Source organism: Macaca nemestrina, chromosome 6 (genome assembly GCF_043159975.1).
Source record: "Macaca nemestrina isolate mMacNem1 chromosome 6, mMacNem.hap1, whole genome shotgun sequence".
NCBI classification, from domain to species: Eukaryota; Metazoa; Chordata; class Mammalia; order Primates; family Cercopithecidae; genus Macaca; species Macaca nemestrina.
In genome coordinates this window covers 89,475,207-89,763,564 of record NC_092130.1, presented here as the reverse complement: position 1 = coordinate 89,763,564, position 288,358 = coordinate 89,475,207, and the positions used below count along the sequence as shown (strand labels likewise).

Sequence of the window (288,358 nt, the reverse complement as noted above, 5' to 3'; positions counted from 1 at the left end):
CAGTATAAAGAGCTCAGGAACTGCCGAACGTGGGTACAAGCTGTAACACAGGCAAGCTGGGGCACTCAAGTGTGGTGGAGCGAGGCGTGGGTGGGGCATTGCCAGCCAGGGTCCCTGGCTTGCAAAATGACCGAGAAGAAAAATTCTACGTCAGTTGTATTATAAGAAAACAAACTCACCGGTATGAAATTATTGTGAAACAAACAAATCCACCATTGGCTAGCTAAGTTTGTCTGTAAAAACTTTCTATTTAAATTATTTTCCACTTTACTATCCCTTGACACCTTCAGATATCTGTTCTATCATATCATTTCATCATGTCTTTGCAATCATGAACTGTCAGTATGTACTCGAATTAAAATAACTTAAAAATGGGAATGTATTCTGGCAGCCAGCATGTAAAATGGCTTCCAATGATCACCTCTTCCTGGTGTTAGAAACTTCATGTAATCCTCTCCCATATTACACCATAGTTAATCTGTGTGGCCAATACAATATGATAGAAATAATCATCTCTGAGATGAGGTTGTCAAAGACACTGCAACTTCCAACTCCAATGCTATCTCTCTCCTTCAGATCATTTGGCCTGGTTGCCATGTTGTTTATAGCAAACATTCTTTCACATACTGAATTGAGCTCAGTAACTAGAAGGCTTCAGTCTTAAAAAATATGTGAGATAGGAAACAAAGTGTTGGCTTGCATACCTGTACATAAAGCTCACATTCAAAGGTGCTCATGAGAGAAGGGACTCATAACATTTGTTCACCAAATGTGCCCATATCCTGGCTTGGAGTTTAAATCCAAATTAGCCACAGAGTCCTGGAAAATCTAAGGAAAAGGTAAATAAGTAAATAACATCCTAGATAATTGGTTCTGACCAATATCACTTATAAATGTCAATGCATAAATCTTAAGGGTTTTGTTTTGTTTTGTTTTTGAGACAGAGACTTGCTGTGTCACCCAGGCTGGAGTGCAGCGCTGCAATCTTGGCTCACTGCATCCTCAGCCTCCCAGGTTCAAGCAATTCTCCTGTCTCAGCCTCCCAAGTAGCTAGGACTAGAGGTGCCCGCTACCATGCATAGCTAATTTTTGTATTTTTAGTAGAGACGGGGTTTCACTATGTTGGTTAGGCTGGTCTTGAACTCCTGACCTCGTGATCCACCCACCTTGTCCTCCCAAAGTGCTGGGATTACAGGCATGAGTCACTGTGCCTGGCCAAATCTTAAGGTTTAACAATTACCATCCAAAAACACCGTTAAAAAAACAACTGCACTGAGAAAGAGATTCTAAAAATTCAAAGATGACTGAATATTGGAAAACTGATGAATATAATGAATTATATTAAAAGATTTCAGGAGAAATGTCATATCAGTATCTTCTGATGTCAAAAATTCAACACCAATTCTTATTAAGATCACTCAGCTGAATTTTTGTATTATATATCAATAAAATACATACATATACAAACATCTCAGCATATATATGCACAGATATATATAATATGTATACACATATATCCATATATAAACATATATACATATACATACATATAGGTATTTATATTTATAAACTTGTATGTATATATACATATGTAAACATATGTATGTATATATTTGTATGTGTCCATATATATTACAAAAAATCAGCATCATAGTAAAAGGCAAAACATTGGCATTATTTTCACTTAACTCAGGAAAAAGGTAAGGATGAGTTTTGTCATCACTGCTATTTAATATTATACTTGAAATATTAGCCAATGTGATAAAAATGAAAAAAGAATTACACATAGAAGTATTTTTTATTTTGTTGCTTTCCCAAGCAAAGAAGAGTCTATACGCAGAAATATTTTAATAGAGAAAGTAAAACTATCACTATTTGTAGACGGTATATTGTATAACTGAAAACTCAGAATTTCCCATAAACTAAAAACAATTAGGAAATTCAGTGAAGTAGCAGGGTATCAAATTAATATATATGTATCAATAGTCCATTTTTACAAACAATAACCTGATAGAGGATAAAATAGAAGAAAAGACCTAATGCAAAACAGCAACAAAAAAAGATAAAAACAATTAGGAATAAACAGTTATTCCTAAAATAACTTGAAACATAACTTTTTTAAAATCCATAATTTATATTTACAAAATCATAAGCACTTTTAAAGGACCTAAAAGTAGATTTGAATAAATGAAATGTCATTCCATGTTTTTAGATGGGAAAACACATCATTAAGATCTTAATTCCATCTAACTTAATTCATAAATTCAACAAAATCTCAATAAAATTCCAAAAGAATTTTGTAAAAGACGTAGCCAAACTGATAGCAAGTTCATATAGAAAAGTTATAAATAAGGAGTGGTTAGGAAAACTTTTAAAAAGAAGGGCAATAAGGATCAACTAACCTTATCACATATTAAATTATATTATAAAGATCTGATCATTAAAATAGTGTAGTAATGTTACATAAATAGAAAAATCAATGGAGTAAAATGGAAAGTCCAGAAATAGACTCAAACGCACACAAGAATTCAGTGGCATCTGAAATCAGTGAGACAAAGATGGACTTTTAAATAAATGCTGTTGGAAAAACTGAATAGCCCAGATAAGGGTGGATCACACTAAGATAAATTCTCAAAGGATGTAAGATTTAAATGTAAAAAGTAAGATTACAAAAATACAAGAAGAGGTCAAGTGTGGTGGCGCTAGCCTGTAATCGCAGCACTTTGGGAGGCCAAGGTGGGAGCATCACTTGAACCCAGGAGTTTGAGACTAATCTAAGCAACATAGTGAGACCCCCACCTCTGCCAAAGAAAAAATAATGAGCTGGGCATGATGTCTGCAGTCCTAGTTACCTGGGAGGCTGAGACGAGGATTGCTTGAGCTCAAGAGTTCAAGGCTACAGTGAGCTATGATCACACCACTGCACTCCAGCATGGGCAACAGAGTGAAACCGAGAGACGGAGGGAGAGAGAGAGAGCAGAGAAAGAGAGAGGAAGGAAGAAAGAAAAGAAAGGAAAGGAAGGAAGAAAAGAAAAGAAAAAATAAAAATAGTTAATAGCTCTTACAATTAAAAAAAAAAAAAAGTTGAGGAAGAGACAAAAAGCTCCAATAGAAGAATAGATATCCTTTGCAAATAGGCAAAGGATATCAATAGACAATTCACAGAAAAAGAAATAAAAATTTCCTTTTGATATGGTTTGGCTCTGTGTCCCCACCCAAATCTCATCTTGAATTGTAATCCCTATGTGTTGAGAGAGGGATCTGGTGGTAGGTGATTGGATCATGGGGGCGGTTTCCCCCATGCTGTTCTTATGATAGTGAGTGAGTTCTCAGGAGATCTAGTGGTTTAAAAATGTTTGATACTTACCCCCCGTATTACTTTCTCTCTCTGCTGCTGCCATGTAAGTCATGCCTTGCTTCTCTTTCACCTTCAGCCATGATTGTAAGTTTCCTGAGTCCTGTCTCTAAAATAAATAAATAAAAATAGATAAAAGAAAAACGTTTTCTTTATAAATTACCCAGTCTCCAGTAGTTTCTTTATAGTAGTGTGAAAATGGACTCATAAACCTTTAAACATATGAAAAATTCCTATACATCAAAAGACATGATATATAGAAAAATAAATTCAGGAAGACATCTACAGAGATTATCATCTGCAGTCACCCTAAAATTAATAAGAAAAGGATGAACAACTCACTAGAAGAAAGGGGCAAAACACTTGAACTGGCAATATTAATTGCCAATAAATATATGAAAAGAATTCCATTTCAATACCAATCAGGAAAGTGCCAATTAAAAAACAATAATACACTGTTTTGTACCCATCAACTTGTCAAAAATGTAAAGTCATTACTAAAAGTTAGAGACAACTGGCCAGGCACGGTGGCTCACACCTGTAATCCCAGCACTTTGGGAGGCCGAGGCGGGTGGATCATGAGGTCAGGAGTTCAAGATCAGCCTGGCCAACATGGTGAAATCCCTTCTCTACTAAAAACTATAAAAACTAGCCAGGTATGGTGGCACGCACCTGTGACCCCAGCTACTCGGGAGGCTGAAGCAGAAGAATAGCTTGAACCTGGGAGGTGGAGGTTGCAGTGAGCCATGATTGCGTCACTGCACTCCAACCTGGGCAATAGGGTGAGACTCCGTCTCAAAAAAAAAAGAGACAACCTAAACATCTATAAACACAAGATGGATCAAAAATTTAAAAAGCGATGAAAATAATGTTGACTGAAAATGTAAATTTTCACAACAGTATATAAAATGTCAAAACATGGCAACACTAAATATTGCTTTGAGACACATATATATGTAGTAAACATATAAAAATGTAAATGGGAATGATAAACACAAATTTAGGATTCAGAAGGAAAAGCAAGGAGATGGGATTAGGAGATATAATTAGGGGTCCAATTATGTTTACCACGTTCTGCTTCTTAAGCTAAATGATAAATACATACATTTTCATTTTCTCTGTATAGTTCTTATATATGTGAAATAGTTCAGGAAAAAAAGAGATTAGGAGGAGAAACAAATCTTTTGAAATCAGGACAAAACTTAATTCCAACTTCATCTCTGCAACATAGTTGCTGTGGAAACTTGAACAGGTTACTTAGCTTCCCTGAACTTCAGTTTCCTCATCCGTAAAATAAGTAATTTTTTTTTTTTTTTTTTTTTTTCTGAGATGGAGTCTCACTCTGTCACCCAGGCTGGAGTGCAGTGGCAGGATCTCAACTCACTGCAACCTCCACCTCCCGGGTTCAAGCGATTGTCATGCCTCAGCCTCCCAGGTACTGGGAATTACAGGCGTCCACCACTATGCCCAACTCATTTTGTATTTTTAGTAGAGACGGGGTTTCACCATGTTGGCCAGGCTGGTCTCGAACTCCTGACCTCAGGTGATCCACCCGCCTCGGCCTCCCAAAGTGCTGGGATTACAGGTGTGAACCACAGTGCCCAGCCAAAATAAGGATAATAGTATTATACCAACTTCCTGAAACAGTGCCTCAGCATTCAGCAAAGTAACTAGCATGTGGTATTCACTTAATATACTTGATATTTTTCCTGAATTATTTCAATAAAGTCAATATTAATGTCTGTACATATGCATTTCCAATGTGTGTGTATGTTTGTATGTGTATGTGTGTATGGAGTGTGTGTGTGTGGAATATATATATATATATTCCAGTTTCTTGGAAGCACACAGCTGCACTTGTGTTCTTAGACTCCAGCATCCTTTTTTTACATGTAACCTTTTAATTTTGCACTTCCTGTTATAATTTTAAACATAGAACGAACAATTTCTAGACAATCAATAGAACAGCTGCTAGGGGAAAAAATAGAAATGAAATGGCCAAATGATTGAAGGCTGACACTTAAAAGAATAGTTTTACAGTGAACAGCTGTGTATCCCAGAAATAAAATATGTGATAAATACATGTTAACAAAGAGCAAAAACTGCTGTCTAATATTGAAAATTTATGGCTACAGAGCTGAAAACTATTGGAAAATAATGACAAGATTTCAGTTTTGATAATATTTCAAATGGGTTATAGTTACAAGAAACAGAGAAAATAATAATAAACCCCCTTACAGAGTATAAATTTTGTGGCATAAATGAGCAGTATGAAAATATTTTAGATATTTTAAGCTTTTAAAACATGTTTTGAATATTGAACAATAAATGTAGGTCACTGTAAATGGCAGTGCTCTCCTTTGTCTCTAACAATTTGTCTCTGTTCTTGTGCTCTGCCCTTGGTCTATGAACAGACATCACACTCTGCATCCCTTTTACACACACAGACACACAGACACACACAGACACACACACACCCCCTTTTTGTCTTTTGTCCTTCAAATGACGTAGTCTTTATATCTTCTCTGTGTTATGGGAAAGCTGTGGAATCAGAAAGCCTGAGTACCCTTCTGTGAGGTCACATTTGTTGCAAGGGAGTTTTTGCCTCTCTGAGTTATGGTTTTCTTATTGTAAAATAGAGATTAAAATGAGCTAACATATAACACAGGACTCTGAAAAAACCTTTGAAGCATCACCCAAAACCAAAATCTTATGAATCTAAGAAAACACGGTGAACTTGGTAGTAAAAGGACTCGTTTCTAAGCAGTTTTTCTCCCAGGAAACGTAACAAACCTTTAGTCAATATAGTTTCCTGTATTTGTACCTACTAGCTACAGGAAAAGCAGACATATGTAAAATCTCTCTATTGCATTCCTTAGCTGATGTGTACTTCTCGTACATGTGGATTGCATAAGCCTTCATTTATTCATTTAACAAATGCTAAATGAGTATCCTTTGTACCTTTCACATGTCAGACACTGTACTAGTTATTTTGAGCACATTCATAAGGAAAAAATAAAAATTGTTGCCCTTTTGAAGCTTAGCATTCCATCTGGGAATAGAAGGAGGGTGGGGGAAGGAAGGAGGAGATCATAAATAATAAATAATGAAAATAACTGAAATTTGCCATATATTAGAAGATCATAAGTGCTATGGAAAAAAAGGAATACATCAGAGTAAAGGGGATGAGGAGGGTTTGGGGGAAGGGATCATCAGCTGGGGTGGAAGGAGGAGGGTGGCTGCATCATCTAATGGGAAGGTCTCAATGGGAAAGTGACTTTTGAGCAAAGACTTGAAGGGTGAGGGAACTGATCACAAGAATATCTGGGGAAGAGCAGTCCATGAAAGGAAAAAACCAGGCCCAAAGCCCCAAGGTGAATCTTTCCTGGCATGTTTGAGAATAACAAAATGGTGCTTGTGTTGAGATGAGTAAGTCAGAGATTATCAGGAGAGGAGGTCAGAAAATAATCTCCTACCTAAAATCTATGACTCTTAGCAAAAATTTCAAGGGTAAACCTCTTTGTTCTGTATATTTGAAAAGCAAGAAGCCTTCCGTTTTTGTTCCATTGCCTAGAATTGTTTCAATGAATACTTGGCCATTTCTCAGGTGTCACACCTCATTGGCAGAATAACACACTTGATATCCTGCCCTTTCACTATTCATCTTCATCCCTTTCCCTCTTTTGTCATTATAATCGGCTTTAAAAGGCAGGAGCACCTCTTAGCCACAAACTCGTGTTAAAACTGGGTTTTATCCTCGCTCTTCATCAAAGTCTCTCTAAATTGTTATTCCACAAGAAAATCCTCTCTTTCTCTTTATGCCCTTCATCAAGCTGCCCCAAGGAAAACAACCATTAGCAAGAAAGAAAACCCAATGGGTCCTTGTTCCTATTTCACTACAGGGGAGAACATGATGAACCCAAGTTACAGATCACATAATTTACAAATCGAGCCCATCTCCCCACGTTAAAATTAAAGAAATGGAGACCCAAAGATGTTCACTGCTTTTCTTTCATTACAAGAAATCATGATGTATTTTAACCCCAATTTCCACTCATTCCTACTCCCTTCTCTTATCCCAGCAAGAAAGGAAATCTTACAGCACTACTCTCTAACACAGAAGAAGAACTGTGCTCTCCTACATCAAATTTTCTTCCTCAGTTCAGACTCTGCTTCAGTGGTTTAAATTTACATTTATCAGAAAGTGCTATGTGGTATGTTGCCAGGTATATACTAGAAAGGGTTCAGATCTTTGTGAAGAAATTTAATAAAATATAAACTGTTTGTGTCAAGATTTTAAAAAAGAAAAATTCAGAATACCTGATCTTTAGGACAAGATTTTTGAACAGTTATAATTGTTTTCTAACACCTTCTGGAATACATTATTATACTATTTTGGGCACATTTGAGTAATAACTTTTTCGTTCACTTTATCCAAATCCTAACATCATACAGATCAAGAATTAAATTATCTTGTTCAGGCTTCTACTCATACGTAGCTAAATGTCAAAATAATTTTAAAATGTTTTAAGAAGAATGAACATAGAGAAAACAACATCTGTCCAGTATGGCAGGTTCCTCTGTATGCGATCTTGTATATAATAAAAAAAAACATGTTGCTGTGGAATTTAGCAAAAGGAGGGCATTTGAGAGAGCTTGCATACTTTCCCAACAAATTCTGAAAACGTGTTGTTATCTATTCTTACCTAGCCTTTACCACCAGTTTGCTTCTCTGTGATTTATGCCTCACCTCCACTCTGAACCTAAACACACACACAACCTTCCTTTAGAGCAAATGCTGTATTCTCTGACAACAATGAGCAGAATCATCATCACTTTACAAATCTCTGAGCAGTAGATAGACATTGTTTCTGAGCCCTTCCCTCAGACAAGATGAAGCTGATTTTTTCCACCTTGCTTAGAAAACCCAAGGCTTACACTGGTGTGGGTCATCCCACAGGCTCCCCTGAGAAGAGTGAAATGGATTGAGCAAACACCTCTTACAAAGTTTTCTTGTCCCAGTTTTCAAGATCAATATGACTCTTCTTTGACCAAAATAATTATATCAACCAGTCAACGACAAAGGATAGAGGAAAATCAAAAGTGAACCACAATCATGAGAAATATTAGCAAATTTGACTATGTAATGAGTTTGTCTTTGTAAAACTACAAAATTTTCATACATCAAAAAATATCATAAATACATATAGCATATCTCTGGAAGAGAATACAGGAACTGTATTTCAGCGGTTGTTTCCACTGAAGAGAACTGAGGGATTCATTCTAAAGGGAGCAGCCTACTACTCTGACATAGCATAGCAAAAGGCAGTCTTATCAATTGCTGGTGAAAGTCTAAATTGGACGGCCTGTTAAAAAAAGCAATTTGCAATATCTACCAAGAACCTTATAATTTTCATGACTTTGATCTCAGTAATTCCATTTTTGGAATTTAATCTTAAGAAATAATCTAAAATGTGAAGAATAGTTCTTATGGCAAAATACATTGCTGAAAGTATTTTTATAAAAGTGAAAATATGGGAAAACTTAAAAGCCCCAAATTAAGGGAATGGTCATAATAAAGTATAGTTCAATCACATAATAAAATTGTATCTAGTTGTAGATTTAACAAGGTTATGTACACGAAGTAAAATGACTATTTTTGTTTAATTTACAGAATGATCTTGACTAAAATGCTTTTATAAAAATTTGAAGAAAATATGCTGAAATGTTAACAGTAATTATCTTAAGGTGCTAGAATTTGGGGCAATACTTATTTTCTTTTTTAAACTTTTTATTTTCCTCAATAGAAGACATACAAAAAATAAAGTTCCATTTTAAACAAAAAGGATTGGAGGTGAAGCGGGGAGAGAGAGAGATGAAGAGAGAAACTATTTTTCTTCACCATAGCTCCCAAGCCAAATACCAAAAGAGCCAATATCCGGGAAATACAAAGCAATCACTAAATCCTCGAATGCCTGCCTGCTGCAGTGGACACTGTTGATACCTTTGTATAGGTCATTAAATCCCTCCCCTATCTGCTGCCAGGGCAAGACTAGTGACTGACACCTATGACCTTCTCCAGAGATTTGCCCTTGGCTGACTCAGGAGTACAAAACCAAACACCCTTACCTCAAGCAAGGATAACTTTAAGACGCAATTATTCTCCCTGGCTGCTATGGACCAGGCCAGGACTAAGCAATCCAAGATCACATCCTTCTTCCTCCACTCACTTGCAGGTTTTCTGTGACAAGCACTCCCTCAATGAATCTGTGCACCTGGGTCCCTCTCTCAGGCTCTGCTTCTAGTGCACTGGCCTGAGACATCTACCACAGGCAAGGCATGATAAATACCTTGTCTCTTGTTTGGCTAAACAAAATGGGCATATATAATTACAAAGTTAATTTCTGATTAATGCCACCAGTGATTTGGTCATAATTCTTCATTGTACCTTACAGATACAGTAGCCAGGAGGGCTTCACAGGAGAGTGGTAGTTTATGTAGAGATTAGGGAAGCATTCTAGGAAAAAAAAAAAAAAAAAAGAAGAAGAAATCACAGGGAATGTCTGAGCAATACCTGAAACTTTTCAAAATGTGATATGCTCTTCTCTTCAGGGCAGCTGCAATACAAAGAGGAGTGTCTTGGTTTCAGTGGCACCAGGCTTCCTTGGCCCTCCTCTTAGTTCTCTACTGGACCTCTATTCAATTCTATTTGTAGGATTCTCTAGTGTGCCCTCCATGAATGTTGGTGTACCTCAAGGCTCTATCCTTTGCCTTTTCTTCTTGTCCACACCGCCTAGGCAGTTTCATCTGCAAATATGTAACTACCATCTATAAACTCACCTATAAACACATACCCACATCCCTGCTAAGCTCCAGGGCCCTATGCCCAATAGCACACTCTCCATAGCAGCTGAAAAGTCACTCATGCATCTTGCAGTTATCACTTACCAAAATTGAACTCAACACCCCCACCCCTACTCTACCTTCTAAATTGATTATCTCAGGAAAATATACCATCATCCATGTAGTTGCATAAGACAAATCTCAAAGATATCTTACGTTTCTCTCTTTCCTATCCAGCCCCAACATCCCACATCAAATCAGTTACCAAGATGGTGAATTCTACATTTCAAGACATCTCATAACTCTCCCTTCCATTTCCTTGTGTCTGTTCTGGTTCAGGCATTTATCATTTGTCACTGAGATTACTGCAAAAGCCCCCTTACAGATTTCCCAAGCCTTCGTATTGTCCTCATTCAGTCCATTCTCCATAGTACTGTCAGAATGATATTTTTAATGCAAAAAGATGACTATGACACTCTCAAGTTTAAGACTCTCAAACGTTTTCAGCTACTTTAGGGCATAAAAATCTAATCCCATTTGCATGGCATGAAAAGTTCTTCTCACTCTGATTTTGGCCTATTTATTCAGGGTTATCTCTTGCCACTTCCTTGCTCGGACTTTACTCCCCTGAAATACTGAACCATTTGCAGTATCATGAATGATTCAAGTTCTATATGTTTGCACCTTTATTATACACTACTCCCTCTATGGGAATGTTCTCCTCCGACTCTGTCCCCTTTGTCAAAATACCTCAAACACTTTTCATTGCCATCTCAGTCATTATCTTCTTCGTAAAACCTTTTCTTGGTCTTGCAAGTAGGGTTAGATAATCCTTTTCCTATTTCTCTATTTTTTGTACATACATTTATTATAGCAGCTATAGAGATATCTCTTTCAGATATTATCAAAACTAATTGATTGGAAGTCAATGGTGCTGTTTATAGTAAAAGAGCATCATACTGTATTCTCTCTGTTTGCATGGTTATCTCCTTAAGAAACTCCCTGCTTTGACAATGGGACATAGAATCTTCATCTCAGTAACCCCAGAGCCTAATATAATCACGGGGGCCCACTAGCTCTCAGTTAACATTTATTAAATTAATGAAAACTTATATTATCTGTATCAGCCATGCAATCCATAATGATCAATAATATCATAGTTGTTACTCTCCACTTCCCACATCCAACATATCCAAAAACAAAATGAGAATAATTCAACCTCTTTTGTAGTATAGTTAAATTTTTTAAAATGAACTGGATTTAGGTATGTCTATTTGTACATAAAGATAGAGCTATTGGCACAGTTATGAACCAACTGAATTATATCTTGGTATATCACAACGATTAATACTGATGTAAAGATAGTAAGACAAAAAAACATTTCAGGTCAGATTTAAGATTTTACATCAAATTATCACTGGTGGAAAACCAACAGATTCTATATCAGATGGATCCCAGGAGAAGTGTAGGTCTCACACAATGTGGAATAAAAATTACAGAGTTTACAAAATCATTGTCAGCAATATGCATGTGTGTATGTGTGCGTGCATGCATGCGTGCGTATACACATACACCAAGCTTCAGGCCATTTCTGTATTTTAAAAATAATTTTGACTAAGCTGTTTTAAAAAGACAATCTGTTAAGTTTATGCATCCTAGCTCAGCTGATTTACATCCGAGGGCAATGAGAAAAATTGCTGGCAAGATCACCAGACACTGTTGGAAGACTATTTTAGACTGTTATTTGGAAGCTGTTTGTACACAGGCATATAACAGCTGCACTCCACTTCAATCCAATTCCGGTCTTTGCAATTTACTCTAGGATGTGCCAATCCCCAGTAAATTACATGAGAAGAGAACAATGCAATCATTATTTACCCAAACTGTAATGCATACCTATCTTATTCCAGGAGTGGAATTAAATAAATAACTAAATGGAAGGGTTCATGTGTGAAGGATTGAAGTGCCTGCACATGCAACTTTTATTTAGGGTTTGTGGTAGAATGATGCAGAAAATGATTTCGATATTAAAGAATTTGAATATTAGTGGAGTTTTTTCTTTAAGCATGAAGAATGAAAATCACTTAATTCCTGAGTATTTATTAATGTCATGTAACTCTGGATAACATACCAAAAAACATACAGGAAGGAGAAACAGCTAAATGATAGACAAGACAGAGAAAATGCACCTTAAACAACTCAAGCATTTCCTCTAGGAAAGAAGAAAGACAGAAAGAAGGAAGGAATCCAGAGCTTGTATAATACCCTGTGCAATCCATTTATAGGGTGTTGGCAGCAGACAAGCTCTGGCCAACCCTAAAGGCAGAGGCAGCATGGCTCACCAGGAGGATACACTTGGAAGTCAAAAGTTCTGGAAATTTGAAATTCACATTTATTATTACCAGCTGAGAACATCTGATAAAAATAATCTTTTCAGTCTCCATTTCTATGTATGAAAATTAGCTTTGAAATATGATAATACCTTTCAGGGTAAAGTAATATATTTTCTGTTCAATAAATGTTTTTCTAAGTGCTGCTCAATAAACTACCGCTTTCCTTTTTCTCGGAGCCGCAGAAAAAAATGGTACATATGAAGCAAAAACTACCTCCAGTTGCAAACTTTATTTTCTGAACTCTTCAAAGATTGTTGTCAGTGATTTTTATATGCATCAGATATTTGTAGTTCTAGGAATCCTTCAAGTAAAATTAAGTCTTAATTAAGACCTCTAATGGATGTAAGACTCACTGTAGAAAGAGTGCAGCTAAGTTTTATGCCCTAAGAAGGCTGTTTGGAAATATTTCTTTGTATTCTGGCATTCAGAAAAAGTTTGTTAGGTAGCTGTAGGTTTGAATATTTCAATGCAAGTGAATAATTTAATATGATTTTTTAAAATGATAACACTTATAACCCACATAGCTTAGGCCATATTGGCCTGAGGGACCAATTAAAACAATTTGTCAAGTAACAGTATAGACAACATTCAACAGCAAAAGAGATGAAGCCCCAGCCGACAGGTCATTTCTTTATTAGTTCATTCATTCAACAAATACTGATTACCATGTATGAGCCAAGCACTCTCCCAGGCACTACAGGTATGATGGTGAGCAAGAGTAGACTAAATATTTTATGAAGGAGAGAAATCTGACAAATAACAAAGAAAACCTACCTAGATTTGAGAAAAGGGGAGAATTGCAGGCAAGACAAGTGTCCCCATGAAAGGACACTTGAGCTGACTTATGATGAGTCAACTGTTAACCAAGTAATAGTAGGGAAGGCTCAGGAAGAGCCTTAAGGACTCTTCTCAAGGTGTGGAGAACAAGTGGTGGGGATGGGGGAGGCAAAGCTAGATGAATTAGACTATTGCAGTAAATAGCAAAAACCTAAGTACACTGTAAAGACTTTTAACCCCCCTTCCCTCTCTGGAAGCCAGGAAAAATACTTTCTTTCCCAGAGAAACTTGTCCTCTGTAGTGGAGATGAAGGGATGTGGATTAATTGAATATTTGGAAGATAACATTGATAGGACATGGGAATAGACTGAATATGAATACCAGGCAAAGGGTAGTCAAGAGTTTGTACAGCTGGACAAACGAGAATGCTATTTGTTTAGGAAACACTAAAGATGTTTTCTTATAAATGAAATAGGTAATATATTCTGAAGATTTTCTATGCAATAAGCAGTGTTCTAAAAGCTCCACACATCTTATAAAGTTTGTTCTTTATAGAAACTCTGTGATATAGGTACTATCTTATAGATAAGGAATTGATGCAAAGAAAGATAAAGTAACATGTCTACTTTTATACAGATTATATATAGTGGATGCAGGTATTGAGTCTAGAGTCCCTGCTTTTAGCCACTGTGCTATACTGTCTCCCACTCAGAAATGGCCTCTACTGTCATGCCACCAAATCTGTTTCACTCGAGTTGCTCAAACAAAAGGAACTTTCTCTTTCTGGCTTTCACTCTTGTAATCACCTCTGATGTTCACAACAATAGCTTCCCAGTAGCTAAATTGCTGTCAATGCTCCAGACCAAAAAATATTCCTGTCTCTGTGCTGATTTGCCTTCTCTGGGCCATAAATTATCACTGTAACACAAAGTTAATAAAGTCAGAGATAAGGATTTCAATTTGCATTCCTATTGGTCAAATACAGGTTCATAGACAAAATTAATTGTCTTAGTCTGCTAAGACTGCCATAATAAAATATCATAGACTGAGTGGTTTAAACCACACACATTTATTTTTCTTAACAGCCCCAGAGGCTATGCACCTGGGAGCAGGATGCCACCATGATTGGTCTCTGGAGAGGACTCTCTTCCTAGCTTGCAGAAGGCTGCCTTCTGACTATGTAATCACATGGAGAGAGAAAGAGAGGAAGAAGTAGGGGGAGGGAAAAGAGAGAGGAAAAGCAGGGAAGAAGGACAGGGGGATCTCCTTACTCTTCTTGTAAGATCATCAGTCCTATCAGATTAGGACCTCATCCTATGACCTCACTTAACCTTAATTACAACCTAAAAGCCCTATCTCCAAACACATTAGGGGTTAGAGCTTCAATATATGAATTGGAGGAGGGATGCAATTCAGTCCACAACATGGATCCAGGGGTTTTCTTTAAAAGAAAAGAATACAAGATTAGTTCAAATTCACTCACGGGTTCCTATAACTTCTATTTCTCCATCATTACAGTAATTTTGCCTTTGTTTGGGGGGAGCAGTTCATTAGACTTTTGTTCAGATCTAAATTGGGTCGGGGTAGAGTGAAGGTGTAGGGAACTCATTGAGAAAAAAAAAAAAAAAAAGATTTTGGAAACAAATCTTATTTCAGTGAATTTGACTGAATACAGCAGAATGCATCCCTGCAGGAAGTGGTGCCAATTGACTGCTCTGGTGGCTTTGGAAATCCCAAACCCTCAATCACAGTCACAGTGATAGTCATCAATGTCTATGTCAAACACTAGAAGATAAGAGGACTTGCTCAATATGGCAGGTGCAAGACCTCCCAGGGACTCAAGGAATAAGTAGAACAAGATTTAAAGGAGTTGGAAAGCCCAAGAAAGCAGGTGGTGATATCTTCCAGAGAAATCACCAAGACTATCATTCCCCATACCCCTTTCCCAGGCTGGTGTAGCCTGGGAACACATAAATTACGTCACCTGTAACTTCACCCTGGTTGGCATGACTCTAATTTTAATAGTCAAATATATACTCAAACATTCTTCTTCTACCTATGTTAAATGCTAAGAGCTGGCCCCAAACAGAATATCCACATATTCTCTCTTTTCCTTTCTTTCTTTCTTTTCTTTTTTTTCTTTTTTTAGTAGTATGACTCTTAAGTACATCCCCTCTGCTAGGATCACCAATCATTGCAGTTTTTCCAAGACTGAGGATTTTGCGGGGAGCAGTCCTTTCAGTGCTAAAACCTACATAGCCTGGGAAAATCAAGACACTTAGTCATGCCCAGTCTAGCTCCACTCTAAGAAAGTAGGAGATTCCTACTAGCACAGGACCAGAGAATATACTGCTCCTATACCCCCCAAAACAGAGTGCCTGAATCTAGTAAAAATCATTCTGATTTTACCCAGTGAGATCTTTCTTCTTCCTTAGACCTCTGAGAGATAAAGAAATTCACTATTTGACATGGCTTAGAACTCAGAGCCCTGCTGTTATTTACAAAAACAGGTAATTTGCTGATTTGGATTTTTTTAAAGAAATTGCATTAGAATATTTTTTATTTCAATTACTGAGTTTTGGGTACCCCCTTAAATTTTACACTTGGAGCAAAGGCCTTACTCACTTCACCCTATTCTGACTTTGCCAATAAGTAACTGGCTGCAGGTGATTCCTGGCGGCCAGTCACCAGCCTCTGATGGTTCAGTCCTCATTGCACCCATCAAGTGTATCAAACTCTCAGTCAGACTAAACTGAGGTCCCACCAGCCTGCCACGTGTACCCTGTGATATCCAAATCTGCAGTAGTTTCACAATGATAAGCTTATGTTCTGGGACTTTTGCTTTGCTTATGTTAAAATCAAATGATAGTGATTTGACTCTTGGAAAATAAATGTACAGTACATGCTTTTATTCCTGCAGAGATGCATCATCTGAAGCAGAACACAGCATGGTATTAAACAGCACAGCTCTTGAAAGCAAATGAGGTCTCTGACATTAACAACCACACTATGATGAGCAAGTTAATTAACTTTAATGAACCTCAGTTCTATCCACTGTAAAATAAAGATAACACCTACCTTATAGAGTTGTTTGTGAAGATTATATAAATTAGCATAAAGTTAGTGTATATCAGGCTAGCTGGCGGGAAAGTATGCTGTGAATGCTCATTCTCTTTCTTCACCTTTCCTGTCTGGTCTCCTCACCACTTCTCACCAAAACCATTTTTGTGATTTTAATATTTGTGGATCTAGAATTTTGTCTTAACAAGTGCACTGGACATATTTTCAAATGTTTTGGAAAGAAAATAATTATTTTGTCATTGTACTATTAGGTTCAAAGTATAGTTTGTTTTGCATTCTCTTGAACTGTTTGAGGTCTAAAAAGTAAATAATCAGGCTAGAGAGTTCTCAAGCCCAATATGACTTTTTTTTTTTTTTTTTTTTTTTTGAGACAGAGTTTCGTTCTGTAGCCCAGGCTGGAGTGCAGTGGCATGATCTTGCTCACTGCTACCTCTGTCTCATGGGTCCTGGTTCAAGCAATTATCCTGCCTCAGCCTCCCGAGCAGCTGGGATTCCAGGCACACACCACCATGCCCAGCTAATTTTTGTATTTTTAGTAGAGATGGGGTTTCACCATGTTGCTAGGCTGGTCTTGAACTCCTAACCTCGTGATCCACCTGCCTTGGCCTCCCAAAGTGCTGGGATTACAGGCATGAGCCACCACGACCAGCCCCAATATGACTTTAAAAAAATATACTTATTGAGCACGCCAGTTTTTCTTTTCAGATTCCCTGGATAATACTGGAACATTACTTGAGATTTCTAAATTTTGAAGTTAGTAGAGGACGCTGCTGTGTTCAGCACTGTTGCATGACAGTGACCCTCAGGCAAAAGAACCTCCTCCCAGACTCTCTCACCTGCCCCTGTGCTTGCTGTTTAAACAGGTATTGTTCCCATATTTATTTCTCTGTAAGTTAAGACCTTTCCATCATTACCACGTGGGGAAAAAATCACTGACAGAATAAGCTGGAGTGTTTTCCAATATGAAAAAAAAAAAAAACTCGATTTAGAAGGTGCATGATAAAGCAGAAGTAAATTATGAAGACTGCTTCTCTGGCTACTACTTTATTCAGAGTATAAGGAGACAAGAGTTTTTTTAACCTTGTTTTGTACTACAACAATATCTTAAAGAATGCTAGCCCTAAAAACAGACTGTCATCTATCAATGATGTCTATATTTCAGTGGGAAATACATTCAGAATCTAGATTGTTCATTGTGATTCATTTCTTAATTAAATGCTATCATCTTTCCAACAACTAATGAAATATACCCCAAGGCCTGGTGCCATCAGATACATTTTAAAAAATTACTATTTTATAAGAGCACGATTATGCCTATTTTAATTGATGGAGCTTACATTAAATCATCAGAAAAAATATCTTTTAAAGGAGCTAGTGAAAATGATGTTTGCATTATATTTTTTCGAAAAATGATAATGTCATCAATTTTCAAATAACTTTTTTTTAGTGACATTCATAAGAGACTCAGTTTCCTCCTCTGACCTTTAGTTAATCATGTCAGGACAATCTGAGGCATGTCCTCCATGGTTGCACAAGATTTTGTCAAGTGGACAAGAAGTTGGGGCTAGAAGAAATCTTAGAGATCATCTAGTCCAACACCTCACTGAACAGAGAGTGAAAGTTTTAATGATTCCCCCAAGGCCAAAAAGCCAGGATGAGGAAGATCCAGAGTTAGAGCCCAGGTTTCCTTGTTTCCAGACCAGTGCTTATCCCACCCGTCATACTAGATGATCATTGCATTGGTCTCCCAAATCTTTCTCTTCACAAACTAATTTATATAAGGAGAATGAGCACATCATGGTCCCCTTCAGAAAAAGTGATAGCTTCAAAGCGGAAAGCTTAAAGAAATGAATTCTAATAAATTAGACAATGTAAGATACAAACACTTGTTGAAATCCCAGGCAAGAAGAGAAGCTCTTTTCTCTTTTTCTTGTCCTCTTTAAGAAAGAAAAGAAAATATATCCAAATTCTAAATGCCTTGAGTTTCAGGAAAAATGCTCTATTAGTGAGTCAGACTTTCAAAATAATGTTAGCAAAGGAAGTGACCGTCAATGCGTGGGCGAGGCTTTTTTTTAGAAGTCACACCAAAAAAAATAGCTCTCTATGTGCAGTTCTGAAACATTCTCTCCCCATCTATTCAGCGCTTCCTCGAATGTGCAGGCTGCCATGAACTAACTTAGCTCCTTTTTGCTTTCTGCCCTCTTATTTCATGTACTCTGAGGTTCATTCCAAAAGCACTATTATTTTCTCTCAGTAGTCCATGTACCCTAACACTTCTAAGACTTTGATGTTGCTCTTTCATTTGCCTGGAATGTCACTTTAATCCTTCTTCTCCACTTGACAAAATCTTGTGCATCCTTCAGATGCCTGATTTACTACCACCTCCTCCTTAAAGCCTTTGCTGATCTCCTAATTTATAATTAGTGACTATATGCTATAGCACTTTTGTTGTGTCTCTTATAGAAATTAATCCAGTATACCTCATTCTGTAGAATCCTTGACTGTATTCTCTGCTGTATTCAGATCTAATTGAGGTCTAGGAAAATATCTGATTTTTATATGTGCTGGAGGCATGTTAAGTTCAGGAATTCCAGAGTAAACACGAAAAAGCCTTTGTTTCAAGAAGTTGTCTCACATCTAGCATGCAACCTTAGATTGTATTCCCCTGTCAGAAAGCAGACTGTGACACAGGATTTGGATGTAAGTGTTTTGGAAGTGAGGAGTGAGGAAGTGACACAGTAAAGGAAGGAAAGTTGAAAAGGATACATTAATCAGAAGCAGGCTTCCGCTATGGGCAACTGGGCCCAGTTCTGCTGAGGACCCACTGAGAAACTATGGCGGACATGCCTTAGATTGTCCTTCTGAGATGAGGAAGCTGGGCCATAAATCCCTCAATTCTGCCCTCCTTGTTCAAAGGTTCCTCCTGAGAGGATTAATATAAATCACTTCTGGCCTGTCCTATACTCAGGCCAAGTATTTCTCCAAGTATCCGGAGAAAACCCTGAGGCAAACATGCAGGTGTTTGAGGCAGAAAGCTGTTGGCGGGTACTGCAACGGCCCACCCTAGCCACAGCTGACCTTCAGGGTGGGCCAGGAGGCTATAGGCAGAGCAGTAAGGATGCTGGCTACAAGGCCTTACACACTGACTGATGCTACTCTTAACAAAATGTAAATTCTGAGAAAGTACTGAATTTATGCTTTTCTAAGGAATTTATGAAGTTTTTTTATTATGTTTTCCTTACTAAACTATATATATATACACACACAATATACACATACACACACACATATATAGGATTTTGTTTTCTATGAAATACTGAGTTACAAAAGATTTTGCTTTCTTGAGGAAATTAAATTTTCCTAATATAGACCACTCTTTCAGAGTAGCTTTAGAAAATGCTACTTGCCAGGAGTGTACTCTTTATTTTCCTTGAGGTTTTTTGGGAGTTTTTTTGTTGGTGGTGGTGTCACAACAGAGTCTTACTCTGCAGCCCAGGCTGGAGTGCTGTGGTGCTATCCTGGCTCACTGCAACCTCCCTCTCCTGGGTACAAGTGATTTTCCTGCCTCAGCCTCTCGAGTAGCTGGGATTACAGGTGTGTCCCACCATGCCCAGCTAACTTTTGTATTTTTAGTGGAGACGGAGTTTAACCATGTTGGCCAGGCTCCTGTGATACCCCCCTTGGCCTCCCAAAGTGCCGGGATTATGGACGTGAGCCACCGTGCCCAGCCTTTTCTTGAGATTCTATCTTTTGCACTTAAGAGTAATACCTGCCAATTATAAAAACATTCTAAAATACACAAGAAAAAATGAAAAATCAGCTAATTCATTGGTCCCACCAAATACACAGAAATGTAACATGGAACAATCCTGTTTGTAGTCCTAAGCATTTGTCTTAATAAGATTATCTAGGCTGGGTGAGGTGGCTCACACTTGTAAACCAGCACTTTAGGAGGTCAAGGTGGGAGGATTGCTTGAGCCCAGGAGTTCAAAACCAGACTGGGCAACATGGCAAGACCCTAGTCTCCATAAAAAAATCAAGCAGGCATGGTGGCTCACACTTGTGGTCCCAGTTACTAAATTGGCTAAGGTTGGAGGATCGCCTGAGCCCGGGAGTTCAAGGCTACAATGAGCCATGACTATGCCACTGCACTCCAGCATAGGCGATAGACTGAGACAAAAAAAAAAGACTGCTACCTATTATCTCAACTGTTAGATTATTGATAAACTTGCTGTGTTATTAAAGGACATGCTTATTAAGTATCATTTGGTTTTGGTTTTGGTTTTCATAATATATGCGGTTTCAACCTTTTCTTCTTTTACAGACTTAAATTTCTTAAGCAGAATTTGTAGCCTAGAGACAATATTGCTTATAGTGAAGCTATGTACAGTTTTTTTAAAATATTCATTTGTTATTGGTTTCTAATTACCCTGTATTATGGCAACAGAGCATAGTCTGTCTTATATTAATATTTAGAACATTTGGAGGCTTCGTCCCTGGACTGGTATATGATAATTTTTGTGAATATTACATAGATTCTCAAAAACGGTTTTGTTGTCTCAGCTTTTTGAGGAATATGTGCTACCTTCTTCACACTGAAATCTTGAATTCTAAGTGATATATCACACTATCACCTTGCATATAAATTTATTAATGAAATATTGCAGTGGTGTTTTATAACTTTACTAGTTTGGTCATTTATCATGCCCTGAGAAAAACGATACTTAGAATCTTCTCTTCTACTCATTACAAACTTGAAAGTATAAACTTCCCTAAATGTCATCCAAAGCATGTTGAGACAAAGATTTTGCCAGAAGGACTGAAGAATAAAGGAAATGTACATCCAGAATATATAGATAGATATACATTCCCTACAATTTCAATGCACCATATGGAGAACATGGAGTACATGCTCTGTTGGAAGGATCTCTCTGAGAAAACATACTGCTCAAAATAGAACCACAAATTCACAAAGCATTCCTCAGCATTTCTCATAAGACCAACTGTATTTTTCCTAAAGTCTTCAAGCTCCCTTAAAGTTTATAGTGAACACAGTCTTAATAAATAAAGTTGTGGCCAGGCATGGTGGCTCACGCCTGTAATCCCAGCACTTTGGGGAGGCCGACGTGGGTAGACCACCTGAGGTCGGGAGATTGAGACCAGCCTGGCCAATATGATAAAAACCCATCTCTACTAAAACTATGAAACATTAGCTGGGCATGGTGGTGTGCACCTGTAATCCCAGCTACTTGGGAGACTGAGGCAGGAGAATTGCTTGAACCTGGGAGGTGGAGGATGCAGTGAACTGACATCGTGCCACTGCACTCCAGCCTGGGCACGACAGATCAAGACTTTGTCTCAATAAATAAATAAATAAATAAATAAATAAATAAATAAAGTCATGAATGTAAATGAAGACATTTAGTTCTAGCATCTTCTAGTGATCATCAAAAGGGGATGATACAAAAACTATTTGGAAAATAATCTGGAACCAAAGCATGCAAACTGTTAAAAGGTTGCAATTTTAGTAGTTTTCAATATATTTTCCTCGAACTCCTGGCCTCAAGCCTATCTTCCATCTTGGCCTCCCAAAGTGCTGCGATTACAGGCATAGCCACCACGCCTGACCTTCCAATAGATTTTTCAATACATCCTCTGAGGAACAGAAAGCTTACAAATCCAGAAATATTCCTATTACTATATGAAAAAAAATTAAGGAAGAATAGTTAAAGGAAACAAACTCATATCCTAGTAAAAAACATCTTTTGTGATTCTACTAAAAGTAGAGCTAAATAGTAAGGTGAAATGTAGAGACCATACATGGATTATGAACAAGATTCTTTTTGTTTTTATTATACTTTAGGTTCTGGCATACATGTGCAGAATGTGCAGTTTGTTACATAGGTATACACATGCCATGGTGGTTTGCTGCACCCATCAACCTGTCATCTACATTAGGTATTTCTCCTAATGCTATCCCACCACTAGCCCCCCACCACACGACAGGCCATGGTGTGTGATGGTCCCCTCCTTGTGTCCATGTGTTCTCATTGTTCAACTCGCACTTATGACTGAAAATATTGGTTTTCTGTTCTTGCATTAGTTTTGCTGAGAATGAAGGTTTCCAGCTTCATTCATGTCCCTGCAAAGGACATGAACTCATCCTTTTTTATGGCTGCATAGTATTCCATGGTGTATATGTACCACATTTTCTTTATCCAGTCCATCACTGATGGGCATTTGGGTTCGTTCCAAGTCTTTGCTATTGTGAATAGTGCTGCAATAAACATATGTGCGCATGTGTCTTTATAGGAGATTGATTTATAATCTTTGGGTATATACCTAGTCATGGGATTGCTGGGTCAAATGGTATTTTGGTTCTAGATCCTTGAGGAATTGCCACACTGTCTTCCACAATGGTTGAACTAATTTACACTCCCACCAACAGGGTAAAAACATTACTACTTCTCCACATACTCTCCAGCATCTGTTGTTTCCTGACTTTTAATGATCGTGACTCAAACTGGTGTGAGATGGTATCTCATTGTGGTTTTTGATTTGCATTTCTCTAATGACCAGTGATGATGAGCTTTTTTTCATACGTTTGCTGGCTACATAAATGTCTTCTTTTGAGAAGTGTCTGTTCATATCCTTCGCCCACTTTTTGATGTGTGTGTTTGTTTCTTCTTGTAAATTTGTTTAAGTTCCTTGTAGATTCTACATATTAGCCCTTTGTCAGATGGACAGATTGCAAAAATTTTCTCCCATTCTGTAGGTTACCTGTTCACTTTGATGATAGTTTCTTTTGCTGTGCAGAAGCTTTTTAGTTTAATTAGATCTCATTTGTCAATTTTGGCTTTTGTTGCCATTGCTTCTGGCATTTTAATCATGAAGTCTTTGCCTATGCCTATGTCCTGAATGGCATTGCCTAGGTTTTCTTCTAGGGATTTTATGGTTTTAGGTCTTATGTTTAAGTCTTTAATCCATCTTGAGTTAATTTTTGTGTAAGTTGTAAGGAAGGGGTCCAGTTTCAGTTTTCTGCATATGGCTAGCAAGTTTTCCCAACACCATTTATTAAATAGGGAATCCTTTCCCCGTTGCTTGTTTTTCTCAGGTTTGTTAAAGAGAAAAGGAAAAACCAGCACAGAAAGGCTGAAAATTCCAAAAACCATAATGCCTTTTCTCCTGCAAAGGATCACAACTTCTTGCCAGCAAGGGAACAAAACTGGATGGAGAATGAGTTCGATGAATTGACAGAAGTAGGCTTCAGAAGGTGGGTAATAACAAACTCCTCTGAGCTAAAGGAGCATGTACTAACCCAGTGCAAGGAAGATGAGAACCTTGAAAAAGGGCTGGAGGAATTGCTAACTAGAATAACCACTTTAGAGAAGAACATAAATGATCTGATGGAGCTGAAAAACACAGCACAGAACTTTGTGAAGCATACACAAGTATCAATAGCTAAATCAATCAAGCAGAAGAAAGGATATTAGAGATTGAAGATCAACTTAATGACATAAACTGTGAAGACAAGATTAGAGAAAAAAAGAATGAAAAGGAACAAACAAAGTCTCCAAGAAATATGGGACTATGTGAAAAAAACAAACCTATGTTTAATTGTTATACCTGAAAGTGATGGGGAGAATGGAACCAAGTTGGAAAACACTCTTAGGATATTACCCAGGAGAACTTCCCCAACCTAGCAAGATAGGCCAACATTCAAATTCAGGGAATATAGAAAACACCACAAAGATACTCCTCGAGAAGAACAACCCCAAGACACTTAATCATCAGATTCACCAAGGTTGAAATGAAGAAAAAAATGTTAAGGGCAGCCAGATAGAAACGTCACGTTACTCACAAAGGGAAGCCCATAAGACTAATAGCAGATTTCTCTGCCGAAACCCGACAAGCCAGAAGAGAGTGGGGGCCAATATTCAACATTCTTAAAGAAAAGAATTTTCAGCCCAGAATTTCATATCCAGCCAAACTAATCTTCATAAGCGAAGGAGAAATAAAATCCTTGACAGACAAGCAAATGCTGAGAGATTTTGTCACCATCAGGTCTGCCTTACAAGAGCTCCAGAAGGAAGCACTAAACCAGTACCAGCCACCGCAAAAACATACCAAATTGTAAAGACCATCGACATTATGAAGAAACTACATCAACTAACGGGCAAAATTACCAGTTAACCTCATAATGACAGGATCAAATTCACACATAACAATATTAACCTTAAATGTAAACGGGCTAAATGCCACAATTAAAAGACACAGACTGGCAAATTGGATAAAGAGTCAAAACCTATCATTGTGCTGTACTCAGGAGACCCATCTCATGTGCAAAGACACATAATAAAAGGCTCAAAATAAAGGGATGGAGGAATATTTACCAAGCAAATGGAAAGGGGGAAAAAAAAAAAAAAAGCAGGAGTTGTAATCTGAGTCTCTTATAAAACAGACTTTAAACCAACAAAGATTAAAAAAAAGACAAAGAAGGGCATTACATAATGGTAAAGGGGATCAATGCAACAAGAAGAACTAACTATTCTACATATATATGCACCCAATACAGGAGCACCCAGATTCATAAAGCAAGTTCTTAGAGACCTACAAAGAGACTTAGACTCCCACACAATAATAATGGGAGACTTTGACACCCCATTGTCAATATTAGACAGAACAATGAGACAGAAAATTAACAAGGATATTCAGGACTTAAACTCAGCTCTGGACCAAGCAGACCTACAGAACTCAAAACTTGAACTCAGCTCTGGAAGAAGCAGACATCTACAGAACTCTCCACCTCAAATTAACAGAATATACATTCTTAGCAGTACCACATCACACTTATTCTAAAATTGACCACATAATTGGAAGTAAAACACTCCTTACCAAATGAAAAAGAGTGGAAATCACAACAGTCCCTCAGACCACAGTGCAATCAAATTAGAACTCAGGATTAAGAAACTTACTCAAAACTGCACAACTACATGGAAACTGAACAACCTGCTCCTGAATGACTACTAGGTAAATAACGAAATTAAGGCAGAAAAAAATAAGTTATTTGAAACCAATGAGAACAAAGACACTATGTACTAGAATCTCTGGGACACAGCTAAAGCAATGTTTAGAGAGAAATTTATAGCACTAAATGCCCACAGGAGAAAGTGGGAAAGATCTAAAGCCAACACCCTAACATCACAATTAAAAGAATTAGAGAAGGAAGAGAAAACAAATTCAAAAGCTAACAGAAGACAAGAAATAACTAAGATCAGAGCAGAACTGAAGGAGATAGAGACACGAAAAACCCTTCAAAAAATCAATGAATCCAGGACCTGGTTTTTTGAAGAGATTAACAAAATAGATAGATCACTAGCCAGAATAATAAAAAAAGAGAGAAGAAGCAAATAGACACAATAAAAAATGATAATGAGGATATCACCACTGATCCCACAGAAAAACAAACTACCATCAGAGAATACTATAAACACCTCTACACAAATAAACTAGAAAATCTAGAAGAAATGGATAAATTCCTGGACACATACACCCTTCCAAGGCTAAACCAGGAGGAAGTTGAATCCCTGAATAGACCAATAACAAGTTCTGAAATTGAGGCAATAATTAATAGCCTACCAACCAAAAAAAAAAAACAAAAAAACAAAAAAAACAAAAAAAAACAGGACCAGATGATTCATAGCCGAATTCTACCAGAGGTACAAAGAGGAGCTGGTACCGTTACCATTCTGAAACTCTTGCAAACCATAGAAAAAGAGGGACTCATCCCTAATTCATTTTATGAGACCTGCATTGTCTTGATACCAAAACCTGGCAGAGACACAACAAGAAAATAAAATTTCAGGCCAGTATCCCTGATGAACATCAATGCAAAAATCCTCATTAAAATACTGGCAAACCAAATCCAGCAGCACATCAAAAAGCTTATCCAACATGATCAAGTCGGCTTCATCCCTGGGATGCAAGGCTGGTTCAACTTATGCAAATTAATAAACGTAATCCATCACATAAACAGAACCAATGACAAAAACCACATGATTGATTATCTCAATAGATGCAGAAAAGGCCTTCAATAAATTCAACACCCCTTCATGCTAAAACCTCTCAATAAACTAGGTATTGATGGAATGTATCTGAAAATAGTAAGAGCTATTTATAACAAACCCACAGCCAATATCATACTGAATGGGCAAAAACTGGAAGCATTCCCTGTGGAAACCGGCACAAGACAAGGACGCCCTCTCTCACCACTCCCATTCAACATAGTACTGGACGTTCTGGCCAGGACAATCAAGCAAGAGAAAGAAATAAAGAATATTCAAATAGGAAGAGAAGTCAAATTGTCTCTGTTTGCAGGTGACATGATTGTATATTTAGAAAACCCCATTGTCTCAGCCCCAAATCTCCTTAAGCTGATAAGCAACTTCAGCAAAGTCTCAGGATACAAAATCAGTGCAAAAATCACAAGCATTCCTATACACCACGAATAGACAAACAGAGAGTCAAATCATAAGTGAACTCCCATTCACAATTGCTACAAAGAGAGTAAAATACCTAGGAATACAACTCACAGGGGATGTGAAGGAGAACTACAAACAACTGCTCAAGGAAATAAGAGAGGACACAAACAAATGGAAAAGCATTCCATGCTCATGGATAAGAAAAATCAATATCATGAAAATGGCCATACTGCCCAAAGTTATCTACAGATTCAATGCTATCCCCATCAAAGCACAATTGACTTTCTTCACAGAATTAGAAAAAACTACTTTAAATTTCATATGGAACCAAAAAAGGGTCCACATAGCCAAGACAATCCTATGCAAAAAGAACAAAGCTAGAGGCATCATGGTACCTGACTTCAAACTATATTACTAAGCTATAGCAACCAAAACAGATATATAGACCAATGGAACAGAACAGAGACCTCAGAAATAACACTGCACATCTACAACCATCTGATCTTTGACAAATCTGACAAAAACAAGCAATGGGGAAAGGATTCCCTATTTAATAAATGGTGTTGGGAAAACTTGATAGCCATATGCAGAAAACAGAAACTGGACCCCTTCCTTACAACTTATACAAAAATTAACTCAAGATGGATTAAAGACTTAAGTGTAAGACCTAAAACTATAAAAACCCTAGAAGAAAACCTTGACAATGCCATTCAGGAAATAGGCATGGGCAAAGGCTTCAAGACTAAAACGCCAAAAGCAATGGCAACAAAAGCCAAAATTGACAAATGGGATCTAATTAAACTAAACAGTTTCTGCACAGCAAAAGAAACTATCATCAGAGTGAAGAGGCAACCTACAGAATGGAAGAAAGTTTTATATCCAGGTGACAAAGGGTTAATATCCAGAATCTACAAGGAACTCAAACACATTTACAAGAAAAAAAAAATCAAAACGTGAATGAAGGATACGAACAGACACTTCTCAAAAGAAGACATTTATGTGGGCAAAAAATATATGGAAAAAAACCTCATCATCACTGGTTATTAGAGAAATGCAAATCAAAAACAACAATGAGATACCATCTCACGCCACTTAGAAAGCAATCATTAAAAAGTCAGGAAACAATAGATGCTGGAGAGGATGTGGAGAAATAGAACACTTTTACACTGTTGGTGGGAGTGTAAATTCGTTCAACCATTGTGGAAGACAGTGTGGCGATTCCTCAAGGATCTAGAACCAGAAATACCATTTGACCCAGCAATCCCATTACTGGGTATATACCCAAAGGATTATAAATAATTCTACTATAAAGACACATGCACACGTATGTTTATTGCAGCACTATTTGCAATAGCAAAGACTTGGAACCAATCCAAGTGCCAATGAATAATAGACTGGATAAAGAAAATGTGACACATATACAGCATGGAATACTATGCAGCCATAAAAAAGGATAAGTTCGGACTCCACCTCTGGGGACAGGACAATAACAAACACAGCCGAAACCTCTGCAGACGCAAACGACTCTGTCTGACAGCTTTGAAGAGAGCAGTGGATCTCCCAACACGGAGGTTGAGATCTGAGAAGGGACAGACTCCCTGCTCAAGTGGGTCCCTGACCCCTGAGTAGCCTAACTGGGAGACATCCCCCACTAGGGGCAGTCTGACACCCCACACCTCACAGGGTGGAGTACACCCCTGAGAGGAAGCTTCCAAAGCAAGAATCAGACAGGTACACTCGCTGTTCAGAAATATTCTATCTTCTGCTGCCTCTGCTGCTGATACCCAGGCAAACAGGGTCTGGAGTGGACCTCAAGCAATCTCCAACAGACCTACAGCTGAGGGTCCTGACTGTTAGAAGGAAAACTATCAAACAGGAAGGACACCTACACCAAAACCCCATCAGTACATCACCATCATCAAAGACCAGAGGCAGATAAAACCACAAAGATGGGGAAAAAGCAGGGCAGAAAACCTGGAAATTCAAAAAATAAGAGCGCATCTCCCCCGGTAAAGGAGCGCAGCTCATCGCCAGCAACGGATCAAAGCTGGACGGAGAATGACTTTGACGAGATGAGAGAAGAAGGCTTCAGTCCATCAAACTTCTCAGAGCTAAAGGAGGAATTACGTACCCAGCACAAAGAAACTAAAAATCTTGAAAAAAAAGTGGAAGAATTGATGGCTAGAGTAATTAATGCAGAGAAGGTCATAAACGAAATGAAAGAGATGAAAACCATGACACGAGAAATACGTGACAAATGCACAAGCTTCAGTAACCGACTCGATCAACTGGAAGAAAGAGTATCTGCGATTGAGGATCAAATGAATGAAATGAAGCGAGAAGAGAAACCAAAAGAACAAAGAAGAAAAAGAAATGAACAAAGCCTGCAAGAAATATGGGATTATGTAAAAAGACCAAATCTACGTCTGATTGGGGTGCCTGAAAGTGAGGGGGAAAATGGAACCAAGTTGGAAAACACTCTTCAGGATATCATCCAGGAGAACTTCCCCAACCTAGTAGGGCAGGCCAACATTCAAATCCAGGAAATACAGAGAACGCCACAAAGATACTCCTCGAGAAGAGCAACTCCAAGACACATAATTGCCAGATTCACCAAAGTTGAAATGAAGGAAAAAATCTTAAGGGCAGCCAGAGAGAAAGGTCGGGTTACCCACAAAGGGAAGCCCATCAGACTAACAGCAGATCTCTCGGCAGAAACTCTCCAAGCCAGAAGAGAGTGGGGGCCAATATTCAACATTCCTAAAGAAAAGAATTTTCAACCCAGAATTTCATATCCAGCCAAACTAAGTTTCATAAGTGAAGGGGAAATAAAATCCTTTACAGATAAGCAAATGCTTAGAGATTTTGTCACCACTAGGCCTGCCTTACAAGAGACCCTGAAGGAAGCACTAAACATGGAAAGGAACAACCGGTACCAGCCATTGCAAAAACATGCCAAAATGTAAAGACCATCGAGGCTAGGAAGAAACTGCATCAACTAACGAGCAAAATAACCAGTTAATATCATAATGGCAGGATCAAGTTCACACATAACAATCTTAACCTTAAATGTAAATGGACTAAATGCTCCAATTAAAAGACACAGACTGGCAAACTGGATAAAGAGTCAAGACCCATCAGTCTGCTGTATTCAGGAGACCCATCTCACACGCAGAGACATACATAGGCTCAAAATAAAGGGATGGAGGAAGATTTACCAAGCAAATGGAGAACAAAAAAAAGCGGGGGTTGCAATACTAGTCTCTGATAAAACAGACTTTAAACCATCAAAGATCAAAAGAGACAAAGAAGGCCATTACATAATGGTAAAGGGATCAATTCAACAGGAAGAGCTAACTATCCTAAATATATATGCACCCAATACAGGAGCACCCAGATTCATAAAGCAAGTCCTTAGAGACTTACAAAGAGACTTAGACTCCCATACAATAATAATGGGAGACTTCAACACTCCACTGTCAACATTAGACAGATCAACGAGACAGAAAGTTAACAAGGATATCCAGGAATTGAACTCATCTCTGCAGCAAGCAGACCTAATAGACATCTATAGAACTCTCCACCCCAAATCAACAGAATATACATTCTTCTCAGCACCACATCGTACTTACTCCAAAATTGACCACGTAATTGGAAGTAAAGCACTCCTCAGCAAATGTACAAGAACAGAAATTATAACAAACTGTCTCTCAGACCACAGTGCAATCAAACTAGAACTCAGGACTAAGAAACTCAATCAAAACCGCTCAACTACATGGAAACTGAACAACCTGCTCCTGAATGACTACTGGGTACATAACGAAATGAAGGCAGAAATAAAGATGTTCTTTGAAACCAATGAGAACAAAGATACAACATACCAGAATCTCTGGGACACATTTAAAGCAGTGTGTAGAGGGAAATTTATAGCACTAAATGCCCACAAGAGAAAGCAGGAAAGATCTAAAATTGACACTCTAACATCACAATTAAAAGAACTAGAGAAGCAAGAGCAAACACATTCGAAAGCTAGCAGAAGGCTAGAAATAACTAAGATCAGAGCAGAACTGAAGGAGATAGAGACACAAAAAACTCTCCAAAAAATCAATGAATCCAGGAGTTGGTTTTTTGAAAAGATCAACAAAATTGACAGACCACTAGCCAGACTAATAAAGAAGAAAAGAGAGAAGAATCAAATCGACGCAATTAAAAATGATAAAGGGGATATCACCACCGACCCCACAGAAATACAAACTACCATCAGAGAATACTATAAACACCTCTACGCAAATAAACTGGAAAATCTAGAAGAAATGGATAATTTCCTGGACACTTACACTCTTCCAAGACTAACCAGGAAGAAGTTGAATCCCTGAATAGACCAATAGCAGGCTCTGAAATTGAGGCAATAATTAATAGCCTACCAACCAAAAAAAGTCCAGGACCAGATGGATTCACAGCTGAATTCTACCAGAGGTACAAGGAGGAGTTGGTACCATTCCTTCTGAAACTATTCCAATCAATAGAAAAAGAGGGAATCCTCCCTAACTCATTTTATGAGGCCAACATCATCCTGATACCAAAGCCTGGCAGAGACACAACAAAAAAAGAGAATTTTAGACCAATATCCCTGATGAACATCGATGCAAAAATCCTCAATAAAATACTGGCAAACCGGATTCAGCAACACATCAAAAAGCTTATCCACCATGATCAAGTGGGCTTCATCCCTGGGATGCAAGGCTGGTTCAACATTCGCAAATCAATAAACATAATCCAGCATATAAACAGAACCAAAGACAAGAACCACATGATTATCTCAATAGATGCAGAAAAGGCTTTTGACAAAATTCAACAGCCCTTCATGCTAAAAACCCTCAATAAATTTGGTATTGATGGAACGTACCTCAAAATAATAAGAGCTATTTATGACAAACCCACAGCCAATATCATACTGAATGGGCAAAAACTGGAAAAATTCCCTTTGAAAACTGGCACAAGACAGGGATGCCCTCTCTCACCACTCCTATTCAACATATTGTTGGAAGTTCTGGCTAGGGCAATTAGGCAAGAGAAAGAAATCAAGGGTATTCAGTTAGGAAAAGAAGAAGTCAAACTGTCCCTGTTTGCAGATGACATGATTGTATATTTAGAAAACCCCATTGTCTCAGCCCAAAATCTCCTTAAGCTGATAAGCAACTTCAGCAAAGTCTCAGGATACAAAATTAATGTGCAAAAATCACAAGCATTCTTATACACCAGTAACAGACAAACAGAGAGCCAAATCAGGAATGAACTTCCATTCACAATTGCTTCAAAGAGAATAAAATACCTAGGAATCCAACTTACAAGGGATGTAAAGGACCTCTTCAAGGAGAACTACAAACCACTGCTCAGTGAAATAAAAGAGGACACAAACAAATGGAAGAACATACCATGCTCATGGATAGGAAGAATCAATATCGTGAAAATGGCCATACTGCCCAAGGTAATTTATAGATTCAATGCCATCCCCATCAAGCTACCAATGAGTTTCTTCACAGAATTGGAAAAAACTGCTTTAAAGTTCATATGGAACCAAAAAAGAGCCCGCATCTCCAAGACAATCCTAAGTCAAAAGAACAAAGCTGGATGCATCACGCTACCTGACTTCAAACTATACTACAAGGCTACAGTAACCAAAACAGCATGGTACTGGTACCAAAACAGAGATATAGACCAATGGAACAGAACAGAGTCCTCAGAAATAATACCACACATCTACAGCCATGTGATCTTTGACAAACCTGAGAGAAACAAGAAATGGGGGAAGGATTCCCTATGTAATAAATGGTGCTGGGAAAATTGGCTAGCCATAAGTAGAAAGCTGAAACTGGATCCTTTCCTTACTCCTTATACGAAAATTAATTCAAGATGGATTAGAGACTTAAATGTTAGACCTAATACCATAAAAATCCTAGAGGAAAACCTAGGTAGTACCATTCAGGACATAGGCATGGGCAAAGACTTCATGTCTAAAACACCAAAAGCAACGGCAGCAAAAGCCAAAATTGACAAATGGGATCTAATTAAACTAAAGAGCTTCTGCACAGCAAAAGAAACTACCATCAGAGTGAACAGGCAACCTACAGAATGGGAGAAAATTTTTGCAATCTACTCATCTGACAAAGGGCTAATATCCAGAACCTACAAAGAACTCAAACAAATTTACAAGAAAAAAACAAACAACCCCATCAAAAAGTGGGCAAAGGATATGAACAGACATTTCTCAAAAGAAGACATGCATACAGCCAACAGACACATGAAAAAATGCTCATCATCACTGGCCATCAGAGAAATGCAAATCAAAACCACAATGAGATACCATCTCACACCAGTTAGAATGGCGATCATTAAAAAGTCAGGAAACAACACATGCTGGAGAGGATGTGGAGAAATAGGAACACTTTTACACTGTTGGTGGGATTGTAAACTAGTTCAACCATTATGGAAAACAGTATGGCGATTCCTCAAGGATCTAGAACTAGATGTACCATATGACCCAGCCATCCCATTACTGGGTATATACCCAAAGGATTATAAATTATGCTGCTATAAAGACACATGCACACGTATGTTTATTGCAGCACTATTCACAATAGCAAAGACTTGGAATCAACCCAAATGTCCATCAGTGACAGACTAGATTAAGAAAATGTGGCACATATACACCATGGAATACTATGCAGCCATCAAAAAGGATGAGTTTGCTTCCTTTGTAGGGACATGGATGCAGCTGGAAACCATCATTCTTAGCAAACTATCACAAGAACAGAAAACCAAACACCGCATGTTCTCACTCATAGGTGGGAACTGAACAATGAGATCACTTGGACTCAGGAAGGGGAACATCACACACAGGGGCCTATCATGGGGAGGGGGGAGGGGGAGGGGGGAGGGATTGCATTGGGAGTTATACCTGATGTAAATGATGAGTTGATGGGTGCAGCACACCAACATGGCACAAGTATACATATGTAACAAACCTGCACGTTATGCACATGTACCCTACAACTTAAAGTACAATAATAATAAATAAATTTAAAAAAAAAAAAAAAAGGATAAGTTCATGTCCTTTGCAGGGACATGGATGAAGCTAGAAACCATCATTCTCAGCAAACTAACACAGGAACAGAAAAGCAAACACTGCATGATCTCAGTCATAAGTGGGAATTGAACAACGAGAACACATGAACACAGGGAGGGGAACATCACACACCAGGCCCTGTTGCTGGGTCGGGGCAAAGGGAGGGATAGCACTCAGAGAAATGTCTAATATAGATGATTGGTTGATGGGTGCAGCAAACCACCATGGCACGTGTATACCTATGTCGCGAACCTGCATGTTCTGCACATATCTCAGAACTTAAAGTATCATAAAAAATTATTTTTCTTTATGTAAATGTATTAAGTAAAAACTGAATCAATTTCAGAAAAAAATGATAGTATTGGTAATACTAAGATGAGGCAAAAAGTGAAGAGGAAACAGAAATGACTAAGGATTGGCAAACATTGACATAGAATAATAAGAAAGTTGACCAAGTTGTCTAAAGGAGATTCTGGCAACTAACATATTAGCTAACCTTGGCCCCATCACTAAATGATTCTGGTTTCAGTTTTCATATGCTCTAATTGAACAGCTTGAGCTAAATAATCTCTAAGATATTTTTTAGGAATAAACTCCAGAATATAATTATAATGTTAGTAAAGATGAAGGTGAGGGTAAGATTAAGATAAATTTTATTGGCTGGAAATATGTCTTCAGGCCAATTAGATTTTGTGCCTTTGATTTTTGGGTGAGTCTCTCCAGAGGCACAGTGATCAAGTCAGCTACATTTATTATTTGTGTATTCCCTCTCTCTTTTTATGACTTTTTCTTCTCCTTGGTCTCTTCTCTTTCAAGTTGCCAATTTCTTCTTGATTCTCCAGTCTACCCAGAGAACCCTGAGTCCCCAGCAGCCAGCCCAATCTGAGGTTTCTAAGGTGGGTCTAACTTCTGTCTTTCTTACTGTTCTTTCTAATCAGAGTATACCCATATTGGTGAACTGGCACTACTGGGCCTATTTCTGCCCCATACCTCCATGTTTTTTAGTTTAGTTTAGTTTAGTTTCTAACGGAATCCTCTATGTTCCAGGGTGAATCCTGATGCAGTTCCATCACAGCCTCCAGGTATTGGATGGCAAAATATTTGCCAGAAATTCCCCCTGATGCTTTTGGCATTCAGTCAGGCTGTACCTCTGAAAGACTCACTGTACAATGTAAAGTAAGCCCATTTTCCATTCACATATTTAACTGTACTTTTCTCTTCCACATTTTTAGTCAAAGATTGATTTTTGGTACTGGGTATTCATACAAATTCACTCCACTTTCGACTGAGATCAATGTGGGTTTCCACAACTACATTGTTTTTCATCTAGCTATGCTATATGTGATTTTGTTTCTACCACATTAGAGAGTTGTTATTTCTTCTTGGTTGGCTGGCTTCCCAGTAGATCCAGATATTGAAAAACAGGTTAGATTACCGTAGTCCACATCTGTCAAGCTCAAGTTCTTTAGGTGGAGGAAATGATTTAAACAAATCTCACTCATTTTCAAACAGCTCAGTTAAAGGCTGCTTACAGAATAAGGCCTGTCAATTTTAAAATTACTATCATAAATGCATACCATGGAAGTCTGCTGCCAAATTTTAAAATTTACTTTGTGTCTGTTTGCCAAATCTAAATGCCAGCCTTTTCATCACCATTTAATAAAAAAAACTAGAATATGAAAATTCAGTGAGAACTATTTGTGCTTACTTTATTTGTCTATACATGTGATTTTATTTATATTTAAGAAAAATATTGCAAGTATCAATCACCCAAAATACATAATTTGTATGAGGATCACCTCCAAAAGACACTGGCTGTGGAAAAAGTAGTCTCTTTCCCTTTTATATATTACGTGATGCTAACGTTAATTGTTCTTCAATTATAGCTGGACTGGCAGAGAAAGTGTACTAAGGTAGGTGTTAGGAAAAGTGGAATTTGGGAGACTGTTGTTATACTCAGTTACAATGGGTTTAAGATACTACAAATCTGGTTTAGTTGTTATTATAATTCTTTTCTTTTTTTTAAATTTTAGCCCATTGGTCATAGAAAAGGATTATCTGGGACTGTTTGGTGAACTCAGAGAATTCAAGAGAAGATTAGGAAGGTTATTTTTCTCCAAGTAAATTAATAATAAAATAACAATGACTAACGGCTTAGTTAATGATTATCTGTGCTTTCAGTCTCATTCCTTTTTTGGATGAATGTGAAGCAAAGTTAAAGTAGAAAGCCAAGAAAAGAGTCATTTATTTGCTGCAGTTAGGTGAATTATATACTGTGCTACAGACCTTATACTCTGACTTCTAGGCTTGATTCTGTGGGCCTAGAAGGCTGATAGAGATTAGTAAGTTTGGCATTTTTGGGGACAAATGATACAGTGATTCAAAATGCACATCCTAAATATTGTCTTGGTCAGGTCACTTCACCTCCTTTAGTCTCAGTTTTCTCATTAGTAAAATAGGAAAATAATACTCCCGTGTAGGGGGTGCTTAGCATAAAGATTAAAGTTAATGTATACGAAATGCATGACACTTGGCAAAGTCAATGTTTAAAAAATGTTCATTGTAATAATTCATATTAAGAGTAAGCTATAAGTTTAGCCTGTATTATTTGTAGATGTTAGCTGTAATAATGATCATTGTTCAAATCAAAGCCAATTCCTAGTTCTTAGCCTTATGGTAGGACATTTTTCTCTGCTACTGTAACAGTGTTGGAACCATAAACCTTCCTTTTAATTATATATTATGCAAGTGGAACAATTAGTAATAGCTTTATAAAGATTACAAATCTACTTATAAAACAAATCAACCACATAGGAATACCTTCATTATCCATTCTCTTACACTGGGACCTAATTATTTTTAAGGCTCCTAATATAATTTCAGTTCTATGAAAAACAACTAACAACTTCCAATAATGCATTTGATTCACAGTTGTTTATTTGCATTACCATGGATAGTTAATAAATAGAACAGAAAGCTTTCTCTTCCTAGGACTTATTAGTCTCCTTGATTCATAATTATTAACAGTCCATAAAGTACAATATATAGTTTAATTGCAGGATGTCATAATCACAGTCCTAAGATCTTATGATAAAGATAATAAAGGAAACTGCAAGACTGATTCCACCCTATTGCATAAAGGTACCATGAAAGCTCCACAAAGGTACGGATCTCTATTTTGTTAACTTCTGTACTCCCAGGGCTTAAAACAATTACTGTCATGGAATAAGCATTAAATAAATATTTGTTGAATAACTGAGCTAGACTTATTATGATATCAAGAAGCAGGGTTTTTTAAATAAATGTTTTATGTTTAAGTTTTGTGTCTGAAAGCCATACCAGATAATACATAAATTTGATATTATCACTTAAAGAATCATTGAATAAAAATGTACCTTTGTGACTAATTCAAAAAACTCCTAGATCTGATGAATGAATTCGGTAAAGTCTCAGGATAGAAAATTAATGTGCACAAATCAGTAGCACTGCCTTACACCAACAATGACCAAACTGAGATTCAAATCAAAAACTCAGCCCTTTTTACAACAGCTGCAAAAACATAAAATGAAATACCTAGGAATGAATATACTTACCTAAGGAGGTGAAAGATCTCTCTACAAGGAAAACTGCAAAACACTGCTGAAAGAAATCACAGATGACCGAAACAAATGGAAACACATCTCATGCTCATGATCGGGAAGAATCAATACTGTGAAAATGACCATGTTGCCCCAAAGCAATCTATACATTCAGTGTAATTCCCATCAAAATACCATCATCATTTTTCACAGAACTAGAAAAACAATTCTAAAATTTATATGGAACCCAAAAACAACCCGCATAACCAAAGCAACACTAAGCAAAAAGAACAAATCTGGAGGCATCACATTACCCAACTTCAAATTATGCTACAAGTTACCAAAACAGCCTGGTACTGGCATGCAAATAGGCATGTAGACCAATGGAACAGAATAGCAAACCCAGAAATAAAGCCATATATGTACAGCCAACCAATTTTCAACAAAGCATAAAAAACATAAATTGGGGCAAGGACATCCTATTCAATAAATGGTGCTGGAAAAACTGGCAAGCCACATGTAGAAGAATGAAACTGGATCCCTATCTCTCACCTTATACAAATATCAACTCAAGATGGATCAAAGACTAAAATCTAAGTCCTGAAACCATAAAAATTCTAGAGGATAACATCGAAAAAAATCTTCTGGACATTGGCTTAGGAAAAGAATTCATGACTAAGACCCCAAAAGCAAATGCAACAAAAACAAAAATAAATAAATGGAACCTAATTAAACTAAAAAGCTTCTGCACAGCAAAAAAATAATAATAATAATCAGCAGAGTAAAAAGACAACCCACAAAGTGGGAGAATATATTCACAAACTATGCAACTGACAAAGGACTAATATCCACAATCTACAAGGAACTCAAACAAATCAACAAGAAATAAATAAATAAATAATCCCACCAAAAAGTGGGCAAAGTACATGAATAGATAATTCTCAAAAGAAGATATACAAACGGCCAACAAACATATGGAAAAATGCTCAACACCAGGGAAATGCAACTTAAAACCACAATGGGATACCACCTTACTCCTGCAAGAATAGTCATAATTTAAAAATCAAAAGACATTAGATGTTGGCATGGATGTGGTGAAAAGGGAACAGTTTTACATTGCTGGTGGGAATGTAAATTAGTACAACTACTATGGAAAATAATATGAAGATTCCTTAAAGAATTAAATGTAGAACTACCATTGGATCCAGCAATCCCATTACTGGGTATCTACCTAAGGAAAATAAGTCATTATATGCAAAAGACAGATGCACACACATATTTTTGGCAGCACAATTGGCAGTTGCAAAGATGTGAAACCAACATAAGTGTCCATCAACCAATAAGTGGGTAAAGAAAATGTGGTATCTATACACCATGGAATACTGCTCAGCCATATAAAAGAATAAAATAATGTCTTTTGCAGCAAAGCTGGATGCCATTATTCTAAGTGAAGTAATTCAGGAATGGAAACCCAAATATTGTAATGTTCTCACTTATAAGTGGGAGCTAGGCAATGAGGATGCAAAGGCATAGGAATGATACAATAGGCTTTAGGGATTTGGAGGGGGTGGATCTTGGGAGGCAGGTGAGGGATAAAAGACTACCTATTGGGTACAGTATATACTGCTCAGGTGACAGGTGCCCTAAAATCTCAGAAATCACTACTAAAGAGCTTATCTATCCATCACTTCACAGCCTTTTAGCTGAGATCAAGTGTAGAATTTATCCATCTAACTAAAAACCACCTGTACCCCAAAAAACTGTTGAAATGAAAATGAAAAGTAAAAAAATGCACCTTTGTGATATAAAAGCATTTTTTTAAAGCATGACTTTATCTACCTAAATAAATTATAGCAGCACAGACTTTCTCCAGAGAAATAATAAAATATAAGTAATTTTAAAGTATTCAATTTAAATTTATTTTGGCATATGCTGTCTCTCTCTCTCTATATATATAACATACATGTATATTTAGTATGTATTTGTGTAATGTGTGTATGGAGAATATACAATATATGATATGTATCTACATATAGATATGTATATGTATGTATGTCTGTTGTTATATACACATACATATGAAATACCTATGCATATTAGCCAGCTACTTGATGGTGTGAAGATATTCTCTAAATATGCATTTATTTGAAGCAATTTATCATTGTGCCTGGTATGTGGTAGGTGCTCAATGAATATTTATTGACTAAATGTATCTGACTTAATAAAATGTTCTCCTATATGTGTGTATGCATTCTGTTCTTAATACATCTATTTATAATACATATAAATTTTCTAGTGTATTTGGAATACAGAGTAAATCAAATAATTTTACAAGTAAAACTGAATACTCTGAAACACAGGACACATTATATTAACCAAATTATTTAAATCTCTAGATTTTTTAGCCTCTAGGACCTAGAGTATGAATTCCTAAGTTTATTTTTAAGGATAAAATGTATAAATAATAAAATTAACATCTTTACTGTGTTAATTTTTAAAAGCCGGCAAGAATCTCTTCATTCTAAACCACTGAATATAACTTAAGAGAAAAATTTAATTGCTCATACATTTTATTTTTAGTTTTATTAATTTTATTGTTTTATTATTTATTATTTATTTTTATTTTCACTCCCTTATGAGTGAAAATATTCCAATTATTTTATTCCAACATTAGGGAACAAATTTAGATTCTTTTTATCTGAATATTTTGTTATAGCAATAGCATTCTAGAGTCCTTGAAAGCTTAGGTAGAGCAAGTAAAGACATTCAAGCTGTTTTTAGTGCGTCTAGTTGGATTAAAGCAAATGACAGAATTAATTATTATCTTTCCTTTTTGGGGGTGGGGCTCTGCAACTCTAAATGTTATACATTTTAGGTCTAAATAAAACTATGCTTTTGATGTTCTTGGTAACTCTAGGTTAAGGAAATTGTTCTCTAAATGTAGCATTGCTCGGATTGTCAGCTGCTGAAGCGAGAGAATTGCATAGTTTTCTTAAACCTACAGTAAGAGTAAAAAATTATGGAAAACAGAGGAAGATTATATTATAATCAGTTCTCTTTACCTTGCTCCCTCTCCCTTTCATAGTATTTAAAAAAAAAAAAAAAAAAGCCGGGTGTGTGGCTCACACCTGTAACCCCACGACTTTGGGAGGCCGAGGCGGGGGGCTCACCTGAGGTCAGGGGTTCGAAACCAGCCTGACCAACATGACGAAAACCTATCTCTACTAAAATACAAAAATTAGCCAGGAGTGATAGCGGCACCTGTAATCCCAGCTACTTGGGAGGCTGACGGAGGAGAATCACCTGAACCCAGGAGGTGGAGTTTGCAGTGAGCCAAGATTGCACCATTGCACTCCTGTCTGGGCAACAGAGTGAGACTCCATCTAAAAAAAACAAATTAGCCACTACTCTGGAGGAAAAAAAAAAAATCTATTTTTTTCAAATTTGGCCAGGGTGTGTGTGTGCATGTGTGTGTGTGTCTTCTGTGTATCATGTATGCACACATATAAGAAGTTGGGGGTTATGTTTCTCCACACCACCCAAACCCCATGGGCACTGACAATATATCTCAGCGTTTACATTAGAAAATGGTGGTACTATTCTAATCTACACAGCATGGTCTTGGAATCTGGATTTCTTGGTAGTCTATAGTAGTCAACTGCTTCAGGATAGGAAGTCAGTTTTTTAAACTGATGTCACCTAATAGTCTATCGTTACCCTGAGTGAAAAAAATCTGTTTGGCAGAAATTAATATGATCCGTTCACAATTTAACCACAAGTTACAGTTCAAAAGTGTATGTGTGAGTTTGCTATCTGAACACAGAACAAACATTTTTCTCAGAGAGACAAGTTTTCTAATATGAAGACTGATAATAGAAGTGGTATGAAAGTGGAGATCTTAGGGACAGATAGCTTAAGCACTTAAGATAACAGCATTAGGCCAGGCGTGGTGGCTTATGCCTGTAATCCCAGCACTTAGGGAGGCTGAGGTGGGCAGATCACAAGGTCAAGAGGTCAAGACCATCCTGGCCAACATGGTGAAACCCTGTCTCTACTAAAAATACAAAATTTAGCTGGGCATGGTGGCGCACGCCTGTAGTCCCAGCTACTCGGGAGGCTGAGGCAGAAAAATCACTTGAACCCAGGAGGCAGAGGTTGCAGTGAACTGAGATCGTGCCACTGCACTCCAGCCTACTGACAGAGTGAGACTCAGTCTCAACAACAACAACAAAAAGATAACAGCATTAAATATTTGGCTGTCTTATAGATGATTGTGTGATCATAAAACCTGAGCAAAGATTGCAGTGTTGAATTTTTCCTCATCTACCTTTGGTGTTTGATGCTAGTGACCTTTGGATGGGGTTTTTGTGTGGATGTCCTTTTTGTTGATGTTTATGCTATTCCTTTCTGTTTGTTAGTTTTCCTTCTAACAATCAGGCCCCTCTGCTGCAGGTCTGCTGGAGTTTGCTGGAGATACACTCCAGATGCTGTTTGCCTGGGTATCACCAGCACAGGCTGCAGAACAGCAAAGATTGCTGCCTGTTCCTTCCTTTGGAAGCTTTGTCTCAGAGGGGCACCCACCAGATGCCAACCAGAGCTCTCATGTATGAGGTGTCTGTCGACCCTGCTGGGAGGTGTCTCCCACTCCGGAGGCACAGAGGTCAGGGACCCACTTGAGGAGGCAGTCTGTCCCTTAGCAGAGCTCAGGCACTGTGCTGGAAGATCTGCTGCTCTCTTCAGAGCCAGCAGGCAGGAACGTTTAAGTGTCCTGAAGCTGTGCCCACAGCTGCCCGTTCCCCCAGGTGCTCTGTCCCAGAGAGATGGGAGTTTTATCTATAAGCCCCTGTCTGGGGCTGCTGCCTTTCTTTCAGAGATGTCCTGCCTGGAGAGGAGGAATCTAGAGAGACACTCTGGCTACAGCGGCTTTGCCCAGCTGCAGTGAGCTCCACCCGGTTCAAATTTCCCAGAAGCTTTGTATACACGGTGAGGGGTAAATCATCTATTCAAGCCTCAGTAATGGCGGACGCCCCTCCCTGCACCAAGCTCAAGCATCCCAGATGGACTTCAGACTGTTGTGCTGGCAGCGAGAATTTCAAGCCAGTGGATCTTAGCTTGCTGGGCTCCGTGGGGGTGGGATCTCCTGAGCTAGACCACTTGGCTCCCTGGCTTCACTGCCCCTTTCCACGGGGGAGTAAACAGTTCTGTCTTGCTGGCATTCCAGGGGCTATTAGGGTATGAAAAAAACTCCTGCAGCTAGCTCAGTGTCTGCCCAAATGGCTGCCCAGTTTTGTGCTTGAAACCCAGGACCCTGGTGGTGTAGGCACCCAAGGGAATCTCCTGGTCTATGGGTTGAAAAGACCATGGGAAAAGCGTATTATCTGTGCTGGAATGCCCTGTTCCTCATAGGACAGTCCCTCACAGCTTCTCTTGGCTAGAGGAGGGAGTTCCCTGACCCCTTGCACTTCCTGGGTGAGGCAACGCCCTGCCCTTCTTCTGCTTGCCCTCCATGGGCTGCACCCACTGTCTACCCAGTCCCAATGAAATGAGCTGGGTACCTCAGTTGGAAATGCAGAAATCACCTGCCTTCTGTGTTGATCTCACTGGCAGCTGCAGAGCAGAGCTATTCCTACTCAGCCATCTTTCCAGACACCTCAAGAAAAATTTTATATCACTACCACAAATAGAAAACCCAAATTATTTGGCATGAATAGAAAGTAACAGTAAATATAAACATGACAGAGTAAAAATAATAAAACATGGTAGTATATTCTAGCTAGTATATTACCTAATGAAAACTTTTTACAGGGGTCTGCTCTACCTTGGCAAAATGAAAAATTAGAGAAATTTAGAGACAACACCAAACTGAGACATCCTCCTTGAGATAATCACAAAGATTAAATGTTGCTTAGGAGGAAATAACTTTGTCATTATGTGATTTAATGCTGATTAATGCCATATCCATGGACATGAAATAATGTCTCATGCTTCCTAATGTTATCTCAGGTATTACCAGTGGTGATACATTTCTGGAAACACTGCTCAGTGGTATAACATGTGGTAGTAAACTGAGTCATACAACATTTTACTGTTAGTTATATTTAAATTTCTATTTAAAAATGTTTTTAATTTTAAATTTCATAGGAAACACTGATTGAATTTCAAGTCTAAAAAAATTAATTACTTGATTTGAATGATTTAGTGCTAATTTAAAAGTCTTTTAATTACAACCCGAGAAGAATTTAGGAATCAAAGCCATCTGACTTGTGATTATCTCTATCTCCTGTTAGGAGTTTGATCTTACATTAATTGATTTTTGTCTTTCAAAGCATCTAGCATTAGTGGCCCTTGTCCAGGGGTCTCACTGTGGTGGGGTGATGATTACTGACCAGGCTATGATCTGGTATAGACAAATATTCACACTCTATGCTCTTAGGGTCTGGCCTCTGCTTGGCTCCATGTTGTACAGCTGAGAGTAGTGCAAGCTGTCCAATGATGAGATAGAATAAAAATATATTTCAACAACTGAAATATCTGATTACCCAAAATTATTTCATATGGAAAAATAATTACTACATATAGAGGACATTTTATTCCAGTGACTTGAAGGATACTGAATTATTTGAAATTATGGACTAGACACCTTGCTATGGTCTGAATATGTTCCCCTAAATTCATGTTGGAAACTTAATCCCCAATCTAGCAGTATTAGGAGGTGGGGCTTTAGGGGAAGTATTTATGTCATAAGGGCTTCACCATTATGAATGGATGAATGCCATTAGAAAGGGGTTTGATGGAGGAAATTCATCCTTCTTACGCCCTTAAGCCTTCTACCATGTTAAGATACAGAAAGATACCAGTGCCTTAATCATGAACTTCCTAGCCTCCAGAGCAGCGAGAAATAAATCTCTATTCTTTGTAAATTATCATTTCCAGTATTATGTTATAGTAACACAAAACAAAGACACACTCTAATAGTAACTCTTGACTGATTACTAAATTCCAGAAATCAGCTCTTTGGTTCAACATGTAATCAAGCCAACCCCAGAAGACATGGCCTTCTACCTCCAGGGCCAACACTGGCCAAACTTTCCCCACCTCATGCCTGCCTTCTACCCTTGTGGGTTAGTGAGTGTCTCCCTACCAAAAATAATAATAGTAATAATAATAATAATAATAATAATAATAAGCCTAGTGAGTTAAGCATATGGAAGCCTTATTATACTATGAAGAGCATTTACTTTGGAGTCAGAGACTCAAGTTTGAATAGTTACTTAACTTCACTGCTTAACAGCTATGAAGGCTGGGTGAAATCACTCAACATAGCATGTTTCCTCTCTAAGAAACAAGGGATAATTATACTTTACTCATAAATTGTTATGAGAGTTCAACTGAGTTAACATTTCAGGTTAGTTGGATTTGACTAAATATTGGTTTAATTCATGTATTCATTCATTAAAATTTTAATCATTCTCTAAAGTTCTTTCTTCTCTATTCTCACACAATAATATTGTAAATAGATCTGCTAAACTTGAGCTCTAAAAAGTACTTTAAAAAAATAAAGCATATAATTAGGTTTAAATATTTTATGATTTAAAGAACAGGGGGAACTAAACTGATGAAACCTATTTTTTAATTTTTTTTTTTTTGAGACGGAGTCTTGCCCTGTCACCCAGGTTGGAGTGCAGTGGCACAATCTCGGCTCACTGCAACCTCCACCTCCCGGGTTCAAGCGATTCTCCTGCCTCAGCCTCCCGAATACCTGGGATTACAGGTGCCCACGACAATGCCCAGCTAATTTATGTTTTTTGTTTTTGTTTTTCTGAGACACAGTCTTGCTCTATTGCCCAGGCTAGAGTGCAGTGGTGTAATCTCTGCACTCACTGAAACCTCTACCTCCTGGGTTCAAGCGATTCTCCTGCCTCAGTCTCCCTGTAGCTGGGATTACAGGTGTCCGCCATCACGCCCAACTAGTTTTTGTATTTTTAGTAGAGATGGGGTTTCACCATGTTGGCCAGGCTGGTCTCAAACTCCTTACCTCCTCCCGCCTCGGCCTCCCAAAAGTGCTGGTATTACAGGTGTGAACCACAGTGCCCAGCATCCAGATTTTTTAAAGTAATTTTTCTTGAGTTTTGAGAAAATATTATTTATGAGCAATAAACCAAGAAAAAGACTATGCAAAAGTAGATGATGTTTCAAAATACTATTAAGCTAGACTAAAGCACTTAATAAAATAGCTGAATTTACTCATATATAATATAAATCTCAGCAAACTGAATCTTTTCAATAAGATATAAAGGGACTATAGACTATTCCTAGCATAGTTCAGCTTAGTTGCTGGTTTGGAGAGATAGAAAAGAGTGCTTTAGGCCAGGCAGGGTGGCTCAAGCCTGTAATCCCAGAACTTTGGGAGGCTGAGGCGGGTGGATCACGAGGTCAAGAGTTTGAGACCAGCCTGGCCAACATGGTGAAACCCCGTCTCTACTAAAAATACAAAAATTAGCCAGGTGTATTAGCAGGCACCTGTAATCCCAGCCACTCAGGAGGCTGAGGCAGGAGAATAGCTTGAACCCGGGGGGCAGAGGTTGCGGTGAACCAAGATCACGCCACTGTACTACAGCCTAGGACAGGGCGCGACGCCTTTAAAAAAAAAAAAAAAAAAAAGAAAAGAGTGTTTTAGGATGAGGATGTCGTTTGAATATTATATACACACACATATATACACACACATATATACACTATATGTATATACACTATATATATAGTATGTGTGTGTGTAAAATGGATCAAGCAATAAAGAACCTTCAGCCAAGTATACTCTTAAAACCAAGTAAAATTTCATTTCATAACTTCAGTTACAGTTGTCTTTCCTAATATTTGATATTCAGGCTGTAAAATGTTTCTTTACATTGTAAAACTATGTTACCTCTCTGCAACATCTCAGAATAAAACACCAAAAGATCAATCTGCCCATGCCTCTTCTTCCTGTGTAAACAGCTCTTTCTAGATAACCGTGTTTATCAGAGTCTGATTTTACTTTTCTGTTTGTACTAAATCTTCTGTTTAAATCAAATCTTAAACCACCTCTGTGTTAGTTTGAATTCCAAAGTTGAATAAATATAGCTTTTATGCATAAATAACCAAAGGAGTGTTTCTCAAAATGTGTTGTCCTGATTGTTTTCATTAGAATCAGCTGGAATGACTGTTAAAAGGGTAATTTCCTGGGCTCCACCACCCCAGTCCTACTGTAATAGAATAATGGCCCTCAAATATGTCCATATCCTAATCCCCAAAACCACAACCTATGTTGTGTTACCTGGCAAATGAGAATTAAAGTTGCGGATGGGATAAAGGTTGCTAATCAGCTGGTCTTAAAATACGGAGATTAAAGCTGGGCACAGTGGCTCACACCTGTAATCCCAACACTTTGGGAGGCTGAGACGGGAAGATTGCTGGAGCCTAGGAGTTAGAGACCAGCCTGGGTAACATTGTGAGACCCCTCTACAAAAAATAACTAAATAAATTAAGGAGATTCACCTAGGTTATCCAGATGGATCTAATGTAATCAGAAGCGTCCTTAAAGTAGAACAGGAGGCAGAAGACGAGAACCAGTCAGAGAAAAATGCGGCTGCAGAAGAAAGGCACAGAGCTGCCATGTGATGGCTTTCAAGGAGAATGAGACCCATGAGCCGAAGAACGTGGGTGCCCTCTGGAAGCAAGAAAAGTGATTCTCCTCTAGAGCCTCCAGAAAGGAACACAGCCTTCCTGACACCGTGATTTCAACCCAATGAGACCCGTTCAAACTTCTAACTACAGAAATGTGAGGTAATAAATTTGTGTTATTTAAGCCACTAAGTTTGTGGTAATTCATGAAAACAGCAATAAGAAACTAAAAATATGCACCAAATCAAAGTCTCTGAATATAATAAGATCAAGGAATGTGCTTTCTTATCAATTTCCAAGGTGAATCTTTTGTACTCTAACATTGGAAAACAACTGGTCTTGAGGGGTTTAAAAAACAAATTGAAGATATTGTAAAGGAAAGATAAATTTCTTACCTTTATAATGTAGGCAAAAAAAAAAAAAAAAAAAAAAGAGGGACAAGAATAGTTAGGCTTCTGTTTGGAAGACCTACAAAGTTGGGAAAATTAAGAAATAGTTAAATAAGTTAACTTGTTCAATGATATATACTGAACACTGAACACTCCTTACAATGATTATTAAATTTTTAAGTATAAGATATAGATTCTTTATTCTTTATTCGAGTACTATAGTTTCTAAAAGAGAGAAAATGTTGGCTGGAATACATTAATGGTAGTTGGAATAAGTGGATTTTCAATGGTAAGTGGAATTGAACACAAATGAAGCATTAGTGAAGAAAATATTTACAAAAACAAAGATACCATGTAAAACCTAAAATGGTGCATTTTTGAAGGACCATAAAGCTAACTTATTTAACATGAGAAGCCATGAGGAGCTATGAGAAGTCAGTGGCTAGCCTAGGAAATTCTAGGAAGTAAAGGTGGATGCTTAGTGTGGACACTGATTATAGAAAGCTTTATAAGGCAAGATTTTTGCCTAAACTATGGACAAATAGTTATTGAATAGAATACTGTTCAGTGTTTTTAAACATGGTTACCTGATTTTTTTTAAAAAAAGCAGTCTTTAAGAAAAATTGATCTTTCGGTGCCATGTACAACAAATAAAGGAATGAACTAACGTGACTACTTAGGATGCTTTGGGGGTAACTTATGCTCACAGTGCCGAGGGCGGTTTTTTTTTTTTTTTTTTTTTTTTGAGATAGAGTCTCACTTTGTCACCTAGGCTAGAGTGCAGCAGCATGATCTCAGCTTACTGCAACCTCCACCTCACAGGTTCACATGATTCTCCTGCCTCAGTCTCCCAAGTAGCTGGGATTATAGGCGCACACCACCACGCTTGGTTAATTTTTTGTATTTTTAGTAGAGACAGGGTTTCACCATGTTGGCCAGGCTGGTGTCGAACTCCTGAGCTCAGGTGATCTGCCTTCCTCAGGCTCCCAAAGTCCTGGGATTACAGGCATTATCCACTGCACCCAGCCTACATTTTTTTTAAATGACAGACATTATATTAGAGGTGAAGATATCAATATGAACTCATATGTAGCTTAATATAAATACAAATGGATACATGTAGAAATAGGGATTTCTATATGTATCCTTAGTTTAGTATACATACATGTATTTCCTTGCTTTTTCAGTTGAGAGGGCCTAAAAGAAACTATACCCCAACAGCAGTGGGCACACCCAGTGCTCAAATCTTGATTGCTGATAAAATTCTCCAGTAAAAGGAAACAGAAATCCTTGGAGAAATAATTGAGTCAAAACTGTGGCAATATAGTAGAAAAATGTCCTTCCCCATCAAGAGGTCCATATTCTAATTCCCAGAAACTCTGTATATGTCACATTAAATGGTTAAGAGGAATTAAGATAGCAGATGGATTATTACTATTTATTTCTTTAGAGAAAGGGTCTCACCTTGATCCTCAGACTTGTCTCAAATTCCTGGCTTCATGTAATCCTCCTGCCTTGGCCTCCCAAAGTGTTGGGATTACAGGTGTGAGTCAACACACCCAGCTCTAGCAGATGGATTTTAAGTTGATAATTGGCTGACTCTAATATAGGGAAATTATTGTGGATTTTGTTAGGTGGGCCAGTGTAATCACAAGAGTCCTTAAGTATGGAAGAGGGAGGCAGAAGAGTGGAACCAGAGAGATGACAGCATGAGAAGGAATCAACTTGATATTGCTGGCTTTGAAAATGGAAGAATGGAGGCCATGTGAGGTGGCTCACACCTGTAATCCCAGCACTTTGGGAAGCCAAGGTTGGAAGATTGCTTGAGCCCAGGAGTTCAAGATCAATCTGGGCAACATAGTGAGACAAAAAACAAACAAACAAACAAACAAAAAATAGCCAGACATGGTGGCATGTGCCTGTAGTCCCAGCTACTCCGGAGGCTGAGAGGCTGAGGTGGGAGGATAGTCCGAGCCCAGAAGTCAAGGCTGCAGTGAGCCAAGGTTGCACCACTGCACTCTGGCCTGGGTGACAGAGCAAGACTCTGGGAAAAAAAAAAAAAAAAAAAAGGTAAGAGAATGGAGGAATGAGACCATGATCCAAGGATGTTAGAAGGCTCCAGAAGATGGAAAAAGTAAAAAACAAAATTTCCCTTTGAGCCTCCAGAAAGAATGCAGCTCTTCATACACCTCAATTTTAGCCTGATGAGACCCATTTTGGAATTCTTACCATCAGAATTACAAGATAATGAATTTGTGTTGTTTTAAGCTACTAAGTTTATGGTAACTTGTTACAATAACAATGGAAAACCAATACAGGCAGGAAATATACAAGATGACCCTAGAGCATCTTATAGTACCAGAATGTAAGGAAATGTTTAAAAGAAAAAATATATATATATCAATGGGGTATGCCAAAGGGACATAGGAGCTGAGTGAAAGAGCTTCCAATGGCTAAAGCTGGAACAATTTGAGGAATAATGTAAATAACAGCATTGTATTATAACCCAAAGTATAATATAAATATCCCTGAGTTCACACTGATATAAATAAATAATTGAATAAATAGGCAAGAATAGACCAATTTCTATGTAGAAATTCAAGTAATTCCTAAAGAAACTCTATCCTCAGAGGGGAGCATAACTACCCACTTCTTAAGTGTGGGCTGCATATAATAGCTTCCTTCCAAAGAATACAGTACAGAAAAGGAGAAAGAAAATAACTTTACAATGGAAAAGCTAACAAACACCACCTCAGCCAGGTGATCAAGGCTAACATTAGCAACAATAACCATGATGACAGCATGCACTCCTGATATGATATGATGAGAATGGCACTTTACCTCTGTAGTCTTTCTCCCCAAAACTTATAATCCCAATATAGTCATAAGAAAAACTACAAACAAACCCACAGAGAGACATTCTAAAAAATATCTAAATAGTACTCCTTAAAACTCTAAAGGTCATATATAACAAAGAAAATCTGGGAAACTATCACAGCCAAAAGAAGCTTAAGAAGACATTACAATGAAATGCAATGTAATATCCTGGGTAAGATTATGAAATAGAAAAGACTTTAGGTCAAAAACCAAGGAGGAATGAATGAAGGATGAACTTTAGCTGATAATAATGCATCAGTGTTGTTCGATTTGTACTGCCAGATATACCATACTAATGTTAAGATGCTAATAATAGGATAAACTGCATGAAGGATAAAAGAGAATTCTTTATTCTCTTTGCAATTTTCTATAAATGTAAATCTCTTAAATAAAAACATTTATTTTGGAAATGACAGAGAGATTCTAGAGGAAGAAACATTTTAGGCAAGATTTTAAAGGAAATAACAACTGGGTTAGCAATTAATTAGATAAAGTAGATGAAAGCTAACGAATGAGTCATAGATTATGCCAAAGTTTTAGGCCCCTATTGTCAGGAGAATGTAATGCAGTGACAAAGAGAAAGCTTGCTGGTGGTTGAGCAAATAAGTTTAGGACATAACACATTTGAGACAAAAGTGGATAATCCAAGTATAAACATAATCAGCAGTCAGTGATAAAGAATTGGATGTTGGGTGAATGTTTGTAAATGGAAATGTGGATGTAGATTTAGTCAATCAGTAAATATGTATGGAACCACTACTTAAAGAGCTCTGTATGGAGTAGGGAAAGGAAATGTGTACTAAAATGCAAACCAAGGCATATATCTATATAAAAATAACAAAAAAACGTGAATGGGCTTAAATAAGAACTAGCTAAGAGTTCAGTAGACAGAGGCCCCCCGATGCACACTTTCTCAGTGTGAGTGAAATCAGCAATGAAAAGATGATGCATCCCCCAAAAATTCATATGCTGAGGTCTTCATTCCCAGTATGGCTGTATCTGGAGATGGGGCCTCTAAGGAAGTAATTCAAGTTAGATGAGGTCAGGAGTATGGAGTCGCAATCTTCTAAGATTAGTGTCTTCATAAGAAGAGATACCAGAAACCCCCCCTTCCCTCACTGCAAGGTGCACACACCAAGAAAAAAGGTCGTGAGGGTATATGGAGACTGTAGCTAGGAAGGGAGACCTCACCAGACACCAAACTGGCCAGAAACTTGATCTTGGACTTTCCAGCCTCCAGATTGGGAGAAAATTAATTTATGTTGTTTAAGCCACCCAGCCTGCAGTATTTTGTTTTTGCATCCTGACTGCCTAATACAGATGGTTACCAGAGGGTAAACTGAAAAAATGTGAATAGTGAGAGCATAAAGTAAGACAAGGAAAAAGAAGCCTTCTTTTGTTTGTTCATAAATATTATTGAAAATTTATCTTGTGCCAGACATTGTACTAGATCCCAAGGTGAGGTTAATGAACATGATATAATCTCTACCTGCACAGAACTTACATTTTTGGCATGTCACAAACAAGAAATAATAGAAAAGGCAAATATAGATCATGAGAAGTGGTATGAAGGAAGACGAAAGAAGGAAGATGAAATAAAGAATAATTATATTCAGTGCAGGTGTGTCTTTAGCAGTCAATTAAGAACTCTGAGGAGACAGCATTTAGGCTGAGACCTGAAGGATGAAAATGAGCTAGCTATGCAAAAATGCTGAGGTAAGAACTTTGTAGGCAAAAAGAACAGGAAGTGCAAATGCCTTGGCATCAGAAAGCACCTTGGGAATTTGAAAAACAGAAGAGAGGCCAATTGGATTGCCATAAAATCATTAAGGGAGAATATAAAAGGCAGAAGGTAACGTTGTATAGGTATACAGGAGCCACATCATCCAGACAGGCCATTGTAAGAAGAATGGACATATTCTAAGGACAATGAGAAACCACTGAATTAATCTAAGAAAAAAATGATGCCTGATTCGTGTTTCTAAGTGATTACTAATTGCTATGTGAAGACAAATTTTTTTTTTTTTTTTTTTTTTTTTTTTTTTTTTTTTTTTTTTTTTGGAGAAGGGCAAGAGAAGAAGCAAAGAAATCTCTTTCACATAGTAGAGAAAGAGATTGTGGTGACTTAATTTCGAATGGTGGTATGTAGATAGAGGCAAAACCTGAGATATTTTTTGGTAGTAGAAACAAATGAACTAGATGATGGATTGGATGTAGGGAATTGCAGAAAGAGAAAAAATAAAGTTGATACCTGAGTGTTACTTTAGAAAATGGATGAAAAATGGTGCCATATACTGAGATGAGAGAGAGTTGCAAATGACTAGGTTTGTGAAGAAAATCAAAAGCTCAGTTTGGGCCATTGGGCTAGAAATTAATTTTGAAAACCATGAGAATATACAGTACAAGTTACTTAAATCTATGAGACTAAATAAGGCTTAGGGAGAAAGCTCTGATAGAACTGAAAAGAGACTAGCTCTGAGCCTTGGCAAAGAGAGAAGGAGTAACAGTGAGGTAAGAGGAAAACCAGGAGGATGATGTCACAGAACCAAGGAAAGAAAGGCTTTAAGGAAAGTGTTTTGCTGGGTCTAATGCTACCAAGGCATCAAATGAGGTAAGAAGAGAGGAGTTGGGTTTGGCAATGCAGATACTGTGGGAGACCTTGACAAAGGCAGTTTCACTGCAGAGGTGGAAACAGAAGCTAGATTAGAATGGGGTGAATAATTAATTGGAAGAAAGAAAAAGGTGATAATGAGCATTGATAACATGCTTAAGATGTTAAATAGAAGAATTAAAAGTAATAGGGCAGTATCCAGAAAATAAGATGTAATCAGCAGAAGTGTGTTTACTTTTTTTTTTTAACATGGGGCATGTCAGATATGTTAATAGCTATGATCTACCAGAAAGGGTGAGAGTGATGCTGCTAGATAGAGGAGCAGAGGAGCAAATACTCCTAGTCCAAGAGAAAGCAAGAGGGGATTAAATCCAGAGAAGAGTAGGAAGATTTGCATTTGATAATGGCAGGGATATTTCCTTCACTGTAACAAGAGGGCAAAGTTTCTGTTTGGTTAGATTTCATGTGTGAAGGTGAGGAAATTTACCTTCAATGCTTTCTATTTTCTTTTCTTTTCCCTTTTCTTTTCTTTCTTTCTTTTTTTTTTTTTTTGAGACAATGTATCACTTTGTTGCACAGGCTGAAGTGCAGTGGTACAGTCATGGCTCACTGCCTCACTGCAGCCTTCACAAACCTAGTCATTTGAACTCCTGGGTTCAGGGAATCCTCCTGCCTCAGCCTCCAGTGTAGCTGGAACTACAGGCATGCTTCACCATGCCTGGCTAATTTTATTTTTCTAATAGAGACAGGATGATGCTATGTTGACTAGGCAGGTCTGGAATTCCTAGGCTCAAGCGATCTTCCCACCTTAGCCTCCCAAAGTGCTAGGATCACAGGCTTTAGCCACTGTGCCCAGCAGATACTTTCTATTTTCTCAGTTAAGCAGGGAAGGTGTGTGAAGGGTGAAGTGCAGGTTTTCAACCGTCATCTGAGAAAGTCAAAGCAAATTTGCTAGAAAAACATACAAGAATGGTAGGCAGTATTAAATGGCTAGTTGAAGATTTTGTGATGAATTTCAAGTGTTATCAGTCACCCTAGTATTTTCCACCAATGTTCAGCTACTGAAGTTCAAACAAGGAAAACAGTAGTTTGGAGATTACAATAGGGCTAAAGAAATGCAGCAATGGAAGTCACAGGTAAGTGAATTAGAAGAACAGGAGGTGATGGTCATAAAGTAGGATGCTTCAAATAGAGAATTAGGAGGTGGTTTCATTAGTGGTGATAAGTTCCAGTGGTTTTATCATAGGTGGCAAAGGTGGGGTAGAGGAAAACAGTGAAAGAGGAGAGGTCGGCCGGGCGCGGTGGCTGATGCCTGTAATCCCAGCACTTTGGGAGGCCGAGTAGGGTGGATCACGAGGTCAGGAGATTGAGACCATCCTGTCTAACAGGGTGAAACCCTGTCTCTACTAAAAAGACAAACATAAATAAATAAATGCCAGGCGTGGTGGTGGGCGCCTGTAGTCCTAGCTACTCGAGAGATTGAGGCAGGAGAATGGCATGAACCTGGGAGGCAGAGGTTGCAGTGAGCCAAGATCGCGCCACTGCACTCCAGCCTGGGCGACGGAGTGAGACTCCGTCTCAAAAAAAAAAAAAAAAAAAAGGAGAGGTCAAGGAATAGAGAAGCTAAAGCTCAGAGTGTTTCATCTACATGGTTCTTAGAATCACTAAGAACAATGACAGGAATGAAGATATACGGGAAGGCAGTGAGACAGTAGTTGAAGTATTAAGTGAATGAAGAGAAATAATTAGGAAGGTAGATAGGAATTACCGCCAAGGAGAAGTCACGGGTAGTAAAACTGGATAGGAAAACACAGAGTACTTGATCAGCTGAGATTGGAAGGATATTGTCCTAAAAACTATGTAGCATAGTTTATATATATATATATATATATGTAAAATATATATTTATATATTACACATTTATTTATATTACATATATCATATGTATTCATAGTTACATATATATGTAACTGAAAAACTCTACAGTAAGTTTTTCATTTCTTAATCACATGCTCTTATCTATCAAGGATTCTGAACATATAACATTTATAAATCACAAATATGCTACTCTGGAGATACAGTTATTACAAAATGAATTTTATAGGATTAAATATATACTTCAAATAAACTAAGCCTCATATTTCATTTTATTTATTAATAATATAAACATCTTTACTCTCACTAGAAAATTATTAATAATTTTATAATTGAAAATTATTTTTAAAAATATTGATTTAAACTTTGGAATCAAGTGATTTGAAAGTCTGGTACTATGTTTACTTTATATCAGTATACGATTTTAATGATTTTCCTAACTGAAAAAGAAACCTCACAAAAACATTTGTGTCCAACTGAAATATATCACTGGCTGTGTTTACCAAATTCTGATACTCATTTTTCAATCCTATTTACCAACTATACAAAAGTTTTTATAACTTTTATATAATAAATATCAATTTATCCTGATGTCACTAAACTTTTCTATAAACCAATAAAAAGTTATAATATTCTTATGTAATAAATGAATTTAAAACTCACTGAATTCTTTATGTGAAAGATTTAGAATAAATTAGAAAAATTTTTTAGGCATGCAGATAAGGGAATTTTATAAGACCTATAATAATTTTTAGCTGTATCACTTAAAAATTGAAAATGTTTCAGTTTATATTCAAAATGCCCTTTTCATAACACAAATTTCTTTCAAAAACAAGATACTTTTTAATAATTGCTAAAATATTATTTTTTTTCATCTGTAAGAGATTAAATATAAGGAGTGTTTTTGTTGTTTGAGACAGGATCTGGCTCTGTTGCCCAGGCTGGAGTGCAGTGATACAATTTCAGCTCATTGCAACCTCTACCTCTTGGGCTCAGGCAATCCTCCCACCTCAGTTTCCTAAGTAGCTGGGACTACAGGCATGCACTACCACACCCGGTTAGTTTTTATATTTTTGGTAGAGATGGAGTTTTGCCACATTGCCCGGGCTGGTCTCAAACTCCCAAGCTCAAAGGATCCACCTGCCTGAATCTCCCAAAATGCTGGGATTACAATTGTAAGCCACAATGCCTGGCCAAGGTTTTTGTGTTTTGTTGTTGTTGTTGTTGGTTTGTTTGTGTTTCTTTCTATAAAGCTGCTTGGTAAAATACATACTTAGAACAATTGGGTTTTTTGTGTGTGATGGAAAATGACTCACACATCCTGGCCTCACTAGTCTTTGGGAACTCTGTGTACTTATTCCAGCAGCCATTGCAGCAACATACAGGTATGTGTGACCTGTGTGACTTCACAAGGTACAAACTACCAGCACCCGTCCTCCCACCCTGGGATTCTCTTTTGATGCTAAGGCATAAGATGCCACATGATTCTTTGGCAGTCACATATGTACAAGTCCAAAATGTGGGAGAATCAAAGTTGCATGGGGTGAAACTTTGTATTAGTTAGGATTTTCCAGAGAAACAAGACTATTAGGTTGGTGCAAAAGTAATTGCGGGTTTTGCCATTAAAAGTAATTACTTTTGCACCAACCTATAATAGGGGTGTGTGTGTGTGTGTGTGTGTACACATAAAGAGAGATGTATTATTAGTAAGAAATTAGCTCATGAGATTATGCTAAGATGTCTTATGTTCTGTTATTTACCTGGAGGCCCAGGAAAGCCATTGTGGTATTATGAAATATATATCTGGTCTTCTTCCCTGTTTCCTGGCATACAGATACTAAAACCCTTAGAATTTCAGAAATGATGGATTATCTTTTGTGTGTTAATGAGATAACGAGTAGGTGTGGACCCCTAGATATCTTCAGGATGGGAGCTGCTAGGGTTGAGACTTTCAGCCCTAACCTATGGAGAAGGGAGAGGGGCTGAAGATTGAGCCGGCCATCAACAATGGCCAGCGATATAATCAATCATGCCTATGCAATGAAACCACCATAAAAACTCAAAAAAGACAGGGTTTGGAACACCTTCTGGATAGCTGAACATGTGAAAGTTTCTGGAAAGTAACGTGCCAGTGAGAGCACGAAAGCTCCATGTCCCTTCTTCCATACCTTAACCTATGCACTTTTCCATCTGGCTGTTCATCTGTATTTTTTATAATGTCCTTCATAATAAGTGGGTAAATGTAAGCATCTCCCTGAGTTAAGTGAGAACCTCTAGTAAATTAATAGAACTGAGAAGGGGGGTCATGGGAACCCCAATTTATGGCTGGTCTGTCAGAAGCACAGGCCACAACCTGGCCATAACCTACAGTTGGCATCTGAAGTGGAGGATGCTCTTGGCGGACTGAGCACTCAACCTGTGGGATCTGATGTTATCTCCAGGTAGACAGTGTTAGGATTGAATTGAACTACAGGACACTCAGTTTGTGTCTGCTGGAGGAGTGCTTGCTTGGTGTGTGGAGAGATAACCTCACACATCTGGCATATGAAGTGTATTGAGTGTGTGAGTAGAGAGTAGGAAAAACATTTGGGTTTGTTTTTCCCATGTATTACAGCCAGAAATGTAGTTCTAAGGCCTGAGAGCTGGAAAGCTGATTGTGCCAATTTCAGTGTAGGTCTGAAGACCTGAGAACTAGGAGCACCCAGGGAGAAGCTTGATGCCTCAGCTCAAGCAGTCACACAGAGAGCAAATTCAACCTTCCTCTACCTTTTTGTTCTATTCAGGCCCTCAACAGACTGCATGATGCCCATCCACATTGGGGAGAACAATCTACTTTACTTGATCCACTGATTTAAATGCTAATCTCTTCTAGAAATAACTTTACAGACACCTCTAATAATGTTTTACCAGATATCTGGACATCCAGTATCCCCGTTAAGTTGACATAAAATTAATCATCACAAGCTTTGGCCAAGAGAAGAAGGCCAGAATATTATTACTTCCCCATTTCTCCTCCCAAGGAACTCTCCTCGGAAGATGAAGTCATTTATAAAGCCTCTAAGAAGATGGCCCCATGAGACTGAGCCATGGCATTTGACACTAGCAGTGGCATTCTAGTTAATGCAGCTTTGTGTTGGCTCTCTCATTTCTTGCCACATTTTTGTTTTGCTTCATCCTGGGCCTAAGAATTGCATTACTAGATGAGGATGTAACATATAATTCTTCCCCTCAGTCTCTAAACCCAAGATAATAGAAATACTTTTTCCTGAGGTAAAGAATGAACCCTTTATTGTATAAAATATGCTTATGGTAACACCTCCTCAAATTACAAAGTATTTCAGGTAACACAGGAGATACACAGCAGGTCCTCCTGGTATATGATTCAATGTCATTTTGTTACAATGTTGATGAGAAAAAAAAAAATGTATTCTTGGCTGGGGTCACTATCTGTGTAGAGTCTGCCTGCATGTTCTCCTCATGCCTGTGTGGGTTTTCTCTGGGTACTCTGGTTTCTTCCCACATCCCAGTGATGTGCACATTAGGTTAACAGGCACATCTAAATTGTCCCGGTCTGAGTGAGCGTGGATGTGAATGTACTCTGCGATGGGATGGTGTCCTATCCAGGGCTGTTTCCTGCCTTGAGCCCTGAGCTGTCAGGAAAGGCTCCAGCTACCAGGAACCCTGAATTGGAATAAGCAGGTAAATAATTATCTTACTTGTTTTTATTAACCTTCAAATGTATGTGTAGCTCACATTTATTTCAATGTTTATTATTAGAAGTGTTTGGGTCTTTATTTAGAAGTTTGGTGGGTTTTGTGACCAGAAATATGCTGTAGAAACTTAACTTTGGTTTATATTAATTATCCTACAGTAAAATTGGTTTTGTTGTACACTGTTTTGGTTCAAGTCAGTTTCTAAGAACCTACTGACGATGTTAGTGAGGATGTACTGTAATCATCTGATCCATTTAACCAAGCACATTTAATTGCAATATGTGGTAAGATAATTTTACCTAAATGTGCCAGTGTAAAATCTTCCAGTGTAAATCCTGTGTGGGATTCATTTCTTAGTCATACCTTACATATTGTATATAAAATGGCACCATCAGACAAATAAACCTGATTTTGTCAGTATCAAGTAATATATTAAACACAAGTAAAGCTTAATATCTCTATCCCTCTACCTAGCTATATTTAGAATTGACTTGCATGCCTTCTTGGGAGTATACATCCCCATTTTGGAGACAAATGTTCTAGAAGCTTTACACTCAACGCCTATATGGCAACAATTCCCTCCGTGGTAGTGGTGAAGTCATGAGACATCAGTGTTCTACATGAAGGAGATAGTTATAGCCCAATAGATATGGAAAATAATGTTTATAAATTTAGAGAACTAATTTTAATCATCTCTTAGGAAGATATAGTGCAAAGCTTTTTGAAGCAAAGACCCTTCTCTCACAGTATGTGTTAACTTCTTATTCAGCATTTAGGTATAAATTGTTCATTTTGAAATAAATTGTTCTGTCAAATGACCTGGGTATCATCTACCACTAATTTTATCTTTTAAGTATAGCTATTAATCATAAACTTTAATTCAAAATATTTAGCACTATACATGTTTTTATCAGAGATCTATTTAAATTATATTTCCTCTATGCAAAGGCATAAGAATGATACAATGGGACTTGGGGACTCAGGGGAAAGGGTGGGAAGGGAATGAGGAGACTACACATTGGGTACAGTGTACACTGCTCAGGTGATGGGTGCTCCAAAATCTCAGAAATCACCACTACAGAACTCGTTCATGTAACCAAACACCACCTGTTTCCCCAAAACCCATTGAGATAAAATTTAAAAATTATACTTCCTGCAACAGATATGAGTTATCTCCAGCCTAAATCATTTCCATTTTAACATTTAAACTGAAGTTTTCTATTTTACAAAAAGTAGGACCGTTATTGCACAAATTTTAATTTCCTTATGTATAAAATATATTTTTAAAACAGTAGAATTAATATATCTTTAATTCATAATTTCACAGATATTTGGGGAAGTTTATTTGAGGAAACAGCCAAAATTCTAATGGCTACATATTGGCTAATAGTTAAAAATCACAGTTTAAGTAAATACTGTTGTTTGAGGTTATAATTTAAATGCCAGTTATAACCAAGTATATTAAAAACTTCAATGTCTACTTTGAAATAATTGTATATAAAAGGATCACATTTCAACCACAATCTCCAATTAGAAGGTATGGTATGTAGATCTTTTTTTAATTCTACACAAAAATACAACAAAAAAAGAAAACTACAGGCTAATATCCCTGACGAATATAGATGCAAAAAATCTCAACAATATATTAGAAAACTGAATCTACCAACATATCAAAAAGATTATACATGATCGAGTTGGATTTTTATTGTCATTTTTTTTTTGAGATGGGGTCTTACTATGTTCCCCAAGTTGGTCTCTTACTATGTTCCCTAACTTGGTCTCAAACTCCTGGGCTCAAGCAATCCTCCCACCTCAGGATTGGGGGTTTGTTGCAACTACACATACTGCATCTTCAGGCATGTGCCACTGATCCTGGCTTCAAGTTCAGTGAGATTTGTCCCAAGGATGCAAGGATGGTTCAAAACATGAAAGTCAATAATCGAGATACATCACATCAACAGAATGAAGAATAAAAAACCATGATCATTTCAATAGATGCAGAAAAGCAGTTCATAATATTCAGTATCACTTAATGATAAAAACTTCCAACAAATTAGGCATAGAAGGAAAGCACCTCAACACAATAAAAGCCATATATGACAAACCCATAGCTAACATACTGAATGGGAAAAAGTTGGAAGCTTTTCCTCTAAAAACTGGAATAAGACAAGGATGCCCACTTTCACTACTCTTATTCAACATAGTATTGGAAGTCCTATTAGATCAGTCAGGCAAGAGAAAGAAATAAAAGCCATTCAGATTGGAAAGGAAGAAGTCAAACTATCTCTGTTTGCAGATGACATGATCTTATATATAGATAATGCTGAAGATTACCAAAAAACTCTTAGAGCTGATAAACAAATTCAGTAAAGCTTCAAGATACAAAATCAGCATACAAAAATCAATAGCATTTCCATTTATAATAATACCTACCCAAAAAAGTCTAGGAATAAATTTAACAAAGGGAGTGAAATATCTCTAAAATGAAAACTACAAAACACTGATGAAAAAAATTAAGAGGACATTAAAAAATGAAAAGTCATCCTATATTTATGGATTGCAAGAATATTTTTAAAATGACCATGCCATCCAAAGTAATCTACATATTCAATCTAACCCCTATCAAAATACCAATGACATTCTTCACAAAAATAGAAAAAAAACCCTAAAATCCAAACAGCCAAAGCAACCCTAAGCAAAAACAAAAACAAAACAAAAGAAAACAAAAACAACAACAACAACAACAACAAAAAAAAAAACAAAGCTGGCAGGAGCAGACTACCTGACTTCAAAATATACAACAAAGCTATAGTAACTACATGGCATGTTATTGCATAAAAATAGATGCATAGACATAGAGAACCCGGAAATCACATACTTATAAAATTGTGCTTCTGCTCTTTAGGAAGAAAGATGGATAGATATGTTATGGGCAACCAATAGTGACTGCCACAGTGGTTGTATAAATTCCTGCTCCTTTTTTTTTTTTTTTTTTTTGAGACGGAGTCTCGCTTTGTTGCCTGGGCTGGAGTGCAGTGGCCGGATCTCAGCTCACTGCAAGCTCCGCCTCCCGGGTTTACGCCATTCTCCTGGCTCAGCCTCCCCGAGTAGCTGGGATTATAGACGCCCGCCACCTCGCCCGGCTAGTTTTTTGTATTTTTTAGTAGAGACGGGGTTTCACCGTGTTAGTCAGGATGGTCTCGATCTCCTGACCTCGTGATCCGCCCGTCTCGGCCTCCCAAAGTGCTGGGATTACAGGCTTGAGCCACCGCGCCCGGCCTAAATTCCTGCTCCTATAGAAGTGTGTGTGTTTGTGTGTGTGTGTGTGTGTGTGTGTGTGTGTGTGTGTGTGTGTTTTACTTGCTAATACAAGTTTTAGTCATTTTGGAAGTTTGTTGTATGTTATAGGTAAACTCAGTTGTTCACATTCACATTTTCATGATAAATAGTTAAACATTTTTTCCATACATTTATGGCCATCTGAACTATGTTTACGTTTTTGTTCTCTTTTGATATTATCTGTTTGAGGAGCTCTTTATAGTCTACATATGAATTATTTTGTAAGATGTATGCATCATAGATATTTTCTCCCAGTCTGTGTGTTATGGACTGAATATTTGTGTTCCCCAAAAATTCCTATGTTGAAATCCAACCCTCCCACTCCCATCCTGCCTTCCAACGTGATAGTATTTGGATATGAGGTCATTGGAAAGTGATTATATCATGAGGGTGAATCCCTCATAAATAGGATTAGTACTCTTGTAAAAAGTACTCCAGAGAGCCATCTTGTTTTTCTTCCATGTGAGGACACAGTTGAGAAGATGGTGGTCTATAAACAAAAAGTGGGCTCACTTTGACTTGGACTGCTCAGCCTCCAGAAACTATGAGAAATAAATGTTGTTTAAGCCACTCAGTCTATGGTAATTTTTTATACAGCCAGAATGGACTAAGACACTGTAACTTATCTTTTAATTGTATTTTGGTGTCTTTTACGGAACACGTTTAATGTTATAAAAAAAGATCAATGTATTTTATAGTTTATGCTATTGCATCTAGTTTAAGAAAGGTTTCCTTACTAGAAGTCATAAATTCTCCTACCTTTTTCTAAAAGTCTTAACATTTTGCTCTTTATATTTAAGTTTCTTTCATCTGAAGTATATTCCTGTAAACAGAGTGAGGCAGAGATCTTTCCAACTTTTTCCCATGTGACTATTTGTTGAGTTACTTTCTTATTTTACTCCTGAATTTTAATGTCACACTTGTCATACACCAAGTTATCAAATATATGAATCTGTTCTGAGTTTTGTTTTGTTGATCTATTAATTTTATTTCTGACACAATAGTACAGTTGTATAACTATAATTTTAGAATATCAATATCTGATAGAGTAATATCAGTGAAACTGATTTATGAATTGCATGTAAAAATTTTAAGGCCACCATGTCAAGGTAATTAGCACTGGCCTGCAGATAACCTATTGATTTGAGTACTTTCCTCTGGTATGTAGAAACTTTGCTTAACTCTACTATTCTAGTTCTTCAGCTGTACAATTATTGGATTTTCTATAAAAAATAATATTCAAATAATCAATATTTGATCTTTCCTAATCTATATAACTGGTTATTTCTTTCTTATTTCATTGGTTAGGAACTCCAGAGCAATGATGATTATTGGTGGAGATAATAAGTATTAATGCTTGTTCCTAATATTAATGGGAATTTTATAACTCTCATACATTATTTCTAGGATAAATCATATTTGATCATAATGCATTTTTTAAAATGCTTGATTCAATTTGTCAACATCTTATGATACTTGCATGTACTCATAACGAAGATTAAACTACAATTTTTCTTTCTCTTATTTTTCTAGTTCAGGTAACTAGAATATATTAACTTCATGAGAGAAGTTACAGAATTTTCCTCTTTTTCTATATTTTGTAGTATTTTGTGCAAAGGAGACTTTTCTGTGCTTTGAAGCATTTGTTGGTAATGCCTGTGTAAAATTTTCTAGAACTTGCTGTATTTATTTTGGGTAGGTTTTTGCTTACTAATTCAATTTTTCTGAAGGCTTTCTCCTCAGACATAGGTTTACCCTTGAGTCAATTTTGGTAATTTAAATTTTTATTGATGCCCACCTGCAAAGGGCCAGGTCTGGCATACAGTTTGAAATTTGCTGCCAGAGTCCCATTTTGCAATCCCGGACTTCTGGTGGAGACTGGGGTGTCCATGGCCCACTACCCAGTGGCGAGTAGACTCTTTGTGCTCCCAGGCTATTGCAGGAAGCTTAAAGGATGGCCTCCAGATCTGGAACAATTATGCTCTCATGTTAATAAAAAGATTAACAATATTTTTAAAAATCTGTCATTGAGAAACTGTCCAAGAACCTGCCTTGAAGAATATTTTAATAGGAGATGAGATCACTGTAAGAAATGAACTTCTATATAAATTCAAATAGGAAATTCAGTATTAAGAATAAACCAACAATTCACTCAAAGAACTCTGTAAATCTCTTGAAGAATATTATAAAATGTGGAACATCTCAAAGAAAACTTTCCTTCCCATGTGCCTCAAATAACAGTTCTCAAACCCTAGCCTCAATCAATCCTCCCACCTCAGCTTCCCAAAGTGCTGGGATTACAGGTGTGAGCCACTGTCCCCAGCCATGATTTCTTTTTTTTTATTTTTTTTATTTTTTATTTTTTTTTATTTTTATTTTTTTGAGACGGAGTCTCGCTCTGTCGCCCAGCCCAGGCTGGAGTGCAGTGGCGCGATCTCGGCTCACTGCAAGCTCCGCCTCCCGGGTTCACGCCATTCTCCTGCCTCAGCCTCCCGAGTAGCTGGGACTACAGGCGCCCACAACCGCGCCCGGCTAATTTTTTGTATTTTTAGTAGAGACGGGGTTTCACCGTGGTCTCGATCTCCTGACCTTGTGATCCGCCTGCCTCGGCCTCCCAAAGTGCTGGGATTACAGGCGTGAGCCACCGCGCCCGGTCCCATGATTTCTTTATATTTTATTTCTTTAGCTTTTTCATCTTCTATCCTGTTTCATATAAAATTCAAACTTTTTAAGATAAATTTTAAATCAAATGCTTCCATTTGAGTTAGTTTTAGAATTTATTTTTATAAAATTTTAGCATGTAATTTTGAAATAATTTTTTATATTTTAAGATCATACCTGTCCATGTGACTCCAATTCAACTGTAAAAGATCTGAGAAATATTTGATCTGTTGTCCAGGAAGAAAAGGAGGAAGGAACATTCTTTTATCATTTCACTCTTACCTGTATATGAAGAATATACTTATCTTCCTCTCAGAAGGACAATCCGAAGTCCCTTCTAGTTAGTGCATTCAGCTCAAAGCCAAAGACATTCTAGAAATGTGTCATCTTCTCCAATACGTGAATGTTTGAATTCTCCTCAAATGAAATCCCATGAACTGAAGAAACATCCTATCTGTCTTTACCACCTCTCCCGTATACACCTACATGCGTGGGTGCATGCATGCACATGAACACACACACATCTAATATAAAAAATGAATCAAGGACAGAAATAGCTATAATAGGAATCTGATTAGTAAGAGTAGGAATGGAAGGCAAGCAACAGTACCCAGTGCATATAGATCTTAAACAACAGATCGTCAAACACACTGCAGAATGATAAGAGGGTCTGAAATGTAATACATCAAGCATTAATGTGCCAGACCTAGAAGTGGCAAATGTCACTTGAACATATTCCACTGGCTAAAACTCAGTTACATAGGCCCAATAAAATTATAAAAAGGCTATGTCAGTTTTGGTTGTGTGCCAAAAAAGAAGAAGACAAAATGGATATTGATGTGTACTAACAATCTGTGTCATCATGGTGACGTGATCCTTCTATCATGAAGTAATCAACCTCTTTAGAGAAAAATCATTATTAGACTTAAAGTTGTTTTCTAATATCAATATTACTGTCAGATTTATTTTGGTCAGATTCCTGGTGTACATTTTTTCAACCTATGACAGTTCTCAATGTTGCTGATAGGGTCTTGGAAACTTCAACTTCAAGTGAGATGCCATGTAACAAAACCAGTTTTACCATAGGTTAATTAATATAAACAAGAATTAGTTCCTATGGCATGTTTGTATCACAAAAACGTCACCAAATTTCTAAGTGAAGACTTGAACACTTCTAATGTTAAATATTGATATAAATGTAAGCTATACATACATTTAAGAAAAATCAACAAAAATAAGTAAGCTATTTGCCCAATTTTTGGTGAATCAGTGAGTGATAGCAGTCAAACTCGTGGTAGGTTAAATCAAGAAAGAAATGTTTGCAAAGTGAAAATTGTCAGGAGTACTTCCTACCAATACATAGTTAAAAAACAGTAACCAATAAGGCAGGTTCTGTAAGCACTTTCATACAACATTATTGTTTTGCATTTGTATGATCATCAAATACTTTATATTTTATCTTATAATAATTTATATTCATTTAATCATTCATTTTCCAACCCACTTATTCCAGTTCAGGTTACAGGTGGCCAAAGTCCATTCAGCAGCTTAGGATACAAGATGGGAAGCAACTCTGTCCATGACACCATCCCATTACAGTGCACACTCATACATATACCCACACTCACTCTGACTGAGATTGCTGACACATGCCCACTCACCTAAAATACACATCTTCGGGATGTAGCAAGAAACTGGAGTACCTGGAGAAAATCCACACAGACATGGGGAAAAGGTGCAAATTTCACAGAGATATTAGCCTCAGCCATGAATTAATTTTTTTCCCATCAATATTATAACAAAGTAACATTATCTGAGCACCTGATATAATTTCAGTCTTTTGAGATCATTATTGTTATTATTATTATGAGACAGAATCTCACTCTGTAGCCCTGGGTAGAGTGCAGTGGCGCAATCTCGGCTCATGGCAAATTTCACCTCCGGGTTCAAGTGATTCTCATGCCTCAGCCTCCAGACTAGCTGAGATTACAGGTGAGTGCCACCATGACCAACTAATTTTTGTATTTTTAGTAGAGACGAGGTTTCACCATGTTAGCCAGGCTAGGTGAACTGTTGAGCTCAAGCTATTCACCCAGTTCAGCCTCCCAAAGTGCTGGGATTACAGGCAAGAGGCACTGTGCCCAACCTCTTGAGATTATTTTATTTTGGGTGTGATTCTTTAAAAAAGCATATAGCCTAAACTTAGGTTTTTTTAATCCAATCTGAGAATCTCTGTATTTTTCAGGTGAATTTAATCCATTTTCAGTTTTACAAATTTGATACCAGAAAACAGATACTTTCAAAGAGCAAAACTATCATTCAAGATGTATTGTGAAATAAACATTTATCAGAATAAGACAGAATGTACCACTTGCAGACCCTCTTTAAAATAACTGCTGAAGTATGTAGGATGCAAAAATCAATGTCTGTAAAAAATAATACTTGGTGAACATGTTGATAAATCTCATTAAATACTGTAAAACAAAAGATGAATTTTGGGGTTCTTAAAAACGGCAACTTGAAATATGGTAGGATTAAAGATAGGAGTGTGATGTTAAAATATTTCAGAGTACTTGAGTTTGAAAAGAACTGGATAGAAATATTGATGGGAGATGTGTGCTACAGAAACAGAGTTAGAAACTATCAATAAAGAAGAAGAAAAATCACAGAAATGTTTTTGGATGAAGTGCTTTCCCCAGCAGGGAACTGAATCTAATCCTAGGTAATGTAATGAAGTAGGCCCATGACTCTTCTACAGGCTCTTGCCTGTAATCCCAGCACTTTGGGAGGCTGAAGCAGGTGAAAAGAACCAAAATGTACAATGTCTCAAACACAATAAAAGTTTTTCTTACACATAAACAGACCAACACGACTATAAGTTAGTGGGTGGAGCTGGAGATTATTCTACTCCACACAATCATTCAGGGACCCAATCTGAAGGAGGTTTTCTCATCTACCACAAATAACTTACAGGGTCACTCTAAACAAAAACATTCAGCCAGTAAAAAGGAGAAGAGCATGTCTGAACATGTTGTGCCTTTCTCAGTGAATAATATCAAGGGGCATATGATATCAATGTGTCTCAAGGGTAACATAATCAGTGTTGAGATGTATCAGTCATGTGTCTTCTACTATGACACACTGAGAAAGACATAGACTGCTGTCCTAGTCTTGCAACAAATGCCTAACCTAAATGTGATTATGAGAAAACGTCAAACACATATTGAGAAACATTCTTCAAAATACCTGACCATCTGCCGTCAGCGAGTAGAGGGAAAAACAGAACAAACCTGACCATCTTTAAAAGTATCAAAGTTATGAAAGACAGGGAACTGAAAGACAAAGAAAGACTGAGGAACTCTCATAGATTGGAAGAGACCAAGGAGACATGACACCTAAATGCAATGTGTGAATCAGATAAAAACATTAGAGAAATAACTAATGAAATTTGAATAAGATCTATAAATTAGTTAATATTTTCTCAATATTTCCTGCTTGATACTTGCTGTGTGGTAAGATGCTAACACTAGTTTGATGAAGTAAATATAGCAATTCTGTGTCATACTTAGTAACTTTTTTCTAATCTTGAACTTTTTTCAAAATGAAAAGTTTTTTAAAGAAATGAATAAGCAAATAAAGTCCCATCATGTTCCCATGTATATGAAAAGCTGTTACCAGAAATAAAAAATTGTGAAGTCCACTTAATAGGTGCCACTATCCTTCCTGTTCTTTATTCTGTACCTAAAGTATCATATTAGCCACATCTGAATGAATTTATGTATAGCTAGGATGGCCCCTACCCTTTTTGGAGTGTAACTAATACCCTTCAAAGTGTAAATGTTTAACCCACTTTCTGCTATGTCAGGCATCCAGATTACAAATCTAACTTCTTTCATAACAATTCCAGTTATGCTTCTAATATTCCCCTTAGATCCATTAGTGTCAGGAAAGACAGAGAATTTCAGTTCAGCTTTGCTTTGACTAGAGCCGAGTAACATTCACAATGCTGGTGAGTCATAGCAAAGCATGGAAGTTGGATGATACCCTGGCCTCTCTAGTGCCTCAGGTTCAAAGGTGGACCAACCGACTGTGCCACTTAAGAACTATCAAATCTTGACCACTTCTCATCCAGGATTATATTGAGTAAATGGAAGTTTCAACTGAACTGGCTAGGGTACTTCAACTTAACAGACATGAAACAGTTGAGATTAGGGTGCGAATGGATAGCACTTTTGAACACAAAATGATATGGCAACACATTGTTTTCTCCAGAAATGATACAATAAGCTCAGAGGTTAGGCAATAGTGAAGACTCTCAGGCAGAAAGACTAGGCCACAGGGAGGAAGTTGGCAACTGTTCTCAGTCACAAAGAAAGAAGGAAATCACAAGTGTATTCTCTCACGGGGCACTTTGTCTAGGGCACTTAACAAATTAGTTAAGGTAAGCTAACTGCCTAACAGCTATAAGAAGTTGACCCAAAATAATGATTCAAATATAATGAAAATTTATTTCTCTTATACATAAGCAGACCAAGGCAGCTGAAGGTTTTCATGTAGTATTGCTTGTTTGTTTGTTTGTTTGTTGCTCCACCACAGTCATCCAAGGACCAGGACTAAAGGAGACTGCTGACTTGCATACACATCTTCCAAGAACACACTGGGCATCAACATCTGACAAGTGAAAAAAGGAAGGAGCATGTAGGATGCCATGGACCTGGTCTAAAAATGACACACAGTACTTTCTCCAATATTCTACTGGCTGGATTTCATCTTACGGGTATACCTAACTGCAAGGAATTCATACCTAACTGCAAGGTAATATTTAGTGGTTCATCCGAGAATAAAAGGAAAAGGGTCTAGTAAACAGTGGTTAGCCTGTGCCAAAAACTTCATATATACATGCTTGTAAACAATAATATTTTTCGTGTTTCCGCTTATACTCGAGGAAAAATTTAAGAGCGTATATAACAGTCTTTTCTCTCTAGAAGGCTACAGGTTATTGTGGATTATACATGTTGGGAGATGGAAGTAGTCTATTTACTCCTACTCTTCTTAAAATATTATTTTTACTTTGTGATAGATAGGGGAGGAGAGCAGACTCATATGGAACAACTGTGCCTCTTAAGAGAGTGGTTCTCTTCTAAGAGAAGAGCAAAGCACCACGGGGTGTTTGTGCTTTCATCAGATTGCAGGCCCCTAAAAACCTGATTCCTCTTCACTGCCTTTTTTAAATTCACCTTTCCTACCCTACTGCAATGAACTTGGATGTTTGTAGAAAGTATCTTTAGCATCATGAAATCACTGTGAGGGATTCACGCCTGTCCGGCCCATCAGATTTTCCTTTGCGTGTGTTTGTCTGTGTGTCTGTGTGGTTGCTCTTTTTGATTTTTCTTTTTCTGTTTTCTTTTTTTCTTTTTTTTTTTCTTTTTTTTTGTTGTTGTTGTTGAGAAAATCTCATTCTGTCACCCAGGCTGGAGTGCGGTGTTGCAATCTCTGCACTGCAACCTCTGCCTCAAAGGTTTAAGCGATCCTCTCACTTTCGCCTCCCGAGTAGCTGGGATTACAGGCAAATGACACCATACACAGCTAATTTTTTTGTATTTTTAGTAGAGATGGGGTTTCACCACGTTGGCCAGGCTGGTCTCGAAATCCTGACCTCAAGTGATACACTCATCTTGGCCTCCCAAAGTGCTAGGATTACAAGCTTGGGCCACTGCATCCAGCCACTCTTTTTAATTTCTTATAGTTCATATGAAGAGAAAAAAATTTGTGCAATGAAATGTCCATGAAACAATTCAAACCATTCACAAATTTTAGAAAGAAACTATTTTTTAATAATGCTAACCCCAAAGCATTATCTTTATACACTAAATGCAGTATGCTATAGTAAGAATACAGTCAAATACAGGCTATGTATATATTAAGACGCTAAGTGGAAAAAAGTTCATTTCTTCAACTGATAGTCTCTCTGTCTCCTGATCATTCCATTCTTCAGTCCCCAGGTGCACTGAATTCAGAATTAGAAGACTCAGTTTTAGTTCTTGCTCTGCCACTCTGGCAACTATGAATTTTGGCAAACTAATTTTTCTGTATGTATTTCTTCATCTGTAAAATGGGAATAAGAACTGCTTTGCCTCACCAGGGTTTTGTGAAGTAGAAATGAGAAGCAATATTCACCTGACAACTTAATAAGTCACTTTACACATTACATTTTTGCACAATCGCTAATGATCTTAGGATCAGAATGTCAAGGATCCAACCCAGGGTGTTTTCTTATTCCTGATATTACCTCATGCTCTTGGCCATGGTTGCTGACCTTCAGGGCATTGTGCCCGAGATACCTTTTTGTGTTTTTATTCCGTTCCTGGTTTCCTGCTAGGATTTTTTTTACTTCTGTTTTTTTTACAAAAAATTTTATTCTTTGGCAAATGTATTTCAGTTTATTGTGATATTTATATTTTACACAAAATATAAATCTATTTTATTAAATTTAAAAATCAATTTATTTCAAAATGATTAAGAAATTTTAAAAGACCAATACGTTTCAAAAAATCATGCAAGTACTCAGATGGTATAGCAAAAAAAGGAAATCCATTACTGCATCTTAATTATGAAAAAGTTGTTTTTTGACAAAATTTTGCTAATATGAAGAGAACACATTATAATGAAAGAAAAACTAAGTTCATATAATCTGTGGTAATAGGTAAAAATGTGTATGTAAATGTAATGATTTTTATACGGTAATGAAAAAATATGAAAACACATTTTTTTCACGCTCACTAATGTTCCTTTATTTTCAGATCCCTGTTGTAGAGCTATTGGTTTACTCAGACTTTGCCTATGAAATAGTCACCATCTGCCTGATTAGTCTGTTTCCTTGGTATCCTGCCCATTCTTGTTATTTGAGTTTCTGCTCTATTTCAAGAAATGCACTCATTAAGGATGGTCACATCTGTGATCATTTGAAAAGAAGTATACATATTCAAAAAACATCTAATAGCACCTTGGTATTTTATTAAATATAAACAGGAAAAGTCTTTTTTTGATTGCCTTACTCTTAAATGCTAACAAAACATAGCATGATCTTTAAGATCCCTTCCCCCATTTGGAAATTCCACCAGTCTAAAGTAAAAAAAAATAAAAAATAAAAAATAAAAGAAGTCCTCAACACAACTCAGAAATTTTCATTATATACACATTTATAAGCACATAAGGAGAAAAAATGCCATCTGTTAAAAATAGTTAACTGAGGCCGGGCGCGGTGGCTCAAGCCTGTAATCCCAGCACTTTGGGAGGCCGAGACGGGCGGATCACTAGGTCATGAAATCGAGACCATCCTGGCTGACACGGTGAAACCCCGTCTCTACTAAAAAATACAAAAAACTAGCCGGGTGAGGTGGCGGGCGCCTGTAGTCCCAGCTACTCAGGAGGCTGAGACAGGAGAATGGCCCGAACCCGGGAGGCGGAGCTTGCAGTGAGCTGAGATCCGGCCACTGCAACTCCAGCCCGGGAGACAGAGCGAGACTCCGTCTCAAAAAAAAAAAAAAAAAAAAAAAAAAAAAAAAAAAGTTAACTGAATACTAGCTGAGGATAAAAAATGTAAAACAGGTATATTCGCTTATTCTGATGACTGTTTATATCTGGCTGTCTCCTAAAACTCCTGAAGTGATAAGACAATACAAATAAACAGTATAAACACTTTTCCCCTTAAACTCTCTTAGAATGTATGCTCCAGGTGGACTAGAATTTTTATCTGCTTTTTCACTAATAGGTCCTAAGTAACAGGACATATAGTTAAATATCTGGCTGTTTTAGGCAGAATTCTAAGATGGCCCTCCAAGATTCCCAGCCTCTGATGTATTCTCCCACTTATTCAAACACCAATCTAAGAATTGCTGTGAAGAGATTTTACAGATGTAATTAATGTTCCAAATCATTGACCTTAAGATAGGGAGATCATCCTGGCGGGCCTGACCTAATCCCATGAGTCTTTAAAAACTCAGTTTTTCTCTGCTGATTTCAGAAGTCAGAGAGATGCATATGACTCGTTCAGAAGAAAAGAACTGCCATATTGTGGACAAGGTCACATGGCAGGGAAGGGTGGGCAGCCTCTAGAAGTTAACAGCAGCCCCCAGCTGACAGCCAGCAAGACATCAGAGACCTCAGTCCCACTATCTCAGAAACTGAATTCTACCAACAACCTGAACGAGCTTGGACAGAAACCTGAGCCCAGAGTGAGAAGAGCAGCCCCAGCCCACACCTGGATTTCAGCCTGAGGAGAGAATCCAGTCATGTTGTATCTGGAATTCTGACCTAGAGAACTGTGAGTTTGTAAATTTGCGTTGTTTTAAGTTGCTAAGTTTGTGATAATATGTGATGCAGCAATAGAAAACTGATATCCTGGGCTGGGCGCGGTGGGTCATGCCTGTAATCCCAGCCCTTTGTGGGGCTGAGGCAGGCAGATCACAAGGTCAGACGTTCGAGACCAGCCTGGTCAACATGGCGAAATCCCGTCTCTACTAAACATGCAAAAATTAGCCAAGCATGGTGGCACGTACCTGTAATCCCAACTACTCGGGAGGCTGAGGCAGGAGAATCAATTGAACCCAGGAGGCGAAGGTTGTAGTGAGCCGAGATTGCGCCACCATACTCCATCCTGGGCGACAGAGTGAGACTCCATCTCAAAAAAAAAAAAAAGAAAAAAAGAAAAAAGAAAAAAAACCTGATATTCTGTCCTCTAGTAGGCATTTAATAAATATATGTGGAATGAATGAATGAAACTTGGATATGTTACATGGTAAAGGTAAGATAATTATAAGAAAGGCAAAACATGAAAGTATACTTGTGATTTCAGAACTAAGTTCTGGATAGTTTTCATAACCATATAATAATGTATATTATTTATATACATTCATGTGACATTAATATGTCATCTTTAAATAAAAACTAAAATAAAAATATTAATAACAATACATGAAAAAGGCATGCATAATGTATATTATATATATTTGCATTAATATTTTACATTTAAATGAAAGAAACTTACAGTAAATTAGTCTACAAACCTACCTCAAATTTATTTTGAATGTAGGAAGAATATCATTTATACTTACATTTTTAGTTTGTGAAACATAATTTACTTCACTTAGAATAGCTAGACTATTAAATTTATGGTTGGACTTGCAATTAATACTTTAGAACTTTACCCTGTCTTCCTTTTAAATATGGTGTATAAAATTGGAAAAGATTCAAATAAATATACAATCAATGTTCTCAGAAATCAGTACACAAGGTTTCAGAAATCCACCAATTAAAGTTTGACTAAATGGTTAGGAAGAAAACTCAGCGTGGATGTCATGATGTTATACAGAAAGTAAGGTTATAGGATCCAGAAGGAACAGTGAAAAAAAAAAATAATGTGTCATGCTTTTTAAATACTTTGGCTTCTGTAGTGTATAGAAGATGCTTGATGGTCTTAACAGTATTTATTTATACATCATTGCTTTTCAAAAAGGATTTGAAGTGACTTAACATAAATCATTCAGAAAGTTGAATAAATACAAACAAAAAATATAAAATGGTAAAAAGAAGAAGTCAAAATGTTAATTTTAATGTCTAAAATATTTGTTATTTAATTGAGCATTAAATTGGGCTTGGGCTACATATGCTGTCAGTAAGAAGATTACTATTTAAAGAATATTAAACAAAAATTATCAGTGGTCTTACAAAAGTTTCCTTTGATCTGACAACTCTCATGACCTCTTGTATTTTCAAAAAAAAAAAAAAAAAAAAAAAGGATTGCTTGAGCCCAGGAGTTTGAGACCAGCCCTGGGCAACATAGCAAAACTCCAACTCTAAAAAAATTTTTAACAAAATAAATATAAGAGATAATGTCAAGTGCTGGAGAAGATGTGGAGAAAATAGAATTCATGTTTGTTGCTGAGCATGTAAATTGAAACAACATTTTGGAAAACTATTTGGCAATATCTAGTAAAGCTGAATATGTACATCATAAATTCAAGCAATTTCTTAATTAAAAAAAAAATTTTGAGACAGGGTCTCACTCTGTCACCCTGGTTGGAGTGTAGTACACAAACATGGCTCACTGCAGCTTGATCTGCTGGGCTCAAGCAATTCTCCCACCTCAGCCTCCTGAGTAGCTAAGACCACACGTGCATGCCACCACACCTGGCTAAATTTTTTTTTTCTTTTTTTCTTTTTTAGAGATGAGGTATTGCCATGTTGCCCAGGCTGATCTCAAACTCTTGGGCTCAAGCAATCCTCCTGCTTTGGCTTCCCAAAGTGTTCACATTACAAGTGTGAGCCACCACACCCACACCAAGAAATTTTAACCCTAAATAAATACCCAACAAAAATGTATATGTATATGTTCCACAAAGGACATGAGTAAGAATGTTTATAGCAGCAGTATTTGTAATAGCCAGAAACTGGAAACAAGCCAAACATCTATCTATAGCAGAAGAGACTATTGTTTATTTACGCAATAAACTACAATATAGCAATAAAATGAGCTACAACAACAGAAATCAATTTCACAAACATAATACTGAGATAAAGAATACAGACACAAAAGAGAATATTTAGTATGAGTCCATTTATATGAAGTTCAGAAATAAGCAAAGCTAATCTCTGGTGTTGGAAGTAAGGTTAGCGATTACCATTAGGGTAAGCAAGGTAGGAACTGGAAAGAAGTTCTGAAATTCTGTTGGTGTTTTATTTATTGAACTGGTACTGGTTTCTTGGGAGCACTTCTTTTATGAAAATCAGTTGAGCAGTACATTATGATTTGTATACTTCTGTGCATATATCAACAAAATTGTATTCAAAAGCAGAACTAAAGCACCATCTATCCCACCACCAAAAAAAAACTACTTAACTAATTTGTCATTATCTAAAATGTTGATTAACTAAAAAGTAACATTTAAAAGGTTGCTAAACCTATTGCTAAAACTTCAGAAAAAAAGTAAGAGTATTAAATACCCATTTGAAATTAAAAAGCATGCAAATTATAACCTATAGATCTCTCTGTCTCACACATACACACACACATGCCCACACACACCCATGGTTTCATACCTTTATGTGTAGTACCAAAGATGATTAATTCATAATTAATATCTGAACATCAATTTGCATTTTCAACATGTAACCAAAAGCATTCTCAACTGAATTATATGATTAACAAAGATTGAGGAAAAGGTTATGGTCTGTCAGTGATAATTAATCTTCTAAAAAGGTCTTCTAAAAAATTAAAATGATAACCCAAATGCAACTTATCAATGAATCCATACCAGAGGCTATTAAACCTAAGACTTAGATAATTAAGGCCAAAAAATAACAAATTGAGGATAACAGTGTCTAAAAATTCAAAAGTAGGATATGATACAAACATTTAATATATAAGATAAAGATTGCAGATTATAATAAAGTTATAGGTGCTGTGCTAATTTTCTTTTGCTGCATAACAAATTGTCCCAAATTTAACAAATTGGGGGCCTTCCTCAGTTTGCTTTTCCCTCTTATCCACTACTTCTTTTTTAAAATTATCCCCTTTAGTTCAGCTTTTCTTTTATTATTATCGTTAGATTATATTATTTTCTTTTTTTTAATTTAATTTAGTTTTAGGTTCCGGGATATATGTGCAGGACATGCAGGTTTGTTACATAGGTAAATGTGTGCCATGGCGGTTACCTGCACCTATCAACCCATCACCTAGGTACTAAGCCCCATATGCATTAGTTATTTATCCTAATCGTCTCCTGCCCCCCTGTGCCACCCGCCGTCCCCCCACGCAGGCCCCAGTGTGTGTTCTTCCCCTTTTCAATACTTACTTTTACTACTTCTGTTACAGGAGCTTTGCAGTGTCACTTTTCTTGCCAGAGACCTCTGTGGTTGGTGGCACCTTTACCTGAATTCTTTTCCTGCATCCAGGAAGAATGAGGTTTGCAGACAGTGTGGGGTGAACAAGACCAAGAGGAGCTTTACTGAGTGTTAAAACAGCTCAGGGAGGCCCTGGAGAAGGTAGTTCCCCTGCAGCTGGTTGTCTTGTCCTCTTTAACAGCAGAGAGGGTAAGTCCTCTCTCTTTTTTTTTTTTTTTTTTTTTTTTTGTCGGAGACTGAGTCTCGCTCTATCACTCAGGCTGGAGTGCAGTGGCCCAATCTCGGCTCACTGCAACCTCCGCCTCCCAGGTTCAAGCGATTCTCAATTCTAGCGCCTCAGCCTCCCAAGTAGCTGGGATTACAGGCCCCTGCCATCATGCCCAGCTAACTTTTGTATTTTCAGTAGAGGCAGGGTTTCGCCATATTGGCCAGGCTGGTCTCGGACTCCTGACAATAGCAGCCGCTCTCCCTGGCCGGTCATCTAGTCCTCTGCCCTGCCCTGACTGAGCCCAGGGCTTTTATAGGCCTCAGAGGGGGGAAGTACATGCTGATTGGCCCATGGGCGGCCATGGGCGGGCACTGGGAAAACCACCATGACTCCCCCTCCCATCAGCAGGACTGGCTGACCCGCCCCCAGGCTTGAGGCCTGCCCTGGCCTGAAGGTGGGGCTTCACGGGTCACCCACCCACTTCCGCCCAGGAGCATGTCTGCTTCCCCTGGCATCCATGGCACCTGCAGTGCCCAGGTACCCTCAGCTCCCCCTCACCTTCCCCTCCTGCTTCTCCACACCCAAAGTCTGGAGGGGGCTGAGGCAACAGGGAGCTGACGTGTCACCGCTGACCTGTGCACACACCCGGAGGGGCTGTGACAGCACCCTAGCTCAGCCCCAACCCCGGTCACAGATCTGATCGGCGCTGGGAGTGGGGAGAGGTCTGCCAGCTGGAGCAGGTACCTCTGAGCCTGGAAGGGCAAGGGGGGGCCTTCCTAGACCGCCTAAGAATTCAGGGATGCCTTGGTCTGCAACCCCGCCTAAGAGGGCGGGGCTCCCGCCTACTCTTGGCTCCCAACAGCACCCGGGATGCAGCTCGCTTGGGTGGCTGCAGTTGTACCTAGGGAGCTCCCGCCCGACCAACTTGGAAAGAGCAGAGCTCCCAGTTGTTCCCAGCTCCCACTGGCACAGTGGGCACCCAGCCGCACCTCCTGGCAGCCAGGGGCGGGGGCTCCAGGTCATTCCTTGACCTGCACCGGCATGTGGTATAGGGGCGAGGTTGCTGTGACTCCCACTGTGTCCCAGCGCTCAGGGACCGGCCAGAGCGCCGCCCGTGAGAGCTGAGGCTCAGCTCAGCGCAACCAGGCCTGGCCTTATCACGGCGGTCCCCAAGGTGGCGGGCTGCAGGGAGCGGGGAGGGTGGAAGGTGGGCTGTCCACCTCCTCCCCTTGCCGCGCCCGGCGTGATGGCAGCAGCCACATCAGACGGCCAGCGGCTGCCATCACTTCCATGCTGGTGCCTTTTGTTTGTTTGTTTGTTTTGTTTTTGTTTTTTAAGACAGAATCTCACTCTGTTGTCCATGCTGTAGTGAAGTGGCGCGATCTCGGCTCACTGCATCCTCCGCCTCCCAGGTTCAAGCGATTCTCCTGTCTCAGCTTCCCGAGTAGCTGGGACTACAGGCGCGTGCCACCTCAGCTAGCTAATTTTTTCTATTTTTAGTAGAGACGGGGTTTCACCGTGTTAGCCAGGATGGTCTCGATTTCCTGACCTTGCGATCTGCCTGCCTCAGCCTCCCAAAGTGCTGGGATTACAGGTGTGAGCCACGGGCTCGGCCTCTTTTTTTTTTTTTTTTTTTTTTTTTTTTTAGATGGAGTCTTCCGCCCAGGCTAGAGTGCAGTGGCGCAATCTTGGTTCACTGCAACCTCCGCCTCAAGGATTCAAGCAATTCTCCTGCCTCAGCCTCTTCAGTAGCTGGGATCACAGGCACGCAACACCACGCCCGGATAATTTTTTTGTATTTTTAGTAGAGACGGGGTTTCACCATGTTGGCTGTGCTGATCTGGAACTCCTGATCTCATGATCCGCCCGCCTCGGCCTCCCAAAGTGCTGGGATTACAGGCGTGAGCCACCGTGCCCCGCCCCGTGCCTATCTTTTTTACGTCTCTTCTTCTGGCTACTTTTCTCCCCACTACCTAATTACTGCTCAGCTATGGAGGATCAGTATCATCTCACATCGGTTATGAAGTCTTTCCTATTTCAACCCAAGATGCTTTCACACTTCTGACCTTTCACAGTACTTGTTATTTGTAACCTTTATTTTTTTTTAAGCACATATTATCTGATAATATAGGAAGCTGATTTTTGTAAGTATGTGTGTGTCAAATAATATCTTGACCAGATCCCCAGCTCTTTTAGGAGCAAAAACTGTTTTTTTGTGTCTCAGTATCCACAACCCTGACTTTAACATACATGAATGATTTTTCCTTCTTTCACAATCAATTTCCTATCTAATAACTAATCCCTGTAGACAAGTCATTATCATATAGTTAAACCATTTTCTATACAAATTTTATTTTGAAAAGTGAAAAGTAACTCGTAAAAAAATTTACATTTGCTATTACTTAAAACCCAAAATAGCAAGTTCTTAAAAAAAAAAAAAAAGATATCTTGATGAAAGTTCTACAGAAAGTCTACAAAAATAACAAGACCTCCATCCGGTGTATTTTTGTTTTCTCCAAAGTGCATTCTGTCTTGTTTTGTACCTCCAAAGCACTATGCCTTAGACACTGTAGTCACCCCATTGTAACTATCAGTACTGAGCATTAACTTTGGCCCAGGCAGTGTGCTCAGTATTTTGTGAATATTATCTCCAAACCTTACCCTCATGTTACAGTAGCCACTTTAACTACTACTTCACTTAGAGAAACACAGACTTCCATTACCAGCAAAGTGCAATCTATATCTCAAAAACTTCCAATGAAACAACAAAAAATTGCTGGATAAAATATAACAAACCTACTTTTAAATGCATAACTGAGCTTGCAAGAGAGTAAGGAAATCCCCGGAAGTCAAACATGAAGACAAAACTAAAAACTAGATCTCAAAATGTGAATTGGTGCTGGACTTGTCTCAGGGTAGGGCAAAGGAGATGTTTTCATTCACTGTAGACATAGATATACAGGTGAGGCTCGGATGAGGCAAGGTAGAGCCTTAGAACTGAGGCCCTCTACAAAAAGATGGACTTACTGGAATCCAGTGAAAGTGTGAAGTAAGAAAAAAAAAAAAAATGACACCAAGGGACAGGAAAGTTTGTCATCTTACTACATTCTGGGTCCAAAAACAGTCCCCTCTTAGAGTTTACCTCAGAGCAGCATTCAAATTTGAGATTAAAATTTACTCTCTATAGGGCCTGAAGACTTTTAAGCCGAGAAATTCCAGTCTCAGTGCCAAGTCTCTACCTCTTATTCTTACACTTAGTCTCCTCTCTTTGTGTCCGTGAATATGAAAGCTAATAATACTCACAGGGAGCCTTGTAGAAGCAAATACCAAATCATTCTAAGAAGTGACCCTCTTTGGCCCTGGTAATATTTTTGCTTTGAAATTCATTTTTCATCCTTATTTTGATTAGCATTGGCAGGGTATATCTTTTCCTATCCTTTTCTTTTTTAACTATGCCTTATTTAAAGTAGGTTTTTTAGTAGATAGAATATAGTTGCATTTTGCTTTTTTGTCCAATCTGTTCATGTGTGCCTTGTCATTAGGGTGTTGACTTCAGGGGCACCTTCTACAGATCTCTTGAATTCTCTTTTTACATAGCTTTCTCCTTCTTAATACTCCGATCTATAAACTCTGGTCTCTTTGGCCTTTCTGTATTTCCAGTTCCATCTCCTCACCTCAGAAAACCTGGCAGTCTCTTTCTGTGCACACTTTTCTTGGAAATTCTCATTTGTTTCCCATCTCTCCTTGGAGCTCTCTTCATTCTTGTCTCTCAGGAATCATTGTCTTTTTTGCTCAATGTTGGCTGTCTTTAAAAACAGTTGTTTCATATATTCTGTCCAGACTTTTTGTTGTTTCAGGCAGAAGGGTAAATCCAGTCCCTCTTATTTCATCTTGCTTAGATGTGGAAGTATAAACTGTTCTGGAAGGACACACCATGCAGGATTCAAACAGATAACACTGTGGTTAAAATGTATTCACAATCTAAAATTACAAAACATGTGAAATAGTTCGTTGTGAGGTAAAGTCAATAAATACAACAAACAACTTGTTTAGACCCCCCCCCCCCCAAAAAAGCTTTAGGAAATATAATTATTAAATATTAACTACAAAGTGAGTATGTTTCAAATGATTCAAGATATGAAATAAAAAATGGAAAAAACAGCATTATATTTTCAAATGATACCAGGGAATATTGAAAAAATACCAAATAGAATTTCTAGAACTAAAAAAAAAGTCATTAAAATTACATAGGTAGAAATAAAAATTCATTAAGTTTTATTTGCCTAAAATCACCCCACTGTGCATGCTAGATCTGAAACACAAGCTGTTCTAGGTAAAAACAATACCTATGATCTTTTTATTATACTTTGTCTTGAATTTAGTGAAAAAAATAATGAGCAATGAGGGAATTTAATGTATGTCTCCTGCCAATCATTCAATTCAACCTTAATATTTGAGTCATTAATAAAATAACATCTTTAAAATGGTGACCTTAAGGAACAGCATTAATACACATACTTTAGGTAAAGCTTATTTTATAGAACTAAAACTTGAATAAAATCGGGCTTACTTTATTTCAACCTCAGATCACCGTCAATTTAGAAACACATCCCAAATAAATACAAATATGACTATAAAACCTAATCATATATATTCTAATTACCCTTCAGAACTTTGTAAAAATCATCTTTATAATCTTCTTTTTACCAGAGTTTCTTTTCTCTCTCTGCCTACCAAAATAAAACAACAATAAAAAGACACAACCCGGCTCTCCACCTTCAGTCTGTTTTTTCTTCTATTTCTTCCTTCATTGCCCTCTCTTTATCACATAAAGCCAGTCAGTCTTATTCAGTTTCTTTCATTTACATCTTTACAAAGTGCTTGAAAACAATTTTTGATTTTTTTTTTTTTTTTTTTGGTAGAAGAATGGGATAAGAATAAACGTGATTTAACTTTTGGCTTGAATTACCAACAAGAAGGATCTGATTGGGAACAAAGCACATCACATTCTCTGAAACCTTTCCTCTTGTTCATTTAATTATATTTTTGTTGAAGTGAATCCTGATGAAAATAAAGCTATATGATTGGAAAAATTTGAGAATTGAATACAAATGTGACTTTAATGAACATCAGGCTTTTTCAGTCTTAGCTCACTTCAATAAAGAATATTTGAATCTTAGAATTGAAATGGCAGTCAGGTTTGTTTATTTATTTTGGTCCCTACTAATCTAGATGCCATACTGTTTTTAAAATCTAAATTTGCTTTAACAGCTCAAAAGTATAGTGCAGAGAAAGACTCTTTGTTAATAAAAGAAATAATAAATAGCTATCAAACTATGACATAATGTCCCAAAATTTGGGTTGTAATATTGACTCATAACAACTAGTCATCCACACTAATAGAGTGTTGTGATTCGACTTCTAACAGAAAGGCATTGTGTTTTCTGGAATATTTTGTAAATGTCTTCAGATCCATTTTGTACTATCATCCATGCTTTTCCTTCTTTTCGGCTGGACATGAGTTATTTGCAAATACTTGAGAATTGGTAACTTTTTATTACTGGTTGTTGGTTGATTTGAATAAATCTCTCTGAAGTGAGCCCTCCTCACCTCCCGCTGGAAACTTTTCTTCAATTTGTCTAAGGATCTTTACACAAAGTCAGGTATAAATGACCAAGAAAATTTTAAAGCTTTTCTCTTTTTATTATGGGATTTTTTCAAACATACAAAAAAGGTAGAATGAATACCTTGTATACCATCACCCAGCTTTAACAAGCATCAATATTTTGTCAGTTTTATAATAAATTATCTCTTCTCAAATGTATTTGATAAGGATACATATTATTTTAGGCAGATCTTCCTGTAACCCCATGTTCCTAAGTTGGATCATACCTTTAAGTAGTTGTGTTCTATGTCTGCGGATAAAGAGAATCGTCATCTATTCAAAGGAAAAGGAGATACATGAAGTATATCTCCTCCAGAGAAGTGATTCCTTCCTTCTTTAAAAAATATAATGTTTAGGCTGGGCATTGCGGCTCACGCCTGTAACCCCAGCACCTTGGGAGGCCAAGGCAGGTGGTACCTGAGGTCAGGAGTTTGAGACCAGCCTGGCCAATGTGACGAAACTCATCTCTACTAAAAATACAAAAATTAGCCAGGCATGGTGGTGAGCACCTATAATACCAGCTACTCGGGAGGCTAAGTCAGGAGGATCGCTTGAACCCTGGAGATGGAGGTTGCAGTGAGCTGAGATTGCACTACTGCACTCCAGTCTGGGCAACAGAGCAAGACTCCATCTCAAAAAAAAAAAAAATACATATATATACACACACATATATAAAGTTTATATATGAATATATACTTATATATATTTTATATAAAGTTTAACTACAGAAGGCCTGCGTTTAACTTTTCAAAGTTGTGGAGCTAGAAATTTGTTTGATGAGAAAAAAGATTTTAAACAACTTTTGGATAGATAATTATATTTCTCATATATTTGTGGAGTTTTCTCTTTTCCACCTTGGTATTTTCACTCCAAAGTGGATGTTTGTATGGCATGGAGAAAGAGAGAGTAATTTTTAAGCAGGTTGTTCTTGATCTCTCATTCCCCAAACTTTTAAATATAACAAAAGCTTTTCCTGAATGCTAGAGATAATTAAAATATGAAAGTCCTAATGTTATTTCCTCCCTTTAATAATATCTCACTGCTGAGAGTGAAAAAAATTTTTTAAAGTTGAATAACTGGGTAATGGGAGAAAAAGCAAAGACAATAAGTGCACGAAAGGAGAAAGTTATATAAAGGGGGAAAAAGATAGAAAGCTATACACCAAAATAAATTCCAGGTGAATCAAATATTTAAGCAACATAAAAATTGAAACTAAAAAAGCGCCAGAAGATAACTTGAGAGAGTTTCTAATGGAGGTGTTTTTAACTATGATACAAGTCTAGAAGCCATAAAGGAACCTAACCGGATCACATGGCTATGTTTAGTTGCAAGGGTAGCTGGGAAAAGTTCAGTTAGCAAGAAAGGAGATAGGAAGAAGATTCTGGATAAGCAACTAACAGAATCTTCTATAATCACTATGTTCTTTCCCTGCAGAATTCTTTTTTTTTTTTTTTTTTTTTTTTTTTTTTTTTTTGAGGCAAAGTCTCACTCTGTTGCCAGACTGGAGTGCAGTGGCAAGATCTTGGCTCACTGCAACCTCTGCATCCTGGGTTCAAGGGATTCTCCTGCCTCAACCTCCTGAGTAGCTGGGACTACTCTTATATGAGCCTTGCCTGATTTTATCTTTCAATGTTTTAATTACTTCAGTAAAAATGAATGCTAATGTATCAAAACAATCAGAAAATATAAGATACAAAATATTTGCTACTATAGAATATGACATATAAAAATTATATGTACTGTTGTTATGGAACAATGAATTCATATTAAACAGTTATAGAAAACATGTTTGTGTAGTCTACATAAAATGAAAAAAAAATGTTTATTAACTTATTAAGGAAGAAAAATTCCATTTAAAAATAAAAATATTTGCCATAAGGGATAGAAAATTGTTTCAGATGAAAATGAGTCACAGAGTTTTATTCCTTTAATAAAACTTTTACTTATATCTTTATTTATATCAAGTGAATCAATGATATAATATAAAGACTTTGTAGCTGCAAAATATAAAGAAATAGTAAGTATAGGCTGGGCGCGGTGGCTCACGCCTGTAATCCCAGCACTTTGGGAGGGCGAGGCAGGCGGATCACCTGAGGTCGGGAGTTCAAGACCAGCCTGACCAACATGGAGAAACCCTGTCTCTACTAAAAATACAAAATTAGCCGGTCATGGTGGTGCATGCCTGTAATCAATCCCAGCTACTCGGGAGGCTGACTCAGGAGAATCATTTGAACCCAGGAGGCAGACGTTGCGGTGAGCCAAGATTGTGCCATTCTGGGCAACGAGAGTGAAACTCCATCTCAAAAAAAAAAAAAAAATAAGTATAACCACTTAATCTTTCAATAATTATTTAATTAGATGAATTTATTCCTGTGATGCTATGGTGATTGGTTTTGTGGAACAAAAGAGCTAAACCGGCTTACATTATCTAAGAACCAAGATTATATAAGCAGCATATCATACATGACCTCCCTTGGAAGGCTCAGGAAATAAGAGCATCAATACATAATTCATTTAAGAAACTTCAGGCAAAAATCATCTCATGCTTTGATTAATGCCAAGTCTTAAAACACTGATTATTTTACTTGAGGAAAGTACAATTTTAAACCAGTTAGGCTATGTGCATAAGTCATATATTTTTAGGTGACTAGAAAAATAATATGTCACTGCATTTTTTAACCTATTTGTTTTTATTTTCAAACCAAAAATTCTTAACATGTTTTTCTAGTTGATTCAAGCATCTCAAAAAAGCATAGAAACTTAATGGATATCCTTTTTATTAACTAAGATATAGAAATATTTATACCAAATAAAGTACAAATTCAGAAACTCTCATCATCATTGGGGTTTAATCAATAAACAAAGCAAATGGAGAAATGGCAAAAATGAAAATATAAAATCAATTCTAATATCTTGGTCCAAGAGAATAAAGAATCCTCATCCTCAAACAAAAACCTCATTATCTATGCTGTCACTATAGCTCAAAATCTGTAGATAAATCAAAGATTTTTTACTTAACTGTGGCTATGTAAACTGTTACCTAAATAATGCAGATTCTAAAACTGTCTTAGTTCAGGCTGCTGTAACAAATTACCACAGATTGGGTGGCTTACAAGCAACAAAAATGTATTTCTCACTTTTCCGGAGGTTGGATATCCATCAAACTGCCAGCATGGTTAAGTTCTGGTGAGGGCCTTTTTCCAGGTAGCAGGCTACCTTCTTCTTATCATATCCTCACATAGTGGACAGCAAAGAAGGGAAGTAAGCTCTTATAAGGCTACTGAGCACATCCATGAGGCATCCATCTCCTGAGCTCATCTAATCCCAATTACCTCCCAAAGATGCTACCTCCTGGTACCATCACACTGTGGGGGTAATGTTTCAATATAGGAATTTTGGAGGCACACATGACCATAACAAAAGCCTTTTCTTTCTTCAATAATTCTTCATATCTTATGGAAGACATTTTGTTTCTTTCCAAATGGTAGCAAAAGCTTTTTGATAATTCAGATTTTAGCCTTTTTTTTATCCAATCCATTAGCATAATCCTAAATTACCATTATTTTTCAGCATATTTGTTTCTATTTGTTATAGATCCATTGCCTTTATTAGTCAACTCTGCTTCAGTAACAAATGATCCTGGAATTCTGGTACCTAAAATAGCAACAGCTTATTCCTTTCTCATGTTACATGTTGGCTGCCAAGTTTGCCTGTGGCTTGCTCCATGTGTCTTCTAATTATGGGACCCTAACTAAAGGAATAGTCTTTGTTTGAAACATGCTATTATTATGGCAATGGATAAGAGCAAGATTGTTGGCAGAAATATCCACAGGAGCCAGGTGTGGTGGCATGTGCCTGTAATCTCAGCTACTCAGGAGGCTGAGACGGGAGGATTGTTTGAGCCCAGAAGTTTGAGGTTGCAGTGAACTATGATCCTGCCACTGTACTCCAGCATGGGCAAACAGAGAAGGAGAAAAAGAGAGAAGAGAGAGAAGAGAGAGGAGAGAGGGAGAGGAGAGGGAGAGAAAGAGACAGACAGGCAGAGTAGAGAAGAAAAGAAGGAAAAAGAAGGAAAGACAGAAAGAAAGAAACGTGTGGTTTGTTTCTCTAAGTTGATTTCTAATCTGAAATTACTGGAAAACTCCTATTCCCATTTTTGCCAAACTCAATTTCTCGTTTTTGGTACATATACATTCTAGCTTAATGCCTCTAATTTTAATGCCAACAAAATTCACTGTAATCAAATTTTAAAATAATAATAATTCACCTCCCCTTTAAAAAAAGAAAGATGTGATGACATGTTACTTTCTGTATACATATCATTGAACAATGTGGTAGAAAAGCATACTCCACTGATGGGGTGGTACTGCAAGTTACATGGCAGTGGGTGGGGATATATAATATTCTTACAAATCAACATGGAACAAGCTGATTGTGAATACAGGACCTGTTGGTTGTATTCTCATAGGCTTAGTATATTGGAGTCGTTTAAAAAAAGAAAAAACGTGGGCGGATCACAAGGTCACGAGTTCGAGACCAACCTGACTAACATGGTGAAACCCTGTCTCTACTAAAAAAGAAATACAAAAATTAGCCAGGCATGGTGACGGGTGCCTATAATCTCCAGCTACTCAGGAGGCTGAGGCAGGAGAATCACTTAAACTGGGGAGGCAGAGGTTGCAGTGAGCTGAGATTGCACCATTGCATTCCAGCCTGGGTGACAGAGCGAGACTCCATCTCAAACAAACAAACAAAAAACAACTTTCTTTGCTTCTTACATCTAGTCAGTCACAATTTCCTTCAATTTTTCTTCTAATCTACTCTGAGTATTGCTTGGTTGGAGATCAACCTAAAAAAGATCTGTGACCCAATCTGTGCCATGGAGAAATGGCAAAAATGAAAATATAAAATCAATTCTAATATCTTGGTCCAAGAGAATAAAGAATCCTCATCCTCAAACAAAAACCTCATTATCTATGCTATCACTATAGCTCAAAATCTGTAGATAAATCAAAGATTTTTTACTTAACTGTGGCTATGTAAACTGTTACCTAAATAATGCAGATTCTAAAACTGTCTTAGTTTTAGAAGACAGTTCTCTTTGAGAAGAGATCTTCTCTCTTAGGTAAGAGAATCCTAAGAGAGAAGATGGCTGTGTTGAGTGGGCTACAAAAACTAGATTCATAAAAATTATATCTTAGGTTTAGTTGAAACTGAAAGATTTATAGATGTGACAATGGATTTGCTGGGTAAATTTTATGAGTGGTAATGATCACATGAGAAATCAAAAGACAGATATTGGACACATGTTCTGACTAGAAGAATACTGTGGTATAACATGATGGTATTCAGCAAATATGTAGTTTAAACTGGGAGCATGTTTTCCCATTTACTGAATGAGAACATCATTATCTATTCCTTAAGGTCATTGATGGGATTAAATGAGATGAGATGACATATGACAACAGTAGAATTTTAAAATATTATTTCTTTCCTCTGTCAAAAATATTTCCCAAAATGCGTAACATATGCCAATGTCTAACAAAACTTTAGAAAAGATTATTAGCCAATTTATTTTGAGGGTAGAATAGAAAAAAATGATTAGTTAGAAATTGATACAAGACATACCAAGCACTGCTTAATTTTGTTTTGTTTTTGACAAGGATAATAAATTGATAAAAATGCTATAAATATTACTTTTGGAATTAGCAAGGTGCTTTTCAAAATCTCTTATAATGTACATGGGAATAAAATAAAGGTAGGTTAAGAGAATTATTGCTTATTGATCAAATATACCTAAGTAATATTGGATAATGGATAATGGATATACATCCACATGGATAGGCTGCTAACTTTGTATTTTTTCTGTTTACTCCTAAAGACTAGGATTTTTTTTTTTTTTAAAGACAGAGTTTCACTCTGTCGCCCAGACTGAAGTACAGTGGCACAATCACGGCTCCCTGCAGGCTTGACCTCTTGAGCTCAAGTGAGCCTCCCACCTCAACCTCCTGAGTAGCTGGGATTACAGTCATGTGCCACCACTCCTAGCTAACTTTTTAATTTTTTTGTAGAGACAGGGGTCTCCTTATGTTACCCAGGTTGGTCTCCAACTCTTGGGCTCAAGCGATCCTCCTGCCTTGCCTCACAAAGTGCTTGGATTATAGGAGTGAGTCACTGTGCTCAGCCTGAAGTCTTGGATTTAAGTGATAATATTGATGATTTGCTTTTCACATAATTGAACACCGTATTAGTCAGAAATCTCCAGAGAAAACAGAACCAACAGGAGACTACATACACACACACACACACACACACACACACACGTATATATATATATATGTATCTCAAGTAAGATGTGTAGTATAAACTCCAATAATCTGATTCATAAAAATGACACCTTAGGCTACTGAAAGAACTTACAGATGTGATGATCACTTTATGATTATATATATACTATATGTTACATATAGTATTTAAATTTTACAAACTTGAAATGTTAAATACAAACCAAAAGAATGCACCAAAATAAATATATTTGGATATACATAAGATATATATTTGGATATATAATGTATAAGTAAATATATATACATAAATATATAATATATATCCGTATATAATATATAATATATATCATATATCCATATATAAGTATATATCCAAATATATTTGAATATATAAGTAAATATAAATATATATAAATAGTATATATATACTTATATATTTATATTATAAGTGTATAGAAATATATTTAAGTAAATATATTTTTATATATATATATTATAAGAGTTTTTTGTTTTTAGGAAATCACTTACACAATTGCGTGGCTGGCAAATTCAAAACATGCAAGGCAGAATGGCAGGCTTAAACAGGCAGGAGTTGACACTGCTGTCATGAGGCACAATTTCTTTCTCCAGGGATCCTCAGCTTTTGCTCTTAAGGCAAACCGATTGGATGAGGCCCACCCACTTTATCAAGGGTAATCCTTACTTAAAGTTGACTGATTATAGATATTAACTGTATCGTCAAAATATATTCACAGAAACACCTAGACAGTATTTAAATCTCAGAAGCTTGAAATGTTAAATACAAACGAAAAGAAAGCACCAAATTAAATATTACACATTACACAAATACAGCACTGGAAAAATGTGACTTGATGCACATTCACAGGAAAAATGTTTCAATAATAATTGCTGTAAACTCAATGTTTTTCAACAGTGGGATATGAATTGCCAAGAATTTCAATTCCTTCCTTTCTTCCTTCTTTTCCTCCTTTCCTCTTCCATCTTCCTTCCTTCCATAGAGATTTATAGGGCACTTACTCTGTGGTGGGCATTGCCCTAGGCAAGAGGAATATAGTAATTAATAACAAAGGTATAAATCCCTGCACTCATGAATCTTTCACACTATTTGTCAAGGTAGATGACTGCTGTAGACTGAAAGTGTATGTTCCCCCCAAATTTATATATTGAAACCTAATCCCCAATGTGATGATATTTGGAAGTAAGGCCTTTGGGAGGTGATTAGGTCATAAGGATGGAGCCCTCATGAATGGGATTAGTGCCTTCACCCCTTCCACCATGTGAGGATACAGAAGACAATCATCTATAAACCAGAATCGAGTTTCACCAGACACCAAATCTGCCAGTGTCTTGATCTTATTCTTTGCAGCCTCCCTAACTGTGAGAAATAAATGTTTGTTGTTAGAAGCCACCCTGTCTATTATATTTTTGTTATAGCACTCTAACCAAATTAAGACAGAAATAAATATGTAAACAAATACATGGCATAACTTCAGGCACTGAAAAGCACTAAGAAGAAAAACCAAACACTGTAGATGGAGGTCTTTTCATCGTTTGAGTGGTCAGTGAAGAACTTAATGAGAATATAATATTGAATATAACATTTGAGAAGAAGTTAGCCAGGCAAAGCTCTGTTGAAGATTATGTTGCTTAGAGGGTATAGCAAGTCTAAAGGCTATGAGGTAGTAGTATTCTTGGAACATTCAATAAGTAGATATTCAGTGTCACAGGAGGTGTCACACTCAGGAGGTATCAAAGGCAACTGAAAAGTGGAGATGTGTGGTAGAAGCTGAGGTTTAAGAGAAAGACAGTAGCCATGTCATGGAGGGCCTTCTAGACCATAGGAAGAAGTTTGCATTTTATTATGTGTCATGAGAGAATTCTTAAAAGGGATGGGAGGTGATTTGATTTACATTTTTAAAAGATCACTCTTGCTAATGTGTGTGGAATAGACAGTGGGAGTAAAAGTGGGAGCAGGAAGACTGTTAGAAGATTTTACTGTAGAAGTTCAGGTAAGAGAGGATGGTGTCTTAGACGGAAGTGGTAGCAATCAAGATTGAAATGTGATCAAATACAGTGCTATGGTTTGAATGTTTGTCCTCAAATTCCCAGATTCATACGTTGAAATTCTAACCCCCAAAGTGATGGTATTAGGAGGTGGGGCCATTGAGAGTTGATTAGATCATGAGAGTGAAGACCTAATGGGATTAGAGTCCTTAAAAAAGAGGGCCCAGAGAGAGAGCTCATCCCTTAACACAATGTGAAGACTTAGGAGGCTTAGGTGGAAAGATCACTTGAGCCCAAGAGTTCAAATCCAGCCTAGGTAACATAGTAAGACCCTGGGGGGAGAGAGAGAGGAGAGAGAGAGAGAGAGAGAGAGAGAGAGAGAGAGAGAGAGAGAGAGAGATGACAGAACATGCTGATAAATTAACTGGGAGAGAGAGAGTGTGTGTGAGTTGACAGAACATGCTGATAGAGAGAGAGTTGACAGAATATGCTGATAAATTGACTGTGGGATGTGCAAGAGAGAATCAAACGATGTCACCTAGATTTTTGGCTACTAAGTGAGTGGTGCCATCATTTACTAAATGGGTAATACTGGGGATTCAGGTTTTATGTGTGGTAAATTCAAGTGTTATTTTGGACATGAAATATTCGAGTGGAGGTTACAAGGAACCGTTTGAGCTAAGAGAAATGATTGGGGTTGGAGATATTAGTTTGTGAGTCATCTGCATATATGATACTTAAATTCATGGACCTAAGTTAAATCATTTAGGAAGAACAGTTAATAGCAAAGAAAGTCTAGGATACTCTCAACATTAGAATTTTCAACATTTAGAAGAGGGAAAGCATCTGGCACAGGAATCTGAGGCCAGCGACTTAAGAGAATGTGATAATTTTGGAAGCCAAGTTAAAAAAGTTTCTATTTAGAAAGGAGAAAGGACCAAATTTTAGATGCTGCTAAAGGGTATGATGAGGATATATGCAATCTTAGGCTTTATTAGTGAAAGTTTATGATGAGGGACATAATTTATATTCCATACTAGGTTGGTCAAAATATATCTTTACTGTTGTGTAGGGTATCATGACCAAATGACAGTGACAATAGGAGCATGTCAAGAGAATCAGGAGCAAGATGGTGAGGGGTCTATAGCCGGTCACTTGAAATATGAGAAAAGGAACCAGAATTTTTCGGGTGAAGAATTTTTTGGATGACTTACTAGTTAGCTTCGAGTATTTTAGGGACTCTATATTTACTATAGATTTAGAAATATGCACTGGGAGCAATGTGAGGAAGTCACCAAAACCACACTTCTAATCAATAAAGGAAACTGCTTTCTAACATTCTGACATTTCTTATGAACACTGAATCACTGAAAATGTTCAAATTGTCACCAAGTTACAGACTTTCTAAAAGACTGTTTTATATGGGTAGGACTTATTCTAGCTGTCCTTTTCAAGATCTAAGACTTGATGCTGATCTTTAGATTTTCATTTTCATGACAGTCTTCCTTATTCAACAATCTTCAGCTGCTGCATATTTGCCTCAAGGTAAAATCCTAATGCCTCTGACTAGCTTTAATAAACTTCCATAACCTTGTCCTAACTTACACTTCTGTATTTTTTTTCTGATTAAAGTTCTCTGTTCTAGTAAGGCTGGCTTCTTCACTCTCTACCACAAAAGAATGTTTGTCTTGTCTCCTCACCTTTCTTTACATCTTTGCCTGGGAGATCAGTCCTTCTTTCACTATTGAAGGAGTTAATAGTGAAAGTTAATAGAAGCCAGAGGAAAATGTTTGCCCTTTTACTCCAGGACACAAATTATCTGACTTTCCAAACTGCCACTTGCAGTAATCTATACTGCTCATGTTAACAATTATATATTGAAGTTTACATTATAGTATATGATGTTACTATTTCATGAGTGCATAGTTCATTTCAATAAAACTTATCAATGGTAATATTGATTATATATATATAGATAGATATAATAATAGATACAATTCATTTAGCTCTTACTTTGTTTCACTATTTCCTAATTTCAAATCCTCATAAAAATCTCCTAAAGGTAGGTATGATAGTTAATACTGAGTGTCAACTTCATTGGATTGAAGGATTCAAAGTATTGATCCTGTGTATGTATGTGAAGGTGTTGCCAAAAGGGATTAACATTTGAATCACTGGGCTGGGGAAAGCAGGTCCACCCTTAATCTGGTGGCCACAATCTAATCAGCTGCCAGCGAATATAAAGCAGGCAGAAAAACGTGAAAAGGCAAGACAGGTCTAGCCTCCCAGACTACATCTTTGTTTTGTGCTGGATGCTTCCTGCCCTCAAACATCAGACTCCACGTTCTTCAGTTTTGGGACTCAGACTGGCTCTCCTTGCTCCTCAACTTGCAGACAACCAACCTATTGTGGGACCTTGTGATCATGTAAGTTAATACTTAATAAACTGCCCTTCATGTATACCTGTGTGTGTGTATGTGTATATATATATGTTCTGTCCCTCTAAGAGAACCCTAATACAGTAGTTGTAGCAACTGTCAGTGCCCCACTCATATTCCCTTGTCACTCACCATTCTAGTGCATGGCTACAGAATCTGTCTATCTAGTGACTATCCACCTTTCTCTTCATTGTGAGCATGAGACATCTTGGGAGTACAGGGAGTTAATGAATCACAAAGCGGCCTTCACCAAAGATGGAAGGGTGTTGGAGGTTAAATACCTCCAGCTACCTCACTCCTCACTCTGAGACATGTATTCATGGTCTGCCATAATTCCCCCATGAGACTGACCCCATGCTCCCCTAACTTATTGCCCCAAGTGATTGTTTGATGACACACCCTTTATTGGCTTCCTTCACTTTCCTATCTCACTTTCCCTCTCTGCAATGGAGTTCTTGGAATCACCTCTCAAATAAATAATTTACAGCCCAATTCTAGTCTCAAGTTCCTTCTGGGGGAACTCAACCTAAGCCAATAGGTGTTGCTTTCCATGCATATAACAAATGTGAAAACTGAGACTCAGAGAGGTTAATTAACTTGGCTAAGTTATGGAGCTAGTAGTGGCAGAGGTGCGAATCAAACATAGTCTATGTGTGGCAGGATTCTAGGGTTGGGGCTAACTTACCATGTCTATATTATTACACTGTAACACTCTGTGAACACCCAACAAAGCCTGTCAAGTGACTACAAAATCCATAAAGATTTCAAGTTAGTTTAGTTTTTCTTTCCCTAACATAATCTATCTTAGTGTTGAATGCTGCATTTATTTATGTGGTTACTTGATTAAATGTCTGCCTCTCTTCTCTCTAAACTGTATGCACCATGAGAGCAAAGACCGTACCTATTTTGACATACTATTGTTTCCCTGGCACTTCAAAAATATTTGTAAGTGGAAGCAGAGAAGTAGTGGGAGCCACGAGTGAGCAAAAATCATGAGCTAGAGAGGAGTGGAGAGAGGGATGGCTGGTATTGGGGACAGACTCAGAATCAGTAGAAGCAGTGACTGTGTTGGGGGAGCAGTGAGTGAGGCAGTGTCAGAGCACCTGAGTCATGGGAATGGTGCAGCACCCGAAGGAGATAATAACATGGTCCTTATTTTTCAGACATGACACAGGTATGCCTGTTCATTCTCTGCAGCAGCTTCTGAATCCTGAACAATAAATACTATTATTGTTCCCTATGACACTAGACATTTTGTTGTGGAACAGTTTTCTTGTCCTGCCTTACTCCCCCAGGAATCCTTATAATAAACCTTCGTCACTTAAGGTGAATTGAACACACCTTTGGAACTTAAAAGCCTTTCAGATCTGTCAGTTGAAGATAATAATACTGTCACACTTTCTGGAGTTGTGAAAGAGACAGTGTACAAAGAAGCACTTTAAAAAGTTTAAAATTTTCTACTAAGTCATGACCTTTGGACCATGCTTCTATTTTCTAGCTCAAAAAAAACATGTCAGATAAAAAGAAGAGACATGGAATATGTTTAGAAGCAAGCAATAATTAAATAGTCTTAGAAAACCACTTCTGGCAGGCCCTGATCTAGAGATAAAATGCATCACTGAGAAATTAGGAGCTCCTGCCTCAGTCACACCATTAACACTGAATTTTTTTTTTTTTTTTTTTTTTTTTTTAAGATATGGTCTTGCTCTGTCATCTAGACTAAATTTCCATGGCTCACTGCAACCTTGACCTTCCTGGCCTCAAGCTATTCTCTCACCTCAGTCTCTTGAGTAGCTGGGACTACAGGCAGAAGTCACTGTAACCTGGCTAATTTAAAAATATATTTGTAGGTTGAGTGTGGTGGCTCACACCTATAATCCCAGCACTTTGGGAGGCTGAGGCAGGTGGATCACCTGAGGTCAGGAGTTCAAGACCAGCCTGGCCAACATGGTGAAACCCCATCTCTAAAAAAATACAAAAATTAGCCGGACATGATGGATGGTGCCTGTAATCCCAGCTACTTGGGAGGCTGAGGTAGGAGAATTGCTTGAACCCAGGAGGCAAAGGCTGCAATCAGCTGCAATCGTGCCACTACACTCCAGCCTGGGCAACAGAGCGCTACTCTGTCTCAAAAAAAATAATAATATTTGTAGAGACGGGGTCTCCCTATGTTGCCTAGGTTTGTCTCAAACTCCTGGGCTCGAGGGATTCTCCTGCCTCAGCCTCCCAAAGTGCTGAGATTATAGGCATGAGCCACCACACCCAAGCTGAATAAGCTTCTTAACCATGTGTGCTAAATAGCCTTAGCACACTAAGGCTTTACAGAGTAAGATAAATATAAAACGGCTGAAATACAATGACATTCCAAAGTATCTAGACAGTTTCCAACTTACAATGGTTCCACTTAATGATTTTTGTAAGTTATGATGGTATGAAAGTGATGGGCATTCAGTATGCTCCTTGATTTACAATGGGGTTTTGTCAGGATGTAACTCCATCTAAGTCAAGGAGCATCTGTACTTAACAGAAATAAGTTATTCAATCCAGGGGTTCTGAAATCCTGGTACAGTAGCTACTGTCAGTGTCAAGTCCACATCCCCTTGGAGTCACCTGTGCTGTGCATGCCAATGGTCTCTTACTGCATGCACTAGTGGCTCTCTACCTGAGGGCTTTCTCTAGTCATGAAGATGTTCCAATTGCACACAAGGCAGTCTGGAGGCATTGCAGAGGAGATGCTTCCAGGAGCAGCCCTCAACCAATGCCAAGTGAGAACCGATGGATAAAACACAGTTTCTTTGTCCCTTAGGTGTAACAGCTCTCAGGTGGATTCTGTGCTGTGTCCCAGAGTTTCACATCAATGGAGTGCGCTACTTATCCATAGCAGCAATCTGTTCATTTCAGCATTCCCTGTATTGGCCCCTCCCCTTTCTTGCTCTTGAACTTAAGTATTCTGGAATCAATTCCTAAATAAAAAATTTAACACTCAAGTACTAGTCTCAAAGTCTGCTTCTGGGGAAATACAAACTAACATACTTTGTCAAACTAAAGCTATATATATATATATATATATATATATTTTTTTTTTTTTTTTTGAGACAGGGTCTTGCTGTCACCCAGGCTGGTGTGCAGTGGCACAATCACAGCTCGCTGCAGCCTCAACCTCTGGAACTCAAGTTATCTGCCCACCTAAGCCTCCCAATTAGCTGGGACTACAGGCATGTACCACCACGCCTGGCTAATTTTTTCTATTTCTCATAGACACAGGATCTCACTATGTTGCCCAGGCTGGTCTGGAACTCCTGGGCTCAAGTGATCCTCCTGCTTTGGCCTCCCAAAGTACTGGGATTATAGTCTTGAGCCACTATGCCTGGCCTTCAATGCCAATTTTTAATGCATCCATGGAAAAAGATAAAATAAGAACATAATATATGATGAATATTTCATGAAGCTAAATTTATGTAATTCTAAGGAATTTTCCTTTTTTTCCTAAAATTATTTCCATCTTTTCTCTTTTCTCTTTCTCCCTACCTTGAAATATCCTTTCCTTTTATGAAATAAAGCAGCAGGAAATGGCAGTTTTGTTGTAACAACAAAATACTTCTGTCTTCACAAAATTGGTAAACTCATAATTGGCAATTCGGTAGTCTCTCAATTTTTGTGGAACCTTTAGTAGTCCACAAAACTCAGATGTCTGAAAATCACTGATACATACCGTTGTATTTATATGTCATATTTCATTGCTTTTTAAAAACAATTAGATAATGAATAGGGAGTTGAAAAATAAGAGTTCTATTAAGATAACAAGTGAAGTTGAAAAGTCTTCAAAAGAGCACGTGGATTCAGAAATAATTATAGTTAGAAATAGAAAGCTGTTTTTAGTTAAGTTACACTACTTACAATGCGTTTGCAGTAGTTAAAGCTCTCACCTTATTTATGATAATTATCTGACTTAAGGCTCCACTTAGCCCTTTCATTGTATAGTTACTTTAAAGAGCAGTGTGTATTGTCATACTAACTGAATTTGGAAGTGAAAGGGTTCCTGAAGACTCTCAGGTAGACCAAAGAATGTAATGTGAATTAGAGACTTTGCAGGATTCTTGAGGTGAAAAGAGCAAAGCTTAGTTGGATTTCATGACTGTGCTTCAGGTGGTATTTAAATTGTTGCTGGCATTATTAAAAAAAAAATTATCTGTGAAAAATGGGAGTGTAATAATGAAGGAAATATGGCAGAGTCCTACCCACCTGACTCTCCCACATTCTTTGCCTTGAAACCTTTCCATTTCCTTTTCTCCTTTACTTCTACCATGGGATACTATCATGTATAGGAGCCAGGCAAAGAAAGGAAAACACATAAATGTACCTAGTCAGAGTAAAATAATAGGTAAAGAAAAAGAGACTAGAAATAATGAAGGAGGAAAGATTCTGGCAAAAAAATAATGAAGGATCTGCAAAATAAAGACAAAATAGGAATAAAGTAAATAACAAAAAATAAATATATTTCTCTATTATTTTATATTTCAAGAGAAGAGAGATTTAGATCTAACTGTTCTAATCTTCTTTACCCATATATTGGTTTGAATGTTTTGAGAAAGCTGTGGATAATTTACCTTGGAATTTATTTTACAGCCTCAGAGATCATCACACAGTTCTTCAATTTCTCTATGGTGTTTATAATTTTCATAAATATTATTTAGTTATTATACCACATACTGTAATCTCTGCAGAGTTATTTACCTTTTCATCAAAGTATTTCCTTTAACCTGTATCTCCTCAATGTTATTTCCTCAAAAGATCTTTCTAATAAAAAAATTTATGCTATGGAGAATTTTAAGATAAAGTCAGTAAATGCAGTGGGGACATTAGGGTTAGAAGTAAAGGCTTTCTTTCAAAATTGTTGGGTCAATGAAATATTTCGATACTATTTAGGTAAATTTGGAAGGCTATTCGTGTAGTTGAATATGTACTAGGGCATGGAACACAATTTGGCGTTCTTCAAACACAGCAGTAAGCTCTTTGTTACTTCTTGGTTAGTCCTCCCATCAGAAACTTTCATACATAGGCTCTGTAATTCTAAAATTACAGTTATGTTACTGAGTTAGAATTACCTTTCCATGTACTCAAGATATCAAAACTATAAAATATTTTGGAATGTACTACATTCATATTTCAGTTGCCAATGAAACCAGAATGAGCCAACTTCATTTCTTAAATTTTCAGTTTTTTTCATACACAAGTTTTTGTCCAACACTTTTTATTTAGTCTTCATTAAATACTATGTTTCAAAATCTAGAGTAACTTTTCTAAAATCACAGTTAAAATAGTTTATTTTACTAAAAGTAAAATGTATTTTGAATTTTCTTTCTTTTGTGTACTATTCTATTTTTCAATACCTCCTGCCTGTTTAATATTATCTGTGAATTTAATTAAGATTGTTTACTTCCCTTTGTTAACTGGGCAGAAAGTTAAGGTGGGTGGAAAAGAAAGGCAACAGACAAAAATAAAGGCAGTAGAAACATCAAATTCTTTTGGAAAAAATGAAAAGAAATTAAAGATAGGCAACTTATTTGAGATTCAGAAAGTATACAAGCAATAGTAAAGATTAGAGCCTAGATCTATTCAATAGTAGGAATATATTAAATATTTGAAAATACCTCATAAAATATGTGGCAATTTCTTTGGATGAAAAGAACAGGGCTAACTCTAAGGCTAAACATAAACTAGGTAAGATGTTGATATAAGGCTGATTTACAAATAGACATAGTACGTATTTCCTACTGGTTAAGAAATTGATTTCCAAAGATGGGAGCTGATCAAATTTGGTGTTTGTTAAAAGGATGAAGATCTGTTCAAAGTAGCATACTGAGGTTGCCTAGGACTGGGCTAGGCAGTAGAATAGACCACAGGTTGTATTTGCAGTCCAGTTTTGTAGGTACATACACCTAAAAGTCTAGAAAACATTTAATTGAGCATTTGATAGGTGTTACACTGCATTAAATTTTGACCTTTAAAAGTGCTAAAGAATTGTCAAAAAAGGAGGAGGTAATTCTGCAGTAAGAGTAGTGAGCCTCATCTGGACTCCCAGGCAACATACAGAGGGTGTGTGAACGTTTAGAGATCAGTGAAAACCAAGAGCTGGTGATAACCTGCCCGTCCAATGTCCTGCATTCAAGGGCTGACAGTGGTGATTGGGACAGGTATGTTGGAGGATTGGGATGCTAACACACTGGAGGTTTTCAAGCACCAGCTATATTAAGATTTGTTGGGAATGTTGCACTTGGTGTTCATATAGCAGACAGTAGGTAGAGAAGGTATTTTGATAGTCTTGTCTAACTGAGGGTCTAAGTTTAAAAGAAAACTGTTCTCAGGGAGGCCACTATTAGTAGTACTTCGTTATTAAGTATTATGGAACTACTTCATTCTCATTTCTAGAACAGCACAGAGCTTAGCAACTCAAAACTCACCTATTTTACCTCCCACCTAATGAATGACATCTATTGTATCTTTCAGAACCTTTTTTAGGTATTGCATACCTCCTTCTTGATTAGTATACTATACATTAATATAGTGGTTCTCAAACTTAAGTGGGCAAACAATCACTTGGATGGCTTGTTAAAATGGATTGCTGCACAGTTTCTGATTCAGAAGGTCTGAGGTGGCATTACTGAATTCCTAGGATGTTGCTGGCCTTAATTCACTCGAGAACTCTAGCTCCTGTGACTGGTTCATCTTCCTTCTCCCAAGTAGCACATTGCCTAAGACATAAGCATAATGGAGGCCCCAGGACTACTCCTAATCAAGTTGGATCGTTGTCATCGACTAAGTAAATAGGCCTACGCAAATTTACAAAGAAAATGCATTAATGCATTGCCTGTATCTTGCCACCTCTTTTTTTTTTTTTTTTTTTTTTTTTTTTTTGAGACGGAGTCTCGCTCTGTAGCCCAGGCTGGAGTGCAGTGACCGGATCTCAGCTCACTGCAAGCTCCGCCTCCCGGGTTTACGCCATTCTCCGGCCTCAGCCTCCCGAGTAGCTGGGACTACAGGCGCCCGCCACCTCGCCCGGCTAGTTTTTTGTATTTCTTAATAGAGACGGGGTTTCACCGTGTTAGCCAGGATGGTCTCGATCTCCTGACCTCGTGATCCGCCCGTCTCGGCCTCCCAAAGTGCTGGGATTACAGGCTTGAGCCACCGCGCCCGGCCACCTCTTTTAGTGGTCTTTTCTCTTGTTCCTTGGTTTCTATCACAACCACTTGCCATCCGGAGTGTTGGCTTGATCATCCTTAGCAGAGAAAATACTGATCTCAAAGATCAATATCCAATGGTATTCAACGTGGGATTACTACTGGGAGAATTTAAAATAACAATACCGTTAATTTCAAACCATGGGAAGCTCCCTGTACATGAATGCATGTAATAGTTTGTATACATTTTAGTGTAGAAGACAAAATAACACTCTTCTCCTTAATTGTATTAAAAATGAGTTTTCAGTTTATTGCTACTTTAGAAACGATATATAATTGTAACTGGCATTCTGGGACATTCTTGACATTTGACTTGTTGAAGGTGCTTACATTGCGGATCACACCCTGCAGTCTTTTGCACACAGAGGACAAAAGTGCATTGATTAGTGTTTTCTGTGGCACCCCCTCCTCTTCATCAGTATCCAACAGACTTATAATAGCATAGGTAAGTATATGAGACAGTTGATAAAGAAAAACCTATGCAAATACTAGTAGAAATCTTACTTCATAACCACTATTTCTACCAAAATTCCCCACCCTTCTCATATGGTGCCCTTTATTTCGTTTCGGAGTTTCAGAATCTATTTTATCTGCGTGTGTGTGAGATAGTCATGGTGATTTATAGCATGCAACGAAAAAGACAACATTTAGTACTGCCCCGATCTTCAAAGCTACCTGACTCCTGCATGGTCTCTGCGCTGCTGGCTAAGGCTGTTTCTTCCACCGGTCAGGAAGTACGGAACTAGTTTCTAGGCATTTTCCTTTCCCTTTCCCCCTTCTTCCTCTCCGCCGCCTCCCGGTCCCCCTCTCGTCTCTCCGGCTTTCACAGCGCCGAGCACCCGCGTGCTCAGGTACCCTTCCCTCTTCTCCCGCCCATCAAACAAAGCCCCGGGAGACAGGCGCGCGCCGCCGGCCACGCCAACAGGAGATGCGGCCGCGCCGCCGCACGCTAGGAACCGGAGTAGGACAGCAAGCGCGACCACGCACCGCGCGTCCCCGCCGCTTCCTTCCCTCTGGACTCTTCCTTTTCCTCCAGGCCCGGCCCCCCGCCCCCCGCTCTCCGCTCCGGGAACGCGCCTGCGCACAAGCTGCCCTCTCCCTCCTCCGCCCTTCCTTCCCTCCGTCCCTCCTCCCTTGCCCCGCCTTCCTTTCTCTCTCTACGGTTTCAGTCACTGAGAGCTCCAGGTAGTGAGCAGTTCAGTCGATTTCCTTGTTACCCCGCCCCCCCTTTCTCTTGTCCCCACCCCTCTCATCTGCCTGGTGGAGGATGAAGCGGCTGCAGTGGCCCCAGCCTCAGCAGCGGCACCGGCGGTGGCTGCGGTGTGGGTGGCCGGAACTGGGGTGGTGAAGAAGCGGTGGTGGCTGCTGAAGGAGCGATAGCCACCTAAGCCTCTTTCCCTGTGCTTCCTTTCCTCTTTAGTGCAGCCAGGAAGTTTTCGCTTCTGTACATGTGTTTGTGTGCGTGAGTGTGGGTGTGTGCCGTGAGGTTTGGGTGGCGTTTGTGCAGGCGTTGGGTTTTTTGCCCACTTCGCTTCCCGTAACCCAAGCAGCTCCGGAGCCTGGGCTGTGGCCCTAGGAGGGGGCGCGGCGGCGGGCTCTCTCCTTTTGTTGTTGTTTCCTCCGCCTGGGGAGCTGAAGGGGAGACGCGTCTGGGTGGGGCGGCTCGGAGCCCGGGCCTGGTGGCCCCCGGGGCTCCCGGGCGGGCAGGGTAGGGCAGAGTAGAGCGGGCTTCAACATGATGGCGGCCGAGGCCGGCAGTGAGGAGGGCGGCCCGGTAACAGCCGGAGCTGGAGGAGGCGGCGCGGCTGCGGGCTCCAGTGCCTATCCCGCAGTGTGTCGGGTGAAGATACCCGCGGCCCTGCCTGTGGCAGCCGCCCCGTATCCTGGGCTGGTGGAGACTGGAGTGGCTGGAACTCTGGGTGGCGGAGCCGCTTTGGGGTCAGGGTTCCTAGGAGCCGGGTCTATGACAGGGGCATTGGGGGGAGCCGGACTGACAGGGGGAGGTACTGCTGCTGGCGTGGCCGGTGCTGCTGTCGCTGGACCTAGTGGAGACATGGCTCTCACCAAGCTGCCCACTTCGTTGCCTGCTGAGACTCTCGGGCCAGGCGGCGGTTTTCCCCCTCTGCCCCCTCCCCCTTACCTGCCCCCTTTGGGGGCGGGCCTGGGGACAGTGGACGAAGGTGACTCTCTGGATGGACCAGAATACGAGGAGGAAGAGGTGGCCATACCATTGACCGCTCCTCCAACTAACCAGTAAGTTAAGACTGCTGTTCAGGAATTTGGGCAGCTGGCTCCAGAAAAGAAGTGGAAATGGGGTAAACCATACTTTGTCTTTTTCATCTGTGATTTGTTTAGGAAAAGTTTTTGAAGTTTCAGGTTTCTTGCGTAGGAATTTAATTTGATCACTTATCTTCCTTACAGGCATACTACCTGGCGTCTTCCTACATTTATTGCTCTTCTGGGAAGGTGTAAAGTTTTTAAGATGGAAAGTATGAGAAAATGTGTATCTGATGAGAACCGGATATGGTTCTGTCCCTTCCAAGTTGAGGTGGTGTCCCAGGATTTAGTCAAACTGCGGCTACCAAGGCAGTCATAGTGTATATTAACCTGTGTGTGTTACTTGATAAAGCTAGATGATTAGTGAGAAATTTTGAATACAAATATTTAAACGAGTATTGTATTAATAATTTGAAAAATGTATTGGTTAGAATGTATTTATTTCAGTGCACATCCCAGCTTCTGATTAGAGAAAGCATAGTGATGTTTAGAAGAGTCTGTGGGTCACTTAATGAGAACTTGGGTCAGAGAGAAAGGAAAGGAATACTGTGAATTATAGGTGTGATTAAGAGCCTTTATTTCAACAATGTATCTTCTTCCCTAGGCTTCCCACTTAGCTTTTATAGTCGAGACATTGGAAGTACAACAGTGAGACAAAACAAAATTAACAGAGCTTCCCTTAAACATTTTTTGTTGGTGGCCAGTATAGTATTCTATTTGAAAATTAAGTAGAATATACAGGACAATGACTTTTTTTTTAATGTAAGTTAATACCTCCTCACTTGTCTTAATTGAACTTAGGTGTTTATTCATAAAGGTGGACCTTGATGAAAATGTTGCGATGGGAAGTGGTATTAGGCAAAACTTGTAGGTTTCTCGTATAACTCTTAATTGACCCTTAGAATTTTAACATCCTTGGTGAATATCAGGAAAGAAAGATTTGGTTCGTATGTTGACAGTCATTCTGGACAATTCAGAGGTTTTTTTTTTTCCTCTCTCCATTGCCCCCAAGAGATGGAGTCTAGCTCTGTTGCCCAGGCTGCAGTGTAGTGGCATGGTCTTGGCTCACTGCAACCTCTGCCTCCCGGGTTCAAGAGATTCTCCTGCCTCAGCCTCCCTAGTAGCTGGGATTACAGGTGCATGCCACCATGCCTGGCTAATTTTTGTATTTTTCATAGAGACGAAGTTTCGCCATATGGCCAAACTGGTATCTAACTCCTGACCTCAGGTGGTCGGCTGGCCTCAGCCTCCCGAACTGCCGGGATTACAGGTGTGAGCCACTGTGCCCGGCCTTTTTTTTTTTGGATAAGCTTCTTTGGAGCATTTAGAAAGGACTGAAACTAGGAAAAGATTCTGTTACCCTCATCTATTTTTGACTTAAGGCTACATCTTTTGATACTTAAAGTGGAAAAGTAAAGTTAGTCATATTTATGCCAGCCATGTTATAGGGATGTAGTGTTCCACCTTTTATATTCCTCAATAAAGGGTTCAAGTCTTGTGTCAGAGTTTTGTTCAAATTTTACACGACAATTTATTTCATGTCATTGTAATGCAGAGTCCCTGGGAGTGTTCAGGGAGTGTTAAAAATTCCAATTTTGCCGGTCGCGGTGGCTCACGCCTGTAATCCCAGCACTTCGGGAGGCTTAGGCAGGTGGATCACCCGAAGTCGGGAGTTTGAGACCAGCCTGACCAAGATGGAGAAACCTTCTCTCTACTAAAAATACAGAATTAGTCTGGTGTGGTGGCAGGTGCCTGTAATCCCAGCTTCTCAGGAGACTGAGGCAGGAGAATCGCTTGAACCCTGGAGGCGGAGGTTGCAGTGAGCCGAGACCATGCCATTGCACTCCAGCCTGGGCAATAAGAGTGTAACTCCGTCTCAAACAAACAAAACACACACACACACAGTATTACACCACTGCTTTTGAAGAAAAAGTTCAATTTTTATTAAATGCTAACAGCATGCTTGGTACAATGGTTATGAAAAACAGAATGCAACTTTTCTTACTGAAAGAATCTAGTCTTATGCTAGTTTATAACTAAATTAGGTATATTTAGGATATTGTAGTTGAAAACTTTTTTTAATAGACTTCTTTTTTTTTTTTTTTTGAGATGGAGTTTTGCTCTTTCGGCCAGGCTGGAGTGAAGTGGCCTGATCTCGACTCACTGCAGCCTCTGCCCCACCCCTCCCCGCCTTCAGGTTCAAGTGATTCTCCAGCCTCTGCCTCCTGAGTACCTAGGATTACAGGTGCCCGCCACCAGACCTGGCTAAGTTTTACATTTTTAGTGGAGACGGGGTTTTGCCATGTTGGCCAGGCTGGTGTCAAACTCTGACCTCAGGTGATCCGCCTGCCTTCCTAAGTGCTGGGATTACAGGTGTGACCCACCACGCCTGGCCCAATAGACTGTTTTTTAGAGTAGTTTTAGGTTCACAGCAAAATTGAGGGGAAAATACAGGGTGTTCCCATTAAATTTTTAATAATAAACACGATTGGGCTGGGTGTGGTGACTCACGCCTGTAATCCCAGCAATTTGGGAGGCCAAGGCGAGTGGATCACCTGAGGTCAGAGTTCAAGACCAGCCTGGCCAACATGGTGAAATCCCGTCTCTGCTAAAAATACAAAAATTAGCCGGGCATGGTGGTGGGCGCCTGTAATCCCAGCTACTCGGGAGACTGAGGCAGAATTGCTTGAACCAGGGAGGTGGCGGTTGCAGTGAGCCGAGATCCACCATTGCATTCTAGCCTGGGCAACAAGAGTGAAACTCTGTCTAAAAAAAAAAAATAAACAAAAAAACACGATGATTGAGTAGTTATGAAAAATTGTGAGAAATTCATTGTGTGAGATTTTCATCATTATTACATGTATTTGGAAATAAAAATTGTATGACCGTGTATGTGAAACTTGTTCATGTTCTAAAAAATACCATTCATTTCTAGTATGTTTTTAAAATTTGCCACTGAGAAGTACAAATTTCCTTCTTATTTCATCTTAGATATCAACCCAGAGTCACTGGAGGCAATACAGTGTAGTGGTTAAGCGTGCAGATTCTGAAGTTAGACAAGATTTGGGTTGGAATCCTGACTCTGCCACTTACTAGTTGGGTATTCTTGGAAAGGTCAGTTTCCCCATCCGTGAAATGGGGATAGGAATGGTACCTTCCTCATAGGATTTTTTTTTTTTTTTTTTAAGATTTAATGAATACCTAGATGTATTCAGCACAGTACTTGGACGTAGGTAACTAAGGTAAATACATAGTCCTCTGTGCCCATAACCGTAAAATTTTACTGTCGCTAAATTGTCTGCTGATTCTTTTGGTTAGAGGGTCTCCCTTATTACATGACTATTTTAGAGAATGTTTTGAACTCCAAATCAAGCCTACCATGATTAATTATGTTAAGAATTTTATTTTAACTTTATAAGGGCTTCTAGTAGTAGGTTAAGCAATTTTAGAGGTGAAATTCAAGTGTTCTCTATAAATTCCTATTCCTGAATGTAGACGTTCATATTTTTAAGTGGAAGGAAAAGCCTTAAAGACATTTTCAAGTAATATTTATCTTTTGTAAAAGTATTGAAGAAATATTGGACTAAATACTGACTGTGAGTAACTGGTCACCTTAGTTATGGATAGCATGATATTAAGGAGGTTTAGGTCACAGGATTGAGTCCACGAGTGGCTTGTTACTCGAGTGTTCCATGGTCAGGGTGTTAGTTCAGCTTTGTTCCCAGGTAGTTTTGTGCTGTTGATCACAAAAGAGTCAAATGACAGTATGTAGATAGAACAGTGCAAATAACACTATTAATTAGTATTTTGTACCTTGTTTGTCTGTGTACGTGACGAATTATTAGTCTCATTTTTATTACTGAGCATTTTCATTAGTTTGGTTGAGGCTGGAAATGTTTATGTAATTTGTACTATTTATTTGAATATTTTGTCTTTTGAAAGTTTTGAGAAATTTTAAAAATAAAAAAATTCTTACTATTTTTCTACTATAAAACTTTCTATATCTAAAACTGTTAATAAATTTCTTTTTCAAGAGAGAGAAAAGGTTTAAATTAAAGCAGTTTGTCACTAGTACTCCATAATTTTTTGGAGTTTCTTTTCATGGTTCTCATTTTTTGCTTCTGTGGGATGAGGGGCGGTGGTGGTAAAGGAATATTGTTTGTGTAGTGCACCATCAATTATATGTAGAGATTTTTAACTGTGAGTCTGCAATAGCAAGTGGCCATTGGTGAGAATTCAACCCACAGATGTATACTGCTTGCTTTTAGGGTATTTGGAATATTTGATAATTGTCACCATTTAAGGATAGAGGTTTTTTTTTTTTTTTTTTTTTTTTTTTTTTTGAGATGGAGTCTTGCTCTGTTGCCCAGGCTGGTGTGCAGTGGCATGATCTTGGCTCACTGCAACCTCTGCCTCCCGGATTCAGGGGATTCTCCTGCCTCAGCCTCCCGAGTAGCTGCGGTTACAGGTACACACCACCATGCCCAGCTAATTTTTGTATTTTTAGTAGAGACGGGGTTTCACTCTTTTGGCCAGGCTGGTCTCGAACTCCTAACCTCAGGTGATCCGCCTGCGTTGGCCTCCCAAAGTCCTGGGATTACAGGCACGAGTCACCTCGTGGCCAGTAGGAAGATTTCATATTTAAGAAGTCTCAACTTCTAGCATCTCTAGAAAACCCACAGGACTTGGCTGTACCTGGTGGCCATCCCTGCTTGAGACTAGATTGCCAGAGCTGAGTAGCAGTTGACCCTTTTAGGTGGGTACTGAGGTCTCCATTTGCAGTCTCCACCAGGTCTGCTTTGCCTTTGCTATTGCAGTATTTGCCTGGCATCTGGCTTGGATCTTACCCTGAACCTAATATTCAAACTTCTCAAGCCTGAAACTTTAAGGAAAAGAAAATAAGGAATGTAAATAGTACCTTTCTTTTTTAAAAAAATCATTTTACTGTCTCTACAAAAATAAAATCATTCTTATTAAGTAATTGGTGAAGGTTAATGTTAGAACATGTAGCATTCGTTAATTTTGTCACTGATTGCATTATACATATGGATGAGTCATTGTTTCTTAATAAAAATGGGGGTGAGACTTGCTAAGATTAGTTATGGACAGTTATTGATGACCAGAACTCATATTTTTTACTGTATTTGTATAAGTAGTAGAGAAATATAGTAGGTGCTTCAAGTGTTACAAGAGTAAAATGCCGCTTTTCTCAATGGGAGAAAAGGTAGTATTAGATCTGGTAGGAAATTAAGTAAACCAATTACTGTGATTCAGGCTAGGTTAAGATAAATATCATGAGTGAAGTATGGGCAAAGGTCACGAGGGTTAAAAGAAAAAGAAATTTATGTTACCAGGATCAGTAAATTCTTTCAGGAAAAATAACAGGTATGTTTTTCCTGCTATTTAATTTATTTTCTGAGCAAGAGGTTATTGGTTCTGAAGCTCTTTGCTTAATGATTCTATCAAAAGACACAATTATGAATTGGATGAGTTTAAACTTTTCACCCCTAAATTAGTGAAGAATCTCGTCAACAGAACTCTTAGTTACCTGTGGTCTGGACGTAAGTTGACAGTGATGTCTGTAGTTACTGAGGTACAGAGCACAGTTGAATGCTAGAATCGGTATGGATCATTGATTAGCCACTGTGGGGAAAACAGGCAAACATTATTGGCAAAGCTGAAAAGGACAACCATAAATTAGGAAGGGAAAAGGAAAAATGAAGAGTAGACTTTCTGGTTACTTTACTTCTCTGTCTTTACTGGCCATTGGTGAAATGAACAGAGTCCCTTTAAGAACACTTAAATACTCAAAAAAGTACCTTTTGTGGGAAGATTTTTTTATAGTGATTATTAACTGTAACAATGGTTACCACTGACATTTTTTGTTGTTATTGCTTACTACCAAACAGGAACAGTTCTAATTGGTTTATTTGTATTGTTTTGGTTATCTGTTGCTGCATAATTAAGCACTCCAAAACATAGTGGCTAAAACAATTGTGTATCTGCTCTTGATTCTAAAATTTGTGTATGGCTTTATGGAGACTTCTCCACATGTGATCTATTGGCTATAATGTCCACGGTGGCTTCTTAACTCATAAATCTAGTGCCTTATCTGGGATGGCTGGAGCAGTTGGTAGATAGCTGGGCATTTCCCTCTTGCTTCCTCCCCGTGTTGCCTCTGCGCTTGAAGAACGTTGGCCTCCTTCTTCTTTTTTTTTTTCCCCCCGAGATGGAGTCTTGCCCTGTCGCCCAGGCTGGAGTGCAGTGGTAGGATCTCGGCTCACTGCAACCTCTGCCTTCCGGGTTCAAGCGTTTCTCCTGTGTCAGCCTCCCAAATAGCTAGCATTACAGGTGTGTGCCACCATGCCCAGCTAATTTTTGTAGTTTTTGTAGAGATGGGGTTTCACCATGTTGGCCAGACTGATCTCGAACTCCTGACCTCGTGATTTGCCATCTCAGCCTCCCAAAGTGCTGTGATTACAGGCATGAGCCACTGCGCCCGGCCAGCTTGGCCTTCTTCATAACATGGCAGCTATGGCAGTTCCAGGAAAGACCTTTCCAAGCTCTAGTGTGCCGGTATTTATCAAGCCTCTGTGCTCCTCATGCTTGCTAATATTCCAATGGCGAGTGCTGGTCACATAACCCAGTATGCATTAAATATGGGAGGGGGACTATAAAAGGGCATGGATACAGCAAGTTGAGCTTTCCTCAGGGTGCCAAAGTAATGGTATACCATGTGTATTACTTATTTACATGTAATACCAGATAATAGAATACTACTGGGGAGGGACAGGGTGGGAGATAGGGCAAATACTTATGAGTTCTTCCTTCAGGCCCGGCAAGCTAAGTTGTCTTTCATTAAATGAGTCAACGTTCTCCACAATAGATGTTGCTTTTTGGCCACCATTATCTTAATTTTAAACCAAAAATACTGAATATAGATGTTGGTTACTATATGAATATGCAGGTATTTGTATGATAACTGTGTTACCTTGAAATCACTGGCAGTAAATTTTGGTGTTGTGCTATGTTAAAAATTGTTATTAGATACAACTTATTGATAACTATATATGTATCTCTACAGGATTTAGGGTATGATGATTTTAGGTGTTTTAGTGGTTATTTGATTTAGTAAGTAAAATAATGAACAGTATGGGGGACAAAAAAATATATAGTTCTACAGTCTAGTTGGAAGATGAGGCATTCCTGATAGGGAAATAAGTAGTCCACAGATATGTTGTACAGGTAAATTTTTCAAATTCAGAGAATAGTTGCCAAGGAGTGAAAGAATCAAAGTAAATGAAAGATTGATACTGAAATTTCATACCATAATTCTCTTGGAGGAAATTTCAGTATCATTCTTTCATTTAGGATTATTACAGAGAGAAAGTGTGATTAACTTTTGTAGTATTTGTGTTTCAAATTGTAGTCAAATTGTTATGTGTAACATAGAGTTTTAGTTATAGAGGGAAGCTTCTCTGCTTAGATACAGAAGTAGCCTTAGGTAGAGTGACTTGCTTCACTCTACCCTACACCCTAGCTAAGTTCATATAACTAGGTAGTAGTAGAACTGGGACAGAATCCAATTCTCATAATTTTTCATATATATTTAGATTAGGGTAATATTTATAATTCATTTTGTTTTTAATTTTAGAGGGGACTAGAAGCAAAGGCTCGGTGTTTACTAATCATTTGCTATATGTCAGGTACTTTATATAGATTATCTTATTTAATTCTTACAATGATATAGTGAGAATGGGCATCATCCTCATTGTTGAGAAAACTGAGTGATAGAGCTGGAATTTTAATGTAAATACTATGCTTTTTCTTTTGTCTTGCCCCCTTCCATTACATAGAATGTACACACATATATGCACCCACATAAAACTTAACGTACTTCAGGGCTGGAGGTAACTGGCGTTTTGGACTTAATAGTTCCCCCTTGTCCCCCGATAGTTCCCCCTTGTCCCCCAGAGTCATAGGTTGAAGCCTTAACCGCCAATGTAACTGTATTTGGAGATACAGCCTTTAAAACAGGTAATTAAGGTTAAATGAGGTCATAAGGGTGGCTGGTGAATCCTATAGGACGGGTACCTTTATAAGAAGAGGTACCAGGAGTATGAGTGCATAGAGAAAAGGTCATGTGAAGACATGGTGAGGAGGCCTTCATTTGTCAGCTAAGGAGAGAGGCCAGACCAGAAACCAAACTTGCCAGCACTTTGATATTCAATTTTCAGCATGCAGTACTGTGAAAGAATAATTTCTGTTGTTTAAGCCACCCAGACTGTGGTATTTCATTATGGCAGCCCAAACTGACTAATGCATGGGTAACTCTACATCTTTAAAAATGGATTTGGATTATTTTGGAGCAGATTAAATACATAAATGCTGCTTGAGAAATAAGGTCCTCATTCTTTTAATTTCTTCCACTGTGGGAGAGAAAATCTTGCCTTACTTTACCTCTTTGTTAGTCAGTGACCTTTATCTTTTTTGGCTGTACCTCTGTTGAAAGATGGAAAGCATATTTAAATGCACGTCTGATTATTATAGTGTGGAAAGATCCTACACATGACCATGATAGCCATGGAATATCCTATGGATAAGCTGTTACTCCAGCAAATTTTCTGTATTCATTGTGTGTTCATTGTTGTAGCATTTTACTTTAAAAATTTCCTTTCTCTCATACATCTGTCTCAAGCTGAAGGAAAGACTTAGAGATCTCACTCACCTCTTTTAAGTGTTTTTTGTAGGGATAACTCACTAAACTGGGTTCATATTAGACACTTGTGTAATGATAGAACCATATCTCACCTGTATTCTTTTCTATCTAAATATTGATTCATTTCTCTAATTTTTAAATCTTTTTATTTTGAGATAATTGTAGATTCATATGCAGTTTTAAGAAATAAGACAGATGGGCCGGGCACCATGGTTCATGCCTGTAATCCCAGCACTTTGGGAGGCCGAGGCAGGTGGATCACAAAGTCAGGAGATCGAGACCATCCTGGCTAACACGGTGAAACCCCGTCTCTACTAAAAATGCAAAAAAAAAAAAAAAAAAAAAATTAGCTGGGCGTGGTGGTGGGCGCCTGTAGTCCCAGCTACTCTGAGACTGAGGAGGCTGAGGCGGGAGAATGATGTGAACCTGGGAGGCAGAGCTTACAGTGAGCCCAGATCGCGCCACTGCATTCCAGCCTGGGTGACAGAGCAGACTCCGTCTCAACAACAACAAAAAAAATAAAAAAGAAATAAGACAGAGATGTACCCCTTCATCCATTTTACCTCAGTGGTAATGTCTTGCATAACTATAGTGCAGTATCACAACCAGGAAATCGACATTGCTGTAATCCAACTATTTTATCCACATTCCGCCAGTTTTACATACACTCATTTGTGTGTGTGCATGCATGGGTGTATGATATATTTAGTATTTAGTTCTGTGCAGTATTATAACATGTAAATTTGTATAATCATTACCATACTAGAGATACAGAACAGTTTCTTCACCACTGGGATCTCTTGTGCTGTGTTTTTATAACCAGAGTCTCCTTCCTCTTTCCTTATCCCCTGGTAACTGCTAATTTTTTCTTTTTCTTTTTTTTTTCCCCCCCCGTCATTTAAAGAAGATTGTGCAGGCTGGGTGCAATGGCTCACTTCTGTAATCTCAACACTTTGTGAGGCTGAGGCGATTGGATCGCTTTGAGCCCAGGTGTTCAAGACCAGCCTGGGCAACATGGCGAAACCTTGTCTCTACAAGAAAACAAAAATTAGCTGTTCATGGTATTGCACACCTGTAGTCCCAGCTACTCAGGAGGCTGAGGTGGGAGGATCACCTGAGACTATGAGATTGAGGCTACAGTGAGTTATGATTGTGCCACTGCACTCCAGCCTGGGTGACAGAATGAGACCCTGCCTCAAAATGGAATCAAATAGTATTTAACCTTTTGTGATTAGCATTTGTCACTCAGCATAATTTGTCAAGTTCATGTAAGTTGAAGTATCAATATTTTGCTTTTTTTTCATTGCTGAGTAGTAGTCCATGGTATAGATGTGCTACAGTTTGTTTAACCATTCAGCCATTTGGGAACATTTGGGTCATTTCCAGTTTTGGGTATTATAAAAAAAAAACTGCTATAAACATTTGTATATATGTTTTTGTGTGAACATAAGTTTTCATTTCTGTCAGGGAAGTTCCCGAGAGTACAGTTACTAGATTGTATGATAGTTGCATGTTCACTTTTATAAGCAATTGCCAGTATTTTCTGTAGTGGCTATACCTTTTTATATTCTCACCAGCAATGTATGAGAGATCCGGTTTCTCTGTGTCTTAACCAGCATTTGATGGTACCACCATTTTTTATTTTAGCCTTTCTGTTTTTACTGATATCTCATTGTGGTTTTGATTAACATTTTTCTAATGTCTAATTATATTAGTCAAGGTTCTCCAGAGAGAATCAATAAGATATATGCATATATAACAGGGAGTTTATTAGGGAGAATTGGCTCATGCCATTACAAAGTCAAAATCCTGCAATTGGCCATCTGCAAGCTAGCGAATGAGAAAAGCTGGTACCATGTCCCAGTTGGAAAGCCTCAAAACCAGGAAAGCTGACAGTCTGAGGCCAAAGGCCTGAGACCCCAGGGAGGCTGCCAGCTTGAGTCCTGGAGTCCAGAGACCAAAGAACCTGGAGTTTGATGCCTAAGGGCAAAAGCAGACTATCCTTCACTAGAAGAGGGTGGGGAACTCAGCAAGCTGGCTCTGTTTCTCTTTCTGCCTATTTTGTTCTGGCAGCTGATTGGATTAGATGGTGCCCACCCAGAGTGGGTCTTACTCTCCTCATTCACTGACTCACATGCCAGTCTCTTCTGTAAACACCCTCACAGACACACACAGGAACAATGCTTCACCAGCCATCAAGGCATCCCTCAGTCCAGTCAAGTTGACACTTATTATTAACCATCACACTAATGATGTTGGAAAATCTCTTCTCCCCTCCCCTCCCCTCCCCCCCCCTCCCCTCCCCTCCCCCCTCCCCTCCCCTCCCCCTCCCCTCCCCCCTCCCCTCCCCTCCCCTCCCCCTCCCCTCCCCTCCCCCTCCCCTCCCTGACACTGTCCTGCTCTGTTTCCCAGGCTGGAATGCAGTGACACGATACTGGCTCATTACAACTTCCACCTTCCAGGTTCAAGCAATTTTCCTGCCACAGCCTCCCGAGTAGCTAGAATTACAGGCACCTGCCACCACGCCTGGCTAATTCTTGTGTTTTTAGTGGAGACAGGGTTTCACCATGTTGGCTTGGCTGCTCCTGAACTCCTGATGTCAAGTGCTCCACCTGCATCAGCCTCCCAAAATGCTGGGATTACAAGTGTGAGCCACCTCACCCAGCTTGAAAAATCTTTTCATGTGCTTTTTTCGTCTGTATACCTTCTTTGGTGAAATGTCTGTGTCTTTGGCCCATTTTCAAATTGGATTTTTTTAAATTGTTGAGTTTCAAGAGGTTCAACGAACCATATTGTAACATGTCAGAATTTTCTTTCTTTTTTTTTTTTTTTTTTTTTGTGAGATGGAGTCTCGCTCTGTTGCCCAGGCTGGAGTGCAGTGGTGTGATCTCGGCTCACTGCAAGCTCCGCCTCCCGGGTTCACGCCATTCTCCTGCCTCAGCCTCCCGAGTAGCTGGGACTACAGGCACCGCCACCACGCCCAGCTAATTTCTTTTTTTTTTTCTTTAAGGCTGAATAATATTCCATTTCATGTATATATCACCTTTTGTTTACCCAGTTATCCATTGAACATTTGGGTTGCTTGCACCTTTTGGCTATGGTTCCCAGTGTGCACATGGTATATAAACATCTGTTCCAGTACCTGCTTTCATTTTGGGATATACTCAGACATGGAATTGCTGAATCATATGGTAATTCTGTTTTTAATTTTTTAAGGAATCATCGTACTGTTTTCCACAGTGACCGCACCATTTTATAGTCCCAGCAGCAATGCATAAGGGTTAGAATTTCTCTGCATCCTTGCCAACACTTTTTTTTTTTTTTTTTTTTGACACGGAGTTTCACTCTTGTTGCCCAGGCTGGCAACTTCCGCCTCCTGAGTTCAAGTGATTCTCCTGCCTCAGCCTACTGAGTGCCAACACTTTTTATTTTCTATTTTCTTAATAATAGCTATCCTACTGCGTGTGAAGTAGTAACTGGTTTTGATTTGCATTTTCCTAAGATTAGTGCTGTTGAGCATCTTTTCTTGTGCTTATTGGCCATTTGTATATACGTATTTTTTTTTTGGAGAAATGTCTATTGCCCATTTTTGTTTTTTTTTTTTTGGAGACGGAGTCTAGCTCCGTTGCCCAGGCTGGAGTGCAGTTCCAGCTCACTGCAACCTCCTACTCCTGGATTTAAGCGATTCTCCTGTTTCAGCCTCCCAACTAGCTGGGATTATGGAAGCATGCTACCCCACCCGGGTAATTTTTGTGTTTTTGGTAGAGATGGGGTGTCACCATGTTGGTCAGGATGGTCTCGAACTCCTGACCTCAAGTGATCCACCAGTTTCAGCCTCCCAAAGTGCTGGGATTACAGGCGTGAGCCACCGCCCCAGCCTATTTCTTATTTTTGAGTTGAGTTTGATTTTTTTGTTTTTGTAGTTCTTTATATGTTCTTGATATTAATCCCCTATCAGCTATATAATTAGCAAATATTTTTGCCCATTCCACAGGCTACTTTTTAATTTTGTTGATAGTGTCCTTTCATGCATTTAATTTTGATGAATTCCAGCTTACATGTTTTTTTCTTTTGTTTTCTATATAATTTTCATTTCAGTCATCAATTACGATTTGAAAACCTCTGGAGTAGAAGTTGTTTTTATCTGCATTTCTGCTTTTCTCATTGTTTTTTCTTCTTTCTTGGTGTTTCGAGATTCCTCCTTTTATTACTTGAAGAATTTCCTTATTCTTTAAAGGTATGTGTGCTGGTAACAGTTTATTCATTTTCCTTTTGCCTGTGAATGTCATTATTTCACCATTATTCCTGAAAGATAATTTCACCACGAATAAAATTTATGGTTGACAGTTCTTTTCTTTCAGAAGTTGAAAAATTTTGTGCCACTTTTCTTCTATCCTTTATAGTTTCAGATGATAAATCTCTTGCCACATGAATTGGTGTTCCCCTATAAGGTAATGTGTCTTTTCTCTGTGATTGCTTTCAAAATCTTTATCTTTGTTTTCAGAAGTCTAGTGATATGTCAGGGTTTCTGTGGGTTTACCTATTTGAGATTTGATCACTTCCTGCATCTGTAGGTTTATATTTTTCTCCAAATATGGATTTTTCCAGCCAGTATTTTTGAATACTCTTTTAATTCCATCCTCTTTTCTTTATGGGACTCCAGTGATACGGAGTTAGATCTTAACGTTACTGTCTTACAGGTCCTCAAGACTTTTAACTTCTTTTTAGTCATTTTTCTTGCTGTTGTTCAGATTGGGTGAATTCTATTGATCTGTTGGTCCTCAAGTTCACAGATTCTGTCATCTGTCATCTGCTATTGAGCCCATTAGGTTGAAAAAAATAATTTTTTTGACAAAAATTGTGTGTATGTATTGTGTACAACATATATTTTGATAGATGTATACGTTGTGGAATGGCTAAACTGAGCTAATTAACCTGCATTACATCATGTACTGAGCATTTTTTTTGTGCTGAAAACACAATCGTAGCAATTTAAAGTATGCAGTAAACTATTATTATGAACTATGGACACCATGTTTGTGCCATACATCTCTTGAACTTATTCCTCTTAATGGAAATTTATCTCCTTTGATCAGCATTTCCTCACCTATCCAATAAGTTTTGTTTTTTGTGATTTTTTTTTTTTTTTGGTTGGTATTGTAGCTTGTTTTATCATCATTTGGTTGGTTTACAACTTTTTTCTTTGCTGAAATATTCTATTTTTAAAATCTGTTTTAAAATTTGTAATTGATTGTTGAAGTGTTTTTAATGATAGCTGATTGAAAATTAAAAAAAAAAAAAAAAACCTTTCCAACATCTAATACACATCAACATTAACATTTTTATTTTCTTTTTCTTATCCAAGTTGTGATTTTCTTGGTTCTTGGTATGATGCATGAGTTTTGATTGTACGTTGGACATTTTGGCTTCTAGATAATTTTTAAATAGTCACTTTTCCGCTAAATGTGATTAATACATGTTTACTATAGAAAATTTGGAGACTATTAGAAAATACGAAGAAAAACCAATCATCCTTACTTTTACTACCAAAGGTCATAACCACTGTTAAGTTTTTGTATATTATATGTATATAAAACACATCTGTATATATCCCTATCCCCCTAAATATAGCTAACATTTTCACATATGAGGGCATTGAGATGTGGAGGGTTTTAAGTAACTTTCCCAAGTCACAGAGCTACCAAGTGAAACAAACCCAAGCTTTTGACCCCTAAGTCTATTTAGCCACTATGCCTCATTCCCGCTTCTGTTTTTCTTCCTTAATGCTTCAAAAAAATTGTTTCAGTGGGAGAATGAAGTTATTTGAGGAGAAATTAGGGTGTTATAGCCATCTTAACGGACTTAATACAGTGTTTATTTTGGGTAGTTCAGTATTTACGGATATTCATGTACTTGCATGCATTCTGGAGGTTATCTCAGGCAATAGAGAAATGAGCTTTGATATTTCTGTATATGCATTTATTTAGGGATACTTGTATCAACAAATACCTCCTTAAGGTTGAAGGCCTTTTTTTTTTGACAGATTTTTAAATCTCCTTTCAAGACAAATGCAGAAATATGAAACAACATACAATGAAACCCAATTTTTTTCTTATCAGTGTTATAATGAAATGATGTTATTTGAGGACCTTATGCATGTTGTTTTCTTAAGGTTGCAGTTTCTAAGAACCTATCAGTGATGAAGTGAGGATGTAACTGTAATATTTTAATTAAACCATTGTTAGCTTTCTTATTTATTGAACAGCCACCGTATAGGAATTGTTTCATACATTATGTCGCTTAAGTGACTGTAGGTTGCTTTCTCTCCATATATAGACAGACAGGTAGGTAGGTAGATGGTAAGCTTAGTTGTTCACTCACATCAGTTGGGTTTTAGGGTGGCTGCCAAAGCATGGATTTAGAGGAAGTTATCAATCACTGCATTCAGTAGTGACCATATGACAGCTTAGGAATATTTTACTGTCTTTTAGTTCCTCCTTGATGAAGAAAGCTAATCCAGGTATCTGGAGTGGAGTTGTTCTCTACTTAGTACTTAGGGGACACTGCAATGCTTTATTGCTGGTGGTAGAAGAAATAAAATTTCAGTTAGATTTTAGTAGTTCTTTGGAATCATGTAGTAATTCTCCACATTTCTCATTTTTGGTAATTAAAAAGAATAACTATTGTTTGTGTTTTGTTAGCACATAAATCTGATTAATTTCTCATTGAATTTGGAAAAAAGAACACAAACCTCAGACTAACAGGAGATCATATTCTCTAGTTAATATTAGGATTCCTGAATATCTTCCTTTTGCCTGATCATTGGGATCAAAATCTTTTTATCATGAAGCTGTTTCTGAAATTATAGCAAGTGAATAGGAAATAACCTGATATTTTTGTTTTGACGTTGTTTTTTAAGAACCTTATCTATGTGATAAAATAACGTTTAACATTAAAGTTAGTGTCAGAAATCATATAACATTTTAAAGTTCTGTGGAAATAATGGTACCGTTCATTCATTCATTCATTCATTCATTTAGTCATTCATTCATTCATTTATTTTGAGATGGAGCCTTGTTCTGTCGCCAGGCTGGAGTGCAGTGGTGTGATCTCGGCTCTCTACAACCTCTGCTTCCTGGGTTCAAGCGATTCTTGTGCCTCAGCTTCCCGAGTAGCTGGGACTACAGGCGAGTGCCACCACGCCCAGCTAATTTTTGTATTTTTTGGGAGAGACAGGGTTTCACCATGTTGGCCAGGATGGTCTTGATTTCTTGACCTTGTGGTCCACCCGCCTTGGCCCCCCAAAGTGCTGAGATTATAGGCGTGAGCCCCCACTCCTGGCAATGGTACCTTTTAATAAATTAGTTTTAATTTTTGTGGAAATGGTATTATCTTCCTAGTGCACAGGGCCCTTGAGAGAGTACAGTGGAATAAAAGTTTAAATATAATAGGAGACAAATTGTGTTATGCTTTGAATGCTATGGTAATGACTTGTGCATAGCATTGTAGTGTAGATATGTGGAATTATAATGCAATTCTCTTCTCAACTTTTAAAAACAATTTTTTTAAGATTTCAGTCAGTCTCTTTTTTTTTTTTTTTTTTTTGAGATAAAGTCTCGCTCTGTTGCCTAGGCTGGCGTGCAGTGGTGCGATCTCAGCTCACTGCAACCTCCGCCTCCCGGGTTCAAGCAATTCTTCTGTCTTAGACTCCTGAGTAGCTGGGATCACAGGCGCACACCGCCATGCCCAGCTAATTTTTGTGTTTTTAGCAGAGATGGGATTTCACCAGGTTGACCAAGCTGGTCTCAAACTCCTGACCCTAGGTAATCCACCTGTCTCAGCCTTCCAGAGTGCTGGGATTACGGGTCTGAGCCACCATGCCTGGCCAGTCGGTCTCTTTTTCTCCTTTTCCACTCTAACTAGTTATGTAGATTGTTCTATTCTACCTCCGAAATAGATCTAACATTTCTTTCTTTTATTATTATTATTATTATTTTTGCAATGGAGTTTCGCTCTGTAGCCCAGGCTGGAATACAGTGGCACGATATTGGCTCACTGAAACCGCCGCCTCCTGATTCAAGCAATTCTCATGCTTCAGCCTCCCGAGTAGCTGGGATTATAGGCACGTGCCACCACCCCTGGCTAATTTTTGTATTTTTTTTAGTAGAGTCAGGGTTTCACCATGTTGGCAAGGCTGGTCTCGGATGCCTGACATCAAGTGATCCACTTGCATGTGGCCTCCCAAAAAGGATCTAACTGTTCTTTTTTATCTCCTTTATGTGATTCACACCCTTATTTTCTCTTTCTTCTCCTATTAGAGTGGTCTGTTGCTTTTTTCCCTTTTACTGACCTCTTCCTCAGCCAATTAATAACTGTTTATTATTGACTTTCAAAATGTTTAACTTCAACCCAAGTAAAAATTAAGAAATTCCTGGTACATTATGACACAGAGTTTATGTGTATATTTAAATTAAAAAAAACCACAAAGGTTTAATGAAAAATACCCTTTTAAATTACTACTTGATACAATTCTGTTTTCATTTTAATTCTGTTATACTCTACTTAAAAATTACTGGTAGAAAGCAACTAAATTGAATTTGAAACTCCCAGCAGTTTGAAAAATTGCTTTACTTTACTTTCAGTGTAATCTTGTAAAGACATATTTTATACTTTTTAAAATCTTTTTGTGAGTTTATTGTTTACAGAGTAGTGGCCTTCAGATATAGTTTTGACTATGACTCACTAGAAGAAATAGATTTTACACCTGTGACCCAGCATACACTTATGCAGAAACGTATACACACACCCCCCCACACACACCCACCCACCCACACTCCAGAAGCAATTTTATGTCTCTCCTTTTTTTATTTCTTCTTCTCCTTTTTTTATTTCTCCTTTCTCCCTACCTTGATTACATGACAAATTTTCATTTATTCTTCTGAATACAGCTGGGACATTCTTGAAGTTGATGTAATATGGCAAAAAACAAAGATTTCTTCTCAGTGACAACAACGATGTCATCAAACCAACTTGGAAAGAATTATTTTCTGAGAGAATTAAACCACACGATCTCAATTAAATCAACGTGCATGAATTACACAAGTTTTTTCTTTAGAAAGACCTGACAGTAACCTGCTTGGTGATACTAGCTTATTTAAGTAATAGGGATTGTAGCAAATGATGTGGTCATAGTGGACTCATGTAAAATGGAGCCTTATTAAGGGTTAGCTTGTCAGGTATCATCTAAGTTCAAGTGAGTGGGCTTTTTTTTTTTAGCCCAAGGATGGAACCTGTTTCTGGTGGAGTTATTCTTGGTAATATGTAAATGTTTTTATTAGATATATCATTTTTTTTGTGTGCAGATTGCATACTCAATAAGCAAACTTTACCCCAAGTATTTATGTTGGAAAATTTTAAATTTGCAGAAAAGTTGGAAGAATACTGAGTAACTTTACATTTTGTCACATTTAGTTTGTCCCTTTCTCTTTATACACACATGTATATATTATTTTCGCTGAACTGTTTAAAAGTTAGTTGCAGAGATCTTGTTCTTTTCCACTGAAATACTTTATCATGTATTTCCCAAGAATAAGGACAATAGCCCACAAAGCCAAATACAATAAATTTAACATTAATATATTATTCATATATCATCAGTTTTTCCTATAGTGTCATTTATATCTGTCTGTTTTAATGAATTGCATTTAATTGTTATGTCTTTTTTGTCTCCTTTAATCTAGAACAGTCCCTTTTGCTTTTCATTTCTTTTGTAACATTAACATTTTTGAAGAGTTTAGGATAGTTCTGCAGAATGTGTCTCAATTTGTATTTGATTGTTTTCTCATAATTAGATTTGGATTAACCATTACTGGCAGAGATATGCCATAGATCATGAGTTCTCAGTACCTAGGGGCACATGATGTCAATTATCCTGTTGATGATGTACCTAAGTTTGAACTTGGTTAAGGTGGGTTCCACCAGATTTTGCTATTATAAAAGATACCTTTCTCTTTATAATTAATAAATAGTAAGTACCCATTAGTTTTAGTATCCATTGATTATTTTTACCTGAATCATTTATTTTCTTGTAATGATATTGTAAAAATGGTGATTTTTTTCCCCCCATTTGTAATTTCTTTGAAATTTATTAGTTGGCAACCTTCATTAGAGAATCTTAGGATTACAGTTTGGCTTCCCACTTAGTAGGCTTGTAGGGTAGATTAGACTGGGCAGAGATACATGCGGCCATGCATGTATTTTTTTTTATTACTACTATTTTTTGAAACAAGGTTTTGCTTTGTTGCTCAGGTTGGAGTGCAGTGGTGTAACTGTTCACTGCAGCCTCAACCTCCCAGGTTCAAGCGGTCTTCCCACCTCAGCCTTCCTGTTAAAGTTACTAGGACCACAGGTGCTTGCCACCATGCCCAGCTAATGCTTTATTTTTTGTATAGACAGGGTCTCACCTATTTCCCAGGCTCATCTTGAACTCTTGGACTTGAGTGATCCTCCCTCCTTGGCCTCCCAAAGTGCTGGGATTACAGGCATGAGCCACTGTGCTTGGCTTAATTTTATTGTTGTTGTTAATAGATACATTGTCCTTGCGGTTTCTATATTAGTCACTTTTGAGCTTTATTAGAATGGATCAGCAACCTTATATCCCATCAACCCCCCCTTTTTTTTTTTTTTTTTTTTTTTTGAGACGGAGTCTCGCTCTGTAGCCCAGGTTGGAGTGCAGTGGCCGGAACTCAGCTCACTGCAAGCTCCGCCTCCCGTGTTTACGCCATTCTCCTGTCTCAGCCTCCCGAGTAGCTGGGACTACAGGCGCCTGCCACCTCGCCCGGCTAGTTTTTTGTATTTTTTTTTAGTAGAGACGGGTTTCACCGTGTTAGCCAGGATGGTCTCGATCTCCTGACCTAGTGATCCGCCCGTCTCGGCCTCCCAAAGTGCTGGGATTACAGGCTTGAGCCACCGCGCCCGGCCCCATCAACTCTTAATACTTGACTCACTTGAGTTTAAGTTGTATATCCTGGAGAAGTCATCTTGACTTTTGGTATTTAATGATGTTTCTTGACAGCAAGTTATATGGCTTGTTCTGGGGGAAACCCTTCTGCCTTGCATCTTACCCATTTGTATTGCATTTTTACAGTGACTTATTTCAAGGCAATGAGGACAAGAAGGATGCAAAATCAAAAAAGGCATTGGATTTAATGGTTAAAGGTGGTGTATAAGGGACAGGAATGCAGTTTGAGTAAAATGGTGAATACTTCTAGATAGGCACAAAAATTTTGTTTCCTCGAGTTCACTTTTTAAAAATTAATAAATTTTATGTTTTAGAATAGTTTTAGCTTTATAGCAAAATCGAGGGGAAAGTAGAGTTCCCATATTCCACCCCGTTTGTTTCCCACTGTTGACATCCAGCACACTGGCACATTTGTTTCCAGTGATGAACTTACATTAGCATATTATTGTCACCCAGTGTTCATAGTTTATGTTAGGGTTTATTCTTGACGTTGTACATTCTGTGGGTTTTGACAAATGTTTAATGACATGTATGCCACATTGTAGTGTCATACAAAATAGTTTCATTGCCTAAAAATCCTGTATATTTTGTCTGTTCATTCTTCCTTTCCCCTTAGCCCCGTCAGTCACTAATCTTTTTACTGTCTCCATAGTTTTACCTTCTCCAGGATGTTGTAGAGATGGAATTGTACAGTATGTAGCCTTTTCAGATTGACTTCTTTCACTTAATAACATGCATTTAGGATTCTTTCTTTCTTTCCATGGTTCAGTAACTAATTTCTTTTTTTATCTGAATGTACCATAATTTATCTGGTCAGCTAGTGGTTGTTTATGAATTTTGGCAATTATGAATAAAGGTGCTTATAAACATTTGCGTGCAGGTTTTTTTGTGGCCATAAGTTTTCAGTTTATTGGGATAAATAACAAGAAGCCTGATTACTGGATAGTAGAGTAAAAGTATGTTTTGGAAGAAACTGCCAAACTGTCTTCCATAGTGGCTGCACCATTTTGCATTCCCACCTGTAGTGAATGACAGTTCCTGTTGCTCTACATTCTTGCCAGCAGTCGATATTGCCAGATTTTTGGATTTGGGCCATTGTAAAAGGTGTATAATGATATCATCTTTGAATATGCCATTTTCTAATCACATATGATATATAATGGTTTGGATATGTCACTCCTCTAGATCTTTTGTTATGGCCAGGGTGGTGACTTATATCTATAATCCCAGCACTTTGGGAGGCTGAGTTGGGAGGATTGCTTGAGGCCAGGAGTTTGCGACCAGCTTGGCCAACATAATGAGACTGAGACTCTGTCTCTACGAAAAAGAAAAAAATCAGCCAGGTGGTGGTCAGCACACCTGTGGTCCCAGCTACTTAGGAGGCTGAGTGGGGAGGATCACTTAAGCCTGAGAGGTCAAGGCTGCAGTGAGCTATGATTGTGCCATGGCACTCCAACCTGGGCAACAGGGTGAGACCCTGTCTCCAAGGTTTGGGTCATGGGGGAGGATCCCTCATGACTTGCTGCCATTCTCCTGATAGTGAGTTTGTTTTCACGAGGTCTGGTTATTGTAAATTGTGGCACCTTGCCCACTACTCTGTTGCTCCTACTTTCATGAAACATCATGTAATATGTTTGCTCCCACTTTGCCTTCCACCGTGAGTAAAAGCTTCCTGAGCCTACCCTGAAGCTGAGCAGATGCTGACACGATGCTTCCTATACAGCCTTCAGAACTATGAGCTAGTTAAACCACTTATAAATTACCCAGGCTCAGGTATTTCTTTATAGCCATGCAAGAATGGTCTAATACATGTGATACTGAACATCTTTTCATGTGTTTATTTGCCATCTTTATGTCTTCTTTGGTGAGGTGTCTGTTTCAGGTCTTTTACCCATTTTAAAACCAGGTTTGTTTTCTTATTGTTGTGAAGAGTTCTTTGTGTATTTTTGGATAACAGTCCTTTACCAGATGTGTCTTTTGAAAATATTTTTCTCCCAGTCTGTGGTTTGTCTTTTGATTTTCTTGACAGTTGCTTTTTGCAGAGCAGAAGTTTTTAATTTTAATGAAATCCAGCTTATTCGTTTTTTCTTTCATGGATTGTGACTTTTGTGTCTGAGAAGTCATCGCCATAGCCAAGGTCATTAGATTTTCTTTATTGTTATTGTCTAGGAGTTTTACACTTTTGCATTTTAATTTAGGTCTGTGATCCATTTTAATTTAAATTTTGTGAAGGGTGTAAGGTGAGTGTTTACATTCTTTTTTTTTTTTGACATGTGGATGTCCAGTTGTGCCAGCACTGTTTGTTAAAAAATCTGTCTTTGCTCCATTATCTTACCTTTGCTCTTTTTTCCAAAGATGATTTGTTGTATTTATTTGGGTCTGTTTCTGGGTTTCCTGTTCTGTTCCATTGATTTATTTGTCCTTTTCCAAAATACAACACTATCTTGGTTACTGAAGCATTATAGTAAGTCTAGTAGTGTCAATCCCTGCGACTTTGTTTTTCTTTCAATGTTATGTTGGTTATTCTAGGTCTTTTACCTCTCTGTAAAAACTTTAGAATCAGTTTGTTGATATCCACAAAATAATTGCTGGGATTTTGATTGGAATTGTGCCAAATCTGTAAATCAAGTTGGGAAGAACAGACATGTTGATATTGAGTCTTATTCATGAACCTGGAGTATCTCTCCATTTATTTAGTTCTTTGTTATGTTCCATCAGTTTTGTAGTTTTTCTCATATAGATCCTGTACATATTTTGTTAGAATTATACCTAAGTATTTCATTTTTTGGTTGCTAATGTAAATGGTAATGTGTTTTAAATTTCTTTTGTACATACAGGAAAGCCATTGGCTTTCCTTGTATTTTGCAACCTTGCTTGTTAGTTCCATGAAGTTTTTTTTGTCAGTTCTTTCTGATTTTCTACCTAGACAAACCTGTCATCTGAGAACAAAGACAGTATTATTTCTTCTTTCCCAATGTACCTTTTTCCCTTTTCTGTTTTACTACATTAGCTAGGACTTTGAGTATGATTTGAAAAGCAGTGGTAAGAGGAGGCATCCTTGAATTTTTCCCTATCTTGGTGGGAAAGCTTTGACATTCTCCATTAAGTATGGTGTTAATTGTCGATTTACTTGGTAGATTTTTGTTTTTTCATCAAGTTGAGAAAGTTCCCTTCTATTCCTCATTTGCTTAGCATTTTCATCATGATTGGGTATTGGATACCGTCAAATGGAATTTTTGCATCTATTAATATGATCATGTGATTTTTCTTCTTCAGTCTGATGTGATTAATTACATTGATTTTTTAAAATGTTGAGCCAGTCTTGATAAATACTGCTTGATCATGATATGTAATTCTTTTTGTACATTGTTGGATTTAATTTGCTAATATTTCATTGAGGATGTTTCCATCTCTGTTCATAAGAGATTGGTCTGTAGTTTTCTTTTCTTGTAATGTCTTTGTCTGGTTTTGATATTAGGTTAGTATTGTCCTCACAGAATGACTTAGGAAGTAACTGCTGTATTTCTGAAAGACATTGTAGAGAATTGGTATTATTTCTTCTTTATATGTTGATTAGAACTCACCAGTGAACCCATCTGGATTTGGTTCCCTCTGTTTTTGAAAGTTAGTTATTGATTCAATTTCTTTAATAGATATAGGTCTATTCAAGATTGTTTTTTTCTTCTTGTGTGAGTTTTGGCAGATTATGTTTTTTAAGGACTTGCTCCATTTCATTTAGCTTTGCAAATTTGTGGACATAGATTTATTTACGATATTAGTTTATTATCTTTTTAATGGCTTTGGGGTAGTAGCAATTAGTAAAGATTTTCTCTTTCATTTATGATATTACTAATTTGTCTTCTGTCTTTTTTTCTGAGTCTGGCTAGAGGCTTATCAGTTTTATTGATCTTTTCAGAAAAGTTACTTTTGGGTTTGTTAATTTACTCTATTGATTTCCTGTTTTCAATTTCATTGATTTTTGCTGTAATATTTATATTTCTCTTTATCTGCTTACTTTGGAGTTAATTTGCTTTTCTTTCTTGCTTTCTATGATGAAGTTTAGAGTATTATTATTATTTACAAATTTTATTTAAGAGACAGGATCTCGCTACATGGCTCAAGCTGGAGTGCAGTGACTGTTTCCAGGTGCAATCCCACTAGTGATCTGTGTTTTGACCTGCTCTGTTTTTAACCTGGGCTGGTTCACCCCTCCTTAGGCAACCTGGTGGTATCCTGCTCCCAGGGGTGTTGATGCCAAACTAATCATGGAGGTTCACTGGGCATAGTGTACTACAGTCCAGAACTTCTGAATTCTGTCCATTTTTCTGTCTTCACCACCCAGGTAACTGGGACTACAAGTGTGTACCAGTGGTCCCAGCTGAAGCTCTGATTACTGATTTTTTATCTTACATGTGCATTCAAACTATAAGTTTTCCTCCAACCACTGCTTCTGTTGCATCCCACAAGTGTTAAATTGTATTTTCATTTTAATTTAAAGTATTTTAAAATTGCTCTTCACATTTCCTCTTTGATTAATGTGTTTATTTAGAAGTACTTGGGAATTTTCCTGCCATTTTTTTTGTTATTTATTTCTAATTTAATTCTGTAGTCTGAGAATAGACATTATATGATTTCTATACTTATAAATTTGTTAAGGCGTGTTATTACTCGGAATGTGGTCTATGTTGGTAAATATTTCATTCGAGCCTGGAAAGAATGTTCAGTCTGCTATTGTTGGATGAAGTGGTCTATAGATGTCAGTTATATCCAGTTGATTGAAAGTGCTGCTGAGTTAAACTATATCTTTACTGATTTGTTGCTGGCTGGATCTGCCCATTCCTGATAGAGGCATGTTGAAATCTCAACTCTAATAGTGCATTTATGTATTTTCTCTTGAAGTTCAGTTTTTTTTTTTGTTTGTTTTCATTTATTTTTACTCTCCATTGTTAGGCACATATATATTAAGGATCATTGGATCTTCTTGAGATACTGATCCCTTTATCATTACTTAATGCCTCTCTTTGTCCCTGGTAACTTTCCGTGCTCTGACGTTGGCTCTGTCTGAAATTAATATAGCTGCTCCCACTTTCTTTTGATTAGTGTTAGCATGGTGTATCTTTCTCCATCCCTTTGCTTTTAATCTGTATGTGTTTTTATATTTAAAATGGGTTTCTTGTTCATATAGTAGGATCTTGTTTTTTGGTCTGCTCTGACAATGTCTTTTAATTGGTATATTAGACTTGATGTTTAAAGTGGTTATTGATATAGTTAAATTAATATTCACCATATTTCTTAACGATTTTCTATTTGTTGCCCTGTTTGTAACTTTTTGTTATGCACTTTTTCTGCCTTTTGTGATTTGAGTATTTTGTATTATTTTATTTTTCTCTCATTTTTGAGCACATCAGTTATATATATATATATGTATTTTATTTTATTTATTTATTTTTGAGACACTGTATCACCCAGACTGGAGTACAGTGGCGTAATGTCGTCTCACTGCTCCACTTCCCTGGCTCAAGTGATACTCCCACCTCAGCCTCTTGAGTAGCTGGGACCACAGATGCACACCACCATGCCTGGCTAGTTACTGTTTGTACTTTTTTTTGTAGAGACAGGGTTTTGCCATGTTGCCCAGGCTGGTCTCAGACTCCTGGGCTAAAGCAATCCTCTCACCTTGGCCTCCCAAAGTGCTGGGATTATGGGCATGAGCCACCACGCCTGTCCTCCACTTTTTTTTTCTCTTTTTTTTTTTTTTTTTTGAGATGGAGTCTTGCTCTGTCATCGAGGCTGGAATGCAGTGTCACCATCTTGGCTCACAGCAACCTCCGCCTTCCATATTCAAGCAATTCTCCTGCCTCAGCCTTCCGGGTAGCTGGGATTACAGGCGTGCGCCACCACGCCTGGCTAATTTTTGTGTTTTTAGTAGAGATGGGATTTTGCCTTGTTGACCAGGCTGGTCTTGAACTCCTGACCTCAAGTGATCTGCCTGCCTTGGCCTCCGAAAGTGTTGGGATTACAGGTGTGAGCCGCTGCGCCTGGCCTTTTTTTTTTTCCTAACTTAAGTGTTTGCCCTGGAGCTTGCAATATATATTTACAGTTTTTCCAAGCACATTGTCAAATAATACTGTGTTGCTTCATGGGTTGTGTAAGTACTTTATAATAACAAAATATTCCTGTTTCCTTGCTTCTGTCCTTTTCTATCTTGTCATTCATTTCACTTATACATAGGCATATGCAAGCAAATACATCATTGCTATTATTTTGAACTGTTACCTTTTAGCTGAATTAAAAATAAGAAAAATAAAAGTTTTTATTTTACCTTCACTTGTTCTCTCATGTTCTTCCTGAGTTTCTGACCTATATCTTTATCCTTCTCTTTCATGAAATTATTTTAATATGTCTTGCAAGGCAGGTCTACTGGCAACACATCTCTTCGATTTTTGTTTGAGAATGTCTTTATGTTTCTTTCACTCTAGAAGGATAGAGTCACATGGTATACATTTTTAGATTCATGTTTTTTTTTTTCTCTCAACACTTTAGTGTTTCATTCTACTCTCCTGTTTGCATTGTTTCTGAGGAGAAGCTGGTCTTCCGTAGGCAAGGTGTTTTTTGCCTCTGGTTTCTTTCAAGATTTTTTTTCTTTGTTTTTGATTTTCTGAAGCTTGAATATGATATGCTTAGATTTTAAAAAAATATTTTTAGGTTTTTAGGGGCCTCAGTCTTAATATTCTGAGTTTTATGGATCTGTGGTTTGGTGTCTGATATGAACTTGGAAATTGAGTCATTTTTGTTTCCTTGTGTTATCAGTGTATGTAAGTTACACCTTTTTTAGTTGTCCTACAGTTCTTAATGTTCCACTCTTTCTTTTTCCTCTCTGTTTTTTCTTTGCTTTTCAGTTTTGGAAGTAGTTTCTGTTGTTAGACCCTTAAGCTCAGAGATGCTTTCCTTAGCTACGTTCAGTGTATTAACGAAGCCATTAAAGGCATTCTTCGTTTCTGTTACATTGCTTTTGATTTCTAACATTTCTCTTTATCCTTTCTTAGAATTTCCATTTCTCTGCTTACGTTGTCTATGTATTTGCATATTGTCTTCCCTTTTCATAAAGCACCTAGCATATTAATCATAGTTTTAAAAAATTCCCAATCTGGTAACTCCAGAATTCCTGTCATGTCTGTTTTTGATGCTTTCTCTGTCTCTTTAAACTGTTTTTTGCCTTTTATTATGTCTTGTAATTTTTTATTGAAAGGTATACATGATGTACTAGGTAAAAGGAACTGCTGCAAATAGGCCTTTAGTGATGTAGTTATAAGGGAGGCATTGTGTAGTCCTAGTATTAGGTCCCAGTTTTTTGGTGAAATTGTGCTCCTGGACTGTGAACGTAACCATTGTTTCTCAGTCCCCCACCCTTATCCCTGTCACCTTTAGGTGGGATAGAATGGCTAGAAGGGGCTGGAATTTGGTATTTCCCTTTCCTCTTGTGAAAGGCTAAAGTGAACTGGAGTTATTCACCGTACTTCTTTATCCACAGGAAGATTAGGCTCTGGTAAATTAGTTTCTGTTCAAGGCAGGCCTTGTTAAAAACTGATTGCTGTGGCATATTTCAAAATTGTTCCTTTTTCCTTTCCCCTGCCAGAAGCACAAAGGGATTTTTCTCTGATATTTACTGTAAGGGCCTAGCAGAGCTCCTGGAGGTAAAATTCACAAGAGTGTCAGGGCCTTACATGACTGGGTCCTCCTGGAGTTTTAAATTGTCATTTGTTTGCACCGAGTCTCCAACAATTTGTCGTTATAGTTGAAATATTCTTACCCTGGCACTGGTTCCCAAGTAAGTTTCTGCTTGTGGGTTTCTGTTCTGATGACTTGGGATTTTTCTCTATCTGCCTGCCTGTCTCTGAATTTTGGGGGACAGTGGTTTGCCCTGTGACCTCACTTCTCTGAAGGATCTCACTAGAGCTATTGATTTTTCAGTTTGTTCAGCTTTTTACTTGTTAGGATGGAGTGGTGACTTTTAATCTTCTTGTATGTAAAGAAAGAACAGGAGGCCAGGCACAGTGACTCACGCCTGTAATCCCAGCACTTTGGGAGACTGAGGCGGGCGGATCATGAGGTGAGGAGATCAAGACCATTCTGGCTAACACAGTGAAACCCCGTCACTACTGAAAATACAAAAAATTAGCTGGGTGTGGTGGCAGGCGCCTGTAGTCCCAGCTACTCGGGAGTCTGAGGCAGGAGAATGGTGTGAGCCCGGGAGGCGGAGCTTGCAGTGAGCGGAGATTGTGCCACTGTACTCCAGCCTGGGCGACACAGCAAGACCCCGTGAAAAAAAAAAAAAAAAGAAGGAGGAGGAACAGGAAACTGACAGTGGCTTAAAGGCCGCTTAAAGGTTACAAGTTTTAAAGGGGTTGAAAAGAGATTGGTTTGTGGGAATTTGGAGGCTACATCCTTTCAGAGAATAAGTAGTTAGAGGGGATAGCAAATTAAGGGGAGTAGATTTTTCAGAATAGCAAAAGATAATACTTGATAATTTTTTTTATTCTTAATAGTAAATAGTTAATTTATAAATTAACTATTTATAACTTAATAAATAGTTATAATAAATAAATAAATAAAATAACTTAATAGTATTTTATAAATCAATCATCGAGGTTGGATTTTTTGTTTTTACCCTGTATTTGAAAGTAAATGATGCTTTATTTTTAATATTTGCCGATGTATTTAATCAAAACCTAGAGAATTGAGGTAGACATTGTATCAGAAGAAAGCAGTTTTGAACAAAGAGAGCGAATTACTAGTCAGTTAACGAGTGTCAGCTGTTTCATAAGCATCACATAACATTTCCTAAATTGTACACTGCATTGTTCAGTTAAAGGAATTGGTGTTCTGTGACTTTTTGACAGTTAAGTAATTTGAGAACTTCTGCATTTTGGGTCTTTGCTCTTGGAAATCCAGAATGTACATTAACCTGTTTATGCCTAGTGTTCCATTAATGGAGCGCTAAGCATCTGGGAGTTCTTTATATCCTACTGCTCAAGGTCATCGCCAAGGTCCGATTTTTCACACTCAAAAAGTTGCAACCTTAGACATAAATACAGGAGCCCTATGAGTCATTAATATACTAAACAAACTTTCTTGTTTAACTCTGCTTCTTCTAAACTTATGTGCTTAATGATCATTCTCCGCAGGGCATGTTTTGAGAAACATAGTAATAGCAAGTCGTTAGGTTTCTCTCTACCTGGTGCTTACAATGGGAGTAGTATAGAGGAAGAACCCAAGTTTAGCCTTTGGAAAAACCTGCGTTTGTGGTTTTTAATGCTTTTAGTGAATCACTATATTGGAAAAGTTAGTTTAAGCTCCTCATGAGTGTTTCCTTTTGTAAAATATAGTAACCTTTCTCCATTTCTAATTCACAGTGATGCTGATGTTTTATAGTTACCAAAAAGGCTATAATAAAGTACTTACATATAAGGTTTGTATATGGTTCTTTTTTCTTTCTTTTTTATTGTCTATATGTAAGGTACACAACATAATGTTTTGATATGCATATATTTAGTGAAGTAATTACTACAGTCAAGTAAGTTAACATATCCCTCATCTCCCACAGGTAACCGTTTCTCTCTCTCTCTCTCTCTCTGTGTGTGTGTGTGGTAAGAGTGCCAAAAAAAATATGGAATGCTTCACAAATTTCCATGTCATTCTTGAGCAGGGGTCATGTTGATCTTTTCTCTATCATCATTCCAATTTTTAGTATATGTGCTGCAGAAGTGAGTACTGTATATGGTTCTTACAAAGAAGGGGAACATTTGACACCTGCTTTCTGGTGGTAGGTGTGATATTGATGTGAATTGTTCCAGGAGTCAGAAACCTATATCGATGTTGAAAGAATAAATCAGTATGCAAGAGAATGGTGTGTAAACATTTTATAGAGGCAAGAGTGCTAAGGAGTTATACTGTTTTCTTACAATTTTTTTCTTTTGGACACTTTAATATGTTGTGAAGAGATGACCAATAAAACAAGAATAATAGATATTTAGTGTTGCTTATTAAGAGTTAAGCTGGGGGTTGGGTGCAGTTGGCTCACGCCTGTAATCCCAGCACTTTGAGGGGCCAAAGGAGAGAGGATTGCATGAGCCCAGACTGAGCAACATAGGGAGACCCTGTCTCTACAAAAAATAAAAATAAGAAGTTTAGCAGGGCATGGTGGTGGCACACCTGTGGTCCCAGCTACTCGGGAGGCTGGGGTAGGAGACTCACTTGAACCCAAGCGGTTGAGGTTGCATTGAGTTCTGATCTTGCCACTGCACTCTCACCTGGGTGACAAAGCAAGATCAGTCTCATAAGCTGGGCAGGGTGGCCTCTGCCGGTAATCCCAGCTACTTGGGAGGCTGAGGTGGGAGGACTCTTGAGGCCAGGAGTTTGAGACCACCCTTAACAACCTAGCAAGATCCTGTCTCAAAAAAAATATTAAAATAAAAAGAATTAGATGGATTACAAGAAAACTTCCTTAGCTGGTAAGTTTATCCTACTTACTAATGACAGAAATATAGTTGAAACATGATAGAATAAGGTTTTGGATGAAATCTTATGCAATTATTTATAAGGTAATATCTACAATTCTAATTATTTTGTTGTAAGGATGTTAAAATGAGTTTTAGAATAATGCATATAATAGTTGGGGATAGAAGAGCTTTTTATATGGAAAGAAAATATTCAGATTTTTTGTGTGTTGAAAAAGTTTAAAAGATGATTATATGATTAAAACTTACATAGATAATGAACAGAGAAAATGAAAAATGGTGTCACAATCCTGAGAGGTATAAAACTGTATATGCCAAAGAGGCAGATGCATGAATTTCTGTCCTGTCTCTGACCTTCGTGGGCATGAGACGTTAGTCACGGAAAGGCAGAAAAGATGAGGCAGGGCTAGGTCTTGGCTCTGAGTCACCCATTAACTCAGCTGTTAGTACCAACCACTTAGTCTTAGGCCGCTGAACAGTACATATGTGAATTTTCAAGTTACCACTGTTGTGGCCTCTGCAAACATTTGGCAGTACTGGGGGTTAAGGGAGATTAAGTCCAAGATAATAAAACAGATGAGGGAGAGGGTAACAGCTGGACAACACATTGTTATGAGGTGTTTAGTGTAGATGTAGTTTTGACTGTCTAATGTTTTATGTATATGCACAATTACATATAATATGTATGCACATACTAATTTTAAAGCATGCTCCCTTTAGTGTTGAAATGAAAGTTTTAGTATAGAGTTTTTCTGTGTTTAGAATTAATTTTTTTTCCTTGGGTATACTTTTTCTTGAAGTATAACACATACAAAGCATAGTATCTTAAGTGTTCAGCACAATGAATTTTAACAAGTGGATGTACCTGTGTAATCCATACTTAAAGAACCCCAGAATATTATCAGCATCTTAGATGTCTTTTTATGCCTGCTTTCTGCCTAATATGCACACCACCTCCTCCTGAAAAACAAAATTCTAACTTCTTGTATCCTAGATTATTTCTGACTTTTTGAGTTTTATATTATAAAATTGAATCATATACAGGTTGAGTTTCCCTTAATGCTTAGGACCAGAACTGTTTCAGATTTCGTATTTTTGGGGGGCTTTATTTGCATTATACCAGTTGAGCATCTCTAATATGAAATCCAAATGCTCCAATGAGCATTTTGTTTTTGTGTCATGGTGGTCCTCAAAGTTTCAGATTTTGGAGCATTTTGGATTTCAGTTTTCAGATTAGGGATACTCAACCTTTAATATCCATTCTTTTGTGTGTTACTTTGTTATGTTGATGAGATTTATTCATGTTGTCTCATGTAGCACTATTTCCCTTATCTCCATTGCTTGTGTTACATTGTGACTATACCAACAGTATATTATCTTTTTCTACTAGTGATGGACATGACCTTTAAGGTGTGTGTAGTTTGACTATTACAGATAGCATTACTATGAATTTTCTGATAATGACTTTTGATGAACATGTATAGACATTTATGTTATACAGCTAGGATTAGAATTGCTGGATCATGGGATGTTCATTTAATAAGCTTGGTAGGAATTGCTGAATAGTTTTGCAAGGTGTTTGTACCCATTTAAATTCTGAGTAGCAACGTGTGAGAATTTCAGTTGCTCTACATTCTTGTGAACACTTAGTATCAAAATAAAATCATTGTAGTGATTTACTTGGGTTGGTGGTGTAATAGCTCTTGTGGTTTTAAATTTTTATTTTCTTGATGTGATGATTAATGGAAGTGTGTATCTTTTCATATGTTTATTGGTCATTTCTGTAACTCTTCCATGAAGAAGTCTTTTGATTTCCAGTTTTCTATTGGTTTGTCTTTTTTTGTATTTATTTCTGGTTATTCTCTGTCTTGGCTATGAGTCTTTTGATGAGTATATGTGCTTTTGAACTGTTGATTTTTTTAACAGAAGTTAATTTTATCAGTTTTTTTTTTTTCTTTGTGGTTGAAGTGTAGCACACATAAAGCATAGTATTCTATAGTATACTATACTGAAGCGTAGTATTCTAAGTGTTTATCACAATGAATTTTAAAAAGTGGATGTACCTATGTAATCCATACTTAAAGAGCCTCAGAATATTGTCAGCATCCTAGATATCTTTTTGGGGCTGCTTTCTGCCTAATACGCACGCTACCTCTTCCCGAATAAACAGAATTCTAACTTCTTCCATCCCAGATTATTTCTGACTTTTTCAGCTTTATATAACAAAATTGAATCATAAACAGGTTGAGGTTTTTTGAGTCATGTTTAAGAAATCTTTGCGTGCTCTAAGGAGATGAACATATTTGCCTGTGTTTTTTCCTAGACACTTTATTATCTTTTTCTTTTAGATATAATGTACATATGGAATTGATTTTTGTGAATGGAGCAAGGAAGAGGTCAAGATTCATTTAAAAACAATGTGGATATCTAGTTGACCCATTTCCATCAAGTAAAAAGCTCATATTTTTCAGACTCATCATTGTCATGAATCAATGGCAATACATGTGTGAGTTTGTTACATCTCACTTCTGTCCCATTAGTCTACTTGTCTATCTTTGCATTAATTCTTAATGTATAATAGCATGACTAATTGTTCTTCAGTAGGACCTGTCTCTTTTTCACTAGTGAAATTGATACTTTGTGACCTTTTTCATTTGTTCAGTCTTCTCTAGTCGACCAATTTTGTTAATCTTTCCAAGAACCAATTTTTCATTTTTTTTCCTGAAGTCTTGTGTTGTACCTTTGCTTTTGATTTTGTTAATTGTGTCCTATTTATTTTCTGTCTTTTCAGGTTTAACTTTTTGTCTTTTCTAACTTATTGAGGTAGATACTTAAATAATTCCTCTCTGTCTTCTTTTTTAATATAATCATTTAAGGTTACAGATTTCCCTCCAAGCATAACTTCAGCTACATGTCACAAATTGTTATCTGACCTATCTGCATTTGGTTTCTTCACTAGCATATTGTGAAGACATATTTCCAAATAGGTGGCAACTTTTTTTTTTTTTTTTTTTTTTGAGACGGAGTCTCGCTCTGTCGCCCAGGCTGGAGTGCAGTGGCACGATCTCGGCTCACTGCAAGCTCCGCCTCCCGGGTTCACGCCATTCTCCTGCCTCAGCCTCCCGAGTAGCTGGGACTACAGGCGCCCACAACCGCGCCCGGCTAATTTTTTGTATTTTTAGTAGAGACGGGGTTTCACCGTGGTCTCGATTTCCTGACCTTGTGATCCGCCCGCCTCGGCCTCCCAAAGTGTTGGGATTACAGGCGTGAGCCACCGCGCCCGGCCAGGTGGCAACTTTTATAGTTTTTTTAGGGGTTAGTAATTTTTCGATTAGTTCCCTTGAGAGAACATACTCTGAATGAATTCAGTCCTTTGAAATGAGGCTTGCTTTTTGATTCAGCATATGGTTTTGGATGAATGTTCTATGTTCACTTGAAAGATGTGTCTCTGTATATATACACACACACACACACACACATATATACACACAAACTTTTATTGGATTCAGCTTTCTTCATGGGTCAATTATATTTATGAATCTTGGTTTTTTATATGTTCACTGATTTTTTTTTTTCTTTCATGTGCTTTTTAAATAAACTCTTGAGAGAAATGTATAGTTTCCCATCCTACTATTGTAGATTTATCTATGTTAGGGGTTTTATCTATATAGAACTACATATAGTTTTATTTTAGCTTTATATTTTGAATAATGAATTCTAAATATGCATATACCAGTTCCTAATGAATTCATTACTGTATTATGAAATGTCTCTTATCTTTGATACTACTTCTGATACTTCTTGTCTTTTTTTTTTTTTTTAAATTATTTATTTATTTATTTATTTTGAGACAGAGTTTTGCTCTTATCGCCCAGGCTGGAGGCGTGATCTTGGCTCACTGCAAACCCCACCTTCTGGGTTCAAGCGATTCTCCTGCCTCAGCCTCCTGAGTAGCTGGGATGACAGGTGCCCACCACCACACCTGGCTAATTTTGGTATTTTTAGTAGAGACAGAGTTTCACCATGTTGACCATAGCTGGTGTTGAACTCCTGACCACAGGTGATCATCTTGCCTCAGCCTCTCAAAGTGTTGGAATTACAGGCGTGAGCCATGGTGCCCAGCTGATACTTCTTGTCTTAAAATCTAGTTTGTCTGACATCAGTTTTCTTTTGATTAGTGCTAGTATGGTAAAGCTTTTTGTGTTCTTTTACTTTCAACATTTCTGTATTCTTATATTTAAGATACATCTCTTATAAGTGGGTTTTATTGTTTTATATAGCCTGACATTTTAGTCTTTTAGTGGTTGTCCTAAAGATTACAACATGTATCATTGACTTATTACAGTCTACTGAAAATATTTACTTTTACCACTTCCCTAACAATGCTAGGAACTTAGAACATCTGAACTTCACTTATCCTTCTGCTTTTTTTTTTTTTTTTTTTTTGAGGCGGAGTCTCGCTCTGTTGCTCCGGCTGGAGTGCAGTGGCTCGATCTCAGCTCACTGCAAGCTCCGCCTCCCGGATTCACGCCATTCTCCTCCCTCAGCTTCCCGAGTAGCTGGGATTACAGGCGCCCGTCACTACACCCGGTTAATCTTTTGTATTTTTAGTAGAGATGGAGTTTCACCGTGTTAGCCAGGATGGTCTCGATCTCCTGACCTCGTGATCCGCCTGCTTCGGGCCTCCCAGAGTGCTGGGATTACAGGCGTGAGCCAACGCATCCGGCCTCCTTCTGCTTTTTACATTATTGCTCTGCATGTTTATTATACCTTTTTTTTTTTTTGACATGGAGTCTCACTCTGTTGCCCAGGCTGGAGTACAGTGCCACAATCTTGGCTCACTGCAACCTCTGACTCCTAGGTTCATGCAATTCTCTTGCCTCAGCCTCCCAAGTGACTGGGATTACAGGTGTGTGCCCCCACACCCAGCTAATTTTTGTGTTTTTAGTAGAGTTGGGGTTTCGCCATGTTGGGGAGGTTGGTCTTGAACTCCTGACCTCAAGTGATCCACCCGCATCTGCCTCCCAAAGTGCTGAAATTACAGGCATGAACTATCGTGCCGGCCTATTATACACGTTTTAATATTCATTAGATATTATTGCTTTGTACACTGTTTGTTTACACATATATTTACTGTTATGATGCTCTTCACTTTATGCTGTATTTCCATTGTTTCCTGTAGGATGGGAACTTTTTAACTTTTGGCCTATGGAACTTCTTTTAATACTTTTTTTTTTTTTTTTTTTTGGTAAACGTCAGTTGTCAAATATACTTTCTATTTATCTGAAAATGTACTTGTTTCTGTGTCTGAAGGATATTGTCTCTGTGCATTAGATTCTAGATTCACAGTTACTTTCTTTCAGAAATTTGAAGATATTCCATTCTCTCTGCTTTCTAGTATTTTTGTTGCAAAGTTAGCAAAATTTTTTTATCTGTTTCTTTGAATATAATGTCTTTCTGTTTTGACTACTTTGAAGATTTAGTCTTGCCAAAGAACGAAACTGGAGGCATCATGCTACCCAACTTCAAGCTATACACAGAACTCCTGTAACCAAAATAACATAGTACTGGTACAAGAACAGAGACATAACACCAATGGAACAGAATAGAGATCCTAGAAATAAGACCTCACACAGCTATCTGATTTTTGACAAACTTGACAAAAACAAGCAATGGGGAAAGGACCATTCAATAAATGGTGCTGGGATAACTGACTAGCCATATGCAGAAGATTGAAACTAGACCCTTTCCTTACACCATATGCAAAAATTAAGATGAAATAAAAACTAAAATGTAATACCCCATACTATAAAAACCCTGGAAGACAACGTAGGCAGTACCATTCAGGACATAGGCCTGGGCAAAGTTTCATGAGGAAGATGCCAAAAGCAATTGCAACAAAAGCAAAAATTGGCAAATGGGATCCAATTAAATGAAAGAGCTTCTGCACAGCAAAAGTAACTATCAACAGAGTAAACAGACAACCCATAGAATGGGAGAAAAATTTTGCAAACTATGTATCTGACAGGTCTAATATTCAGCATCTAGAACTTAAATTTACGAAGAAAAGAATCCATTAAAATCTGGGCAAAAGACATGAAGAGACATGTTTCAAAAGAAGACATACATGCGGGCAAGAATCAGGTGAAATAAAGCTCAACATCACTGATCATTAGAGAAATGTAAATCAAAGCCACCATGACACCAGTCAGCATGGGTGTTATTAAGAAGTCAGAAAATGACACATGCTAGCGAGGTTGTGGAGAAAAAGGAATGCTTATACACTGTTGGTGGGGGTGTAAATTAGTTCAACTGTTGTGGAAGACTGTGTGGCAATTCCTCAAAGACCTAAAGATAGACATACCATTCAACCAATGAATCTCATTACTGAATATATAACCAAAGGAATATAAATCACTCTGTTATAAAGACATTTGCACATGTATGTTCATTGCAGCACTGTTCATAGTAGCAAAGACATGGAATCAGCCTAAATGCCCATCATTAATAGACTGGATTGAGAAAATGTGGTACATATATACCATGGAATACTATGCAGCCATTAAAAAAATAACAAGATTATGTCCTTTACGGGGACATGCATGAAGCTGGAAGCCATTATCCTCAGCAAACTAATGCAGGAACGTAAAAATCAAATACTGCATGCTCTCACTTATAAGTGGGAACTGAATGATGAGAACACATGGATACATAGAGGGGAATAACACACACTGGGGTGTAATTGAGAGTGGAGGGTGGGAGGAGGGAGAGGATCAGGAAAAATAACCAATAGGTACTAGGCTTTATAACCTGGGTGATGAAATGATCTGTACAACAAACTCCCATGACACACATTTACCTGTGTAACAATTCTGCACAGGTACCCCTGAACTTAAAGTTGAAAAAAATTATTTAGTCTTGCCTTTGGTTTTTAGCATCTTTACTGTGATTTGCCTAGATGTGGCCTTTTTTTTTTAAGGAAAAAAAAAAAAAAACTTGCTGGGATATATAGAATGCTTGAATCTTTGCCTTAACATTTTTGATTGAGTTTGGAAAATTCTTGACTGATTTTTCTTCATATTTTGCTTCTGTTCTATTCTCTATTGCCTTCTTTCTGGTACTGTACATGTATGTCTACCCCCCCACCTCCCCTTTTTTTGAGACAGGGTCTCACTCTGTCACCCAGGCTGGAGCGCAATGGTATGATCATAGCGTACTGCATCCTTGAACTCCTGGGCTCAAGCAGCCCTCTTGCCTCAGCCTCCTGAGTAGCTGGGGACTATAGCTGTGCACCACTGTGCGCAGCTTATTTGTTTTAGAAAACCTTTTTTGTAGCGTTGGGGGTCTTGCTTTGTTGCCCAAGCTGGTCTTGAACTCCTGTCTTCAAAGATCCTCCCTCGTCAGCCGCCTGAAGTGTTGGATAACAGGTGTGAGCCACTTTGCCCAGCCTGTTAGCAACTTTTTAAAAAACGATGCCCCATTCGTCTTTTGTATTCTTTTCTGTATTTTCTTTTTTTTCTGCATTACCATTTGACAGGTATAACTTTTCTGTATTTTCTGTCGTTGTTTTCTTTTTATGCTCTAGTCAGTGTATTTTCTATGGAACTTTTCAAATTATTAGCTTCTTGGCTGGGCACAGTGGCTCATGTCTGTAATCCTAGCACTTTGGGACACCGAGGCAGGTGGATCACAAGGTCAGGAGATCGAGACCATCCTGGCTAACACGGTGAAACCCCCCTCTACTAAAAATACCAAAAATTAGCTGGGCGTGTTGGCGGGCAGCTATAGTCCCAGCTACTTGGGAGGCTGAGGCAGGAGAATGGCGTGAACCCGGGAGGCGGACCTGGCAGTGACCTGAGATTGCGCCACTGCACTCCAGCCTGGGTGACAGAGCGAGACTCCATCTCAAAAAAAAAAAAAAAAAACAAAACTGCCTAATCTGTTAACATTATATTTAGCTCTTAATTTTACAAATTTGATTACTTTTTAAATATTCAAATTTTATCCTTAAATTCTATCTTTATTTTGTCTTTTGCTATATTTTCTTGAATAACTATTACAGCCTTCTGTCTGTAGTTTTAAAATTTATTCCTCTTTGAGTCAGAAATTGATAATTTGTGACTTTTTCTTCTTTGATCAGTCTTAACAAAATGTTGACTTTAATAGACTCTCCAAGAACCAACTTTTGTTTTTTTCTGGAAGTTTTATATTGTATCTTTGTTTCATTTATTTACTTGTTTGTCTTCTTGTATACTCTCTTGGCATGTGTTACATTTTAATTAAATGCCAGACATTGTGTTTGACAATTTTATAGGTTATATAAATGATCATTTGCTATAGAGGATGGATGGCTTAGCCTCTCCTCTGTTAGGCCGATAGAATGCAGTTATATCACTTTAATCACAAAACTTTTGAATACTACAGCTTGCTACGCAGTCTTTACTTAACTTTTTGTCTCTGTAGCTTCACAGTTCAGTAGATGTCTCTGGAAGGAAATAGTTAAGCCTGTGGTTCAGTTCTCTGTTTCTTTTTTATTGCCAGAATCCTGGCCCTTCATGTCTCTTAATATTTGTCTCACCAGCTTTGTGAGACTGTTGAAAGTTCTGCTGGATTGTTTTCCTCCTATTAGGACCCAGACCGAAGACTTGGGTCTTTTGCATGAATTCTCAGCCTCTTGCTTTGTGACCACAATATGCAGATAAATAGTTTGAGGGGAAAAGTGGCAGAGTGGCTGCTGAATGGCACCTTCTTTAGGATTCTACTTTTTTTGAAATGTTGGTTCCTTAAGTTCTGATTGCCTCCATATTTAGCTCTTGGATGATTTAAACAGACTGTTCTTCTTTTTATTTTTTTATTTTTTGTATTTTATTTGTCGTTTCTAGCAGTTCTTGATTGGAGATTATTCTGCTGCAAGTAATGTGACAAGTATTATAACTAGCATTAAAAAACAAAATAATGAACAATATAGGAAAAAGTCTTTACTCCCTCATACTTCCCTAATCTCACTGTTCTTGGTAGTAACCATTGCTGTTGTGTATGTATATATATAATGTACATGCATATGTATAACACATAAGTATACATTTACCTATGTGTAACATACAGTTATGTTAGCATAATGATATTTTGGTCAGTCCTATAGGATTATAATGCCATATTTTTATTGTACCTTTTCTATATTTAGATATGTTTAGATACACAAATACCACTGTGTTACAATTGCCTGTAGTATTCAGTATAGCAATATGCTGTGCAGGTTGGTAGCCTAGAAACAATATGCTATGCCATGTGTAGTAGGCCATGGCAGTCAGATTTGTGTATGTATACTTTATGATGTCTGCACAATGACGAAATTGCCTAAAGATAAATTTCTTAGAATGTATCGCTGTCGTTAACGCAATGCATAAGATTGTTAAGTTTTCTAATAGGCAATATATTTTTTCACGGAGGGAAAAAATACAACATATAAAAAAAGGTACTCTAATTAAAAAGATCCCTTTCTGCCACTGACTATCAGTTTCCCAGTTAGACTTTCTAGGGTCAATACCAATTCTGTCTATATTGATTTATTTAAGGGATGAAAATTTCAGAACCTACTCAGGCACTATTTTAGGTGGTTAGGATAAATGAATAAACAGATTAAGATAACCGTTGCTCTGTAAGTTATATTTTGCCGAGAGGAGACATGCAATAAATATGATACATACCTAAATAGTATAGAATTCTAGAAGGTAGTAAGTGCTATGGCAAAAAGGAAAAAGCAGTCAGACTGGATAATAGGGTACTGGCAACCAGAGGAGAAGTTGCCATTTTAAATTGGGTAGTCAAGATAGGACTCATTGAGTGACATTTTTGTGCAAAGACTTGAAGATAAGTATATGGTAATACATACAGTGTGTTTGTGTACTTCTGAATGTTTAAACTGCCTTACTCTTTTAAGTAACCACACAGTTTTCTATTGGATGTACATAATTTATTTACTCTTTATCTCTAGTGATTAAGTTTTATCTAGTCTTATGATACTGTAAACAGCCACAGTGATGATCCTTTCTTGTGTTATGTGAGCACATGCACATCTTGTATTTTTCACATGTTTTGTACTGTCAAATCTCAGTCTTTGTATATTTCTTTGATTTTTGGTTTTTGTTTTGGCTTTTAAGCAAAGAGTATTGTATATCAGTATTTTATATATAAACCTATAGTTTTTATAGTATTTAAAAAAATACTTTAACTTGTTTAACATTTAATTTGGCATGGTTTGGGATTCTCAGTTGATAACTTTCCAAGCATCTAACTGAATGTTGTATCAATATTTTTTGAATATTTTTTGTGATATGCCTTCTATTATACATTAAATTTTTATATGTGATAAGATCCTTTTCTAGAATTTATGTGTATGTGCTAGTTGAAAGCTCTTCTACTTGTTGGGTGACTTGGAGGCAGGGCTTTACCAGGAAAAAGAAGAAAGAGAGGTAATGTAATGTTTGGCTACAGGAAAGACTTCTGTTGTTGGTTGGGGCAAGTAACGTCAAGCAGCTTGTTGCTTTTGAAGATCAATTGACTGCTTTGAAGTTGATTTCTTTGTAAATAACTGTAAGTTATATGTAAGACATTCCTAAATAATTTTTGAAATTGTGTTGACGATGAGGATCATAGCAAACTATCAAGAAGAAAATAAGAAATTTAAAAAATTCTATGAATGGGTGATTCATCTAAAGAAAAATTAATCAAAAGAGACTGGAATGTATCATCAGAATATTTGTAATCAAAGGAAAGATGCAAAGCTAGTAAGTGAAATCTGAAATACATCAACAGAATATGAGAGTTGAATAAATTATTTAGAAATAACTTACTTCCAGAGTATTTTTTATGATACAGTTGATCTTATTTAAAAACAATGGCCACCAAAAATTTACAACTAATGGAGTCTGAGTAGGCTTTGCATAAAGAAGTAGAAAGGAATTAAAATTTTGGTTACAATATTGGTGATAGTCTTGTTTTTCATGTAAGTGCTGACTGACTTAGTTAAGATTGTTGTAGAAAGTGGTTGGAATGGCTTTCCTAGTATTGATAGTCTGTCTGCTTTCCCTAGAGTTCCAAACCATGGGATTCCCTGAGGCCCTTTCAAGAAGTCTGTAAAGTCAAATAATTTTCATAATACTAATGCATTATTTGCCATTTTCAGTTTTTTGACGTTTGCACTCTGGTACAAAATGAAAACTTCTAATGCCTTAGTATAAATTCATGTAGTAATTGCCTTAATGTACCAAATAATTCATTATCAAGTAATTTATGCATCAGACTATACTAATAATTATTGTATTCTTTGCTGCCACATACCTGCAGAAAAAATAAAGCCAGTTCCAGTTAAGAATGTCTTTGATAGAACAGTAAAAATTATTAATTTTATTAAGTTGCAGTCCTTGAGTATGTGTCTTTTTAGTATTTTGTGGGTTGGAATGGAAAGAACACATAGTACTATATCCTGACGTGCAATGTCTTGAGAAAAAATAGTTATGCGATTATTGAGTTAGTACCTGAACTAGCCACTTCTTTTATGACACATTAGTTTTACTTTGAAAAATAACTGACAAACTATGGTTATTTATATTTCAGTACATGGCAGATACTTTCTTGAAAAAGAACTAAGTGAGCCTGTCACTTTGAGGAAAAAAAACTGGCAGTATTTGGTACTTTAAAGCGATATTTAAATTTTCAAGCAAAAATTAGAATTTTGGAGGCCTTGTATCTACAGCTGTGACTTTGAAGGTTTCTCAAATACTTAATGACTTTTCTGATGAGATTGATGGTTGTCAGAAGTCTCTAAGACCACCCTCAGGTTCAGTGATTTGCTAGAAGGACTAACAGAACACGGCAAAACTGTTATATAACAGTAATAATAGTTTATTATAGCAAAAGGTTACAGTTTAAAATCAGCAATTGAAAGAGGTGCATAGGGCGGAGTCCAGCAGAGATTAGATGCAAGCTTCCAGTTACCCTCTCCCAGGGGAGTCACAGGGACAGTGCTTAACTGCTGCTCACAGTAGCAGTATGTGACAACACGTGTCAAGTATTGCCAACCAGGAGAACTCACCTGAGTCTTGGTGTCCAGGGATTTTTTGGGTATCTTTCATGAAGGCCTAAAGTGCCCACGTTGCTGACTTTAGTAACTCCATCTGTTTGACTCCAGAGGTCAGACTCTGATACTGCATGGACCAAGGCCCCTACCATAAATTACATTGTTAGCATAATCTGTTGGTGTGGCTCAAAGATTCAGTAAACAAAGGCCCTCTTATTAAGCAGCATATTTCAAGGGCCTTAGGTGGGCAAGGACCAAACCTTTCTTTGGAATATCCAAGGTGTGGACAACCTAGCCCTACTGAGTTATTAATCCTTTACTGCATACTGGCATACTGGTGATGTATAAGGAATGTAATGTTTTGATAATGTAAATGAAATGTGTTAATATCTGAAAGATCTGCGTAGCTCAGTGAAGCAATATTTTTCAGATGCATGATGCAACTCATGATATGCATCAGTAAATGATAGGCCAGTGGATTTTAATGGAATAGAATGTTTTAGATGTGGTCAGATTCTACATATCATCTAAATTATATGTAACTTTATTAAGTAATAGTCTTCATATACTATGAACCAAAGCAATATAGAGCAACATATTGAATGCAGAAACAGATAAGGAAATCTGTTTTCTATTAAGTTAGTTACTAAACATTTGTACAAAAATGTAAATTGGTGCTACTCATAAAATTTTTTTGGAGAATATATTTTACGTGAAGAATATGTTATCTGTATTAACATTTACTCCATTATGTGTTATTTTTAAATTAATTTTTAAACTTTAAAAATTTTTTCAGTTCTAATTTCTAATACAGGAAATATTGACAGTTATAACCTACAAAAACGGAAGTTCTTTAGGGGCCAGCAATGTTTTAAACATGTGAAGGGGCCTAGGGACCTTTTTGCTGGGTCTCCTCTTTCTGGGCTAGAGGTTATCAAAGGATGAGATGAACAACTAAACTAAGGGAAAGACAGTTTGCAACTGGAATCTCAGGGGTATCTGGAACCAGGGATGTGAATGCTACCATTAATCTTCATTTCCATCTCTTTGTCTCTTTGGCCCTCTCAGCTTCATTCTTTCTTATTATACACAGGCTCTTCAGAATATTGGAAAATGTAGCAAACAAGTAAGCAAGAACTCTTTCTTTGATCTTGCATCCTAAATTTTTTGCTTTCAGAGAAAAAAATAGATTTGCCAGTATGAGTATGGAAAAAATACTTGAATACTTGGTTCAGGTGCTTATCATGGAATGATCAACTATGAGTAGGCCAGATTATTGAAGGAAAATTATACTTTCCCTGTTGGAATTGAGGGAGAAAGAGTTCCCACAGAGAGACTATGAGTGTTTTCCCTGAATGGGATGGGTGCTGAACAGGCATCTTACAAATCATCTTTGAGTGTCAACAAGTTGTATAGACTGCAGATATTATGGGAGTTCAGTGCAAGGGGAGGTTAGGGTGTTCAAGTGAGGGAACTCACATTTCTATCTCAGTTTTTGATGTGATCAAATGGCATTTTATACTAGGTGATTTTAGGTTTAAAATATCACTTTGGGCACAGGTGGTCTTTAGCTAATATCTTTGAGGTGGTTGAATTTTGACTATCCCTGGAGGTATAGGTATTCCTTGAAGGGAAGAGTGATAGATAACTACCACAGAGTGGGAGGACAAGGCAAATAGTTTGGAGTCAGGGCTTTACCAGGAAAAAGAGGAAGGAGAGGTGAGAAATAGCTTGAATGGGAGAGTGAAAGTCATTCTCCACTTTGGCTAGATATGTGGATTTCAGTAAGGGATTATGACTTTTGAATTTCCGCGTAGGTGGAACTTTTTGACAGATTTGTTTTCCTCATCTCCCACCTGCCAGAGCCTACTGTGTTCAAGACACTGTGCCATGTGCTAGACTAGAGAATTGTGAAGATGACTTAAATGTCCCCAGTATCCACAAGTACTTTTTACTGTAATGGAGAAAGCAAATATGAAAATGATGGATTATATTACAGATAAGATAAAATGCCAAAAAAAAAGTGTAAGAAATCAGCTGACATCATGGTAGATTAATTATGACCAAGGGATCAAGGAGATGACACTTAAGCTAGACACTGAAGAATGAGACAGATTTCTATAGACAAGGGGATGGCAATAAGGACATTGCAAATGAAAGGAGTAGTATGATCAAAGGTCTGAAAATGCATGTTTGGGCCAGGCGTGGTGGCTCATGCCTGTAATCCCAGCACTTTGGGAGGCCGAGGTGGGTGGATCACCTGAGGTCAGGAGTCTGAGACTACCCTGACCAACATGGAGAAACCCTGTCTCTACTAAAAATACAAACAATTAGCAAGGCGTGGTGGCACATGCCTGTAATCCCAGCTATTCGGGAGGCTGAGGCAGGCAGGCAGAATCGCTTGAACCCGGGAGGTGAAAGTTGCAGTGAGTCGAGATCATGCTGTTGCACTCCAGCCTGGGCAACAAGAGTGAAACTCTGTCTCAAAAAACAAACAACAAAAACAAAAAACAAAAACAAGAAATAAAGTGCATGTTTGGTTTGTTTAAGAAATGACAGGTAGTCCAGTGGAGACTGGCCAAATCATAAAGATTACTGAATGTTGTACCAGTTGTTTAGATTTAATTCTGTAAGCAATGGGACTTTTTCAGTTTTGATTTGTGTTTTGGGCATAGTTGTTTCTGGCGATAATATTATAGATGTTTAAGGAGATGGGAGACCAGTAAAACTGAAAAATCTGTTGTAAGAATAGAGAACATAATGGGTTGCAAAGGAAATGACAGGATGGAATAAGAGTATAGGAAGGTGGAATTGTTAAGGCTTTTTGACTGATTGGATATGAGGGAAACAGGGTAGAGAGATAGGTCAGAGATACTGATGAGAAGTTTCCATTAGGTTGAATTGTATTTAATTTTTTGGTCTTAAACCAGCAATAGATGGTTCAGCTCATAGCTTGGGTATCTGAATTGATGTTAATGGCAAGTAAAGATGAGAAACAGGAGAGGAGAGGTAAAAAGAAGGGCTGTGGGAAAAATTATGATGGTCATTAAAAAAAAAAAGTGTTGAGTTTTAGTTGTTGAGATACCTAGATTGAAAGATCCAGTCGCTGGTGGAAATGCAGTTCTGTCTTTAAGGTTGATGGGAGAGTTAGGAATTATTTACATTGTTAAATGCTCTTTATTATGATACTGGATGAGTATGACAGATATGTGACCTGGATTATTATACAAGTGACACCCCCATCTTTAAGTTTGTTTCGGAGATCCTAAATAAAAAATTTTTGAATATTACACCTTTTTGAGGGCATTATATTTGGGAGCTAGGCAGAATGTGGTTTCCAAATTATGTAAAGTATAAAGAGTTTTATATTAAAATGGATATATTATTCTGATTGTCATATTCACTGTGTTCATAAAGAAGTACAGAATTACATCACAGCTTCTATTAATGGCTAACAGGCAAAAACTTCAGTCTTAGTCCATTTTCTATTACTGCAGCAGAATACCTGAAACTGGTAATTTATTTTAAAAAAACTATTTGTTACAGTTTTGGATGCTGGGAAGTCCAAGACTGGGGAGGGGGGTTGGCATCCAGCCAGGGCCTTCTAGCTACATAATAACATAGTTCAGGGAGTCATATGGTGAGAGGGCGGGAGGATGCCAGCTTAGGTCTCTCCTTCTCTTATAAAAATCACCAATTCCATCATGGGGGGGGCCTGCCCCACCCTGATGACCTTTTCTAATCCTAATTACTTCACAAAGGCCCTACCACCAAATACCATCAATGTATGAATTTGGGGATTAAGTTTCTAACACAGGAAATTTGGGGGCACATTCAAATCATGGCAGCTTCCTTTTAAAAAATCTTTGTCTTTTTAAAAAAGTGTGCTATCTTTTGGGTTTTTCAGAGAACTTCTCAACCTAGAGTAAATACAGAATACTATTTAATAATCCCATATTAGAACGTTTAATATGGGAGAGGGTTGAACAACTGCTGTCAAGATTATTTTATGTGCTGTTAAATGAGTAGCACCTTGCGAATAATAGTCTGCTTCCATTATTTTTTATATTAGTAATCAAGCAGATTAAATACTTCCTAACAATTATGTTTATTTTACTTCAAAAAAAAATACTGATTTAAAGTACACTGCAGGTTAAAAAAAGTTTAATTTCAAAAAATTGAAATTAAAGGCTGATTTTTTAAATTATTGAAAGTCGTTTGGAATTGCAATAAAAATTTTTCTGTGGTTTCTTCAGTAATTTCATTAAAATTTAAAAAATTATGGACACTAAGTTAAAATCTGTATACCAAGTAATACATTTTAAACTGACATATTTGGATAACTTTCAGAACTATTAATGTTTAACTTTTTTTGTGCTAGAATGCTCTGAGACCAGATCTGTTTATTTGAAAAGACAAATTACGAGTATAAATTTAAAGCATGATGAATGATTAGCTTGTGCCTTGGCTTTTGTTGCCTGTAATAGATGTGCCCTCTAAGATGTTCTGGCTATGGTACCTGGAAGATAATTCCTTCTTTGCCTGGTTACTATAGTTATATTGAGGGCCAGTTGGTTTCAGAATGCATTTTAAGAAATGGGAAAAATAGCTGTGGAAAAAATAATTAGCCCTTCAAAAGACAGTAATGGATAGCCTATTCAGATTCCCAGGTTATCGGTGGATAAACAGTTAAATGGACAATCACAAAAATACTTCAAAACCAAAGGTGGTTCTTCATTTTTCTCATCCTTAAATTTTCTACCTCTTTCCCTCAAATTTCATGGCATTTTATTTCATGTGTCAGGATTGCCACTATCTATCTTTCTTCTCTGAAATTTCTAGACCTGTCCCACAGAGACTTGAGAATTGAGAACATGGAGAGTGGGAGTAAGGAAGTAGCATGGTCCTTCCTGTATCTGTTATTAATACCCTGTGCCTCAGCATTCCTGTTTTGGAGAACTTCCTGCACATAAACTGTCAAAGCCTCTCATAATTATAGATACAAAGCTGTTTTCTGGTAACTTGTGGACTCACTGATTTCTTCTTCCATGTGAGAAACAGTGTTTTGGAAATTAAAACTGCTCTAAAGTGCCAAGAATCTGAGTTTATGGGAAAAGTCACCTGACTGCTACTTGGATACCACTTCTTTTTTTTTTGGAGACAGAGTCTCGCTGTGTGGCCCAGGCCAGAGTGCAGTGGCACAATCTCGGCTTACTGCAACCTCCATCTCCTGGATTCAAGCAGTTCTCATGCCTCAGACTCCCGAGTAGCTGGAATTACAGGCGTGTGCCGCTACACCTGGCTAATTTTTGTATTTTTAGTAGAGTCGGGGTTTCACCTTGTTGGCCAGGCTGTTCTTGAACTCCTGGCCTCATGTGATCTGCTCGCCTTAACCTCCCAAAGTGCTGGGATTACAGGTGTGAGCCACTGCGCCTAGCAGATAGCATGAATTTGTGCTAACTTCATCTGTGCTTTTATTACATGGTGCTCTTATTGCACTCCTTTTGTTTATGCCTTCCAGACTTTTAATATATTTCCCCCTAGCTGCTCTGCTTTGGCATTTTACCACACTGCTTAAGGCCTATCTTCTTCCTCATTAGATGGTCTTGATTACTACTTTATAGAGAGAATCAAAATTACATATTTTCAAGTTCACTTATCACTGCTTATTTGTGACCTTAAGGAATTAGACTAGATATCTGAAAGCTTTTTCCATCCCAGATATTTCATCTTAAAATAATTTTCTCTACTTTTTACTGTGAGGGAGCTGTGTATTTGTTCTTTTGCCATTCCGTGATTGTAGACACTGTGTTTCCACCTATCTTTTGTCTCTTCTGTTTTTAAGGAAAAGATGACCTTCTTCCCTAATAAGACTGTTTTTCTCATGCTCTTTTTTTTTTTTCTTTTTTGTTTTGAGACAGTATCTTGCTCTGTTGCCTAGGCTAGAGTGCAGTGGCACGATCTCATCTCACTGCAACCTCTGCCACCTGGGTTCAAGTAATTCTCATGCCTCAGCCTCCTGAGTAGCTGTGATTACATGCGCATGCCACCACACTCAGCTAATTTTTGTACATTTTGTAGAGACAGGGTTTTGCCATGTTGCCCAGCCTGGTCTTGAACTCCTGAGCTCAAGCAATCCGCCCACCTCAGTCTTCCAAAGTTCTATAATTATAGGCTTGAGCCACCGCGCCCGGCCATTTTTCCTCATAATCTTAAGCTCATTTTTTCCCATCTCTTTTAGAGGTTTGCTTTGTCAAATATCCCCCCTTTATAATAGTTGTAATGAAACAGTTTTCTAGAAGATATTTAGAGTAATAGTACTACCATTAGGTTGAGATTCATTGCTGGGCTGATATGTTCTTGGCATTTTGAAAAGTGCTTTCAAATATCATATCGAAATCCAGAGAACAGTTCTACCTGAGCTTTTATTATAACCCCCACAAACATTTGTGGATTCCCTACTGTATGCAAAGCACTGTACTAAGAATGCTATAGGGGATATAAAAATCAACAAAATTTGGCCTGTTAGAGGAGGAGTTTATGGCCAGTATAGGGGAACATGTAAAAAAGTACAATGAGATAGAGGAAGATTATGTCTAAATGCAGAGGATTTTAAAGGAGTGTGTATTAGTTTGTCTTCACACTGCTATAAATAACTACCTGAGACTGAGTAGTTTATAAAGAAGCAATGTTTAATTGACTCACAAATGGCTGGGGAGGCCTCAGGAATCTTACAGTCATGGTATAAGGCAGAGGGGAAGCAAGCACATCTTCACATGGTGACAGGAGAGACAGCATGTGAAGGGGAATGTGCCACACACTTTTGAACCATCAGATCTTGTGAGAACTCACTATCACGAGAGCAGCAAGTGGAAATTTGTTCCCATGATCCAATCACCTACCACCAGGTCCCCTCCCCAACATTGGGAATTACAATTCAACATGAGATTTAGGTGGGGGACACAGAGCCAAACCATATCATTCTCTCCTGCCTCTCCCAAATCTCATTATTCTCACATATCAAGACACAATCATGCCTTCCCAACAGTCCCCCAAACTCTTAACTTATTCCAGCATTAACTCAAAAGTCCAAAGTCTCATCTGAGACAAAGCAAGTCCCGTCCACCTATGAGCCTGTAAAATAAAAAACAAGTTAGTTTCTTCCAAGGTACAGTGAGAGTACAGGCATTGGGTAAATGCTCTTGTTGCAAATGGGAGAAATAGCCAAAACAAATGGGCTACAGGCCCCGTGCAAGTCTGAAATCCAGCAGGGAAGTCATGAAACCTTAAAGCTCCCAAATCCTTGATTCCACGTCTCACATCCAGGGCACGCTGATGCAAGGGGTGGCCTCCTAAGGCCTTTGGCAGCTCTGCCCCATGGCTCTGCAGGATACAACCCCCACAGCTGCTTTTATGGGCTGGCATTGAGTGCCTGCGACTTTTGCAGACACACAGTGCAAGCTGTCAGTGGATCTACCCTTATGGGGTCTGGAGGATGATGGCCCTTTTCCCACAGCTCCATTAGGCAGTGCTCTAGTGGGGACTCTCTGTGAGGGTTCCAATCCCACATTTCCCCTCTGCACTGCCCTAGTAGAGGTTCTCCATGAGGGCTCTGCCCCTGCAGTGGAGTCCTACCTGGACATCCAGGCATTTGCATCCATCTTCTGAAATCAAGGTGGAGGCTCTGCTCTTGCCTTCTGTGCACCCACAGACCCAACACCATGTGGAATCTACCAAGGCTTGTGGCTTGCACCGTCTGAAGCCATGCCCCAAGTTGTACATTGGCCCCTTTTAGCCACAGCCACAGCTGGAGCTGGAGTGGCTGGGATGCAGGGCACCAAATCCCAAGGATGCACTTAGCAGTGGGTTTCTGGGACTGGCCCATGAAACCATTTTTCCCTCTTAGACCTCCAGGCCTGTACTGGAGGGGCAGCCATGAAGATCTCTGACATGCCCTGGGAGACATTTTCCCCATTGTCTTGGCTACTAGCATTTGGCTCTTTGTTATTTATGTAAATTTCTGCCACTGGCTTGAATATCTCCCCAGAAAATGGGTTTGTCTTTTCTATAGCATGGTGAGGCTGTAAAATTTCCAAACTTTTATGTTCTGCTTCCCTTTTAAACATAAGTTCCAGTTTCATACCATCTCTTTCTTCATACATATGGGCATATACTTTTAGAAAAAAACCAAATCACATCTTGAATGCTTTGCTGCTTAGAAATTTCTTCTGCCAGATACCCTAAATCATCTCTGTCAAGTTCAAAGTTCAACACATCTTTAGGGCAGGGGCACAATGCTGCCAGTCTCTGCTAAATCATAGCAAGAGTGACCGTTACTCTGGTTCTTAGTAACTTCCTTGTCTCCATCTGAGACCACATCAGCCTGGATTTCACTGTCCATATCACTATCAGCATTTTGGTTACAATTATTGAGCAAGTCTCTAGGAAGTTCAAAACTTTCCCACATCTTCCTGTCTTCTTCTGATCCCTCCAAACTGTTCCAGCCTATGCCTATTACCCAGTTCCAAAGTTGCTTCCACATTTTGAGGTATCTTTATAGCGGTGCCACACTTTTCTTGTACCAGTTTTCTGTATGATCCTGTTCTCATACTGCTACAAAGAACTACCTGAGTCTGGGCAATTTGTGAAGAAAAGGTTTAAGTGACTCATAGTTCTGTAGGCTGTACAGGAGTCATGGCTGGAGAGGCCTCAGAAAACTTACAATCATGGCAGAAGGCAAAGGGGAAGCAAGAACGTCTTCACATGGTGACAGGAGAGAGAGAGAGCAAAGGGAGGAAGTGCCACACACTTTTAAAACATCAGATCTTGTGGGAATTTACTATCACGAGAACAGCAAGAAGAAATTTGCCTTCATAATTCAATCACCTACCACGAAGTCCCTCCCCCAACACTGGGAGTAACAGTTCAACATGAGATTTGTGTGGGGATACAGAGCAACCATATCAGGGGGAGGTAATGTATTTGGTTAAAGGGGATTAAAAATGGCTTTATGCAAGTATACTTTTCCCTGGAACTCAACATAGAATAGTGTTTTGACAAGCAAAAATCAAATGATGACTGTATTGTGAAAAGACATGGTGAAACAAGGTAGTATTTGTAGAGTTACACATAGTCTGATTTGGCTAAAAGGGAGGCTGGAGCCTTTCATGGTGGCTTTTGAATGCCATGGTGAATAGTTTGTACTTGTTATTGAATAGCCATTTCTACACTTTGGAGCTATTAGAGTGAAATGATTAAGCCTGTGGTTTAGGAAGAAAGAGCCTATTAGGGAGATTAATCTTTCCCTAGTTGTAGGAAGGGTTGGAGCAGTATGATATGGAGAGGGTGGTAATGAATGAAGGAATGGAAAACTGGAGAATAATTTCAGTGATTCTGGAGGTGCAGTATACAAATTGACAGTAGTTTTATGACTAGGAAGATAAGTGTTTAGGAAAAACTCTTAAATTGTTTTTCCTCTGCCCTTACACCACAACAATCAACACAGAAGACTTCTGTGTCCAAATGCACGCTATTTCTCCCTGCCAAATAAGCAATCAGTTCTTCAGTGAACACCAGCTGATTGGCCTCCAATTCATTTCTGGCACTACCCAGAGATAGTGTCAGATCCCAATGGCTTAGGGCTCAGTCTTGGGGACTGGGCCCTCCTTCCTACTGGTTGTAAGTCTGGATATCTAGAACTTGTACCAGATGGCTTCAAGTTGGGGTTTCCACAACCCTCTCTTTGGGTTTGATTAATTTGCTAGAGCTACTCACAGAACTCAGGGAAACACGTTTACTGGTTTATTATGAAGGATATGTTAAAGGATACAAGTAAACCGCCATATGGCAAGGTCTGGATGCCATAGGGCAAGGTCTGGAAGGGTCCCAAATGTAGGAGCCTCTGTTTTCATGGAGTTAGGGTATGCCACTCTCCCAGCAAATGGATGAGTTCTTGTTCACCTTCTTGCCCATCTTCACATGTTCAGCTGTGAAGCCAGTCCTTTTGGTTTTTTATGGAATTTTCATGACATCAGCACTTTCCCCAATAGGAAGGCCTCCCACAAGACCCTCTCTGAAATGAGGGCATTATGACCCACAGTCAGAAAAGTGGAGGAAAATTACAGTCCTGCCTTGGTGCAGGTGAAAGGAGGGCAGGAGAAGGTCAAGGATATTGTTTTCTGAGGACTAACACACCAAACATTGTAATAAAAGACTATAAGGAGGGTGACACAGTTTGAATGTGTGTCCCCTCCAAATCTCATGTTTAATGAGACCTCCATTGTTGGAAGTGGGGTCTGGTGGGTGTTTGTGTCATAGAGGTGGATCTCCCATGAATGGTTTGCTGCCCTCCCCTGTGGTAATGAGTTCAGGCGAGAGCTGGTTGTTTAAAGCAGGGGTCCTCAACTCCTACTCCGTGGACTGGTACCTGTCTATGACCTGTTAGGAGCTGGGCCACACAGCAGGAGGTATGAGCCAGAGGCAAGTGAGCATTACTGCCTGAGCTCCACCTTCTGATCAGCAGAAGTTAGATCAGCAGTAGCATTAGATTTTCACAGGAGTGCGAACCCGGTTGTGAATTCCTCATGTGAGGGATACAGGTTGTTCCTTAGGAGAATCTGATGGTTGATGATCTGAGCTGAAACAGTTTCATCCTGAAATCATCTCCTCTGAGCTCCCGTCTGTGGAAAAATTGTCTTCCACTAAATCAGTCAGTGCCTGGTGCCAGAGGTTGGGGACTACTGGTTTAAAGGAGCCTGGCTCCTCCCTCCTCCTCTTGCTCTCTCTGGTCATGGGATGCGCTAGCTCTCCCTTTGCCTTCTGCCGTGAGTAAAAGCTACCTGAGGCCTCCCTGAAAGCAGATTCCAGCACTATGCTTCCTCTATGGTCCTGCAGAACCATGAGCCAAAATAAACCACTTTTCTTTATAAATTACCCAGTCTCATGTATTCGATTATAGCAATGCAAAGACAGACTAACACAAAGGGCTATGGGAGTTATAAACCAGGAACTGTGGATGAAAATCTATTTTTTAAAATATAGATATATAAACACAACCACATACATAAGTAAAATAACACCACAAGAATGAATCAAAGTTGCTTTTGAAATTTCCGGTCTGGACACTAGGAAGGATGCTGGTGTCATTAACAATAAAGAGGAAGAGAAGTGTGAGTGGGTGTGTGTGTGTGTGTGTTTCTGTGTGTTTGTAGAGATATTTGCTAATTTTTTAAGATTTTGATATATTCACCTTAAGGTGAAGATTCTTGGGAGGGCTTTGTTAATTTAAGCCTGGCGTTTAAGAAGGAAGTTAGATTTAGAGAGGGAAATTTGGGGATCACTCTCATACAGGTTATAATTTGAGCTGATTGATAACTGATATTTCCATGACTGTGAATAAATACAGAAATGGAAAATTCTGAGGAAAAGGCATGTAGAAAGTGCCTTAGTTTTAGGATGACCTTTGAGTAAATTGTGTTATATTTCACTCTTATTTCTTAAAAGAAGTTACATAGGAGAAATACCTTGAGAAAGCACAGAGGAAGAAAACTAATGCCTTAAAACATTGCCTAACACATAATAGGAGCTTAAAAAAATCTTTGTTGAATGAATAATTGGAACTTGTTTGGGATATAAGCGTATGTATAGGAGAAAAATGGGCATATTGTGGAGAACTTTTGAGGGATAGAGTGGATAATACCCATTCCCCTGCCCTGTGCTCATAGGGTTATTGCGGATACCAGATGAAAGGACAGATCTGAGAATATTTTGAACTTTTAAAATGTTCTTTGAGGCATATTTCAGTTTGAGGAACTGAAAGAAATTCCATAAGTAAGGTAATATGTCTGTATTCAGCAAGTAAGGTAACATGTCTACTTATAAACTTATATTCTTTCCATTTTACTTGGTGGGAATTAGATTTGTAAAGTATATTACGAAGAATGTTTAGGGTATTGTTATGGCTATATATCTTTTGATAAGTCATTTTTTTTTTTTTTTTTGCCTGTGCTTTTTCCCATTGCCTGTTACGTTTTTCTCACTTTCCTTCTCAGTCCCTCCCTTTTTCCAAATCAGTTTAGCCATCAGTTTAGCCATCAGTTCTTTCAGGAAATGTATGCTAAAATTCTAAGACTGAGACAGGTATTTTTTTGTATCCCTGTGTATCCTCTTACTTACTTTACCAGATTACAGTTGCTTAATTTGAATGTCTTCTCCATTGGATCCTAAACTTACACGTCATGGTGTTCTGTGGTATTTACTGTTATCGTCTACCATGTAGCACACTGCTTGGCAAATAGTTTGTTGGAGATGAACTAAATAAGAGACAATGTTAGACTAAAGTTTACTTTTAACTTCCAGATGTAGTGATTTCTTGTCTTCATGTGCTGAATGGTATGATATTGTAATTGTTGAAGTTCTAAGAAAATCCCAACTATAAGAATTTATACCATTTTGAGAATTTAAAGTACACAGATAAAAGAGATTGAAAATATGCTGTATTAACTGATCTTAGCCTCCTGCTAGTAGGTGTTGTGCTAGCCTTCCCTCCCTTTTCCTCCTCCCTCGCAACATTTGATTAGTGCATAACATTTCTTGGAGAGGTGTGTTTTTTTTCTTCCCTTCATTATCTGTTTACTAGGGTGATGGGAGTTAAAGGTAGTAAGAACTTCACAATCATGGTTGAGTGCATTTCAGTGTAAACTTTTGTATTCTCACCTTTTGTATGTTAGTCTTTTAGTTAATTTTGGGTGGACAGAATGTATGATAGTGCTGTTTCTTTAGAAATGCTCTCTCAAAACTAAAACCTCTTGGATTCTCTAAATACATTACCTATTGAAAAAGGAAACAGCATTTCTGCCCTTACTTTGAACTAACTTGATCTGAGATAAATACATACACACATGCATGCATGTGCACACACACACATACATTCACACTAGCTATCTGGATATATACAAATATACCCAAGAATAGCTAAGATAAAAACATGCTCTCTTTTCCCCTTCCCCAAGTTTAAGTGATGCATAGTTGGTCTAAGGGGTACTACACCTGTTTTGCTTAGCCTAGTGGTTGTTCAAGTGAATTTACCAGTGACCCAATTTTAGTCTATCATAGTGATTTGAAAAAATGCCAAGTAAAGTCACTTAGTATGAGATAAATTTTCTTTACTTTCCTCTTCACTTTAAGAAGTCAGTTGCTTGGCCGGGCGCGGTGGCTCACGCCTGTAATCCCAGCACTTTGGGAGGCCGAGACGGGCGGATCACGAGGTCAGGAGATCGAGACCATCCTGGTTAACACGGTGAAACCCCGTCTCTACTAAAAAATACAAAAAACTAGCCGGCCGAGGTGGCGGACGCCTGTAGTCCCAGTTACTTGGGAGGCTGAGGCAGGAGAATGGCGTGAACCCGGGAGGCGGAGCTTGCAGTGAGCTGAGATCCGGCCACTGCACTCCAGCCTGGGTGACAGCGCGAGACTCTGTCTCAAAAAAAAAAAAAAAAACCTTTAGCAGACTGTATTAGTCCATTCTCATGATGCTAACAAAGACAAACCCGAGTTGGGGTCATTTATAAAGGAAAGAGGCTTAATTGACTCATAGTTCCACAGGGCTGGGGAGGCCTCAGGAAACTTAAAATCACGGTAGAAGGGGAAGCAAACATGTCCTTCTTCACATAGTGTCATCAAGGAGAAGTACTGAGCAAAAGGGGGAAAAGCCCCTTATAAAACCATTAGATCTCATTAGGACTCACTCACTATCACAATAACAGCAGCATGGGGGTAACTGCCCCCATAATTCAGTTACTTCCCACCAGGTCCCACCCACAACATGTGAGATGAGATTTAGGCGGAGACACAGCCAAACCATATCACAGACAGTAAGAATGTATTAGTTACACATAAATATGGGAGCTTTAGAAGATTTCTATGTTTTAGCAAATGCATACCAGCTTGAAATCACCAATTTAGTTTTAGAAGACACAAGCATGTGTAAGAAAGTCTGATTAGCATTTTGAGACTTGCAGAATAACTCCAGAAGTTTGTAGTATGATCAGGCACACAGACTCCCAAGTGATTCAGATGCAAAAGATTTCTTGGCAATTGGATTTCTGCATGTATGTTTCTCTGTAACTACTTTGGTGCCTGTCGGTAATATAACCAAAAGGAAAAACAAGTGGACAGTAAAAGCGATCTGCTGGTAACTTCAATTTAGTTTTCCTTTTATAAAAGGAAGTCTACTGATGTTAGCACTGGTTTAATGGTTTTCTGTTGTGTAGTAGACAGTTTTCATTTGGGATTGTCAAGTGAGTTGTAAATAATTGTATAGTTTCAATGAAATGCCTGTCTGCATTCACACTAGGATATTTTCTCATTGCACAAATTTACATATTTTTCTCTGATCAAGTGAGACAGATTATAAAACACAAAGGCCTCACTAGGGCCCCTCAAATGTGTTCCAGCAATATGCAGCAGCCCCCACCCCCATTTTTATTTCCCCCGAGTCAGGGTCTCTCTCTGTCGCCCAGTCTGGAGTGCAGTGGCACGATCTTATCTCACTGCAGCCTTGACTTCTCAGGCTCAAGCTATCCTCTCATCTCAGCCTCTCGAGTAGCTGGGATCATAGGCTTGTGCCACCATGCCTGGCTAATTTTTGTATTTTTTGTAGAGGTGGGGTTTTGCCATATTGCCCAGGTTGGTCATGAACTCCTGGGTTCAAGCAGTCCCCTCCTCAGCCTCCCAAAGTGCTGGTCTATAAAGGCGTGAGCTGCTGTGCCTGGCCACAGCACACATTTATAAAAAATGTTCATGTGATTCCAAATTTAAAATAGAGTGATTTCTGTGCCTTTTTAAAAATTGTTCACTTATTTCACATGCAGTTTTATCTTAGATGTATGATATTGTATATAAATTGATTTGTATTTCTAAAAAAATGAAATTAAGAAACTCCGTATCTACCTGTAAAATTTCTCAACAAAAATTTACAAAGCTAGCTGGGAAGACATGTATGTACTTCTTGAATTTCCTCCTGCTGTTCCTTTTCCCCAGTTTCCTTAGGCAAGGAAGAAGAGAGAGGGAAATTTACTTTTAAAATAGGAGGACATAAATGCTTTATTATTAACATGTTGTTGCATTAAGCAGTTTTAAGTCGTAGTATCTCAAGTACCTACTATCCTTTATACTGCCCCCCAACCCCCAAAATATACACACATTGGGAAAAGAATGGGGGTTCTTTGAGGGTTTCCTTCTAGAGTTGCCAGGTGAAATAGAATTTCTAGTTTATTAATAGTATGGCACCTGCAGCCCCAATTAATTTGAATGCTTTATAATGTTCAAAAAGAGTTTTGAGAAAATTTCTTCCTAAAGTTAATGCCTTAGTAGAAAAAAAAAGATTGATTTCTTCTGTCCTCTTCCCCAAATTACATGGAAAGTAAACGAGACTGGAAAATAGGTAATTGAGACTAAGATGATTCACAGATTGATCACCTATTATGCAACAGTCATAAAATGTGTTAGTTTTTTTGAAGAAGTTTGTTAGTCAGTCCCATAGCCTTTGAGTATCCTCTATTCCCCTGTGATATTGGTTTGATAATAATTAAGCTAATATTTACTAGGTTCTTGGTATCCATTAGGTATTCTTCTAAGCAACTTTATATGTGTTAGCTCATTTAATAATAATAAGCCAATGTTCTGTGAGGTAGACACTATTCCTTTTATAGATGAGGAAACTGAGGCTCGGAGATATCTGCCTACATTTGCGCAGCTCAGTGGCAGAGCTGGGATTCAAAGACAGTGGCTCTAGAGTCTTAACCGTTCTACTATAAAGCCTACGTAGTAGTTTTCATTTTTGTATTTTTTTTAAAGCAATTTAGGACAAGTCATTAATTTTGTTCTGAGGTTGAGATAGAAATTAATTTCCCTAATTTACAAGTCTCTACTAAAAATACAAAAATTAGCCGGATGTGGTGGCACGCATCTGTAATCCCAGCTACTTGGGAGGCAGAGACAGGAGAATCACTTGAACCCAGGAGGCAGAGGTTGCAGTGAGCCATGAGAGCATGGCACTGCGCCCCAACCTGGGTAACAGAGCGAGACTCTGTTTCCAAAATAAAAAAAGAAGAACTTCCTATGTTGACGTTAAAAAAGAGGTTTTTGTTTTGTTTTGTTTTTTACATTGGCAAGGTGGTTCAACTAGATGACTTATAAAGTATTTTTCAACGTTGTTTTATGAGTCAACACTTCTTCCTTCATTGGACAAATACTTTTAAAACTTATTATTGCTATGTGCCAGGTATACTCTGTGCTATAATTGCCACAAATGTGAGCAGATTTATAAACTTTAACTTAGGTGATGAGCTATTATTTGGTAATCTCATGTTAGAGTATTCTCATACCACCAGTATAACTTTTGTGCTTATGTTTCTTTGAGGTATTCTAGATTCCAGTTGAATTATTTTTTTAATTTACTTGAAAACAGTCACCAGCAAATCTGCTCTTAAAGAGATATAATAAGGCTTTGACTGTGAAGACTTAAGAGTAATAGTGGGGTTGATTAAATATGTTTTCTTTTATTTCTTTGTAATTCTATTGCTGTGACTATTTGTAGAGGCAGAAAGTGTAGCATTTTAAAAAATTGAGTATTTTAGACAACCACTCCCAAGTGTTCACTCTTGGGAAAAGTTATATCTTTGTTATTGAGAGTATATTTTGTAAAGGCATATCCCATATATTTTATACCTAGAATAAAAAGAATTAAAGACTTCAGAAAGTTAAGGTAGACAACATTTTCTTGGCTACTGGGGCTAATTAGAATGTATGATTCTCTGTGCAGGGCAGCCACCTTAGGGACTCTGAATCTGTCAGTAGGGTAAAATTTTTATATTTATGAAAAAGATTGTGGGTTAAAAAAAGGTTGAGAAATACTGTTTTTGAGTAAACCCAAGGACTGGTGTTTAAAGGTTATATAGTATTTTACCTAGGTTCTATAAATCTGTAAGGTGTCTGAATCAAATCTTATAACTTTGGATTTATTGTGATTTATTTATAAAACATTTCAGGATCAAATCAACTACATAAATGTTTACAAGCTGATGGCTGGATAATTGCAGTTTATAGTCATAATCAATAATTGACATGTTTTGCTTTACGTGTTTGAAGCTTATGACCTTTTGACATGAAAGGAAATTGCTAACATGTAGGAAATAGTTACTTATTTAGATTAATGTCTTTCTCCTGAACTGACTTATCTACTTGAATGCTCAGATCTTACTGAAAGTACATAGATGTAAAAAATCAGCTCAGTGTGGTGGCTCACACCTGTAATCCCAGACTTTGGAAGGCTGAGGTGAGCAGATTGCTTGAGTCCAGGAATTTGAGACCAACCTGGGTGACAGGCAAAACACTGTCTCTACAAAAAAAAAAAAAAAAAAAAAAAAAAAAAGCTGGGCATGGTAGCGTGTGTCTGCAGTCTCAGCTACTTGGGAGGCTGTGGTGAGAAGATGGGTTGAGCCCGGGAGGTGGGGGTTGCAGTAAGCTGAGATTGTACCAGTGCATTCCAGCCTGGGTGACAAAGTGAGACCCCCATCTGAAACAAAACAAAGCAAAAACAACTAAAAACCACAAATAGACGTATATATCACTTAAAATTGTAAGTCAGATATTTATTGTAAAATAGTAATTGTGTAATGCCTCCTGGATCTCTGTGTATCATTTCATGGTAAGTTCAAAAGATTAAGGAGATTAAATAAAACCTTTTCATCTTGACACTGCGTAAGACATAACAGAAATTTAACAAATAACAAGTACACAAAAATAGAGATTTGCTTAAAATTGTCCGTAGTTTTATCTTTGTTGGGTATATAAATCTGCTCTCTGGGATAGTTCTACTGCTTTAAGTAATGAGGAAAGCACTAGTTTCATATTCTAAGGATAACCTAAGGATATCCCTTATATTTTCACAGCTAAACTTACAGCCTGAAATTTCAAAATTTTATTCTCTTATGTTGTTAAATTATAGTTCCTCAGGGGACCTTTATGATCTCTGGTGTAAACTTTCCATTTTAGAATAAGAAAATCCCTGAGCTCTTGAAAGTTAAAATTACTTGTCATTTGTCTCAAAGATGATGGCTGAACTAAGATTAGGATTTTAGAGGAATGCAGTATTGATTGCTCTTTCCCTTCTTCCTCTAATACTAACAGTTTACAATTATATTTTTTGTTAAGTTGTAATGGAACTCTGTAAATAAGTTCATTATTTTCAGCCTTATGCATAGGGCTCTATTTAAAATAGGTTGATTTTAGAAGAAAACTAAAAGTGATTCTTTCCATAAGTTTTAAGTTTCTGTGTTTTTGTTTTATTTTTAAAAATTAAGGTGTCAAAAATAATGAGCTTTTATTACAACAAGCTTACAAAAATAGTCATAGTAGCATAATGCTTTTATCATTGGCTTATTATATATTATATAAAATACATACTACATTATTACAAATGTAAGATTACAAATAAACTGAGTGGTAAAGCTGAAGTACTATAATATGTTACATAATTTAATATATCAATGTAATATGAATGTTTGTTGTTTTTCTCTGAATGTTTCAAATTAGGCTGTAAGTATCTACGGATGAGTTTGACTAAACTATGAAAAATGTAAAAATATTTTATAACAGTTACTTTGGAGATTTGTTACCATGCCTGTATGATACTTCTAGTACATTTCTAAGCATGTTTCAGTTTATATCAGTCTATGAGGCTTTTATAGGCATACTTGGTATCATGGATGATGCTAGAGTTATAGCCAGTTTCTCAAGTAGATCATTTGATAGTATGTAGGTAGAATACAGTTAAACTGAGAGCAAGAAGGGTGAAGGGACAAAGGTGCTATTTATTCCCCCAAATGTTTGTTAAATAAATTTGGAAAGTTGAGTGCAAATGTAAAATGTATAGTCATGGAGTAGATTATCTTAGAGCCAAAGGGATTAATCAGCTTCATGTTCAAACAGGAAATTAAAATAGCATCCTTTAGACAGTGTAATTCTGTTTTCCTGTCTCAGGGCACAAACACTAAAATGGAATAAAACATTTTATATTCTCATAGGTTCCATGTGCCTTGTGAAGTCATAGTTCCTCAGTGTAAGATCGAGGTAGTAAATTCATCATTTCCATTTGTTTATCTTATTTTTCTAAGTAAGGATTTGGTTGCAGTAGTGTTTATATTTTGAATAGCAGGCAATCCTGGAAGTAGGGAGATGGGTAGAAATGGAAGAGATTTATATATGAGATGACTAGAACTGAGCTTTTAGAACAAATTAAAGACCAAGTAAATGAGTATTTTTTGAGAGACTGAGGTTGAATTGAGTTAAAATTGGAATAACTGGTTCAGAGTAAAATGTAAATGTTTAAGTTACATGTAGGCATTTAAAACCTCTAGTAGTATGCTTTTCAAGTATCACTAGAAATTTTACACTTGCTATTATATTGTAATATCTTCTCTGTTTTTCCCCTAGGTGGTATCACGGAAAACTTGACAGAACGATAGCAGAAGAACGCCTCAGGCAGGCAGGGAAGTCTGGCAGTTACCTTATAAGAGAGAGTGATCGAAGGCCAGGGTCCTTTGTACTTTCATTTCTTAGCCAGATGAATGTTGTCAACCATTTTAGGTAAGTCTTTATTCCTATTGTGAAGCCAAATGGTGTAGCTATTTTGATATAATATTCAAAAATATACCGGTATAATAAAGGTGAATGACTCAGTAACAAATAATAGAGAAGGAAGCTTGTTTTCAGTCAAGTGATTTAATCAGTGATTTAGAGAGATTCTTTTGAATGTTTACATTTTTTGTTTAAAAACAGTATGTTTGGGCATTACTGTGCTGATCCTCAAATATATTTATAGCTTTTAAAGTATAAAGAATTACAAATAAACTTTGAGCGGCAAGTCTAAAATAAAGGAATTGTATACTTTTAGACTGTAGAATAACAAAGAGTATAGGAAACCCTGTTTAAAACTCAAATTTTGTGTCCTCTATTTTAGCTTCACTGTTCTAAAACTCTTTGCAGACATGCACTTCAGTGAAACAGGCATATAAATTTTCAAGTACAAATATTCTGTATAAATAAACATATTTACCCATATTGTATTCTATTTCATTTTTATAGAAGAAATTGAAAAAAATCATCTAATGCATATAGTGTTAAATGATAAAATGTTTTTGTACCCTTGGTTTTTAGATTTTAAAATAAGGTTCAGTAGTACCATGATACCACATGTAGTATGTGAAATTATTCCTGTACTTTGTTGGATATATATATCTCTTGAAATATTTCTTCAAGAGATAATCTTTCAAGATTTCAAAATATCTTTCAAGAGATAAATATATCTCTTGAAATATTTCAAGATATCTGTGAGGTCCTTTAAGCCAGAGAAAACTTAACTAACATTGTGAATTCAGCCTTAAATATGGAAAGTGAGAAGAGGTATCTGAGGGTGAATTTTCAAATATTTGATGGAATTCTGTAATTGAGGTTTATAAGCCTGATACATATTTCACATCAAATGCATGCATATATGTAAGAGAAATAGCCCCAAGTAATTTGCTGTGATGAAGATATTAATAAGTAGTATTTTAGTATAAGGATATAGTTACAAGGAAAAGAGTATGGAAATTATGGATTTATAATTTCTTTATGAAACTCGGTCTTTAAAATTGACTGTAAAGATTTTTTTATACTGTATTTTTTCCTGTTCAAATAGGATTATTGCTATGTGTGGGGATTACTACATTGGTGGAAGACGTTTTTCTTCACTGTCAGACCTAATAGGTTATTACAGTCATGTCTCTTGTTTGCTTAAAGGAGAAAAATTACTTTACCCAGTTGCACCACCAGAGGCAAGTAAAATGAATAAAATATTTTTCAAAACTTTGTTTTTCAGTACAATAGTGGGTTTAGCTATTGCTCAGTTTCTTATGTTTATTATAATTCAAGAAGTATTTGTTGTATTAAATTTTAATTTGGGTTATAATGTCAGAACAAAATGGACAACTTCTTTGAAAAAAAAAGAAAATATTTTTCACTAATTTTGTGTTTAAGTAACCAGATTAAAAAAAAGTACTGTTTGGTGATAGCCTAACAAATATTTCTGAATGTATGAGAAGAAATTACTGATTTCATAGTACTAACCGTGACTTTGCTGCAAGATTCTGAAATGCCTTGTGTATCATCAATGAAAGGTTAACTTATATGTTTCATGTAGTATATTTAAAATGAAATCATTCATATTACCTTATAAAAGCATATTGCTTATACTTAAAATATAATTTTCATAAAAACAAGAACAACAAAAAAGGCTTTCTAGGCACTGCATATTTGTAGTCCAAGTAAAAATGTATTTGAATGATCCCATGGAATTTCTAATGTGAATTTTTATTGGCTTTATGTGGATATACCTCTTTTGCCTTTAAGATAAAAAGACTATCTTTTTAAATCCTTTTTTTTTTTTATGGTTTCTAGCCAGTAGAAGATAGAAGGCGTGTACGAGCTATTCTACCTTACACTAAAGTACCAGACACTGATGAAATAAGGTATTTTATAATCTATTCTCATGTATAGGCATTTGAAAGAGCTAGACTTCGAAGATTTATTACTCTTGGACTAGGAAGCTTTTGAAATTTGAAGAAACGGCATACAGCAAGGTGAAAGAGCTTTTGATATTGGGTCTGTTGGTCCTGTACCTCTGGGTTGACTTATTTGTTCAGACTGTGATTTTGAATCAGGGTGGCCTCAGTGAATATGACAGGAGAAATAATTAGGTTTTATTACATTGTCTCTCACAAAGTAAGGAGAGTTCTGTTTCAATCTATATCCTATTTAAATTTTTGTTACCAAGTGACATTTATGCCACAGCTATAAAGGATAAGCTTCTACTTTATGTAAGGGGTGAATAATTTTAAACCTTAGTAATGTTATAGAACTATGCAACATGTTAGTTTGTAGTTTTATTTCTCTATAATTATATAATTTGATAATCAAATTATGTCTTTCTATAAGGTACTTAAATTTCTAGTGGAAACTTTGTTTCTTACCATTAATTCTCATTTAATTCTTACTGACACATTTTTATTTGTAATCTAAACTGGAAAGGCCTATAAACGACAAAGGAGAAAATGCATATATTAAAGAAGAACAGTGATGAATTACAAATTTATGAATTTAGGTAATTTTTAAATTTTTTGTGGGATTATTTAGGACAGCAGTTCTCAAAGTGTGTTTCATGTAACTATGGGGATCTTTGAGACTCATTTAGAATGACACTGGGTATTAGTCAGTGTTCTCTAGAGGAGATTTTTTATGGAGAATTGGTTTACACAATGGTAGATGGAGACAGTAAAGACCCACAGTTGGCTGTCTGTAATCTGAAAACCCAAGAAAGCCAGTGGTATAATTCAATCTACATCTGAAGACCTGAGAACCAAGGGAACCTATGGTGTAAATCCTAGTCTGAGGGCAGGAAAAGTTGAGATGAGATGTCCCAGCTCAACCAGTGAGGCAGAAAAAAGGGATGAATTTCTTCCTCCTCCAGTTTTTGTTCTGTTCAGACCCTCAGTGAATTGGATGATGCCCACGCACATTGGGGATGGCAGGGTACTGTCCTCTGATTCAAATGCTAATCTCATCCAGAAACACCCTCACAGAGAAACCCAGAAATATAATGTTTAATCTGGGAACCCTACGTTCTAGCCAAGTTGACACATAAAATTAGCCATCACAGTCCATGAGATCAGATTATTTTCATAACCATACTAAGACATAATTTGCCTTTTTCACTGTAAATTTTACAATGATAGTACAAAAGCAATGTATGGTAAAACTGCTGGTGCCTTAGTAGAAATCAAGGCTGTGGCACAAAAGTGTACAGTATTCTTTACTGTTACACACTTGGAGTTAATCAAAGACAGTTTCATTTAAGAGTGTTACTGATGAGGGACTAAAAAATATTTATTAAATTTTGACCTGTGACCACACACTTTAATCTGTATGATGAAATGGGAAGTATGTATAAAACACTTCTGCTGTGTGCCAGAGATCAGTGTCATGAGGAAAAGCAGTGAGTTGAGAGCTGAACTAGTTTGTTCCTTTTTTTTTTCCTTTTAGAGACAGAGTCTTGCTCTGTTGCCCAGGTTGGAGTGCAGTGGCACCATCTTGCCTCACTGCAGTCTCCAACTCCTGGGTTCAAGGGATTCTATGCCTCGGTCTTCCGAGCGGCTGGAATTACAGGCGTGTGTCACCAAGTCCAGCTAATTTTTGTTATTTAGTAGAGATGGGGTTTTGCCATGTTGACCAGGCCAGTCTTGAACTCCTGACCTCAAGTGATCTGCCTGCCCCGGCCTCCCAAAGTGCTGGGATTATAGGCATGAGCCACTGCACATGGCTTAGCTGTTACTTTTGTGCACACTATTTTCACTTAAGAGAATGTTTGACATTTTTTGAAGAAGAACAAAGTAAGACTATTATTTCAAGGAAAAAAACTGTTAGTGTTTGTTGCCAATGACAAAATTTGAGTTTTGAGTAAAACTTTGAATTTTAGACATTCTGTGTTGGCCATCAAAAGTTTGACAGTTTCTGAAATAATGACTTCTCTGATGAGACAGGCAGTGATAATAAAGAATGAGGTTTTTTTGTTTTGTTTTGTTGTTTTGTTTTGTTTTTTGTTTTTGTGACAGTTTCGCTCTTGTCACCCAGGCTGGAGTGCAGTGGTGCCATCTTGGCTCACTGCAACCTCTGCCACCTGGGTTCAAGCGATTCTGCTGCCTCAGCCTCCTGAGTAGCTGGAACTATGGGCGCCTGCCACCACACCTGGCTAATTTTGATATTTTTAGTAGAGATGGGGTTTCACCATGTTGGCCAGGGTGGTCTTGAATTCCTAACCTCGGGTGATCTGCCTGCCTGGGCCTCCCAAAGTGTTGGGATTGCAGGCGTGAGCCATCATGGCTGGCCAAGAATGAGAGGTTTTGATAGTGTATAATGTGTTAACAACTAGAAGATATAGATAGCTTGGTGAACTAATATTTTCTAAAAGGTCGATGCATGTTGTTACAAAATTATGCATGGGTAATTTGAAATGCAAGATAGACCAATAGATGTTACTGGAATGCATACAGAAAGTTCACTGATAAATAGTTTTGGATTCCATATTACAATTAACTTTCAAGAAAGTACCGCTCATTGAATCTTTGGTGTGATTTAATAGAATATCTATAATCATCTGAAAAGGCTATTAAAATACTTAGCCTTTTCACAACTACATTCTTAGGTGAAGCCAGATTTTCTTCATATGCTTTAAGCAAAAAATCAAATAGCAGCAAATTTAATAAAGAAACAGATATGGGACTCCAGCAGTTTTCAGTTAGGCCAGGCATTAAGAGATTTGCAAAATTATAAAACAGTGATATTCTCACTAAATTTGTAAAAGTTATATTTTTCTTATTTTTAATGAGCTATTTTTAAAGGAATTAGTGAATATTTTAAAACATTTGTTTTAAATTTGAATATGGTAAATATCAGTAGATATCCATATAAATAAAAGCCATTTAGGATGTCAGTTTTTAAGAGAGTAAAGAAGTCCTGGGAAACCAAAAAAGAAAAAAAAAAAACAGCTGATCTAGGAAGATGAGAATTTAAACAATACTTTGATGATACACATTTGGATCTATGAGTCTTTTAAAAAATTTATGCATACCTGTGAATTTTAAAATAAAAATACCTAAAAAATTAATGATTTAATAAAGTGCTGTAGCCTGTTTTAGGGGGGAATAATACAAAATAATACAGAATGAGTTATGATTAGGTTTTGTTACTACTAACAAGCTTATTTAAAACATTTTTTTGGTTTTTGCACAATGAAAAGTTGTTGCCGGGCGCGGTGGCTCAAGCCTGTAATCCCAGCACTTTGGGAGGCCGAGGCGGGCGGATCACAAGGTCAGGAGATCGAGACCACAGTGAAACCCCGTCTCTACTAAAAATACAAAAAATTAGCCGGGCGCGGTGGCGGGCGCCTGTGGTCCCAGCTACTCAGGAGGCTGAGGCAGGAGAATGGCGGGAACCCGGGAGGCGGAGCTTGCAGTGAGCCGAGATCGCGCCACTGCACTCCAGCCTGGGCAACAGCGTGAGACTCCGTCTCAAAAAAAAAAAAAAAAAAAAAAAAAAAAAGAAAAGTTGTTATAGTAGCAACAAGTAAACTTGAAATTAGAAATATCTCTTATGACTACTTTTAACTAAGAAATGAAATTTACCATTTCACGTGCACCCTATTTTTACTCATAATGATTTTCTTTAATGTGCTTATTTAGGTGGTTCTAGAAAGGAATAATTTAATTGGTTAAGTGGTAATGTCTGCTGCCATTCAGCTAGTGAAATATTGGCCATCATTAAGAAGGATTGTGGAATCAAGATAGAACACAATATTCTATGATTATTCAAATATTGAGTTAAATGTTATGTATCAGTTCTGTTGTCCGAAACATTATCCAAGAGATAGTGAAGCTGGAGATAGCACAGAGAAAGTAGTTAAAGCTTTCAAGGATAGGAGAAGAGATTTACTTAAATTTAAATTTAGATTACTAAATTTACTTAAATTTAGATTTTGGTTTGTGAAGATTAAAATCAAAAGGAAAATTGCTGGAAAAAAAGACAAATACAGTTATAGATACAGGGTTAATGGTACCATCAACAAATCTGGAAACTTTGTGTTCAGACGCATTCTTTTAAGCCTGAAAGGACAAATTCAAGGATTACTGATGGTTTTATATTGATGAAATACATCTTGTTATATAAATAAACAACTTGTATATAAATAAACAACTTGTTATTTCCATAATTGTGTGGAGGTTGAAAACATGTAGGTTTCAGTAAAAGGAAACTAAGTTGTATCTCTGTACTCTGTACTCTTAAATTGGTAACAGAAAAAAACATACATGCCTTTCTCATAATATATCCCTTGGTACCACTTTCAGAGAAAGAATGCTGTACCCATTGGATGATGGGTATCTGGGTGAATTAAATAAGCCCTAGTTTTTTTACAGGAAAAATGTTAACTGATATAAGCATCTACATCATGCTTATCTAAAATAAACAGTTTCTAAGTAACTCTATATCTTATGTATGTATAATGTGTTAATTATATTTGTTTTGTGTTTTTATTTTATATCTAACCTACATCTGAAAGAGTAATAACATTGAAACATAAGTTTTTCAATTCAGTTTTCTTGTAGTTACACCCCAAAACCTTCAATATATGTATAATCAGTTTCTGTTAACAAGTTGTAATTTGAATCTAACAATAATTCAGTTATATAGATAGTGCAGATACTATTATCAGACACATTGTACTCATGAGGAAATTAAGATTCAGATTATTTATTATCTTCAGGAATTGACATGTAGATAATGCCAGAAATAAGATACAAATTTAGAGTGTTTGACTCTTAATTCCTGGCATTTTTCAATATAATACTATCCTTATCCTATTTTGTGGTATATGACTATTCTAATTTCTGTATTTAAAATTTTTAATTTTAATAACTTTAAAATTGCTCTTTTTAGTTTCTTAAAAGGAGATATGTTCATTGTTCATAATGAATTAGAAGATGGATGGATGTGGGTTACAAATTTAAGAACAGATGAACAAGGCCTTATTGTTGAAGACCTAGTAGAAGAGGTGGTAAGTTTTGTTCTTTTCTTCTCAATTCTAGATTCTAAATATTTTATAAATTTGGATCTTGTCTATAATCAGAGAAAGTAGCTATGAATACATTTCTTTTATAAAAGAACTGAATTGAGAAGTACAGGAATTTTTCATTAAAATCTATTATAGTTAGTGTGGAACATAATCAAGCTAGCATATTATAATACATAACTGCCAATATTCAGAAAGCTTGTGTGAGTTTCTGTGACTTAAAAATATATTAACATTGTGCTTTCTTTTGAGACAGAGTCTTGGTCTGTTGCCCAGGCTAGAGTGCAGTGGCGCGATCTCAGCTCACTGCAACCTCCACCTCCCAGGTTCAAGCATTTCTCGTGCCTCAGCGACCCAGCTAGCTGGGATCACAGACATGTGCCACCATGCCCAGCTAATTTTTTTTTTTTTTTTTTTTTTTTAAATAGAGACAGGGTTTTACCATGTTGGCCAGGCTGATCTCAAATGCCTGACCTCAAGTGTTCCACCCGCCTTAGCCTCTCAAAGTGCTGGGATGACAGGCATGAGCCACCGTGCCCGGCCTATTTATGCTTATTTTTATTCTTTTTTTTTTTTGCCCCCTTTTTCTTCCTCATAAGTGAAGTTACATCAGTCTGATCATGGAATCTCAACTGGTTACACATGTTTGGTTTTAGATTCTTTATCTTTCCAATATATGTGAAATTCCAATATATGTGAAAATGAAATTTTCAAGGAAACTTGGAAGATTTCATTTATATTATACATATATTATCACATGGTTCTACATTTTGAATCTCATCCTTGTTTTTGTTCCATCATATAATACGTTATCATATGGTATTAATTACCAGGTGCATTTTTAATAACAGGTCAGCATTCAAACAGCTTTTATATTTCAGAGATAATACTCAGTATCAAATATACATTATAACTTTGGAATTCTCCTTTTCCTTTCGGATTTTTCTAGTGAGATGGAGTGGCTTTCTGTTGTCTTTTACAGCCCTCAAAGCTACTGTTTTTAAATTATGCCACAGACCTGATAATATGCTGAAGATTGTTGCTCCTGGAAGACTGCAGTGGAGAATATTTTTTTTTCCTATTAATTCTCTTACCTGCCTATTCTGGCAACCATAGAAGTAAAACATACTGAGTAGAGGTGGAAAAAGTTGAGGAAATGGTGTGATACATTCCATACTCATAGTCATATAGTTATTTAGTAAAAGAGCTAGGATTAGGACTCCTAATTCCTAGATTAGTATTCTGTATTCTACAGTAAAAGAGATATTTATTCCATATAGGCAAACAGTATTCATACTGAAGCATCTTATTATCTATGATAGTTTTCCTATAAAATGTGTTTGTTACAACTCTTAGTTTGGGTTTCCCTCTCCCTGCTGTACCACCATCTTCCCAATTCTGATTACTTAAAGGAATTGCACTATAGTTGAACTTTTCTTGAGCTCTTGGAATTCTGGATCAAATTTAACAAGATAAACTTTAATATTAAAGAAAAGTGAAAATTACTCAATGTATACAGAAAAATAATAATAACAATTCAAACCAGAATAAGGAGACATGACCTCACATCAATACATAAGGGATCAAGGAAAAAGTTAGTAACTCAGTATGAGTGAATAATGTGATGTGGTTGCTAAAAATGAATAGAGTAAGTAACATTAAAAATTAATAGTGGAATAATTCCACATCAGTTATAAACAGTTTTCACTCCAATGTGTAGAATAACTTTCATGATGGGCTTTATTAGAGTGTAGTGAATTCCTTATAGATTGAAAAACCATTTGGACATCTAGTTTGTGAAGATGTTTCAGACATTCAGTTAGTAGTTAGATTTAAGGAATTTCTCCTTCTAAAATTCTAATTACTGTTCCCCAAACACATTTATACTTTTATGTATTAACTCTAGAATGTATGCTCTCTGAGGGGAGGGATTTTTTATCTCTGATTCACTGATGTATTACCATTGCCTAGAATAGTGTCTGGCATCAGTAGGCATTCGGTAAATGTTTGTTGAGTAAATGAATGTTTCTGTGCTTATAGTTTCCCCTCTTCCTTGACATTCCTGCCCTGATAGATTGCCTTGTAAAATTTGATTCATCTTTATCAGCTCAGTTCATATGTCACCCGTTGTTTCACAGAGGATTTATGCCTTTCTGGAGTCTCTTAGGCAAAATTGTTTCCTTCTGTATTTCCATAGCACCCTGTTAATTTTGCATTCTATTCCACTGTCTAAAATTAATTTAGTGTAAACCTCTTCTACAAGAGATTAACTCCTTTTGGGCAGTGATACACTGATAATGCTATTCATTTTTATAGGTTTTTTTTTGTTTGTTTGTTTTTTTGTTTTTTTAAAGCCTACTCTCTTGGATATAGTAGCATTCAGTGAGTGAGTGATTTTAGTTTGATTAGGTATTTAATGAGTGAGGACCAAATTGTGAGAAGTAAATCCACATGTATAGTTAGACCATTTTTCTCCATAATAGTGGAATGAGTAACACTATTGTATCTTAAATCAGAGGAATATAGAATAAAATAAAGTTCAAAACATGATAAAAGGGGAATGTCTTTTATATTCAAAGTAAAACTTGATGTCGCTTTTTATGGGCTCAGAATGTTTTACTGAAGAGGTAGCATTTGAGATAGTTCCTTCGTAGATTGGTTAGGTATTTATCTAACAGGTAGAAAGCAAAAAGTGGAAAGTGCATTCTAAGAACAAAAAGAACAAGCTACAGTGGTGGGAGATTGGCAAATAGGAAATTATGTGTGACCATGGTATAGGAACCAAAAATCAATTTGGTAGTATGAGACAGGAAATGTGGACTTGAGTTCTGTGGTAAAGGACTTCAGTTGCAGAATGAGAAATTTGTAGGCAGTAGAGAGGTGTTTGTTTTTGTTTGGTTTTTCTTAATGTAGGGCAAAGCTGCTGTTGAAACTGATGTATCCAGATTAGAGTGTTGTAGTAGGACATAATTATATTAGTTGGGCTGTTGTACTAGTTTAAGAAAAGTGGGTAAGAGGGCCTGAGTTAGGGTAATGGCAACAAGAAAAGATTAAGAGAGGTATGGAAAGATAGTTATTGAACAGAAACATCTTTTTTTGTATACACATAAGTAAGGATAGTGGGGGATATGTTTGAAGATATGATTTCTATGAATTTTAATAAAAGTAGATTAACAGTTAATTACATAAAATACTGTCTTGATGTCTTCCCTTTAGGGCCGGGAAGAAGATCCACATGAAGGAAAAATGTGAGTTGGTGTTAATTATCAAAAATGAAAAAAATATATGTCTATATTGTAAATTTACTAATTGGAAAACTTTGGCCAAAAAAATTTTTTTTTAAAGTTTTTGGACTGACTTAACTTTTTAATTTGGCTCAGGGAACTGATTTCTAAGTATTTTCTTAAGGATCTAATGATAAAGTATTATTTTTAAAATAAAAGGTAGCTGATAACTAAATACAACTCTTTTTATCACCACACTAAAGACTTTCAATAAACATTACATTTATAACATTATGAATGTCACAATTTGGCACATTTTAAAATTATTCATAGTATATATTGGTTATTCATAGTACTTCTTGTTTTATAGCCACATCTTTTATCCCCCCAAAATAATGATTCTTCACAACTTTAATAAGATTCTGCAAGGTCTTTTTTTTTCCATAATCTTCAAACTGATTTTATGTATATGTAAGTTTTCTTTTAAAGATCTGAACCATTAATCCCAGTTCTCTCTTACTCACATTTTAATAGACTATTCATCTTCTAATATCTTTTCAGTACATTTTTTTCTTATCTTTCAGCATTTATGGATGGAACTTGAGGCTTGCCTCAAGTGTTTGCTTTTTTTCTGTTTTCTAACCATTAGAATATTAAAACATTCAACTGATTACTCCATTTGCAGTCACCTTATTTAGTGCTTGACCATTCTGTAAGTGGAATATGTAAGATATATTCTGAGTTTATTTTTATTGTTTCTTGTAGCTACAAAATAGACTCCATTAGTGAGACTATACCCTGCTGTTTGTATTAGTTTGAAGTTTCCTCTACCTATATCAGGAGTTTCAAATTACTTTTTGTTACTTTTTCTTTCTTTCTTTCTTTTTTTTGAGACAGAGTCTTGCTTTGTCGCCCAGGCTGGAGTGCAATGTCACAATCTCTGCTCACTGCAACCCCTACCTCCTGGATTCAAACGATTCTCTGCCTCAGCCTCATGAGTAGCTGGGACCATGGGTGCACACCACCACTCTAGGCTGATTATTGTACCTTTAGTAGAGATGGGGTTTTGCCATGTTGGCCAGGCTTGTCTTGAACTCCTGACCTCAAGTAATCTACCAGCCTCAGCCTTCCAAAGTGCTGGAATTACAGGAATGAGCCACTGTATCCGGCTAGGAGTTGCAAATTCTAATTAATGCTTGGAAGAATCAGACAGACAATGTAAGCAAGTGAAGCGGGTCAAGTATATATATTCCCAGTTTTCTTTAGGCACAATAATCTTTTCTTATTTTCCCTCTTTGCTAGAGATCAAGGTACATGGAACTATGTCTGTACTATCAAAAAAAAACCACTGTAAGCTTGGTAATAAATGGCAACTGATATTTACTCATGGTATTAGGGAAAACTGTGGGAAGTAGAAAACTAGAAAGTGTTTGCCTATTGTAAGGTAATCACTCTGTTTAGTTGTCTAGTTGATATGTGTAGGAATGTGAGCCTAGTGTTGTTAAATCCTTCTGATTTTCAAAAAAGACCATAAATCTAGGTTGTTTTTTTTTTTTTTTGATAATAGCAATGGAATTTTAAATTTAAAAATGTAGGTTAAATGCCAATAAACATGTAAAGCTACATCAGTTTTCTCATAGTATAAAATATAAATCCCACTTTCACTCGGAAGTCTTTTTTTATCTGATAACATTGTCATTCTTCCATTTTTCTTAACTTGTGTAATTTCTTATTTATATTAGCATAACGTAAATTTGCATTGTTGGTTTATTTTATGTGTATGTTCGTTTCCTTTAATTTCCTAATATAGGGACTATGGCTGTGAGGCAGTACTTTAAATTCTTTAAAGTGTCCTCAGTAACATCCACAAGTAACCTTTGAGATTAAATAGATGGTATAACTTTGGTTGAGTTTCTTTCCAGCTCCCTATTCACATGATATAGACACCAAGTCCTGATGATTTTTATCTCCTAAAGTATTTCTTAAATGTTTACCGCCTTCTCAAATCTTAAATAACTACATTCTAGCTCAGGCCTTTTTAAATCTCCTGCCAGGATATGATATAGCAGTAACCTCCAAGTTGATCTCCCTTGACTCTTTAGCCTCATCAGATCCTTTTATCCAATAGCTGGAATAATCTACCTAGATTGTATCACATTTTCACTTAAAATCCTTAATTGCCAGCAGGTATGTGAAAAAATGCTCACCATTCCTTACTAATCATCAGATAAATGCAAATCAAAACTACAATGAGATTTCATTTCACCCCAGTTATAATGGCTTTTATCCAAAAGATAGGCTGTAATGAATGCTGGTGAGGATGTGGAGAAAAGGAAACCCTTGTACCCTGTTGGTGGGAATGTAAATGAGTGCAGTTACTATAGAGCACAGCATAGAAGTTCTTCAAAAAATTAAAAATAAAGCTACCATGTGATCCAGCAGTCCCACTGCTGGGTATATATCCAAAAGAAAGGAAATCAGTATATCAAAGAGACAGCTGCACTCCTGTGTTTCAGCACCATTCACAATAGCCGAGATGTTTAATCAACCTAAGTGTTCAACAGTGGATGAATGGATAAAGAAAATGCAGTACGTGCATACAATGGAATACTATTCAGTCATAAACAAGAACGAAATCCTGTCATTCACAACAACATGAATGGAACTGGAAAATACCATGTTAAGGGAAATAAACCAGGCACAGAAAGACAAATACCATGTGTTCTTACTTATGTGGGAGCAAAATATTAGAAAATTGAACTCAGGGAGATAGATAGTAGAATGATGGTTACCACAGGGTGGGAAGGGTAGCAGGGAAGGGGGATACAATATGGCTGATTAATGAGTACAAAAATACACCTAGATAGAATGAATAAGATTTAGTATTTGGTAGCACAACAGGGTGCTACCAAATAATTTACTGAATATTTTAAAATAGCTAAAAGAGTGGAATTTGAATATGGCTAATACAAAGAAATGATTATATGTACTTGAGGTGATGGACACCCCAGTTATCCTGACTTGATCATTAAACATTATGTGCTTGTATCAAAACATCACTGGTACCCCATAAAAATATACAAAATAGTTGTATACATTACCCATAAAAACAGAAACAATACAAATTAAAAAATTGAATCTTATACTGATTCTCCATCTTTTTACCTTAGCAGAGCCTAAAAAATGATCTGTTCTCTGGTTATTTTGTCCTTTACTACTCCTAGCACTTATCATCTCTAGTTTCCTAGTCTCCAGCATGTAGGTCTTCAAATGCATAATACTTTTTTCTTTATTGTTTTAGAGATAGGTTCTTGCCATTGCCCAAGCCGGAGTGCAGTAGTGCTATCATAGTTCACCTCAAACTCCTGGGCTCAAGTGATCCTTCTGCCTGAGCCTCCTGATTAGCTGAGACTACAGGTGTGTACCACCACACCTGGCAAATGTTGTAATTTTTTGTTTTTTTGTAGAGATCAGGTCTTACTATACTGCCCAGACTGGTCTCAAACTCTTGATCTCAAGTGATCCTCCCACCTTGGCCTTCCAAAGTATTGGGATTACAGGTGTGAGCCATTGCTCCTAGCTATTTTTCTTTATACCTTTGCTCAAGCTGCTTCCTAGGCCAGAATTCTTCCATTCATACTTAGCTCATTTATCACTTCCCTCTAGAAAATCTTCCTTTATTTTCTTCTCTACACACTCAACAGAATTGGTACCCTTCTCTGTTATTCCCAGAATGCCTTCGGCAGTGCCTGTCACTGTGCTTATTATATTTTCTACATAGTTCTTAGTTTCTGTAGTTAGATAGGGTCTATGTTGCCCAGGCTGGTGTTGGACTCTTGGGATCAAGAGATTCTCCTGCCTTGGCCTCTGAAAGTACTGGGATTACAAGATTATGAGCCACTATACCCGCCTAGGAGTGGAAACTTCATAAGAGCAGGGACTCATCTTTTTATCACTGTTGGAAAACATGTGGTTGAAATATATAAATTTTATATGGGAATAAACGTCTGAAGAATGAAACTAAAACTTTAGAAAGTGATATTGCCACTTTGGCTTCAGACTGTGTGCTTATGCTAAATAATCTTGTTCATCTGTAAACCCTGTCATTTTTTTACCCTTTTCTTTTTGAATTTTTTTAAAAACTGCCGAAGTAGAGGATTAGTCTTGGAGGTCAGGTCATCTAGTTGACTCTCCTCCAGAATATAAAAATCTTGCTCTAGCATTTGTAGTAAGTGGTCATTTAGCCTATACTTGAATGCAATATAGAACCTCACTACTTGTAGTCTGAACTGTTTTAGTTGTTGTATTCTTGCTTTATATTATTCAAAATTTACACAGGGAGCACCAGGAGATCTGAATTAGTGAGTTAATGCTTGGAATGGTGTTAAAGAAAAGTTTACCTTTTCATTCATGTGAAAATGTAAAAATTCAGTTATATTTTCATACTTCACCAGTAATAATTGTATGGATCATTTAAAACAATGTGAACAACCTCTAAACCTGTCACACTGGACTTTTGAGCATTTACATATTTTAGTCTTATGTTTAATTTCCAGCTTGCTCTTTATTATTAAAAATACTTGTAGACCCTAAGAAGATCCAACAAAGTAGTAAATAGTTGATTGGGAATTGTCAGCCTGGCATTAAGATGTGTTAATCAGCAAGATAGATTATAGGCCTTTAGTTAAATAAGAGGTGATTTTATGTACTTTGATGACTAGTAATTACTTTTTAATCAGATATATCATTTTATTTGAAGGTAACCTTTAAATACTTAGGTTATTTTGTGCTCTATATCTTGACTGTGATGTCATTTATAATAATTTCTAAAGGCTTAATTTAAGAATACAAAATATAAAATACATAGCAACCTAGTTTGATAGGTTGTTAGCTCAAATAGAGTTGGGAACACTAAGTACTTCTTTCAGTTCTTGATGGTGGTATCCACTCATTCTTATCACCTAATCTTATATTCTGACTTTCAGCAAAGTAAGAGTCAACATCTTGATTTTATTTGAAGAGAGAATTTATCAGATGTTGTAGGAAAATTCAGAAATGAATTCATTAATTTTTTCAGGGAAATTCTGGAATAGGCTTTATCTGAACTACTCCTCCTTCCCCTTACCCCGCAAAAAGAAAAATAAAAAGACCTATAACAGTTTGTTATTATCAGGATTAAAAATTATTGCCATTTTTGTATTGGTAATGAAAATTGTAGTTTATATTTGATAGTTCCTAGTTTTACTACATTTTGTTGAAATTAAATATAATATGTATATAAAATGTATTAAAATGTAATAAGAATGAGATGATTTGATTAATTGCATTTATTTTATTATATCACTTTGAATTAAACTTACTATATTGGTTGTTTAATTTTGATCATATGATGACAGCAAAAAGGACTTTATATTTATATATATCATTTATTCTCTTTTTAAGATGGTTCCATGGGAAGATTTCCAAACAGGAAGCTTATAATTTACTAATGACAGGTACTTACTTATTCACTTGCTTTTCTAATGTCTGTTTAAAGAGAATAAAAAAGTGAACAAACCATTTATCCTGTGTTTTGCCTTTAGCATTCAGTTAGTGTTTATGCATGTTACAATTTCGTGTCCAGTGCTAAGAACCTGGTGTTTTTATTTATATTTTAAACATACATGTATTATAAAATTTAGTAAAGTGTGTTTTTCTTTTACCCCAGGCCCCTGTCCACTTCCTCAGAAGTAACATTAAGTGATAGTTTTTTTTTTTTTTCCATGTTTCTAGAAGTTTTCTGTGTCTCTGTGAATCTCTCTTTCTTACCCCTACACCTACACAGACAGGAACATTCAACACACTTTTTTCATGTTAGATATATATTGGGAGATGATTTTGTATCTGCAGATAAAAATTTTCATTACTCTTTTTATGGATTTAAACTTTTCATTATGTAAATACCATAATTAACTGGTCTTCAGAAGAAGGATATTATATTGTTTTTATTCTTTTGCTGTTCAGCTATAGCAGACATTCTTGTATTTATCTTTGTATACTTGGTGGAATTATATGATTGAGCTTTATTTAATATGTATTAATTTTAACATTTCCCAAAACTCTTGTGCTTATAAATAAAAAGTAAAAATTGACTTTTATTGTGGTTTTAACCATTCTGTCATTGTTTATTCCTACTAAATATCTAAAGCTGAATTAATTTAAATACCAAGCATTTCTTCGGCAAACCACATCTTATAAAGATTTCAGACAAGTTTGAGCTTTAGTATGTAATTTAAAAGTTTTAGTTCTTCAAAAATGTTGACTGTTCAATAGTTTCTGTGAAATATTGAATGAAATAGATTCTTGTGGTGATAACACTAGTTATTAAAGAGGTCATCTGAATTGTTTTAATCCATAAAGCATTGCATTTTAAATTAATAATTTATTATTTTGAAAGATTTGAGATAGTTTTTGAAGTACTCAATTTTATTGTGAAGATGTACGTTAAGTAGGTTCAAAAAATAAAAAAAGATCATGATAATGCTACATGATAGTAATAGAGAAGAAATTTTAAACCAAAATGACATTCTATCAGCTATTTCAGTATGGAACCAAAAATATGTAGTTTAGTGAATTTATTGAATTTTGAATATGTTTCTTTTTTGGAACTTGCACCATCAAGTACTTGAGGTACTTTTGTTTTAAGGCATACAAAGTTGAAAAGGAGCTAAACTTAATTTCCTTACATTAGTTTGCATTTTTTTTGTGTCATGTGCTCTTTTGAGGATCTGGTGGGATTTTCTCTCCTGAGAAGTACAAATAAGGACTTGCATGCATAATTTTGCATGAAATTCCTATCATATTCTAGAAGAAATTTAGAGAGTATCTTGGATTCTTGTCACTTAAGATTTGTTGTATCAACTTAGAAACACTTTCATTTTAGCCCACATTATACAATTCCTGTAATTTTTATGTTTACTTATGTATTAAGCCTTGAAGATTCAGTTTTTTAAGGAGATTTATTTTTTTCTTTTTACTGAACATGAAGTACTTGATAATATGTGCCTTGACTGGATGATTGGAACTATTAGTAATTTGCCCCCAAACTTTATATCTTATAATCTAAGCATTCATTGTGCTTTCCTAAAAACAATCAAGTCCTGATCTTTACTGGATCATTTGGACTTAAATGGAGAAAAGGCAGAGGATCTTAGTAGTATGAATCACTGCCAATCAAAGATATCAGAAATACTTCTCTAAAATTAATATGACATATTTAACATATAATTTGCGTCTATAATTCCTTTCAGTAGCATATCTATTGAATAAAATATAGTGTATGTGTATTGATTTTGATAATGTATACACATGTTTCAGTTGTTTTGAATCTACCTTTGTGAAAAGCTTTTGGTTCTATTTTATTACAGTCTTTACTTTTTAATTTTTTTTTTTTAAGAGGCAGGATCTTGCTGTGTTGTCCAGGCTGGTATTAAACTCCTGGGCTCAAGTGATCCTCCTGAATAGCTGGGATTATATGCATGTATCACTGTGCCTGGCACAGTCATTACTGTTTAATGATTAATTGAAAACACTGATAAAGCACAGAGTATTCTTAAGCAAAACTGGTCTTCACTTTTTAGAATCTTCTTATTACAAGGATTTACAAACAGAATTTAGCATTTTTAGCCAGTATTCCCTAACTGTGCTTAAGTTCCTTCCAAATTATGACAGTTGTAGATATTACTGACCAGAAGTTACGGCTGCAAAATTTCTGCTTTCTATTTTTATGTATTAAAGCTGGTAAGATACAACAGAGAGATAGCAGACAAGCAACATGGATGGTTGTGAATCATAAACCAGAAAATTTGAAAGAAATTGTCCTTAAATAAAACAAGTTCCTGGTGAAAATTTACATATGTTTATGACCTTGAATGCACTTTGTAATAATACTACTTAACATCTTTTCTTTTTTATTTGATAATTAGGGAAAAACTAACAGCTTAATTTTTACAGTTGGTCAGGTCTGCAGTTTTCTTGTGAGACCCTCAGATAATACTCCTGGTGATTATTCACTTTATTTCCGGACCAATGAAAATATTCAGCGATTTAAAATATGTCCAACGCCAAACAATCAGTTTATGATGGGAGGCCGGTATTATAACAGGTAAATCATAATTTTTTAGTTATCTTTTGCTTTTGGTAAAAATAGTTGAAATCTTGATAACACAGTATTCAGATTCAAAATTATATAAAAGTTTCTAACTTCTAAAAATTATAAGACCTTCAATATAATTTCATAGTGGTCATACCCAAGAATTCTTTAGACAGTGTCAAATATGAATACAAATTAGTAACTTATACTTTCCTTCCAAAATAATTTTTGTGATTTTAAAAATTAGACGTAAGCTATTTGCAGCAGATTTACTAAATCCGTGTATTATCTGTAGGAGAAGGAAAATAAAATATATCAACATTGTTTTATCAGTGAGATACTTTAGTAGGGGAAAAAAAAAGTTTCTAAAGGTACCTGAGACTTACTATACAGATGTTATGTAATTGAGTTGTTCTCAAGTTGACATTTCTTATCTGTGATTGCTGGTTTTTACTTCTCACTTTCAAAGTAAACTCATTGTTTGTCCCAAAACTCAGAATGAATTATAGTTACTTGATTAGGAAAATAAGTTAATAGAAGAAACCATATGACAGAATGTCAGCAATTTTTCTGTCAAATAGAAAATAATCATTTGTGAATGTAAAGGTTTTCCTATACCTAATAACTCTAGAGTAGCATTGTTTTCCTATTTCAGGGGCTGGCATAATCTTGTTCTAAAACACTTACATTTGCCTGGTTTAACCCCTCTGCCACAGCAGCGTTCTCTATCCAAATTATAATTTATCAAAGTAGACATTTGAGTGAATAGAGATTCTGTAACTTGTTTATCTGAAAAAAACAAAAACAAGTTCTTCTAGTTGCTTGCTAGAAGCTCAGTTGACTGTTAAAAGACATCAAATGTAAGATGTGAGTGAGTCTAGGCAGCTGTACCCCTTTGCCTACCTCATATACAGATTGCTTGAGTACTTTCTGCATAACAATCTGAGTTCTAGATGTTCTCATTGAAAATACAGCTAGCTGCAATTTGAGCTCTTTAAGAATGTAATTTTTCCCCATTCCAGTTTTCTAGAGATTTAGAACATACAAAATGTATTGCATACATTGAAAACATATCGTCTTCTTAAATAAATGTCCATATTGAGATCCTTTTTAAAGATAAAATAATTTACATGAATTTTTTTTTTTTTTTGAAGTTCGTCTTGTTACTAACTTAAACTTCCTTATGATACATCATACAAAACTGGAAATTCTTCCTACATACCGGAGGCAGTCGGTAAAACATGTAAAGGTGGTCGCTTTTTGTTGCTAAAGACCATGATGGAACGTGAAAAAAGAAGTATTTTAAGTAGATTTCTATCCAAATTATTACAATATTATGTTTTCAAAATAAGGATTTTTAAAAAAAAGTTAAATGTATATTAATTTAGTGGCCTTGACCATTCCCCCAGAACTTTTTTATACTTTTTCTTCCCTGTGAATTTGTTTATACATTCATCTTATTGTTTCTAGATTTAATATTAAACTTTTTTAAAAAGCCCCAAATTATGTGAATCAGATGTGTGAAAATGAAGGATTTTGTAATTGTTTTGGAAATATATACTTCATTTCAGCATTAATGTTAGTAATGTCAGAAATAATTCCTAGGAATATAAATCTTTGTGCTTATTATTTATTGTTAGATATAAACATATAAAGTAAGATTTTTCAATAAATCTAACACAACCATACTCTGCTGTCCCATCTCCCCATTAACTATACACGAGACCTTGATAAAGAGGGATAGTAGTTATGTCTTTCATTTAGAAACTGTTAAGACATAACTTTAATGTTCCTATTTTTTAAAAAAAGTAGAAGACGCATTTAATAGCAAATTTAATTCAGCAGCCATTTATAGACTTAACTACTTTGTGAAATATACTGTACAAATCCTGTGTAAACACATTAAAGAAAAAGATACAGTTTCTTCATTATTAGTGCTCAGGTTTATTAGAAAAGACAGTGTGGTATGCAGACTGTGATAAATTCAGGGGATATATAAACTCTCATCAGTAGATGAGAGTTCAGTGAGGGGTGAGAAGGAAGACAATAGATTTTGGCTAGACCTTGATGAGACAATATTAACATCTATCTAGACTTCAAGAAGAGTGCACATGGTTTTATGTGCTAAGTGCATTGCAAAAATTAAAGTACAGAACATAGTGTCTCTAGAAACTCACATTTATTTCAAAAGTAAGTTACATTGAATATGTTTTAGTTTTCTGAGATGTAAATCTGTCTTATTTCATGGCTGGAACTTATATGAATGTCTAGAAAATTTGTTGTATCTCCCCTGTTTATTTTGGTGTTTCTGGGTAGAATATGAATGGAAGAGTAATTAAAAAAAAAACTCTTTAAGTCTAGCTCATTGGTAAAAACCTATCTGATTGACTGCCACACACTTTTAAATTTGCTCGTGGACAATCTAAACTGTAGTTCCCAATGGTTTCCTCTTCTCTCAGTTTATGGAAAACAATTAATATTGTAACATTGAGGTGCTACAGTGGATTGATTGTATTTTACAGTTACTGAGCCCAAAAACCTTCGATGTTTACTGATTTTCATAGATTTGATGCTTTTTGCTTTAAAACACATAGTCATCTCCTTAGTGGAATCTAGCTATCTTCAAATATATTTCCTGATTTTCATTTTTCTTTTAATAATTTTGGATTTATATGGTATTAGATTTTTTCTTAAAAACATAAAACTTTGCTTGTTGTTTTAATAATGCTTTTATTTATTTCATTTTTTACCACACCCCTCTGTGGCTTATGTTAAATGCTGCTTCTGTTAAGTTCATTCATACTACTAGTTAACTTATCAGGTCTTTTTGTTTTGTTTTTTAACATTACTTATATTTGGTTTAAATTAACTTTGTAGTATAGGGAAGATAACATACTTGAAGATGCGTACACACACATAGATTCTAATTATATATATATATATAGTAGGTTAAACAAAATCTGTCTGGAGAAGTGTTTCCTAAGTGGCTCAAAAGTTCCCATTTGTTCACTATATTAAAGGAAGGTTTAAAATTCCAAGATTTATGTATTCAGGACAATAGAATGATCTGACTGATTATAGAGAAACAACTTTATATTTAAAAAAATATGTGGTTCACTAAAATTTATATTAAAACACAGTACATCATTTTATTTTTTTGTAATATTTTCCCAATATTTCCCAATTTGTAGCACCTTTAATCAAAATAATAAGCTTTTCTCCCTGTAGTGATAATCCTACATGTAACATTAGCTGGGTTTTTTTTCTTCCTTTTGCCTGCTTTTCATGTGTTTTATGACCTGTTTCTAATATAAAACCAGAATGTGTAAATGTGATAATAAAAATTCTTAATTTACCTGTATTCTGCTTCCTAAATAAATGCCATGTTTCTGTGAATTTTTCATTCTTAGTATCTCAGAAGTACTCTTGGGGGTGAAAAAAAAGTTTAGACTTTTAATCATTTCCTTATTTATGGTGACTCTTTGAATATGGTATTGTTGACCTGGCTGCCCACTTGATGGGTATGGAAAATCAGTACCTGGGCCACGTATTCTGGCCTGTAAATCTATATTGAGAACATTCTGGTTTTTCTAAAACAATACGAATGTTATGATCATTTATTCTATTAATGTGTTTGTGTTATGTGCTTTGAAAAAAATTTGCTAATTAAGATAATCCTTGGTAAGAAAGTTTACACATATTTTTAAAGATTTTGCATTTTTATCAGACGGATTAATATTAAAAATTTTTATTTTAACAGCATTGGGGACATCATAGATCACTATCGAAAAGAACAGATTGTTGAAGGATATTATCTTAAGGAACCTGTACCAATGCAGGTCAGTGTTGCGTTTCTTATTGCAATAATTAGCATTTTATTTTAAAATGCATTTTGGTGGTATGTTTTTGCACACATTTGTACAATTAAAATTGGATACAACTTAAAACTACAGATTATTTAGATTTTTTAGAAAGTAAACTGTAAGAGAATCTTTTGGTTTTTATCTATGTTGATTTTAGGTAATCAGGAGCAACCTAGTAGGTTTTTGAGATTAGAAGCAGTTGTGGAGGAAGGTAAGTTGCAATAGGTCCAGGAGTGAGTTTTTTGGAGGCAAAAGTAGAGACAGCAGTGATAAACCACAGCCAGGCTTATTAAAGCCTGGGGAGTAATAAAAGGAAATAAAAAATACTGACAGAGGAGGATTAGGGCAGAAAATGGTTTACACTTTTTCTTTATTTGCCTGTAGTTTTATGGTGAGAGAATTTGAGGATGTCTGTATACTCTGAGTAAAAACTATATAGTAGTAAAGAGAGTGATGTCGTATGGGGAGATGGGTGGTGGCAGTATCTTACGGACAAGGTCCTAGAGAAGACAAAAATGAATAGACTCTAGAACATAAAAGGAAAGATTGGCCTTGAGCAAGAGAGCCTGTTAAATATTAGTTGCTTAATGCTTAGGGTGATTAGCTTCTGTTTCTTCCTCATTGCACTTTCTGAAATGTATGGTAGGGAAATGGTATAACAGGAGTTAGAAAAAGGTGCTTCAAAAGATGGATTAATAATTTTCCTAAGTGGAAAATGGAGGTACTGTTATTCTAGGGACATAAAGGATTATTAAGGGTTTTGGGTACCCAGCTGCAGTTGTACAGTGATTTGTAGTGTGCCTAGTTTCTTGATGTTTCCTCCTAACAAGTTCATTTCATGTGGTTATACCTACTACTTATTGCAGTTAATTGGGGGGGGGGGGAGGCAGGGGGATGAGGAATCATTAATCTGAAGCTAAATATAAATTCAAGAATCATAATCTTGCCACATTTTAACATACAGGCACACCTCATTTTATTGTGCATTGCCTTATTATGCTTCAAAGATAGTTTTTTTTGTTTGTTTTTTGTTTTTTTTTGTTTTTCCTACAAATTGAAGGTTTGTGGCAATGAGGATGTCTATTGCTACTGTTTTTCCAAAGCATGTGCTCATTTGTGTCTTAGTGTCACATTTTGGTAATTCTTATAATGTTTCAAACTTTTCCACTATTATATGTTAGGTTGATCTGTGATCAGTGATCTTTAATGTTACTACTGCAATTGTTTTGGGGTGCCATGAACTGCATCTGAAGAAGACTGCAAGCTTAATCGATAAATGTAGTGTACGTTCTGATTGCTTCATTGACTGGCTGGTTCTGTTTCTCTTCCTCTCCTTGGGCCTTCCTATTTCTCCAGAAACAACACTATTGAAATTGGACCAATTAATAACCCTACAGTGGCCTCTAAATGGTCAAGTGAAAGGAAAAGTCACATGTCTCTCACATTAAGTCAATAGCTAGAAAGGATTAAGCTTAGGGAGGGATGGTGAAAGCCAAAATAGGCTGAAAGCTAGGTCTCTTGCACCAAACAGCCAAGTTGTGAATGCAAAGGAAGAGTTGTTGAAGGAAATTAAAAGTGCTACTGCACTGAACACATGAATGATAATAAAGTGAAACACACTTATTGCTGATACGGAGAAAATATGAGTGGTCTGGAGTGAAGATTAAACCAGGGATAACATTCCCTTAAGCCAAAGCCTATCCAAAGCAAAGTCCTAATTCTTTTCTATTCTGTGAAGACTGACAGAGGTGAGGAAGCTGCACAAGAGTTGAAAGCTAGCAGAGGTTGATTCATAAGATTTAAGGAAAGATGCTATCTCCATAACATAAAAGTGTAAGGTGAAGCAAAGAAACTGTAGCAAGTTACCCAGAACATCTAGCTAGTTTTCCAGAAGATAACTAGCAAGTTATCCAGAAGATAACTGTTGAAGGTGGCTAAACAACAGATTTCCAGTGTAAAGAAAACATCCTTCTATCTGAAAATGTTAGCTAGGTCTTTCATGGCAAGAGTTAATGCTTGGCTTCAAATCTTCAGAGGTCAGGCTGACTCTTTTCAGGGGCTAATGCAGCTGGTGACTTTAGGTTGAAACCAGTTATCATTGACAATTCTGAAAATCCTAGGAGCATCAGAATTATGCCAAATCTACTGTGCCTGTGCTCTGTCAATGGAACTACAAAGTCTGCACGATAGCCCATCTGTTTACAGCATGGTTTACTGAACATTTTAAGGCCACTTTTGAAACCTACTGCTCAGAACAAACGATTCTTTTCAGAATAATACTGATCACTGACAATGCAACTCTACAATCAAGAGCTCAGATACAGATGTACAAGGAGATTGTTGTTTTCATGCCAGCTAACACAGCTTGTATTTGCAGCCCACGGATCAAGGAGTAATTTTGACTTTCAAATCTTTAGTTAAGAAATAATTTCATAATGTTATAGTTGCCAAAAATAGTGACTCTTCTTATGGATCTGGGCAAGGTACATTGAAAACCCTTTGGAAAGGATTCATCATTCTAGATGCCATTAAGAACATTTGTGATTCATGGGCAGAGGCCAAAATAACATTAACAGAAGTTTGGAAGAAGCTGATTCCAACTCTTATGGATAACTTTGAGGGGCTCAAGACTACAAGATGACTTTGAGGAGGAGGTAGCTGCAGATGTGGTAGAAATAGCAAGATAACTAGATTTGGAAGTGGAGCTTGAAGATGTGACTGAACTACTCCACTTTTGTGATGAAACTGGAGCGAAAGAGGAGTTGCTTGTTATGAATAAGAAAAGAAAGTGGTCTCTTGAGATAGAATCTACTCCTGTGAAGATCCTGTGATCACTATTGAAATGAAAACAAAGGATTTAGAATATTCTATAAACTTAACTTGATAAAGCAGCAAGAGGGTTTGAGAGGAATGCCTCCAGTTTTGAAAGAAGTTCAACTGTGGGTAAAATGGTATCAAAGAGCATTTTAGGGAATTTCTTTTGTGAAAGAAGAGTCAATTGATGCAGCAGACTTCATTTTTAAGAAATTGCTACAACCACCCCAACCTTTGGCAACCACTGCCCTAATCACTCAGCAGACATCAGTATCAAGGCAAGACTCTCCACCAGCATAAAGATTATGACTCACTGAAGGCCTAGATGATTGTTAGTTTTTTTTTTCCCCCCCTCTGGAGTCAGGGTCTTGCCCTGTGGCTGAGGCTGGAATACAGTGGTTCAACTGTAGCTCACTGCAACCTTGAACTCCTGGGCTCAAGCAATCCTCCTGCCTCAGGCTCCCCAGTAGCTAGGACTACAGGTGTACACCACCGTGCCTAGCTAATATTTTTTTTGTAGAGATAGAGTGTTGCTATGTTGCCCAGGCTAGTCTTGAATTCCTGGCCTCAAGACCAAGGCTTCTGCCTTGGTCTCCCAAAATGCTGGGATTACAGTTTTGAGCCACCTTGGCTGCTGCAACAGTTTTTAGTAATAAAATATTTTTAAATTAACACGTGTACATTGTTAGACATGATGTTGCACAGTTAACAGACTACAGTATAGTTGTAAACATAACTTCTACATGCACTGCGAAAGCAAAAAATTCATATGGCTGGCTTTATTGTGGTGGTCTGGAGCTAAATCTGAAATACCTCCAAGGTATGCCTATATTTTCCTTCGTTCCTGCATGCTTTCCTAGTAGAATTTAAGGTCTATGAGAACAGAGATTTTTGTTTGCATTGTTTTTTCCCCAGTGCTTAGAACAGTACCTGACATTAGATATTCAATAAATATTGATTGAATGAATGATTCTCTGCTTTTCAGCAAGAAGTACCTACTTTACTCTTGCCTGTATTGTTACTAATATGTCTTACACCTTAATGTGCTCCTTCCTATCGCCATGTCAGTCTTCCTCTCTGCCTGTCTAAATACTGCTATTTTAACATCCATCTTGTTTCACTTTTTGAGTAATTTTTGATTACTGCAGAGTAATTGGAAGAGAAGGTAGCCAGAACATATTACACACAGACACACACACACAAATATGTATGTTTTATATATGTCTATTTTTTAAATAACATGTGGTGAGTGCTTTTTAGACCACGGCTAGGGTCTTTTTTCAGGATTAGAGATGCTTTTGCCTCCAGATGACAGATCCTGCTATATAGTTCCATTGCTGTATCCTCAATTCTAATTCCCCTTGGCTCTTTGAATTAGTGATTTTATTTGACCCCAAATTAAATCATACATTTCCCCATACTGAATTTGTACTTAGAATTTTCTAATTTAAGTTTTGATCAAGACCACCCTGGCTAACACGGTGAAAACTCCGTCTCTACTAAAAATAAAAAAAATTAGCCGGGTATGGTGGCACGCACCTGTAGTCCCAGCTATTCTGGAGGCTGAGGCAGGAGAATCGCTTGAACCCAGGAGGTGGAGGTTGTAGTGAGCCAAGATTGCACCACTGCACTCTAGCCTGGGTGACAGAATGAGACTCTGTCTCAAAAAAAAAAAAAAAAAAAAAAGAGAGAGAGAGAGATAGTACGTGGCATCTAGTAAATTTGCAGTATAAGACTGCTTTAAGAATTACTTCAGATATATAATGTGCCTCACTCTTGTGTTACTGTTTTATAACTGAACAAACCTCCAGTTGGTTTTGCAAAAGTGCCTATAATGCTTTGAATACTTCAGAAATAATTAATATTGATTATAAAGCAATTTGATTGCTACACAGAAACTATTAAGTGCTATTTGTGGTCTATTATTTTGGAGCATGAGGTGAAAAGTAGGTTTTAGTAGAAGTTTGGGGAATAATAAAACTCATTCTTCAAGTAGGATTTTAACTATTAGTACAAAAGCAAGTAAAATGTTTTTACTAATTGCCAAATTGATTAGCTAGCAAATCACCTCATCTTCCAGTGAGGTGACCCTGTGTACCCAGACTCAGGCTAAGATGCTGGCAAAGGCTAAGAAAGAGCAGAGTCCTAGCTAGGTTTGCTTACTTCCTGGAACTATTAACACTTGTCGAGACAAGCATTAGTAGAAAAGGGGCCTTTTGAGACAATACACCCCATAATAAAAATGCCTTACGTTTTTGAGCACTATATTTTAAGCACTGTTTTTTATACATATTCATTCATTTAATTTTCTCAACACCTTTACCAAGGTGACACTATAATGACGACACCTATTTCAAAGATAAGGCAACTGAGAGCTGAGAGGTTAAGTAAGTAACTTAAATCATCCTCAGTTTTTCTCTTTTTTCTTTCTGTACTCTATATCTAACCTGTCAGGAAGATCATACTGACTCTGCCTTCAAAGTATGTCTAGAATATGACCACCACCAGAATCTGCCTCAATCTGCTAGCTTCTAGCTTTGTCCCCTTATGCTGCATGCTACGCAGCTATCACTGGGATCCATTTAAAATGTCAGATCATGTTACTCCTCTGTTTTAATACTTGAAAATGTTCTCTGTTTCTTTCAGAATAAAAGCCAAAGTCCTTAGAATGGCATACAAGACCCAACAGTGGCAGTCCATTAATTTTCTGAACTCGACTCTTTCCTTCCTTAGGATCTTTGCTGTAGCTGTTCACTGTGTCCAAAATTATTTTCCCTTGGATATCCACTAGCCTAACTCTTAAATTTTTCAAGTTTTTGCTCAAAACTTAGCAAATTAGCAAATGACACTTACCTAGACACCTTAATTAACACTGTAACTTGCTCAACCCTGCAGAGCGCTTATCTTCTAACATACAGTACAATTTATTTATTTATGTTTATTTTTAATCTTTCCCTGGTTAGAATATAAGTTCCATGAGGATAGGGGTCTTTGATTTGTTCACTGATGTATTTCAAGAACTACAGCAATGCCTGGGACTCAGCAAACAGTTACTGAATTAATATATTAAATGGTGTTTTCCTACATTAAGAAACAAAGCTAGGATCTGCAAGTTAAGTCTGCCTTCAGGAGCTTACATATGTAACTTCTAGGGAAATGCTTGGTTCAGTGGCTGTTAGACTCTCACCAATCCGATTATTGAACTTCCCTTGGGAGAAATGTAAAAAATCTAAGAACTCTCTCTCGGGCTGAGAAAAGGAACACACAGAGAAGGCTTTCTCCTATCATTTACTAGGACTTGAAAAGTGAAGTTGTGTTCTTGCCTATAGCATCATCTAGTGCATTGGAATCCTTTAGGATTTGTGGACTAGTCCCCACTTTCATATGATTTTTAAAAGACCTATATAGAGCATCTTGGAATCAAGTATTTAAATCCAAATATTAGTGTGGTTACATGTCTTAAATGACAGACTCCAAGAATGTTCCATTCTGCAGCTAATACTAAGTGCCATCACCATTGAACTAAAGATTTGGTAAATACAAATCTGTATTAACAGGAAAGTAAAAAAAAAGTCATCACTATTTGTAACATCATGGTCCAGTGTACCCTTTTAATTTTTTTATATTCCTAAGTCATTTTACAAATAATTCGCATCACCAAGAATCAGGGTATGATCCAAAAACAACTGCATTGGAAAATGTAATAAGAATTTAAATGTAGCGTACCCAAATTTTTGTTCCATGTTTTCATGTCTAGGAAGGCTTATGTACCTGAAATGGACAGTATTTTCAATGCAACTAACAGTTCTTCACCCTTTGTGCACAGACCTGAAACACAGCCATCTTGTAAATTCTGATTCCAGATTTGAAATCAGATACATATCTAATAAGTTCAACTTGTAATTACTTTGGTTCTTCTTGCATTATATCTATCATATCAATTCTAGATTTTAAGTACATCACTATTGCAATCTAGCTTATGATTCTTTCTTGTTTTTGTATTATCAAAATGCAGTAGTTTTTTCTTTTTTTTTTGAGACGGAATTTCGCTCTTTTTTGTTCAGGCTTAGAGTGCAATGGCACGATCTCAGCTCACTGCAACCTCCGCCTCCTGGGTTCAAGCGATTCTCTTGCCTCAGCCTCCCATGTAGCTGATATTACAGGCACGCGCCACCACGCCCAGCTAATTTTGTATTTTTAGTAGAGACAGAGTTTCACCATGTGGGCCAGGCTGGTCCTGAACTCCTGACCTCAGATGATCCTGCCTCAGCCTCCCAAAGTCCTGGGATTAAAGGCGCAAGCAAAATGCAGTACTTTTGAAAACTTTGATGGCTCATAATTTTGTTGGAGAGTACAGTGTCCTTTGCTCCATAATTGTAAAATATTTTTGTTTAGATTTTAAAACAGCAATTAACGTTGTTTATAAGAGTGATCAATCCAGTGAATTTTAAAATATCTGTTTACTTTCAGTAATTTTTTATACAAAGGGCCTTTAATATTTGCCCATTCACAAGTCATATTAAGTAAATTTTGATGTACATACAAAAATTTAAATAGTCTCATTTCTTTTTAGCCGAACAGGATAATCCAGGTTCTTATCACAAAATATTGCATGACGACATTCTTCCTATTTAATAACTAACCAGATGAGAACATCATATTTCCTTTTTTTCCCCTTAGAAGTAATATGGTTCACTCAGTGATTCTTGAGTTTGAGAAAATTCAAGTATATCATCACCTGAAAAACAGTCTGAGATTTATCAAAATCAATTCTGCCATCATGGTAGAGTCTAGAGTGCTATTTCTTTGCATTCATTTTCTGATTTTTCTAATTGCCAGATATCTTCCTGGATCAGTTTTTTTCTCTTTATCATTTATGAGCAGAAAATAAAGAGTTCTGAATATTTTAAGTACGATCAATCAAAGCTAAAAATACAGCAAAGATGGCCTTTTATATTTTTACAAAAGACGCTGCAATACTTTGCAACACAGTTAAAACTCACACACACACACACACACAGACCCGAAAACACCCAGAGTGATGCAATACAGATGATTTATTTCAGTTATATTATCTAGGCCAGGGGTTGGCAAAAATTTTCTGTAAAGGGTTTTGCAGTTCATTTAGTGTGTCCACTAAAGTCTGTCTTTTTATCTGGAAGCAACCACAGACAGCATGTTAGGGAATGAGCATGGCTGTGTTCCAATAAAACTTTATGTATAAAAAACAGGTGGTGGACTGGATTTAGCTTGCATGCCATAGTTTGTCAACCCTGCTGTAGGCAATTCATTCTTCTATTTTCTTATTATTTTAGTAATTTTTTAGCATAAACTTGGGAATAATTCTGAGTAATGATGAAATAGTTCCTAGGATGATGAAACAGCATAATATTTCAAGATACAGGAGAGAGAGGATTGTGAAAATCCCACAGCATAACTTAGATTTATAAGAGGATTGAATGGACCCATGAAGTTTGTAAGATGGACTAAAAGTCATAAAATATTAATCCTTGCAAAATAGTTAAGAGCTACTCAAAAAGGAAACCAGAAAACTAAAACAGTCCAACTGACCTTAATAGTAAAATTGAAGATTCATTCATTCTGGAAAGATCATGATAAAGGCATCCTGATATAATTCTTTTTCTCAGGGGATTTAGCAATTAATGTAAGTTCTGCTAAAATGTAACATATACATTCCTAAAAATCATAGCATTATGCAAAATCAGGCAATCAAAACCACAGGGCTTTTGGGCAAAGTGAGGTTAAGGGTGTAACACTTAGAAATTTCATCAATGATACATCAAGAAAGAACCTAATATAAACATGTTGCTTAATTTTATATATTTTCTTTTTAATAAATATGTACATACTGCAATAAATATGGCATTTTACCTTGAAGAAAGACCTGAAGTTTACATGTGGAAATGGCCATTGGTAGGGTTGAAGCGTGGGAATGTTGCAGATTGGCAGAGGAGGATTATCTGAAATCAGGGTTATAACACCAGCTGCAGATGCATGGGTGTGGCATGTGACACACTTAGTGGATTGAGGGAACTGTTAGGTATTCGAAGTGTGTATGTTTTGTTCATTCTCATGTCTTAGTTCACCTGGGTACTGTTGTCTGTATTTACCTAGCATTTCTCACAGACACAACTGTGCATAAGCAAACATGAATTTATTTTTTTTATTGGGTCCTAATTTACCAGTTATGCTGTGACAAGTTTATGTTTTTAAAACATTATTTGCTGTAAAGTATAACTGACTATATTTGAAAATAGTTTATTAGGTATCCATGGAAACAGACAACTTATTAGTTGTTCTTGGGACTGGCAAGGAAATCTTTCTGTGAACGTTGTCTGTGTTCTTCGAAATTATAAGGAAACATTTCTGAGAATTTCTTTGGAAAGCAAAAAATCATTTATGTGTTATGTATATCTAGATTTTGGTATTTTAAGCACTTTGGCTTTTAATTGGTAATTTTATAGATTTTTTACTTCATTTCCATCAAGAATGTATGAAATAATTTTAATGTTTTTTAAAATTCAGGATCAAGAACAAGTACTCAATGACGCAGTGGATGGCAAGGAAATTTATAATACTATCCGTCGTAAAACAAAGGATGCCTTCTATAAAAATATTGTTAAGAAAGGTTATCTTCTGAAAAAGAGTAAGTTCAGATTTTCATCATTAACCCATTTGATAGAGATGTTGTAAATATGGAGCTCCGAACTTATTGTGATATATATTTAATAAGTTTTGACATGAGTTATTAGTAACTGACACTTGTTTAGAGCCCATATATAAGCATTCTTCAAAATTTAGAGTGTAGGTATATTTAGAAGTCTATATTTTCAACCAGAATGTTTCTTCAGCCCATGGTTTCTTTTTCTTTTTCTCTCTTTTTTTTTTTTTTTGAGGAAATCCTTATGGCACATAGCACATTCATAGTATTGATATTTTACAGATTTACCTCAATTTGAAATAAAGACATGTTGGGGAATTGTGGGTGGGGGTGTGCTTTAGTGGAAGAATTTTTTCCTGAAGACTGTTAAAGAATTACTCCAAAACAAGAATTTTGACGATTTCCTCATGATGAAATCTCTGAAGATATAAAGTATTCTCAACATTTACTCTGTGATTAAAACACGTAATGTAACAAAAGGCATTTTTGTATAGATTTGTTACAGGCATTTTCTCATTATGTAAGAATTGGCATATTACATAAGCTTTGGAATAAAAATTGATTCATATTTTTAGAAATACTAATTTTAATAATATGTAGAATTTCGCAATTATTTGGCTAAGAGAAAATAATAATTATTTTTTTTTTAACAGGCAAAGGAAAACGTTGGAAAAATTTATATTTTATCTTAGAGGGTAGTGATGCCCAGCTTATTTATTTTGAAAGCGAAAAACGAGCTACCAAACCAAAAGGATTAATAGATCTCAGTGTATGTTCTGTCTATGTCGTTCACGATAGTCTCTTTGGCAGGTAAGAGACTGGTTTCCTATTTTTCTTTTGGGATTGCCTTAGTAATAAAATAGTGGGTATAAACAAAGCAAACCAATTTTGAGAGCCCTAAAATTACCTTCTAACAGTAGTAGATGTACTTTCTAGGTAATTTTTGCCTTCCTTGCTTAATTTTAGACTAACATATGCATAAAGTCTATTCCATTGTATTGCATAGAAATCTTTGGCATGACATTTCCTGTAGTATAAGGCATGTTTTCTCCCTGCCCCCACCAGCAATCTTTTGAGTGACTGACTTTGAGTCTTTGTCATCTTTCCTCTGTTTTTTTCACATGCTTTAACTCAGTGTACCCAAGAGTACTAGGTGCACTCAATTCTGCCATTAACTCTGTAAGCAAGTTCTTGAGAAAAGTTAACGTTAAAAAATAATCTTAAAATTGTCTTGATAGGAAAAATGTATTTGAAATTAAAAAAAAAAAATTCTTCTTACATTGATTGCTTGGTTTTAAAAAAATGAATATAAATGTATAAGCTGAATCCTAAACATCAGAGGACAAATCCAGCTCTTGATTACATCTGGATTTTTGCTCAAGAACAACGGCCTTTTACCTTTCACCATTAGTATTATCAGTAATCCATCCCAGTCTTTTTAGATGTACTTACCACTTTTATTACCTATTGTCACAATTAGTTAGAGAAAAGGCAGTTAAAACAAATGTTTCAACAGCTTGTTTTTCTGCTGCAGGATGGCATTTCTGTGAGGCAAATCTACGTTTTATCCTGTTGAAATATTTCTCTTAAGAGAAATACCTGTAAAATATATAGCCTTGTCATTTCTCTTTTCAGAGTGTGTTTAGGAGATCACATTAGTGTTATTTGTGATTTTGACAGTTTTTTAAAATGATCAGATAGGTTTGAGGAATGCTGATTGAACAAATAGTTTTACTTATATATAGCAAGGCTTTTTGTATTCTTAGCTAGTGTTTATATTGTGAATCTCTAAAATAGTATGAATTACTTCATAAATTCATTTTACAAAGATACCCTTTTTTTTTTTCCTTGAATACTCTCTGATACCTCATAAAGAGTTGTTCCAAAAAACACAAAGATTGTGCGAGACAGGATTTCTTGAGATTTTTCTGCCCCTTTTTCACAACCTGAGAATCTTAGCCTTCAAATGTGGTTGATTCAGGTCTCTGGCTTTTCTCTTTAGTTCTACTCTGCACCCTTCTTGTGGGTTGAATCCTTCCTCAAACCAGTTCCCTACATAGTAGCAAGGTGGCAAACAGCACCAGAGAAAGGGCCGTAAGCATTCACTCCCATAATTATTAAAAATCTTGAAAATATTCTGTTGAGCCACCTCTCAACCAATTTTTAGTTCTAGGTTACCTGAGGTAGCAAAAGGAATGGGATTATCCCGATAGAATGAGGAGGCCCTTTTGTGCCCAGATCTGTTGCTAGAAGTGATCTCACCCAAATAGTGAAGCTGCTCTGCTTACCATATGTATGGGTGAAATGGATATTGGAGAGACGACACTATTCACTACTAAATGTAGTTTATTATCGTGAAAACAATTAAAACAGTAAAAGTCGGATGATATTTTGGGAACAACTTCATTGAGATCAGTAATATGAAATAGGTGGTTCTTGATTCTTGGAGGATGGGTATGAATTTATTTGGTTAGGCACAGCTTCCTAACCAGTGTTCCATTAATCAGTGTAGGTGTCCCTTGAGATACTAGTGGTTGTAAAATCCTATTGTAGTACAAGTATTTAACAGATGTTTTACATTTCAAAAATTGTAACACTTGAAATCATATGATCCCTGTATAAACTGTTCCAATTCATCATTTTATTGGGGCAAAAGAATTGGTACATAACACTTGGAGACAGAGAGCTTTTTATAGTGGCTATACTTCAGTACTTCCTACTTTCTTGTTCAATCATCCAGGTACTCTGAATATTACTTTATTCACAGCTTGTTAATCATCATGAAGCTACTTTTTATGTTCAAGCAGAAATGTCTCATTTTGTTTCTTACATTTCTTTCAATTAACAGGGAAGTTAAAATTGTTGTAATTATCATTGTAAAATAGGAGGTTCTTGAAAAGAACATAATAAATTTGATATATTTTTCATTTTTACTACTTTATAATTAGCCTTAATGTACTGATATTAATTTTCCCCCAATAAGGGCAATTTAGTGACTAACATTGGCAAGTCATTAGACTCGTAAGATGAAAAATAATTTTAAAAAAATGTAACTCACTTACTAGGCCCCGAAAAAAATACATTTGTTAAATGTATTTCTTTAATACTTTGAAACAACGAAGGTCCTATGGAAATGCTAGTTAATGACTGATGATGAGCCTTCATGATAGGAACATGTAAAGATTTTATGTCAAGATTATATATATGTTTGTCTGTAGACCTGAATTCCATATTAAATAATAGAATGAAATGGAGGCTGTAATAAAATCTAAGCTGCTTCAGTTGCATGCGTTTTCAGTTTTATGTGAGAAGTGGAATCAAAATACCTACTGTTGGATGCTGAAGTATGTTAGCTGTCCAAAAGAAAAGTTTTGATAAAAGTTTATGATTACAGGAGAAAAACTTTTGGGGAATGATTCTCATTTTGCAGGTTTACTGAAGAATGAGTAAACTTCGTCAAATTATATGTACAATACAAAAAGATACGTGTTTTGACAGTTTATGGATTTAAGGCAGAAATTCAACCTGGGAAAAATGAAGTTAAAAATGATTCACTAGTGATACTTAAAACTGGAATTATATGAATCTTAAGGAAGTATTAAGAGGAATATAGCAATATCTGTAAGACTGAAGAAAAGCTTTAGCATTAGTTTATATGAACAGATGCAGTTAGATTGGAAATCTGTTGGCACAATCAAAAGAAAGGTCCACATTACACTTGACAGTAAAAGAAAAAGAACTTCTAGAGTAAAAAGAAAGATCAGATCCTTGAAGTACAAGTTGAAGATTCTGAATGATTCCTATTCTGGTTAGTAACAAGAAAGGAGTTTGTCTGGTATGGGGAAAAGCAATAAATATACTTTTATCACTTGCTATGAAGTTGTAACTTGTTTCTTGTGCAGTTTCTTGTTGAAGGTGACTTAAAAGAATATGAAGACATTAAAAAAAGTCTTTGTCATGAATTATATTTAATGATACCAAGTCTGAAACCTAGTATGAAAAAGTTATGTTAATGAGAACTAAACTCAAGTCTCTCATTTAGAAAACAGATTTTTCTTTTAAGGTTGGGCACAGCGGCTCACGCCTGTAATCCCAGCAACTTTTAGCCATTTAATCCTGATGCCTGTAGTGTCTACTTACTTTGATTGAATGGTAAACATTGTACATGAAAAACTATGGAAACTATGGATAATAATGTTACTATGTCCAGAAAGAATTGTTCTTACGGATAGTGTAGGGATAGTACATCTTGTAAAGGCTGTTCCATTTCTGATTTGCCCTTATCATGAAGGCATAACCCTTCAGGGGTCTCAGTGGAAAGCCTGAAATTCATTTTTTTCCCCCTCCCAGCACTGTCAAACTACTGGATTTGTAGTTAGTTTTTTAGCCTTTTAGCTACTATTTTCTGCTTAGCGTCTCAGCTACACAGCTTAGGAATTGGCAACTGCCTTGAATGGAAAAGCTGTGGAGAATGTCGGGTTCATTATAGTATGATCTTGGCTCCTCAAATCTTAGCTGCTTTGGTTGTTCTCCACTGCTTTCAAACAGTTGTTTTTTTTGTTTTGTATTAATATTTTAAATTTTATCCAACTAGGATGGTTAGTCTGATACAGGCAATATTTAGAATTGGGAGTTTCCAATTCCTATTTTCCATGATTATTTTTAGGACATTCTCAAAGCATGAAAAGATAGTCTTTATCTTTAACAAGTGTTAAGCCTGTCCTCTGTGTATTTTTGCTATGGCCTCCTAACATTAGCATGATACAAAATCTTTGTTTAAAGCAGGAAACAGAAGTAACATTTATTGAGTTCCAAAAACATGCAGGCCCTTAGTAAAGATTTTATCAATATTTTCAAGTCTAGTTGGAAAGATAGCACATTTTCAAAAGTGGTATCAAATGATTTATAATAATACTAAAGGAAGACAAGAACATTTGTTGTACACAGCTGTTCACTTAAACTCTAGAACAGCATATGTATAAGGAGATGATGTTTCCATTTCAACAGGTGAAGAAAAATGATCAGTTTAGAAAAATTTGAAAATATAGAATCACCTGCAATCTCCTTAGAGATAATTACTTAGAACATTTTTGGTCTAAGAACATTTCTAGTCTTTTTCCAGTGCATATAAAGTTTTTCAGATTAGCTGTGTGTAGTTGTAGCAATTCAGCTTCAATTTGTTTGTAACTTTATTTCTAATGTCTTTTACAATTAATTGAAATTGCTTTAGTTTACACTTTGAAACACTGATAAAATTTTAATAGTGCTGACGTAAAGTTTTCTAAAATATATACAGCTGACTTCTTTTTAATAATCTAGTACAGTGGAGTATTATTTCTCTTAAGAATTATAATTTTATGTTATTTATTGTGTTTTGGAAGCTGGTATAAATATTTTGCTGCTTTTTGTTAAGCTTCCTAATAATTTTTGTTTTTAATTTAAAGGCCAAACTGTTTTCAGATAGTAGTTCAGCACTTTAGCGAAGAACATTACATCTTTTACTTTGCGGGAGAAACTCCAGAACAAGCAGAGGTAAGAGTACTGTTTCTTCAACCACTGTAAACTTTTATGTTAGCCCATGTTTTCTTATTAACTGAAATAGAAAACGATTGCATTCAAGATAAAGTGATAGAAGCCCTGAAATCTAATCATCTCTTATTTTAAGGAAAGAGATTTCATATGTAAAAAGTTTTCTGAAAGAAATGCAGAAACAAACACAGTGAAGGGTTATTAGGAATGAAAACTCCATTTTAAATTGACCTTTAAATACTCTATGATGTTGAGTCCAACTGAGAATGCTTGTTTAAAATCCTCTCTGCATAAAGGCTGTAGATAATCTCAGTACAATCCAAAGGTAAGCCAGTTAGTTTTGCTAACAGGCATTAATTATTCTTCTTCAATGGTTGAACTCCATGTCTGAAAATAAAAGTCAGTCAACACAAGGAAAGAGATTTTAGGAATCTATTCTCCAAGCCAAGTCTACATATAATGTCTACTTTAGATTAGCTATTGATCCACGTGCAGTGTCCTTCTTATAGCTTCTATTAAGTAATTTTGTGAAGAAATAATATTTAAGAAAAAAACTCTTTAAAAAATATTTTGCAGCAAACGGAGACGCCACCTCTATAACAAAAGTAAAAAATTAGCTGGGTGTTCTGGCTTATGCCTGTAGTCCCAGCCACTGGATAGAATGAGGCAGGAAGATTGCATTAGCACAGGAGTTTGAGTTACCGTGAGTAAGATTGAGACACTGTACCCCAGCCTAGGCAACAGACTGAGATACTGTCTCTTAAAATTTTTTTTTGCTTTCTTTGAACCCTAATACTTCTGGGGTATATGGTCGTATTTTACACAAATATGGCTAAATTTCGGCTTATACTCTAATGAAGGAACTTAAATGTGGTTAAGAAGTGAAAGTGGCTTTGTTGGAAATATAATTTGCCAACCCTAGATATGAGGAAGATGCCCTTAAAACTGGATCCTAGCATGAGACTCATAGAATAAACTTGAATGAGCCACTGTGTTTTGTAGCTCGTAACTGAATGTTGTATTTCACATCTTTATAAAATATCTCATTTAAATGCTCATTTCACATGTAATGCACATAAAATTTTATGGCTATGTATTCCTAATTTTTAGACGAGAAAGGTAGGGCTCAAAACATTTTGGTAACTTACATGATTTTTTTAAATGTTAGAAATTGAGTTAGAAATTTAAACTTCAGTATCCTATTTTCTTAATCATTTTACCATCGTCCGTCTTTCTGAATAAAAATGTGTCACATACCATAGTGACATTTCAGCATGTTTTGCAGCCTTAGAATATGTTTTAAATGTATTTATACATAATATTTATATATTTCCATAAATGGTATTTCCAGTTTTTGTCGATTTGTTGGGCTGTGGGGGTCTCTGGTTATTCTCTTCTATTTCAAAAAGCTATGGTAACTGATTTGGTTTTAATTTGCTGTAATATAAAGACTGTCTCTAAATATTGATAAAGTTCAGCTTCACTGAAATAGCCAACAAACTAAAGACATAATTGAATAAAGCAATAGAACACAGCTTTCCAGAAACATGTAAAAACCGAAGTGAATATTTAGATTTATTTTTAATAAACCTTAGTTCTCTTCTTTCCCCCAAAGCACTAAACATTTAAAAAATATGGCTGCAATTTGATTTGAATATTAGGCTAAAATGATTTTTAAAATCTAATGTTATATTTAAAAGCTTAAAAATAACCCAAATCCCCTTATACATTTCTGCCTGTATCATGGCCTAAAGTATAGATTAGCATGCTTGTCATGGGATCAGTCATAACGTTATCAGTTGGTTTTAGAATCAGCCCTCTCCCCTTTTCAAAAAATGTATCAAGTTAAATTCCACCTAAGCTTGCCTCAAGTGTAACAGCTTAATTATACTTGACAGTTAACTTCCCCAAGGTAGTATGTTTGGGAGAAACAGTTTCTTTCATGTAAATTTGATTTTTTGGCTAATTAATGGCCACTCGATGTGTTTAATACATAAATTCAAACAAAGATTTATACAGAATTACAACTGTTTTGGTTGTTTTATTGTTTTTACTTTATTATTTATTATTATTGGTTATTGTTATAAAGTGCAATATAGTCCGAGAAACGAAAGGGCAGTCTAGAGAAGGAAGGAATTGTTGAATTTGGAAAAAAAAAAAAAAACCTAACTGATGATTTGGAAACCAAATAAACTAGTGTATATTTCTTTGAAATGCTTTTTTTCTTTGTAGGATTGGATGAAAGGTCTGCAGGCATTTTGCAATTTACGGAAAAGTAGTCCAGGGACATCCAATAAACGCCTTCGTCAGGTGAAGCTTAATTTTCTTTGATTTTTAATTGTCACATTTTGCTCTAACGCTTCGCTCTTTTTATTTTATTTTTATCCGAACTGTTTTGGACATCATATCTTAGGAGGGGTTAAGCCATGCTGCCACTTGCTTTAGTAGCAGGAAAATGTTACTTCTTTATGAAAGAGAATGTTCTTTCTTAGTCCAAAATGCCAACTGTTAAAAACATAAGAAAGATTATTCTTCCACTTTAAATAACAATACTAAACCAACACAGCAGAAACTGTTCTGTTGGGCACTTAATTTTCCTTTAAAAAATTATTTTGGCCTTTTTCAAAAAAGTAGAACATTGAAAAGATAATCAGATTTATAGCACAAATCTCAATAAACTTTTTTGGGATTTTCATTTTGAAGAACAGCTTTTAAAACCTACTGCTTAACTCTTAGGAAATATTTAATCTTATTTGAAACTGTAACATGCCCTATACTTCGAGTTGTGGAGAGTTAAGCTAGGTTTTCTCTTTTTTGCCTTTACAAGGGTAACTTTATAACCTCCATTTCTTGGCTTTTTTTCTTTATAGTAATCCCTATATAATTGGAAGAAGTTAGGCAAATTTTGACATTCTCGAGGTTTTAAAGAAAGTTGAGTACAATATTTACTGACCAAAGTGTCTCCTGTTCTCTTCATGTGAATATCTGATAAGCTGAGTGATTAACATACTGTTCTACTGGGAGTGGATAATGGTTGACATTTAGGTGACTAAATAGTCCCTGTAACCCAAAGTCTGGCTCTTCGCCAGGGACATTTAAGTAGACACACAATCGCCATGTCTTCATAACATTGTAACATTTTGTAAGCTATCAAAAATCAGATTGCATTTTTGCAAATAAGAGCAAGTTGTATTTTGTATGAAACTTGAGCCATTAAACTGACATTTGCAGGTTTAACATAATCATAGCTAACATCTCAAACACTTTTTATGTATCAGTGGGCAGTGAGATTTAGTGACTTACATATACAGTTGGCCCTTTCTATTCATGGGTCCTGCATCACTGTAATCTACCAACCATGGGTCAAAACTATTCAGAAAAAAATACAATAAAAAGATACAGTATAACAACTATGTACATAGCATTCACATTGTATTAGGTATTACAAGTAATCGAGAGATGATTTACAGCATACAGGAGGGCATGCATAGATTTTATGCAGATACTATGTCATTTTCTATATGGAACTTGAGCATCTTGGGCTTAGTTATCTGCCAGGAGAGAGAGGTGGAGGGTCTTGAAATCAGTCCCCCACAGATAACTGAGGGATAACTAGTTTGTAATCCTTATTACAACCTGTAGTGTAGACTTTATACTTACATATTAGAAAGATGAGGCTTAGAGGGACAGATTTGTCCAAGGCCACACAAGTAGTATATGGCAAGAGAGAAAGAGGACCTGATACTAGAAGGTAGATGATCTAAGTTTTGGCATCCAAACTGACAAATAGCTTAGTTTCTTTAGGTTTGTATCCTTTCCTGTAAAATAAGAAGGTAAGGTCAGTGTTTTAAAAGTGTTTAGCTGTGGAACTCTTCTAGAGAAATAGAATCTTCCAGATAAATATTATATAACATACGGGATTTCGATGAGTAGTGACAGTTGTTTACTTACATTAGTAAAGAATTTTCTTAACTTCATTTTCTCTTTATCATTGTTTTATGGTAGAAAAGATGTATTTCATTATTTCTCCAAGTATATAGTGGGAGAAATAACTTGTAAAATAAAATTGCATTGTTTTATTTTTTTAGGTGGGAAGAATTATTTTAAATGTTTGAATATTTTAAGTATGTCATATATAAAGGAAAAATATAACCAAAGCTCATATTTTCTGAAAAAAGGGGAAAATAAATCATTATTTTTGGCTTTGTATCTTAGAGTAATTGCTTTTGAAATGTGCAATTATAGAAATCTGGGGTAATTTTTTTTTTTTTTTTTTTTTTAGGTCAGCAGCCTTGTTTTACATATTGAAGAAGCCCATAAACTCCCAGTAAAACATTTTACTAATCCATATTGTAACATCTACTTGAATAGTGTCCAAGTAGCAAAAACTCATGCAAGGGAAGGGCAAAACCCAGTGTGGTCAGAAGAGTTTGTCTTTGAGTAAGTCTTATTTTATCATTACATTAATCATTTTCTTTTACCATATTGCATTTCTTTCTATTTTTTTTGGTCTCTAAACCATCAGAACAAGGTACCATATTCAGGTGTCCTAATAGCTATATATATATTTTTTTCTGTTGTATTTGTTTACCTTTATTTGTGAAGTGCTATGCCCTTGGTTTTTCCACTTAGTTATTAACATGAATTATTAGCAAGTCAAAAAACTTTACTAATCCACACATACAAAATGTTTACTAGGGTTTCCAGTACTTATTTGAATGAATTATTAGTTTAGGAGGTTAAAGATGGTAGGAAAAGTGTGTAATTTGCGTGTCTTCTGTATACCAATAAAATACGTTGTCAATCTGGTTTTAGGTCTAGCACACTCTTTTTTTTTTTTGGCAGAAATGGGGGTTTGATACTAGAACTAAAGAAATAAGGTAGTTTGATGCCAAATCATTTTGTTAATTCTTTTTCTCCTTGCTCCTTTAGTGATCTTCCTCCTGACATCAATAGATTTGAAATAACTCTCAGTAATAAAACAAAGAAAAGCAAAGATCCTGATATCTGTAAGTTGATACAGAAACTTTCTAAAATAGAAAAAGCATGTTTTATATACTTTTAAAATTCACAATGAAATAGTCTTGAAAATTTTTAAAAAAATCAGAAATGCACGTAGTATAATTTGAGATAGTTTCTTTCTGCATTATTGTATTGATTATCTTAAAGTATTGATTATCAAGAAAGAGTATACCTAAGAAAGAAAAAGACCAACACGGTTCAACCGTACATACTGTTAGGCAATTAAGATTAAAGTATCTAGCCACCCTCCTTTCTCCAATGAATAGGAAGAATAAGAAAATGATTACAGTGGTCTTTTTGTAGGGCTTGCCCTCATCCCTTCTTTCTACTTTTTAGGTTTTTCCGTTTTTTTCTTTTGAGATGGAGTCTTGCTCTTGTTGCTCAGGCTGGAGTGCAGTGGTGTGATCTTGGCTCACTGCAACCTCCACCTCGCAGGTTCAAGCGATTCTCCTGCCTCAGCCTCCTGAGTATCTGGGACTACAGGCGCCCACCACCATGCCTGGCTAAGTTTTGTACTTTTTTTAAGTAGAGACGGGGGTTTCACCATTTTGGCCAGGCTGGTCTCGAACTCCTGACCTCAGGTGATCTGCCTGCCTCAGCCTCCCAAAGTGCTGGGATTACATTAGCATATTAGTAAAAAAGTATTCTATTTAAAAATTTCCCTTAAACTTGAATATATCATTTATTCACTTCTGGTAGTCAAAGGCTTCCAGTTCCTGTCCTCAGCAGCACAGCTCCTTCCATACTGCTCTAAAGCAGTTGACAGTGGGATTTACCAGTTCACATCAGGGTGAATTAGGTTAATACCTTAACACTCAGGCTTAGGGAAGGAAGTGATATGTATTAACAGACAGATTAAAGCCTGAATATTCCTCTATAAAATGTTTATTCTGTAATTTTTTGTAGTAATTTTAGTTTTCCATTACTTTTACGATAAAATCCAAACCCCACAGTAATGACACAGAAGGAAGGCCATACCTTATATTTTAAGTGCTCTCTTTTCTTTTTTCACTACTTTTCTTCTTAGCTACACTTCCAGATCTTGTCAGCTCAAGGGTTACCTGTTTAAAGTGGAGTTTTCACCTCCACAGACTGAATTAGGTATTATTTATCTGTACTCGAATAGCATTCACCACTGTTAACAGCACTTAATGCTGAAACATAATTGATTTCTTGCCTTACTGACTAAACTGACTTCTATGCAACTCAAAGACCACATCTCAATCATCTCTATACTCCCTACCTATCAGAGTTTAGTGCACAGTAGACATTCAGTAAATGAATGAAGCAATTAAATATTGAATTTGTGATGTTATTGAAAACTCCTTTAATGAAAAGCATTTAACACCATAGAGAAGACTGAACACCAGAAAAATTTACTTGCATGACTATCATGTTATCTTTTTAGACAATAATTGCTTGTTTTTCTTCCCAAGTATTTATGCGCTGCCAGTTGAGCCGATTACAGAAAGGGCATGCCACAGATGAATGGTTTCTGCTCAGCTCCCATATACCATTAAAAGGTATTGAACCAGGGTCCCTGCGTGTTCGAGCACGATACTCTATGGAAAAAATCATGCCAGAAGAAGAGTACAGTGAATTTAAAGAGGTATTAAGTTATTTATCAATCTTGTTTTTGTTGGAATTAACAGAAACATTTAACATTTAATAAAAAATCTATTAAGCTAAACATAGTAATTCATAGCTTAGTAGCACACTGACGCCAGAGAAGATTTAAAACCTTGTTTTATAGTGTGATTTTGGTAGAAATAGGTAGATTACGAATTCATTCTATTTTAAATAAATTTATTCAGTGGGACATCATTTTAAATATAAGAACTTGTGAAAGAACATATTTCTTGTTAGTCTCATGGAGCATGCTTAATGCTATGTACTTTAAACAGTCTTTTAAAATGTCATTTTAGCTTATACTGCAAAAGGAACTTCATGTAGTCTACGCTTTATCACATGTATGTGGACAAGACCGAACACTATTGGCCAGCATCCTACTGAGGATTTTTCTTCACGAAAAGCTTGAATCGTTGTTGTTATGCACACTAAATGACAGAGAAATAAGCATGGAAGGTATAGTATGGCTATACTAGTGTGATACTTTAAGAAACTGGGTTTAGATTTTATATCAAGGATATATGGACTCTATCTCTGAATATACTAAATTGTTAAATTATATTGCAAGGTAAGTTATTCTGTTTTCCCTCATTAAAAATTGCAGTTGGATATCAGTTCTGATTATGTTGGTTACTATGGGGAGCTGATATTTCTAATGCAGAGTTTGGCAGATAAGTACTAGAAGCCACAAGAAAGTGGTATCTGTGTCTACATCAATGGCTCATAGTGCTTGATTGTCTGGCATATTTAATTGTATTCTCTTGTTTATTTATTTATTTTGAGATGGAGTCTCAGTCGCCCAGGCTGTAGTGCAGTGGTGCAATCTCAGCTCACTGTAACCTCCACCTCTCGGGTTCAAGCAATTCTCCTGCCTCAGCCTCCCGAGTAGCTGGGACTACGGGCACATGCCACCATACCCGGCTAATTTTTATTTTATTTTTTAGTAGAGACGGGGTTTCACCATGTTGGCCAGGCTGGTCTTGAAATCCTGACCTCAGGTGATCCGCCTGCCTCGGCCTCCCAAAGTGCCAGGATTACAGGTCTTGTTTATTTATTCATTTCACAGAAGCTGGGTGTCAGTTGCATTTTATTTCTAACTTTTATAGATAGGTAGAGTTCCCAAGCTGCTGGACTCACAGTGCTTTTATGGCTTACAAAATAATCCACCGGCCCCCCAACGCCCCCCCCCCCCAGCACTTTGATTCAGTAATAGTTCTTGCTTCTAGGTTCCCCAAATAAATAGTAAAGTTTAGAACTATTTCCTTGTCATCACAAAATACAGATTTGTCAAGGAATAGATAAAATGGTGGTCCTTATTTTACACTGAGTTTATCTTTTCTGTAGCATTTGTATTTCATTAAAATTTTACTGAAACTCAGTAGACACGTTTTAAGCTAATAAATTAATCTAAACTGGGATTTAGTGTTATATCCTTAATTGTAAATAAACCCCAAAGTTTCAAAGCATGGGGTCAATGGGCAGGAAAGCTGATTTGTGGTCCTAATTTTGTCACTAGCTGTCTAACTGATCTTACATATAACAATTCTGAGACTTCATTTTTCCATATGAACATGGCAGTGTTAATCCCTTCTCCTGTTTATGATCTACTGAGGTAATACATATGAAAGTCTTACAGAGTTAAGTCTGTAGAAGTATAGGATGTCACTGTAATTAGTACTTCAATGCTGCATGCAAAAAGTACGTTTAAGTGGTTATTTCTTTTGAGGTAAAATGAATTCACTTAACTTCCAATTTGGTCACATTAGGTCAGTCCTTTACAAATAATCTTCTAATGTAAATATTTGTGTAGATGAAGCCACTACCCTATTTCGAGCCACAACACTTGCAAGCACCTTGATGGAGCAGTATATGAAAGCCACTGCTACACAGTTTGTTCATCATGCTTTGAAAGACTCTATTTTAAAGATAATGGAAAGCAAGCAGTCTTGTGAGGTAAGAATTTAATGTTTTAGTAGGTAATAATTTGTAGCCAATTACATTTTAAGGAAAATATTAAATTTCTAAAATTATTCCTCATAGCAGTTATACCTGTCTCTAATACATTTATAAAAATGTTCTGCAAAATGGACTTTTTTAAAAAGATGTACTTTATTTTGGGATTAAAAACCATCAAGTTGCACCAGAAATTCATGAAAATACTTTTATCATTTCCTCTACTGCACTAGTAATCTATATACTACTTATAGAAAGCATGCATAACATACATTGAAGGTTTTGTTAGTGACTTATCATATGACCTGTGTAGCACTTCATTACATCTAGGTTTGTCCTTGAAGGTTTTTTTGCAAGAGGAGAATTATGAGATAACCTTGACTAAAACAAAAACATCTTTTTAGGATTATTGAACCTTCAGTATAAATTCATAATAAACTATTAAGACAGTAAGTGGAATCTCACACATATATTCTCTCATTTTAATGGTAAAGCAGCTACAAAGAAATACATATTTTAGATCTGATACAAAAATCAGTTTAAGGAATTGTTTTCGACAGTGGACACTGGGACCTAGCAAATGTTAATCCTGCACGAAGGTGTCAATTCGTACTAATAACCTGAAGGGAAGAAATTAGTGATTTAATTTTGGAAATCTGGAGTAATGCCATAGTTGGCCCAGCGTAAGGATGACACAGAAGTGCAGCAGGTAGGTAGGGAGTCTCTGGACTTTAGATATAGGCTGTGGAATTCGGACTTCCATAGATAAATGTACTCTGCTGACACTAGATCAGAAGGGTTACAGGAGAAGTTCTGAGAAAGGTTTGTGATTCTGCCTAAGACATTTGATATTTTTATTAGCCATTAAATAAGCCTCATTCAGAAAGGGCTTTTAATCAGCTTTTTTTACCCTCAAATAGAATTGACTAACCACTGTTTGCTTTTCAGTTGGGTAATTGGGAATAAATGGTAACAAACCTACCAGGAGTTCCATAGAGCAAACTACTTAAAAACTCCCATTTATACAAAGAAAAAAGATCAGTACACACAGCGATACTGAAAAATAGAGAACCTTGAAAACTACAACTACTTGTTTTCCTCAATTCATTTGCATTTGTCATTGCCAACAATGCATTTCTATTGATTTATTCCTTCTTTTAGTTAAGTCCATCAAAGTTAGAAAAAAATGAAGATGTGAACACTAATTTAGCACACCTATTGAACATACTTTCAGAGCTTGTGGAGAAAATATTCATGGCTTCAGAAATACTTCCACCGTAAGTGGTGAAATTTTCATTTGACAAGAAATTGTGTATCTATGTCTTGAGAAGTTTCTATTTCTAAAACATGTGAAAGCTTTTCTGTTGTCCTAATATTATTATACTCTGAAACAAAGTCATGGTTAATCTTTATAAGATGAATTATATTTAAAGAAAATAACTGTCTTAATAAAACCACCCATTGTTTTTGTACAAGCCAATATGTCTGATTTGTATAGCTTGGGGAGTGAATAGAGGTTTATAGTTTCAGATTTGAGATTGTAAAAGATATCTTGTCTATCCATTTAGTCTATACTTGATAGATTAATCACTCTGTTAATATGCTTTTAGGCCTCCAGTATTAGTGAACTCACTTGTTTAGGTAGAAGTTAACCTAAGTCTAAATCTTTCTCCCCAGAGTTTGCAGCTGGTTAGTTCTCTGTATCTGAAAGTAAATGTCAGGAAGTTGACTGAATAAATTGATGATGATAAACTTAGTCGATAAAATTTTCCTTACCCCTTCTAAATGTCTCATTACCTGTGGCAAAATACTTTTTTTGGGGAAAAGGCCAGTTTTATTAAACTGTGGTATATTTGGGTAAATTAAGCTTTCGGCTGCTAGGAGATCAGTAGTTTCACTTGCTTTCTGTGTTGAGATGATTGTGTTATTTTGGCAGGACACTGAGATATATTTATGGGTGTTTACAGAAATCTGTTCAGCATAAGTGGCCTACAAATACCACCATGAGAACAAGAGTTGTTAGGTAAGGCTCATCAATTCATTTGTTAAATCACAAACTGATAGATGGATAATTGTGAAAAATTGAAGAATAACAATATACAATTCAACGTTTTTCTTTGACTTTTATGTCAAAGCCCTATTGCATATTTTCTAAGTCCAAATGGCTCCTAAACTTAAAGTTACTATGAGATTTAGCTACCGTTTGCATTTTCTAAAAACATGAACATTCATTTATAGTCAAGTATTGGGGATTTTTAAACCCTTACAGGATGAGGTTAAAAGTCATACAAACAAAATCTGTAGCTAACTTCATATAATATTCTTCATACATACACACACACATTGATTGGCACTAAAAGAGAAGAGCAGTAATTGACTGATTTAGATATTAATTGGTTTATTACAATCTGTGACTCTGAGCTAATCTGGAACCAGAACATGTGGTGCTGAAGCTGTGTTTCAGTCTGCTCATTGTACCATAATTAGGAAGAACTGTTTTGGCAAACCATGGAATTTGGGAGCTTATATAAAGGGACTTCATTATCATTATTCTATAGGAAGAACTGCTTTGGCAAATCATGGAATTTGGGAGCTTATATAAGGTTACTTAATTATCATTATTCTAACTTACTTTCCAATGAAGAAGCAGATCTGTCTGGAGAGGTTAAGTTGTTGAACTAAGGTTATATAGAAAGCTGGTGGCTAAGGCACAACTAAAGGTAACTTTCTAAGACCCAATCTGATATCCTTAAGTCTTATTTGTAGGCTTTTGCTTTTGTTAAGCATACTCCAACCAATACCCCAACTAATTCCAGGCAAATGGAAATTTAATGCAAAAGCATCATGGAATACAGCAGTTTTCTAATAATATAATTTGTTATTTAGAATATACATAGTCATGCCATGCTATATTTAAAATAATCAGACAACCATTAACACCATTATTACAGTTTGTTTTGAAAATGTGTGTTAATCCTGCCTCCAACCTAAATTTTGTCAAGGGTCTTCTATTTCTTTTTTTGGGGGGGCAGATAAAATTTCTCTTGGTTATGGTATGACATAATATTTAAGAACTACAGATTCAGTTTTTGTTGGCATTAATGGTGATTGGGAGGAATAGAAAAGAATTATATCCTAGCACAGTTATGTGTGAGATGTAAATTAAAACTGTTCTATAAATTCAAACAAGTATAATTGTTAAGCACACACAGCAGGAAATTGTAAACTGATGCAAGAGGGTGTTTTAGGGCATTTTTGCCAAGGTTATGTTTCAGGCTCATAGACCTACTGTGTATAATTATGACAATATTTTCAAGTAAAGTTTACACAATATTCTTTAAATTTGAGAAGTCCAAAATTAAAGACTTAATTGTTATTTTTTTGAGACAGGGTATCGCTCTGTTGCCCAGGCTGGAGTGCAGTGGTGTGATTTCAGCTTACTGTGACCCCCGCCTCCCAGGTTCAAGTGATTTTCATGCTTCACCCACCCAAGTAGCTAGGATTACAGGCATGCAGCACCACACCTGGCTATTTTTGTATTTGTAGTAGAGATGGGGTCAGACCATGTTGGCCAGGCTGGTCTTGAACTCCTGGCCTCAGGTAATATACTCACCTTGGCCTCCCAAAGTGTTGGATTACAGGCATGAGCCACCATGCCCAGCCAATATATTACAATTCCTATAAATGCTGTTTGAGAAGTAACTACTTTCTAAGAGTCCAAAAATTAGCAAACAGGTACATGTTCAAAGGTAAATGCTGAGAAATTGGGTAACCCACTCTAATAGAGAACAGAGATTGTGCCTATTAATGTCTAGAAGGAATTGCGTAACTCATTATTTTGGGAATAATGCTTGTCTTTACATAGATTATGTCTATCAATCTGTAGAAGGAATTGCATAATTCATTATTTTAGGAATAATGCTTGTCTTTACATGGGACAAGAAAGAGGTTATTAGTGTGGATTCTTCTTAAAAGGAAATTAGAGAGAAATTATCTACATGACAACATATCCTTCCTACCAGTGACTAAAGGGGGCATAATAGGAGTATCTATGCAAGCTTCATTTTCACACTGACATTGTCCCAAAATAAAATTAGCAGATAAAATCATGTATGACAGCTGTTAGTGTAATTTTTGCTTTTGCTATTGTTTTGTAATTTGACAACTTTTTAAAACTTTAGAATTCCTGATGTCTTGCCTTAAAAGTTTTCCAGGCTGGGCATGGTGGCTCAAGCCTGTAATCACAACACGTTTAGACCAAGACAGGAGGATTGCTTGAGACCAGGAATTTGAAATTGTCCTGGGCACCGTGTTGAGACTCTGTTCTCTACAAAAATAATTAAAAAAAAAAAAAAAATTAGCCAGGTATGGTGATGTGCACCTGTAGTCTTAACTACTCTGAGCCTGAGGCAAGAGAATTATTTGATCCCAGCAGTTCAAGGTTGCAGTGAGCTGTGATTGCAGGCCACTGTACTCAAGCCTCGGTGACAGAACAAAACCCTATCTCAAAGAAAAAGAAAGAAAAAAAAAAAAAACCTTTCCAGTGTTCTATTATAGACATTTTCATTTATCAATAAGTCACCTTTTCTCTAGTGCAATGGATTATTATTTTTATATGAATCATCAACAAAATCAATGCAGCCAACTTAAGGCTGTTTTGTTTAAATAAATTAAGAAATGAGGATATGTGAAATTATGAAATTGTACAGAATTATGCTTATATAATATAAAAAGTTTATTTATACTCCTGTGGTATTTCAGAAATTCTTAGGGTTCCTGAGGATACTACTTTAAGTATCACATGACCACTAGGCCTGGAATAATAAATAGTAAGCAAGACAGTAAACACTACAGATGAACAACATTTGCCCAAAGTTAATCCAAATTCTAAATTGGGAAAAGTGAGTAATACATTCAGGAAGCAGATATATATATATATATTCTTAAAATATGATGCTTTGGCTTACTGTTTTCTTAAAGCTTTCTGTGTCTGGGCTTCCTTTTATTGGTTTAGAGTGAAGTTTATGGTTCTATGAGTACTAAAAATTCTGTTTTATATGTATTGTTTTAATGTAACACATTATGTATGTGTTTTCTAAAAAAAAAAAAAAAATTTCCCTCCCATTCAGTGGTTTTGTTTTTCTTCGACTCATCTGTCCTGCCATCCTGAATCCACGGATGTTCAATATCATCTCAGGTAATCAGCTTTTGATAAATTTCAAAATTCAAAAAATTACAATTAACAGTTTCACACAGGTAAGAATACTCTTAAAATAAATTAAATCTAGTTTTTTTTTTTTTTTTGATTATCCAATTCTAGTCTTGGCATATATAAAGTATTCCAAAGCACCCTTCCTTCCTTGTGCTTCTTCGGCTTTTTTCTTTTTGTTTCTTTTCTTCCATCTCATATCTAATCTGAGATGGCATGATTACACACATTGCACCTTTTTTTCTGACCCTATTGTGTCTAAAACCTTTATAATAAATAACTTCTTGGCTTTTTCAAGTTGGGAAGAGCTTTGCTTAGCCCACTGCTAGACTGCTGCCACCTGGATCTTCAAGATCAAATTAAATGGTATCTACAGTTAGAATAGTATTCTGTGCATACGCATGAAGAAAGCAGTCCTGGTTCCTCCCATTAGAGATTTTTAAAGTCACCAGTTATATAGTGTAAACTGGCCATTTTAAACTTCAGTAAACCTGATCCAGTTTTATTACCCATATACCCATTTTGAGATGACTTTCAGGTGTTACACACTTCTTTCAAAGAAAGCATAACAGGGATATTTGTGACTTTGAATGTAATAATGAACCATTATAAACAGTAGGAACCAGAATTTTTACCTTAATAATCTGAAGCTCAAAATTGTATTAAAAATGTTTTGCGTCTCTGTAATTATCTTTTATTGCTACTAAAGTGGTTAAATCTACAAATCCATTAAGATTAAGGGTTTGAAATTCTTTTGGAGAAATTTATCTGAATGTTTGCCTCAGACACCACTATCTAAAACTAGGCAGTCAGGTAGATTATCTATGGGATTTTACTGTTAAATAATTAAGTTCCAGAGCTTATATTTAATAGACACCAATACTTGTCATTTACATCCTACTTATCTGTGTTCTACAGGGAAATGCCTCCTGATTTACCTTTAAAATATTTTAAAAGTTTATTAAATTTCAGGTTTTTCTCCTCAAAATAAAGCAGAGGTCCTAGATTTTACCTTGCTTCTTGCGCTTTAAGTGAATTATTTGGATTGCAGATAATGTTGGGAGCAGGGAATTGCTCAGATTGCTAACCTGAGTAGGCTGAAACTAGCTTTGTGAACTGTCACAAAACATGTAAGAGTGACAGTCTTTTTTTAGTGGTAAAGGTAAAGCTTTGAGGTCCTCTGAAATAGTATCAACCATTGGAAATTGCTGCGTTTTGTAGTACCCTTTTCAGAAGCCTAGAAGCACTGATAAGCATATTCAGTTTTCCTCTTTTAACTCAAGTTCTTTTGAATTATACAGATCACAAATTTTTCAAAAAACATTTTTCAAAAAACAGAAAAATTCTGAGTTCTGAATGGAAGAATGGGTAGTAGTGTAACAGTAAAGAAATGTTAAAGTACTAAATTTATAATGGTTTAGCTGAAAGTGCTGTTGGAGTTGGTGTCATTAGCTGTGCCCAATTCTCTTCCAGATTCCCCATCTCCTATTGCTGCAAGAACACTAATATTAGTGGCTAAATCTGTGCAGAACTTAGCAAATCTTGTGGAATTTGGAGCTAAGGTAAAAACATTTTGATACTTTAAAATGTAATTTATGACTGCAAGTTTGACATGATAAAACGATAAAATTTGGCTTAAGTGAAGTTTTTAGCAATGAAAGATTATTTTTGTTGGTATGTTTGTGTTTAAAGCATCTTGTTTAAATTTTACATTTTAATAGTGGAATTTTAAAAAACACCACTTTAGCCATTATAGAAAACAAATTTTTCAAGGTCCAGTGTACTCAAATTCTCCCACTTTTAACATAAAAATAATGAGTACATTTTAATACAAAAATTCATTAAAAATTTTATTTCACAGTAAACCTTCACTGTAAATACTAACTCGTTTTTTTTTTTTTTTTTTTTTTTTTTGACACCTACATGTAACTGTATTATCTAAGGATAATGACTAATATTAAGTTGGGATCATATCATGCCTCCTGCTTTTGTCACCTAATACGTGACAGACTTCCTGCCATATGTGGAAATAGATAACTCTTTCATTATTCTTAATAATGGATATTTAGATGGCTTCCAATTTGTCCCTGTTATTGTTGTAACATATATCCTTACATACATTTCCTTTCATACTTGTTCAATTATTAGCTGAACTTAGGAGTAAAATTACTAATACATGTTTTAGGCTTTGCTATGTATTACAAGATTTCCTGTTGGCAACTTAAAATTCTTTTGTTGCTCCTCACAGCCTTGCCAAAACTCAGTGGGTACTATACTTTTTTCTTTTCTGCCAATTTGATAGGCAGAATATTTTGTATTTCATTGTTTTATTACTGTTAGAGAGACTTTCATTGTCTCTATCTTTGGAATTGCCTGTTGAGGTCCTTGTCTCATTTCTTATTGATTTTTACGAGTGTGTTAATCTTAACCTTTTCCCTATTTATAGCATAGTTTTAAGTAGTCAGGATTTTAGTATGATGAGCAGTAAACATGTATGGCCTAGGTTTTGAATTCATCTGAATCTTGAAGCAGGTTACAAATAAGATATTTTCCTATTGCAGTCTTCATTATATTGTATTTTAATTCCCTGTAATCTCTGCTGGATTCGAACCTATGATTTGGGGCCATGTTTGAGTGATTTTATATATAAGCAATTTGTGTCTGCCAGTCTGCGTGTTATGATTTGTGCTTGGGTTCAGAATTTTCTTGCATTAAAAATGCCCATACTCCTCAGTATAGCCATTTGCTTATATACTAGAAGGAAAATACTGTCATTATATGATTTAATTAATTCTTGTGAATGTGTTGCTGCTGCTACAACTGATTTATAAGAAGTATTGCTACATGTATGGGTTTTGCTATATTAATTTGGTGCGAAAGTAACTGCAGTTTTTGCTGTTAACTGTAATTACTTTTGCACCAACCTAATAGGTCAAACAGTGGTTTGTTTCCGCTGCATATAATAGAAGCATTCTATTTTTCAGGAGCCCTACATGGAAGGTGTCAATCCATTCATCAAAAGCAACAAACATCGTATGATCATGTTTTTAGATGAACTTGGGGTATGTATATAGTTTTTAGGTACTTTTTAAAGACTTAGAGTTGGCATAGCTGAGTTAACCCATTTAAGCAGCAATCTTTAGAAAGATTTTTCTATCCAAAACTAAAAAGACAAAAAGCCTGCAAATTTTTGTCTGCCTTCCTAAACAAAAAACAGCATTTTTGTTTGTAATTAAAACTATTTATTCTTAAACCAAAGCATACATTATTGTGGCTTTTAGACTACTACTATCATTTTTTAGGGTCCGTCTTGTTTTTCATATCCTTTTAAAGCTATCACATCTGACTGCCATGACATTTTGTTGCCTCCTTAGCTTTTTTACTTTGCTGCTACTATGTGGGGCTTGAAGCAAGACGATGACACAGTTCTGACCAGGTTAAATAAGTAAATAGACTGAAAAGTCTTCTTTTCTAGGAATAAAAGACATGGATTTGGTGTTACACTTCATTCAGTGTGAATATCTATGCCTCATTTGGGCCTTGTTAATAAAATGTGATTACAAAATTATGAATGAGGGTATTTTATAATTTCTAGGACCCTGCCTTTAAGAGTTAAATTTTCATGATTGTACAGATTTTCAGGTACTGAGTCAGTTTTAAACTAAACTTATTAATAATTCAGTTCATATATAGGGAAACTAGCAAGGTACATGTACATGTGAATAGAGCCAGGTATAAGGCATGGCATTAGGGAGTGCTAGGATTGGAGATTGAGGTGTCCATGTTCTGTCTTAATATATTCAGATTCAGTTAAAAAGAACACCACAATTTGTGGCAAACAAATCAGGAATGCCTATGAGTCACTAGTTTAGTGTATGAAAAATTATGGCATAGTTCTACATAGTGAAATTGACAAGCTAAAAGTCCATCATGCTTCTGTATGTGAACTGGGATATAGTTGATCATTGGAAAACATTTTTACTATAATGTTTAAGGAACTGTGTGAGAAATTATGCCACACAATCTAGGATTTCATACTGCTTAGAATCCAAATATAATACTATTATATTTCTTTACCATCTGTATACCATCTGTATAAGCCAAATTTATTTTTGAAGACCCACTTCAATTATTATCTCCTTCAGGAAGCTTTTGCTGAGCCCCAAACGTGAATAAAGTAACTTTTGTTTTACCTCCTAAGCATCCCCTGCATATCTGTGATATATAAACTCTGTGTTGCTATGATTACTTTTTCTAAAGTCCTTTCTACTAGAGTCAGTTCTCTGAAGGCAAATATAGTGTCTTTCATCGCTATAATCCTTTAATCACTGAATGAATATATCCTGTATAACCGTGTTTCTCTATCCCATAGAAAACATTGTTTTGCAGTTTTTAGCAGTGTAAAGCAAATACTGTCACCATTTTACTGGTAATCCAAGCCTTTGTTAACTGTTATTCCAAGGCTTAAAATAACACTGCCATTTAGTGTTGATAATAAAGTACAGGTTGAGTATCCCTAATCTGAAATGCTAAAAAATCCAAAACTTGTTGGGCACCAACAGGAAATGCTATTTGGAAAATTTCCAATTCTGGATTTTTGGATCTGGGATGCTCAACTGGCAAGTATACTGCATATATTCCAAAATCTGAAACACTTCTAGTCCCAGGCATTTTGGGTGATATTCAACCTATACTATAAACTTTAATTATAGTGACTAAGTTACTTTATGAACCTTATCTGAAAGTACCATAATTAACACTGATTATTCCCACACATTAGCACGTATTCTGAACACAGTCCACAGATAATGTCTAACTTGACATGTTCTCACTGCATTTTCATAGTGCAGTTCCTACTTATATGCATATCAACTTAGACAAACTACAGAAGCTTAAAAATGAAATTTCATCTAGGAATTTTAAGTATAGGCTGCATTTAATCCAGATTAGCAGTTAACCTACACTATTTGGCATATGTTCTATATTTCAGATATAAAGCTAATTGTTAGGAAGCCACATCCCCCGACCCTTATTTTTAGAATAGCAATAATATTGTACCACATCTGTCATGCTATGGAAAAAAATAGAATCTGGCTTAAATGTGAATACAAAGGTTACAGAGTCTATATTTTACCATCATTAATGCTGAATTTTATATTTCAATAAGAATCTTCAGAATTTTAAGAAATTTGAGAATTTAAAAAAATTATCTAATATACTCAATTAGAATATTTTCACATGAGACTATAAAGATTTGTATTTCTAACAAAAAATTAGCCGGGCATGGTGGCAGGCACCTGTAATCCTAGCTACTTGGGAGGCTGAGGCAGGAGAATCACTCGAACCCGGGAGGCGGAGGTTGCAGTGAGCCGAGATCATGCCATCACACTCCAGCCTGGGCAACAAGAGCGAAACTCTGTCTCAAAAAATTAAAAAAAAAAAAAAAGATTTGTATTTCTAAATGCAATTTTACAATTCCCTTAAAGAACGTACCTGAACTTCCGGACACTACAGAACATTCTAGAACGGACCTGTCCCGTGATTTGGCAGCACTGCATGAGATTTGTGTGGCTCATTCAGATGAACTTCGAACGCTCAGTAATGAGCGTGGTGCACAGCAGGTAGGCTTTTGCCAGCCTTCATTAACAATGATGTTTCAAGGATAACACTTTGAGAGGTGGTAAATAACTGAATTCTGGTTAACATTTTTTCTTGTTACATTAAATTTTTGAGACTCTGCATCATATTAACAAAAGATCTCAGCAGACAGAAATAACGGGCCCAGACTAAAATGATGTACATTTAATACTGAAAAACATCAGGTTTTGCTCTTGAGTCTGCATCTTAATTCTACTGGAAAGCAGTGTAACTGTTAACATACTTTGGCGACGTATGTGAAAATGGCTAGTAAGTCAGTATTGATTTTTTTTTTCTTTCAGTTTCTGTCTCTTCTCTGTCACATACAGATACAGTGCATGGCCAAAGTGATTCTCAAATTGTGAAACAAATGATTATTATTTGGGATGTTTGTCAAATTCACATCCAGAGATTCTGAAGTGTGGCCTTGAAAGCTGCACATCTAGCAAACTCTTCCAGGAATGTATAGGGATTCTGATGCAAGTGAACCATGGCCTACACTTTTGAGAAACAGTAGACTACATTGATAGACTTCTATCTGCCATCTGCACCAAACAGATACAGATTAGGATGTATTCAAAGAGACTTAACACCAGGTCAATTAAGATACTGGAGATACAGAACAAAACGGGTTACATTTTCAATGTCCTCAGCTGACATAAGGGCCACTGAGAAGAAGTGACCACAGGGACAGTTTTGACTAGTTTCTAATGTAGTTTCAGGAGATAGTGAATGCTGTCACCGCACTGGCTAACCATTTGGCAGGGATTTTGTAGAAGGGATTAAAGCATTGAATTTGGTGACTGAGTTCTCTACAATCTGAGATTCTAGAATCCTCAAGTCCTGTTCTTCCCAGCCCCCCACCCCCCAGCTTTCAAAGCTAATAATATGACTTGCCTTAAATATTAAATTAAAAGACCTTTAAAGAGAGGTAAACTGCTTCTGGCAAAATGTGATAGTGATAGTTCTGGCCTAAAAAACAGGAGCATGCCAAACACAAATTTCTGTTCACTATATATAAAAATTCTCTTAGTTATGACCAGAAATACTCAGCCAATGACTGAATAATAGAAACTTATGTTTTGAGTGGAATTGTGCTAATATTTTATGCATCCCTTTGCTTTGATATGGCTTTTTTCAAATCCAGGTTCCCATCCTGAAATTGCTGACCGAGCTTTCACTTATTTTCATACCATTTTTCCTCTGTCTAGCACGTACTGAAAAAGCTTCTGGCTATAACAGAACTGCTTCAACAAAAACAAAACCAGTATACAAAAACCAATGATGTCAGGTAGCAGCCTTCGCCCCAGTGTTCTGCATGGATTCATCATGCCCAACATGGTAATTCACTTCAGTATAATATCTCCTTTGCTCTTGCCAAAAAATAGCACACTTTTCCACATTCCAATGATGTGTGAGCTATGCAAACAAAATCCAAGATTCTGCTAGTGCATAACTATGCCAGCAACCTTGTAAGCTATCTGTGCAGGATATTTGCACTATTTCCACATGGAATCAATCTTTAACAACCTCTGAGCCTTGGTGTACAGATCACCTTTCACAAAACAAAATGCTATGACTGTATCTTGAACTTTGAAAATATATTTTCAGTACACGCAGTTGCCAAAGTTTTGCTCTCTCTTAGAGAAAGAACTATGAAATCAACTGACACATTCTCTTATTGACAATTGTGTATAACTGGATTGCAGACTGTTCTTACTGTAACTACTTCCTGATTAGGAATATGACCATTTGACTGTTCAATGATTATTTGTATTTACAGTTTCCAGAGTTTGTCATTATAATAGGAACAATCTTTGCTGTATACTTTTAAAAAATACTGTGCTATTTCTCTTGCTGGAACTGTTGAAAGAAAATATATAGAATGATCTATTGCTCATCAGCTTTATTTTTTAAACATACTACTTATTTTGTTGAAATTGTCAAAGACTGTATTTAGATCTCATAATGCTTTGTTAAATGTTTACAACAGTAAATAGTTTGAATTCAGTAAATATTATTGGTTGTTGTATTGATCAATGCATGTTACCCCTTCATTTCATAGACTACCAGTTTCTTTTATGTTAACTAGAATGTTTTTGTTAAAAGTTATTTGTTCATTATTTGTGCTACCCTACCCCTTTGATTATGCAGACAAACCTCATCAGCTGCCTAACTTATCCATCTTTGAACTTCTGACTACTTGTTGTATCTGCTGGACATTTAGTTCAACTGTATAGTTTTATTTACTTCTGTATGTGTATTTTTGTGAAGTATTCACAAAGGTTAAGTTAAAATAAAACCAAGGGATATCTTGCATAATTGATTACTTCTGTCTAAATAGAGCTAAGAATTTAATTTATTTTCTTCCTCCTTCAGGGGCAGTTTAAACCTTAGCACCAGAGCAAGGCCCAGGGAGAAGCTGAAGCTTTAGATCAGTATTTTTGCTGATGGCCTCTTTTGAAAAGGATTCTATATATGCAGCAATTCCTTCCATCTCATAATTGTGCAGGGCAGGTATGACATATGGAACATATGTGGCAGAATGACATTGGTAATAAAAGTGGGTGAGACAGGAACCCAAGGAGGTGTTCTTACAGTAAGGAAAGGCCTAGATTCCAAGAGCAACACTTTATGCTGTTCCTCTAATGTATAAAATACAGGAAAAAAAATGCTAAAGGTTTAAAAGATGTCTGCTTAACAGTTTCAAGCTACAAAAGGCAATTATTTCTATGGGGGCTGCTAACCTCTGTGGCTTCAATCACAGTTTAACATTGATACCAAAAATCTCAACATGTCCCGTGCTCCTTTTCCTTGAAATCAACTCAATTCATTCCATTCTCTCCCTTCCTGGCTTTATCAAATTACTCTCCTTTCCATCCCTTCTGTTTTATAGCTGGACTTGGAACAACCCAGGTGGTCTCCTTCCTTAGTTACATGATAGAAGATAGGGAGGATATGGACTAGTCAAGATATTTTGCTATGCACTTTGGTTCCCACTAATCACGCCTCAATCTTTAGCCATACTAACCTGTCAGTCTGAAATCCTTCTCCCTTTTATTTAAAATCACAAACCTGACTCATCCTGCTTCTTATATTTTAACATCATTTGTCTCTCAAGTTGAAATGGAAACTTGTTACTTACCTTTGTAGGCCCTGTAGTAACTAGCTTGTCAGTGTTGAAATAAAATCTCTCACACTTTAACTTTTTTAATGGGGCTGGGTGGGAAAATTTTCAGTGATAAGTGTGGACCTTGCTCTGATGCCAAAGTTTGGCGATCTGAAAGGGAAAATGAGAAAAACTGTGAATATCTTGTAATTCTGTCTAGAGCCTAGAAGCAATGTACTTAACTAGGACCATGATGGAGGATTTATAACTTTTGGCTTCTTCCACTCAGCTTTTGTAAAATCTCACGTCATGAATTTTATTCCTTTCACTCCAGAATGAGGGAAAAAACAAAACAAAACAAAACAAAAAACCCCACAAAACTCAAGCCTACAGTTTGAAGAATTGTTAGAGAGATGAATATGCACATAGTAAGCATTGCCTTAAAGTAGATGTAATTATAATGGTACTTACCTTTCTGGAAAGTACAGCCTGGGATGTACTGAGACTGAGGAGGTGTGTGTATCTGTGCAATTTAATTAGATTTAGGACACTTGAATTACTCGGAATTCCTTCAAGCCAGTTTTCCTGAAAAGAATTCTGGCTTGATATACAGCCAGCCACAGTTCGGTTCCAATTATAACAGTTAGCAATTACTGAATACTTAAGTGTATGCAGGTACTGTTCTAATTAATCCTATAAAGAGTGGGCATTATTATTTTCCCCATTTTCAGTGTGGGAAACTGGCACTTAGAGATTTAATAACTTACCAAGGTCACACAGTGAAACAGAGGCAGCCATGATTCATATCTAAGTAATTTGTTGTAATAGTCTGTGCTTTTATATTTTTAAATTGACTCATTTCAATTTGAATTACATTTTTCGAACATATTTGGTCTGCACAATTCCTAGTAACTGTTATAATCTACTTACACGGATTCACTTATAGGTGATCTAATAGGTTAATTAAAGGCTGTGGTGACGTATGCCTGTAGTCCCAATTACTCAGGAAACTGAGGCAGAGGATCACTAGCGCCTAGGAGTTTGAGACAGCCTGGGCAACACAGCAAGACCCTACATCGAAACAAAATTAAAAAACCATAACCGAATACACAAGTGGCTTCTGCCTACTTATCTATACTAGCCTAAGAGTTTGATGTAGACAGCTATTCAAAATCATGTATTTGTTTTTTTAAAAAAAACCCATTTGGAAATGTTTTTGGGTAAGTAAAGAAAACAAATAATATTCATTACCCAGACAACTGGCTTTCAGTACCATGTAATAGTTGAAATACCTTCTGCAGTTTAATAGTAATGGACAAATAGCTAAATGTATCAGGATGGCATTCAAAAAGCCATTTATAAAGGTTTCTAGAGGGCAAAACACATTCCTTAACACTTTTAAAGCTAGCTACTAAGTTTTGGTTTTTGTGGTGCCTTTTTCTTAAAAAAGCATAGGTTTGCCTATCATATTTTGCTTAAAAAATTAGGCAAGTAAGTTGCAGCTTTAATTTGATATTAGTCATGATGGAATAAGAATATTCAAAACAAGTGCTATTCTAGCTCTTTTGAAGATGGTTTATTTTACATAAAGTTACTGTGAAAGGGAAAGAAAGTAATAGAAAAGTTTTAATATATTTTGTTTTCACATTACACTTTTTAAATAAAGTTAAACGCTTGATATGCTTCCTACTTCTCTTGATTAGTTAGCATTGAGAAATCAACTTCAAATGGTTAGAGAGATTCTACCAGGTCGTCGTCAGTCCATTCTTCCTAAGAAGGAAAAAAAGTGTGGTAAGGAAAACACTGAAGCATAACCAGTATTGTTTACCTCTTACCTCCCCTTTAGGAAAATGTTCTCCTCCTTTTACCCATGTGGATTACAAAAGATAAACCAGGAAATTTTGTAATAGTTCACTGTTAGTAATGTTGGCATGGTCTCACCAGACTACTCCAATGAGGAATAAAGGTTACAACTGTGACCTTCTGCCTCTGATTATTCACTTACCTGACTTGACAGAAAATTTGTTTTTAAAAGGGGGTAAGGGAAAAATCCTTGGAAAATAAGAAATAAAGCAAAAATGTAGTATGTATGCATATTGCTTCTGCTTTCTATGAACACAAGAAGGATTTTTCATCAAGCAAAGACAGAAGAGAGAAAAATCCCTTTAATAATGGACAACAGTACTGTACGTAAGGAAGTATGCAAAAAATGAAAAAACCCACAACTCTATAATGCTTATACTCTTGGAGAACAAATCTTAATAGTATAATCACACCAGAATGTGTAACAAAAATGACTTAGAGTTCATCTTTGGAGTAAAACATACCTCCTCATGTTTGGACTTCTTTGAGACGTAATCATCATCTTCATAGCCTTTCCTCTTCTTCCTGTAATTATGCAACTATCAATAAGCAATCTAATACCAGCCACAGATACTATAAAATGTAAAATAAACTAGCAAGGCCATATGCAATATCATGTATATACTGAAAAACATAGGCCTGGATAAATGGAAAAAGATGAAGAGTTATGGGTAGGGAAAATGATACTTTTAAAATCAATCTTTAAATTAAATGCAATTCTAATTAAAACCCCAATAAAATTTTTCATGGAATTTGTCAAGTCTAACACTGACCTAGGAAGAAGTGTGAAAAAATAGAGAATATAAAAAAGAACAATGTTGGAAGACCTTGTCCCAGTTATCTTCAAAGCATACTACAAAAGCTATGGTAATTAAAAGTGAGATATTACAAAAGCTATGGTAATTAAAAGTGAGATCATAAATCAATGATCAGACTAGATTAAGCAAAGTAATGACTATGCAGAAGTACAAATTTAATGTGTGATAAAAACTGTTTCAAATAACTAGGAAAAACATGAAATAAAAAATGAGCTGGGACCTGCCGGGCACAGGGGCTCACAATTGTAATCCCAGCACTTTAGGAGGCCGAGGCGGCAGATCGCCTGAGCCCAGGAATTTGAGACCAGCCTGAGCAATGTGGCGAAACCTTGTCTCTACAAAAAAAATTAAAAAATTAACCAACATGGTTGAGCACCTGTAGTCCCAGCTACTCGAGAGGCTGAGGTGGGAAGATCACTTGAGCCCAGACAGCAGAGGGTACAGTGAGCAAAGATCGAGCCACTGCACTCCACCTGGATGACACAGACTTTCTCAAAAAAGTGGGGGTATGGGAGCTGGGGCAAAAATTAGTATTTGGAAAAAAGTTGTGAAAAACAATAGAATATATCATATATAAATAAATACAATCAGCCTTCTGTATCCTGTGGTTTCCACATCTGTGGACTCAACCAATTGCGGATTGAAAATAAGGAAAAAAATTCTATCTGTACTGAACACGTACAGACTTTGTCATTATTCCCTCAAGAATACAGTATGATAACTATTTACATAGTATTCACATTGTATTTAGGTATTATAAGTAATCTAGAGATGATTTAAAGTATATGGGAGGATGTGTACAGGTTATATGCAAATACACCATTTTGTATTAGGGCATCTGTGGATTTTGGTTATCAGCAGAAAGTCCTGAAACCAATCCCCCATGGATACTGAAAAATGACTGTATATAGAATCTATAAAGCACTACAAACCACAAAAATGTGGCCAGGCGCGGTGGCTCATGCCTGTAATCCCAGCACTTCGGGAGGCTGAGGTGGGCGGGGGTCAGGAGCTTGAGACCATCCTTGGCTAACATGGTGAAATCCCATCTCTACTAAAAATACAAAAAATAAAACTAGCCGGGCGTGGTGGCATGCACCTGTCGGCCCAGCTACTTGGAAGGCTGAGGCAGGAGAACTGCTTGAACCCGGGAGGCAGAGGTTGCAGTGAGATCGCGCCACTGCACTCAGGCCTGGGTGACACAGCAAGACTCCATCTCAAAAAAAAAACAAAAAAAAACAAAAAAACAAAAGCCAGAAAATTGGACAAGGGGAATAAATAAGCAACACAGTAGAAATATAAGTGACTGTTAAACGTGGAAACTTCAATGCCCCATAATCAAGAAAATGCAAATTAAAATACCAATGTGATACTTTTTCACTCAGACTAGCAAAAGCTAAGCATTGATAATTACACGTTGTACAATATGTATGAAAGATGCAAAGAAGAAGAAAATGTGACTTATTTCATAAATACATATGGATATACGTGCAGAGAAAAGGCTGGCAAAGGTAAACAACTGCTAAGTAACTTCTGAGGTCATGACAGATTTGGGTTTTGATCAAAAGGAACTTTGGTTTCACTTGTATTGACTGACAAGGACCAAACAGTTTTTGTGTCATGAAAAATAAAGGTAAAATAATTTTGAAGATCAAGGAAAACAAATATTTAGTCCTAAAGTAGCACTACTCATGGTAGTGAGTACCAGGGCTGTTCCATGAACAGTTTGCACAGTTTGCAGTGAGTTAAGTATAGGAATTGTGTTTTGAAGGTTTTTTTTTTTTCTTTTTTTTTTTTGAGAGTCTCACTCTGTTGCCCAGGCTGGGGTGCAATGGCGTGATCTCGGCTCACTGTGACCCCTCCGGGGTTCAAGCAGTTCTCCCTGCCTCAGTCTTCCAAGTAGCTGGAATTACAGGCACCCGCCACCACGTCCGGCTAATTATTGTATTTTTAGTAGAGACGGTGTTTCACCATGTTGGCCAGGCTGGCTGGTCTCGAACTCCCGACCTCAGGTGATCTGCCTGCCTCAGCCTCCCAAAGTGCTGGGATTACAGGTATAAGCCACTGTGCCCAGCCCTAGAAATTTTTAATAGTAATCTGATATAATTTTATGACTGTTGAATCTAATAAAACTTGAGCTTATGTTTTTAGTCTTCACTCTTCTAGTAATTCATTTTTTATTGAATTTTACACAAGTATACATCTAGTGAATTTTTTTAAAAAAGTCCTTCAGTTTGAGAAGCACCCCTCAAGTACTCATAGGTATTCAGAATTTGCTTGGCCCACCCAGTACAAGGCAGATGGCAATCTGGAATAAAATGTAAGCTATGGTAGTTAGGAATTCTGGATTATGGTCCATTCAGTTACTTAGCTAGAAAAGGTAGGATTAATAGTTCAGTGGTCTAATCCAGGGGTGGATAAACTTTAAAGAGACAGTAAATATTTTAGGTCTTGCAAGGCCCTATAATCAGTTTCTGTTTCAACTACCTAACTTTTCTGCTGTATCATGAAAATAGCCATAGGTGATACATAAACGAATGGGTGTGCTACATTCCAAGAAACTGTTCTAAAGACAGCTAATGGGCTGGATAGGCCTGATAGGCCACAGTTTGCCAACCCCTGGTCTAATCCCATTTCAAAATCAATGCAAAAAGAACATAATCAGTGCTGCAATACTTTTATTCATTAAAGCCAACATTACTTCTCTGTAACCACTCTGAAAAATTCCTGTTACCACTGAAACCCGGGAGTGAATGGAATCCACCAATTTCAAATTCTGTGCTAAATCATGCTTTGTCATTATAGCTCTAACTATAATAAAACAACCTCATATTCTGCACACTTCCTAACTCCCTAGATATTCCCTGACTACAACTGTATAGGTAAGGAATTTGAATCATGTGTATTTGACATAAGGGCCTTGGAATGCTGTTCTGGCTTTTCATAGGTATCCAGCAGCACATATTCACCAATTACAGAAATAATACCTCAATACATCTTAAATATAAAATGCCACAGATAACTCTTACTAAATTTTAACAAATACAGTATAATTTTAAGTAACAAAATGCATCCCAAAGGAAATAGAAAATGACAGTTTAATTAATCCTAGTACCTGTCCAAATTCCCAACTGCTTAAACACCTAAAAGAGAAAGTTTAAGTGGATCTTTCAATTTACAAAGCATGCATTGCCAATTTTATGGTGATTTCCACATTCAGCTTACATATCAATTAAGAGACATTAAAGGTGTTATGTCTAGCTACAAGAAGAAATTAAATAGCCTATTTTCCTACTGGCTTTATCGTCAATATAAAGTTTGTCACTGAAAGCAAGTATGCCAACTTTCCCTACTCTAGCTAACAGAAGTCTGGAACAGCATATTTGTTCCTCAGACCAGGTATCACAGCTTCAGAGAGACCAAAGATTAAAAGGACAGGAAAAGGTAAAAGGATTCCTTAGGAAGACCCTGACCCCTGAAATCCCATGAGAAGTAACAACAGAATGGCCTGCAAGCCTATGAGTCACAGCAGGATCAGAACTGCACAGTGAATGCCAAACTATTAACTTAATCTCATTAGAAATGTCCATTCAATAAAGGAAATCTGATTTAATGGATCAGTCAGCTTTCCTCAAATGAGCAAACACCAATAAAATGATTTACGAACCAGTTGGACTGAGTAACAATTATGTCTATTGATTAACACTGTCACATCAACTTACGTGATTACATTAAGTGCAAGCTCAGCAGAATGACATCGCTCCAACTTCTGTTTCAGAACAGCAACTTCTTCAGATCTGGGTGGCTCATACTTTTTTACTAAGTTTCTCATGCCTATGTGGATACAAAAAAGAATTTAAACTGAATAAGCAAACCTTCTTATAGTAGCGGAGCTGGTTACTTTTCCATTTTGTTATAGGAAACAACAAAACACCCTGCAAATGACATGGTTATTCTTCTCAGGATTTGCATCATTCTGCATTTCATTTTACATTAAAATCCAATAAGCACTGCATGTTTAGTTGAAGTAATTATGGCTCTCTGCTGTTTAGCCCATATCATATATAACATAAAGCACACTGTATAATCTAGTATTTTTTGAAAATCCTACTGGGGTCACTTCTTGTTCAGTTTTAAGACTTAAAAAAAAAAATCCCTAAATGATTTAGTGAACATGTTTTGTTCTCTATCACCAACCATCTTTGTAATATTCTATTCCATAGATAGTGGGCCAACAGTATACTTCCTCTTTACAAAGTAAACTGTTATTACACAACATGCAATAAAGGAAGGATGCTTAGTAAAAATTTGTTAATAATCCTTTGCTTTAACAAAAAGCAGACCCTATACAAAAATGTCCACTTCAGGTTAAAAGCAAACTACTATATCAGTAACTTTATAATTGCAAAAGCATCCTCTAGCTGATCTTGTTATTCAACTATAATAAACCAAAGAATACCAATTTCAACATTAGGGGAATAATGAGATCCAATGAGCTTATTATTACTGTTAGCCAGCCATGTGATCCAAATGACTACACTAGTGACCTATTTCATAATGCAAACAAAACAGTATTTTTAATTGAAAACTCAACACCCTTAGGACAGTATCTGTGTTCCAAAAATTACCAGTATCTTAGTAGCATTAAACTTCTGAGTGTTTCATAAAGAGCTGTTTTTATTTCATTTTAAAATAAGTGGAGCAAAACAAAGGTATTGAGAAGAAATCAGTAATAAAACTAAGCTATGAAATGAGTACACTGGAATAAGACCCCCTTTACCTACTAAGTTCTATGATCCTAACAGCTACAGTCAAATCACAATTAGCTTTTAAAGTGAACCCCCTAGTGGCATAACTAAAGACCTACAGTTTATAATTCATAAACCACAGCCATCATTCTCCAAGAAGGAAGCCCTCAGGATCACTTCGAGCAGAGAATCAAGAAATGATAGAGATGCCCTGAAGCATCTTAAATTTTAAAACACAAAATATGTAAAATGTATACCCATTTACTCTCATCGAAGATCAAGATTTCAATCTTGTATTTTACTGGTTTAACATTTAATTACATTACAAATTTAATCAACAAGAACAATTTACACAAGGTTTGGAAACAAACATGATTGACCTTTTTTTTTTTTTGAGATGGCGTCTGACTCTGTCACCTAGGCTGGAGTGCAGTGGCGCAATCTCTGCTCACTGCAAGCTCTGCTCCCCGGGTTCATGCCATTCTCCTGCCTCAGCCTCCTGAGTAGCTGGGACTACAGGTGCCCACCACCATGCCCGGCTAATTTTTTGTATTTTTAGTAGAGATGCGGTTTCACAGTGTTCACCAGGATGGTCTCCATCTCCTGACCTCGTGATCTGCCCACCTCGGCCTCCCAAAGTGCTGAGATTACAGGCATGAGCCACCGCGCCCGGCCACATGATTGACTTTTAACCCCAAAGAGTAGCTTAGCAGCCATGACCAAGTGTGCCATGGGCAAGAATGAGGAATGGAGAATGCTGGTTAATTCAGCCAATAAGTAGAGATTCTACTCAACTCAGGACAGGGTTTCTCAACACCAGCACTCATAACGTTTTGGGCTGGATAAATCTTGGTTATTCAGGGCTGTATTATTTTCCCAACCTTGCTATTAAAATTATCACAAACATGACGGCTTAAAACAACGGAAATCTATTATCTCATAGTTCTGGAGCCCAGAAGTCTGAAATCTGTTTCACTGCACCAAAATTAAGGTGCTGGAAGGGCCACACTCTCTCTGGAGGCTCCAGGGATAAATCCATTCCTTGCCTGTTCCAGCTTCCAGTGGCTGCCTGCTTCCTTTGGCTTGCAACCACATCACTCCAATTTTCAAGGCAAGCATCTTTAAATCTTTCTCTGCTGTCTTAACGGTGCCTTCTCTGAGTGTGTCAAATCTTCTTCTACCTTTCTCTTAAAAAAATAATTTATCTACAAAATAGAAGTTACAAATTTAAACATTATCCTTATTTCCCATTACATCTTTTTCAGTGCCTAGTATGTTTCTTTATTCTTTAAAAGGATCCTGTTGTCAATCTCTAAATCCTTTCTAAATCGGACTCTCTTTTCACTCTGCATAAGTTCTATATATATGAACACTACTTCCTTCTATGTACCTTCTATTTGTTCTAGACCAATGTGTCTTTCATGCTTCCATAATACAGTAATTCAGTGAAAAGAGATCTAAACAAAAATCTATGTTGTATTTCTAGTTAAACACCAAGATATTTATTTAGAAAGGAGCTTTGTACTGGAAGAACATTTTGTAAAGTGTTCTCATTTACTTACTTTTCATTATATCTAGTAACTGTGACAGGCAAGTTCTGTTCTCTCTCAGCATCAGACTCTCTGATAAATAACTGGTAAAGAAAAGAAAAAAAATGTAATCTATTGAAAAGATATAGCACATTGAGAAAACATGACACCATAAATTATTTTCCTCCATCCTCATCAAAGGCAATTAAAAAATTTTTAAATTTATGAATGTATAATCTATAACTCTTATGTTTTAAGGATTTATTAGCAATTACATTAAAAGATGTTTACTGTTTTAAGTTTAGTGACATTCAGGTACAACCTTTCAGAGACAAAATAATATGTAAGTAACAGTAACAGTCAGTACTTGTAACATTTATATCTTTTAATATAGAAGCCCAATGAGTCTAACCTTACTTTACAGATGAGGAATCTGAGTTACAGGGATGAACAAGTCATGATCTTGTAACTTGTCCAAAGTAATAAAGCTAGGAAGCAGCAAAACTGGAATCTGGCACTAGTAAGGATTCTCTGTTCCCTTAATAGGAAAGCCATTTTACCTATAGTTGCACTTTTGGGAAGTAACAGACATTCAAACCAACCACCTAACGCTTTATAAATCTATTACATCTTATTTGCATCAAGTCCAAATCAAAGGTGTTAAACTTCTTTATCAATGTGATATAAAATCCAAATTACCTGTTTTTCTCAGAGCTGACAGTATGAAAATATAATTTCTATATTTAAATTTTTAGTTACTCTGAAGTTTTACATACCTGAACTTGACCTATAATTGATAAAAGCTCAAATGAACAGATTCTAAAAGTATTAAATAGTTTTTCAAACACAAATGCAAAAAAATTATTTTTCTCTTGGGTGTAATAGTTACAAAAATAGAAAGCAATGCTTTAAGAACTCTTGTGTCTTTATCCAGATTGAAATTTTATTATAAAGTTTTGGTAACTGTTTGATGTTACATCATCATCATCTATTGTGGGAATAAATTTTGGATCTGAAAATCAAGAACTCTCCTGACAACTATAGTAAAAAATAACTAGTTTTTTCCTTTCCCTTTCCTACCTAAAATTACTCCCATTTTTGTCATCTTCCTTTATTTTTACTCTTCATTTCCTTTTGATTTCTTAAGCATAAGGATCATAGGTTTGGTGCTAAGAGTTGGCTGACTACTCATTAGCTCTGTGAAGTTAGCAACTCTTAACCTCAATTTTGAATTTGAATTTTAATATTGTGGTGTTTTAATAAAATCCACAGGCAAATAAGAATACCTAAAGTAGCAGATGAGAAATAAAGCTCTAAATCTACAAGAAAGAGACGAAAACCTAGAAATAATGGTAATAATCCTATGATTAATAATCTGAGGCATTATCCAGACTCTGACAACAGCACAGGGGCTTTCCCTTTTGAAATGAGCAATAAATGTAAACCCTATTTCCACATATCCCAAAAATTTGCCTGTAAATCAGCTGTAAGTTAAAAATGTTTGGAAAGCATTTCCCTAAAAAGGGGGGCTGGGGAAGGCCCAATGTCTAGTCTCTGGGAATGTTACAAAGGCCTATTAAATTTGCACGGAGCCAAAGGTATCACAATTTCAATTTTGCCTACCTGGAATTATACTGAACTAAACTTCTAAGATGAAATAAACTCATCTGGACCTTAGGATGCTTCATCCCACTCTATGTAACTAAAATCTCATCACTGAAGAATTTATATATGCACTATATACAATGCTTCAAGATTAATCAGACTTTTGGTTATTTGAACTGTGGAAAAGAGGACTTTTGTTCCCTTACAGAATGAAGTCCGCAGGCCAGGTATGGTGGTGTGCACCTGTCACCCCAGCACTTTGGGAGGCCTAGGCAGGAGATTACTTGAGTCTAGGAGTGACTGAGATGAACCTAGGCAACATAGGGAAACCCCAACTCTACAAAAAAACAAAAAGATTAGCCCGGGTGTGGTGGTGTGTGCCTGTGGTCCCAGGTACTCAGCGAGCTGAAGTAGGAGGATCGCTTGAGGCTGGGAGGTTGAGGCTGCAGTGAGCTATGACTGTGCCACTGCATTCCAGCCTGGGTGAGAGTGAGATGCTGTCTCAAAAAAATAATAATAACCAACCAACCCCCCCAAAATTAATGGAAGTCCACATCTTAACTCCATATACATCAATAATTTACATGACTGTCTTTTGTAACGCAGAGATTTATCTTATTCATTTTCATATTCCTAAAGTGTAGTACAGTGATAGTAGTACACAGAAGGTATTTAATAGATGTTTGCTTAGTAAATAAGTGGAGATTTAAATCACTTTGGGATTAAATATATATATTTATATACAGTTGGTGAGCTGTGTTTGCAGAGAAGAGGCATATCATAAAATATAAACCTACAATCCCTTATCCTAGATGCAGATGTGTTGTGAAATTCTTAAGTATTCATGTCTTAGAAAAGTTATCTGGTGCATATATTATGAAATGTGAAATACTCAAGTGATGTCTATAATCAGGAATATTAAGATTTCTGCAAGGGAACACAAATATTCCTATTAAGTGAAAGAAAAACTAAATACAATCTGCTCTATCTGCTGCCACCTTATCAGTGGATTCTGAAATTATGGATAAGGGATTATAATCATGTAAAACAGTTTTAATTAACTTTAGGAAGTTTTATCAGCTTTCTTCCTCAGCTATTTCTAAGAATGAAATCAAGCAGAATCTCAAAGGTCATAAATTGAGAAACTTAATACAGAAACTAAAAATGTCTAATTGGCTGCTAGCTTGTGCTTCAGTTAGTTAACAATATTTAACTTCCACGTGTCATACATGCTCTACAGAAGGGGAATAAAGATAAAACAAGGCAGACGTATTTGCTGCACTCAAGTTGCTCATCAGTTCACAGGACCTTCTAAATTTGTCATATACTGATAGCTATATCAGTCTTTCAAGGATCACCTGGTTTACTCCTACTTTAATCCTAAATGTATCCTCCTCTTAGTTCAACAGTATTTTTCATGATGTTTAAAGACTTCCTTAAAAGGCAATTTCATTTCTTCTTTTCACCAACCATCCCAGCCACAAGGAATATTAAAGATTATAGTCAGAAATGATTCTATGAATAAATAAACTCAGTGACTGAATTTGACCTAAGTTAAAACACTAATTAATACCTTTCCATAGTAATTCCAGCCCTGGAGGCACTAGATAAAATGGCAGTCAGGGCAATTTGGGAAGGTGTGTATAAAAGGTAGGCATCCGTCAATGCAATTCTATTAAGAAAGTCATCAGCTGTTTTCCTCAAAATCTCTGGATTCTCCAATATGGGGTAGCGGGTCTAGAAAGAAAGTTTGCAAATGTTACCATTTCTGAGGGTTTAAATGGAGTATAACAACAGTTTAAAATTACACAACTCATATTAAGAAATATGTGCTATAACATATCTAAAGTTCCTAGCACAGTACTTGACAGTGTCCTCAATTTACATTAATTCCTTCTCTTGGTCCTTTTCCACCTGAGTAGGAAGGGGAAGGAAGGGAAGCTCTTAGAGATTCCACTGAGTCTAAAGTAGGGCCAAGAAATACATATTCCCAGGTAAATGCTTCTCTCAGGCAACCCAGGTGATTCAAATGTAAGGCCACATTTAGGAATACACCTTATTTTTATATGAAATTCCTTCTACTTAAAATTTACTTTCAGAAAGAAGTAAATAAAAATGAATCTCAATTTGATTAGAACACACTAGACTTCAAATTCCCACAGAAAAAGTTTTAAAATATGCCCAAGAGATGTGGAAGACCTCCTATTTCCTGACAGTTCTTCACACCCTATAAAATAAACCATAAATCTGAAGTCCTCAGATATCCATGTTCGACACCTAAAGCAGTAGGAAAGCTTTTCTACACTCTGAAATAAAGTATTTAAGAGTCAATTGTACAAAAATGCCTCGCCTGTGATATGAGAAATTAAGACCCACTACTCTGACCACAATGCCTCCCTTTCTAATATATTTACTCATTTATTTCACAGCTGTTCTTCCTCCTCTGAACCTTTGCTCACTTATCTCTCTACTTGCTCCCACTCACCAGTGTCCTCTGCTCCTCATTTCTCTCCTGAATTCCCTGCCCCGATACACTGCCAACAAATTTCTGGAAAAACCAGAAGTTGAACAGTGGTTGAATCCAACAAACTTCGCTTTGCAACTATACCAAGATTTCTGAGTACTGCCAGAGAAAACAATACGAGCAGAAAGTCTGGAAATGTTACTGTAAACTCATATTCATTGACCTCAGCAAGGCTCTTAAACACTGCCAAGCAACCATAGTATTTCCACAGACAGTTTACTCTCCCATTTTTCAGTGACTGCATAAATATTTTCCATCTGTCTTAACATCTTTGATAATTCTCAGCAACTCCATCACTCTCAGAAAACTATTTCTTACCAAAGAAAGGCGCTATTTCCTGCCAACACCAAATCCTGAGGCATAACAGTATCCTAAGCCCATAATTTCCCCTTTTCCACTGTTAAGAGAAAGAGCTATTATTCCCTCTAAGGCCAATTCTTCTACCTTGCTTCCAAATCCCATGCCAACCCCTTCCACCTTACTCCAAACAGACTATTTTGTATTTCATCTTTCTCTCACTACTAGCTCTTTGCATCAGTATTTAAATGTGCATCGGTCTCTTCCATAAAACAAAAAACAACAAAAAAAAGTATCACCCAGTCAGAAACTTGGGGGTTCTTCCTCTGTCCTCATCTCTATATACAATCAATCCTCATGTTCTATTGATTCTACCTAACTACAGGCTGAGCATAAATCCAAAAAATTCAAAATCCGAAATACTCCGAAATCTGAAACTTTCTGAGCACTGACATGACACTCAGGAAATTCTCACTGGAGCATTTCAGATTTTGGATTTGGGATGCTCAACCAGTAATCACAATGCAAATATTGCAAAATCGGAAAAAAAAAAAAAAAAAAAAAAGTGAAATCTCAAATACTTTTGGCCCAAAATTTTTTAGATAAGGGATACTTATCCTGTATCTCTGAAGCCCAGGAAGCTCTTTCTGTATCCACAACCTTCATACGAGTGAAGACCACCACCATCCTTAGCTTGGACTCCTTTAACAGTACCCCGTTATTCACTTAATCTATTCTAATCCATTCTCCACGTTATGCCTGACATATACAGATGCACAGTAAATACCTGATCCGTAAGGTTGCCAACATGATCTTTTAAAATTGCAAATCTAATCATGCCACTCTCTAAATTTAAACCTTTCACTGGTTTCTCTTTGCTCTATTCAAAATCCGTAACATTGTCTCTACAGTCTAGACTCTGCCTTCCACTCTGGCAGCAGCTGTCTGTGATCTCTTCCCCCTGCATTGCTAGGCTCTGTTCAGGTTGTTTAGCACAGAATGGTTTCTTGAATTTGACCTTTTTACCAGGGAAGTCTCTGATTGGAATGTTCTTCTCTCTCCTATTCCTACTCTGAATTGTACTTTAAATGATACGTTCTCAGAATGTTTTCCTTAGCTCTTAATCTGTTATCCATTGTGCTCAATAATACAGAGGGGAAAATATATTTTAGAGGGAGATATATATTCTAAAACCTTTAGATTGCAAGGTTCACAAAAGTTGAGACTGTTCCTGTCCTGTTTCTGGTTACATCCTCAAGCACAAAGTTTGGCACACAGAAGATACCCAAATTGAGCCACTGATCTAATATGAATGAACCAGTTCCTGATTTCTGTTTGATTCAACTTTGACTATCCAACTTCTCTTTTAGAGCCAAACAAAACAACTTAAAAGTTACTTCTGTCAATGTTTGTTTACTTATATTATTGATGCCTACATAGAGACTCAAGTTCAGAAACCTCTAAAAATATAAGTCACTTAGCAATCTTCTAGTTTAAGAATTTTTTATGGTTTAAATCAGGCCCAGATCCATGACAATATAATTCAAAGTTAGAAGAGGTATCTTAAGCCTCCATAATAAGCACCGTTCTAAACTCTCAATGGTCTTCATTACATCCCTGGACGTAATGAAGATCACTTAAATGAGAAACTCCATAAGTCCCACCCAACCATCTGAGTTAACAATTTCTCCAGATGACTGATGATGCCCACTGAAGTTTAAACACAACTGCCCTAGATGACCAGGCCAGACCCACAGGTCGTATCCATGCTCTAACAATGAGGATGACTATGAGGTTTTAAAATTTTGGATTCTTTTTGTTAAAGAATAGGAAAGGAGAATGTAGTATTAGTTTATTTTATATCAAATTTACCTTTAAGTCGATGAGGAAGCCCTCAAATGGTCTGTAAGGATTGTGGACAATAAGGTGGAAATTAAGTTGCTGTATAAGAAGTAGTTCATATTCCAGTATCTGTTCAAGTGCCTTCTCCTGTCCAAGAGGACTCTCCCGAAGGTTTCCAACAAACTGAGGACTAGATACATTGAATTCATCTACTTTGCAGGCCAAAAATGCACAAGTGAGCCTAGAGGAAAAAATGAAGCGGCAGGGGGCGGGGTTGGGGTGGGGAAGAAGAACATGCATATACTTTGAGAAGTATCTAAATATTTTATTTCTAAAAGTATATTCTATAATTGCCTAATATTCAAAAGTGACTGCTAGACATTGCAAGAATTTTTTTTTTAAAGATAGTTCCTGTTCACACTTCATTAAGAGACATAAGACAAACTATAAATAGGTCAAACCAATATTGCCATGGCATTCAAACATCACTGACTCAATGACAGTGTTATGTAGTACAACCTAAATACCTGGAAAAACAAATTAACTGAGGAATAAGAGCACTTTGTATAACGTAGATGGAATAGTTAAAAATAAAGCACATATGTGCCATATAAGTATGGGAAGAAAAGTAGGTTAAAGGAACATTGTGGAAGGCCATCGGTGGAGGTCTCTAAGGGCATCTGAATAAGAGACTATTATTTAAGGGACAAATGTGTGAAATTCACCTGGCCAATTCATGCTGTTCAGTATGAGAAAACAGTAAGAAAGCTACTGCAAAAATCAAGGTTGGCAGTGAGATCAAGGGCCTAATCTTGACTGGTGGAAATGGGAATCAAAAAGAGAAAACAGGTACAATGTCATTGAGAGCAAGCTCTTTGATGAGTCTCATACTAATTTCATCTTTAATGATAGACACAGTGCTCAGCAGAGAGCAGCAACAACAGACCTTTGTTCAACTGAAATGAGTAGGAAGCTATAGGATCCGTAAACTGACTAGATGTGGGAGGGGCCACTACAAATGATTCTCAGTCTGAACAACTGGAAGAACAAAGGTGTCAAATAGAGATGTTAGAGAAGTAGCTAATTTGAGAAAAACAAAATTTGAATCTGGACAAGTTGAAGTTCAGATGCCATCAGAATTACCGAAGTACAGGTAAATAGAGATCTTAAGTTCTGAATTAAAAAAAAAAAAAAAAAAAAAAAAACAGAATTCAAGTCTAAATTACCCTCAACTCTCTCCTCCCAAAAAAACTCAAAAGAGTATAAAGGTCTTCTTAAATGAAAACAATATATTAGACAGACATACTCACATTATTATCCTGGGGTGATATTCCATTACTGAGTTATTAAGATAAAAACGTTTGAAATACATACAAGCTGTACCCTAAGGGTTAAAAAAAATATATCATCAGGATCTATTCACAAATGTTAAATGTTAAATTGTGTGAAACAGAACTTATTTATGGAAAGGTTTCTTTGTAGAGATTACCCAGAAAAATACTAATACTCATTAATTCTTCTTTAATCAAAATAAATTGTGATGAATTACTACAGAAATGCCATAGCCAAAAGATCCTTTCCCATCCTTTGCTTGTCTATCCCTAGCCTACCCTGGCTAATCCTTCCTATGGTCACTGGATTTAAAAATACGTGAGTGTGTATGTTTTAGAAGTCAGAGTATCAAAAATGTCCTGAATTAGATAAATTCAGGAAGAAAAATACAAATGCTCACAGATTAACCAATCTTATAAAAATAATGAGCAAGGCAATAAGCCTTCTCTCTAAAGCCACTACATATTTGTGATATTGTTTTGTATCCATTCCCATGATTTGTGATCACTGCTGCCAACTGAATGGCAGAAGCAGCACTACCATTTACTGAATGCATACCAAGTGCCAGACTCTGTGATAAGCACAAAACTATCATCATGTTTTAACCCTTACAACAGCTTGGTGAAATATTGCTATCTCTACAGAGAAGGAAACTGAGTATCAATGAGGTGAACTGACTTATCTAGGTCACACAGCTAATAAGGAACAGGAATGAATTCAAGTAAGACCTGCCTGTACTTTTAACCATTATATCATTTGGCTGGAACCAATGAAATAACCACTAATCTATTTTATGATAGAAAAAAGAATATTTCCTTTTAAGTATTTTAAAAGTTTAGTTTTGTCATTATGTATAACAAAAAATTATTCACCAATGATAAACATGTTATTTAAAAATAAATTCCATAAAGAAGTTCATTAAAGGATTTTTTTCTTCATTTGATAAGATCACTTAAATTTACTGCCTCATTTTAGTTCTTTTGTAAGAATAAACCAAATCTGAAGATATAAACTAATCAAGTATACCTAAAACTCTCTCTGAATCTTTGATATCTCAGATGAAAAAAAAATTATAAATTCTATGGACTTAATATTTTCAACATACTTCAAATTTTTTTCAACTATAAAAATGGAGATAATTTCCCAGAAGATTATTCTCTACTCGGTCGTAAGCTAGTCACACTGTATAACTTTAAAATTTAACAGTCTTTTACTTAAGATACACTTCTATATTTGTTCTTTGCAACAAACCTGTGAGAGAATAACGTAAAGACATTTTAAACACCCTCCCACTCTAGCTTTTTTATCTTTCTGCTTTTTAATCTCAGCTACCTGTTTCTCCTCACGGTTGCCCACCCCAGCAAAAAACAAACAGGTCCTCAGAACCATACATCTGAAGCAATAAGACAATCTTTTTTAACCAAAGATAAAACTCCAGCTTCTACTAATTAAGGCTTAAAAAAATCTTATGGTATCAGTTTCAGCTGGGGCATATGATTACCAATTATGAAAGAATGCATTACTTCAAACATTTATTGGGTGTCACAGAGTTGGAAAAGCAAGTAGTCTATGTTCTAGTCCCAGTTCTATGGCTCACTAGTTGAGAACTTAGAGGAAAGTAATTTATTTTGTTTCTTTCTTTATAACATTACCTGACCTCAAATTTTTTTCTGACCACAAAATGAGACTTGAAATACTTTTGAAGATATGATACAGCAATTCATGAGTTAAGGCCTGAATTGAAAAAGATATAATGTGCCAAAAACTAATTAATTGTAACTAACGTGCATTTTTAACACTAGAGTGGACAGGGAATTTAGAAGAGGTCAAATTTCACAAGTCAACTAAAGGACATTATATTTCATCACTACTGTAACTTACCACAACAGACCTTGGCATTGCTGGCTTAAACACCGAACAGAATTCCAATAACCTTTTCTCATAGTATTTGCAGAGTGTCATTTCTTCATGAGGCTCAAGAAAGACTGGATCATTCGGAAGAACCTTTAGATCAACAATTACAACACAAGTTCAATGAATTCAATGAATTAAACAATTGTAAAACATTTTTCTCTATCCAGATTAAATTTAGTTTATATCTCCAACGAAGGGGAATATATCACGCCTCGTTTTCTTTATAGATTCGCTAATCATTACACAAAATAGCTGTAGGAAAATAATAAACTAAAACTGTACCATCATTTCACAACTTTTCGGAATGTCAGCTAGACCTTTGCTTCATTATATAAACAATCACGATAGGCTATGTGCATATGCTCACAGCTGTGATATCATTATTTACAAATTTAAAAGTAGATAGACTTTTTACAAATATGATTGGAAAGCTTCCAACATTCGTTTCTCGGTCAGTCATTACGACACAAGTTGTAAAAAAACAGCAAATGTTTCAATAAATTTCTGTTATTTTAAGCTACCCAGTCTGTGGTGATTTTTTTTTAAGGCAGCCCTTAAGGAAACTAATTCAGGTGCTAAAATCAGTGATGTGAATTAAAGGTAGAAAGTAAAGTAATTCAGTGTCAGTAATTTGGAGGCACTGAACACTTGCTGGAGTGGAGCTTGTAAGAAAGATTAAACCAGTCCTAGAGCTGTAACAGAAGGGACTTGGCTAGCGGGCCACAGTCCAAACCTTATCTTTAGTCACTTGGTTTGTATTCCGTCGCCGGTCTCCCGCCCTCATCCAACCCATTCACCACGAGGTTGCTAGAGCGCTGTTTCCAGAACGGAAATCTGATAAGGTTAGCTTCCCATTTTAAATATTTCAAAGGTTCCTCATCCTTTCAATGGAAATTTCAAACGCCTCACTTCCACTTACAAACAAGTTCCCTTCCTACCCTCCCCAGCCATTCCTGTACAGGTACTCACATTCGGCCACATACGACCACAAACACGTCCACGCACCAGCCCTGTAACTTCTGACCTCCCTCCCACTCTGCACGGTAGTTCTGACTGCCTGGAACGTCCTTTCCCCATTTTCTCCGCATTGGCTACTGGGAAAAACCTTCCCCAACATCACCGCTTGACAAGTGAACGGCTCTTGCCACGCACTACCTTAGCACACTACCTACTCTCTTCTTCACCACGTTACAAAGACTGGTTACTTGTCTGCCATTCGACCACGGGGATGGCGTTGTTCGTCTTTGTACCCACGGAACCTCGCGAGGTGCTCGCTTATTTTAATAGATAAACGCACTCCGCGCCGCAGAGGCAGAGAAATGAGGGAGTGAGACTGTCCTGGGAGCCAGAAGAGCTCCCGCAGCTGCTCAGAATTTAGTGACCAAGCAACTGGGCAACCGTCGGGAAAACCTCACCTTCCCGTTGGCCACCGCTTTGCATCTGAATTTGCGGTTGGCGTCGGCCCGCAGTCTTGCCAGCTGCTCCTCACTGGAGAAAGTCCAGTGCCGCTTCTGGCTACTGTTGTGGTACATTGTGGAATCGTGACCAGGTCCAGACAGCCTGCAGGAGACAACCCAAACGCAGCAGTGCCGTGGCGTAAAGCAACCGAACCCCCACCAAAGATCTCGCGGAAGCCTAGGGCGTCCGGCCAGCCGGCGCGGGCGCGCTGACGTCACGACTGCGTGTCCAGCGCGTACGCAGTCGCATTTCCGGAGCGGACTAGGAAGAGACCTTATCCAGGGTTCGTTGGGGCGCCCTCCGAGACGTAGGTGGGCGGAGCCTACGGAACGCCCCTCCCGGTGAGCCTGGGACATAGCTCCGCCCCTTCCAGGCAAGATTTAAAGGAGAAGCCCGGCAGGAATGTTCAAAAGAGGCATAAACTGAGGGTGTGGGATAGGTTGATGTAAATTCACAGGGTGTAATCAGAAATTAGGAAAGGACTTGGTAGGGTGTTCATTTTTAAATGGAGGCCTCACTGAAGTTGACATTTGTGAAAAGGCTTTTTCGAGTTGAAATAGTAGGTTGATCAATCATGTAGGGAGATCATGGGGCCCAGAAAGAATAGGTAAGATCTTCAGGCAGAAGCATTCCTAGCCCTTTTCAGGAGGAGTTTGGAGATCGGTGTTCTTGAAGTACTACCAGAAATCTCTGAGAATGGAACATGGCTGAAAAACTTGAAGCAGTGGATGTGTATTGGCCCTTACAGTTTGCCACTTTTGTTGCCTTGTCTATTCTTTCTCTGTGCAAAAAGCACTTTCCCTTCTGTTGATAACTAGCCAATCCTCTCCCCCTATTTTCACCTCTGAAGCCAAGATGTATGGTAGTTTTAGTTTTCTTGAGATTCCCATCTTCATTGCCTCTAGGGAATCTTACAGTAAGCTATCATGAATATTAAGGTATTTACTAGTTTTTAAATTAATAGGACTTTCAAAATTGCAGGTGAGATCCAAAATTTACGTTGATTCTGAAGTGTCCCATTTAGGCATACCTTATTCTCTCATGTATTTATTATATATCCAAATTTCCCTATGGCAAATAGCTTTTCTAAATAAATAAATAAATAGAAAGAGAAAGATGATGAGACCTAGAGAACTTAGGTCTTGAAAAGCCTAAAAAGAAGTGGCAGGATGGCTTTAACTCTGCTTTCTATGAAAATGTTTTTAGAGGCTTAAGATAGGGAAAGTCTTTTCTTGTTCATTTTTGTTGGGTGCAGTTGAGGTTAGAGTTTGCCACAGTTATTTGAATTCCTCAAACTTATGCCATTTGTGGTTTATAATTTTGGCGATCCACACACTCAACATATGTGGCTAATCTGGTGTTGTAAATTGGTTAAGAGAGAAAAAGAGAAAGAGAAGATTGAAGGGCATGGCAAATTGATAACAACGAATTGTGAACAACCTAAAATGTTGCATATGGGGGAAAGAATAATTTAATGGAGAAAAACATTAATGGTACAAAAGATAGGAAAATAAGTGATCTAGATAATTAAATGTCTATATAAAGTATTAGACTCATGACAGTTATATATATCATATAAATTCTTTTCATTTTGTTTTTCTGAAAGATATTTGACAACTCCTTAGTTTTATGTAAAGGAAAATAGAAATAGGCATTTAAAAGAGTTGGCAGACTATGATTTCTACAGGGATATGAGTAAAATTTCTGAATGTCACTTAGGAAAAATATATGAAAAACTTGGCATTGCTGGTGTAACTTTTTTTAAACCTTGAACAAATTTTAGTTCATGAAAATTGACATTGATCTTATTTTTCAGTTGTAGTAGGAATTGGGCTGTGTCTAAATTAACTGTCTGCAGAATACAATTGTTGCTGATGCCCTAACATTAAGGCTCATGTATGATTTTTTTTATTAAAGTAAGCAGACTGGATGCTGTGATGGTCTCCTACTTAGCCTGATGTGCGAAAGTGTTTCTTTGCTATTGCTACCACAGGAGGCACACTGGAAGGTAGAACTTGTGCATTTACCTATTTCCATTTCTAGTTTCAACTAAAAAGCAGCAGGTGTTTCTCTTCACTTCTATTATTTTTACTTACTTTATTTATGGAAAATTTCAAATATAAAGAATACAGAGAAATATATTTCAAAAATTATCAATACAAGGCCAATTCCCTTCTACCCCCACTCACACTTCCATTAGGTTTTTTTCTTCTTCTTCCTTTTTAAGACAAAGTCTTGCTCTGTCACCCAGGCTGGAGTGCAGTGGCACAATCTCTACTTACTGCAATCTCCGCCTCCTGGGTTCAAGCCATTCTCCAGCCTCAGTCTCCCGAGTAGCTGGGACTACAGACTCATGCCACCACGCCTAGCTAATTTTTGTATTTTTATTAGAGATGGGGTTTCACCATGTTGGCCAGGCTGGTCTAGAACTCCTGGCCTTAAGTGATCCACCTTCCTGGGCCTCCCAACTCCATTAGTTTTAAATCACAATTTCCCTGCTACTAAATGAAGATATTTCAAACAAGAACAAACCAGCTAACCAGATAGAACCTATTCTTCCTAGAAGAGTAATAGGGAAATTCACAGCTTGTTGACAAAGATATTACTATTTCATTAGACACTACTCAGAAGTGAAATGTTAAGAAATTTTTCAATGACTTTTAAAAGTAAATACAATCTCTTTTATTGTGCTGCAGTTGTTAAATTGTGCTATGGTATGTACTTGTAGACAAATTCCAAATATTTTGAGTTGCAGGCATTGCCTGTAAACTAACGGTTACCAATCAGAGATTAGGTGATACTGAGCAGGTGTCATCTGTTTGGCCACCACAGAAATGCCCTGTACTTATCCACATGCTATTCCAAAATTTCCCATAAGAGTATTAGGATTTCCTTTCTCTTGCTTCAGGACAGTCTTCCTTCTTCAGGCTCTACCTAGTGATCTTAATGTTTAGGGAAAAATAAAAGTAAAAACGTTATATTGCCTGATCTTAGGAGAAAAGGAAGAAAAAGGGGCATTAAAAGTATATGGGAGTTACCAGTAAATACGTTTGCAACTGAAATAATTTTACAGTCTAATATAAAACATCTTATAAAGTGGCCAGATTAATTTATAGTCCTCGTTTCTCAAATGCATCAGCATACTCATGTTCACACCATTTCTGATTTCAGGGACACACACACACACACACACACACACACAAAAGGGGGAGATAAAAGAGACTAAACCACATCTATGCTCACAAGAAAAACACGATATCTTTGTTACTTTAAAATGTAACATAAAACTGTATGCCTTCAGCTACTGACATGGATTTCTGACATTTAAAATACAGCTTTACAATGAGTATTTAGTAACCTTTTGCAGTCATATTTGGTTAATATAAATTAACAAATTTGTATTTGCAGCATTGGCTGCAAAATCCTTTCTTAGTTTTATTCTCAGTTGTCAAGTTACAACTAACAGAAGAAAAGGAGTCGCCTGAAGCAAGTACCTAGTTTCTAGAAAACAGAGTACTACTAAAAGAAGACAAATAAAAAGAACAAATAGCATTTAGAAAATATCATTGATCTGTATGTGACCCCCTCAAAATTGAAATGCTTTTTCTTTTGCTTTAAGACTATTTCAAATTAAGGCATAAAGAAGACATGACAACGTACTAAAGAGAAAATCCTATAAAGCCATCTTCAATTCAGCAAATACTTAGTAAATCACCACTATACACAAGGCCTAGTATCAATTGTTAGGTGGTAGTGATATGGTGATGGGGTCACAAGAATGACTATCTCACAGTTCTTGTCCCAGGGTTCTTTGACTCTAGTAGAATTATAGCATGTATGAATACAATCCCCTCTCAACGATGGTAACCTTGGATAGGGCTGACACACACTCTCTCCTTTGACCAAAACTATAATCAGGCTCTTCTCTGAGTCCTTTGCTTGACTAAGCCTGATCTTGGGCTTTCCTTTCTGTTCTAGTACAGATTCTCCTCGACTTAGGATGAAGTTACGATACAAAAAAACCCATCATAAGTTGAAAATATTCCACGTGGAAAGTGCACTTAATATACCCAACCTATTGAACATCATAGTTCGGCTTAGCCTAACTTAGACATGCTGAAGCCTAGCCTACCTTAAACATGCTTCTTGTGATTGCATTGTTGACTGACAGCTGCGGCTCACGGCCACTGCCCAGCATCAGGAGCGGGTATTGTATTGTGAATCACTTGCCCAGGAGAAGATCAAAATTCAAAATTGGAAGTGTTTCCACTGAATATGTATGGCTTTTGCACCATCATAAAATCAAATCATTGTAAGTTGGGGACCATTTGTAGAATCCAATTGGAGCAAGAATCCTGCCACATCACTTTAATGAATATCCCCTACCCTTGGTATCAGACCACCCTCAATATCTTATCACCCTGGCCTGCCTTCAGCAATAATCCCATCAGGTCAGTTTAGCCAGAAATCCTTTATCCTTGGTGTTTACTCTTAGTAATTTTCCATCCATTGCTCCCCACCCTGCTTCTTGGTTATAAATTCCCACTTGTCCTTATTGGAGTTAGAATTTAGTCCAATCTCACTCCCCCACTGCAATACCTTACTGCCGTGGTCCTGAAACCTATCTCCATAGCTGACTTTGAAAAGGTCTGTCTCACCATTCTTCACAAGTATCATTAATAAAGCATTCTTGAGAAAGTCACTTCAACCTACCTTACCCTAAGTTTCATCTCTTGCATAGTGAAGAAAATAGTTGTAACTACCTCATAAGGTGGTTGTGAGGATTAAATTAGTTAATACATGTGAAGATATAGCAGACTAGTTGACTTCTATAAAATGTTTTAAATTGTTAGTTATTACTTCGTTGACACATGGCATAGGCTAATTGGAAGAAATAATATTTTTGTGAATTTGTATTGATACTGAGGGAGAGGGCACTGTCGGTGGATAGGATTTGCTTGAGTAAAGGCAAAGGGCCACAATGTACAGGGTGTCTCTAAGGACTAGGAAGTAGAATCGCTTGATTGATTGATAAGAGGGCTTTGAATGTCAAACATTTTCAATGGGAGAATGAAATGATTGGAATTGCATTACTTTAATCTGGAAATTATTTGTGACTGTTTTGATAGTGAGGACTTTATAAACCCTCATTAAAATAACTTGAAATAGAACAGGGGGGCCGGGCGCGGTGGCTCAAGCCTGTAATCCCAGCACTTTGGGAGGTGAGACGGGCAGATCACGAGGTCAGGAGATCGAGACCATCTTGGCTAACACGGTGAAACCCCATCTCTACTAAAAAAAGTACAAAAAACTAGCCAGGCGAGGTGGCGGGCGCCTGTAGTCCCAGTTACTTGGGAGGCTGAGGCTGGAGAATGGCGTAAACCCGGAAGGCGGAGCTTGCAGTGAGCTGAGATCCGGCCACTGCACTCCAGCCTGGGTGACAGAGCGAGACTCCATCTCAAAACAAAAAAAAAAACAAACAAAAAAAAAAAAAAGAAAGAAAGAAAGAAAGAAAAAGAAAAAAAAAAAAAAAAGAAATAGAACAGAGGATTAAGTCTATAAGTGATACCCAAATGCCTGTGTTCTTGAACTAGCTACATGAGATTCTCGATTATAAAGGGGAATTCCTCACTATGTCTCCAGATAGAGAGATAGGTAGTATATCATGTATATCATACAACATATGCTCTATGAGATGTAACCAATCCATATAATATATTTTCATGTGAAATTATGAAGCAGGGCCTAGGAATTTTGGTTGATAAAAATCTTGTTTGAAAGTTTTTGCAAATGTAAAATTTACAGGACTTGGCAAATAGGACGGATAGGGTGGTGGGATGAAAGAGGAGCAGCAACTCTAAAAGGTAGTGACTTTCAAATGTGAATCAACATATCAATCATCTGGATCATGTTAAAACACAAACCAGTGATTCCAATTCAGTAGGTCTGGAATGAAGCCCCAAGAATCTGGATCCTTAAGTGTTACCTTGAGTTTGGTGATTTTTAAGCTTTAGTGTTCGTCATACTCATATGGAAAGCTTGTTGAAACACAGATTGCTGAATTTCTCATTCAGCCAGTCCTGGGCAGGCCCAAGCATTTGCATTTCTAACTAATTTCCACGTAATACTTGGAACGTGGACCACCACAGTTTGAGAACCACTACTCCAGTTGATTTTTATAGCCTGGGTAATGGGGAGAATGATGGTGTCCTTATTGTTAAGAATCTTCGTCTTTTCTATTAGATTGAAGAAAACCATACTTTTATTCTTTGTTACCTAAGAGAAGAAAAATGGAGGATGCTTAGTCATGTGTTGGCCTTATCCAGACAACATGACCATGGTGAAATTTAATATCTATTTGAAAAAAAAAAATGACTAATAACATTCTCACTGGATAAATAAAAGGTGAAGAAAAAATGTATTCTCTCACAGTTGGATTGAAATGTACTTTCGTTGTAGAGTAATAAAAATTATCAACCTCTTTAGTTATTCTTCTGTTGTTTTAAAGTCTAGAATTCAAATGATAAAGGTAATTGAAAGGATACTTTTTTTTTTGGTTTATCTATTGACAGGGGTCAGTAAAATGTGAATTTGGCTCACAGACCAAATTCCGTCAATGTCTATTTTTGTATGGTCCACAAGCCAAGAATGGCCTTTATATTTTTAAGTGGTTGAAAAAAATCAAAAGAAGAGTAATATTTCATGACTCATGAAAATTGTACAAAATTCAAATTTTGATGTCTATAAATGTATTAAGTTATCCAGAGAAACAGAACCAATAGGCCAATAGGAGGGGTGTGTGTGTGTGTGTGTGTGTGTGTACATATACATATGTATGTATAATACATAATATTTTGGATATTGGAATTGGCTCACACAATTGTGGATGCTGAGAAGTTCCACGATCTGCTGACTGCAAGCTGGAGACCCAGGAGAGCTGATTGTGTAAGTTCCAGTCCAAGTACAGGAGAAGATCAATGCACCATCACAAAAAAAGTCAGGTACCAAGAGAAAATTCTTCCTTATACTGTCTTTTGCTTCATTTAGACTTCCAATACATTGGATAAGGCCCACCAACATTGGGAAGATCAAACTGCTTCACTCGCCCTACTGATTCAAATGTTAATTTCATCTATAAACCCTTCACAGACACACCCAGAATAATGTTCAACCAAATATCTGGGCACCCCATTGTCCTAGTCAACAAAATCTATCCCTTCTCAGCTTGGCTTTCATATACATCTCCTTAAATCATATTTAATTTCCAAATAAACACAATAACAAGGTCATAACTCCACTTTACATAATATAACTATCTCACATAAAACTGAATATGCATTACCCATTCCCCAGAAAAGGAGATAAAGTTCTTGATGTTTACTCTTCTCCTTGACATCCTGTAACTTAAAAAATACTATGATGTAAGTTGAACAATACTTAAATATTATGTTAATAAATCAATACATTATATGTTACATAATAAAGGAATAAGAGAGGGAGAAAAAGATGTTTACTATACACACATGAACATTTCATAACAAAGTAAGGGGGAATACTCCTAACAGTCCTCATTTACGTAACTGGTTACATGGTTGTAGTTGATATTTATAACTACCTTCTTTCACTAACTATCCTGTGTTTTGTTTGTTTGTTTGCCTTTCTTTAGCTGGTTCTTTACCTGGTCAAGTGACCCAAGCTTTCGTTCCTAAAGGATCTGGGGCATTAGGAGTTTTGCCTGGATTAGGTTGTTGTAATTTTACACTGACTTTAATTACTGGACATGTAGTACAGAGGGGCATCCTGCAGGTTCTACTGCATTTCAGACATACTCAACCTTACTTCCATTGTGCAATAGCAGTTCAGTTTCCCCTTGCTAGTTCTGATCAGTCACCGCAGACAGCACAGCAACTCTCTTCTTTGCCTGTTGATTCAGAGGCATGAGGAATTCAAAGTGGCTGGGCAGCAGTTTTTATTAATTAATTTATTTTTCAATGGAACACTTCATGAATTTGCATGTCATCCTTGCACAGGGGCCATGCTAATCTTCTCCGTATCATCCCAATTTCAGTATATGTGCTGCTGAAGTGAGCACAGTTCATTGTTGTATCTGCTACTGGAAGCATTTCTCCCTCAGGAACTAGGACTTTTAGGCCAGTAGAGCATAAGGTCATGGGAACAGGAAGCAAAACATTTTATTAGTCAGTCACGAGGAGTAATAGTGAATAAATTCATTCCCGCTTCTGCCCCTTATTCCTGGACCCATGAGTCTTTGCTATGGAAGAAATAGCTCTGTCTATATATTAGATGTTGATTCAGAGAATGTGCAGCCTTCTGGAGAATCTTGCCTCAGCACTGCAAAATATTACCACCTAGCTGGTGCTGTAACTAAGTTCTCCAAAGGCCATTCCACTGTTCTATCAAACAAATTACTTCAGGATGGTGGGCAACATGATAAGGCCTATACATTCCATGAGCATGGACCCATTACCATACTTCTTTTGCTGTGAAGTGAGTTCCTTAATCAGAAGCAATGCTGTGTGGAATCTGTGGAATCCTGTGCCCGTGGAAAAGGAATTCTGTAAGTCCAGGATCACAGTTTTGGCAGAAGCATTGCATGCAAATCCATACTTAAGATGATCTTACTTACAGAGAAGAGGCATCAAAGAGCTCTTCAAGGATGCCAGGGCCCCCCTCACACAGTTATTTCTCTCAGTACTGGTAAAAGTTTGTTTTATGAATCCTTCCAGTGTGGGTGGATAGGTCTTACGTGACAATCTCCCTAAGCGTTTGAATTTCTTCCTCTACATTATACCAAGGCAAGTCTGACATTTTCAGTTCACTTACTGTGAGCCACCTTTTAGAACATGTTTCAGACAACCAACTGAACAAATTCATAGTGCCCTTTCCAACTTTCTGAGCTGTAACACAAAATGCAGGCTATGCTCAGTGAGCCCATATCAATCAATTCAGCCTGATCTAACTTTATCTTCCTTCATTTCACACTGTTAGTGTTCATTCCCACACATGTTTCCTGGACTTCTGTCTGTACAAATTAGAAAACTCAAGCAGTTCCATTGAAGTGTAGTGAGCCCTCTCATGAATCATACACTTTTTACCTCACCTTTAGGGGCCTGCTGGGACTTGAGTCTACCTATAGGTCTAGAAACAAAGAGAGGTGGGTCTTAGGACAGTCAGCATTGTCTTGCATGGCAACTGTCTCGTGGGAGGCCATTAAACTTTCCTCAGGCAATGCACGGTTAATCTCAGACTGGATTAAAAAGGCTGATGCCACTGGTAGTAGGGAGGCCACTGACACTGGGGCATGGGGAGGCTGTTTCCACTGGGGATGGGGAGGCCATACCTCCTGGGAATGGAGGGGCCTCTTCCATTGGTAAAGAGACATGAGAATTTAGGGGCACAATATCCTCAGCTTTGTCAAAGTCTTCCCACACATCCTCATCCTAAATCTTTTTCTTTCCCAATCAATGCCCACACTTTAACAGTAGACATTCAACAAGGCTGGGAATTTATAATCAATTAAATTGTAATTTAGTCTCGGGATGGTATTCTGCATTCAATTTTCAACCTAGCCCTTTAGCTATAGGAGATAAGGGTCTCCTTTAGGACACAGATAGAAACTCAGGTCATTTATGTGGTGCTTGAGCTGTGAATTTGAATCCCTGAGCTCATTCTTTTCCTTCACCACTTTGTCCGGCAACAGTGGAACAACCAGTCAATCTTATTGTATTGGTTAGTTTTCCAAAAAAGCTTGGAAGTACTGTATACACAGCCACCCAGCTTGTTGCTTCTTGGAAGTGGTTGATTAGGAGTGTTTCGTGCAGGTATTTTGTGTATCTCTGCTACCAGTTCATGCCATGGACTATCAGTGTTCCTATGTATATATTTATTATAAGGAATTGGCTCACCTAATTACGAAGGCTGAGAAGTCTCATGATTTGGATCTGCATTCTACAAGGTGGAGACCCAGGAGAGTTAGTGGTATAATGCCAGTGCGAGGCTAAAGACCAGGAGAACCAATGGTAGAGGTTTCAGCTGAAATGCAGGAGAAGAAAACAGTCTGACAGACAGTGAATTCTCCCTTACTTCACCTTTTGTGGTATTCAGGCCTCCAATGGATTGATGGAGGCCCACTCATATTGTGGAGGGCAACCTGCTTCACTTAGTCTACTGATGCAAATGTTAATCTCACCTATAAATGTCCTTACTGACACACCCAGAACAACTTCCAACCGGATATCTTGCACCATGTGTTCCAGTCAAGTGAACATATAAAATTAACCATCACTTTAGTGAGTTTTATTGAAACAAAGCCACACTTGTTCATTTCCATATTGTCATCTTTGGCTGTTTTCAAGCTATAACAGCAGAGCTGAGGAGTTGAAACAAAGACCATTTGGCCTGCAAAACCCAAAATATTTACTATCTGACCCTTTACTATAAAAAACTTGGCTCACCAATGTTCTAAGAGAGTGCTTTTAACATTTTAATATATGTACAAATCAACTGGGGATCTTGTTAAATTGTTGAATCAGATTCAGTAGGTCATAGCCAAAATTCTCCATTACTATCATGCTTCTGGGTGAGGCCAGTGCTGCTAGACTGAAAACTGTATATTCTATTTCTCAGTTTTTGCTCTTTTCATAGTCCCTAACTATAATGCCTTAAACTGCTGCCTATGCAGATTCTCTTTAGGTTCATCAAACTTAAATCCTGTTACTTCTATTTATTCTCCAAACTATTTCATCTTATTGTGAACTCCTCTTCCTCATTGTATTTACTTTGTTTCAAATTTTTAGGTTTTGAATGTATTCTGTGTTCCCTAGCTGTTGCACTTTTTTTTTTTTTTTTTTGAGACCAAATCTCACTCTTGTCCCCCAGGCTGAAGTGTGATGGCACAATCTTGGCTCACTGCAACCTCTGCCTCCGGGGTTCAGCGATTCTCCTGCCTCAGTCTCCCAAGTAGCTAGGATTGCAGGCTCCTGCCATCACAACTGGCTGATTTTTGTATTTTTATTAGAGACAGGGTTTCACCATGTTGGCTAGGCTGGTCTCGAACTCCTGACCTCAGGTGATCCACCTGCCTCGGCCTCCCACAGTGCTGGGATTACAGGCACTAGCCACCACGCCAGGCCTGACTTTTTAATGTGTGACTATCTTAACTCCTTCAAAAGATTTAAAGTTTAGATATTCTGTTTTGAGACATCTATTACCTGTTATGCTTGCATAGTGCCTAACATGTAGAAGGTATTCTCAAGATAGTTATTAAATTAATTACTGTTCCACACCTAGAGAGGATATAGTTAAATCAACAGTACATCATCTCAGTACGTGAAGTGATATTCTTAGTCATTGATACAGTTTTAGAATTAATTTATTTTTTCTCTTTAATAATTTTGATAAATTTCAGTGATAAGAATTATTCTTCTTCCTGAACAAAAGACAGTATTGAAGTAAAATACAAGTCTTTGGATTAATACATTAAATCAGGCTACAGAATTGAAATTTAAACTTGTCTCAAGCCTTGAGATGAAAAGTACACCTTAATTACGAACTGAAAAACTGCTTATTGTGCAAATTGCCTGGAGGCTGGAGAATTAGAAATGCAATGTTAATTTCACTAGTTTAATAATTTCATTTTCAGAATTTTCTTGAAGAGGTATTGATAAATTGCAATAGCCAATCATGTATGAAAGTTTACAGACTATGAAAATGTTTTATTTTGCCATTAAGAATCACACATTTCAGCTTTTGAAGAGAATTAGGTGAGTAATTAAATAAGATGAGAAACCTATACTGTCATAAAAATTAGCAAATTTACTTTGCTCTTCTTCTAATCAATTTAAAATTTCTACCTGAACTATTTTAGTATATTCCAAGAATAAAGGTAGTATGAATATGAAGCTGCTTTCAAGGAATCTTATAGATAGATATAAAAAGCAGTTATAAATGTTTGGCATTTTATGAACTTTTGAGTTCCTTTTTTTTTTTTTTTTTTTGAGATGGAGCCTCACTCTGTTGCCCGGGCTGGAGGGCAATGGCGCAATCTGGGCTCACTGCAACCTCCGCCTCCCAGGTTCAAGCAATTCTCCTGCCGCAGTCTCTTGAGTAGCTGGGATTACAGGCACCCACCACCAAGCCTGGCTAATTTTCGTCTTTTTTTTTTTTTTTTTTTTTTTTTAAGTAGAGATGGGGTTTCACAGTGTTGTCCAGGTTGGTCTTAACCTCCTGATCTCAGGTGATCAATCCATCCGCCTTGGCCTCCCAAAAGTTCTGGGATCACAGGCACGAGCCACCGCGCCTGGCCAACTTTTGAGTTCTTAAAGCAATATTCTTTATATACTTTACCTCAAAATAAATATAATAATTTCACTACTTAATAAATTTTGAACTTAATAAATGCAGTAAGTACCTTTCTAAAAATAAATGTTGTACCCAAGGAAACATTATAAAGGAATTTCACATGTAAGTACTATATCAGGTTTGAATAAAGTATTGGAATTCTAAATATTTTCAGGTATGAATGCACATTTTTCTGCTAATCAGCACATTACTTTTGTTTTTTAAGATTGATTTCTAAACTAATATTGTCATGTTAACAGCAACCAGGATCAGAGGGAAAGAAAGCAATGAGCCAACTTGGCACATCATAGTTTATCCACATGGTGGAGCCATGTGGCTAGATCCTGGAGACACCAATTTTATTATCCTCATCGTGTTGTAATAACTCATGATAAATCCAACCAACCAAATTTCTTCTTCCTGTGTGCGGTTTTCTCTGGTTCTCTTAGTTTAGTTCCTTATTATCTCGCACTGTAGCAGAGTGCAGTATTTTTCTATTCCAGTCTGTCTTTTATAGCAGTGATTTGCTAATCTTGGCTGCACATTGGTAACTCCCGGGCAATTTTTACAAACCCTCATGCTGAGGACCCTACGTCAAGCTAATTGACCAGCAATCTGCAGAGTGGAGTCTGGACATTGGCACATGTTTGAAGTCTCCATGTGTGATTCTGTCCTGAAAGCAAGGTTGCAAACCAGTGCATACTACCACTGTAGACACCTTTTTCAATTATAGATCTAATCACACCACTCTTCCAGTTAAAATTGTTAATCGGCTCCTCATCAACTTTAGGATAAAATCAACCTCATTAACAAGGCAAACAATTCCGTTCAACATCTGACGTTTGCTTTTCTAGCATCACTGCCATCTTCCACCCCACAGCACATGCAGAGTTCCAGCCTAAAGAATTGCTTGCAGGCTTCTAAACTTACCAGGCATTTTCACAATTCCAGAATTGCCTCATAACTTTAACAACGAATACACTAGGCACTAATTAATATTTATTGAATGACTAGATGAATACCATAAAGTGACTTCCTCTTATTTAGGACACAGATGTTTATTTTTGTCAAACAACTCTCAAGTGTTTGCTTGCCTTTCGGTGGCTTGGAGTACAGAACGTGGCACCAGGTCAACCAACAGATGTTAACTATATTCTAAAGAAGACACTCTTTTCTGCAAACTTCTTGAGTTCAAAGGTAACATCAGAAACGTCCTTAGAAACAGCTGCTTTTACATTGTACTTCTTTTCAATCTAAAATTCTCAACTCTAACATTTCTGTTTCAGTCAACAGAAAATGGACTGCCTGCATGTGGATGATGGTGCAGATACTCTTTTTAAATTAGTGGATCCTCGTATTCACTAGCTAGTCATTCAGAATCTTTGACTTTGTAATAGTTCTCATCCTAAAACTGCCAAGACCCTAACTGAACTGGATTTTCAAGAATGAATATTATGGAAGAGTAAGTGATGTGCCTTTAGCCAGGGCCGCCTTCTCCATTAGGCACAGTAGGTGCAGTAGTGCCTAGGAACCACAGTGCTTTTAGGGGCCCACGATTATGTTTTAATGTCCTTTAAGTTAGAAGGAAAAAAAAAGACCCTTTGCATCAAAGAAAATGTTTTAACATAAAATAGTAATATAGTCATCTTTATGCCAATACAGTGATAAAATGCAATTTGTAATTCTGTCGTATTTTGGCCACGAAGGCAAAAGCAGCTAGGTCCCAGGAAAGTCATGTGGCCCTCATTTCAGAAAAATTAGGGAGGAGCCCTTCAGCCCTAAAATGTCTCCTCAGATGTGCCTGCCAGATGATGTAATGATGATAGCAGGTAGTAAATTATCTTGGTCTTTATTTTCAGACCATCACTATCTTGTCTCAGTACGGTTTCCCACCCCCTCCCCAGGAGAAGTAGAGTTAGTTGCTTGTACTCACATATCAAACAACTTTAGAATGTTCCTGTAATCATACCTTCAACCTGATTTTTCAGTGTGGCATGTACCTTTCTTATATCCAAGTGAGTCACTTAGCATGTCAAAGCTACTCCTTTTGAACAGACATATCTTTTTTTAAATCTTTTTGTTTTTATTATAATTTAAGTTCTGGGATACATGTGCAGAACGTGCAGGTTTTTTACATAGGTATACATGTGCCATGGTGGTTTGCTGCACCCATCCACCTGTCATCTACATTAGGTATTTCTCATAATGCTATACCTCCCCTAGGTCCCTAGCCCCCAGTAGGCCCCGGTGTGTGACGTTCCCCTCCCTGTGTCCATGTGTTCTCATTGTTCAACTCCCACTTATGAGTGAGAACATGCAGTGTTTGGTTTTCTGTTCTTGTGTTAGTTTGCTGAGAATGATGATTTCCAGCTTCATCCATGTCCCTGCAAAGGACATGAACTCATCCTTTTTATGGCTGCATAGTATTCCATGGTATATATGTGCCACATTTTCTTTATCCAGTCTACTATTGATGGGCATTTGGGTTGGTTCCAAGTCTTTGCTATTGTGAACAGTGCTGCAGTAAAACATACGTGTCCATGTGTCTTTATAGTAGAATGATTTATAATCCTTTGGGTATATACACACCTGGGTTAAATGGTATTTCTGGTTCTAGATCCTTGAGGAATCACCACACTGTCTTCCACAATGATTGAACTAATTTACACTGCCACCAACAGTGTAAAAGGATTCCTATTTCTCCACATCCTCTCCAGCATCTGTTGTTTCCAGATTTTTTAATGATCACCATTCTAACTGGTGTGAGATGGCATCTCATTGTGGTTTTGATTTGCATTTATCTAATGACCAGTGATGATGAGCTTTTTTTCTTATGTTTGCTGGCTGCATAAATGTCTTCTTTTGAGAAGTGTCTGTTCATATCCTTTGCCTACTTTTTGATGGGATTTTTTTCTTTCTTTTTTTTTCTTTTTTTTTTTTTTGTAAATTTGTTTAAGTTCCTTGTAGATTCTGGATATTAGCCCTTTGTCAGATGGATATATGGCAAAAATTTTCTCCCATTCTGTAGGTTGCCTGTTCACTCTGCTGATAGTTTCTTTTGCTTTGCAGAAGCTCTTCAGTTTAATTAAATCCCACTTGTCAATATTGGCTTTTGTTGCCACTGCTTTTGGTGTTTTAGTCATGAAGTCTTTGCCCATGCCTATGTCCTGAATGGTATTGCCTAGGTTTTCTTTTAGGGTTTATGGTTTTAGGTCTTAGGTTTAAGTCTTTAATCCATCTTGAGTTAATTTTTGTATAAGGTGTAAAGAAGGAGTCTAGTTTCAGTTTTCCACATATGGCTAGCCAGTTTTCCTAGCACCATTTATTAAATAGGGAATCCTTTCCCCATTGCTTGTTTTTGTCAGGTTTGTCAAAGATCAGATTGTTGTAGATGTGTGGTGTTATTTCTGAGCCTCTGTTCTGTTTCATTGGTCTATATATCGAACAGATACACCTTGATGTTCCCTTAATGGAAAGGTGCCAATAGTAGAAATGGGTATAGTAATAAAGATCATACTGACCTATCATTTATACTCAGATTTTCTTAGAATCAGTATTATCAAATGTCCTCTAGTGAAAGAAATTGTCAAAGTTTTCAAGTTTATAAAAATAAATGTTTTTGAAAATGTTACTCATTGCAAAGTGCTCACATGAACTGAGCACTTTTGATGTCAAAATTCATGATTAGAACGTGGATGACATTTATGTACAATGCTTGCATGTGGATGATGGTGCAGATATTCAAAAACAAGTGTTTTTGCTTTTCTAATGTAAATTCAAACATGCTGTTGAATTAATTAACTAGTATTTCTATGACATTGAATAGGTTTAATATAATTCTTTATTAAAGATAAATAGTAAGCCCTACTGCCTGTATTGGTCATATCAGGGAATCCCTTTTCAGTGATAGTAATATTTTAAGGTTGATGATCCTTGATAACTACAATGTGTTTAGAATACATTTCTTGGCCACACAGAGCATCTTTTTTTAAAAAAACAAAACTTCAGTGTCATGTTCATAAATAGTAGGAATCTCTTAGCTGTGTAGATTATGGCTCCCTGGATGGCATTCAAATTATGGACTTGAATAAGAACTCTTCTTTCTATCAAAAAATAAGTGAATGATATTGACGTGGTTCGTTCATAATTTTAAAGTAAAGATAAATTCATAATTGTTTAAATTATTATTTTGGATATTACTTTGCTTGGTTTTCCCAGCATCCTTCCCTTCTTCTGGGATTAATAGACTACCTTTAGTAAAGATTGCTAATCATAGTACATTGTGCCCACAGTGATTAGTCCAAGGAGGGGGCACCAGACATATGTCATGCCAGTCAGACTCTTTCTTATAAATTTAAGCTTGAGTTAGAGGAATGAACCCTTCTATTTCAGATGGTAAAGATGTGAGGATATTAATCCAGCATTCACTAGTGGTAGTGATTCAGCCTTGGATTGAGAGTTTTAGGTCGACAGAGGAATAAAACACAAGAGAGAACCAAAGAAAAGAAGACAAGAAACAGTGTTGAAAAGGTTTTTAATGTCTGTAGTTCTAATTCCTGAGGTCCTCAAGAACCCTAATTTTTGTTATTATTGGTCTTGGTCATTTATGTACAATCTATGAGCTGATCCAGTGTCCTTTAAAAATATCTGCAAATACACCCGCCTTCCTTTTAAGACCCTCCTTATCTTAAGCTTACATTTATCCATTCCTTTAAGTAGAATGCTTTAATATATTAACTAAGGATGAAACTTCAAACATGTTGTCAATTGGTAGAAAAATTTGAGGATAATGGAATTACAGGATTAAATGAGATAATATATATCAAACATTCACCCTTGATCTTAGTCAAAAGATCAAGAAGTGATTTTTTTTTTTTTTTTTTTATGAGACATCGCACTAGGCTGGACTCAAACTCCTGGTCTCAAGAGCTCCTCCCCTGAGTAGCTAGGACTACGGGTGCACACCACTGTGCTCAGCTTTTTAAAATTTTTCTTAAAGATGGAAAGACAGACTTTATTCAAGGGGGATTCACAGTAATAGATATAGGAACCACTAAAATGGAGTCTTGCAGTGGGGGAGAGAGATTAGATTCCTCAAATATTTGATCACTGTCTGGTATATATTAATTTTTAAAAAGTTATTTTAAAATTATTATCTTTCTTAATTACTTGTACAAACATGCTTTGATTATTAAATTATTTCTGGACTCTCAGTTTCACAAAACAAAAGCAAACTTGAGTACATTTTCAACTTTACAACTTAGGTAGCCATTCAAATAATGGAAACCTATCTAGCGCCATCCATAGGGTGTGCAGAGTACAGGGCAAAACTTTTTTGTCAGGCTCCTGTCTATGTGGTTAATTTGATTTTAAAATGTGTTATGAAATTCACAGGCACATGTAAGTTACAGTGATATGTTGATGGTGATTTAGAATAATAAGTTGAGAAGGGATTCTTTGTAGTGTCTGCCGAAAACTGTGAAGGTTCTGAAAGTTTACCCTAATGCAATCTAACAAGTTAGTTTGTTACTATATCAAGGATACTGGCAAAAAACAGGAGACTCCTGGGTCAGAGACAAAGGATTTAATTGCTCACAGTACAGCAAAATCATGAGCATCCCCATATTTGCATTGGTTCTCCTTGCTAAGTATCAGGGCTTGATGAAGTGGGCTAAGACGACACCTGTACATGCAGGGAGTTGCATTAAAGTAGGGGTCCCAAGGGTCCAGGACTCTCTGAGCAAGCTACAAAATGTTGTAGCAGGTAGCAGATCACTCAGATCCCTCTTGCTACAAACCTGGAATCTTACTGTGGTCACTTTGACCTACTTAGTGCCTATGTGCCCCTTATCAGTAGCAGGGAATGGATAAAACTAGTAATCTGGCACACAGAGCAAGAATGTGCAAGCCTGATCAGGCCCATGGCAGATGACATTTTCTAATAGTATACAGGCATCATTTTTTCCTGTTCAGGTACAGGAGCCCACTCTTCTTTATTGTAAAATGTACCATTCCTGGCTACTTTTATATCGCTTACTCAAAGAAAAAGGCATTAACATTGTTATTACTCATAAGGTCATGGCTTGCTGGAACTTGCTTATATTGAAAAATATAGATCTTGCTTCTGCAGTTCCCTAATACCATTTATTTAATTCTGGTTACATGATTGCTCATGACTTTGCATCATCCATAGTGCCTTCCATGATTACTGCCCCCCAAAGACTCTCTTTAATGTTGTTACTATGTTTTGTTGATGATGAACAGAAATGTAAACTTACCCAGACTATGCAGAAACATGTGAACAACAATTCATTCTCCATTCATGTTAAATTTCTCGTTTTAAATTTTAATGTATAAGCATAGAACAACATGACTTCCAACCATGTTTTCTCTTGAACTCCTTAGGCTATAATCACTGCATACCTAAAATATGATCTTCTTAAAAGTTGACTCTCTCTTCCTTCTATACACTGTCACCAGAGGAGAGAATAGGTGAGGAGTTTGAGGGGAAGGGGGATGGGATAGGGAAAGAATGGTCCAATTTGTGCGAGCAAGCCCATCTTACAAAAGCATGGCATTATCACAGTGATCAATAGCCAGAGTAGATACAGATCCAAAGGCCTTAGAGTAGATAATATCACCAAACCCCAGAGAATGGGACATGGAGTCTGAAGAAGGGGTAGGTATCTGCCACAGGAATGGCCAAGGGTACATAGGGTAAAGAATACTCTTCAGTGCTGGATCAAAAGTGGTACTGTGGTCAGAACAAAGATGAGTGTGGGCCCACGTTCTAGACCACACACTCAGATCAAGCTCAAGTTTTAGCAGTAGATTCTTTGTAGCCCTGAGTCCTGAACTTGTCCTACATTGATAAGAGAGTCGGCCAACATCTGCTGCTTGTTGGTTCCATTCTGAAAACCCAGTCTTGTGTGGTCCCACAAAAAGAAATGCTGTGCTGACTATTGGGAGTTACCAGTCTTCAGTCTGTTCTCTTGGATTAGAAGCCAGGCAGGGGTCTCAGGACAATACCATCCGCATGAGCCCTAGGACTCCATTGGCATTTGGTAGAACCCATATCTTGGAAAAAGAGGGTTGGAGAAATACCTTAGTGGAGAAATGGAGAATGAAGACCTTGTGTTTTATGATCTGAGCTTGGAGAACCCTGCTTGGATGGCACTGCTGGTCTAGCCACTACCAGGCATAAAGGAGGCTATAGAAAATGTAGAGAAAAACACTCCAAAGTGTGAGATCCTTCTAGAACTGGAAATATGCAGGCCTATGTACTATAGTCTGAATGCTTTTGTCCCCCAAAAATTCGAAGATGGAAACCTAGTCTCTAACGTGATGGTGTTAGGAGGTGGGGCCCTTTGGGAGACAGTTAGGTCATGGGGGCTCCTCAGTATCCAGATAAAAGGTTACTGTCCTTATAAAAGAGACACTATGAAGCTTGTTTCTTCCCTGTTCCACCACATGAAGACACAGCTAGAAGATACCATCTATGAGGGAATGGGCCTTCACCAGAGACTGAATCTGCTGATGCCTTGATCTTAAACTGTTCACCTTACAGAACTGTAATAAGTTTCTGTTGTTTATAAAATACCCTGTATGTGGTATTTTGTTATAGCAGTTTAAACAGACTAAGACGTGCCTATCCAACATCTGAGACCACCATTTTAACATTTCATTTCCTACTTTTCATGTTTTTAAACTTTTAGACTTGAAAATCAATTTCATTTATTTATTCTTTGCTCTCTTTCATATTTCAAAATATTGCACCACTCAGAATTTAATATTAATTGAAAATGTTTTTTTTAAATGTCAATAATTCCCGAAGATACTATATTTAACCTGGGAAAACAAAAGACATTCTATGTCATTGGGATGAGAATTGAATCAGCACCAGAAACTACACTCAATAGACAGTGCTTCAGTGTTTCCTACACTCCTGTTTAAATATGTATGCTTAATACTTCTATTTTCTAATTTTATTTGGATGACTCAACTAATCTGTAGTTGCTAATTAAAATAATTCTGTGGTTAATAAGTAAAATTTGCATATAATAGATGTATTATCCTATCAAATTATTAGACTAACTTTTGTTTTTATAGAAGTTTGTTGTGATCATCCCCATTATTATATTTGCTCCTCACAATAAGCTAATAGGTAGATAAAGGCCAAATAAATAGCTGGCTTTAATAGATAAGGAAACTAAGGTGAGGGACTTAATGTTGTCAATGGTTATATATTTGATGTCACAGTCATGAACAGAATTGGGCTTGCTGGACTCATCTGATGCTCTTGTGCTTCCAGCAACTACCATGTTCTTTCTCCAGGCATACCTATCATGATTAAGATAATATTTATTCTGTGTCTTTTAGAAGTTTATCATGTCAACAAAAATAACATATCATTTTTCTTTCCTTCTTGATGCCTCTGTTGCTTCAAGGTAATATAGTTTTAATATTCAATAGTGAATATTAAATACATCTCTTACACATGACATATGACAAGAAATCCATATTCTGCATTCAGAGTTGTACTGTTAGGCAACATTGTGATATATGTGTCAATGCAGAGAACACAACAGGTTGGATCCTTCTGCCAGTCACCTTTTAACTACCTAAATTTCACAGCTTCTCAGGGATGCAGGCAGAAGAATCTTGCTGCATGTCAGATTTGATGCCCCCATGTCCCTTTCTTAATTCCGAATAAAGAACAAAAAAGATTAGTATCCTTATGTGGTTGCTAACTGAAAAGCAGAACAGTTTTCCCCATTTTCAAAAGAAGTGATGCTGTCATAACCTGCCCCTAGGGTTCCAACAGGGCTTCCTGTCATTCTACAAGATCCCAGGGAACTGATAGGTTCATAATGATTGCTTAGGTGTGCAGCTGACATTATAAAGTTAGGGGATAGTGCAGCATAGTGGGGAACAGCAAGAGTTCTGGAGTTAGATGAAACTAGACTGATTCTTACTTTGGTGTTTACTACTTGTGTGATGTGCTCAAGTCTTGTACCCACATCGAGTTCATTTGGACCCACATCAACATGGTTTTTTTTTAAACCAGAATTTCCCAAATGAAAATCATTTAATATTCTTCTTGAAATGACTTGAAACTGGTTTCTCTGACAGCAGACTTTTACCATCAAAATCTCTAAGGTTCTAACATGATTTTATGATAGCCCATGTTCATCTATAGATGGTTGAGGGAGAAGTAAGTTCAATGAGTTCCGGGAACAGAAATCCCACATTTTACACCAGTCTTTTCTAGTTCTTTGTTTTCTTTCTTTTTTGATGATATAAGTTCAGTTTCAAAAATACTTTTTCACAATATCTAATGTAATACGTAGGAAAAAGAGATGTGGCAGGCAATAGACTATGGTACAAAAAAGTAGATGCAAAACCCTTCTATAAAAAATAAAAATAAATAAATAAATCATGTTCATGAACTTCAAGGCCTCTCAGGGAAATGGTGCTGCTTGCCAAAGTCCTCTGCAGAAGTGTGTGTGGTAAAAGTGTTACAGGTCCAGTCTGTTTTTATGGCCCTGTTCCTTCCTTCCTTCTACGTCACAACTATCACAGACAATTATTAAATTATATCTGAATTTATTAAAAGATTGAAGAAAACAAAAAGCAATGGAGAAAGAATTGTAAATGAGAGTGACATGGCTTTCCCATGGTCCAAAGGGAAAGTGTCCCCAAATTTCTACCTTTCCTGCAAGGCCTCTTAGGAAGGTGTCCCAATATCTAACCTCATTCTATCATCAGGTTTGTAAGAGTTTCTCCTTGTCAGTTTCTTTATCTACTGTTAGAAACTTTATTTCCTATCCACAAAATAGTCTTACTCTAGAATTTATTTCCCTCCCTCCTGGACATATATTCTCCCAAGTATGAGTTGGAATAATTTCATGGGGGCTCAAGAAGGACAGTGCAGATTTGGCATTCACACTCCAAATCTTAGAGAAAGGTCTAGAATGGGTGTGGTCTTGACAAGTCTCATCTCTAAAAGTCTCTCCAATGGTGTGAGTTGCAGATGGGCATCCTTAATCTTGGCGTTCAGTGGGTAAGCTGTTGGATTACACACACACACACAGACACACACACTCACACACATACACACAGAGTCTCTCTCTCTCACACACACACACACACACACCCCACACAAATGCATACACATCTCTCTTCTGGGCAAATAATGTTCAGGGACAGGAAAGACTAAATCCATAAGGAAGAAGAGAAACAAGTTTCTTCCCTATAATTTTCAAGGCCACTATTATCCTTGTTGTGGTGGTGGTAACGGTTTTTTTTTCATTTACTTCCTCATTTCCAAATTGCATCTCATAAGGCTACTGGGTATAAAGTAAATAACCAGTTCAGGTGTCTCATTATACCTGCTTTCTTAGCTGTATGTGACCAAACCGAAGTGTATACATTATTGCTCTTAAATGATACACCATTCTCTTTTCTGATCTTGGTGGCAGACCTTAGTGAAGAGGCAAGGAGCAGGGGGAATAGATTTTATTTTTCTAGTAAACAATTATAGAACTGAATTTCTTTGCTTAATGTACATATGGGGGTAATGTTTGAAGTAATGGTCAAATAAAATTTGTTTTTCAGGATTAGAAGATAAAGACACTGTGTGCTTATTTATAAAGTAACTGCTAAGCTTGATAAGGAATTTTGGCTCTGCAACTAGACCTCACCTAACACAAATGTAGCAAAGAGATAGACCAATTATATGCACTTTCTTAAAGGATAAACTTTTGTTTAATGATGGATTTAATTATTGATAAAGAAGTAATGGGTTGAGATTATCAAAGCCTAGAGATTGTCTATGAATCTGTTATATTGAAGAATATTTATTTTTCATTCTTCTTGTAACTTTTCCTTTTATAGAAATATTACTGTTTAATTTGTTTACTTTTTTACATGCAAAAACATGGAAAGAGCAAGGACATTGACTGGCTGGCAAATGTTAGGGCAAAAGTTAGATATAATTATAGCTTCAGATGATGTCTAATTTTCCTGTAGCAAGCAGCACAAATCCCTGAAATCAGGACCAAATGAAATCTAAATTTTATACTTGGCCATGGAGATATAAGGCTCCTTTGATATTATATCATCCGTTAAACCTTTTAAAAATGTTACATAAAATATAACTAAATTTGAGATTTTAACCTTTAGTCTTTTATTCTGGATGAAGGTCAGATATAAAGTTGAATTTTTATTTTTTACTCAGCTATTGATTTTAGAAATTTATATTTCTTGTCATTCAGTGTGGGATAAATGCATACATATTTTATCATATCTTTTCTTGCATTAATATATTTTTTGTGTGTGGAAAACTCTTGTCCTTCAGTGATATATATCCTGACTGCATATAATTTTTAGTGTTTTTCACATAACATTCTCAAATTTTAACTCTCTGGTCTAGTAGTTTACATATTACAGGAAGATGTTATTTTAAATGGTTTGGCCTTATTTAGGGGTTGAATTGGGTGGGTTTCTGGTACAAAGTAAACCACTCACAGATATATCTTGTAAAAATGAATAAAATACTAAAATCAAGTATCCAAGCCTATACCCTGTGCTATTCAAATGTAGCTAGTTAATATATGTTAAGAACCTGTAAAGATGTTGCCCTAAAGTCAAGAATTGCTATGCTGAAGGAGCTGTGATTTCTCTATACCCCAGATAGTCGTAAAATACAATTTTGAACTATTGCAGTGGTTTTCAACCTAAGCAAAATCTAGGGAGCTTAAAAGAAATCCCCATGCTTAGGCTACTCCTCCAACTAATTAAATCAGAAATTTTAGGGGTGGGTCTCAGGAATCAATTATTTTCCAATATTTTATTTTGTAATCAAGTCTACAGAATGTCTATGAGAATAATAAATCAACATTCACATTCCTTGCTCTACCTCACTGTTTATATACATATTAATATATTTTTTATTCTGAAACATTTGAGAATAACTTACTCTCAAATTATACAATTTTATACTCAAATATTTCTGCACGTAACTCGTAAGAACAAAGGCATTTTTCCCTATGAATACAAAACAAGCTGGGCACAGTGGCTCACTTTGAGAGGCCGAGGCGAGCGGATCAGTTGAGGTCAGGAGTCCAAGACCGTTGTGGCTAACATGGTGAAACCCCGTCTCTACTTTAAAAATACAAAAATTAGCCAGGCATGGTGACACATGCCTGTAATCCCAGCTACTCAGGAGGCGGAGGCAACAGAATCCTTTAAACCCAGAAAGTGGAGGTTGCAGTGAGCCTCAATGAGCCAAGATTGTGCCACTGCACTCCAGACTGGGAGATAGAACCAGACTCCATCTCAAAAATCAATCAATCAATCAATCAAACTAAGGAAATTTAACTTTGCAATAACATCATAAATATATAATGCACAGATAATATATATCTTTTTTCAAAATTCTCCACTCACTCCAATTACATCCTTAATGGCTGCTTTTTTAAAATCAGGATCCAGTCAAAGATTCACACTTACATTTATTTGCCTTGTCTCTTTTATCTTTTCCTTTTTTTAAAATCAAAATTTATCATCTTTAATTCAATTTCAATGGAATGCCATAATTCATATCATGTGATGTAAATATACTCATAATTGGAAATATCACTTATAAAGTACTTTTGTTTTTATTGATTTTGTTCACTCTATTAATTTTTAATAGGAATTGTACATATTTATTATGTACAGCATGGTATTTTGAAATATGTATATATTGTGGAATAGCTCAATAGAGCTAATTAACATAAGCATTACCTCACATACTTACAATTTTTTATAATGAGAACATTTAAAATCTAGTCTCTTAGCAATTTTCAAGAATATAATAGTTACTACCTACAGTCACTGTGTTTTACAATAAATTGCTTGAACATATTCCTTCTACCTAACTGAAATTTTGTCCTTTGACCAACATTTCCCCAACACCACCCTTCCCCCTCACCCTCAGCCCCTTATAAACACCATTTTCTTCTTTATTTCTATGAATTTGACATTTTTAGATCCTACATGAAAGTGAGATCATGTGGTATTTGTCTTTCTGTGCCTAGCTTATTTCACATAACATAATGTCCTCCAAGTTCATCAATGTTGTGCCAAATGGCAAGATTTCCTTTTTTTTTAAGACTGCGTAGTAGTCCACTGTGCTATATATACCACACTTTCTTATCCATTCATCTGTTCATGGACACTTGGGTGGCTTCCATATCTTGGCTACTGTAAATAACGCTGCAATAAACATGCGACTGCAGATATCTCTTCAAAATATTGATTTCATATCCTGTGGATATATACCCAGTAGTGGCATTGCTGGATCATATGGTAGTTCTATTTTTAATTTTTGGAGGAAACTCCACACTGCTTTCCATAATAGCTGTACTAATTTGCATTTCCATCAACACTATGGAAGGGTTCCCACTTCACATCCTTGCCTTCCTTATTATCTTTCATCTTTTTGATGATAGCCATTCTAACAAGTGTGAGGTGATATCTCATTGGGTTTGAATATCCATTTCTCTGATGATTAGTAATGTTGAACATTTTTTCATATATCTCCTGGACACTTGTATATCTTCTTTCTAGAAATATCTATTCACAAACTTTGCCCATTTTAAAAAATCAGGTTATTTATTTATTCTGCTATGAGTTGTTGTAGTTCCTCATATAGTTTGGATATTAATCCCTTATTAGATGTATGGTTTGCAAATATTTTCCCCCATTTTGTAGATTTGTCTCTTCCCTCTGTTGATTATTTCCTTTGCTGTGCAGAAGCTTTTTACTTTGATGTAATCCCATTTGTCTTTTTTGAATTTGTTGCCTGTGCTTTGGGGCTATCTCCAAAAAAATCATTGCCCAAAACAATGTCCTGAAGAGTTTTCTCCCAGTAGTTTTACAGTTTCAGGTCTTATGTTTAAGCCTTTAATCCATAATGAGTGGATCCTTGTATGTGAGTTAAGGGTCTAATTTCAGTTTTTTGTGTGGATATACAGTATTCTCAACATCATATACTGAAAAGACAGTTCTTTCCCCATTGTGTGTTTTTGGCACCTTTGTTGAAAGTCAATTGTTTGCAAATGTGCTGATACGTTTCTGGGCTCTGTTCTGTATTATTGGTCCCCCCTTTTTTTTTTTTTTTTTTTTTTTTTTGAGATGGAGTCTGGCTCTGTCACCCAGGCTGGAGTGCAGTGGCAAGATTTCAGCTCACTGCAAGCTCCGCCTCCTGGATTCACACCACTCTCCTGCCTAAGCCTCCCAAGTACCTGGCACTACAGGTGCCTGCCACCACACCTGGCTAATTTTTTTGTATTTTCAGTAGAGAAAGGGTTTCACTGTGTTAGCCAGGATAGTCTCAATCTCCTGACCTCGTGATCTGCCCGCCTCAGCCTCCCAAAGTGCCGGGATTACAGGCATGAGCCACCATGCCAGGCCCCATATGTCTACTTTTAATGCCAATGTCATGCTGTTCTGACTACAATAGCTTTGTAGTATATTTTGAAGTCACATAGTGTGATGCCTCCAGCTCTGTTATTTTTGCTCAGGATTGCTTTGGCTATTCAGGGTCTTTTGTGGTTCCATACAAATTTTTAGGATCTTTCTATTTCTGTGAAAAATGTCATCAAAAGTTTGATAGAACTTGCATTGAATCTATAGATTCTCTGGCCAATTTGGACATTTAAACAATATTGTTTCCTTCCATGAATATCGGATATCTTTCCATTGATTTGTGCCTTCAATTTCTTTCATCATTGTTTGATAGTTTTTATCATATAGGCCTTTCATCTCCTTGCTTAATTTCATTCATAAGTATCTTTAATTTTTTTTTTTTTTTTTTGCTATTGTGAATAGGATTGTTTTCTTGATTTCTTTTTCTGATAGTTCATTGTTAGTGTATAGAAATACTACTGATTTTCACATATTGATTTTGTATCCTGCAACTTTACTGAATTTAAAAAATTAGTTCTAATAGTATAGCATCTTTAAGATTCTCTATGGTTAAGATTAGGTTGTCTGAAAATAGGGACAATTTAATATCTTCCTTCCACTTTGGATGCCTTTCATTTCTTTCTCTTGCCTCATTGCTCTGGCTAGGACTTCCAGTCCTATGTTGAATAGAAGTGGCAAAGTGGGCATCTTTGTTTTATTCTTGATGTTAGAGAGAAAACTTTCATGGTTTATTAAGTCTCTGTACACCTCACCTCAGTTTGTGTGTCTTCTCCAAATCTCACTTTTGGAAATTTTGGAAAACGTTTATTCCTAAAATTATCTTTATAGAAAAAGTACTTTTCAGATTTCTTGCCTTGAAATTCATAAGGAACAAAATTCCTGTGACACTATTTAGTTTAAAATAGAAGCCTGATCATCTGCCTCTCCTATGTATTGGTCCTTTATCACGTTGGCATGGCATAGAAGGCCTCTACTTGCTTTGCCTCAGTTTCGAGTCTCCACTATGCTGCATCCCATGCTCCAGACATTAGGAATTACTTCCTGTCATTCTAGCCTCTCTGGATTGACAAAGACTGTTGCCTTCACCTGAAATTATGTGACCACACTTGTTTTACTCAGCCTCCCAAATGCAGCCCTTGTATTGACCCCTTTTGTTGACACCACCTTCAGCAAGCACAGCTGATCATTCCTACTTTTTGTTTTTTCCTCCATAAGTAACCTTTTAATAGATGTGCCTCTATTGGGGATTTTCTACTGGGTTTATTTATTTATTCCATAGTGCCTTCCCCTTGATGTCCTGAGCTCTTCGAGGGAAGAAACTTTCTTAATTATTTTATTTCTGTAGTTTTAAACCTAGTGCTTTACACATAGGCAGTACTCTATAAATATGTGGCAGCTGAATGAAAGCTAGCAGACACAATTATTAAATAGTGTTAAGAACCTAGTTTTCAATAAAGAGCTAGAATAATGTTTCAGTCCTTAAAAACAATGCTTCTTGCTGAGCGTGATGGCTCACGCCTGTAATCCCAGCACATTGGGAGACTGAGGTGGGTGGATCATGAGGTCAGGAGTTCAAGACCAGCCTGGACAAGATGGTGGAACCCCGTCTCTACTAAAAACACAAAATGTAGGCAGGCATGGTGGTGGGCGCCTGTAATCCTAGCTACTCGGGAGCCTGAGGCAGATAATTGCTTGAACAGGGAGGCGGAGGTTGCAGTGAGCCGAGATCGCACCTCTGCACTCCAGCCTGGGTGACAGAGTGAGACTCCATATCAAAAAAACAAAAAAATAATGGTTCTTAAACTTCAGTCATTGGTTTGGCCATATCTGACATCACATAGTACAGGTATACTTCAGAGATATTGTGGGTTTTGTTCCAGATTACCACAATAAAGCAAGTCACATGAATTTTGTGGTTTCCCAGCACATACAAGTTTTGTTTGTAACTATACTGCAGTTTATTAAGTGTGCAGTAGCATTATGTCTAAAAAAGTACATAGCAATTAAAATACTTTATTGCTGAAAAATGCTAATGATCATCATGAGTCAAAATCTTTTTGTTAGCAGAAGGTCTTGCCTCAGTGTTGACAGCTGACTGATCACAGTAGTGGTTGCTGAAAGTTGGGGTGGCTGTGGCAATTTCTGAAAATAAGGCAACAACAGATTTTGCCTTATCGATTGACTCTTTTTTTCACAAAAGTTTTCTCTGTAGTAAAAGATGTGATTTAATATCATTTTGCTCACAATAGGATGTTTTTTGAAAATTGGAGTCAATCATCTTAAACCCTGCTACGGCTTTATCAACTAAGTTGATGCAATATTCTAAATTCTTTGTTGTCATTGCAACAATGTTCATGGTCTCTTCACAAAGAACAGATTCTTTCACACGAAACCACTTTCTTTGTTCATGCATAAGAACCAACTCCTCATTTGTTCAAGTTTATCATGAAATTGCAGCAATTCTATATCTTCTGGCTCCATTTCTAATTCAGTTCTTTTGTTATTTTTACCACATCTGCAGTTACTTCCTTCACTCAAGTCTTGAACCTCTGAAAGTCATTCATGAGGGTTGGAATGAACTTCTTCCAAATTCCTGTTAATGTTGATATTTTGGCCTCTGGCCATGAATCAAAAATGTTCTTGATGGCATCTAGAATGGTGAATCCTTTCCAGAAGGTTTTCAATGTACTCTGCCCAGATCCATCAAAAGAATCACGGTCTATGACAGATATAACCTGTAAAAGTTTATTTCCTAAATAATGACTTAAAAGTTGAAATTACTACTTGATCCACGGGCTGCAAAATTGATGTTGTGTTAGCAGACATGAAGACAGCATTCATCTTCTAGTATATCTCCATCAGAGCTGCTGAGCACATTGTCAAAGAGCAGTAATATTTTGAAAGAATTTTTTTTTTTTTCTGAACAGTGTGTCTCAACAGGAGACTTACAGTGTTCAGTAAACCAAGCTGTAAACAGATGTGCTGTCATCCAGTCTTTCTTGTTCCATTTATAGGGCGCAGGCAGAATAGATTTAGCATAATTCTTAAGGGCACTCTGATTTTCAGAATGTCAAATGAGCACTGACTTCTACTTGAAGTCACCGGCTGCATTTACACCTAACAAGAGAGTCTACCTGACCTTTGAAGTCAAGCATTGACTTCACCTCTCTAACTAGGCAAGTCCTAGAGGGCATCTTCTTCTAATAGAAAGCTGTTTCATCTATACTGAAATGCTGTTGTTTAGTGTAGCCACCTTGATGAATGATCTTAGCTAGATCATCTGACTTGCTGCAGCTTCTACATCAGCACTTGCTGCTTCATCTTGCACTTTTATGTTATGGAGACAGAGTGTTTCCTTAAATCTTGTGAAACAACCTTTGCTACTTTCCAACTTTTCTTCTGCAACTTTCTCACCTCTCTAAGCCTTCACAGAATTGAAGATGGTTAGGGCCTTGCTCCAGATTAGGATTTGGCATAGGGGCTGTTGTGGCTGGTTTCATTTATTCAGACCACTCAAACTTTCTCCATATTGGCAATACGTTTGTTTCACTTTTATTTTAATCATTTGTGTATTCACTACAGTAGCACTTTTAGTTTCCTTTAAGATCTCTTCCTTTGCATTCACAACTTGACTAACTGTTTGGCACAAGAGGCGTCTACCCATTTCAGCTTTTGACATATCTTCCTCACTAAGTGTAATTATTTCTAGCTTTTGATGTAAAGTGAGAGACCTGTGACTCTTCCTTTCACTTGACCACTTAGAGGCTATTGTGTGGTTATTAGCTGGCCTAACTTCAATATTGGTGTGTCTCAGGGAATAGGGAGGCCTGAGAAGAGGGAGAGAGATGGGGAATAGCTGGTGAGTGGAGGAGTCAGAACACACACATTCACCGATTAAGTTTGCTGTCTTCTATGGGTGTGGTTTGTGATGCCTCAAAACAATTACAATAGCGACATCAAAGACCACTGATCACAGATCACCATAACAGATATTATAATAATCAAATGTTTGAAATGTTGTGAGAAATACCACAATGTAGTAGTACACTTTATTTTTTAATATACATTAAAATATTCAGAACAAAAATTTTAAAGACAGCTTGTCTCTAAAAATCAACTGTCTTAAACATACTTTTCTATCCCAATAGTACACATATTAATATTTTGAAAAGTTTTTCTAATATAAAGCTTTGGCAATTCTTAAATGCCTACAGCCACTGAACATTTTGTAGCTACAAAGCAGATTTTATAATATCTGAGTTTAGAAAACCAACAACAAAAATTTATAGGTCAAATGAGTCTCCTAGTGTTGATACGTAAAGTTAGGTTCAAGAGATAAATTGCCTTACCAACATTTCTACTGGGCCATCACACTTTTATTAGCCTCATCTACTCTTTCTAATATCACAACAGTGTTGCTGTAGTGGCAGGCAAAATCATCCAGTTGTTGCCAGATCAGTCAATCAAATCATTCAATCAACTAAAGCACACACAGTTATACACATATGTGTATGTTAGGTCATGTGCAGAATACATAAAACAATAAGCTCAACATTTGCCTTCAAGGAATGTAGAGTTTAATTACATATGTTAGTTGTATTAAATCTTAAAGCTTTTAATCAGATGATTAAATATTAAGCATCATACATATTAAGAATATAGGAGTTTATAATAGGGTAGCATAACTATTATCAGCTAGATAAGTCAAGCAAGCCCTCTTGGTGGAAGTGACATTTGAGCTGAGAATTATAGGACAGAGATTTAGATAGGCAACTCTGAAATAAAGAGCTACAATAGAAAATTTTGTGTGCTCAGTGGATTATGAATAGATTCATTCAATCAATTCATTTACTCAGTCATTTCATTGTGTATTAAACAACTATATAGTGAGCACCTGGCACATAGCAGGTACTCAAGTAGTCGGTGGAGATAAAAAAAAAATGTCAATGTGAAACCCCGTCTCTACTAAAAATACAAAAAATTAGACGGGCGTGGTGGCGGGCACCTGTAGTCCCAGCTACTCGGGAGGCTGAGGCAGGAGAATGGTGTGAACCCGGGAGGCGGAACTTGCAGTGAGCGGAGATCGCACCACTGTACTCCAGCCTGAGCGACAGAGCGAGACTCCATCTCAAAAAAAATAAATAAATAAAATAAAATAAAATAAAATAAAATAAAAGGTCAATGAAATAGGCACAGTCCTTGCCACAGTGGAATTACAATATGGCAGGGTCAGGGGAATGGGAAATAAGTCTGGAACTTGACTACAGGGACTTGTAGGCTGTGTTAAAGAGTTTTATCTTTATTGTAAGAGCAAAGGGGAAACGACGGAAGGTATTTTAAGCCAGGTGGTGAAATGATTAGATTTGTCTTTTGAAAATAATTCCGGAGGTAATATGGGCAAAAGGTATTGGATGGTGGTTACAGTGGATACGGATCTTTGGAGGCTAGTAGATAATAAAATTAAAGGATGATGGTATTCTAGAGAAAAACCATTGCAGTGGACCTGGAGAGATAATAGGAGGAGGAATATATTTAGTACGTAAGGATGACATGAATCGGTGATAAATTGAATATGTGGGACAAGCAAGAAGAAATGTCAAGGATAACTCTTGGGTTTTTGACTTGCACAATGAGATGGAAGCTAGAACTATCAACTGATAGGGAACAGCAGAACAGAAAAAAATTAGAAGATCATGAGTTCTTTGGCTAGGTCCCAGCTAAGGTATCTCTGAGACACCCAGGAGATGAATTTAAATATATTTATATACTTAGAGGTCTAGAAAAAGGAATTATACATTTGTGTGTTATCTGTTATGTCATTTTTTCATTATGTCAAATCAGAATAAGATGCTGATTTGGATTTAGGAGTGCAAAAAGTTTATTGGTCAGGGATGTAGAAGGTTGATAATACCTATGAGAAAGATAAAGGAGAAAACATGATTGGGCATGGGAAGCTTTCAGACCCTGGTGCTAATCTGACATCTAACAGGAAAGGAGCAGAATTGGGCAGCAAGAGCCTTAAACTGTGATGTAAATATGACAGAGTCCTGGCCAACTCAATTGTGATCCCCAGACCAAAGACTGGCCATTAAAGAAGGCTCTCATTGGACAGAGTGGGTAGGCCCTGGTACGCTCATTGTGCTCAGTCATTGGCTGGGTGTTTGCCAAGAAAGCATAATCTTAGCTGAAACACTGCAGTGAATCCAGAAAGAACTGCAGTGGAGATGTCACCTAACAGTCCTCCTTACTACTGAATGACAGGTCCTTTCTTGAAGGGAGATGTGAATGGCACACCTTCCTGGTTGTCACATCTAGTACAGATGCAAACTGAAGACACGCATGTGGATGAGGTGCCTTAGCAGAAAATTCAGTGTGTGAGATATTTAAAGTAGGATTTATTAAAGAATGGTTGTATTTAGGTGAACAGTGGAAAAGTCAGATGAAAATTATGTTTTAAGTGTTCCAATGACAAATAAGAGGTTTGACTGGTACATCTATATATTTATCTATTTTCCAAATTGTTCTAAGGTATAATTGAATCACTCTCTACAACTGTGTCCTGTATAATAATAACATACATTTAAAACAAATGATGAAGAAACCTGGACAAAAGAATGAATGCAGGGGGAAAGCGATATAGCAGGAGCAAGTTGTTTCCAAAATCATGTCACAAAATTCTGTACACAGAATTAGAAGTAGGTGCAAACATGGCTCTGAACTAATTGCCAATGCAAAGATGAAAATATGATTTGCAGTGTCTATAAGACAAAAATACATCAATTGTTTAAGAGAAACTCATTTTTCTGATACTGAGATTAAGAAAGACCTATAGGTCTTAATGAAGAGCATACCATATAATGTAAGGGATAACACAATCATCTTTACAATAAACACTGGAAAGAGATATATAATCCTATTCTTAAATTTTCCACCAGGTTGATTCATGAAATTCTATGTGGGGCCCTAATGACTAAATTTAACAATAGATTTATGAGAATTAAGAGGTGACAAATAAACTGAATGTCCTATAGACACTCCAAACTGGATTAGGGTTTAAATCGTCTCATGAAACCTGAGGACCCCGATACAGAGACATGACTCAGAGTGTAAGCACCACTACTTCCCCATAGAATTGGCCCAAGGGGCTATCAGTGAACCAAATTACTAATGTAATTAAGGAGTAGATTTTGTTTCTTTGTATATATTGTACAAATAAGAGCTCCTTGCCTTAAGTAGTCTAGGTCTTTGACTGGGGCTTCAGAAATTTCAGCATTGGAAAAATTTAAAGCAGATAGTGAACCAAATATTTATCTCTGTTTTTAAAAAAATGTTTAAAAAGAAAACCCCTAATCTCAATGAAGTGTTCATAGGATATCTAACCTATTATATTTCTAAACTTAACCTTAAGAAACCATCACAGAAAATCTATATTTGAGATTTTCTCTTGATTATAATTTTCTCATATGATGATTTAAAATTATGTCAACAAATTATTTGATTCTTCCTTCAAGAGGTGGAGGTTAATTCTGCTACTTCTTGGATTTGGTGACTTCCTTCTAATGAATAGAATAAATCCTAAGTGGTAGTATGTTTTAGTGAATATTCTTAAATACATTTAGTAAATGTGAATATGTTCTCCTTAAATTTTATCCATTTATCTAATGTATATATCCTTCTTAGTATTTTAAAAAATACTCAAACATTTGAAAGCTGAGTAATAACAAGGTTTAATCTCCTTATTTTCTGATATATTTATTATGGTCCTAAATATATGAGTTAATATAATTTCGATGAGTGTCATTTTATGAAGCAGCATGATACAGTGGTCCAAACTCTGCAGCTTATTGGTTGTGTAAACTTGGACAAGTTATTCAGCATGACTGTGCTTCAGTTTCCTTCTTTGTAAATGGGGGTAATAATAAAATATACCTCATAGGATTGTGTGAAGAGTAAATAACTAATATAAAGCACATAAAATAGTGCTTAACATATTCTGAGTCCTCAATAAATGTTGGGAAAGAAAATATTCGATTAAGTAGATATTTAAAATATTTATTTTTATTAAAAATATTCTATTTCTTTTGACTTTTTAATAACAGCCATTCTGACTGGTGTGAGATGGTATCTCATGATGGTTTTGATTTGCATTTCTCTGATGATTAGTGATGCTGGGAATTTTTTCTTGTGTTTTTTGGCCACTTGTATGTCTCCCTTTGATGAGTGTCTGTTCATGTCCTTTGCTGATTTTTTGTAACAGGGTTATTTGTTTGTTGCTTGTTGATTTATTTAAGTTCCCTATAGATTCTGGATATTAGGTCTTTGTTGGATGCATAGTTTGCAAATATCTTCTTCCATTTTGTAGGTTACCTGTTTACTTTGTTGATAGTTTATTTTGATGTTCAGAAGATCTTTAGTTTAATTAGGTCCCACTTGTCCATTTTTTTTTTGTTGTTGTTGTCATTGCAATTGCTTTTAGGGACTTAGCAGGAAAAAGAGAAAAGGGAATTCTTACACACTGTTGGTGGAATGTAAATTAGTTTAGCCACTGTGGAAAGCAGTCTGGAGATTTCTCAAAGAACTTAAAACAGAGCTACCATTTGATCCAGCAATCCTATTACTATTGAGTATATACCCGAAGGAAAATAAATCATTCTTCCAAAAAGACACATGCACTTGTTTGTTCATCATTGCATTATTCACAATAGCAAGACATGGAATCAACCCAGGCACCCATCAAAGGTAGATTGGTTGAAGAAAATGTGGCATATATACACCATGGAATGCTATGCACCCAGAAAAAAGAAATCATGTCCTTTGCAGCAACAGGAATGCAGTTGGAGGCCATAGTCCTAAGTAAATTAATGAAGGAACAGAAAACCAAATATTGCATGTTCTCACTTATAAGTGGGAGCTAAACATTGAGCACACATGGACATAAATATGGGAAAAAACAGACACTGCAGACTACTAGAGAGGGGAGAGAAGGAGGGGGCATGGGTTAAGAAACAACCTATTGGGTACTATGCTCACTATCTAGGTGACAGGAACCACACCTGAAGCCTCAACATCACACAATAGCCCCATGTAGCAAACCTGCACATATACCCCCAGTATCTAAAATAAAAGTTGACATGCAAATATATGTATTCGAAAAGAATATTTTAAGAATGTACTTTACAATATCCTTTAGAATTTTTTTTGGTAAAGTTGGTCCAACAGTCAATCTTGCCATTCAGGAATTGGTTGTCAAACTAATTGATTTTAGTAGATTGATTTTCTATGAATTTCTACACTTTTGTTGATTATTATTCTCTCTTTATGTATCTATTATTTGTGATGGTGATTTAAAATTTAATTTCTCCAAAAATCATGCCCCAGATGTGGTAGAGGATTAAGTATGCAATTATTATTTTGAAAGGCAGTAATTAGTATAAAAACTCCCGGAAAAACATCAAAAAATGTACTTAGTGAAAACCTGATTAGAAATCTGATCTATTCACCAACCAGAGAAAATTTCTGTGATATTTTACATCTCTAACTGAAAACTTAGATATTAAGAACATATTGTTATATTATTTTCAAACTTGCTTATAAAATTACACAAATAGATGTGGAGAGTATGAGTTTTAAGTCAAATACAGGAGTTTCTTGAAGGAAAAATACAAGTCCTGAGTGTGCTAAGTGACAATCTGGAGTCATAGAAAATATCTGTGACTTTGCAATACTTTTCAATGTTTTCTAATTGCATTTAATGAAAAACGTGTATAGAATCATTCTTTATGCTTGGGAAATAAAGCATTCTGCCTTATTTGGTTTTGTTGCTCTCCCAGTGAATACTGGACGTTAACTAGTAGTTAATCGCTGAACAACTCAAGCAGCCTGTTTTGGATCTAAAAATATTCTTAAAGATGGGAAAGCCATATTAACAGCACTAAGCTGTAACATCCAGCTAGTTCTGCTGGATCCCAAATCACAGGATTTTTGGTTGCAAGAAGATCTGTAAATCATCTAGCCCAAACCTTCAGTTGAGGCTATTTAAGGGAAGTTTTTAGAGACTTCAAAGGCTTCCTAAGTCCATATATTTGCTAGGACTACTTATTACGGCTAAATCCTCCAAAGCTTTTGAATGTACCCATGTACTGAAGAAATTATTGTGCCTGTTGAAGGTCACTTTTAAAATGTGGCTTTGGGCTGCTTGAAGAGAAAGAAAAGTGTAAAAGGCAAGGGAAGGTTTGAGGAAGCTCTCATGTTAGTTAACCTTAGCTGCTACCCAAGTTGTGGCTTGAGAGTGCAAGGATGATCTTGTGCACCCTGAATGGGTGCCATCCTACCAGGAGATAAGGAGGTACACTGGATTGTGGCACATAAACATAACCTTACTGCAGATTCTTCCACGTTATAAGATTGTTTTGTGATTTTCTTTAGCCTTTTTGTTTTAGAGGAAACATTGGGTTTAGGGAATTTTATCTAAAGAAATTCATAACCTGAACATCCTATGTTTCATATTTACCTGATATTTACTAATTGTGTAATGCTTATAAAATGAATACTCAAAGGATGTAGTTTTGCAGTAGTATGGCATTTCAAGAACACCCCGAATGGAGATTCCAGTCTTTTCTCACATACACTTCCTCTTATCTAGCCTCTTATGCTTTCGGAATCCACTCTCCACCATAATGCACTTTCCAGCATGGAGCTTGCTAGACACTTCACCACTTCCCCACCACACTCAGCCTCCTGTGAATGCGAGTTCATCTTTGGCTTTTAGTGGTTCCCTCAAGACTTGCCTGAGTGAGTTTAGACGCCTGCACTGACTGCTGTCAGAGAGCAGGGAACAAGAGATGTTAAATGAGACATTCCCAAATTCAGTCTCATTGGTGGATGGGGATGGGGCATAAGGATGGTGCAGGAAAGGGTATACATTCCACACTTGGATATTCTAGTCCCATTTGATATGTAAACATATCAAATATTACTCGACTATATACGCAGTCTTCTCAAATAGTACTATTGTCTTTGGATCATTGACTGACATCTGAACCAATCAAACAAACTGCCAAGTTAATTCAAGCCCTTGGAAGGCATAAATGCCTTGATTGGTCAAACAGCTGATATTTCATGATGGCTATCAGAACTAAGTTACTAAATTGTGTCTATGTTTCATGCCTAACAATAAAATGAAACTTCATACTCATATTATGAATATTATGAGTATAAGGGAGACAACACCACAAAGGGCTGTGCCATTACATTAGATTGCAGAGTAAAATAAAAGCAGACAACTTTGGAAAAAGCAACTTGTCTTTTTGACTCTGTCTTTTTTTTTTTTTTTTTTTTTTGAGACGGAGTCTCACTCTGTCACCCAGGCTGGAGTGCAGTGGCCGGATCTCAGCTCACTGCAAGCTCCGCCTCCCGGGTTCACGCCATTCTCCTGCCTCAGCCTCCCGAGTAGCTGGGACTACAGGCGCCTGCCACCTCGCCCGGCTAAGTTTTTGTATTTTTAGTAGAGACGGGGTTTCACCGTGTTAGCCAGGATGGTCTCGATCTCCTGACCTCGTGATCCGCCCGTCTCGGCCTCCCAAAGTGCTGGGATTACAGGCTTGAGCCACCGCGCCCGGCCTTGACTCTGTCTTTAGTGCTAAAGGGCCAAAACTGCATTTTGGGAGTGCAGCCACGAGTAACAATGAGACAGTTTTGAATATTACTTCTCTCATATTCTTTCTTTGTATTGGCATAACCTACTAAGTAGCTCCTACATTGCATGGGGATTAGAGATTCATTGCATTTGCAACTAACTTCTCAAATTTTGAGGAAGGAAATCCTGTATTTAGTCTTGGGTCACTGGGAAGATAGTGTCTATCTAGAAAAAAAGGAAATTAAAATTAATATGAGCAAAGCAATTTACTCTTTTTTTCTACATAATCCTTTGAAAATGAATTTGGATTTCTTTTAGAGATCTTAGGTATATCTAAGAGTCTCAAAATTGATGATGTAAATATGTAAAACGGGAGTTTCAGGTGACAGTTTGGATATGTTTGCAAGAGGAGAGCAGGTATATTCCTGTTTTGTGACACTGCCTATAAAAGCAGTCAAGAAACTAATGGGTGAATTTGAATCTCACTGATATAGAGCTTGAGACAACTTGTTTCTGTTTTCATTTATTCTATAGATAAATTGCTGTTTAATTTTGAGGCAGCATTATGGTGATTGTATTATATGATTGCACAGAATGACACTCTTGAGAGTCTGAGAAAAACAACTTTGAAAATTTGTGTTGTTATCTGAGGAAGCACTTTTTATAGTGGCAATGTTCAGAGACCACCCTCTATTATAATTCGAGAAGAAGACACAAATATATGTACATTATAAAGGAGTTAAGTCTCATGTGGTCTGGTTTATTAAAGAATAAAGGAAACTGACTGTCCCTGAATAGAGTTTTTGAATAGGGTCTCATACCCAGCCGTACCCATTAGTACTTCTGATTCATAGTAAGCACCTTTTGAGTTATCGTTCTTTCAGATCAGTGTAATATTTTATTTTTTACAGTCTTATAGCTGAGTGAGTTCCATAATTATCTGCTATGACTGCAGCTTTTTTATATCGCCAACTGACTTCAGAATTTGGTAGACATTGTTTACCCTTTGCCATACTAGATCTTGTATATTCAATTCAATTTAACAAACGTTTACAGTACACACATGTAATAAATGCTAGAAAAGCAGAGAAAAACAAAAGTAGAGGAACTATTTGGTGTCTTATATACAGATGAAAGTAGAACTGTGATTTTAATTGCATTAATTCAAATTAGCTACTGTGTATTATAGCTTTCCAAAATTTCATTTGTTTTGTAGAGCCAGTTTGGCTCTGTGAGTAGGTTGCTAAGATAGCCAGGAGGAAGCTAATGTTCGACTTATGAGAACAGTTGCCTTTGTGGGCTATGGTTTTGTTTTTCTTTTTTCTTCTTCTTTTTTTTTTTTTTTTTTTTTACCAGAACCAGCTGGCTTTCTTTTTATTCAGTCATGATGATGCTTGTATTTGAGTAGTTGGAATGTTTTACACCTCATACTGTCCGCAGGACCTACAGGGTCTTAGTTTTCCTTGGACTGGTTCTCAGAAGCTACAGAGTCACTTCACTGATCATGTTGCCAGCCAGTAACTTTCCCTCTTAGAAAGATCACAGGGCTCCATTACTGACCCGGCATGCTCCAGGATGCTGATCTGCCAAGCCCTGTCCTGTCCAGGCCTGACACATTATATTCTCTTATCATAAGTGTGACTTGGAAATTGGTGTTTTTGCATACTTGTATGTGTGAATGCAGTACCTTGTAGCCAGTAGCACATGTGCATATAGCAGTTTTAGGGACTGGCTCTGCTTTTTCATTTCCCAGAAGTCACTGCCACACAGATTTTCTGAGAAATGTGTGCAGCAGGATAATGTACTGGTTTTTGTCTTTTTTGTTTCTTGTTCTTATGCTATGCTGTGATGTTGCCCTTCTTGAGGAGCAATGATGGCAGATAGTGGGATGGACAACCTGAACATGAGGATTAGAAGGAAGTGGTTTCCCTAGCAACAATAGCCATGCAGGGGGAGTCACACTGCTTATCCACTGCTCATGGCTCTTTTCCTCTGGTTTAAATAACACAGATAGAGGATCTGAATGCTAAGTATCTGATTCTGAATAATTTCTAGTGGATGAAATTACAGCAAACAAGCACAGTCTAAAAACGAATTTGGAAATTTGATGAAGGTGCAATATACTTTTGTATGTTGATAGGCACCTCCAAAACTATCTGTTTCCTACTGGTGTGCCATTGCTTTTGCACTTTTTATTAGACGACACTGGGAAATAGTTACTTCTCACAAAGACAGAGCAGGTAAAGGACTTGCAAAAACCTGGTTTTAAAAACTTATTTAAAAATTCCCATCATATTTTTAACGTTTAAACATTATCCTTCTACACCAGTCATTAAAAAATAATTTGTAGATTACGTTATATGATAAGAAGGTAGGAATATCACTCTAATTTAATAACTTCTTCTAGTTCTTTATAGTGATCTTATTTTAAAGGCTTATTATTCTTTTCTGAATTCTTCACTTATTTTTGTGTTATCTTGATGTTAGAGTATTAATGCTTGGATGTGATTAGTAGTCATTATTTGTGAAATGAGAAATGGCATGCTAAATATGGCTTTCCATAGTTGCTGATCAGCGTTTCATAACATTTATGTATATTTCATATTACACAACCAAGCATAATTTTGGTATCTGAGTACTGAATGCAGATTAAGTGAAAATATTTTCATACTATCTGAAAACAACTATGATAAAAGAAAAGATAACTTTCCAAACTAGTACCTCTCAAACACTGGCCCACCTTTGAATAATCAGTCATTGGTCATTGTTTTTTTAAATTTCCCAACTTACTCACAGTTAGTGAAATCCTGAGCACTAAAAATAAATAGTTGTATATTCCTGAAAAAAAATTTCTAATTTGAGCAAAACTAGGCAAAAGTATAGAGCAATGCTGTCCAATAAAAATATGAGTCACAAACACAAGTCACATATTTAATTTTAAATTTTTGAATATCTTTTATAAAAAGAAAAAAGAAAAACAAACATATCTAAAATATTTTCATTTTTTTCAACTAATATGAAAATTATTAATGAGATGTTTTACTCTTTTTCATATCCAGTCTTTTAACATCTAACTGTATTTTATATTTAAGCATACCTCAGTGTGGATTAGCCATATTTTAAGTGCTCAATAGCCATGTGTGGCTTGTGGCTACCATATTGGTCTAGAACATAAAATATCACCAAAGGCATTTGAGAGTCAGTCCCACAGATTAAGATACTGACCCTATAGATATACTGTTTTTCTTAGACAAAAATCTGTCATTTGAAATGTCTGGAAAAGTTTATAGCTTGGTAATGTTTTCTAGATTTAATATTAGGTCCTCCTGAGAAAATGCTTAAATGTTCATTAAAAACCTTCCAAAATATGTCTTATAGACCATAATTAAGTTGATGATAATATGATTACAGAGACTAGAAACCAGTGGCAAACTTAGCTAATTCTGTTCATACCTTTTTATGCATTCTTGGAAAAACTTCTTTGCAGATTTAGCATTCCAGGTTGTTGTATTAGCATAATAGAATAAAGAATATCTTACAGAAACCAGCTCTTTGCGGACTTTCTTTGTAACCACTATTTTTGGAATGTAAACATATGCTGTGTGGATTCAGAGTGACTAAACTGAGAAAACCATACATTTTTCAAAAAGAGGTTTCATTCCAGTCTCCTTGATTACAGAGTGATACTTGCCTTCTCTGAATGCCATTACAGAGAAGAAATAGAGAAAGAAGAATATGAGCGTTTTATTTCTGCCAACTGGCTGAGTCAAGCAAATTTCTTTCTCTCCCAATTCCCTGTACTATTTAGAAATCACTTTCAGAAAGATTGACTGGCAAGAATCACAACTAAATTTTCAATAATTTCTATAGATGAAGATATCATAATTACAAACATATCTAAAATAAATAAGGAACGATTATGTGTGCTCACAAACTCATTTATAAGCTTTCTATTTTCAAAAAAATTGAGACAAGTGTTTCATTTGAAAATTCTGTCCCTTATCATTTATTAATCCTATCATTGGCCCAACTAGAAGTTTCTGAGAATCTATTCTCATTAGATAAACTTGAACAAGTTCAAATTGCCAATGATTAACAATAAGTAATTTGTGAATTAATGTGAAAAATATGTTATTAAATGAATCAGACTAATGAAAGAACTAAATTTCTTATGTGTAGAGATTCAAGTGGCTTGTAAGATACAGAAGCAAACAGCAACAAATAATTTATAGTTTATTTAACTTATTGAGCCAATAAATATGTTTAGAACTCACACTTCATTCAAATTACTCTTCTTAGATGCAGTAGGAATTCAAAGATGAATTGAATATGAATTCTGCATTTAAGATTTCATAAGTTAGTGGGGGTGAAGGAGATAATAAATAGCTATAATGGAAGCTCCAGAATTTTGAGAGACCTGAGGCAAGGGAGATTTGTTTCCCAGGACTGGGGGTGATGGAATCAGGAAAGGAGACAAAACAGCTTCCCCAAGAAAATAGATTTGAGCTGTTTCTTAATGAATGGGAAGTATTTAGCTGGGAAAAAAAACAGGGGAAGACATTTAGGTAGAAAAAGTACTAACAAAAGCAAGACTCTTGAAGGATTACAGACATTTTCTTTTTTTTTCTTTTTCTTTCTTTCTTTCTATTTTTTTTTTTTTTTTTTTTTTTTTTTTGAGACAGAGTTTCACTCTGTCATCCCAGACTGGAGTGCAGTGGTGAGATCACAGCTCACTGTAGCATCAACCTCCTGGGCTCAAGCAATCCTCCCACTTCAGCCTGGGACTACCGACGTGCACAACACGCCTGGCTAATTATTGTATTTTTTGTAGAAACGGAGTTTCACCACGTTGCCCGCCCAGGCTGGTCTCGAACTCCTGAGCTCAAGCAATCCTCCCACTTCGGCCTCCCGAAGTGCTGGGATTATAGTCATGGGCCACGGCACCTGGCCTTACAGGAAATAATTCAAGGGGAGGCAGTGATATATGGCTTTGCATTTTTTTCGCTGATTATGTTCTGAATAGAAAGAAGTTTTACAACATTGATTAAGGTGATTCTGTGGTTTCCTAGCAACAGTTCAGACTCTATTTAACAAGGAGTCTCTTTTGATCATAGCTCCCAGTAAAATCATTCTATTTGCAAATTACAAGCATATACTTGTTTCTCAAGTTTTACACTTTGACAGAGAGTCAGATTCATTAATTCATTTATTATTTTTGTCCATATTGACATTAGTGTCATTGTTTTGGCCAGAAAAACAATATTTATTTAAATCAAATGGAAAAGAGAAGTTAAAATAATATGA

The 288,358-nt window shown here is 36.7% G+C and overlaps 2 protein-coding genes, 2 long non-coding RNA genes and 2 other non-coding genes across 10 annotated transcripts in view; 1 reads left to right on the top strand and 5 right to left on the bottom strand.

Moving 5' to 3' along the window:
- The window catches only part of LOC139363599 (uncharacterized), a 17,244-nt gene extending 13,786 nt beyond the window's left edge, over positions 1 to 3,458 (bottom strand). The window contains exons 1-3 of the long non-coding RNA XR_011624268.1: positions 3,368 to 3,458; positions 705 to 828; positions 1 to 118 (exon numbers count right to left, since the gene is read on the bottom strand). The exon at positions 1 to 118 is cut by the window's left edge and continues 37 nt beyond it. This is a non-coding gene — a long non-coding RNA (uncharacterized lncRNA). The remainder of the gene's footprint in view (positions 119 to 704; positions 829 to 3,367) is intronic.
- Positions 3,459 to 79,016: 75,558 nt separating this feature from the next.
- LOC139363829 (uncharacterized) lies at positions 79,017 to 101,556 on the bottom strand. Its single transcript, XR_011624861.1, has 2 exons — positions 101,197 to 101,556; positions 79,017 to 80,787 (listed from the first exon to the last, which is right to left on the bottom strand). It is a non-coding gene; the product is annotated as an uncharacterized lncRNA (long non-coding RNA).
- A 131-nt stretch (positions 101,557 to 101,687) lies between these two features.
- On the top strand, positions 101,688 to 226,332 carry LOC105475018 (RAS p21 protein activator 1). Of its 4 annotated transcripts, none has more exons than XM_071098704.1 (25): positions 101,688 to 101,706; positions 164,628 to 164,780; positions 165,874 to 166,009; positions 166,632 to 166,702; positions 171,720 to 171,837; positions 175,069 to 175,100; positions 180,519 to 180,571; positions 183,069 to 183,219; positions 186,968 to 187,046; positions 196,431 to 196,551; positions 197,220 to 197,376; positions 202,011 to 202,098; positions 204,328 to 204,405; positions 206,378 to 206,535; positions 207,028 to 207,104; positions 208,554 to 208,726; positions 209,043 to 209,202; positions 210,557 to 210,699; positions 211,861 to 211,976; positions 212,636 to 212,722; positions 215,829 to 215,896; positions 217,382 to 217,470; positions 218,893 to 218,970; positions 221,395 to 221,529; positions 222,757 to 226,332. In XM_071098704.1, the coding sequence occupies exons 2-25, from the start codon at positions 164,758 to 164,760 to the stop codon at positions 222,838 to 222,840; spliced, it is 2,475 nt and encodes an 824-aa protein (XP_070954805.1). In that variant the 5' UTR covers positions 101,688 to 101,706; positions 164,628 to 164,757; the 3' UTR covers positions 222,841 to 226,332. The 4 variants fall into 4 exon arrangements, with proteins under 4 accessions (XP_070954805.1, XP_011728269.2, XP_070954804.1 ...); XM_011729967.3 differs by having other exon boundaries at positions 101,691 to 102,774; XM_071098703.1 differs by lacking the exon at positions 101,688 to 101,706 and adding an exon at positions 101,749 to 102,774 and having other exon boundaries at positions 165,874 to 166,013; positions 166,636 to 166,702.
- Positions 132,199 to 132,309, bottom strand: LOC112425466 (U6 spliceosomal RNA). Its single transcript, XR_003016525.1, has one exon. It is a non-coding gene; the product is annotated as a U6 spliceosomal RNA (small nuclear RNA).
- Positions 226,216 to 244,795, bottom strand: LOC105475019 (cyclin H). 2 transcript variants are annotated; one of them, XM_011729969.3, is made up of 9 exons: positions 244,542 to 244,795; positions 243,094 to 243,216; positions 241,191 to 241,264; positions 239,911 to 240,121; positions 236,791 to 236,954; positions 233,646 to 233,716; positions 231,058 to 231,169; positions 226,982 to 227,042; positions 226,216 to 226,424 (listed from the first exon to the last, which is right to left on the bottom strand). In XM_011729969.3, exons 1-9 carry the CDS (start codon positions 244,656 to 244,658, stop codon positions 226,386 to 226,388), a joined length of 972 nt encoding a protein of 323 aa, XP_011728271.1. In that variant the 5' UTR covers positions 244,659 to 244,795; the 3' UTR covers positions 226,216 to 226,385. The 2 variants fall into 2 exon arrangements, with proteins under 2 accessions (XP_011728271.1, XP_070954806.1); XM_071098705.1 differs by having other exon boundaries at positions 226,216 to 227,042.
- A 7,774-nt stretch (positions 244,796 to 252,569) lies between these two features.
- On the bottom strand, positions 252,570 to 252,676 carry LOC112425460 (U6 spliceosomal RNA). Its single transcript, XR_003016520.1, has one exon. It is a non-coding gene; the product is annotated as a U6 spliceosomal RNA (small nuclear RNA).
- Between the last annotated feature and the right edge of the window lie 35,682 nt (positions 252,677 to 288,358).

Excerpts from the sequence above, each read along its gene's own strand:
- LOC105475018 (XM_011729967.3), top strand. The coding sequence starts at position 102,257 with ATGATGGCGGCCGAGGCCGGCAGTGAGGAGGGCGGCCCGGTAACAGCC. Across the intron at positions 215,897-217,381 it reads GATGTTCAATATCATCTCAG|ATTCCCCATCTCCTATTGCT; the intron begins GTAATCAGCTTT and ends ATTCTCTTCCAG. Across the intron at positions 217,471-218,892 it reads TTGTGGAATTTGGAGCTAAG|GAGCCCTACATGGAAGGTGT; the intron begins GTAAAAACATTT and ends TCTATTTTTCAG.
- LOC105475019 (XM_071098705.1), bottom strand. The coding sequence starts at position 244,658 with ATGTACCACAACAGTAGCCAGAAGCGGCACTGGACTTTCTCCAGTGAG. Across the intron at positions 241,265-243,093 it reads CAATGCCAAGGTCTGTTGTG|GGTACAGCTTGTATGTATTT; the intron begins GTAAGTTACAGT and ends TTTAACCCTTAG. Across the intron at positions 227,043-231,057 it reads CTTGCACTTAATGTAATCAC|GAAGAAGAGGAAAGGCTATG; the intron begins GTAAGTTGATGT and ends GCATAATTACAG.